The sequence below is a fragment of the Eptesicus fuscus genome, chromosome 12 (genome assembly GCF_027574615.1).
Source record: "Eptesicus fuscus isolate TK198812 chromosome 12, DD_ASM_mEF_20220401, whole genome shotgun sequence".
NCBI lineage: Eukaryota > Metazoa > Chordata > Mammalia > Chiroptera > Vespertilionidae > Eptesicus > Eptesicus fuscus.
Genome location: NC_072484.1, coordinates 4,361,750 through 4,650,107, shown reverse-complemented (window position 1 = coordinate 4,650,107; position 288,358 = coordinate 4,361,750). Strand labels below are relative to the sequence as shown.

Sequence of the window (288,358 nt, the reverse complement as noted above, 5' to 3'; positions counted from 1 at the left end):
AAGGGTTAATCTCCAAAATACATAAGGAAATCATACAATGTAACAAAAGGAAGATAAACAATCCAATTAAAATATGGGCAAAGGACCTAAATAGACACTTCTCCAAAGAGGATATACAGAGGCCTAGAGACATATGAAAAAACTAGGGGTCCAGTGCACCTTGAAAGGAACTGTGGGCCATGAGGCTGTGGTGGGCACAGGGGCGGGTCTTGACCCATTCTCCGTGCCCCCACCTGGTCCCTCCCACCATGGCCCCTGGTTCCCTGTCTGTGGCAGCCCTGCTCCTGCCACCGCCATTGCTCCCACACACTGACTGCACCGGACCCACTCGCACCTGCTGACAGCGTGGAGCAATTGGGGCTGGTGCCAACAGTGGGTGTGAGCAGGGCCGGCACCAGCAGCAGGCACGAGTGCCAGGTGGGACCGCGGTGCGCAGGAGCAAAGAATTTTCAGTAACCACCAGAGGCTCGCCCCATGACAGCGACCAGCACCCACCTTGGTCTGGCACCCCCACTCACCTGCTCCACCATCCCACCGCAGCTGACACCCGCCATGTTCTGTGCGCGCACCCTGGTGGTCAGTGAATGTCATAGCAACTGGTTGTTCAGTTGTTCTACCATTCGGTCTATTTGCATATTAGGGTTTTATATATATATACTAGTGGCCCGGTGCACGGAATTCGTGCACGGAGAGGGGGGTTGTCCCTCAGCCCGGTCTGCACCTTCTCCAATCTGGGACCCCTCGAAGGATGTCCTACTGCCGGTTTACAGGGATCAGGCCTCAACCGGCAGTCGGACATCCCTCTCGCAATCCGGGACGGCTGGTTCCTAACCGCTCACCTGACTGCCTGCCTGATTGCCCCTAACCACTGCTGGCCTGCTCACTCTAAATTGCCCCCCCCGCCCCGCTATCCTGATCACCTCTAACTGACCCCCACTGATGGCCTGCTCACCCCCAACTGGCCCCGCTGCTGGTCTGCTTACCCCCAATGGCCCTGCCCCCCACCAGCCTGATCATTCACAACTGCTGTCCCATCCTGGCCTGATCACCCACAACTGCCCTCCCCTCTTGGCCTCTAACTGCCTCTACCTCAGCCTCGCCCCCATGGCTTTGTCTAGAAGAAGGTCTCCTGGAAGGTCTCCCAGTCTAATTAGTATATTACCCTTTTATTAGTATAGATAGAGGCCTGGTGCATGGGTGTGGGATGGCTGGTTTGCCCTGAAGGGTGTCCCGGATCAGGTTCAGGGTTCCCTTGGGGCATGGGGCAGCCTGGGTTAGGGGCTGAGGGCTGTTTGCAAGCTAGCCACACCCCCTTCAGGGTGGGGGTCCCCACTGGAGTTCCTGGCCAGCCTGGGTGAGGAGCTAAGGGCTGTTTTCTGGCTGGCCACGTCCCCCAGTGATTCAGGCTCCCAGCCCCTCCTTTCTTTCTTTCTTTTTTTTTTTTTCAGCACCTCCTTGAGCAGAGGCCAGGGCTGGCTGGAAGCAGGTATCTGGGATTTATTTATCTTCTATAATTGAAACTTTGTAGCCTGGAGCAGAGGCCAGGACCGGCCAGCTGGGGCGGGTGGGAAGCTTGGCTTCCTCCATCACCAGGGGGCAACCCAAGCCTCCTGCTCGCTCCAGCTCTGTAGCCACCACCATCTTTGTTGGGTTAATTTGCATACTCACTCCTGAGTGGCTGGTGGGTGTAGTGGAGGTATGATCAATTTGCATGTTTCTTTTTTATTAGTGTAGATATATAGATGCTCAAAGTCACTAATCATCTGAGAGATGCAAATCAAAACAACATTGAGGTACCATCTCACACTTATCAGAATCAACAAATGACAAGTCCTGGTGAGGATGTGGAGAAAAGGGAACCCTAGTACACTGTTGGTGGGAATGCAGACTGGTGCAGCCATTATGAAAAACAGTATGGAGTTTCCTCAAAAAATTAAATATGGATCTGCCATTTGACCCAGTGATCCCACTTCCAGGAATATATCCTAAGAAACCCGAATCACCAATCAGAAAGAATATATGCACCCCTATGTTCATAGCAGCACAATTTACAATAGCTAAGATCTGGAAACAGCCCAAGTGCCCATCAGTAGATGAGTGGGTAAAGAAGCTGTGGTACATCTATACCATGGAATACTGTGCAGCAGTAAAAAAGAAGAATCTCTTACCCTTTGAGACAGCATGGAGGGACCTGGAGAGTAACATGCTAAGTGAAATAAGTCAGTCAGAGAAAGACAAGTATCACATGATCTCACTCATATGTGGAATCTAAGTAACAAAATTAACTGATGAACGGAGTGGATCCAGAGACATGGAAGCAGAAAACAGAGTGCAGAATCTCAGAGGGAAGGTGGGGCGGGTGGGTGGGTGAGAGGTAATCAACCATGGACACAGACATCAGGGTGCTGAGGGCTGGGAGGGCAGGGAGGGACAGGCTGGAGGGAGGCAGCGGGAGGCAAAAAGGGCACATAGGTAATACTTTCAATAATAAGGAATTATTTTAAAAAATAAATAGTCCTTTCTGACCCCTTCCCCTGCCTCTGCCCCCACCAGCCTCCTTCCCTGAGCAAACGTCTGTCTTCCCTGCAGACGGGTCAGCCCAGCAGGACAATGAGTCTGTCGGTTTGCTCCCTCCTGGATCCCGGGGCATGGAGGAGGCGGTCAGCAGACATGTGCAGAATGAATGAACCTTCAGTGTCTGGCTTATAGATACATTCAGTGAATGAGTTTATTCCTAATTAATCATTTTAACAGAATCCTCTTCGAAGCTTCCTGAGGGAGACTCGGACGCTGCCTTCCCACTTGATGGATCCTCCTCTCTTCCCAGCCAGCCACTCACTATTCACAGTTCTTCCAGGACATCTTCCCTCCTGTTGTAGGGATGGCAACTTCAGAGAAAAGGCCGGAAAAAGCCCTGCACACCCGTCCACCCTGTGGCAATCCGGCCCAGCCTGAGACTTGCCCAGCCCTGAGCCTGGTGTGTTATCCACTCACTATTAACCCATTGGCTCCATTCCTGCCTCTGCCTACCCCCTCACTATTTTGGCTCAGTGGGCAGTTGGGACCACCCCAGTCAGCCTCTCCAACAGCCAAGAAGAGCATCACGTACCTTGGGTTTGGAGAACATTGTTATGAGAGTACAACACATCCCCACACCTGTGGGTAAGGGAGGAGGTGGGAGAAAGAGAAAGAGGGAGACACCCAGGGACAACCACAGATACCCAATTGGAAGATGAAAACCTCCACGTCCCGGCGGAACGGCCTTGGGAACTGAGGGAAGATGGCCCGCAGACCAGCGGAGCATGCTGCCTCTGCCCTCAGTCCCACGAGACTCTGGACACCTGCAGGTCTCATGGCGGCTCAGGCAGAACCATGTTCCCCAAACTCCTGCCATGGATCCACTTACTGTTGAATCTTAGACCCATTTTCCAGTTACAGGCCTATGACAACGTGGTGGGTGGAAGCCTTGAGGGTCCGCAAGTCAGTCCACTAACACCAGTGAGCACCCTAATGATGAGGGGTCGTTGTGGATGGGCATGAGAGAGTGTGCGGTGCAGGGTCTGGAGCAGATATGGCCTGTGAATTTCGTTTGGGGATTGTCACAGAGTGGATGCCGACAGACATGCACGCATGTGCTCTCCAGAGGCCGTGCAGTAATAGTCATAGTCGTGGTGGCCACTCAACTCCAATTCCTGCAGCAGCGGAAGGGTCACGAATGGGAGTGAACACCTGCCGGCCCCGCACAGCGATGTGGACAAACCCCCAACATGACATGGGGCCCAGGCAGCGGGGCACAAAGTTCGCCAAGTGGCACAAGAAAGCTCTGCCCTCGGCAAGGGAGTGGGCTGCAATGTCCCATTCCCTAATGCAGGCGTGGCTGCAGGGCTTCGTCCCCGGAGAGAGAAGTGACCGAGCCTAGTACCAGGCCTGGTACGCTTGCCGGTGTGCATACTTGCATTACAGGTCTGAATTGTAAAGGAGGCGGGGGTTGGGTCTTGATGTTTCCCCAGGGTTTTCCGCAGAGAACGAGGGGGGCCGCTCCCGCAGGTCCAGGCAGGTGGGCAGGAGGTGGGCGAAGAGCACAGAGGCTGGCGGAGGCTGGTGGAGGCTGGTGGTGGGCTCACAGACGGTGAAAACCCCTTGGCCCCGCCTCCGCCAGGTGTGGCTCCGCCTCCGCGTCTCGCGTTTCTCGGCAACCGGTCGCCTGGACGACGCAAGACGCTGAGCCCCGCCAGCTGCGTGCAGGACAACCTAAACCCCAGGGCCATGGCGCAGAAACCAATGAGCATCGCGGAGGCCGAGCGCATGAACCTCGTGGCCCAGGACCAGATCTGGTAACGCAGGGGATCCCGTAACCGGTGGGCTGGGCCGTTCCCACCTGGAGTGTGCACATCTGGCGGCCTCAGTTTCCCAGTTTCCGCCCTGTCCTGGAGGCGGCCAGGGGCCTTGAGGAAAGAGGGCAGTAATAGGGACATTCTCTGTCTTCTCTTAGGCTCACCACAAAGGCCTGAAAGATTGTGCATCGGGCTCTACAACCATGCAAAGCCTTGGTTCTTATTTTTAAGATGTGTTCTTATTTTTAAGATTTACCAAATTTTTACAAAGGAAACAAATCAAAAATCTCCTATTTGTTCATTTTAAATGAGAAATACATACACACTTTATATTCTCGCTTGCTTTTCCTGGCATTTTAAGTAATCAGAGATTTTAATTTAAAGACTAGATCCATTTTCTATCAGATTTATATTCAGCAGACATGTGTAATGGTTGTTTTTATTTGGCATTCTCTCCAACTGCTAAACATTATCCCATCTCTTTGAAGTTTTAACCAGTAAGGGAAGTTACTAGTGTAGATGCCAGTAAGTAAATTTTAGTAACAACAAACCATAAATGTTTGCCTCTTAAACTTCAATGATCCTGTTTGTCCTTGATATGACTTTTACCATTATTAACCTATAATGGTCATTAATATTTTTCTTTAAACTGACTTTGTTTCATTTAATACATTTATTTTTATAAGAAACTTTACGTCACTCTTGAAAATGGAAAGCCAATATTATTTGGCATAAAATACACAACTACTGATTTTGTTTACATCTTTGTCTTTATGCAAGCGCCCCCAATGGGTGATGCTACCATAGCAGGCTCTGTTCCCTCTGCCCTTCCTCCCTTCTCAGCCAGATAAACTCCTGCTCATCCTTCAAGACACCAAATCAGATGGCCCTTCCTATGTGAACAGAGCCAGCGAAACACTTACACTGTTCTGTCCAATGTCCAAAGTGGCCACTGAGCACTTGCAATGGAATTGTTCCAAATGGGGGGGGGGGGGGGCGAGTTGTAAAGTCAAGTACCAGATTTTGAAGATTTCACACTAAAATCGAGTTCACCTGTTCACTTTTCCTGATATTAATGTGGCTACTAGAAAATTTAAAATTCTATGTGTGGCTCCTATTTTTGGCCCATGTTACAGCTCTGCTGCTGATGCTCAGGGGCCAGGACAACGAGCTTGGCCAGGGCCTCTGAAACGGTTGAGACACCACAGGGGGCAGGAGGGTAGATACTGATCCCAAAATAGGAAAGAAAATTGAAAAGCAAAATGAATACATGTTTCACACCCACTCTTTGATATGAACTCAACTCAGCTTCTTTTTTAGAATTATCCTTGTTCTTGAAAGTAATAAGAGGTACCCTTTTTTCCCCCCATCAACCCCTTCAGCCAGCCTTTCCCCCCACCCAGGCCTTTACCACATCATTGTCTGTGCCCATGGGTTATGGGTATAAATTCTTTGGTTAAACTCTTCCCACCCACTCACCCACCCCCACCTTCTCTCTGAGATTCATCAGAGTTCCATGTTTCTCTGTTACTGGATCTATTTTGTTCATCAGTTTATTTTGTTCTTTACATTCCACATATGAGTGAGATCATGTGATACTTGTCTTTCCCTGACTGGCTTATTTTGCTTACCATAATACTCTCCAGGTCCCTCCATGCTGTCTCAAATGGTAAGAGGGCCTTCTTTTTTTACTGCTGCATAGTATTCCATTGTATAAATGTACCACAGATTTTTTATCCACTCGTCTACTGATGGGCACTTGGGCTGTTTCCAGATCTTAGCTATTGTAAATTGCACTGTCTGAACCCATGGGCACAGACAATGATGTGGTATAGGCCTGGGTGGGGGGAGGGGTTGGCTTGAAAGGGTTGATGGGGGGGAAAAGGGTACAGCTGTATTACTTTCAACAACAAAGGTAAATTTTTAAAAAAAGAAGCTGAGTTGAGTTCATATCAAAGAGTGGGTGTGAAACATGTATTCACTTTGCTTTTTAATTTTCTGATTGGTGCTTTGGGTTTCTTAGAATATATTCCTAGAAGTAGGATCACTGGCAGATCCATATTTAATTTTTTGAGGAAACTCCATACTGTTTTCCATAATGGCTGCACCAGTCTGCATTGCCACCAGCAGTGTACTAGGGTTCCCTTTTCTCCACACCCTCACCAGCACTTGTCATTTGTTGATTTATTGAGGATAACCATTCTGACAGGTGTGAGGCAATACCTCATTGCTGTTTTAATTTGCATCGCTCTGATGATCAGTGACTTTGAGCATTTTTTCATATGTCTCTGGGCCATCTGTACGCCCACTTTAGAGAAGTCAATTTTTTAATTGGATTATTTTTCTTCCTTTTGTTACATTGTATGATTTCCTTATGTATTTGGGAGATTACCCCTTTATCAGAGCTATCATTGCCAAATACGTTCTCTCATACAGTGGGCTCCCTTTTCATTTTGCTTATGGTTTCTTTTGCTGTGCAGGAGCTTTTTATTTTAATATAGTCCAATTTGTTTATTTTCTCCTTAGTTTCCTTAGCCCTAGGACAGTGGTCGGCAAACTCATTAGTCAACAGAGCCAAATATCAACAGTACAACGATTGAAATTTCTTTTGAGAGCCAAGTTTTTTAAACTTAAACTTCTTCTAACGCCACTTCTTCAAAATAGACTCGCCCAGGCCATGGTATTTTGTGGAAGAGCCACACTCAAGGGGCCAAAGAGCCGCATGTGGCTCACGAGCCACAGTTTGCCAACCACGGCCCTAGGAGATGTATCCGTAAACATATTGCTATGAGAGATATCTGAGATTTTGCTGCCTGTGGTTTCTTCTAGGATTTTTATGGTTCACGACTTACATTTAAATCTTTTATCCATTTTGAGTTAATTCTTGTGTATGGTGTAAGTTTGTGGTTTAGTTTCTTTCTTTTTTTTTTTTTTTTTTTTTGCATGTATCTGTCCAATTTTCCCAACACCATTTACTGAAGAGACTGCCTTTACTCCATTGTATGCTCTTGCCTCCTTTGTCAAATATTAATTGAGTGTAATGGCTTGGGTCAAGTTCTGTTCCGTTGATCTCTATATGCCTGTTTTTGTGCCAGTACCAAGCAGTTTTGATTATGGTGGCTTTGTAGTATACCTTGAAATCTGGCATTGTGATTCCTGCAACTTTGTTCTTCTTTTTCAACATTGCTGCGGCTACTAGTATTCAGGATCTTTTTTTGTTCCATCTAAATTTTTGGAGTATTTGTTCTAGCTCTATGAGATATGCTGATGGTATTTTAATAGGGATTGCATTGAATCTGTAGATTGCCATGGGTAGTATGGACATTTTAATGATGTTAATTCTGCCAATCCATGAACATGGTATATTCTTCCACTTGTTTATAGCTTCCTCTATCTCTTTTTTCAATGTCCTGTAGTTTCCACAGGTCTTTTACCTGCTTGGTTAAGTTTATTCCTAAGTATCTTAATTTTTTGTTGTTGCAGTGGTACATGAGATTGTTTTTTTAGTTCTTTTTACTGATAATTCTGATTATTGGTGTATAAAATGCCATTGATTTCTGGGTGTCAATTTTATATCCTGCTACATTGCCAAATTCATTTATTAAATCTAGTAGTTTTTTGGTGGAGTTTTTAGGTTTTCTGTGTACATGTCATCCACAAATAAGACAGTTTTACTTCCTCCTTTCCAACTTGGATGCCTTTTATTTTTCTTCTTGTCTGATCTCTGTGACTAGGACTTCTAGTACCATGTTGAATAAGAGTGATGAAAGTGCACATCCCTATCCTGTTACTGTTTTTAGTGGAAATTGTTTTATTTTTTCCCTTTGAGTATGATGTTTGCTGTAAATTTATCATATATGAACTTTATTATGTTGAGGTATGACCCCTCTATTCCCACTTTGCTAAGAATCTTTATCAAAAATGGTTGGTGGATTTTGTCAAATGCTTTTTCTGTGTCTATTGAAATGGTCATGTGATTTTTGTCTTTTGATTTGTTTATGTGATGTATCACATTTATTGATTTGCAAATATTGTACCAGCCTTGCATCCCTGGAATAAATCTCACTTGGTCATGGTGTATAACCTTTTTAAATATATTTAGCTGGATGCGATTTGCTAATATTTTGTTGAGGATTTTAGCATCTGTGTTCATGAGGGATATTGGCCTGCAATTCTCTTTCTTTGTAGTATTTTTATCTGGTTTTGGAATTTATTTAATGCTGGCCTCATAAAAAGAGCTTGCACGTGTTCATTCCTCTTAGATCTTTTGTTAATAGTTTGAGGAGAATAGGCGATATTTCTTCTTTGAATGTTTGGTAAAAATTACTTGTAAAGCTGTCCTGACCAGGGTTTTTGTTTTGTTTTTTTTGTTTTTGTTTTTTGCTGAGAATTTTTTTTATTACTGCTTCTATTTCCTCAGTTGTTCTTGGCCAATTAGGTTTCCCGATTCAGTTTTGGGAGATTGTATTTTCCTAGTAATTTTTCTACTTCATCCACGTTGTCCAGCTTGTTGGCATATAGTTGTTCATAGTATTTTCTTACAATCCTTTGTATATCTGTGGTGTCAGTTGTTACTTCACCACTTTCATTTTTTATTTTATTTATTTGGGTCTCCTCTCTTTGTTTCTTGATGATTCTGGCTAAAGGTTCGTCAATCTTGTTTATCTTTTCAAACAACCAGCTCTTGGTTTCAATGGCTTTTGTACTTTTTATTATTTTTTAGTCTCTATGTCATTTATTTCCACTCTGATCTTTATTATTTCCTTTTTTCTATTTATTCTGGGATTTTCTTGTTGTTCTCTTTCTAATTCTTTAAGTGGTAGGGTTAGATAGTTTATTTATTTATTTATTATTATTATTTTTTATTATTTTTTTTTTTAGGTAGGCCTGTAGTGCTATGAACTTCCCTCTCAGTACTGCTTTCACTGTGTCTCAGAGATTTGGGGTTGTTGTGTGTTCATTTTCATTTATTTCCAGGAAGTTTTTTATTCCTTTCATGATCTTATTGGTAACCCATTCATTGTTTAATAACATGCTATTTAGCTTCCATGTATTTGAGGGTTTTTAAAATCTTTTTACTATAGTTGTTTTCTAATTTCATGTCATTGTGGTTTGAGAAGATGCTTGATATGATTTCAATCTTCTTGAACTTGTAGAGACTTATTTTGCATGCTAACATGTGGTTTATCTTTGAGAATGACTCATGTGCACTTGAGAAGAATGTATATTCTGCAGATTTGGGGTGAAATGTTCTATAAATGTCAATTAAATCCATCTCATCTAGTGTATCCTTTAGAATTACTGTTTCCTTGTTGATTTTTGTCTGAAATATCTATCCAGTGAAGTCAGCGGGGTGTAAAGTCCCCTACTATGACTGTATTGCTGTTGACCTCTTCCTTAAATTCCTCCAGAAGTTTATTTATATATTTAGGTGCACTTATATTGGGTGCATTTATATTTACCAGTGTTATATATAATCTTGTTGGATTGATCTCTTTAGTATTATGTAGTGACCTTTATTGTTTTTTGTTATGGCCTTCATTTTGAAGTCTATTTTGTCAGATATGAGTATTGCTACCCCAGCATTTTTGTTTCCATTTGCATAGAAAAAAATTTTTCATCCCTTCACTCTCATCCTGTGTGTGTATCTTTTGTTCTGATGTGAGTCTCTTGTAGACAGCATATATTTGGGTCATGTTTTCTTATCCATTCTACTACCCTATGTCTTTTGATAAGAGCATTTAGTCCATTTACATTTAATTATTATTAATAGGTACTTATTTATTGCCATTTTAATTCTTTATGTCTCTGTTTTTCTTTCTATTCTTCTTATTACAATAGTCCCTTTAGTATTTCTTACAATGTTGGTTTGGTGGTGATAAACTCCCTTAGCCTTTTATTCTGTCTGGGAAGCTCTTTATTTCAGCATCTATTTTTAATTATAGTCTTGCTGGATATAGTAGTCTTGGTTTCAGATCCTTACTTTTCATTACCCTGAATACTTCATGCCATTCCCTTCTGGCCTATACAGTTTCTCATACAAAATCAGCTGACCAACTTATGGGAGCTTCTTTGTAGGTAACAGTTTGCTTTTCTCTTGCTGCCCTTAAGATTCTCTCTTTGTCTTTAATTTATGGCATTTTAATTATGTGTCTGGGCATGGGCCTGTTTGGGTTCTTCTTACTTGGGACTCTCTGTGCCTCTTGAACTTGCATGACTTTTTCCTTCACGAGGAAAAATGAGCCTCAGAAAAACCACTGGGTGGGTGAGAGGTTTTCCAACAGGGTGGGGCAATTTCTTACCCTGCCCCCCAGGAAAAAGCTGCCTGGATGGTAAAGATCTGCCCGAAAAAGATGTTCTCTGCAGTATGAGGGAATGACTCAGCACAGGAAACCACAGTGGCTGCCTTCCGAGCTCTAACCCCAGAGCCCTCAACCCTGGATGCTCCTCACACCGCTCTAACCCACTCTCTCCTCCCTCTGCTAGAGCCCAGGGTGAGTGGCTGCACATGAAATTTTGTGATTGGTTCTTTAAGAGGGTGCCTGCATCTCCAGCTGTCTTTCCCTGGCAGACAGCAACCCCGCTGCTTTTCACAGCCAGATGTCATGTGGGCACCTTTCTCAGTTCTGGTGCTCTGGGCTGTGGAGTCCAGCTTGGGATTTAGACCCAAGAGTTCTCAATGGAACCCCCAACAGCTGAGATATCCTCCAGAACTTCAGCTGCTGTCTGTTGGAGCCTGGCCAGTCCTTTCACACCTCTAAATGTCCTACCAGTCTATGCGGACTCCACTTTCCATCCTTGGTTATCAGGATTCACTTCATCTAGTCTTCAGTTGATTATTCAGGATGGTTTTTCTGTATTTTAGTTGAAATTCCAGTTTGGTCCTAGGAGAGTGTCAATATAGCTTCCACTTAATCCGCCACCATTTTCTACTGTCAACTCAGCTTCTTAATGTGAAGTAAAAGCAGGATGGGACCAGTGAGGCAGCTGAGGTGTGATGTTTAAGGAGGGTTCAAGCTCAAGGTCATGAAAGTGCTGGCTGTGCCCTTGCAGGAACCTGGAAGTGGGTGCCTCCTTACATTTTGCACCCCAGGTGCCTCATTCACCCCATCCCAGTCCTTGCCCTGAGAACAAAGATACTTACGATGAACTTCCTTAATGATTTAACACATACTCATCACTGTGGGTCACGAGGCCTCCAAAATAAGTACCCAGATGGCCCCTGAGGCTGTCAGCCCCCTTCCTGTCTGCACCCAATGTGCCGTCCAGCCAGCCTCTCTGGCTCTCCAGGCACGTGTCTTCCATTACAATCCTGTGAGGGTCTCAGTGACGGGATTTCTCCTGGCACAGAACCTCATTCTGTGCCTGCACATTGACAAATGTCAAATCCCCCCATGAACCTTTTGGGATTTGCTACTTTAACCTCTCTGAATAGTGTCCAGCCCTTAGGAACTTTCTTTTTTAGGAGATACCGCCTGAAGGCTGAGACCGAAGCACAGCAAAACTGGGCCCGGAACTGGGGATTTTTAACAACCCCTCTCGAAGAGGTAAATATACATTTTATGAGTCCAGAGGTAATAGAACCGATCATTTTCAAGAATAAATGGTTATGAAGTATATGATTTGCAAGAATAAAATTAAAGAGCATGTGGTAGGCAAAGACTGCCACCTCTGAAACCTGAAGGGTCCTGCCCTTCCCGAATTTATCGAGCGCTTACCATGTGCCAGGCAGGTCCTAGGTGCTGCCTCCGAAGCAGTGCATTTAACCCACACAACCACCCCTGTGCAGAGGGTTGCTTATTTACGCCCATTTTACAAATTAGGAAGCTGAGCATAAAGAAGTGCCAAGTCACACAGCTAATAGAGAGAAGCATCGAGGGGAGAAGCTGAGGTCTGGCACCACTTGGCCTCAGACTTGCCATCTGTAAAATGGGGTCATCGTCCTCACGTGCCCTGATGGAATGAGATGGTGAGGCAGAGTTAATATGTGGGGGATTACCAGGAAAATGTCTTGGTATGTCCTAAACAAGACCAGTAACAGAAATGGGAAGAGGGCCGGGCACAATAATTAATAGGAACTGGTGGGGACTCCAGCAAAGAGACCACTGTCCCTGTCCAGACTCAGCCACCGTCAGCCCAAAGGAGTGCTACCATTCAGAGAGGCCAGCTGCCTACTCCAGCTGTTCAAGTCCAGAAATCCAGATGTTTAAATAACATCTTCTAAGTCTGGAATAGTGGCTTAGATTTACAAAACACGCAGGCCCACAAAATGCTTGTGTGGGCTCAGTGGGGTGGCGGCCACCAGTCTGCACCCTGTTGAGCCATCTCCCGCTCTGACACGAGCCATCTCCCGCTCTATCTTTGGAGGGTCACCGAACCAAATAAGCGCCACCTAATTCAGAAGGATCCCGAGTCAAGGTGGCGTCAACCCCATTTGGAACTTGCCCCATCCCACTAGCTTTGAAATTATGCCATTCTTAATGAGCTTGCTGAATACTTAAAGAGTATTGTACAATTTGAAATTTTATGCATAAAATGAGGTTTTTTTGTTATTATTAATCCTTGCCAGAGGATACTTTTCCATTGATTTTCTTCTTTTAGAGAGAGTGGAAGAGGGAAAGACAGAGAGAAACATTGGTGTGAGAGCAACACATCGATTGGTTGCCTCCTGTACAAGCCCTGACCAGGGCCCAGGCCAGGGAGGAGCCTGCAACCAAGATACATGCCCTTGACCAAAATCGAACCCGGGACCCTTTGGTCCACAGGCTGACACTCCACCCACTGAGCCAATCCAGCTAGGGCAAAAATGAGTTCTTATTAATATTATATGCATAAAAAGACTCTATATTAATATTATTTATATGTAATTTAAATTGGATTATTGAAGAGTTCAAAATTGCTTTAAAAAATAAATGGGGGCCCTGCCCGGTGAGGCTCAGTGGTTGGAACGTTGGCCTGAGCACCGAAGGGTCTCGGGTTCAATTCCCAGTCAAGGGCACGCACGTACCTGGGTTGCAGGTTGGGGCATGTGAGGGAGGCAACCAGTCAATGTATCGCTCTAATCAATGTTCCTCTCTCTTTTTCTCTTCTCCCCCCTCTTCCCCTCCCATTCTCTCTGAAAAATCAATAGAAAAAATACCCTCTAGTGAGGATTAACAACAACAAAAATTAAAAGGAGGAATGGGTGGCTCTTCTCTGATATTTTAAAGGTTGGTCCTGAACCTGGTAGGCATTTTTTAATTGGAGCCCTAATCCTTAAAGTCCCCTCAAATTACTACTCAGGAATATCGATTAGCAGACTGAGGGCGAGCAGTGGGCACAGCAGTTAGCTGCCTGCAGGGCCCGCTGCCCCTTTCTAGCTGCAATGGGGACGAGCTTTGTCATCTGTAAAACGCGTGGTTCTAGGGGCCAACCAAGAGGACACGTCCACCGTCTCAGTCTGGGGTTTCCTGTCTCTGGGATTGTGTTTCAGCTGATCGAGTGTGAAGATGAACCCCCCACCCCAAAGCCCAGGATCGAGCTTCCCCAGAGGTTCCACATCCGGGCGGTGACCCCCGTGGAGAAATATATCAAGGTTTGCAACGTTGTTTTTAAATACTTGCTTCCCTGAGTGAGAAATTAGCCCCACGGGAGCATGTGTTTGGTGCAGGGGCACAAAGCCAGCCGCCAAAGGTCAGAACTCAGCAGCGCCTGGCAGGTGGGGAGTGCCCTCTACGCCCTCTCTACACCCACACATCAGGTTGCTGTCTCTACACTCTGAGAGCCTCTGCATCCCGCTCTGAAGAGGCAGAGAGGAGCCAAGAAAATGAGGGGCTCGATCCAACCCTTGCAGGGAGCGCAGGGAAGCAGGGCAGGAAAGGCTGGGCTCTGGAGTCAGGTCACTCAGCCACCACCTCCTGGTGGTCTTGGGCAAGTGGCCTGGCCTCTCTGGGTCTCTATTTCCACCTTGCACAGTGGGGGTTCGTGGAAGCACCTTCTTCAGGGACGGCGTCAGGCCCAGAGGGGGATGCTGGGAAGGACTCAGACCTGTGCCCAGCACTTTTAGAGAGTGCCAGTGACGGGAAGCTGTGAGGAGGGCCAGGTGCTTGGTTGGGCAAACAGTGATGAACTAGAAGGCAAGACTCCAGCTCACACATGCGGGTTGGGGTCACTAACGTGAAACAAGAAAATCAACAAAATTGTTATATACTGTGCTAGATGCCATGGAGGAAATAGACAGGTGATGTTGGAGGATACAGAGGATGGGGTGGTCAGAAACCCCCTGTGGAGCTGAGGACTGAAGAATGACAAGGAGCCAGCCCAGGGGAAAGCATTCCCGGCAAAGGGAACAGCATGTGCGGAAGCCCTGAGGCGCAACCAAGGTTGAAATGTTTCAGGAGCAGCAAGGGATGTTGATGTGGCTGGAGCTAGGTGAGCTGGGGTGGGGTAGGGGTGAGGCGGGAAGGGGTGTGGATGGAGAGGTGGGCAGGACCAGCTCCCACTGGACCTGGTGCCAGAGGAAGCAGTTGGGATTTGCACCCAATCTGAGTGGAAAGCAGGGCCGTGAGCTCACTCTGGTTGCTGGTGAGTGCCAGGACGGACGATCCCAGATCCCAGAGGGGAGAAGGCTCAGAGGGTGTTCCCACTGAGGCCAGTCAGCCGTGGAGGCGGGTCAGAGACGAGAAATTGCTCAGCTCCGCAGGCCCCTGGACCTCTTGTCATGGGCCCGTCATTCTCGTCTTGGGCTCTGCCCTCTGCTCAGCTGCGGAGAAAGCAGCTCTGTGTCCTGATGGGAAGAGGAGATGAAAACTCAGGGCGAAGGCGGCCACTTCCGTAGACAATGGCAACATGGCCCTTCACAGAGAATGAACCAGCCTGCTCTCCCAGGAGCCCTTGTTAAGGGTGCTGTTTTCATTTCTTTGTCAAGCTGGTGGGTGAAATGTGGCCTCCTGGGTGGTTTTTTGTGTTGTTTTTTTATTTGTTTTTCGTTGTTAATCCTCACCCGAGGATATTTTTCCATTTATTTATTTATTTATTTATTTATTTTTTTAGAGAGAGAGCGGAAGGGAAGGGGAGAGGTAGAGAGAGAGAAACATTGATGTGAGAGAGACACATCGATTGGTTGCCTCCCTCACGGCCCCCCAACCTGGGCCAGAGATGGAGCCTGCAAACGAGGTAGATTTTCAGTTGCGTTTCTCTTACAAGTTGGAGGGAGGCTTGAAGGCAGGACTGCGAGTTCCCAAGGGCCCGTCTGGGACAGCTCCTTCGTACCCGCACCGACCTGCCCTAGACCCAGCCCCACCCCAGTCATTTGGGCCACACCCTAGCTGGCTGCGGGAAACTGTGACCCTCTGGCGTGTGTGGATGACCCTCCCTGCTTGTGGCCTCTCCGGAGATTAATTTTAACACTTCACCAAGAACATATGTTAAGGGGCAGCTGGCCCAGCAGGACCGGCCCCCCACCACGCCTCGCCAAGAAGCTGTAGCCAAGCGTGAGCTCATAACCCCAGCACATTAAACCTCTTCATCTCAGCGCTCCTGTTGGAACAATTTCTCAGTTTTCTCCACTCAGATCACCCGGGAGAGCAGGCCAGACGATCGCTTCACAGGGAGAGGGAACTGCCTAAACATTTACCCGCACGTCCCCAAAATTTCCAGTCTGTCCCAGGAAGTGACAAATGGAATTATGTGGGGGTTTCCTTTCAGATAGAATCCCGTTTTGCTTTTGGACTTTAATTAAGTTCAATTGCTTTTCATTCCTGTGGTCGTGTGTGTGTGTGTGTGTGTGTGTGTGTGTGTGTGTACTCACATCATAAACCCTTCTAATCAAAGCCGGAAGGTTTATACCTACCGGAAACCCATCTGGCAATATCGTCATAGATTTTATGAAGGGCGGGGTTTGATGTTTCTGCACCTCACTCTTCCCGCTGTGTGCTCTTTTATCAAATAAAAATCACGTCCTGGCGGTCAGGAGTCAAACCCGCTACGGAAGCGTGTTCGGTGGGCACGACCGCGGCTCTGCACCGGCCGGGCCTGAGCCTCCGGGCCCTGGCTCGGCTTGCCGGCCTTCCGCACCAGGCCTCGCGCTGGTCCGGGGCCTCCGTGGGCCTCCGGCCGCGGCCCGGGTGGCTGACCCTGCGTCTCCCTCCCAGGTCCTTCCCTCGCCCCCGGTTCCGAAGACGACGCAAGGCTTCATCGGCTGGCGGTCAGGGGTGCCGGGCCTGAACAAGTGCCTGGAGTACGGAGCGGAGAGCAGAAGCTGCAAGGGCGCCTTTGCCAAGGAGCTGGGCTGGCCCAAGCAGGGCATCCACTGAGGCCGCACCTGGACGGCCGCGGGGCAGCGCAGGGCGGACCCCAGGCACCGGCCCACGCCCAGGAAAGAAAGCCTCCGGGGCCCTCTGAGGACAGCTCCCTCCATGTTTGCTCATGGGATGTTGCAAAGAACACAGAATAGCCCTCTGACATTGTCAGTTCATCAATACCGCCCTTCCGGAACATTCTTGTAACACTCCTTCTTGGCCACCGTAATAAATAAGATAACATTGAGTCTCTGAATTTCCTTTGGATACCTTGGGAATGTGTAGGTACGGCTTTTGAAAAATAATGTGACTTGATGTTGAAGCGGTTTGTCCAGGCCCTTTAATGCTGCTTACAGCCCCGTCACTCCGCTGTCTGTAAGGAGACTGTGGACTGGGCGCTCTCTCCTGTCCCAGGAGATCCGCAATGGCAACAGCCCGTGGTGGGTGAGCGGAGGCTTCCGGAACAGGAGGTTCCCCACGGGTCAGCGTGAAACTTCCTGCTTACCTGCGCCCACCACCCCATCGCAACCCAGCAGCTGGGCTGGCCAACCAGCCACTCTCCTTCCCCTCGCGGGCAGTGGCATCAACCCCTGGGTCCCTGCCTGGCTTAGCTCAGGTCCTACAAATGGGGGGGCGGGGGCGTCCAGCTGGTGGAAGGTGCCACCGGGAAAGCCTGCGGCCCTCCCCGGTCCCCAGAGGAGGAGCGTGCGGTGTGCAGGCGCCTGGGAAGCTGGTTTGTGTTTGTCTCTGAGGAGCAGAGGGTAGGGCTCCTTCGTACCCGCACCGACCGCCCTGCACTCAGCCCCACCCCGTCATTTGGGCCACACCCGGGCTCCTAACAGCAGCAGTGCCCCGCCAACGGCCTCGGTTGAGAATCCAGTGGACAACACTCAAAGATTCAATCACCCTGGACGGTTTCAAGCTTGACATTTAATCTATGGAAATCAACCTCTTTGTGGGTGTTTAAATGGGATAAATGTCACCACACGCTGTAAAATGCCACACCCCCAAGGTCGAGGCGGGGCTGGCGGTCCCGCGTGCACCATGGTGACATACATCACAGTGATGAGCCTCCAGTGGGGCTCGGAATGAGTGGCTTCTGAAATGACGCAAAACATAGTTCGGCCGGGACTCAGAGTGGATTCTGTCACAAGCACAGTGCAGCCCAAGACAGATTAGAAACTCCCAGGTTGAGTTATAAGAAAATCATCACATGATCGAATAAAACCATTGGAAAACACAAGCCTTACACACTCAAACACACCTGGGGATAACCTCAGTGTCCACAGATGTGAGATCAGATGTGTGTGAGAGTTTAGGAAGCTGTAGATTTTAAAAAGCATGTCACCTGGATATTACAGAACCCTCTGGCAAGGTCTGGGGCAGCCACCCCCACAAAATTAAACCCATTAAGGTTTTTTGTAGCAAAACGTTCAAATATTCACACTAAATGGAATCAAGACTCCGAGGAGCCCTTGTCCAGTTCGGTTCAGGTTTATCACCAAGCGTGTGTGGATGTGCAGGCCCTCCGCTGAGTGTGGGTGGGATCCATGACTCTTCCATAGAGAGAGTGGCAAAGTGACAGGAGGCCACTTCCCAGACTCGGTTACAAGAGATTGTGACTTCCATCTTGAAGCTTCTCCCCCCTCGCTCTCCCCTCCCCGCTCCCACTCTCCCTGACGAAGCCAGCTGCTGTGTCATGAGATACTCTAGGGCAGTGATGGGCAACCTTTTGAGCTTGGTGTGTCAAACTTCGCCAAAAAACTGAGCATAACTCGGGTAGTGTGTCACTTTGAGGAAAAAACATTATTTCGCAAATGTTTCATCCTCAGGAGCAGCAAATGTTTCATCCTCGGCATGCGGCCGCCTCAGCGGCCACGTGTCATCAGAAATGGCTACACGTGTCAGTGCTGACACATGTGTCATAGGTTCGCCATCACTGCTCTAGGGAGATGCCCACGCGACAGAGAAGGAAGGAAGGGAAACCACGTCCAGCAGCTCATGAGGGCCTGAGTGGGGCCTTCATCCAACAGCTGGCAATCCTAACCCGCCAGCAAGCCACACCCACCAGCAAGCCCCACCCACCAGCAAGCCACACCCACCAGCAAGCCACACCCATCAGAAAGCCACACCCACCAGCAAGCCCCACCCACCAGCAAGCCACACCCAACAGCAAGCCCAACCCCCCAGCAAGATCCTTCCCAGTGGAGCCTCATGATGGCCACAATCTGTGAGAGACCCTGGCTCAGAGGCCCCAGCTCAGCGGCACCTGGATTCCTGAGCCACAGGAGCTGTGAGGTCACAGCATTAGTTTGGGGGAATTTGTTACTCAGCAATAGATAACAAATCCAGGTTATTTCTAAAGTGACCCACCGATGGCCCTCACTTTCAGGAGAGCCCAGAGGCCCCTCCACAAGCTCTGAAGGGTTCGAGGTTCTGGGTCATTCCCCGGAGCCAGCCCCGCTTCCTCAGAAGGAGCAGAGTCCTTTTCCAGGGAAACACCCCAAAACACCCTCAGGAAGCTCTGCCTTCCCATCGCAGAAGCTGGGCCAGAATTCCAGGTCGGCACCTAGAAACAAAAGGGCTTTTCCAAGTCAGAGGCAACAGCAGTTCCTGGAGATCAATAAGAACAGCTATTCCAAAGGCACTGACGCAGGCAGAACCCAAATGGTTCCGGTGAGGAGACAAGGGTGGGTATTTATGAGAAAGGGAAGGGAGGGGGAGCGGACAAGTCCATCCACAGCAGGAAGGCATTGCTTTTGGTGCAGAAAAGGCAACACAGCGCCACTGATCCTCAATAATGTTTTTCCTCTCAGCCTGGAAGTCACAGTATCTACTTCCTTATTATCTTTGCAGACAGTGCTTTCCGGGCTCAGCTTGCGTGCGGCCCAGTCCACAGGTGGTTTTAACATGGCCAAGGTGTGAGGCACCAGGTGTGCAAGGCAGGCCCTCTGGGGTGGCAGCTCCCGCTCACTTTAAAGTGGTTCCGTTTTTTATTTTTATTTCTTCCCTGGATGACACATCATTTTAAGTCTGGGGACAAAGCTGGAGAAAGGATTCACAATCCCTCTGACCACAATCCCAGTTTAAAGCTGTCCTCAGAGGTCCACCAAGGGCGGGCCATCTCCCCTGAGTCGGGGGAGAGGTGAGGCATCAGGCAAGTGGACCCGGAGAAGAGCAGGGGTGCGGCGGGCTGACCCGCGTTCAAATCCAGGCGCTCCCCTTTCCGACCGTGCGGCCTTGGGCCAGCGGCTGGACCCCTCCGACTCCCGCGCCCTCAGCTGTGAGGGGGACACCCAGCCTCCCAGGGTGGCGTGAGGATAAACAGGCCTGGGATGGGAAGGGCTTGCCGAGGACACTGTTAGTCCAGCCCTGGCAGCAGGGAACAGACTCTCGGTAAACAGGGTGAAGTTAAACAAGATGCTGGTGACAAAACATCAGGTCAACTGTCTGTCCCGGCCAACGGGTTCAGCCCAGGGTGGCCGGTGCTGCTTTTATTGCCATTTTTGTTGTTGTTAATGATAGTCATTCCACCTCCATAAAGTCAGGCTGTCCTCGGCTTTTCGATGAAGGCTACAACATTTCTTCAGCACCTGCCATGCATGAGAGCTGGCTGTCACTCAAGAGAAAGCTGCGTGCTCCTTCAAAAATGCATACATCGCCTGGCGGCTGTTGCTCAGTGATTAGAGAGCATCGGCCCATGCATGAAAGGGTCTCAGGTTCAATTCCCGGTGAAGGGCACGTACTTGGGTTGCAGGTTCAATCCCCGGGCCCAGCCAGGAGGCAACCAATCAATGAGTGTCTCTCACATCGATGTTTCTCTCTTTCTCTTCTCTCTCTCTCTCTCTTTCTCTCTTCTCTCTCTCTTTCTTTCCCTCCCTTCCTCTCTTCCTCTTTCACTCCCTTTAGAAATCAATGGAAAAAATATCCTCAGGTGAAGATTAACAAAAAAAAAAACAACTGCACACATCAATTAAACTCCCTCCATAACCCATTTAAAAAATAAACCTTAAGCTCTTTCCGGAGCCATTCATTAGAACTTAAAAAATGGAGCCCAATCAATGCAGAAAAAGCATTTGACAAAATCCAACACCCTTTCTTGATAAAAACTGTCAGCAAAGTGGTAATAGAGGGATCATACCTGAACATAATAAAAGCCTTATATGACAAACCTATAGCCAACATCATACTCAATGGGCAAAAACTAAACTCACTTCCCCTAAGAACAGGAACAAGACAGGGATGTCCACTTTCACCACTTCTGTTCGATATAGCACTGGAAATGCTAGCCATAGTGATCAGACAAGATGAAGAAGTAAAAGGCACCCATATTGGAAAAGAAGCAGTAAAACTCTCCTTATTTGCAGATGACATGACACTGTACATAGAAAACCCCAAAGACTCCATCAAAAAAACTACTAGACCTAATAAATGAATTTGGCAATTTAGCAGGATACAAAATTAACACCCAGAAATCTATGGCCTTTTTATACACCAATAATGAAATCACAGAAAGAAAAATGAAAAAAAAAAAACAATCCCATTTACCATTGCACCAAAAAAATTAAGGTACTTAGGAATAAACTTAACCAAGGATGTAAAAGACCTGTACTCGGAAAACTACAGGACATTGAAAAAAGAAATAGAGGAAGACATAAACCAATGGAAGAACATACCATGTTCATGGATTGGTAGAATCAACATAATTAAAATGTCTATACTACCCAAAGCAATCTACAGATTCAATGCAATCCCCCTTAAAATACCAATGGCATATTTCAAAGATCTAGAACAAAAATTCAGCTGGAATAAAATAAAATAAAAGATCCCGAATAGCCACAGCAATCCTGAGAAAGAAGAACAAAGTAGGAGGGATCTCAATACCAGATATCAAGCTATATTACCAAGCCACGGTTCTCAAAACTGCCTGGTACTGGCACAAGAACAGACATATAGATCAATGGAACAGAACAGAGAAACCAGAAATCGACCCAAGCCATTATGCTCAATATTTGACAAAAGAGGCAAGAGCATACAATGGAGTCAAGACAGTCTCTTCAATAAATGGTGTTGGGAAATTTGGTCAGATATATGTAAAAAATGAAACTAGACCATCAACTTACACCATACACAAAAACAAACTCAAAATGGCTAAAGGACTTAAATGTAAGATGGGAAACCATAAAAATCTTAGATGACTCCATAGACAGCAAAATAGCAGACATATGTAGTAGCAATATCTTTACAGACACAGATCCTAGGGCAATGGAAACTAAGGAGAAAATAAACAAATGGGACTACATCAAAATAAAAAGCTTCTGCACAGCAAAAGAAACCATCAACAAAACAACAAGGAAGCCCACTACATGGAGAACATATTTGCCAATAAAATTTCCAATAAGGGTTTAATCTCCAAAATTTACAGAGAACTCATACAACTTAACAAAAGGAAGATAAACGATCCAATCAAAAAATGGGCAAAGGATCTAAATAGACACTTTTTGAAAGAGGACATAGAGAAGGCCCAAGACATATGAAAACATGCTCAAAGTCACTAATCATCTGAGAGATGCAAATCAAAACAACAATGAGGGACCATCTCACACCTGTCAGAATGGCTATCATCAACAAATCAACAAACAACAAGTGCTGGCGAGGATGCGGAGAAAAAGGAACCCTCCTGCACTGCTGGTGGGAATGCAGACTGGTGCAGCCACTGTGGAGAACAGTATGGAGTTTCCTCAAAAATTAAAAATGGAACTCCCATTTGACCCAGTGATCCCACTTCTAGGACTGTATCCCAAGAAACCAGAAACACCAATCAGAAAGGATATGTACACCCCTATGTTCATAGCAGCACAATTTACAATAGCTAAGATTTGGAAACAGCCTCAGTGCTCATCAGCAGATGAGTGGATTAAAAAATTGTGTTACATCTACACAATGGAATACTACGCTGCTGTAAAAAGGAAGGAACTTTTACCTTTTGCAACAGCATGGATGGAACTGGAGAGCATTATGCTAAGCGAAATAAGCCAGTCAGAGAAAAATAAATATCACATGATCTCACTCATATGTGGGATATAATGATCAACATAATTTGATGAACAAGAATAGATCCAGAGAAATGGTGGGGGAGTGGGGATTAGGGAGCAACCAAAGGACTTATATGCATGCATATTAGCATATTCAATGGACACAGGCACTGGGGCGGTGGGGAATGGCTGGGGGAGGGATCAATTGGGGAAAAAGGAGACATATGTAATACTTTAGACAATGAAAAATAAATAAATAAATAAATAAATAAATAAATAAATAAAATGGAGCCCAGCCCTCGCAGGGTTTGGCTCAGTGGGTGGAGCTTTGGCCCGAAGACAGAAGGGCCCCAGGTTTGAATCTGGTCAAGGGCATGTACCTAGGTTGCAGGCTCAATCCCCAGCCCTGATCAGGGCACATACTGGAGGCACCACATTGATGTATCTCTCACATTGACATTTCCCTCTCTCTGTCTCCCCCCTCCCTTCCACTCTCTCTAAAAGACAATTGGAAAATATCCTCAGGTGAGGATTAACAAACAAACAAACAACAACAAAAAACAGCCACAAACCAACAAAACACACACAAATGGAGCCCAGAACAACCCTGAGGTCTGCACCTGCTGAGTGGAATTGCACTCCTGGGAGGCGGCCTGACTGGCGTTAGCGTCCGGAGGTGATCGCGTGGTTAAAAACCAGGGTCTGCGTGGGTGCTGCTGATTCTGATGAGACTGAATGCGAATGACGACTGGGGTAAGCGGCAGCCTGGGACCCAGGCGCCCAGAGGAGCTGGCGTCCCCGGAGAAATCAGGCAGGTGTGGAAGAACTGTTGTCTGAGAGTGGTGAGTGGGTATGTCTGCCTGTGCAGGAAGTTCTCTTTTAATTGGGAAATAAATTTTGCTTCTTGATGCCTGACTATATAACATTCCCGCCAGGAGCCACGTGGAAGGTTGGCCCGGGCGCTCGGGGAGAGGAGGAGCCGTCCTTGCTGCTCAGAGTGCACCTGTGCCAGGACCCCAAACCCCTCCCGGCCCGGGTTCCGCTCCCTCCCCCCAGAACCCGTGACTCAGAGGAGAAATCACTGCCCTGATGATGGCGTGTGTCAGGGGCCCAACGTAATCACATGGGCCCGCAAAGTGGACAGTGTTCCGGACGCAGAAGGCCGGCAGGGCGGTGAAGCATGAAGAAATCCCTTGTCCTTGATGCTTGAAGAGGGAGGAGGCCATGTGACAAGGAGGGTAGCAGCCTCCAGAAGCTGAAAGCAACTCCTGGACCACAGCCAGCCCGGAAAGGGGGCCCAGTCTGACAGCCACGTGCACAGGGTGCCACCGAAGCCAGAGTCAGCCAGCAGAGGATCCCCCAGAGGCGCCCGACGGGAGCTCTGGCCAGCCAGCACCTCGGCTTTGGCCTTGTGAGGTGCTGAGCAGAGGACGCTCAGCCCGTTGGATTGCTGGCCTGCAGAGCGATGAGCTGATAGCAGGTCATTTACTGGAGCAGCAATAAAAGCTAAGCCCCAGCACGCCTTGCACGCGTGGTCTGAGTGCTCTGCCAGGCCCGTTCTCCATCTCCAGTTCACAGTTTTAGAGTAAACTAGTGCTTCTGACTGCTTTTCTGACACTTCCATTCGGATGTCTAAAAGGCATCTCAGCTCGACATTCAAAAATGAAACCCTTGATTCCAGCGTCGCCTCCCACACTGGCCAGTGAGTCCGTGGAAGTCATAAACGACGGCCAGAGGACGCCGTGGCGTACGCTTTCGTGGAGGCGATGGTGCTGGCAGGCGGTGTGGTCTGTGATGGGTGCTGTGGTGTGGTCAGTGCATGCCGCCTGGAGATGCCCCCTCCCCCCCGAAGGTGACACATGTCACTTCTGTTCACATCTCGTTGCCCAGAGCAAGGCCCAGCCATGCCTAACTCCGAGGGGGCAGGGCGTCTTCATTAGCATTAGCAACGTCTACCACAGGGACTGGCGGCTGCTGCCATGCTTAATTTTCATTTTTGCAAGTAAGGAGCATTTAAAATAGAGCACCACCACCTCCATCTATTGACTCAGGGGTGGCCACATCTGGTCTGTGCCCCTTTTTGTCAATAAAGTTTTAGTGTCACAGAGGCAGAGCCTGCAGCTCCCACAAAGCTGAAATATTTACTATCTGGCCTTTACAGAAAAAATTGCCCAGCCTTGGACCACACCATTTACCAACGCCACTATCTCGTAAAAAGAACAATTTAATGCTGAGAACATAGAGGAGGTTCTTTCTCAGAAGACAGGCCCATCCTAAAACCAGACCTTGATGAAGATGCGTCTTCATCGTCCTCCATTATCTGCGGAGAGGAAACCTCATTGAGACTTGCCCAGGGACACAGAAGCTGTTGGGATCCCTGGCTGGAGTTACGAACTCAGAGGCTGGGGATTAGAGTGAAGAGGGCCCAGTGGGGCCCAGGTGGACCACAAACTCAGCCCCACCTGAGGGCGGGACCAGGCAGTGAAGCCACGGCTGCTGTGGGTTCCTACTGCGTGGCCCCTTTTATATGAAACTAGAGGCCCAGTGCACGAAATTCGTGCACTCGGGAGGAGGGGTCCCTCAGCCCGGATTGCGAGAGGGCGCAGGCCAGGCCAAGGGACCCCACCGGTGCACAATCAGGACCAAGGAGGGACGCGGGAGGTTGGCCAGCCAGGGGGGGAGGGACCACGGGAGGGCTCCAGGGCATGTCCAGCCCATCTTGCTCAGTTCCAATTGGCCAGACCCCAACAGCAAGCTAACCTACCAGTTAGAGTGTCTGCCCCCTGATGGTCAGTGCATGTCATAATGATTGGTCAACTGTCTGCCCCCTGGTGGTCAATGCACGTTATAGCGAGAGGTTGAGCAGCCTTAGCATATCATTAGCATATTGCGCTTTGATTGGTTGAACGGATGACTGGACGACCGGACAGTTAGCATATTAGACTTTTATTATATAGGATTAGAGGCCTGGTGCACGAATTCATGCATGGGTGGGGTTCCTCGGCCTGGCCAGCAATCGGGGCCAAATGGGGAGGCAAGCCAGCCAGGGGGAAGGGACCGAGGGAGGTTGGCTGGCCTGGGGGAGGGATGGGAGAGGTTGGCTGGCGGGGGGAGGGACTGCGGGAGGTTGGCCAGCCAGGGGGAGGGACCACGGGAGGTTGGCTGGCCAGGGGGAAGGACCGCAGGAGGTTGGCCAGCTGGCCTCGGGAGGTTGGCTATAGGAGCGCACTGACCACCAGGGGTCAGCTCCTGCATTGAGCATCTGCCCCCTGGTGGTTAGTGTGCATCATAGTAACCAGTTAATTGGTCATTCAGTCATTCAGTCATTTGGTTGCTTAGGCTTTTATATATATAGACTAGAGGCCCAGTGCATGAAATTTGTGCACTGATGGGGGGTGTCCCTCAGCCCAACCTGCACCCTCTCCAATCTGGCACCCCTCAGGGGATGTCCGACTGCCGGTTTATAGCGAGACTGCCTTCCCCTGCTGGCCTGATCGCCCACAACTGCCCTCCCCTGCCGACCATCTTGTGGTGGCCATATTGTGTTCACATGGGGGTGGCCATCTTGTGTGTTGGAGTGATGGTCAATTTGCATATTACCTCTTTATTATATAGGCTACTCAGAAGATATTAATCCATAGAGATGGAAATTGGAAGATTTGTTGTTACTGGGGACTGGAGGGCAGGAGTGGGAGCGCGTGCTGACGGGTATCTTTCCCGTGGGGGTGACGGAGATGTCCTGGAACTAGTGGAGGTGAGGACTGCAAAACAGGGTGGATGCACTACATGCACTGAGCTGGACACTTAGACATGGCTCTTTGTATATAATATGAATTTCACCTCCATAAAAGAATGACTGGAAGTTTTTAAGCTGTCGTTTCTGGGTTCCATCTGTGAAATTATTATTTCACGTATTTTTTAACTTCTGACATATACATTGAAATATGTATTCCCCATGGCCAAGGTGACAGAGGGCCGTGATGGGCCCTGAGCCGCCGTTCCCCATGGGGAGCACGGGCATCGTGGTGGCCATCTGGTTATCACTGCTGCCACCATCACCACCCAGTGGGCCTGCTCAGCAGAATCTTTCCTGGCCCCAGGAACACAGCTCGGGTGGGATCAGATGTGAAAAAAACCCATAGAATGTGGGCCAAAGACACCAGACAGAAAAGAGAAGGAGCTGCATGACTCCATCCCTATAAAGTGCAGACGCACACAAACCGGTGCGCGCAGGGAGAAGTCAGGGGGTGCGGTCACTGTGGGGTGGGGACTGGGCTCACATCCTCCAGTATCAGCCACTCCTCACCAGGAAGGGACCACAGACTCAGTGACACTACTGTCCAGTTTAGCATTTGCCCCAGACAGTAGCAGCCCACTTTAGTCACCTGTTCTGTTCCCGTGTCAGCAGCCGGGCTGGCCTGGTTCAAGCCCCCGGTGTGATGTGGACACCCTCACGTGTAACAGGGGGGACCAGCGGCACCTGCCGGGCGTGGCGGTGAGAGCCCACAGCAGTCCAGCCGTGGGCTCAGGACCCTCCTCATGCAGGAGGAAAAGCCAGGAGCCTGCCCGGCGCTGGGCCCTGAGTGTCAGCGACCTCGTCCCTGACGCCTCTGCCTCGGGAACCTGTCTAAGGCAGGGTCCCCCGAAATCAGGGCCTTGCACAGGCCTTTCCTGGAAGGAGCCTCCCAGCGCAGCAGCTGGCCTCTTATACTGTGACTGAGGGGTCCCAGGTCTGGGAGCGCTTCCTCCCTGGGCCCCCCTGCAGCTTGGGAGAGCCCAGAGACCGGCCTCTCAGCCCACAGAGGCAGCTGAGGCTGGGACTGGGGGAGGAGCGGCTGCAGGAGCTGCTCTGTGATTTCTGCAGTAGACCTCGGAGTGACTGGTCGGGGGAGAAGAGCCCGCCGGAGGCCTGCACTGCTGTGGTCTCCTTCCCCGGGGCCTGGGCTTCGGCTCCTCTCGTGCAGGAGGGCAGCCTCCTGGGCAAGACCATCCTCTGTGGCCCCAATAGCAGGGGAGGGGCAGGTCCAGGAGCCTCCTGGCCCCTGGGAGTGAGGACAGAGGCCTGAGCCCCTCCCACTGCTCCCACCCGAGGAGGGCAGGAGGCGATGCCAGGAGGAGGGGTGGCTGTCCTGGCGGGGGCAGGGCGACTTGGATGGTGGGCTCTGGCCTGGGATGGCTCTACAGGCCAGACAGATGAGGGGGTGGAGAGAGGCAACAAATGGGGCCCCCCGCCAGGCAGGTGGCAGTGATGGCTGGGTTTTCTGTGGGTGTCTGGCTGGTGACCTTTCGGGGGAATGGATTCAGAAGTGACTGCTATTTGTCGAGGCCGAGTTCAGAGACTTAATGCCAGGCCCCCGCTGTCACCGGGGAGCTGGGAGTGCACCCCACAGGACACAGCTCGCTGAGACCTGCAGGCCCAAGCCCTGAGGAGACACGCCTGAGACCTCCTGCGGTGTGGCGACATTAATGTGTGACTTGTTCTTGCTGGGCTTTTTTCTTCCTCCCCTTCCCAGAAGACAGGAGGAAAAATGGTGCCACTGTAAGATCCAACAAAGTAAACCCACAAAGCCCTTCACAGCGCACCTGGCATGCAGTCGGTGCTTAATAAACAGCACCAAGAACTACTGCTGGGGGCAGGGGGGTGGGAGGGAGGCGTCTAGGAAGTGTGACTGGAGGCCAAGCACCACCCTGGGCCCCTGAGGCTCACCCCCACCTGGGAAGAGGCAGGGGGGGCGGCTGCCAATACCCCTCAGGCCATCTCACCTGCAGGGCGAGGGGGCTGCAGGACACTAAGTCCTGTCACTTGGGCCTGGTGAATGCGGGAACACTGGACAGTTCAGCTGCCGGTGTCGCCTGCCGGATGGTGCCGGGAGGTGGCCTTACAGACACCTAGTGCTCAGGAGGCCCCCTCTCCCACTCTCACTGCACAGAACCTGCAGACCTGCTCCTCATCCAGCGCTGACCCGCACGAAGCAGGTCCAACAAGCCCTTGCTCGGCAGACAGCACGACCGCGGGGACTGTACAAGCCTGTCACAGGGGAACCAGCCGTGCGTGTTTTATACAGGTGAGCGTGTGAGCTTCTTTCAGGGCAAATCTGAGAAAATGCTGCTCATCAAAACACAACTCAGAGGCTCCTCCCTCCCCAGAGGGGACTGAAACCAAGGAATTACAGAGCAGACCTGCTGGTGTCAGGTGGTCGACTGTTCACACAAAAAAAAAAAGAGAAGGAGGAGGAGGAGGAGAAGGAGGAATAGGGAGGGAGGGAGGGAAGGAAGGGAGGGAGGGAGGGAGGGAGGAAGAGAGGAAGGAGGGAGGGAGGGAGGGAGGGAGGGAGGGAGGGAGGGAGGGAGAGAGGGAGGGAGGGAGGGAGGGAGAGAGAGAGAGAGAGAGAGAGAGAAGAAAGAAGAAAGAAAGAAAGAAAGAAAGAAAGAAAGAAAGAAAGAAAGAAAGAAAGAAAGAAAGAAAGAAAGAAAGAAAGAAAGAAAGAAAGAAAGAAGAAAAAAGTGGGAAGAAAGGCCCCCAGCTTGCAGGCTGAGAATGAATGTGCCCACGCCGCCCCCTTCTGGGCAGATGTGGAGTTGCATAAGCAGCGGTGCGGCCGCGGGGACTTGAATGCCCACGATGGCCCTTGGCGGGTCCCTGCAAAGGCAGGTGCTGCGCTGGGGTCTCTCCCTGTTCCCTTATCAGCACTGGGGTCTCACAGGGGCTACCTCGCGCCTTAAAGAAGAGAAGACAGGGCTGCCAGGCTGGGAGTGCTGATGGGGGTGGATCCTGGCTAAGGACCGCCCCAAACCCGAAAGGACCAGACGCAGAGAGGCAGGTGGCGCCGCCTCAGGCCTGCCCCAGCTCTGGTGGCCCCAGGAAATGCCAAAACCCGTTCCTTTCATATTAACTGGCCCCTGAGACCTGCTCCCCCAAGGGCAGCAGTGGGGTGAATGGGGGTGCAAAATTTGAGAGTCAATGAAAACAGTGTTCAAAATAAATATTTTTAAAATTCAGAATCAGTGCAAACATATCCATGATGAATAAGACACCCACAATGTAAATGAAAACAGCCTCCGTATTACTGATTTTCCCTTTGCCCAGAGCTTTAATGGGGCTATCCGTCTTTATTTAAAGCTTTGATACTCTGTTTATCATGGATGTTTTAGATTAATCTGGATGTTTTAAAATTGCATTAAACTATCATTTATCTTGATTACTACGTGTTTCTGGCATCCCCTTAAATTTTGTGCCCTGCTGTGGCCCTCCCCCCAACCTTTCCCTGCCCTGTGGTCCTCTCCTGGGACTGCTTCCCACCTGGGCCACTTGGGGCAAATGATACCCCTCTCTGACCCTGCTTCCCCTTCGGCGCCATGGGGCCGTCACAGCGTGTGTTGGGAGGACGACCTGAGCTAAGGTGGGTGTAAAGCCATTGGCATCTCTAAAAGGCAGGTGACAGCCTGCTTTCACAGCACGGCATTCAGAGCCTTGCCCTGGTTTGGAAGCTCACAGAGAATTCAAAGCTTGTCCCCCCTGAGTTCCCCTTCACAGGGGAGCAGGAGCCCCCAGACCTGCCTGCCACCCCCTCCTCCTTCACCCACTTTGACTCTTTGACTAGCATCTTCAAGATGCTTTAGCTCTCACCCTCTCAGTGGGGAAACTGAGGCTGAGAGGGTGTGGACCTTGAGCTCACCCAGGAAGGCCCAAGCTGCTTCCATTGCTCTGAAGCATCAGGAGTCTTCCCTGCACCCCGCCCCCCGCCCCCACCTTGTAGGTGAAATCTCCAGTTTCATTGACTTTCCAAGACCCAGCTGGAGGGGGTGGTGGCCTGCAGGATGAGGAAGGGGGCTCGAGTCCCCATTGCTCTCAGGGGCTCAGAGCTTGGAGGGGTGGGGTGCCATCACCCCAGCACACTCACCTCACATGGGACCAGGGCTGGGCCAGCATCCTGCTGGGGAAGAGAAGTCAGTCCCCCTGTAGACACCCACTCCCCTGTGCCCTCCTGAGCCGCCCTCTTCGCTTTGCGGAGGAAAACCTGTTCAGGAAAGGAGGAGTTTCTCATATCCTCATTTGCCCCAAAATATTTTACCTTTAACAACAAAGCTGTATTTGAGAAAGACATATCTTAAAATGGGGTCTCAATTTGGGAACCGTACCTTGATGTTCAATAAGGAAGGACAGAGAAACCCACGACTGTTTTGGTCATTATCCAGAAAGTGTCTCCACGGAGGTGGGTTATTGGTCCTCACTGTAAACGAATCGCTGGGCGGAATTCTAAGATGACCGTGGTCCGGCCCCCTGTGCTACACCTTTGTGTGGTCCCTTCCCTGGAAGGTGGAAAGGACCTGTGACTTGCTTCTAACCCACAGAACAAGCAAAGGGGAGAGGCTCTTGCTGGTTTGATAATGTTATATGGTGCACGTGAATGGGTCTTGCAGGTGTGATTAAAGGCCCTGATCAGTTGACTTGATTCAAAAGGAGAGTAACCTTTAAAAGACAATTTAGAGGTAAAAGGCTCTCTCTCTCTCTCTCTCTCTCTCTCTCTCTCTCTCTCTCCCTTTCCCTTCCCTTCCCTTCCCCTTCCCCTTCCCCTTTCTCTCTTCCTTCCTCCCTTCCCCTCACCCCTTCTCAGATTTGAGAAGCCAGCTAAGCTGTACCCAGACTTTTGACCAAAGAACTGTAAGATAATAAATGGCTGTGTTTTAAGCCATTAACTGTGTGCTAATGTGTTCCACAGCATTAGAAAACTAGCATCATGTGTCTATTAAGATCCCTTTAAATCAGGGGTCCTCAAACTACGGCCCATGGGCCACATGCAGCCCGCCGAGGACATTTATCCAGCCCGCCGGGTGTTTTTGCCGCCGCTGCCTGTCCTGCTTAGCAGCCGACTTAGCAGTGTGCATAGGAATTTGTTCATAGTTTTTTTTAAACTATAGTCTGGCCCTCCAATGGTCTGAGGGACAGTGAACTGGCCCCCTATTTAAAAAGTTTGAGGACCCCTGCTTTAAATGCTTGAAGTGAGTGGCGGAACTGTGAGGATGACCAGCTCACCCCACGGTATACAGGGGGAGCGCTGTACTAACATGGTGCAAACACGCCTGCCAATCACATGTGGGCGATGGCCTCACGGAGGGAACTTGAAAAGTCCGTGTCTCAGGCAGCTCATGTGGCGAAGGTTGGACCCCAGAAGGCCCGGTGATGACCAGAACACTGGGGCAGACCCAAGGGGAGAGTTGGCAGGAAGCAGATTCCTCAAGTGTGAAAGAGGGAACCAGCTGTATGAGTTAAGTGCTTTAAACACGGGCTTGCTAGTTACAGAAGCGTTATAAGTGGGCATTTAACCATGTCATCTCCCTCTTGGCCAACATGCTCTCTCTTTGGGATCTTATTGGGAAAGTGAGAGAATCCCCTTCTGTTTTGAGACACCCTATCTTCAGCCGCTGTGGTATTTGTTGTCAGTGAATTCATGGATGTCCGTTTCAGCGCTTGGAATGGAGGAGCCAGGATACAAACAACCACATTCGACCCAAAGACCGTCCTTTTCAGACCACCCCAGACCAACAGAAATTTCCCGGACCCCAGGAATGCACAGGTGACAGGGACATAGAGGTGGCCAAGACCCCTCTACTGGGACTGCAGGTGGCCACAGGCGCAAGGCTGGCCCTCCTTCCCCCTCACAAACTTGCCACTTTAGGTGCTAAAACTCGCACCTCTTCCCCAAGTCCTACCTGAAGCTCTCTCACCTCCAGAGATAACAACTTAGCTTTCAGCACAATTTCAGTTGTGTTAATGGAAAAAAAATATCCTGAACTAGGCTTTTAATGACCAGCCATACATTTCTCATTTCCAGCCCCGGGGGGAATGGGTCTTGTCCATTTACTGTCCCCAGTGATATTTGGGGTAATGTGTCTCCAGGTACCTAATTCCCAGAACATAATGGCAGAGGAAACCCATTTGGGGGCCACATTTTGAGTTAATGATATCTACTCATTTAGTGCGCAGGCGGCTAAAAGCTAAAATGCAGTGGCTAGAAAATTACTGTCAAATTCTACTTTTTTTTACCTTAATTTTGTTTTGTTTTAAGTTCCATATATCACAAGAGTTGTGAAAGTTCACAGAGTTAGATAAAAGGCGACACTCAAGTTTGGTTTTCAAACTAGGTCAATGTAGGAAAAGAAGGAAATGTTGCCTTTTTTAATTATAAAAGTATTTAATAAATTAAAAAAATGTATTCTTTCTGCTCAACACCCTTTCCTTCAGGAAACCATTTCCCACACTCCAGTGGTCCATGTGTCTATAATTATGTGTCAATCATAGTAGCCTACCTATAACACATGTACTGGGATGGGCCATGAACCAGGCCAGCCAATTAGAAGACTTCATTCTACTGGGCATGTGACCCAGACAGACCAACCAGAGACTTCCTTAAGACTTGATTCTAGGAAAGAGTTTCTCCTTCAAAGAGTTTGACCAGGAGAGCCTCAAAGATGGCGGCGTAGGTAAACATCTAAACTGCTGCCGTGCACAACAATTTCAAAACTACAACTAAAAGACAAAACGTCTATCACCCAGAACCACGGGAAAGCTGGCTGAGTGGAAGTTCTACAACTAGACGGAAAGAAAAAAGAGCATTCAGGGCACAAGCGCTGAAAAACTGAGGTACAGGGGCACGCGCGCGATACGAGCTGGCGGCAGATCCCGGCTGGCGGCGGGCATTGCTTTCTTCAATCCGAAGAGAGACAAGCTCCCGATCTCTCTGAAATCCAGTTTCTGGGGAGAAGCTGGACTGTCTGCCCTTGGGTCGGAAAGTGAGGGTGGCTTGCTTGCAGAGCTGTGCTCAAGAATAATTGTTTGCTGTGCTGGGGTGCGAGATGCGGGGACGCGGTCAGAGAGGCAGAGATGGCTCACTGCCAGCCATTGCTGTTTGCCACGCCCTAGCCTAGTGATGCCCTGAGACTCCGCCCCGCACAATCTACAAACACACCCAAGCTCCAAGCAGTGGCTTTTGCATATGAATGGCCTTCTCTATTGCAGTTTAACCTAGCAAACTTGCAACCCGGTGCAGACAGCTCCAAAGCCTCCAAGCTCCAAGCAGGGAGGAGAGGACTGTGGTTCTCACTGTAGCTCCTGCAGGGTGGCCTCAGACAGTAGCTGAACTGCACCCCATTGGAGATCCAGAAGCCAGTGTACCTAGTGGTCAGTGTGAGACACCAGATTTCAACTCCTCACATCCATAAGTGACACATTCAGGAGGCGGACTCAGTGAGCACCAAAGCCCCACTGAAACAAGGCCTGCACCATAAGCGTGTCTCCAGCACAGCAGTTCTTCCATTATAGACATATCAGGTCCTCACAGCCAATTGGCCTGGAGGTCAATTCCTCCCAGTGTACCAACAGAAATCAAGGCTTAACTACACCAAGACTTTGTACTCAGCCCACAAAGGGGTGTACCAAGAGCAACCACCTCGGGTGATTGGGGAAGCTGAGCTACCGGCCCCTATAGGTCACCTACCACACAAAGCCACTCCATCAACACAGGGAGGCAGCCAAAATGCGGAGACACAGAAGCATGTCACGAATGGGAGAGATGGAGGAAAGTAAACTACTGGACAACACAGAGTTCAGAACCACATTTATAAGGATACTCAAGAATCTTCTAAAAACTGCTGAGAAACTTGAAGAGACCTTCAAGGACCTTAATGAGAATGCCAAAAAAAATGGAAAAGGACCAGTCAGAAATTAAGCATACACTGTCCGAAATAAAGAATATACAGAAACTCAACTGTAGATCAACGTACCCCAAGAGTCAAACCAAAGATCTGGAATATGAGGAAGCAAAAAACACCCAACCAGAGAGGCAGAAAGAAAGAAGAATCCAAAGTGTGAGGATAGTGTAAGGAGCCTCTGGGACGGATTTAAGCGTACCAACATCTGAATTTTTGAGGTGCCAGAAGAAGAAAGAGAGCAGGATATTGAAGGCCTATTGGAAGAAATAATGACAGAAAACTTTCCCTACCTGGTGAAAGAAATAGACTTACAAGTTCAAGAAGTGCACAGAACCCCAAACAAGAGGAATTCAAAGAGGACCACACCAAGACACATCATAATTAAAATGCCAAGGGCAAAAGACAAAGAGAGAATCTTGAAAGCAGCAAGAGAAAAACAGTTAGTTACCTACAAGGGAGTACCCATATGACTGTCAGCTGATTTCTCAACAGAAACTATGCAAGCCAGAAGGGAGTGGCAAGAAATATACAAAGTGATGAATAGCAAGAACCTACAACCAAGATTACTCTACCCAGCAAAGCTATCATTCAGAATTGAAGGTCAGATAAAGAGCTCCCCATACAAGAAAAAGCTAAAGGAGTTCATCACCACCAAACCAGGATTACATGAAATGCTGAAGGGTATTCTTTAAGAAGAGGAGAAGAAGAAAAAGGTAAAGGTAAAAATTATGAACAACAAAAAGACATCAAATACATACCTACCAACAAGTGAATCTAAAAATCAAGTGAATAAAAAATCTGAAGAACAGAATGGACTGGTGAATATAATAGAATCAGGGACATAGAAAGAGAGTGGTCTGACAATTCTCAGGGGGAAGGGGGTCTGAGGGATGCGGGAAGAGATTGGATAAAAATCTTACACCTATGGATGAAGACAGTGGCGGGGGGTAAGGGCATGGGGTGGGGTGGGGAATCAGGTGGAGGGGAGCTATGGGCGGGGGAGGGGGAGAGGAACACCTGTAATAATCTGAACAATAAAGATTTATTATAAAATAAAATAAAATAAATAAAAAAGAGTTTGACCAGAAAGACCACATAAGCTGAAGCTTCCTGGCCCCATTGTCTCCTGACTGATTTAAAAGAGAGTAACACAAATACATAAGAAAAAACTAAGAGTAGAGTTGAAAAATAATGGCCCAGAGAGTTGGTCACTAACAGGGGTGACTGGTGCCACCTAGGAGAAATCAGGGTCTTCAGGGACCCACCCCCAACTGGGGACCCTTCTCCCAGAAATGACCCAGGAGATTTGACAACTCCTGACCTCCCTGCTTTTGTCTCAGGACCTTCCTTTTTGAGTCTAGAGTCCTTTTGGAGGCTACGCTGGGAGGAAATAGCATTGCCAGTCTTCTCTCCAGAGAGAAACCTCTGCTTCCTCCTGAACAGGGACCAACGCTATCCTTGCTGCCCAACAGCCAGAGCTCCAGGCACCATGTCGGAGCTCCTCACTGATCCCCAGGCATGGACCACGGTGGGTCTCCCAGGAAGACACATTGGAGGCATGCCAACCTGCGGGCTGCTCCCCATTGTGGCTTAAAAGTCCCCACGCCATCTGGGGTGACGCATGGGAAACCTTCCAGAGGTCTGCTTCCAAAGGAGACAGCACTAGCAGTCTCAGGGGTCCGACCAGCTTGGAAAACAGTGGGCCCAGCCAGCACCCCATGTCTCGGCCAACAGCACTGGGCCGCCTGCTCACCCAGAGCAGCTACCTGGCACCCAGTTGGGAATGTCTCTCTCCCACATGCCCCCCACCAAGGCCTGCTGGGCCTGCTGAAAGGAAGCTGCTCTCTGGCCACATTCCTGCCCCCCTATTCCAGCCACACTGCAATGTATGCAATCATAGCATGCATGAGTGCACACAGACACACATGTGCACAGACATCCAGATATGCATGTGTGCAACACAAGCACATGCAGGCACACAGGTACTCACACATGCATGCACAGCAGGGATACGTGGGGGAGGAGGTGCTGCGTGTGAGAGGAAAGCAGTGAGAGGTACAGATTCAGGGGAAGAGACATGATGGCCACTGACATTTGGGCATCCCCACTGCTCCCCTTGGTGGGTGAGGGGCTGGGAGCAGACCAGGTGCAGCTTCTCAGGATGAACTGGACAAATAGCCCAGCTCCTCCCTGAGGCCCTGGGCCTCAGAAGGTCTCCCTGTAAAGACTGGAGGTGGCAGCCCCACCTTGGAGGTGCGGGCAGCCCATAAAGTGTGAGACTTGACTGTTTTAGCACAGCTCCCGGCACGAGCAAGGAGCGGCACAGAGAGCTAGAGGCCTAGTGATTAGTAACGAGGAATCCTGAGTCAGACAGAGAACAGGCGAGCTGCGTGCTGGCCTCCCTAAAAGCTCTGTAAGACGCTGCGACCAGTCAGCACCCCTGGGGGACCCCTGACAGCATCACAGGAGGCTGGGGGCTGGTTCTCCCCTGATGGGCAGCCTGGAGATGGTGGCCGCTGTGGCCGTGCCCAGGGACACCAGCAGAGGGCAGTGAAGTTCAACAGATAGCCTGTTCAGGAGCACATGTGGGACAGCCTGGAATTCCCCAGAAATGCCTGGCTGGAGAAGGGCGGGGCTTTCCGGGGCAGCAGGTAGCCAGGGCGGCTCTCTGCGGTCTGAGCGCCCCCACAGCCCCAGTTGCACCCAGATTGGTTAGGGCTGGGAAGTGCAGGCCCCACATGCCTCAGAGGCCCAGACCTAGGCACCCAGCTCCAAGCTGGGTGCTGCCTCCGAATGTTCCACTGGCCTGGCACCACGGCACGACCACACTGAACTGGTCACCTTCACGCTCCCCACCCCGGCCTGCCTGCTGTCCGTCCTGCTGGTCTCATCAGCCCTACCCGCTCACCCCATCACAAGCCCGGACCCCCCGCCTCCCCCTCGCCTCTCCCTGTGGGGCCAGCTGCTCTTGGAGGACGAGCGGCCCGCACCCCGTCCGCATTGCTTCTTCCTGCCACGGACACATCGGCACGACTTGTGCTCCCAGGTTCGCCGGTGGCTGGCCTGTGGAGACCTCCCCTTTCTCTTGAACTCCGCAGCCTTTCATTGGTTAATATTGCCGGGTGCCTTAAAAAATACAGCTTTATGGGCTATCATTCACGGACCGTAAAGATCACCCTCGGAAAGTATACAATGCCGTGGTTTTGGTATTTGGGGAGATGGCCCGACCGTCGCCAGGCTCACCTTCAAACATGCCCATCACCCCCAGCAGCAGCTGCCCAGGCGCCTGCACCTCCCAGCCCAGCCCAGGCGCGGGGTGCCCTGCCGCCTCGGACTAACCCGAGCAGACGGGTGCTGTTTGTGCCTGGCTCCTGTCCCTTTGCATCAGGTTTCTGAGGTCCCGCCTTTAGCTGCCACCCAGGAGACACAGAGCCAAGCTCAGCGAGCCTGTGTCTGCCCTCCTGGAGGGGACGGGAGGAGGCTGTGCAAGCGCGCTAAGGAATGTGCCGGGGAGGGGGGAGGAGCAGGCCGGCCGGGAGAGCAGTGATGAGGCTGCAGACGGGAGGGAGGTGAGCGGGAAGCCAGATGAGGAGAGGCAGGAAGAGCACCCCAGGCAGAGGGAACAGCATGTGCGAAGGGCCTCGGGCAAGAGGAAAATGGAAGATGGCCGGAGCCTGAGACTCCGAGGAAAGAAACGTGGCCCAGTAGGGGATCCCCAAGAAGTTGGTGGGGCATGGAGTGCCTTGAAACCTTCTGTCAGCAGTTTTGCCTTTATTCAAAGAGCAATGGGGAGCCACTGAAAGTTTGAAACCAAGAAGAGATGCCATCCCAGTTACGTGTGAAAGATCATGCTGAAGGCTGGGCGGAGAATGAGGGCGGCAGGGAGCCACGAGGGGACGCTGCAGAGCTGGTGGCGGGCCTGAGGGAGGAGGAGTGGGAAGATTTGCCACGGACCCTGGAGGCAGGTTGGAGGTAGGCGTGAGAGAGGAAGGGGGAATGGGGCTCCATTCTGAGGCGGCAGGATGGAGCTGCGGCAGCCAGGACACGCCCAGGGCTGGGCACCCGCTCATCAGTATTCGGCACCGTTTGGGGCCAGAGCAGCCGGTGACTTTCAGGCCCCAACCTCACGGCCTAACACCCCGGCCATGGACTTGCTCAGGCCGCTCAGCAGTGGCGTCCGCATCTGCCCATCATAGCGCCAGCCCAGCTCCTCCAGCGGCTGCCGCCTGGAGATTTCATGACCCCAGCAAACTGGTGCTGCAGTGAGGTTCTGCTCCGCTCCCACCCGTGCCTGAACTGAAATGCCTTCCAACCAGCGTGCCTGTGCTGGCTTTAATTTCCAACTGATTTGTCCACCCAACTTACCACCAGGGCTCAGTTCAGGCAGGACTGGCCAGAAGCAGCCTGCAGACCAGCTCTGACTTCTGCGTGTAGGTGCCCCTGCGGTGATTGGCGATGCCTCCCTTGCACCACAGTGCCCCCACCCCCACCCCGAAACTGACGGCTCTGCCTCACCACAGGGCAAACCAGCATCAGCATCCCAGCGACAAGCCCAGGATTGCCAGGCCTCTGGATGCCACCGGCCCCTCCCCCCTCCCTCCCCTGGGGCCTGCTGCCCTTTGCCCCAAACTGCCCTGGGCTGGCCGTGACCCCAGGACTCCCTGGGAAAGAAAGGTTTCACAAACCACGAGGTTCGGCATTAACCCGCACGCACAGGCTCTGGGAGGAGGGACCGCGTGGCCTGTATGAATGGGTCTGACTGCACTGGGATCAGGGTCCCAGATCCTTATCCTTCTTTCACTCGGGACATAGAAAAACAGGATGCTAGGGTTTCTTGTTCCCAAGGATTTAACAAAACTTTTGCTAAAAAAGAAAATAGAAAAAGATGCCAGAAAGATTTTTTTTCCTTCCAAACAGAGGGTCATGGGGTCTGGAAGCAAATGTAAGAGGTCAAGGTCTTCCCTCTTGAACTTGCTCTGGCAAAAGTTCAATAGAATCACATCCTCTGTTCCAATTCCAACCTTCCAGGAGGAGGCCAGCAGGCGGGCGGGCTCCGTCGATAGCCTTTCTCAGCATAAATCACAGCAGGTCATGGCAGCAGCAGTTATTAAAACACTACATTATTTCACTTCTCCATGTTTTTCGCTTCCCCCTCTCTTTGAGCCAACTGAGAAATGCCTTCAGGTGGGGAGGAGAAAGGCCTAAACCAGTGGTCGGCAAACTCATTAGTCAACAGAGCCAAATACCAACAGGACAACGATTGAAATTTCTTTTGAGAGCCTAATTTTTTAAACTTAAACTTCTTCTAATGCCACTTCTTCAAAATAGACTCGCCCAGGCCGTAGTATTTTGTGGAAGAGCCACACTCAAGGGGCCAAAGAGCCTCATGTGGCTCGAGAGCCGCAGTTTGCAGACCACGGGCCTAAACTATTAATCTAGTACTAAATGCCTTCAGGGACCCAGCAAGTCCAGGAATGGGGGGCAGGGCTGGGTGGGGGAGGCGATGGGGAGTGGCGGGGTTTGCGGCAAACTCAGGAAGGGGCAGCTGCTATCCCTCCCAGCCCATCTTTGCCTGGGAAGGGCAACTCCAGACACCAGCGTTCCTGGCCTTGCCCAGGACTCTCGTGACCCCCCAAATAGGCACAAGCATCCTGTGCCATCAGGTCGTGTGAGGACCAGTTGTCGTGGGACCCCTGGCATCTGATCAGCGATGACAACACCGTGCCCCAGGGGGCAGAGTTCAGAAGACTGACCAAAGCTCCATTTACCACCAGCCCAAAGGAATGGCGCTCTGAGTCTTAAATGAAATTTGCATGAAGTAATCTTTTCCCTTCTTCTCTTTCCCGCTCGCCTCCTCTCCTACTGTGGGAACCAAGCCGTTGATTGGTCCTCTGAGAAGGAAGGCTGCTCCTCGAAGAGAGGAGAACCAGCGACAGTCCTCGGCTTTGGGGTGTCAAAGATCTCATCCTTCAAGGAAGGGAGGGGACCAGGGGGCACAGCGCTGGGAGCCGGTCTGATGGGCAGGTGAACCTCCTAGAAAACTTGCCCTCCCGCCCCTCCCACCCCTGAGATGGGCACAGTTTCTCCACAAGGGGGAGGCAGGAGGAGGGGACAAGACCCCCATGAGTCTATGGCTGCCCAGAGTGTCTAGGCAGAGAGGACACAAGTCGGTCTCCCGGAGCCGCTGTGGCAAGAAGGAACAGCAGAGGGTCCTGGAGCCCAGCCAGGGGCAGCCTCAGGATGGCATGAGAGGAGCAGGGGGGTCTCCAAGTGGTATGGGAGCGGCTCAATGAGCCACTGTCCTAGAGAACAGGAAGACAGTGGCCACGCCCTGGCCGGTGGCTCAGTGGTTGGAGCCTTGGCCCACAGAAGGGTCGCAGGTTCAATTCTGGTCCAGAGCACATACCTGGGTTTTGGGTTCATTCCCCACCCCCTGTTGGGGCATGTGCGGGAGGCAACCAGTCGATGTGTCTCTCTTTCATTGATGTTTCTCTCTCTCTCCCGCTGCCCCTTCTACTTTCTCTGAAAAGCAATAGGAAAAAATATCCTCTGGAGAGGATTTTTTTAAAAAGGAAAGAAAGAGGCTGAAACCAAGATGGCGGCATAGGTAAGCACCTGTACTTGCTGCATCTCACAACTACAACTAAACGGCAGAACAACTACCACCCAGAACCGCGGGAAAGCTGGCTGAGTGGAAGTTCCACAACTGGAGAGGTGAAGAAAGCGCATTGAGACGGGTAAGAGGTGTGGAGGCGTGGAATGTGCTGCACCTGGATGTGCTGCTCTTTTAACCGGGAGGGAGATACAAGCTCCCGCTTGCTCTGAACTCCAGTTCTGGGTGAGACTCTGGGGGACCCAGACACATACAGGGAGAAACTGGACTGTCTGGCATCGGGACAGGAATGTGAGGGCAGCTTACTCTTAGAGGTGCTCGCAGTGATCATTGTTCCTGCACGGGGGCACGGGATGCAGGGAAACCAGGGACTTCTCCTGTTCAGGGCTGACTGGCAGCCATTGCTGTTTGCTCTGCCCTGTTGATTCCCAGAGACCCCGCCCCACCCAATTTACAATCACACTCAAGCTGTGTGCATTGGCTTTTGCATATGAATGGCCTGTTCTTTTGCCTAAAACAAACTGCAGCTGGGTCAGAGAGCCCCAGAGCTTCCAAAAGAAGGCCCAAGGCCTGGCAGCAGCAGCCTGCCTTGCTTCACAGCTGGGCCTCCTCTGGACACTTCCAAACCCCATACAAAGAGGAGGAATCTGCAGATGTCTCTGTAGCTCCTGCTAGGCGGCCCCAGACAGTGGCTGACCTTGCACCTCCTTGGAGATCCAAGAGCCAGTGTACCCAGTGGTCAGAGTGAGACCATATCAGATTACAACTCTTCACATCCATAAGAGACACACCCCAGGGGCAGACTCAGTGAATACCAAGGCCCCACTGAAGCAAGTCCTGCACCATAAGGCTGTCTCCTACACAACAGATCTTCCAGTGTAGACACAGCTGGTCATCACAGCCAATTGGCCTGGAGGTCAATTCCGCCCAGTGATACCAACAGCAATCAAGGGTTAACTACAACAAAACTGTACCAACAGCCCACAAAGGGGTGCATCAAGAGCGTCCACCTCAGGTGACTGAGGAGGCTGAGCCACTGGGCCCTATAGGACACCAACCACACAAGGCCACTCTATCAACTCAAGGAGACTTAGCAGCTAACCAGTACATAGAAACAAACACAGGCAAGCAGCCAAAATGCGGAGACAAAGAAACAAGTCACAAATGAAAGAAATGGAGGAAAGCAAAATACTGGATATAGAGTTCAAAACCACGGTTATAAGATTACTCAAGAATCTTCTAGAAACCTCCGAGAAATTTAGTGAGACCCTCAAGGATATGAAAAAGGACCAATCAGAAATTAAGCATACACTGACTGAAATAAAGAATAATATCCAGAGATCCAACAGCAGACTAGAGGATCCCAAAAATCAAGTCAAAGATTTGAAATATGAAAAAGCAAAAAACACCCAACTGGAAAAGAAAAAAGAATCCAAAAGTATGAAGATAGTGTATGGAGCCTCTGGATGCTGTTTGGATGCTGTACCAACATCCAAATTATGCGTACCAACATCCAAATTATGGGGGTGCCAGAAGAAGAGAGAGAGCAAGATATTGAAAACATATTTGAAGAAATAAAACTTCCCCTACTTGGTGAAAGAAATAGACTTACAAGTCCAGTAAGCACAGAGAACCCCAAACAAGAGGAACCCAAAGAGGACCACACCAAGACACATCATAATTAAAATGCCAAGGGCAAAAGACAAAGAGAGAATCTTAAAAGCAGCAAGAGAAAAAACTTTTGGTTACCTACAAGGGAGTACCCATATGACTGTCAGCTGATTTCTCAACAGAAACTATGCAGGCCAGAAGGGAGTGGCAAGAAATATACAAAGTGATGAACAGCAAGAACCTACAACCAAGATTACTCTACTCAGCAAAGTTATCATTCAGAATTGAAGGTCAGATAAAGAGCTTCACAGACAAGAATAAACTAAAGGAGTTCATCACCCCCAAACCAGTATTATATGAAATGCTAAAGGGTATTCTCTAAGAAGAGGAGAAAAAGGTAAAGATAAAAATTATGAACAACAAAGTGACAACAAATACATATCTATCAACAAGTGAATCTAAAAATCAAGTGAATAAAAAATCTGAAGAACAGAATAAACTAGTGAATATAATAGAATCAAGGGCATAGAAAGGGAGTGGATTGACAATTCTCTGGGGGAAGGGGGTGTAGGGGGTGCGGAAAGAGATTGGACAAAAATCTTACACCTATAGACGAGGACAATCGGGGAGTAAGGGCATGGGGGCAGGGAACCGGGTGGAGGGGAGCTGGGGGAGGGGAAACAACTGTAATAATCTGAACAATAAAGATTTATTTAAAAAATAAAATAGCCGAAACCGGTTTGGCTCAGTGGATAGAGCGTTGGCCTGCGGACTGAAAGGTCCCGGGTTCGATTCTGGTCAAGGGCATGTACCTTGGTTGCGGGCACATCCCCAGTAGGGGGTGTGCAAGAGGCAGCTGATCGATGTTTCTCTCTCATTGATGTTTCTAACTCTCTATCCCTCTCTCTTCCTCTCTGTGAAAAATCAATAAAATATATTTTTAAAATAATAATAATAAAAAATAAAATAAATAAAAAGGAAAGAAAGAAAGTGTTCGAGAGAGAGCAGGACAAAACAGGGCCCTGCTGATACCACAAAGGTTTAGCAGTCAGCGTCATGGAGCGGAGTCTGAGGGTCAGGCAGGACCTCCTGTCTCGGCAGAGGCCAGCTGCCCAGCCCTGATGCCCAGGCATGCCACAAATGCCCCGGAAGATAAATAAAATTGCTTCTCCATGTCATCCAGCTGGAAGACTGGCACCACACGCCTGCTGCGCCAGTGTGGACGGCCCTGAGGAAGCTGCTGGTTTTGTGTGAAGGTGACGGAACCTCAGGAAGAGCAGCAGCGCCCAGACTTGAATGTGCATGCGACCCCCGGGGGTCTGGTTAAAATGCACGAGCTGACTCTGCAGGGAGAGATTTGTGTTTCGAACAAACCCCCAAATGTTGTTTGTTCCGTCTACTCTAAGTAGCAAGGTTCTAGAAGGTGCAAGGGAAGACTAGAATGCAGTGGCAGAATCGCAGTGGTTCGACCACAGGCCTGAAGGCTGGCTAAGAGGCCAGTGCCAGCTCATCGCAGGCTCCGCCGCGTGCTCCACCTTGGCGCTGAGGTTAGCGGAAAAGCACAAGAATCGCCATGTCACAGTGTGAGCCCCATGTTCTCAAACTGGATTGTGGTGATGACGGCACAAATTTTGAAATTTACTAAAAATCGTTGAATTGCACACTTAAACAGTTTGAATTTAGGGTTATGTAAGTTATATCACAATAGACCTGTTTTTTAATGTGTCACATCCCGTAGCCAAATTTGAGATTATCTGAGTATTAATAATAATAATAAGTAGTAGTAGTAGAAGTAGTTGGTTGAAATACACTGAATATATAAATATTCCAGCATCCAGAATGATCAAGAACGGAGCCTTTTCCCTGCCCTTCAGTTGGAATTACCTTTCAGAAAATGAAAATATGCCCAGAAGAAAGAGTAAAGGTTTTGTTTTTTTGGTTTTGTTTTTATACAGGAGAATGCTAGCAAATGAAATTTTCTGTCAGTGAGAAAATCACTGCTTTACAGCCCCAGGAAATAATTGGCTCCGAAGGGAGTATCACTTTAAGAAAGAGTGGATGGGGATAAAACCACATGACCACATGAGATATGACTTCACACCCTCTGGGATGGCTCTAATCAAAAAGGCAGACAATGGTGGAGAAGTCAGAAAGCTCTCCCGCTGCTGGTAGGACTGTAGGCTGGGGCAGCCCCTGTGGAAAACTGTCTGGCAGTTCTCCAAGTGATTATATGCAGAGTTCCTTATGACCCAGCAATTCCGCTCCTAGGTATATACCCAAGAGAACTGAAAACCTATGTCACACAAAAACTTGTGCACAAATGTTCACAGCAGCATTATTCATAAAAGCAAAAAAGGGGGGGGGGGGTGACCATCAAAAGATCAGTGGATAAATATCCATGCAGAGGAACATTCTTCAGTGATAAAAAGGAATGAAGTACTGACTCATGCCACAGCATGGATGGGCCTCGAAAACGTGATGCTGAGTGAGGAAGCCAGACACAATGACTCACAAATTGTATGATTCTATTGATACGAAATGTTCAGAATCCACAGAGACAGAAGGACGAGTGGATGTCAGGGGCTGGGTGGGTTTGGGGGGGATGAGGAGTGTCTGGTTAATGAGTAGTATGGGGACTCCCTAGAGAGTGATGAGAATATTTTGGAACTAGACAGAGGTGATGGTTACACAGCTCTGTGAGGGTGCTTAAAACCATTGCATTGTACATCTAAATGGTGAATTATATGGTACATGAATTACACCTCAATAAAGCTACTTTTTAAAATCCTTATCTAAGGATATATTCTTATTGACTTCTAGAGAGAGAGGAAGGCGGGGAGAGAGAGAGAAAGAAATAGAGAAACAGAAAGGAGAGAGACATTGATGTGAGAAACATTGACCAGTTGCCTCCCATACTCACCCCAATTGGGGATGTAACCCAAAACCTAGGTATGTGCCCTGACTGGGAATGAAACCTGCAACCTTTTGGTGTACAGGATGATGCTCCAACCAATGGAGCCACCAGGCCAGGACTCAATCAAGCTACTTTTTTAAAAATATATTTTATTGATTTTTTTACAGAGAGGAAGGGAGAGGGACAGAGAGTCAGAAACATCGATGAGAGAGAAACATCGATCAGCTGCCTCCTGCACACCCCCAACTGGGGATGTGCCCGCAACCAAGGCACATGCCCTTGACCGGAATTGAACCTGGGACCCTTCAGTCTGAAGGCCGACGCTCTATCCACTGAGCCAAACCGGTTAGGGCCAAGCTACTTTTTAAAAAAGTCAGATGGAAGCACAATTACTATGTGATTCCACTTACAGGAAGCACCTACCGTAGTCAAATTCCTAGAGACAGGAAGGAGAATGGAGGGGGCCAGGGGCTGGTGGAGGAGGGAATGGGGAGCTCCTGTTCCATGGGGGCAGAGTTTCCATTCAGGAAGATGAAAACGTCCTGGAGATGGGGGTGGTAATGGCTGCACAGCAGTGTGGATGCACTTAATGCCGCCCAATTGTCCACTGAAAACAGTTGAAATCGTACATTTCATGTAATGCTTGTTTTACCATAATAAAAAAAGGTAGATGGGAGACACAGTATTCATAGGGTGTGAAAGGGTCACCCCCAAATTACTGGCTAGTCCAGGGGAGGACACATAACTTCCCACTGCGGAGGCAGCTGTCAGTGCAACCCAGGCTTGCCCCGCACATCGCACAGTGGGGCTACCTGGCATGCTTGGCGCCGTACACCAGGTCACTCACCTCCTGATCTGCCCGAAACAGTCAGCCTAAATCTGATCCCACCAGGTAGGGTCCCACATCCAGTTCACCGGAAGTCAGGGACAGGGGAGCAAGTTGAAAGATAGCACGTGGCTGTAGGACCTTCCATAGGACCCTGGGCTGCCTTTCTGGGGGCAGCGGGGAGAGGAGAGGGATGCTGCTCTATGTTAAAAGAGACTCCAGGCCTGGCTGGTGTGGCTCAGTGGTTAGAGCATCGGCTTGCACACCAAGGGGTTCCAGGTTCGATCTCTGGCCCTGGCCCGGGTCGGGGCGCATGCAGGAAGCAAACAATGAACCTATCTCTCTCACATTATGTTTCTCTCTCTCTCTCCCCCTTCCTCCCTCCCTTCCACTCTCTCTAAAAAGCATCGGGAAAAATATCCTTGGGTGAGGATTAACACAAAAAAAGGGAGAGAGACTTGAGCTGTTACAACCAAATGCAGCGACTAAAGGGGAGGGAATCGAGTGTGAATCGCTAGCTCTAACACACGCTCTGGGCACCGGGGAGACGTGAATTCTGACGGGCTGCCCGACGCTGTGGTCGGCTGGAAGGTGGCCCAAAGGTGTCCGCGTCCTCGGGTGCAGGCTGCGAAGGTGCTCCCTTCTGTGCAAACGTGACTTCGCAGTCGATTCCGGATCCTGAGGGGGGAGATCATCGGGTCCAATCTAATCCCAGGACCCTCTGAGAGGGAAGCGGGAGGGCCCGGCGGGCCAGAGAGGAGCTGGCTGTGAAGGCCGGGAAAGGTGGCCGTGAGCCAAGGAATGGGGGCGCCTCTAAACGCCAGGAAAGGCAGGAAACCGATCCCTCCCTACAGCCTCCAGGAGGGACAGCCCTGCGACTCCTGGGCTTCAGTCTGAGGCCCATTCGGGCTCTGACTCCAGAACCGTGGGAAATAAATCTGTTCTTTGAAGCACTGAGCCTCTGCTCGTTTTTTTAAGCAGCCAAGTCAGCTAACACAGGGGCTGCTGGAAAGTATGGTTCGTTGGGTATAGGCGCTGTGGCTAGTGGAGAAGGCCTCTGTCCTGAGAAGAGGCAGACTCGGGGGTTTGGGGGAGACGTGTCCATGGCGAGGAAGCGGCTGTGGCAAAAGTTAGCAACTGGGGCTCTGCTTGGTCTATCTTTCCTACGTGCTTAAGCTTTTCTATAATACACAGCTTTTTAAAGTCTCGAGTAGAAAAGATTTCAAAAGATTTTAGGGATCTGGGCCTGGGAGGTGGGCGGGGGTGGGTCCCTCAGAGGCAGCCTGGCACCTGGGGACTCGCAGGAGGCCCCGCCCTCCACAGCCGCCCGCCCCCAGCTGGCCCCGAGCCTGTGCCTCGTGGTCCCCCCCCCCCCCCCCATCTCTGCCGGCTCCTTCCCAGGACAGAGATGCGCTCCCATCTGGGGAAGGACAGCCCCCTGGCACCATGGAGCCAGACTCCCGGAGGGGCTGTCACACCTGCAGGCTCCGCGGGCTCTTCAAAGCCCCTCCCCCACCCCAGGAGGACACGGGTCCCCAACGTGCCCTGCCATTGGCCTTGTCAAGGACAGTCGCGTGGCCAAGTCGAACGGTCTCTCTCTACCTTCAGCTGGCTTCACCTGTCAGCAGCTTTAACTCTGTCCGCTGTCCGAGCGCCTCCACTCTTCTTTCTTGGCTGACCCCTCTACCTGAGCTCCAAATACAGGCCCACTGTGCTGGCCGCCTTCTCTGTTCTGTCCAGAGCCCCCTCCTCTTAGCTCCACCCACTTGCTGACAACCCTATATCCACATGCCTGCCAAGTCCCGCCCCTGTGAGCCCCAGCCACTCACATCCCCCTGGGGGAGTGGTGGGTGCCTCAGACATCACCGCTGGAGTGGCTGGGATGGTGGCCTCAAAAGGTATCTCCATCTGGACCCTGTGCATGTGGTCTCGTTTGGAAAAAGTGTTGTTGCAGATGCGGTTATAGACCTCAAAATGAGATCCTGGATTAGGGTGGCCCTCAATCCAGGGACAAGTCCTGCTTATGAGAGAAGAGGAGAAACAGACACAGGCACACGGGAAAAAGCCGAGTGAAGATGGAGCAGGATTGGAGGGATGTGGCCACAAGCCAAGGACGCCTGAGCCACCAGAAGTTGGGAGAGGCGGGAAAGATGCTCCCGGTAGCCTTGGGAGGGAGCACGGCCCAGGGAACACCTTCTTCGAGACTTCTGGCCTCGGGACTGTGACAGCCACCAAGTTTTCAGCAATTGTTTGCAGCCTCAGGAAACACATACACTGGCAACTCCAGACGTCCCCTTGAATTTCAGCCTCAGCAAGGAACAGGGGACAGCCTGTTTGACATTCCAAGAACCTGAATTTCAGCTGCAGCCCACCACTAAGAACAACTGACATGTCCCCCATCTTCCAAGAGAGGCACTTACATCAGGTGACAGCTCTACTTGCTAAGACTGAGCCAAAGCCACTTCTGAGACCCACCCCACCGCCCACCCCCAGAAATGGCCAACCACTGTTTTCTAGGAGGTCAGAAAGCATGCAGGGAGCGGAGGTCTCTTTGGAGAGAGCTGTCCTCCCGCAGGGAGCTCTGTCCCCAGCTTTACCCAGCGACTGCTTCCAGAGTCCGTTCTTGGGAGCTGCCTGTGCTTCAAGAATCCCATGCAATAAGGACAAGGACTGTTTCCCATGGGCCACATGGGCACAGGGAAGGCAGGCAGGGGCCGGTGCCGTCTTAAAGACCACCCCTTCCCCTCCCCAAGTATTGCCTGCCCTGCGACACACAGAGGCCGGGGCGAACAGCCACGGACAGCCAGAGGGAGGAGGAGGCCGGTCTCAGGAGGTCAGTGGGAATCACCTGTGTGAGGGTCCCAAGTGGGGGTCTCCACCACTCTCTCATGGCCTGGGGACCCTGACCAAGGGCCTACGGCAGCTGTGGAGAGTAACAGGCAGCCCCCCCAACTCCCCTCTGCATCTCACCACCCCAAAGCACCACAAGCAGCTGGGCAAGTGGAGGGGCGTGGGGGACAGTGACAAAGGCACCAGGGTCCCACAGCCTCTAGCAAACCAGCCGGCCCTGAGCTGGAGAGGGGGCTACAGGGGAAGAGCGATCACAGTTCCTATTTGGATCAGGCTGGACTTTTTGAGATTTGCAAAAGGCAGCAGTTGATTAACAGCAGTGAATGGCCAAAGGATCTGGTGACTCCCCCAGACAGGGAGGGGGGGCCGACGGGGTGGACGGGCAGCCGGAAACCATCCCTGACCCCCAGTGGGAGTAGCCCAGAACCTGGGGGTGCTTCCTAGCACGTGAGCTCAATTACCGTATTTGGTGGACGCACCAGTGGGAGCAGGGCAGACCCCTCGCCTCATTGCTGTCACCTGTGTCTGACTCAAGTTCAATGCTCCAAGCTTCATAGTCCAGACCCATCTCTTTTCAAAGGAAGTGACATTGACTCACCTGGGTCCTTACAAGAAGCAAATGAGACACTTGATAGCACTGGCAAAACCAGATCAAACACTTTTTTTATTTTTTTAAATATAATTCCTAAACCATGTGTCAGATAAACAAGGCATAAAATACAGGGTGTACCAAAAAATGTGTACACACTTGGAGTGATTATAAAGCCAGTGTTTATTAACGTACAGCTCGTTTTCAAATTTTAAAAGAATCTACAGAAATGAATAATTTTTTGCCAATGCCCGTTTTCACACTGATGGCCATTCTGGCCCAGGCGCTGCTGATAATGCGAAGCAATGGGATCGCAAACATCAAGAATCATTTCATTCGGGATTTGTGTGCCCTCTTCGTCGACTGTTGCCGGTTTTGAACCATAAACTTTGTCTTTTATGTATCCCCCATGAAAAAGTAGTCTAGTGGCACTTTAGGATAAATTTTCTTTGTTCAAAGTTTAGTCTGGCTTCACCCATTATCTCAAATCAGTTAAACCTAAAAAGGAGTGAAAATTAAGTGAGGTATCAGCTGTTAAAGTGTGTATTGTGGGACACCCTATATACTGCAGTTTGCTGAAAGGTGGGGCTAGATCCTGACGTTCTTTGAAGTTGTCCTTCGGTAGAAATAGTAATCATTCTAAATCTCAGCCCTTCTCCGCGTGCTTTTGCTTATATTTCACTCAAGGAAAACAACGTAGAGACCCTTGAGTTTCCAAACACCTAAGTTAGCAAACTTCTGTCTTGCTTTTCTTGTTGCATCCCCTCCTGAGTGATAGAGTCACTGATTAAAATGTCCAGTAGGGCTGCAAGGAAGGCCCTAGCCGTTTCCTCCCTTCGGGGGCTAAAAGGAGTGGAATTTAATCTCAAGCTGGCTGGCTCTCATCCTCACCCTAAGACCATGAGCCCCTGCAGAAGGAATCTTTGAATTGAAAGACAGTATTCTTTTCTGAAATCTTACACTATTAACTTTATGTGAAAATGCTATCCACAAAACGTTAGATATTTTTAAAAATGCTATAGTCTACAAAGATCAAAAGAGCATAAAAGGACCAAGATTGAAAAGTCCTCCGGGGTAGAATGGTCTAAATGCAATAGGTCTACAATTTGTACCTGGGGGACAGGATGTACCCAAGTCCCACTGAAGTTTCTGGGGCGAGAGCTGATTCGTGGTCTCGCTGCGACACCTGGTGGCCGCTTTTCCTGGCCACCTGAATCAACCGCGCGCAGCAGCGCCACCTAGCGGGAGCCTCCGAGCCCGCCCCCCCCCCGCCCCCCCGCGGAGGCCTAGGGAGGGTTTGTGGGAGGGTTTCCTTCTGAATGGAAGACTGAGGGTGGAAGAAATTGTTCAGGACCCCCTCGGGCCTGTCCTGACAGTCGCTGGGGCTCTGATATGAACAGAGGAGGTGTCGGTGGGGTTCGATTACCTGCTCCTCCATCCTTCCTCTGCATTGCCTGCTGGTGCCCAGCCGCCTGGCCTGGCCTGGCTGGGCTCTGGGTGAGCACCTCCACAGTGCTGTGAGAATGGGTGCCGGTATTTTCTGCGCTTTATGAGCAGAGGAAGGGGCCTTAGAGAGGTAACTGATGTCGCAGCCACCAGAAATCCTCCCAGGCAAGCTGGCCCACTCCTGGAAAAGGAGAGTGGTCTGCAATCAGGCAAGTTTAATACTGTCAGGTGCTTGTTAAAACCATGGTCTGTGGTCGGGCATCCTTACTGCCCCATTCACCTGCTGTGTGACTCTGGGCAAGTTGCTGACTTCTCTGGGCCTCTGTTTTCTCGGTGAAAAAATGGACATGGCCTAGAACATGCTTGGTGCCACTCTGCAGCAGCATCCCCGGAGGTGCTTAGAAACCTCAGGCTCTGCCTGGAACCTACGAATCCAGGGCCCCTGGGAAGTGAAGCGCAGCCTCCTGTGTTTAACAGTCCCTCCCTGTGTGCTCAAGACGAAAAACCTCCGACTTCAGGATGCAGCAGAGGCGAAAGGAGAGAATGCGTGTACAACATCTAGCTGGGATCCGTGCTCAATGAAAGACTGTGTCTCAAACTTTGGAGAGCTCACATGAGGGGTCTCTCTTTCCTTCTTTTCCCTTTTTGTATATTTCAATTACAAATGTAAGACATGATGTTAAACATAGCATTACCTAGGACTGAACAATTCCTCTCCTAGGTATATATCCAAAAGACTGACAACAGGGACTCTGACAAATGCTTCTATACCCACGTTCATAGCAGCAGCATTCACAATAGTCAAAAGGTGGAAGCAATGCAGGTGTGCCCAGCTGGTGACCGGATAAACAGTGGAATGTTATTCAGCCATAAAAAGAGTTATGTGCTGACATATGCTGCAACACGATGAACCAGAAAAACATTATGCTAAGAAGCCAGATACAAAAGGATAAACATTGCAGGACTTGATGGATATGAAATATCACAAATGGGCAGACCCATGGAGACAGAAAGTAGATTAGTGGTTGTCTAGGATTAAGGGGAACAGAGGGCCCAGGGTTTCTTTTTAGGGAATAAAAATGTTCTGGAGCTAGACAGTAGTGGTGGTTGTACAACATTGTGAATGTACTAAATGCCATTAATGGCAAATTTATGTTATATGGGTGGGTATTTTACCACAATAATAATAATAATATAAGGCAATAGTTATGACCAACCATTCTAGCAACCCCCCCGCCTTGAAGTCAGCATTGCTAAGAGTTTGAAAATCTTTGACATTATTCTGTTTTTGCTCCAATAAACTTCAATGCACATCTATTAGGTTTGCCTCCATTTTAAAACTGTAACTTAATGAGCTCACACACATTTCCTGGGCAACTTGCTGTTTTTCACTTGCTGACACATCACCGACAGCCCTGGTGGCCGTCCCTTGGCCGATACATACAAATCAAGCCATTGTTTAATGGCTGCAGAATGTCCACCATCATCCCCGCGGTGGGCACTGGAGTGTTTCCAGGCGCTTGCCGCATGAACAGCTGTCGTGAACCTCCGCGCCGGCTCGTTATGTGCTGGGGCTTTGTCTCTGCAGCGCGGCTTTACGAAGGAAGCCCTGTTGTGGGGCCGTCATCCAGAAAGGCACCCCTCTGTGCGGGACAGAGCCGACTCCCAGGCACCTGGGTTATCAGGATTTACCATTTTCCCGATTGCGCAATGACAATGCACACGACCCCATGCGTAGGTGACCTTGCACGGGTTTATTTATTTGATCTGACAACTGGCGAGGTTGGTCTCCCTGTGTTGTGTCCAGGTTCGCGAATGTCAGGCAGGGGGAGCTACAGACCTTTCCAGGATGTGATGAGAAGAGCTGTGAACATTCTCCCAGAAAAAGAGGCGCGCAACACGCCTGTTTTGCAGACAATTTCAGGGGCCCAGGCGGAGGCGCCTGTCTGCGAGCCCCCATCCTGTCTGCGAGCCCCCATCCTGTCTGCGAGCCCCCGTCGCTGAGCCCTGCTCCCGAGCTCTGACTGTGACGCAGACTGCGGCATCTGTGACATTTCCGATGAACACAAACACCGCGTTTTCTAAATGTTAATGGGTTTCTCTGCCCTCTGCCGGGTGCTTTCGCACTCAGTGCGCACTGCAGAGGCCGAACCCGGCGCCCGGAATTTTTCTCTTGCCTGAGAAGTTTTTTTCCCCTCTCCTGCAGAACTGACCCTGGCGTTTGACGTTCAAAACGGCTTTCTAGAAGTTGCCGAGGAAGTTCTGTACTTAATAGCAAAAAAATCAGCAAGTTTCAGGGACATTATTTATCCCCCAAGTTGGGAACTATCCGTTCTGGATGGAGACGCTTATTGTATAAGGTTTGCTGAGGATGGATGAGGCGCTCTGGGAACCGGGAGACTATTGATTCCCAGCAAGTAAACACTGTAAGCAAATTAGGTGGCGGTCGTGATGATAAGAGCAGCGCCTGCTGTTTGTCAGGCGTCTGCTCTGTGCAGGCATCGGAACCCTCCAGCAATGACAGGGGCAGGTTTTAGTGCCCACTGTTACCAATGAAGAAACTGAGGCTCTGAGAAATACAACTAGTTGGCCCAGAGCCACACAGCCAGGGGCAAAGGAAAATTCTAAACAGATCTAGCAGCTCACAAGGCCCGGCCTTCCCAGGAGGCTGGGGGGGGGGAGGCGAGGGGGGAGGCACAACATCGGGGCTTCAGGTCCGGAGGGCACAGTTCACCTTAGTTGTCTTATTTCACCAGCACAACCAGGTTGGCATGGAGATGATGGGGCCCCGTGATAGACCAAGAAGCTGAGCTCCTTGGAGGCGGCCATTTGCCCAAAGTCACACACTGGTTAGGAGTGAAGAAAGGAATAGAGTTCTGGCCCACAAATACACTGAAAACAAGGCAATGGTATTAACTCGCAGCAAAACACAGCTGCCTGCCGTTGGCTCCATTTGTGTATTTTTAAAAGGGAGACAGCTGAGGGTCTAGTATACTAGTTCCAAATGGAGATTTTCTCCTTGTTGGAATCAAAGGAACTGGGAGTGGTTTGAAAAGGAGGGGACTTTCTCACCCTAGGTTTCAGGAGTGTCAGGAGCCACCTAAGTCCCCTGAGATGCCATGGGAGGCCCTTCCGCCTCTCCAGGAAACACTGGCTGGTGACCATGCTTCAGTTAGAGGGCCCAGGTCTGGGGCAGAGGGCAGAATTGGTGGTCAGAGCCCAAGCTCAGCTGACACCTCGTGGAGGAATCTTTGGGGAGAGATGGCACCGTGCTGAAGACCCACTAGAACTGGGGTGGCCCGAGGTCCAGAGGGGCAGCCAACGCACCCACATCCAGGGCCTGAAGGATGCTGGAGATCAGGCCAATGGACAGGATGCAGAATAAGGCTCAGGGTCTTTGTTTAGCTGCCCCTGAGACAGTGGGGGGTGGGGCCTGCGGGGGAGGGTGACCAGAGGCTTGATGGCCTGGAGGCTGGGTCAGCCAAACCAGACCTGGGAAAGATGTTCAAAGCTCCCTCTGAACCACAGTTGGTGTCACCTCTTTCTCATTTACACTGACCTCAGGAGGATTGGGGGCGACTTATAACTGAACACGTACAAGAAGAGAGACTGGTTACAACGCACTCAGGGGGCGAGCGGGTATTTGCTCCGGGGGGCGCCTAATCTTGGCTCCAAGCATCCTGGCAGCCAAGGCGAGTAGAAACTCAGCTGTCATCTGCTTCTAGTGAGTGGTTCACCTCTCCAGAGGGGCTCCCCAGTTCCAAGGACTGTTTTCCAGGCTGACATAAGGCACCCTGCTGAGCAATGTCCCTGATGGCAGAGAAGCCGAGAAAGCCTCCTTCATGGGCCACCAAGAACCCCAAGGACACTCCATGGCATTTTCCTGGGGGTGTTGACCTCAAAGTGTCAGGTCATCAGTTTTGAGGTGATAGGAACTTAAGAGAGTCCAAGAAAAGCACCAAATGGTTCTCCTATCTTCCCTCTCTCTCAAACACCAATAATTTAGCCTTTGACTTCTGCAAGATTATCCCACCAAGCTCTCAGATGATACCAACTAGCATCTATTGAGCATGCTCTACTTCCTAGGCCTTCCCAACACCCTTAGGGACCAGGCACCATGACTACCCTCCATCCTCTAACCACAGGGCAAAGCCTGCAAAATGTGATCTGGGCCCTAGCTGGTTTGGCTCCGTGGATAGAGCGTCGGCCTGTGGACTGAAAGGTCCCAGGTTCGATTCCGGTCAAGGGCATGTACCTGGGTTGTGGGCACATCCCCAGTGGGAGGTGTGCAGGAGGCAGCTGATCAATGTCTCTCTCTCATCGATGTTTCTAACTCTCTATCCCTCTCTCTTCCTCTCTGTAGAAAGTCAATAAAATATATATTTTTTTAAAAAAAAGATGTGATCTGGGGTCCACACTGACCCCAAACTCTGCATCGCCACACGAGTCCCCCAGTTTCTTGCTCACTAGAGCCCAGGCTCACAAGAAGTACAAGATAAAGAGAGGGGGCTGGACTTTATACCCAGAAGGCTGGCCCCACTCCTTTCCCAGAGGAAGCCCACTCTCTCCTCGGAGAGGGGAGGCCCACCTGGGCCCCTGCAAACCACCGCTGTTTCACTGCTAGACGCCATCCCCAATGCCTTGGGCCTAAACGGATTCTAAAGTCCCACAAAAATATTTGAGATGCCCCAACCCCAAACGTTTTTTCTGTTGGCTTCAAAGAATGACCCAAAAAACACCTTTAAAAAATGTTTAATGAAATATCTATAAATGTAACATGACTGTGATCAATTGCAAATCAACTCTTCTATGGGATGGACGTCTTTTATTGTACCTGTGATGAGGCTTGTTTGAATATGAGAGAGGATGTTGAGATTTCCTCAAATGAAGAGTCCCCAGGACCTTCGGGCGTGTTCAAATGACCCTGCCACAGACTGAGCAAAACGTCACCACAGAGAGCTTGGAATCTGCCCAATTTCTGGCCCAGAGTGTAATTGAATCGGGGCCGTAGGAAGACAGAGCGCTGCCTCCAAAGTTCTGAGGACAAGTGTCAGGCACTTGGCTCCCCTAAAACAAAGACAATAGAGCAAAGCTCCAGGCAAACATGACTTTGAGTAATGCCACTTGTTAAGTTAAAAGGGTGCTCAAGTCCCGCCCCCCGCCCCCCCCCCCCCCAGCACACACCTCATTAGCTAAATGAATTGACCCGCTCAATGGGGTTATTTAATATCTGCCTATGACTTTGGAGAAAGCCTGCCAAAAACAAGATCTCGGTTTTGACATAGTTGACGCTAAACTCTATTTTTTTCCTGACTATTATTTGTCAAACAGATTGCTGAGCTGGGTACAGCCCCGTCTGCTGAGTGTAGGGCCCCATCAACACAGCTCTTACTCGCTCTGACAGCAGGAAATGTGGCCAATTAATTCAAAAGCTGAATCCAGTTATTGGGACCTAAGTCAGAAGGAAGGGCGCCAGGATTCCATGCCATCTCCATCACTTTAAAAACACAACTTAGGCGCCCGAGAGGGATTCCAGAATATAGAATATAGGGCGTTAGAGAAACATCCAGGACAGGACCCTGGGCCATCCGCCCTGTGGCTTCAGAGCCAAGGACTGTCCCAATGAGTCTCAAGTTGTTTCTACCACTTTCCTCTGTGAAACGTGTTAGTTTCACAATGGAGGGCAGTCTTATGGGTGTGTCTCAAATCTTCTCCTTTTGTACCATATCACAATCCTTAAAAAATTCAAGCCAACACTCAAAACCAAAACTTATATCAAAAACTCAATTTCCTGCTCTAGACAGCTTGGAAAGATCTGGCTGCCTTTGACCCCCATTTCTGTTGGAGCTGAGCCATGGCGCCTTCAGACAGGGGAGTGTGTGTCAGTTTGCCTCAGACCTCACCTTTCCTTACAGTCTCCCTCATCCACACAGCAGGTCTGTATCTTCTGTGAGGTACAGAACCTAGAATTAAGCATAGACGCTGCCCCATAAGGTCCTGCAGCGAGTTGGGTTCCAGCAAGAAAGGAGAAAGCTGGTGGGAGGTGGTGCCTGGGCCATTGGCGATGGGACACAAGGAAAGAAGGTGCCGGCTCCTTCTACAAGCTCTTCATCATCCTTCACACCACCACCTCCACACTCAGTGCCAACGAGTTGCCTTGCAACAAATCAGGCACCCTCTGGAGAACCTGTTTGGAGAACCGAGCTCTCCCCCGACCCCACCCCACCCCGACTCAAGCCTCAGACCCCTCAAGGATGGCTCAGGGAAACTTCTGGAACATTACGAGCTGTGGGAGCCTTTGGTTCTGTGAGCTTTACAAACGGAAGCTCACTGCCCACGGCCTCCCGACATTTGCCAACACGCGTCGTGCAGTAACGGCAGAGCCGCTCTCCTGACTGCTGGGACTCCGGGCACCCGGTGCATTAGGCGGCCTCCGGACGCGGGACAAGGTAATTGGCCCTCATCACCCTGAGTGGCGTTATCAGGCACCACGTACAAACAGCTTAAAATTAAAGGCTGGCATGGAGCCTATTAGGGCCGTAATGGGTTACAAAACGAACACAGCTCACCTATTTCTATCAGCTCCCTCCGCAGGTCCTCTGCAGCCGGGACAGATAATTCACTATCTGATTCAGATTAATTGCCATGTTTTCCTGCCTTCCTGCTCACCAAGGGTCACCGTGGATCTGAGCGCTTCAAAAGTTACCGGGCTCAGCTTTGACCAGCAAACACCCCAGTGGGAGCTCAGCTGTGTTCTCCTCCTGGGAGGCTCTCCTCCCTGAAAAGCCTTGCTCACGTCCTCAGGCCCTTCGCCCCTGGCTTTGTCTGCTGGGAGAACAGGAACATTTGCTGCTCATCCTGCCTGTGGTTCAGCTGGTGGGCGATGTCCTTAGGGGTCACCCCCTTGGCATCTTTGGCATAGATGGAGGCCCCGTGTTGGAGCAGGAGGCCTATACAGTCCGACTGGCCCGTGACTGCGGCCACGTGCAAGGGAGTCCTGCCCATGGGGGATCGGCCGAGACAGTTGGCTCCTGTAAAATAAGGAAGTTGGCTGAGGGAAGCACATCCAGGAAGAGAAGCCTGCAGGGGCTGAGGCTGTGAAAGGAATATTAGGAAAATTAACAACGGCTCCCACGCTCCACACCAGGTCTAGGCGAGGGTCAATGCACCCCCCGGCACCCAGCACCACCGCACCTCCAGGCTCCCCTCCAGCGCAGCCAGTGATCCTTCACAAAGCCACTCACCCTCCTCCAATCCCGCTGCTGGCATCCACTGCCCTTGGGGTAATGTTCTAGGTCTTTACTGCTCTATCTCCCCTCCCCTCCCCCTTATCACTCCAGCAACACCCCCACAATGTTCTTCCTCCCCACCCTGCATGCTCCGATCATACCAGCCTCCCATCTTCACCCCTTAAATATACCCTGCTCCCCCATCCTGCCCCTGGCCCTTTGCATGTGCTGTGTCCTTTGCCAACCACACTCCCATCCTTTTTCCTTGCCCCTGGGCTCACTGTATCCTTTCTTAGGGCTCATTCACTCCCTCGGGAGCCCCTCCTTCACCCGCATCCCCGAGCTCCTCTGTATAAGCTCGGAAGATACGCTGTGCACACCGACCATGGAATTAATTGCTTGTAATCATGTGCTGACTTCCCTTCATAAACTCCACGAGGGCAGAAAGCACAGTGGTTTTGTTTTCCTCCCCAGCACGTAGCGCGATGCCTGGGGAAGACAGGCGCCCAGGCGATGACGGACACGGCGGCCTGACTCATAGACACACTTGGCTTTGATCGCATCCCTCACTGCCTCCTGCCGGCGGGTGGGCTAATGACAGGTGTCCAATGTGGACTTGTTGAGTGGAATCAAATTCTGGGTAACAAATGTCATGACACTGAAAACAAGGCACTTTCATTCCATGCAACTGACATTTGGGGAGCCCGTTTCTATGAGCAACGGCTGGTCGGTGAGGTACAGGGTTCATTAAATAGGTTCTCCTAAGGCCCAGCCTGGGCCAAGTCGCCTCTTCCCAATGGCTGTCTGCAAAGGACAGAAAACGTTGCAAAGCTGGCTGTAATTTTTTAACTGGTCCTTTCAAATACATCACAGTTCCATCAGAGTGAAAATGACGTTTTATGAGCTTAAAGGACTGCTGGGCTGTGAAAAGCCCATATTTCATCTCACAACAGGCAGAAGGCAGGGGAGGGGGGATACAGTCCGGAAGCTCTCTCCATCACGCCGCCGCTGGTCATCTTACCCGCGCGCCCGAGATGTTCGCCTGCCCTGCCTGCTGGAAGTGGGGAAAAGCAGACTGAGTGGAGAGAGGCTGGGTCAAGGCTGCAGGCGGGAAAGAAAGGGTCTAATTTGGGGGCGTTGACAGTGGAGACCCTTGGATGAGGCCCTCTTCTGAGCTTCCAACCATTGACCAAGGACCCTGCCTGTCACGCGCTTTTTTCCAGGGAAGCGTGGCCTGGCCTGGCCTGGCCTGGCCTGGCCGCAACTACTGTGCATTGTTCTTTAATGGGTGACACCTCCGTCCGTGGGCCTCTTTTCTCAAAAACATCCTACCTCCAGGGAGATGAAACCCATTCCTGCAGAATCTCATGGGAAGCCCTTAATTCAGGGACAATGCAGGCTAAGGCTGGGGGTTCGGGGGAGAGAGAGGGAAAGAGGGTTTGGGGTGATTATCTCAAGGCTTGGAGGAAAGGGCTGCCTACCACCAGGAGAAGGGGGCCAGCTTGGGGCCCCTAGTCCGTGTCAGAAACCCAACCTCAGCTGGGGTGCAAATCACACAGGCATTGGGGGACGCCCCAGGGTGTCTGATTGGACACAGAGCCAGGACGCCCCTTCAGCCGCTCTCCCCCAGCAGAAAGAACTCCCCGGAGACCTGGCCAAGGGAGCGGACCAGCCCCTGGCTACCATGTCCGAAGACACCTCCGACAGGGACCATGATGGGTGGTTGACAAGACCTGAGCCCAGGAAACCACTGCTGAAGGGACCAGGAGACAAACCACCCTGTTCTCCCTCCTCACAAAGGGCTCCAGCTCCTGAACATACCCGCTGTGCCTCACAATTACCTTGTTCCAGAAGATACTGCACCGCCTCCATGTGGCCTCTGTGCGAGGCGACGTACAAGGCCACGAATGCCCTCTGAGCCACCCACTTCTTCCGCTGCTTCTCTCCCAGGTAGTGCAGACTTGCCGTTCGGTACGGAGAGTCCTCACTCACTCCAAGGCAGGAGAGCTGGGCAAGACGCACAGAGGGGCGTGAGCGTGGGGGCCGCACGGCACAGGGCCCGGGCAGGCGGGGCAGGGCCCTCCCAAGGGTAGGTCTGATCAGATGCCCAGTGAAGGCCCACCGTGGGACCAGATGGGGCAAACCCCAATGGGGAAGCTGGGAAACAGCCAGGGAGGACGTGGTTTGACGCTACCCATGCCCAGGACATAGGAGCGTACCATCAGGCAGGCTCGGAAGGCAGGAAGTGCTTCCTGTCCATGTTTGAAGAGAGAAAGACAGGTTTTTCTGGGTGTCCAGGGGAAGGTGGTTGTGGCCGGTAAGGAAGACCCCAGCCAGCACGGAGGGGCTCCCCTCGGGGAACAAGCTTCCCCTGAGACGTGCTCATTCCGACCTTGCGATCTATCCCGGGCCCGTTGCGTCCCTAGCTTTGGAACACTCTGAACTCGGCTCTCGGGGAGGAGGAGCCGGAACACCATCCCCTTGGGGTGGAGTAAGGCTCCGAGCACGGAGGGGGGCTCTCCCTGGTGGCGGTGTCTGGCGCAGGGTGGCGGGGAAGAGAGACTGACTGTGCACAAGGCAGGGTGCTGGTCAGACAAAAGGGAATCACCCATGTCCAGAGCCAGAGCCAGAATGTCCAGGCACAGCCCCAGTCGCTGGGGAGGCCTGGGAGACGGAGGAGTGAGGGAGGACCTGGCCGCGGCTGTGCAGACAGCTGGGCGGGGCCCCGCCCCACACCCTCCTCTGAGACGTGCACCCACCCAGGGGTGCTGCAGTGCTGTCCCTGCCTCCCCCAAACCCGCTCACCCTTCCCAGGCCTAATCCCAAGACCCCTCCGCACCCAGCCTCCCCAGCCCGTTCCCAGCCGGAGTGAATTCCGTCTCCTCGCGCACAGCTCATCCCTATTCGTCAAGCTTATTTTCTAGAAAGAACACACACTTGCCCCCTTGTGTCTGAGTGATTTGTCTTCACCATTGAGTGGACAAGCTGGTTTCCACCCCGGAGCCCAGCACATGGCTTGGCAAACAGTAGGCGCCTGCTGTGTACCGGAGAAAGGCAGACCCCGCCAGGACGGTGCACCTGCCCGTGTTCCAGGCCGAGAATCTCCAGGGCATCCGGGGCGCTGCACTGGCGGTTATATTAGGTTTCCAACTTTACCAAATACACGTGTGAATAGAGAACACATTGCCCAGATTCTTTTGGGGGGCATGAGTGGATTATAAGTCAAAAGTGAGTGAACACAGTGAAATCACAAACCCAATGAGTGAGTGGAAATACTCGATCCAGGATTTGATCATTAGGACGTAAGTCCTTGTTATCTTTTCTCCCTGCTCTGAAACTTCTACTCAAATATTTACATTAAAGACTGGGGATCCCCACCCCACCCCCACCCGCCCGCACACACACACACACACACACACACAATTTACAACTGCTTCATGAAGTGTAATATCCATTTAAAGAATCATGAAAACACCTTACTGGTATCCCCTTCCACCGCCGCCAGAACCAGGTCCGCCCATCCATCATAACGCCAGACATGTAATGAAATAATTCCACCGGGAACGACATCGTGAAACCTCAGGGTAGTGTCATCCATCAAAATTCCTGCGGAGAATCAGTTTTTCTTTGAAAAAAATGGGTATTCAAGATAAACTATTACGTTAGTTTAGTTAAGAGGTGATCTGACCTTGGGTATCACAAAGATACCTTCAGAACCTTGAGCACTAATCTCCTGTGATGGCTCCACACAAATCTGCCTGTGGTCCTTAACGCTTTCAGAACTTTAATGTGGCTCGGCTCAAAGAGAAGCCAAACAACAACATCCAAACACAAAAACCAAGGCAACGATTTATAAAATTCCGCAATTATAACTCATCCTGTTTCGAAAAACACGAGTCGCTGGAGTCATTTCATGAGGCAAACTCTACAAACAGAGTGAAAACTTGAAGTAACTAGGTTATCCTTTATATATAGCACAGCACAGTGTAGTCATACAAGTTACAGATGTCAAGCTAAAACACTCTGGCGAATGTTGTCTTCGTTGGGTAAGAAGTAGCAATGGCAAACATCTGTTGGATCTGTGCTTTCTCCATAAGCAATGCCACACATTAGTCTCATCTCTGCTTGGATTGAATTATCATTTATTCCAGGTGGAATTCACCAGTGTTTTTTGGGTTTCATAATCGAGTGATTACTACATACCTGTAAAAAGTACCTACATTTTTGTTTTGTGGGGGTTTTTTTGTTTTTAGTTCTCACCCAGGGATATGTTTTTATTGATTTGAGAGAGAAAGGGAGAGAGAAAGAGGGGGGGGAAAAACAAAAACATTGATGGGAGAGAGAAACATCAATCGACTGCCTTCCGTATACACCCAGCCCAGGGGGTCAAACCCACAACCTAGGTATGTGCCTAGACCAGGAATCGAACCTGAAACCTCTTGGTGTATGGGACAAGTCTCCAACCAATTGAGCCACCCGGCCAGGGCAGAAGTGCCCACATTATGTAATCTTCATGCCAAGTGAGGTCTGTCACCTCCCGTTTGCTGATAAGCAAACTCAGGCCCCCAGTGCATGGCAAAGCCAGGACTCCAGCCAGACCTGCCCTCCCTTCCAGCGCTGGGCGCCGTCCCTCTGGGCTCTGCCGGCATCTCTGGTTCCCAGCAACTCCGGATGGTGGATGTAAACAGGAAGTGGTGGCTGGCAAATCTGTTAATTAGGGTCTTGTTTGTGGTTCCAACACAGAGGATAATCAGTAATTAGACTAAGCAAGACAACCTGTCTTCCCATCAACCTTGAAGAAATGGAGTAAAGCTGTGTTTCCCTGCGAACGACAAGTGTGCGAGTCACACATGCTGAGCAGCTCCTCGGGAAGAAATCAGAGCACATTCTTCCTTGCAGGCAGGCAGCGACTTCAGCTTACACAAACACTAATTATCACCCGCTTAAATAAATTATTAGAGCTGACGACAGACCTGTCAGGGCGACCCTCATCTGCGGATTTGCTCACCCCTTTCAGATTTGTGTCTCTCAAGGTTTTCACATCCATTAGCTCATTTGACCCCCCTGGCAACCTCTGAGGTGGGCACAGAGGCATCGGCTGGTTGCATATAGGCAGGAGCCCACATTTCATCTATCAGCGTGGCCCCACCTTCTCGCTCTCCTGTTGGCCGTCCACAGTAAGGACCACAGCCGAGAGAGAGGTCAAGCTTCTAACGCTCGCTAAGTGCTGGTTGAGGGACAGGATTGTGACATCAGCGGTAAGTCACAATCCTGTGACTTCGCTTTTTTGAATTTACTGCTCAGCATAGCTCATCAGCAGAAATAAATTCACAGAAGGGGGCCAGACATTCGTAGTTCAGGAGACGTAATTTTCGAATTACTTGTTTTGGAACTCTAAGTCCTTCAAGAGTTCACCACGTTTGTAACATGTTAAATACAGACTGGGTCTGAGATCTATTTCCCTCTGTATAAAGCCTCAGAAATCCCCAAAGCATCTGCCCAATACTCTCCTCGTACAACCAGTACACAGGAAGGGGCCTCGGCTCCCACAGACGCCTTTCCGAGTCGTTCTGTTTAGGGAGGGACATGGCAATGAGACTTCTCTGGGTGAGAGGGCTCAGCGCTCAGACGAGAAGCTGCCCCAGGGCCGCTGGCGGGAGCACCGAGCTGCGCCAGGATCTGTCTCCTCCATCCTGGCCTCTGCAGTATCACTGCAGTGTGTCTGCAGTGTCGCCGCTCACATCCTCTGTGCTGCAGCCACAGAGCTTTCCATCTCTTCCTTGAAGTGTTTTTGCGTTGATTTCCACGGGTGGGGAGATGACAGAGGCCGGGGGCTTTGATCCTCTCATCCAAGGGATCGGGATAGGACAGCCAGGTCCTCAGGCTGACGGAAGGAGATTGATGGCGAGGGAGAGACTGGGCACCAGGTGTTTACCCTCCACTGGACATGTCTGGACAGGGAGCTCAGGGTCCCAGTTTAGCCGCAGCGAGCTTCGGGTGCTGGGTTGATTCCTGTTGGGCTAGCTCTGAGCTCCTAATGTGGACAAGGACACAGCTTGAGATCGGGGATTCGGATATGCACTGGGTTAGTGCCAGTGTTCGGGGTTCAAATGTGGATAGGGTTTGCTTCGAGATCTGGGGTTCTGATGAAGGCAAGGTTTACTTTCTATTTTGGGAAGGGTCTGTTCTGGGATGTGAAGTCCTTGTGTCTGTAGGACTTGTTGTAAGATTTGGGGGTTCTGATGTAGCCCTGGGTAGTGTGGCAACTGGGGGTGAGGAATTGAACAGGTCTTCCCTGAAATTTGGGGGTCTGACTCAGACAGGATTTGGTCTAGAATTGGGGGTTCTGATGTAGATTAGGTTGGCTAAGGGATTTGAGTTTCAAATACGAGTACCAGCAGAGTTGGCTTTAAGATTTGGGGTCCTCATATACAGTAGACGAGGTTTGTTCTGAACTTCAGCTTCCTTACATGGATATGGTTGGCTTAAATCTTGGAGTGCTGATGTAGACATGGTTCCCATGGAGAGTTGGGGTGCAGATATGGGTAGGTTTGACTTGATTTTTGGGGTGCTATTGTGGGCAGAGTTTGTCTCATGCTTTGGAGCCCTTATGAGGACACTTTGCTTGGGGTTGGAGTTCTGGTGTATTCGGTCATGGTGAACTTGGGATTTGGCTTTCAGGTGTGGGCAGAGTTGGCTTTGAATTTGGGGTCCAGATGTGGGAAGTTTGTTTCAGGGTCTGGCATCCTTACAAACACAGTAATGGCTGATGGGTTGAGGTTCAGAGGCACAAATGGTTAATTAGAGATTAGGGGCTCAGAATTGGGCATGTCTGCTCTGATTTAGGGTCGTGATCTGGGTAGAGTCTGTTGCAGGCAGGGGCAGCTTAGGGACTTTGAGGTTCAAACGTGGGCATGGTTTGCCTACAGATATAGGTTCTCAAGGGGCAGAGTTTGTCTCAGGCTTCAGCGCTCATCAGTGAACACGGTCGGTGGAGGATTCGGGGTTCTGATGGTCACTTGGATAGCCTGGGATCTGGGGTTCAGTCTTGGCCAAGTTTCTTGGTTTTGGTTCCCAATGTAGGAAGGGCTTGTTCTGAGCTTTAGTGTCCTTGTGTGGATTCAGTTGCCAGAGGATTCCAGGTTCTAAGGCAGTCATGGTTACCCTGAAAATATGGGGTTCAGTCTTGGGCAGGTCTGTTCTGGATTTGGGGTGCTGAGGTGAACAGGGGCTGTTTCACTCTTTAGTGTCCTTGCATAAAGAGTTTCCTAAGGATTTGGGGTTCTGAGGCATTTGGGGTTAGCCTGGAGAGTTGTTTGTTCTGGGTTTGAGGGCAGGTTTGTTTTGGCGTTGGGTGTCCTTGTGTGGACATGGCTGGCTGGGGGACTGGGGATTCTTATGTCCATGTGTCCAGCACAGGGACTTGGAGTTTGCTTTGAGTTTGGGGTCCTGCTGTGAGCAGGTCTGCCCTGGGTTATGGGGTTCCACTGAGGACAGGCTCTTTTAGGGCTTGCAGTCTTGTGTGGACACTGTTGGCTTTGGGACTTGGGTCCCTGGTGAAGACTTGGGGAGCTTGAGGGTCTGAGCTGCTGGGGGTCCTGCTGTGGCAGAAGGTTTGGGATTGGGGTCCTGACATGGGCAGGATTTGCTTTGGGACTGGAACCCTAAGAGACAGGGCTGTTCGTGGAGTGGGGTCGTCCTGCGGACTGGGTTTGTCTTGAGATTTGAGGCTAATGTGAGTCTGTCTGGGACTGGGAGAACCTGTGTGGCCAGGGATTGATTTTCCACCGGAGGGCCCCAGGGGGTAGGGCGTGTTATGACACCTGGGGGTCCTCATCGGGCTGCTTCCCTTCAGGGCCAGCAGGTTCAGGGGAGCCTGGGCACCCGGGGCCAGGGAGTAGCAGGCTGGGGACGGGGAGAAGGGGCCACCTTGGTCCAGGTACTGGAGCAGCTGGAGGTTCAGGGGGATGCCGGCGACCAGGTCCAGCTCCTCCTTGAGCTCCTGCACCGTCATGTCGCCGTGGCAGTCTGTCACAGTGAACATCTCCCCGGTCTCCTCCAACAGCACCCGCATGACAAAGACGTCTGGGGCGAGGTCCAGCGCCATGTTCACGGCCTGCGAGTCCCCGTTGTGGCTCAGGCTGTGGGTGCGACCCCGGACGCGGGGTTTCGAGGGGAGATGCCGCTGGCCCTCGGAGCCCAGCCTCCGCCCGCCCCGCTGGCCCGCGGCAGGGTCAGGGCGAAGGGCGCCCCCCTGCAGCTTCGCCGTCCGCTCTCCCCCCGCGCCCGCCGCCCCCTCTGCCGCCCGCCTCATGCCCGCCGCCGCCCCGTCCCCGAAGTGCGTCATCCGCTGAGCTCAGAGGCCGCGCGTCATCGCCGCCCCCGCCCTCGTCGCCCCCTCTGTGGGCCTGAGGCCCCGCAGTAAACACAGGCGCAGCTCACGTGGACGTGACGATCTTCGGAAGGGCACAGGCCTCCCTACGACAATGGGGAGCTTTACTGACATCAACAGAGGCATCGCCACGCCCCCCGCCCCCAGCTCCCACCGCGTCCCCAACTCCGTCGCCAAGCTTCCAGGCTGCTCTGAATGTCAGTTCCTTTAACCTGGAAAACGAGGCAGCTTCTGACCGCTGCTGGGAACCGTGACCTCTTCTCATCTCTGTAAAATACAATCTTTGCTAGTTTGGGTACCATCTACCTGGAGGAATTATGCTGAACAAGGCCCTAAATCAAGCTTCAGGCAGTCTTTAGTTCTGCTTAAAAACCGTATTTCTAGCATAAATTTAAAAAAAAAAAAATTGCAGAAATATGACTCCTTTCAGCAGATTTTGGGGGCAAGAGTAGGGGAGTATGTGGCCACTCTGGAAGTGGGAGACAGACAGACCTTCAAGAGTTCTCAAAGCTGCATCAAAACCCATCAATTCTGAAAACGCCCTCGAATTATTGGAGTGAGAAAGGTGCTGATAAAAACACTCAACAAGGGGCAACGTCCCGTGGCAATGGCTCTATTGTTAGAGCTTTCAAGGGGGCTCGATCTTGTGAAACCATCTTGTGCTTTTCCATTAATTCACCAGAGGAGGCCCAACATTCAAGTAAATAGGAAGCTCACTTGTGATGGTCAGATCCCAAGCACTCAGCCCCTGGGCCCATGAACAGTTAATACACAAAGAGCTAGAGTGATGGGGGCCTTAGCCAGTTTGCTCAGTGGATAGAGTGTCAGCCTGGTCCCGGGTTTGATTCCTGTCAAGGAGGCACACCTGGTTGCAGGCGCCTCCCTGGGCCAGGCCGTGGTCTGGGCTCGTGCAGGAGGCAACCAACCAACCAGTGTTTCTCTCACATTGATGTTTCTGTCTTTCCCTCTCTCTTCCACTCTCCCTAAAAATCAATGGAAAATACCCTCAGGGGAGGATTAACAACAACAAAGCTAGCGTGATGGAGAAAAACAATGCACAGGAACCAGAGCATAGGGAAAGCTCAGTGGTTATAAAAATTAAAAATAAATAAAATATAAGCTTTAAGTATACTTTTTGCAGAGAAATTACAGTCACACACAAAAAAACCTTTGCCTTGGAAAGACATTCACATCATAGAAAACGTTTAACATATAAACTGACACATTAAAGGCTGAATTATTTACGGAGTCTCTAGAATGTCTACCAGCACGGTTGATTCAGTGTGCGAATTCCACACATCACAACACAAACAGAAGCTAATCTTTTTTCCTTAATGGAAAATTAAGCTCTGCTCAGAATACAGGATTCCACTTGAATAATTCTACTCTGGCTTCTATATCAACAGATTTGAACAACATGGAAATCTCAATTTCTAGGCAATAAAAAAAATCGCTTGTTACTGAAGCAAAACACTACCTCCATCTACTTACCGTAGGCAAAATTGAACACAAAATGAATCGAAGGTTTTTTTGTTTTGTTTTTCTTAATATGTAGCCTCCGATTTATTAACCCACTTTTTTCTTTATTGATTAAGGTATTACATATGTGTCCTTATCCCCCCATTACCCCCTATCCCCCCCACTCATGCCCTCACACCCCTGTTGTCTGTGTCCAATGGTTAGGCTTATATTATTAACCCACTTTTTGCTGAAGTTGCCAAAACGCAACCCTGGTTACACTTTGAGATTCCCACGAGTGCATCCTTTCTTTGGTGCCAGAAATGCCTCCCTTTCTGTTCCAAGCAGCAGCTCCATGGAACTGGGGGGAGGGGAGAGGATCCTGGACACCTGGGAATTCAATATGTGGCTCCAAATATTTTATTTAAAACAAAGAAAAGACAGACAACAAAAGCTCCAAGGGAAGCGTGACACAGCGGACGTGCCCTGGCAGCTGCCCTTGGGCCTCTCTGGGCAGCCCCTTCCTTCCCTTAAGCCCACCTTTGAGAAGATACACTCGGAAACACAAGTAACATGAGCATACAGAATTTAATGTTTATAGAACTTTGAATTACTAATAAAAAAACTATTTAAATTCTAGAGCATCTTTCTTGGTTCAAATTGTAAAAGCATGAAATCTAAGTTCTGTATATTTAGATCAATTTGAAGAGTGTCATAATTTATTTTTTTAAATTTATCTTTATTGTTGAAAGTACCAGAGTATCATAATTTAATATCCCAAACCACTGGAATTTGTGGGCAAGTATATGGACTGATCAGAACTGGTTTCCTTTTTTTTTTTTTTTTTTTTGGTTAAGATTCTAAAGCATTAAGTATAAAGGCAATGTCCATGCATCTCAATGACCAATTTCCCTCTTGAGTTCTTAAGCATATGATACTATATCCACCTAAAAATGAATTCTTTCTGCAATATACCTCTATCAAAGACCAACACATAGCTTTATGGCTACAATCCTACAAGAAGGGAAGGGGGTGAAGAAAAGTTCCAGAGTTTATAACAAACATACAACATTAGAAAGATTGCCACAAATCATTCTTTAGTAGACTTCTTTAACTATCGCATTTTTCAAAAGTAAACAAATTGGGCTATATTTGCCACAACTCAAAGTGGAGCATAAATTTAAATGATGTATTTGTTTTGTTCACTGATAGGAGGCTAATATTACATTAATATCTTTTCTTCCTGTCAAGAGTTATTTACATATGTACAGCATTTCAGATAAAAATTAAATATAATACCATAAACTACATTTTATAGGAAAGCATAAGGCAGCCAAATGTGCAAGTCTTTAAAGACTGAAAAACTTCTAATAAACTACTTTATTTGGGGAGGCTTTAAATAATATAGTCTATAATAGAGAAAACAAACTGCTTATGAGTAACCTGAGGCTATGGAGGCCCCACACCCACTTAACCACCTGGTTCTAGGACCTTTCAGACCCTGGATCAGGTAGGTGAGGCGCCGAAGCATGGCACAGGCCGGTCCCAGGTGCAGTCCCAGGACTGCATGTGGGAAAGGGGTCATTTGTGTGATGTCAGAGTTTCAGAAGCTTCCCTCCCTCAGCAGGTCCGATTACATGAGAAATGTGCCCCGAGTACAGAAGGAACGATTGTGAGCAATCCCAGAGCTCAATTCTGTTTCCCCAGCATGGTAGTGTCCACAAGATTCCCCCGCTTTGGCTTCAGGGTGGCAAAAAAGGAGACATCTGGGTCCCGGTCTGACTGCAAAGCTAAGATGGTCTCTTCAACGACTTTAAGATGAGGGTGGCCGGCATTTCTAAAGTATGCTAGAGAGAGAAATGATGAGTTTGAATCACATGTGCCATGAATTGTGTTCTAAAACATCTTCTCCTTTGGGGGTTCTTAAACCAAATCTCAGGACAATACATCATTTTTCAAAGAATTATCATATAAATAAGTCCTTTAAAGTGATAAAATTGCTTTAATCAAAGAGTATATCCTAAATTTTAAAGATATACTCCTAAGAATTGGTAGGCATATTTAGAAAATTATAACTAAAAAACTTTCACTATTATCTTTTCTTCCCTCCAGTAGAAGTGAACTATCCAAGGTCCCTACCTTATACTAAGTCCTGTTCAGGTGAAAATAACTGACCGGGTTGAGCAATGTATTTTTTCTTACTGACTACAAAACCAGACCATTAAAACCTACTTGTGGTTCAGGCTTAAATTTGCTACCTTTCATAATATTTATATCATAACAAAATTTGTAGTTTCCTTCTTTTCTACAAGATATGTAATATTTTGCATTTTAGCATGTTGATTAAATGTAAAAACTGAACCATGTTGATTTCCTCAGTCCTTTTATGAATAACATAAAATATACATGAAAGTGAAGTTATTATATCATAAACCGGAAGTGTGCTATCACATGACTTGCCATGATTTCCTAGAGAGGAAACCTCATTGCTACCTGATAAAGTTTAAGATGTGTAAGCTCAGAAAGCTGGTGCACGTACCCTTGTCCAAGAGTGTCTGCCTCAGAGCTTTGGCGAGCAGCACCCTGACATTGGGCACAGGGTCTGAGGCAAGGCTCAGCAGGCTGGGGAGTAAGAGTTCAACAAACTGGTCCACAGGGATACACTCCTCACTCACCACTGCCTGTGATGAAAAGACAAAGAACTGACATTTCAATGGTGATCAGCACGGTTCTCCTCAAAACACCCACTTCTGTAATCCCAAAGAAGCAGTTTCAGAATCTGTGGGTCTGAGGGGGCATTTGTGTCTTAATTTAAAACTCTCAACCACTGATGTGATCAGAAACACAGTTAACATTTTGTAACTCCTCACCAAGCACTGAGGTACAAGTGGTACAATATCTGGTGGAGAAAGCAAAGGCTTTGAGTCAGACAGATCCAGGTTCAAAACCTGACTTGGTCATTTACTGCCTTTGTGGCCTTGCTTCACCTTCCTGAGCCTCCGTTTTCTCATCTGTGCAATGGCAAGGTGGTGGGGATGGCAGCTCATTCTTGCAGAGGCTAGCGTAGTGACCACCAGTAAGGGTGGAGAATCCTCACCTCCGTCACTCCCTGGAACCCAAGCTCTGAGGGCAGGGGCCACACTTGTCAAGTGACAGCCAGACCACTGACCCCATCCAGTGCCCAGCTTTGGTAAACAACTAACAAGGCTCCTATATCACCACCAGCATCTGCTCGTTGCTTCTCCACTTAAGAAGTCCTACCGGTGTTCGCACGTTTAATTCTCACAGCCAGTCCTGGGAGTCAGAATCGGCCTAGTTTTACAGGTGAGGAAATTCTGGTCCAATGTGGTAGTGACCAGCAAGCAGCAGCAGGGTGGAGATTCCAAACCAGGTGTGTGGAATCTATAGAACTGACTCCTACAGCTCTTCCCACTGCTGGGGACTGCAGCAGCTACCACGTACTAAGTGTCCTCCAGGTGTCGGCACGTGACGGTGACTCAGAAGCATCAGCTCATTAAAGCCTCAGGACCACACCAGGAGGCAGGCACTGACCGCTGCCCCCCCGGCCCCCCATTTCACAGGTGCAAAGGCGGTGCAGAGAGGCTGCTTGACCCAAGGCTTCCAACCGGTGGTTTGGCTCTAAGTCGACCCTCAACCTCCAGGCGGTGCTCTCTCCCTGGGGCTGCATTTAGTAACAATCAACATGACCCTTCGCAGGGAGTCTTGGCTGCGCCCTTTCCTTGCACTCGTGTTACTGTGGGTTTTCTAAATCTTTAATGATGAATCTAGTAAAAGTGCAAAAAAAATTGTTCTTGAACAAAATTGGTTTGACATCTTTTACTTTTGTTTCATCGTGTAGTTTCTAAATCTGAGATGAATCTATGTATATAAAAGGCTAATATACTAAGTGTCCCTCCACCCATCTGACTGGTTGCTATGATGCACACTGACCACCAGGAGGCAGACGCTCAACACAGGAGCTGCCGAGCTGCAGTGACTTGGCAGCAGTGGTTCTTGGGTGACACACCCCAAAACCAGAGAGGAGGGAGCCCAATTCCTCGCAGGGCTGCATGAATCCACCTTCGGCCATGGGTTATGTTGTTGCTGGGGCACTGTAGGCCCTGGATCTGGTTTACTGCACACTTGCATTTGCATTTCACACCCTGTACGACAACAACTTTGCAGAGTGCCCTCTCGCACTCCAGGACCCCTCAGGGGATGTCAGAGAGCCAGTTTCAGCCCGATCCCCACATGCCAGGCCAGGCTGAGGGACCCCTCTGGCCGGAGAGACCCCGGTGACTCTGTAGACACCAGGGAGGGACCACAGGAGGTTGGCTCCAGGGCATGTCCAGCCCGTCTCGCCCATTCCCACCCCACCAGCCACCTTCTAATTAATTTCCTTTCAATGTGCACAAATCCATGTACCGGATCACTAGTTTAAAGATAAAAGCAAAAACACCTCATTCACCCTTTCTCCAAAAATTATTTGGAGCACCAACTTCTTTACAAGCCTATGAATTTGGCACTGCTCAAAGTGATGGCCAAAGTGCCCCTATGACGCCCCTCCAGCCCAACAAGGGCCCTGGTGAGTCCTTCGGTGGGAGAGGTCAGGAGGGCAAGAAGGGGGGCTTTGGGGTCTGAGGTCAGGTGGAGTCCAATCATGGCTTTCCTGTACTGCTGACAAAGCTGGGTGGCGAGTTCCAAGATTCATTACACTAGTCCTTCTAACTTCATACATGCTTGAAAATGTGCATAAAGAAAGGTTAAGACTTTTAAAATAGCACGTTAGCATAAAATACTTCCTGTGTGATGTTGAGCGAGTTACTTAACCTCTCTGGGCTTCAACTGTTTCATCTAAAAATCGCTCTTAAATGGATGTACCAAGCTCAACACACAGTAGATCTTATTCCTGAGGATTAGACACCTGGCACACAGAGGCAGCCACCCTCCTCAGCCAAACGTGAAGCACACCCTCATGTCCAAGATGCTAAGTAGAGAGGGTGATTTGAGGAGCTGGACAGGCTGACGTGAACTTCACTTAAACAATATTAAATAGTCTCTGCCTTAACCTGTTGCTCTGTCCTTCACTACACCCCCTTCCCTCCTAGGCAGCTGGCTACGGTGAGGGGCAGAGATGCACACAGCCCTGGACTGGACATGACAGGAGCAGGGCTCTGGGTCTGGCCCTCACCTCACGATGGAAGGTGCTGGGAGGGGGGAGGACAGGAGCTTGTTTACTCTCTGTCTCCAGCCTCAAGAGCATGCCTGGCACATAGTAGGTGCTCCATCAACATCTACAGGACAAGTGCATGTACAGGCTGGGAAACCCTGAGTCACTGTGCCTGACCGGGCTGGTTCCAATCTGCTGTGAGATAAGGGGGTTTGGTCCACTGATCCCCAAGTTCAGGCCAGGGTTCTTCATAGATTCCCCCCAGGCCAGGCTCACCTGGCAAATGAAAGCAAAAGCTTGCCTTCCGACCCACTTTGAACAGTGCCGGAACCTTAGGATGAGTTCATTGATGAAATTTACCCCCAAAGCACTTTCACTGTTTGAATAGAACTTCTGCAGAATTGCCACAACCTGTGAAAAAAAATCAGAAGAGCAAATGTAAAATGCTGCCATCTATTTGAATTATGAATACTACTTTATATGGAAACTAGACATTTTTATGTACCCTTCCATCTTTAAAATAAATTTATAAGCATGGGAGAAAGTAATTTTTGTTATAGTAATCATTAGAACACAGAGGAAAAAAATGTTTAAATATATAGAAATATACAGACACAAACACACATAAAGCCCTTCATTAAAATAAAATTTAACAAGGGACTGGAACTAAAAGAATACATTATTAATCTTAAGATTCCAAACCTGAGAAAATGTCCCCTTGCATAATAGCTAAATCATTATCTTTCAGAACATGTCATTTTTATAAAATTTTAACACCATTAGAATATCTTAGTAAATCAATAATATTTTCAAATGAGATTCTCCCCCTTACCCCCAGTCTTCAGCTGGTATAAACCCATATCAAATAGGATCTACTTTGTTCCTAACTACTTTTCTATAAAATCATGCTGTAGACTAAACCCAACCCGGGTTTAACAGAAACATTAAGCCACTATTTAAAGGGTTTCATTTATAAAATGATTTACCCACAATTTCCATCCCTGAAACATACAGCTTAACAAAAAGGCTATCTTACAAACTGGTAAAACTATTATACAGTTCCTAATTCCAAAATATAAAAGCTGGTTTCATAGGTAAACTGACAAATTAAGCCCAGAAAAAAATAAAGGAGTTAAAAATGGAAGAGACATAAATATCCATATTTCCAAAAATCATAAACAGAAAAGGCCATGATTCCTTACTAGTCTGAAGGAGATCCACCGCACTTCGGAAACTTTATCTGCACACAGCTTTAAGGCAATGTGCATTAAATAATCATAAACCTCATTGGGATTATAGAGTTCCAAAATCAGTATCAGCTGCCTGAAAATTAAAAGAAAAAGAAATTGTTTTGGGAGGCAAAAAACCCATCTTATTTCTTTCTCTTTACTCCTACTTCATCTTATAGATTTAAAAAAAACAACAACAGCCAGGCTGGGAGGAAGGGCAATGGAGACGGAGGGAGGCTTCCAGTCCAGGAAATGCCGAAAGCAGAGCACTGAGTGAAATGGCCACGCAAAGAAAAGTGTGTGTGTGTGGGGGGGGGGGGATCTGAATTTTTCATTTCATACACACAAACAAATCAAATAAAAAGGACATAAATTAAACTTGGTAAAACAGGGGTTGAGAAATTTATGAATAGGGATTTACTATTTCAATTTTAGGTTATCAGTTGGAAAGCACATAAAACTTTAAAAATCAGATAACCTAAAAATAGCCAGAACACTGAAATTCCCAAAGATCAACAGACGAAGGAACACTGATGAGATTTCACTGCCTCCACAGTGATCCTGGAGCTGCACATTAAATTTCTGTTTTTGCTGGCCGGCTGCGGCTCTGCAGAGCTTTTCAAACGCAGCCGGTCCGCTTGGAGAGAAATAACAGCGATTTACTCCAAGGGGGGAATTCATCCTAGGGCTGGTGGGGAAATCAGCTACAGAGCTCTCACTGCTTTATACATGGGGATGGGGAGAAGGCTATGAAAATAAATGGCATTATTTCCACACTGGCAACAAAAGGAAATGAAAAAGAGATTGAAGGAAGTTAGAGCAGAAGCCAGGAGTGCTGGTGAATATTTTCATATCAAAAAGCACTGTTTTCAGGAAAATGATACCAGTATCACAGGCACAGGAGCACAGAATTCTTATCAGTGGCTTTGGCTTCAATATAACCAAGGCCGATATGGGAGACAGCGCTCAGAGATAACGCTGCCGGGCCATGCTAGCCGAGCCACACCACACCTCAGCTCCATCCCCAAACCGGTCTTGTCCGGGTTCAGGTCCCTTGGCCCCTGGTACCCAGACCCGGGAAGCAGGTCAGCCCATCCCCGGCCCCCTGACCCCGTCCCCGTTCCCGGGAAGCACGTCAGCCCATCCCCATCCCCAGCTGCGTCCCCTTCTCCGCCCCCAACCCAGTCCCCAGCCCCAGCACCAGCACCAGCCCTGGAAAGCTGGTCAGCCCGCCCCGAGACGGACCTGGCCGAGTTTCCGCACACTGCCGCTAGAGGGCACAATGCTTTCATGAAAAACTTGGGCCTATTTTTGTCTCTGTTCTCTTATATACGCTGGGAACATAGCATAATGACTAAAACCTCAATCGCTCAAATTAAGCATAATGATTAAAGATCACAGCAAAGAGAAAATCTTTTAGTTTGCCCCCGGCATCGGCCAAATCATATCCTGAATAGCTGCAAAAGCTTGATGGATTTCTACAGGGAAGATAATTATTTGAGAGATTTCTAGTTGAGAGGCAGGAAAATGAAAACTAAAGATACTGAAATAAATCTCGACAAGGTGAAAACTAAAACCCAAACAACCACCACCACAAACAAATCCACTCGATACTGTGGAAATCACATTATGCACCTCGGGAAGGAGAATTATTTAAAGTGATGCTTTCACTCTATTAGAATCGCTAAAACCTTTCCCTTTCCCTTCACCGGCACAGACGGAATTAAATAACTCCTTCACACACAAAATGAGGTACAGATCTGAGCCACCTTGGGGGACGGTTTTATTTAATAATGGTCTCATCTGCGCTAGACCTTTTCATATCTCTCACTGCAGCGTCATGTTCTTTGGAAGCTGAAGTGCCTAAACCACACTGTGCCCTGCAGAGAAGGCTACACTCAGAATGTTCAAGAAAGCGCTGGCAAAAAAACTGCTCCGATTAATAGGAAAATACTGGAGAGTGGGTGATTCATCTTTTATTTGGTTCGAATAAATTGCTTTATAGAACAGCAGAACACTTTAATTCCAAAGTGACTCGGGCCCTGTCTTCATCTGAAAATGAATGTCTCCCCGGAGACAGAGGTATTTGTAACTTAGAGCTTTGGAGTTTGGTTTATCCCTTAATAAAAACATAATCTCTTTATCCCAAAGAACACTATTACTGCTAGTTTAGAAATCAATTACAAGGTAGGAAAATGAAGACTTATTCCATCTAATTGCCTTCTCATAGCCCCACACAGGTTTTACTTACTCTGCTAGTTCATATCGAAACCTCCAATTCCTGCTGTTATCGGTCACTACAAATTCTTGAAGCTGATAAAGATATTCTCTCCTCTTGTCTTCATGAAGCAACTATTTTTTAAAAATGTATATATAAATAAAAATATATAATCCCTCAACATGAGCCCACATATACTGTTGCATTTTACTTCAGATTATACGTTTGTCACCAGCAAGAACTGTGCCTTCCCCTGCTGCCTGGACCACCCAGTGGGGCTGTGTGGATGCTGCTGTGAACAGGCGCCATGCAGCCGTGAGTGCCTCCAGCCTTCTCCCTGGGCTCCTGCGAGACCTGGGTGTCCCCAGTACCCCTAGCTCTTCCTCCTGCAGGACTCCCGCCTTGAGAAGCCCCGTCTGTGTGTGTTCATGAGGTAGCACCATGGCTGCTTCCCGGGAGTGGGCCCTGCTCGCCGGCTCCTGTGCCACAGGAGAACCTAAGCTGGGCACCAAAGCCCTTCCAGGCAGCTCAACTCAGGGATGCATGTACTTCGTTTCTCTGTCATTTTTAAATTCTTATTCTTGCACTCATCATTCCTTTAGGAAAAAAAAAAAAAAAAGGCAGGGAAGCAGCAACATCTTGCAGAAAAGCCCTGCATGCAGAGTGAGCTGTTCCAGCCGGGCTCAGAGCTGGGCCAGACCCCCACTGACTGGGGGAGCACGCTGGCCTACCTGTCCACAGCCCTGCAGAATTAGACCTCGGAGGTGCAGGGAGACAGGAGGAGAGGCATAACAACATCTCCCATCACCAAAAGAACAACACCTACTCTAAGATTTTGGATGGTATGTTTGAACTGAAAAACACAGACACCTGTGGGTGGTGGTTTTTTCCCCCTCTGATACTCTACACATGCAGGGTTTAAACAACTGTTTTGAAGAGGAGAGGTTTGTTTTTTTAATCCTTCTTCCTACCTTTAGGAAATCATACAGGTGTTTAAGAACTCCTATTCGTACTTCATCCAGGTCTTTTAAAAATCCATTGAAGATGGGTACCAGGTCAGCAGCCGTTAACTGATCCCCGAGAATCACAGCCAGCTCATGGATGGAGAAGGCCAGGGTCCTACGTACCTTCCACTGGGTGCACAGCAGACAGAAGCCACGGAAAGCAAGCACAGCGCCATGTTACCACAAGGTGAGGGCTATTTCTGGAGTAAAACTGAGGTTGCCAGGTGTTGGCCACTTAAAGCTTTCTTTTCTCAGAGACCAGTAAACGTGGCAGCCACGACCACGTAAATTCAGGCCGTGAGCCCAGCTGCAGCTTCCTCATCAGATGACTCACTTATGCTCATGTGCGACTCTTACCTTCACGTCGGAAGCAAGTGTTGCGTATGTATCCTTCAGGCAGTGCCAATTCTGCCTGCCCAGCGTGAGCGCCACCCCTGGGAGGCTGTATGCACAGTGCTTGGCTATGTCACTATCAACAGTCTGGGCTCGAGCTGGGTCGGTCATCGACACATACTCATCCAACAGGGGCTGAGGAATAATATCCTGGGAAACAGGAGAGAGAGGAAACCATCATGCTTGCTGGAAAGAAAGAGAAGACACAAAAAGCAAGGAGTTTGGAACTTGGAGGTAAAAACAGAAAATCAGAAAATGCAAGAGGCCTTCCTGAAGCTTCAAGTTGGTGAACTTCTTGTTCCTCCAGTTTTCTACTTGGACTGAAGTTAAAACAATGTCCACACTCACCTTTTCTAAACTCATCCAATGTTTGATGTCATAAAGAACAGTCTAGAATGTTGGTTTGTCTGGTGCACATGGCTTTTGAGAATGGAAACTATCTTTTCTTATAACTGCCCCCAGCACATAGGGCCTGAGCCCCTACACTCGACCATTATTAATTCTTTCCAACTGATGGAATGCTGCCTTCATGAGACAGCACCCCCTTACCTTTGTCTCCGTAAGGGTAATGGGATGCAAAAATTAAAAGCCTTGAAGAGAACTCACATAGCACAAGAAGGCAATCCACAAGACAGAACAAAGCCAAGCACAGTTTGATAAAAAAAAAAAAAAAGCCATCAAAAACTTTTCACACACAAAGAAACAAAATGACTTGTATAAATAGACATTAAATATTTGTGCAGAGATGTCAAAATTTTTCTTATGTTTGATTTACTTTAAAATACTATTCTAGATTACTCAAGATTTTAAACACTACTTTGGAGTTTACTATTTTTTTTACATTAGAGAGGAAATATTAGCACCACAGATTGTAAAGTATGATATGTCATGAATATTGATGGAAGAAAAATATTTGCTTCCAGTGTCCATTCTTAAATTTAACTCCCAGAGAAATGTAAAGTTTTAAGCTGCTTTCTTTTCAAGGAACAAACCTGTAGTTTAGATTTATTCTCCTCAAGTGGGACGGGGTCATGCCTCTGCAGGGTCCCCAGATGGTCACGGGTTCCATGGCAGGGCTCGCCTGGATTCTGCAAAAGGGACGGGTCATGTTACCAACTGGCTCTGCCGTGGAAGCTGTCCTACTGCCCCTTCAAGGAACCCTCTTTCAATGGCAGGAATGACTTATGCGAACCAAGACCAGAGCTTCCCTTTAGGTCAAGCTCTCTCTCCAGGTATTAAAAAAATACATTTGCATAGTTCTATATGATGTTGGGTAGGCCAGTGTGGCTTGGTAGTAGAGTGTTGACCTATGAACCAGTCAGGGCACATGCCTGGGTTGTGGACTCAATCCCCCAGTAGGGGGCATGCAGGAGGCAGCCAATCAATGATTCTCTCTCATCATTGATGTTTCTATCTCTTTCTCCCTCTCCCTTCTTCTCTGAAATCAACAAAAATATATTTTAAAAAAACAAAACTGCTTGAGGCCCTTACAGAAGACAGGCTAACGCTGGCATGCACCAACAAATGGAGGCTGTGTTTACCATTCTTCAAGCCCCAGGACCTCCAGTGTGGTTAACCACAGCCCTTAGTAACACTTGCACATTTAAGTCATGGACCACTCCTGAAAGCAGGGCGAGGTTTTCAAGAAATGGAGAAGCACACACATACAGCACTGCCCAGGAAATGGAGAGTGCATCGGTGCTGAGCCTCAGAGAGGATGGAGAGGCACTGGCAGACTCATTTAATCTGAGTGAAAATATGTGATTGATGAGGAGCGTGTACTCGGAGAGCTGTTCTGAATTTTCACATGTACAAACACTTTTCATATTTGCTGGTGAACCCTTACATTAGGTTAACAATTAAGATGTGCAAGAATGTTCAACGGTGACATATTGGTCTCTGATCATTGACTAACGTTAACTGAGATGGGCCTGACCTTCTGCTCCAACCATAACATGGGTTCCCTACTTGCATGGAAATGTCACACTGCCTGCCAGCTTAATAGGTTTTGACAAATCAGCTCAATATATGATCCAGGAGAGTCGATTAATACACCGATAGACGCTCTGTTGGCTGAGACACGCTACCAGAACCTTCAATCCCCAAGGTCTCCACTGAAATGTACTGCTTATTTAATAAAGGGCGTGATAAAACAGAAACGCTTTGGTATGATAACCTAAGACCTCAATTTCTCCAACTTAATAAATTCACATAGATTAATAAATAATAAATCATTTTTCTTCTTTCAGGAATTAATTTTATTCCAAAGCCTTCATTTGGAATTATAAGTACGGCACTTATTTCAGGAGCCAAGCTTAGGTTTCTGTAACCACCACAAGTCCAGGCAGCCCCAGAGGTGCTGAGAGGTCATTTCCCCAGAAAACCGCCTCGCAGTCAAGTGACAAGTCAGAAAAAGGAGGCCCCTCCTCCCACTGGGCATTTCAGGACTAAGTTGGCGAGCCAAGATGGCAGAGTGGACACGTGGAATGGGGTCAAGTTCTGGACCTGAAGTGCCAGCCCCGAGCCTCAGCTCCTCTCCAGTTCACTGTGCGAAAGAACACAGCCCTTACTGGTTAAGCTTTTTTAGTTTTTCGATTCCTTTTTTAGTTTTTTGATTCCTTGAACCTAAGAGTCAAGCTGCAAATTCAAGACCCCTGATGTCCCACACTACAAACCAAGAACCAAAGACAGGGGCCCTTTAAAACCTCCTCAAAAAAGGGCCAACGTGGTGGAACCAGTTCCTTTTTTGTTTTGTTCTGTTTTGTTTTGTTTTGTTAATCTTCACCTAAGGATATTTTTCCCATTGCTTTTTCAGAGAGTAGGAGGGAGAGTGGGAGGGAGGAAGGGGTGGGGAGGGAAGGAGGAAGAGAGAGAGAGAAACATTGATGTGAGAGAGACACATCAACTGGTTGCCTCCCCCACTTACCCTGACCGGGCAGGAAGTGAACCCACAACCCAGGTACATGCCCTTGACCATGACCAGAAATTGAACCTGAGACCTTCAGTGTGGGGCCAACACTCTGACAACTGAGCAACACCCACCAGGGTGAGGAACTGGTTCTTTTTCTTTTGTCCACTTCCATCTATGACAGGGAAGCCTGAAGACTGTCACCGTCCCACCAAGGTAAACGTGGCCACACCTTCCCATCTACCTACACGTACGATTTCAACAAGGGTAACGTGAGTTTTCTTGCCTATTTTTCTAAACAAACCAGCAAAATAGGCTATCACCTTATTTCTTACTAATCAAGAGTAACCTTAACAAACTCTTAAACATTTTATATTTAGGCTATTTAAATTTTACTGAGCAGGCCTAGCGGGTAAGGGAGGTGATATGTTAGTTGAATTGCTAAAACCAAGTTACAAACTGTGTGAAATGAGAAACAACTGGTATTCTGGCCTCTGGCCTCCATTAAGGCACATGAAAACGAGAAGGTGCCGACATGCCCGTGACACTGATCATGGGCCCCTCCATAATTTTAATTCTTTAGTCTCACCTGACCTGTGAAGGACCCCAGCTCTAGGTGGTCCAAGTGCAAGTTTAGTGGGAATTAGGGAGGCACTGGAGCCTCCCACCAAAAGCAGCTAGGAAGCTTCTGGAGAGATGGAACTAAGAAACAAGGCACTCGCCCAGGATGGGAGTCGTCTCTCGGGGCTGGTTCCAGACTACAGGGAAGGGAGGAGGGGTCTGTGGGCTTGTCCAAACCTCTCCCACAGACACAGCATGCTAGTGCCACTGCAGGAGTGACCGTGTGTTGAGAGAGTGCCTCTAAGGTGAGGGCTGGAGGCTGTGATCAACTTCTAAGGCCTCTGTCAACTTCAACCTGGAGGGGCTGTAGGAATTCACTTTCCACTCCTACTCAAAGATCTAACCCCGAGTGGGCAGTGAAACAGAGCAGTGATCTGGTTAACCCCTCCCCCAAGAAGCAGGTCTCATCATCTTTGGAGAAGAGGGAAGGTCCTTTTGGTCCCCCACCTTGTCTCTGTGGAGGAGAGTCAGGGTTATCAATCACCCAATTGATTGGTTGTCTAGTTATCCAAAAGATGACCTTAAGAATAAAATTAAACCTGCCATTTATCATCTCCACCAGGACCTACTAATAAGAGAAACAGCAGCTTTGAGATTTCTGTCACATCCTCAGTGGCTGAGGGAGAGGCCAGAGACTTACTGTGCTTGGTAATATCCTGGCCACGGAGGGCTCACTCTGCAGGGACGAGGCCGATGGAGCCGGCCAGCTGTCAGAGGCCGGCTTGGGATCTAAAAGGGACACTGCACTCAGATTGTCTGCCAGCGGGCGTTCGGGCTCACTCACAGAGTCCAGCTGTGCGGCTCTCAGTGCAGCTGATAGCACCTGAACTTGAGCTGCAGGGAGAGAAGTTTTGAGAATTTCAATAACTTTATCTGATTTATGGATGTGGGCACACCGCACATGCACTCACTTTCCTCACATCTGTCCCTACAGTAACCATGCTCTGGGGTCCCAGAATGAGCACTCAGTCAGGCTGTGATGTTTACCACCATTAACCTTAACGACTCCAACTAAACGTCAGCCACGCACACAGCATCAAATCTGAACCTGAAGTGCCTCAATTGGGAAATCAGAGCTCGACTCCATCATCTTTCACAGGAAGACAATACAATGTTACCGAACGCCGATGTCTGGGAGGTCCACTGACTCAGGGAGGGGGGTTCTGCACCCTCATTTATAAAGCAGGTTGGCTGCCATCTCCGCCACACATACACGGGTGCACACAAGCGCACACACGTGCAGGAATCAATCCTGCTATGTGCACACAAGTGAGTCATGGTCCTGCTCACCCTGCTCGGCTCATGCTTTCTGTCCACAGCATGACTGTTTGAGACCCCCATAACAGTTTAGATGACATATCTACATATCTTTCCATAAACACAAACGTTTCCATGTCACAAACCTCCAAACATGCACACACAAGATTTCCTGCATTCTGTTTTCTACTGGTTAAATTCAACAGACCCCAAGATTCATTAAAATGCTTAGAGCATATAGCTGGCTCCCTGCTGTGCCCAGAACAAGGAAGCACCTCCTCAGTGCCACCCACCAGGGCCTCCCTATGGCCTGAGCAACATCTCCAATTACAAATACCTAAGGTGCCACTTATTTCTGAATCTTTGGGGGTCACAGATTCCTCTGAGCACTAAAGCAGCGTGTGGGTCCTTTTTATATAGAATTTAAGTATGCATGTACATGTAAGATTTTACAAAATAATTTCAGGGACCTGAAAGAACCTATGAGACTCATCACTCAACTTCTCTGTACAGTGGATTCCTAGCCGTCCTTTATTTTATTTTTTAAAAATATATTTTATTGATTTTTTACAGAAAGGAAGGGAGAAGGATAGAGTTAGAAACATTGATGAGAGAGAAACATCAATCAGCTGCCTCCTGCACATCCCCTACTGGGGATGTGCCCGCAACCAAGGTACATGCCCTTGACCAGAATCAAACCTGGGACCCTTCAGTCCGCAGGCCGACGCTCTGTCCACTGAGCCAAACCAGTTAGGGCCCTAGCCATCCTTTAAAGCCCTTGTCAAATGTCAACTGCTCTGCAAGGTCTCCTCCCAGACATTCCTTCTGTCCCCAAGAATAATCAGCTTTCTGCCCTAAACTGCTGGCCCAGCCCCTGCCATCCCTTCCACCTGACCATGAGGACCTCAAATGTCCTCACTGCTGCCCCAGCACCCAGCCGGGTCCCAGCATGGAATTTAATGCAGTTTTAGAAATACGTTTTCCAAAAGCAGACCTCTGTCTACGGCTATTAGAAGTGATATGTAACATGTGCTCATTCCTTTAGCAAACACTGACTTAATTTCCTTTATCAATTTAAAGACAAAGAATAATCACAGGGCTAACTGGATTTTCACATTTCCTTTCCCGAAAGCGTCACAAATCTTTGCCCAGCAACAGCAGCAAGTGTTGTTTTTTTCCAATTTCCCCAACTCAGGGAAGAATACAAATATAGCAATGTTTCAAGAAAGAAGAGGCGTGATAATGGATATGGATTGCAGGGCCTGGCTCCCTGATCTGATGCTCAGTGGGAGTACTAGTCATAAAATGAAAAATACCCAAAGAAGAAGCTGTCCTTTTCCTTGCTGAGACAGAACCTCAAAGTTTAGCTGAGGACTGAGTTAATGCCCCAAGAGGAGCAGCAGCCATAGCTGTTCATAACTAGAAGGCATTATAACACAGCAAAGATTGTAAAAGTGGCCGAGGAGCTAATAAAATCCCCACTGCTACAGATACGCCCGAGAGCTCTCGCTCCTGTTAGGACTGACGACAGACCTGCACGCTGCTCGCAAGGAGGCAGGACCCCTGCGGCTACCTGCAGGGAGATGCTGAGGTTCTGGCTGTGGTGAGATGTGTGTACAATGTCACCAAAGATAAGTTCATGAACAGATGCAGCAAGACACGGGCCAGTGTGATGCACACCCCAGAAATACCCCGTCCATCTCCCCTTTCACTGTGGATAACACTGACCTTGAACATCTGGATTGTTCATCATGTGCTCCTGCAAACTGTCGAGGACTTTCTGAATCTCGCTCCTGGCCACATAGCGGCCGCACACGGGCTCAGATCTGCAGCGGCCTTCTTGCTGTGGCACAGCCGCACTCAGAAACAACTCCAAGTCCTGGCTTATGTCAGGGAGAGGAGTTCGCCAATAAAGGAAATTACTGAATGCATCCTCAGGTCTCCCTGGGCAGGGCCAGGAACCAGGTGCAGGGTGACTGCTGATGGGGAGGTTGTTAATATCAGGGAGCTTCGAGAAGGCACTGGTCACCTCGGCTTCAGCCAGGCCGGAGTCTTCCATTGGGTTTTCCATTGGGCCATCACAGGAGCTCTTGACGTGCAGGAAACCACTGGTGCCCCCTGATGGGCCTCCCATGGGTGGATGTGCCTCTATCTGCCTTGGCTGTGTTGAACTGGGTTAAATTGAGGGAGGCAAACTTTTAGCACCAAGTAATAGATTGGAAGTAAAGTAGGCAAACACAGGTCCACATGCTCACAAGCCCGGTCCTCCTCCTGACCTGGCCGCCCAGCATGCTGTGTCTCCCAGAAGATAACAGTGTCATGAGAGGATGAGAGGTCCAAGCAGTTCCCTCTGCCCCATTGGAAGAATGATGTACACTGAAAATGCCACACGCAGCTGCAGCCAATCCCTCCACTACACGTATACACTGGTGGTGAAGAGCCCAGCTTCTGCGGGCACACCTTCAGAAGCAAGACCTGCACTCACTGCTTCTTAGGACCTCCACCAGGGGGCAGGCAAGAGAAAATGAAAGGGGCTGAAGTGGGCAAGTGCTGGCTGGTGGTTAACCATTGGAAAGGCTTGATGAGGAAGCCCTGCCCCAGGCTACAGCAGGGACTCCTTGAGTCTTGGTGGAGGAGGGTAACCTACTCTCACACTCCGTGTAATGTTACCAATGGAGAGACGCCTGTTTACTACCTCCAATGGTTTGTTAGTATGCACCCACCATCCTTAGAGAAAATGTATTTAACAAATCCAAGATCAATCACTAGAATTTACTAGAAAACAGTGTAGGGTCTACTGATAGTGGGTCAGGAATCTCACCGTTATGGGCATGTAATATTCTATGGCACAAAAGTACATTTTTCCCATGTACATTATCCAAAGAACTTCATTAATCAAAAAGTAAGAGAAAATTTTCTTTATAGGTTATTTAATCACTGCTCTCAATGAATATTTTATCTAAATTTAGGAGACACAGTAGCTTCATTATTTATAACCCAGTAGTCATGTTTCAAAACCATTATTGCAATTACTTTTTCCTTCTTTACATAATTAAAGCTCTAATATTCCATCTTGCCCAGAAGGTCACTGTTACTGAAACTCCAGAGGAGATAATTGCTAGAATTTTAGGTGGACGCTTGAGGTGAAGCGGGATCCTAGTAATTATTGGGCTGGAGCTTACCAGGCTGAGGTGGCGTCAACACAGTTGCGGGCACTGGCTGACCTGCACATGAAGTTGGACCCCGCACTCTGAGGTGATGACCTGATGCTCAGACTGCCATCCTCTCGAATATAGAGGCCAGCCCTGGAGGGGTTTGCAAAGGTGGAAATGAAGGGGCCCAGGGACTGAAAGGCAGCCTGGCGCACCTGAAACCAGAGAGAACAGCGCATGAATGTGGCACTCGCGAGGTCTGACCTCAGGTTGAGTGGGGGCAGATCACCTGGCCACTCACTGTCTGTCAAAGTATGTCTGAGCAAATTTACTGCATTCCCTAAATTCCAAATAAACAATTTTCAACAGAAAATAAGGAAAAATTTGGCACTATCATGTAGTTTTTAACCTTCCAGGCAATTAATCCCACATCAAATAATTCTGGACTTTAAAAAGCATCTGAACAGACCTTCTTAATCATTGCAGCATAGTTAAGATCAGAACAGAAGAAGTAACAATTCACAGTTCTAGTCTTTCCCTTCTCAGTTCTCATTTCTATGAGATTTGTTCAATATAAATGTGACAGTGGGAGTACCTTCTTAACACCGTCAAAACTTTTGAGATTTTAGGTGCCCTAAGCCTCACAAGGTCTAAATGTGACAATCAGTGACTGAAAAGTCACAAGTCCAGATGCCAAGATGAGACCCATGCTTACCCATCGACAGGAGTCGCTGACCAGGCGGATGAAGAGAGGGGACAGCTGGGCTCTGCGCACCTCGGGGGATGTGTTGTAGGACACCGCCATGAAGCACTCCGCACAGGCCTTTCGCATCCCCCACACATTATCTGAGCAGAGCTCAAAGAACTTTGGGATCTACCAAAGCAAATAAAATCATGCTACTCAAATCTGGTTACCCGGAGAGCCTGTTTTAATTGATGCAGCTAAGGCATATCCATAAATTAATGACAAAAAAATGAAATACATACTAATCTAAATGGAATCATTTGAAACCAATAGAAATTATGACAAGCAGAATAAAGCAACATTTCCTTTACCTCTTAATTCCAGTAAAGGACTTGTTAAATTGAACAAGGTAATGGAGGAAAAAACCCCGAAGGCAGAACAACTAATCTTCAATATGTGATTATAGAGAAATACTGGGAACGACTTTGAAATTCAGCGGCCATCCCAACAAGCTCACCCATCCAGGCACATGGTCTCTGATTGAGGTTATGTAGTGATAGAAGGTAAATTGTTCAAAACTGTCCACGGACATGCAAACCTTATCTCCCTGGATGTGACCAGTTTGTAAGGTCACTTCAGGGTCCCAGGGTCTGAACACGTATGGCACTTTAACTTCTCCATGAAACCACTTGTCATATCTTACTGGTTCCCTCATCAATATATATTTAATAAAACCACTGACACATCTTCATTTTATATATGTATAAAGGTCATGATTATATCCTCTTTTAAAATTTTGCCTTTAAAAATAAGGCTTTGGTCTACAGCCATACCATCCTGACCGTGCTCGATCTTGTCTAAAAATATGATTTGTTTTTAATATCTTAACATAAAATAATCAGCAAAAAGCTCCACAAATGAGCATAAGCGAGCACGGGAATATCCGCTATGGAAAGGTGAGTATGATGCTTCACTCAGACACATTAAGTGGAGGGTAGCACTCCCTATGTACTCAAAGCGATAGCCCACTAAGAACTACTTTGGGGTCAGAACTATGTTGACACGGCTTATACTTTTCTTAACATGTGTTTTTATTTATTTGAGAGAGAGGAAGGGAGAGGGACAGCGAGAGAAACATTGATGTGAGAGAAACACTGATCCGTTGCCTTCCGTACATACCCCAACCAGGGACCAAACCCACAACCTGGGCCTGTGTCCTGATCTCCCAGGGGAATTGAATGTATGGGATGACACTCAACCAACTGTGCCACACTGGCCAGGGAGACATGGCTTATACTTCAAATAAAATAAAATAAAATAAGCTTCTGCACTTAAATTTACAAATCAATTTAAAGATTATACTTTCTGAGGTTAAGTTTCAACCCTTAGTTATCCTGTCAAATACAGAGGCAAGCATGTGCTGAGCAGTGTTCTCCAGGGGCCAGGGCCTAGGCAGGCACCTGGAGGCAAGAAGGGCGAATGTGATAGGGTAAAGATCCCGAATCAGCCAGACCAGAATGGGTGTGGAGAGGGACACACAAGTCCTCTAAACTAACTGTCCTGGGGGTGCTGAAAAGGGAGGAATGAACTCTTTCTGACACAGTGGGGGACAGGGTGAGTCTAAGCCAGAAAGGACCTGACTGAGACATATGCATATTCAAGGTGGGTCTGCCATCTGCCGTGGGAGCAGGGTCCCACCAGGTAGGAATGATGCTCGAAGAGGGGCAGTAACAAGCAGAAGAGTCACTGGCTGGCTCGTGAATTGGCGCTTTACCCCACTGTGTCTCAGAATAGTGAGGGAATTGATAAAAAATATGAACCCCTGGGCCCTGCCCCCTCTCGCCCTCCCCATGACTCAGATGCGTGGCCCCGGGGAAGCCGCACCCAGGCCGGGGCAATGTTCAGACCTGAGGAAGGTGACTGGAAGTAAGGCAGGAAAGCTACTTGTGAAGGGACCTGAAAGGCCAAGAAGGGTCTGGATGTTACCCTGGAAACCGAGAAACAATCCCATGGTTTTGAAGCCTAGGAGTGAGGTGGTAGAGCAATATTCTAGAAAGAGCAGGGAGGAAGAACAGAAGAGGCCCACAGGAAGAAGGACAGGGGTGCTTCCACTCTGTTCCACAGACCAGCTGCCTCGTGCTTATGAAAAACATTAGCTTCAGACGTCAAGAAATTTGAAATTGATGAATGCAAAATTAAGCTGCCGTTCCAAAGAAAAAGACTCATAGACACAAAACTACGATGGATTTTTAAAGTGCCTTAACAAGTGCATCAGCAATTACAATTGGCAAAACTTCACGTACCAAAAATTTCTCAGTGGCTTCTTGTCCAACGGCGTGACAAATATCACCAAAATTTGTAGCACATACCTTAAAAAGGCAAAAGGCATACCCATTATTCTCATCTTTTTTTGTTTTAACAAATTGTGCAGACTAACAAGCAGGGACCTTGAGAGCAATTACTCCTCTAGTGAGGCAGCTAACAAGCACTCACTAAGCCCATCGCCCACACAGCACCGCCCAGGTGCCTCCGATGCATTGGAAACTGAAGATTTACGATAGAGTACCAAATTCTAGCACTTTCTGGCTCCTAATTGATCTCAATACATAATGCATTTGGTTAGGAGAGAGCAAAAGAGACCCTTCATATTCTCCGCATGGTAAATAAGACCAAATGAGACCCATCTTCTTGTTGATGAGTCATGAGGAGAGACCAGAGGGAAGATGAGGCTGTTCAGGGAAGGGTAGCATTGGCCTTCAAAAGGAAGAATTTGACAACCAAGTGACAAGCGATGAAAAGGGAAGAGGGCGGGGTAGGATAGGAGTTGGAAGTAGGGCAAGTCACCCAAGAAAATGAAAGGCTCTGCTCGTCTAGGCAAAGGCACTGGGTCACAGTCAGCGAGGTCCGCTCGCTCCTAGGAACAACAGGCGAACTACAGGCATACTCAGACACAATCTCACCCCCAGGGCGCTCTGCATTCCCTACTTGCAGTAAAAACTGGCAACGCTGTTCAGATGTTTTCCTCACACAGTTCGCACTGGCCATGTTTTCCTTCCAGACCCTGTCTACTGAGGAAGTCCAGAAACCTTACAGGCATGGATTTTGAATTTTTTAACGTTTGAATTTTTCAAGTTTTGAAACTGTATGTGCTCACCTTCCGAACTTGAAAGAGCTTCCCATCACCACATAATTCACAGAATCGAGGGAGCAGCAGGCGTTCCACTGTGCTCTTGCTCAGCACTGAAGCCAGTTTGCAGATGATCTATAAAAAAGAAGAAAATCAGTCACTTGAAATACCAAAGCTTATGTGTTGCACATCACTACTTAGGTTCCAAAAGCTAATATTCAAAATATTACCAAAATACCCAAGAAGTAAAAACAGAAAACACCTTCTTTTGAGTTCCGTCAAGTTCTATGATCAATAAAAGGCCAAATATCTTTCAAATTTTACTCAGATAAGCATTTGTCTGAAGCTCAAGGGTTAACATTAGAGGGACCCACTGTTCCCAACACAAAAGTGAACAATTTATGTGCAATACCTCGTTTTACCTTCCCCAAACCCTATGACAAGGTATTATTTATCCTCATTTTTCCAAATGAGGAAATTAACACTCAAAGAGGTTAAGTAATGTGACCAAAACCAAAGAGTGGTGAGGGGGACATATAGTAGGAGCTGGACACAGTACAAAAAGTGACCTGTAGGCACTGGAGATGGATCAAATGTTGATGGAAACAAAGGAGAGCAGACCCCTGAGAGAAGGGAACCATACTGGGTAAAATGTGCATTGCTGTTGCTTTTTTTGCCTGGGGCATCCTCATTCTGCGTGGCAATGCAGAGTAACTGGACCTCAAGCAAAAGCTATAGTATAACTGGTTTAAGAAGTCAGAGAACAGAGACTGAGGTTGCCAAAGCAGCTGACACATGAGGTTAGAAATCCTGGGAAGAAGGAATGAGAGAACTAGGAAAGGGAAAGCCCCCCAAATCTGTGATTAAATCCTACTCTAATCTGTGCAGGCACCGGGGAGATGGTCAGATCCACAAAGAAAAGCAGTAGCCTGAAGGCAAAAGGAACAAAGTAGTTTCAACTGCTGATAGCTGCAGGGGAAACAGAATCTAAACTGTTTGCTAGAATAAAGTTAACATTCTTCAGAGAAAAATAACAGAATCCAGATTTCTACAATGTTTCATCAAGAACATACTACAGGCAATAAAAGATTCACAGACATGAGAAGAAATGGGGAAATGTGACCCATATTCAAGATAAATATCAGTTAGTAGAAACAAACCCAACGAGGACCAGATGTTAGAACGAGCTGCCATGAAAAGGACTTTAAAACAGCTATTGTAAAAACCAAGGACTAAAATGAAAACAGGGCCATAATGAATGAAAAGATAGGAAATTAATCAAAGAAATGAAAACTAGAAAAAAAATCAAGACTCTGGTAATAACACAGTAGGTTGGTCAGACATAAAACTCTTGCAGATAACAATTACAGAATCGTAAAGAAAAAAAGAAACACATAAAAAAACAACCATTGGAGAGCAACCAAAAGGCAGAAAATGGAGGGGAGGCTACCATTTAAAGGTGAACTGCAATGGGGAAGCTGTGCAAGCAAGTTCTTTGGCTGATACTAAACTACACATGTAGTTCCCAGAGGAACCAGCAAAAAAGCAGCAGCAAGAAACTAAACAAACTGAACAGAGAGTTTAGTGCTGCTCAAAGGAGACAGTTGGGAGTTGGAGATCAGACAAGATAACTGCCTACTACATAAAAAACCACCTTGGAGAAATAAAACGGAATCCAGAGCCTCTGTAGTGTATCATTTATACTGTTTAGTGTTCAATTAAAAATAACTACCTATGTATTGACAGCAAAAAGTGATACATAATTTTTTTTAAAGCAGTTAATGGGAACTTTACCTTATCAACACCAAGATGATTCAAGTGTTTCAACCACCAGGTAAGGATTTAAAAGGAGCTATTATAAACATGTTCAACGCATAAAAGAAACACACATGCCCAAGGAAGAAAATATAGGGAATCTCTGTATCACAGATAATTAGAAACTATAAAAAAGGTCAAAATGGAAATTCTAGAGCTGGAAAGCACAACAACAGAAATAAAAAACTGCAGATGACAAAAAGATTCACTGAACTTAAAAGATAGGTTGATAAAAATGATGAAATCTGAACATCAGAGAGAAAAATGATAGGGGAGAAAAAAGAGACCCACAGAGACCTGTGGGATGATATCATGATATCAGGTTCATAATGTAATATATATGTTCAATACCATGATATCAGGTTCATAATGTAATATATATGTTATAGTATACATGAAAAAGAAAAACAGCACAGAGAGGAAAGAAAGTGGCTGGAACTACATTATTACAATGTACTATATTTTTTTAAATCTCCAGTAGAGAAATTAAAATACAGTACTAAAAAGATACTCTACTCCCAAAGAAGGCAGGAAAGAATTAACAGAGGGACAAAAATGAATGAGACAAATGAAAAAAAAATAACAAAATGGCAAAATTAAATCCAAATATAATCAATAATTACATTAAACATAAATGGATTAAACACTCCAATTAAAAGACAGAAACTGTCAGACTAGATGTAAAAGCAAGCCCCAACTATATGCTAATGAAAGCAGGAACACTTTAAATGTAAAACATTTCAGGTTGGGAGCAAAAAAAGAACAGAAACATACAATGACAAATAGTAAGCATAAGAATGATGGAGTGGTGATAGTAATATCACAGTAGACTACAAAATACTGATTACTACCAGAGATTTTTTAAAAGTCATGCCTTAATTAAAGGGTCAGTATACCATAAAAATATAAACATTAAATGTGTAGCCCTAAATGGAAAAGGTAGGCTTAAAATTACTGTATCCTCCTTAGAAAGCTAGAAAAATGCTGACAAATTGAACTCATATAATTAGAAGAAAGGAAATAATAAACAGCAGAAATCAATTAAAAAGAAAATAAGCAATAAAGAAATTGACAAAGCCAAAAACTGGTTCTTTGAGAATATTAATAAAATTGATAAATCCCTAGCAAGATGATCAAGAAAAAAAATTAAGAGAGAAAACACAAATTATCAATATCATAACTGAAAGGAATAACACTACAGATCTTACAGGCATTAGAGAGATAAGGAAATATTGTAAACAACTTTACCCCAATAAATTTAACAACTTAAATGAAATTATATTCCCTAAGATATACAACTTACCCAATGACACGAATGTAATAACAAATCTCAATAGCCCCACATAAAGAACTGAGTCTATTATCAAAACCATCTCACAAAGGTTTTACCCATGAATTCTAACAAATATTTAAGGGGAAAATAACACCAATCTTAAACAATATCTTTCAGGAAACAGGAGAACAGAAATACTTCCCAACTCAATTTTTGAGGCCACAATAACCCTGATTCTAAACCTGACAAAAACATAATAGGAAAAGAAAATTGCCTACAATAGTCCTCTTGAATATAGATGTGAAAATCCTCAACAAAATGTTAGAAAATAATGGAGAAGGGAACACTCTTCACAGTAGAATGTCAACCAGAACCATCACTGGGTGCTAGTACTAGGGGGTGAGGGTTGATGAAAAGCGTACTTACATAGCTTCCAAGTAACTCTCATTATTTCTAGAATGCAAAGTAGTACATGGGAGAAACTTGGCAGACACCACCTCTATCTACTAAGTCACCAGAGTTAATACAATGAAAATCGGGACAAACAGAAGTCTTGGGCCTCCTGATGTTACACATGAGTACACATCGCTTCCATGATATCCTGCCAGAAAGGCAGACCCTGGATCTACTCATGAAGAAACATCAGACAAACTCAAATTGGGAGACATTCTACCAGAGAACTGGCCTGTACTCTTCCAACAGGTTAACATTATGAAATTCAAAGACAGACGCAGGATCTGTTCCAGATTAAAGGAGACCAAAGAAACGTGACAATTCAGTGCACTGTGGGATCCTGGACAAATGACATCTTAACATGAACTGTCCTGATTTTGATCAATGCACTATAGTTGTAAAAGAGAGAATGCTCTTGTTTTTAGGAGTATGCACTGAAGTACTTAGGAGGAAAGGGGTACAATGTCTCCAATTTACTCTCAAATGGCTCACAAAAATATATACACCTGTGTATGTATGCATCTACATGTGTGTGTATTGTGGGTGATTGTATGTACAGAGAGAGAGAACACGAGAAAACAAATGGCGCTGAACATAAACCATGGAGAAGGTGGATAACTAGTATACAGGAGTTCATTCCTGCAACTTTTCTACCAGTTTAAAAACAAAATAAAAAACGACCTCCCAAAAAAAACTTTTAAGAAATCTCCCACTTCCCCAAGGCCCAAAAGAAGGGGAAGAAGGAAGGAATGACGGGAAGAAGGGGGGAAGCAGGGCAGGGGGCGGAGGACTTTCTGTCTCTGAAGTCCACACTTGGCAGCCCACTGGATTGGCGGCCCACTGGATTGGCGGCCCACTGGATTGGCGGCCCACTGGATTGGCGGCCCACTGGATTGGCGGCCCACTGGATTGGCGGCCCACTGGATTGGCAGCCCACTGGAATCTGCACCCAGCAGACAAGAGGGGAAGGTGGAGAAGAGGAAACTGTCCCCACAACACAAATGAGGAAAAGACCGTGTCTTTCCAAACCAGAGGACACGTGTCTCTCATCTGATGCAAGGCAGAGCTGCCGAAACAAAAACAAGAGCACCAGGCTTCTGTATCCAGGGTAACGGGCAACTAAAGGGGGCCCAGTATGTCTCTCCACCCTGCCCACCTACCCCGCCCACATGACCTATTACTACCTGTACAAAACCAATCCTGAATCATTAGAAGTCAGCACACTGAGTGACCAGAAATGATAGTCCTGTGGCCTTGGGAACCACTTGTATGGAATGACGATCTTTACTTAGTTGCTTGGAGCCAACTATTCCTTATAGCACATAACCACAACATTCTTTTTAAGTAAATGCGCAAATAAAAATGAGCTTAAAAATAGGAATGACGACAAAAAATGAGGAAGCTTTAATGTGAAAACGTGTTGGGAGAGAAAAATAGGCTTCTGACAATTAGTTATAATCTCAGAATGCTAATGGCCTTCTTGCAAGCACGAGGAATTATAATTGGTCTCTGGTGGCCTGTTTGTGCTGTCTAGATGTAATTACAGGATACAGTGCTTCCAGTTTATACCGATCCATTCATTTAAAAACATTTACTGCCTGGCTGGTGTGGCTCAGTGGTTGAGTGTCGACCTGTGAATCAAGGTTCAATATCCTCCGGTCAGGGCACATGCCCGGTTGCGGGCTCGATCCCCAGTGTGGGGCGTGCAGGAGGCAGCCAATCAATGTTTCTCTCTCATCATTGATGTTTCTATTTCTCCCTCTCCCTTCTTCTCTGAAATCAATTTTTTTTTTAATTTACTTAGTATAGACTCTGGGTCCAGCACTGTGCTGGGTGCTGATGGTGGAAAGACACCTGTGTTTAAGAAGTTCACCATTTGGAAGGGGAAATAAACAAACAAAGGAAGTTCACAATTCAGCTGCTGGATGGGAGAAGATAGATATGAAGCAAGCCTTCCAAACATATGAAGGGGGCATCACTACCATGTTCTGGCCAAGCTAAAAAGACTTCACAAATCAAAATGCATGCATGTGTGAGAAGCTAGGATGTAAGAAACGTGTCATTTGTTCTGCACAACTCAAGAATGCCCAGGAGGCATCTAGTTGGCTGCTCTGATTGTCCTAATCACACATGCACTGGGGTTGCTGGCATCAGAATCCAGAGTGCAACTTCCAATGAGAATGAAAAGTCTAATGGACAGAAGCACACCTGTCTATGGAGGCCTGACACTTCCTGGGAGCGAGCAGCACTTCCTGTAGAACGGCACTGACCTGAGAGTGTGTTTATGTACATGGACACAGCATCACTCACACCATATGGTGCAAAGAGAGCCCTAAAACACAAGGGCATCAGAGCAGTCCCATTTGCTTCTCCTCCCACATGTCACCTCTTCACAAGCACACCTCAGTGCCCACAGTGTTTGGCGTTTGACTCACAGAGCAGCTAACTGAGAACCCTGTCCACCTTGGGGGCTCTGTGAATCACACATGGTCTTCTTTTCCTGGAAGAATGAAATCTACTCTCCATCCAAATGTCCAAAGACTGAACACACTTTTCTAGCTCAAAAGAAACAGTGCCCAAATGTGCTCCACAACTCTGGGTGTCCAAGGAGTGAGCGCCCCCAAGACTCCTGAGCCTCGGGGCTCCAGGAAAGGAAGACAGAACAGCTTCTGAATGTGACCAAAGCAGGCATGGGCCAGACTAGACCCAGGCCACCTTACACCAGGGCAGCATGGGGAGCAAAGTGCAGCCTCCCCCTTCCCTCCCAAAGTACTGGAATCACAGATGTGCCTGGCCTGCCAAGAGCTCAAGACCGCTTTTGTTCTCTGCAGCCACATCTGAATGCTTAGACATTCAAATAATGATATCAGCAACTCAGTTGGAATGAAAAATACAATTTATGTGAACTAATTTGTTCTGCAAGTGATTTGTGGAGATAGCTTTTTGAAGGCTTGTTTTATTTTCCAAATATTTTCACCACACAAAAAAAGAAGAACAATATTGTTGACAAGAATGGAATGGTTGGAAACAAAACAAAATAAAACTCATGCAAAAATGCCTTTAGCATTATTTTTCATGGTATTATCAGTCTTTAGGGATAAGATATTTGGTTGTCAGTCGTAACCTTGGAAATTTGCCTAACCAACTTTCAAACGAAAAAAAGAAGATTGAGTTGGCAAAGTTCACTACTCAACTGCCAAATACTCCAACTAATGGTATTATCCAGGTTCGTTTCGCACAACAAATTTAATTTCTTAGAGAGAAACTTGAAATTTATAAGAGAACCCTGGAGAATTTGAATTTTAATAATCAATTATTCTTCAGCCTGATTCATCTTATAAACATATGGGATATGCAAAATATTAAATTAGTTTAAAAAGCCAGATCTCTAACTCAGAGTTGAGGAAAACTTTTACATAAATGAAGAATAACTGCCAGATGTTCTGATGCTCTAATACAATTTTTTGGCTCCACGGTGTACAATGCTTCCACACTGTGACAAAGAGAAGAATTCCTTTCTCTAACGTCATTCTGTTCCAAACAAGAAAACAACTATCTCCTATACCTTACTGCACTCGTAACTGAGGCTTATGATGTTACCACCTTGTGTAGGATGTTTCCTAAAATGTTGGGGCTGTTTACTTCTAGGACACAAATAGAAAGGCCATGCTGGGCAGCACCGCCTGCATGGGTCAAGGGGCAGCAGTGGGGACAGCAGCTAAGAAAACACGATGGCCTTGGGTGACCTTTCCTTGGGGAGTCTTGGTCTCAAGCAATTCATGACCATTGGTACTGACTGTTCAATAGTCTGTGTGTGAACAAGGGTTCCAGAAGCCAACAGAAAGCCCCTGATTGACAATCACTTCACAATGCATACAGAATCCTACAAACCCAAGAACACCACAAAATTAACTTTAAAAGCAGAAGAAATTTAGTTTAGACTAGTCCTTTAATTGTACACCTTTAACTGGTATCAGCACAAATACTTAACATAGGGGGAGAAACCAAGATGGTGGCATAGGTAAACACTTAAACTGCTGCCTCGCACAACAATTTCAAAACTACAACTAAAAGACAAAACGACATCATCCAGAAACACAGGAAGGCTGGCTGAGGGGAAATTCTACAACTAGAAGAAAAGAGAAAAGCACACTGAGACTCAGAGGAGCTGCAGAAGGCAGAGGTACGGAGACGCACGCGCATGGAGAGGGCTGACAACTGAGTACGCGGCTGGCTTTCTCAACTGGGAGGGAGACAAAAGCTCCCGACTGCTCTGAACTCGTTCAGGGCGAGACTCTGGGGACCCAGACTCATTTGGGGAGAAACTGGACTGTCTGGAAGCAGGCAAAACTCGAGGGTGGCTTTCTCTCAGAGGTGCTTGCAGCGATTACCGCGGGACACTGAGACCCGTGGGGCCTCTTAGGGCAGGGCTGACGGGAAGCCATTGCTGTCTGGTCAGCCCTGAGACTCCGCCCCATCCAAGCTGAGCACAGAGGCTTTTGCAAGTCTTGTCTCATAAGGGTGTCTCCAACACAGAAGTTCTCCCAGCGTAGACACAGCTGATCCTCACAGCTAATTGGCCTGCAGATTAATTCCTCCCAGTGATACCAACAACAATCAAGGCTTAACTATAACAAGACTGTGCACACAGTCCACAAAGGGATGCACCAAGAGTGTCCACCTCAGGTAACTGGGGAGGCTGAGCCACTGAGCCCCATAGGACACCTAGCACACAAAGTCACTCTATCAACACAGGAAAGCAGCCAAAACGCGGAGACAAAGAAACAGGTCACAAATGAAAGAAATGGAGGAAAGCAAATGACTGGATATAGAGTTCAAAACCACGGTTATAATGTTTTTCAACAATTTCCTAGAAAAGACCGATAAATTTAGCAAGACTCTCGAGGATATGAAAAAGGACCAACTAGAAATTAAGCATACACTTACTGAAATAAAAAATAATATACAGAGATCCAACAGCAGACTAGAGGATCGCAAGAATCAAATCAAAGATTCGAAATACAAAGAAGCAAAAAACACCCAACCGGAAAAGCAAAAAGGAAAAAGAATCCAAAAATATGAAGATAGTGTAAGGAGCCTCTGGGACAACTTCAAGCGTACCAACATCCGAATTATTGGTGTGCCAGAAGAAGAGAGAGAGCAAGATACTGAAAACCTATTTGAAGAAATAATGACAGAAAACTTCCCCCACCTGGTGAAAGAAATAGACTTACAAGTCCAGGAAGCGCAGAGAACTCCAAACAAAAGGAATCCAAAGAGGACCACACCAAGACACATCATAATTAAAATGCCAAGAGCAAAAGACAAAGAGAGAATATTAAAAGCAGAAGAGAAAAACAGTTACCTACAAGGGAGCACCCATATGACTGTCAGTGGATTTCTCAACAGAAACTATGCAGGCCAGATGGGAGTAGAAAGAAATATTCAAAGTGATGAATAGCAAGAACCTACAACCAAGATTACTCTACCCAGCAAAGCTATCATTCAGAATTGAAGGTCAGATAAAGAGCTTCACAGATAAGAAAAAGCTAAAGGAGTTCATCACCACCAAACCAGTATTATATGAAATGCTGAAAGGTATTCTTTAAGAAGAGGAAGAAGAAGAAAAAGGTAAAGATAAAAATTATGAACAACAAATACATATCTATCAACAAGTGAATCTAAAAATCAAGTGAATAAAAAATCTGAAGAACAGAATAAACTGGTGAATATAAGAGAATCAGGGGGCATAGAAAGGGAGTGGATTGACAATTCTCAGGGGGAAAGGGTGTGGGGGGTGCGGGAAGAGACTGGACAAAAATCATACACCTATGGATGAGGACAATGGGGGGAGGGGGTAAGGGCAGAAGGTGGGGTGGGAACCGGGTGGAGGGGAGCTATGGGGGGAAAAAAGAGGAACAATTGTAATAACCTGAACAATAAAGATTTATTAAAAAAACAAAAAACAAATACTTAACATAGCATTTCCCAAACTGCATTCTTCAGAGTGCCTCTTTCTTACCTAGTGACATGCCCACTTTAGTCTTGCCTAATCAATAAAATAGTCACACATGCCCACGAGGATTTAATTGTACTGGTACCACCTAAAATCATCTCCCATGTCACACCAGGTTCCTTACTTTGGGAAACCAGGTCCATGATCCAAGCAGGTTTAAGGATTCACCTACAAATCTCAGCATCCTGCCCAGCAGAAAGTGAAGACAGCTGCCCCAATTCTGCCCAAATCACTGACATCCCATGCTTTGCCTTCTTAAAGCAATTGGCGACATAGTCACTTTCAAACACACTCAGATCTGAACCATGGATTTTCTCTGAGCAAGGCCGAACCACCAGCTACCTTGTTTATGAGAACAGGGCTGGCCAACAGTGAACACATGGGACACTTCACGTCACACACACGCCCAGCCACTGGACAGCCACCAGGCATGGGTCTGTTGTTCCCCAGACAGACTTACGTTCACGGCTTCAGCTTTGCATTCGTCGTCACTGTCTGGGGCAGAGAGCGCCAGCAGGATTGGACACACTTTGTTTTCAATATCGTGCTGGAAAATCAGATCCTGCTCCAGAAGAATCAAGAGCACTTCCTGGCTTGACTTTCTAACCTAGAAGAGGAAAAAGGCAAAGGGGAATCACAGAGTGAGCCCAAGTGCTCCCAGGATGAAGATGAAGCTTTCTCAGCAGAGCACCCAGCTGGCCCTGCCTCCCCTCCACCATGGTTCTGGAACCTTCTGGCATACTTCCTTCCTGAGGCCTTAGAACATGCATTCCCTCTGCCCGACTGGCTCCTGCCATTCGATGCTCTCAGGCCAATGTCCTTCTCCTGAACCCCATCAGGTCAGGCCCCATCTGTATCCTAACAGCACCCCACACTTTCTTCTAATGACTCATGTCCCAGATCTACACTCATATAGATGCACACATGTGCATGTGCACACTCACATGTACACACGTGCACACACACACAAATACAGACATTTTTCTGTATGGTGACACAATGCCGTCTGTCTTTCCCACCCAGACATGGCTGGGTGCCATGTCTAACTTGTCCTCTGTCCTCCTGTGCACCCTCAGGACCTGGCAGCAGGTTGATGACATGGAGTGCAGCCTCCCACTGCTTTGCAAAACAGTAGGACACCACGCCCGGGCGTGAATCCTGTCAGCTGCAACAGGAGGCAGGGCTCAGAGGAGGCCCTGTGTGCAGGACAGGAACTGGAGGACTCTGTGCAGAGAAGAGAAAGGCAGAAGGCTGTACTTCATAGTGGGCCTGGGGTAAGCAAGCACCAGAACTCGGAGGGAACCTAGGATGCTGGAGAGATGACATTTTTGGAAAAATGAAAGCAGAGGAAATTCCAATTGATAGAGCCAGTCACAGAATATGCCGCTCCAGGCCTATGTTGAGGCAGGAGAACAGCGAAGAGTCACAGATGAGGAGCAGAGAGCGGTTACAGAGAGCCAGCCCTGAGACTAAAGCCACAGCATTAACTTTCTGAACAGGTGACAGGATGAAAAAGTATTTTGGAAGATCTTTCTGGCACTGTGTACTGAGGAAATTGGAGGCGATGACAGACTGAGGGCAGAGAGGTCAGCGAGGAAGTGATTGCAGCGATCGTGGTGGGGGAGGTGAACAGAGAAAAGGCAATATCACCAGGCAAGGTGACGGAACCGCATGTCCAACTAGAGACAGCGATGCCCCCAATAACTCTGAGGTGTCGAGCACTTGGTGTCTATGCCAGGAGCAGAGAACAAGAGAGGACCACAGAGCAGAGGAGTCAGACCTGTCAGCTGCCTCCCTGCGGGACACAATCCAAGGTGATGGCTCAAAAGGCTAGACGGCAGCTGGGAGGGCACACCAGACAGCGAGGAGGGGCCGTGAGTGGACATGGAGCCGGATGGCAAAGGCAGTTTGAAGCTTGCTAAGGGGGAAGGGTGGCCCCAAAAAGTTATATCCATGGCAAATCCTTGCAATCTCTGTATGGGACCTTATTTGGAGAAAAAGTCTTTGCAGATGTGATTAAGTTCAGGATCTTGAGGTCATCTAGGATTATTGGGGTGGGCCCTAAATGCAATCACAAGGGTCCTTACAAGGGAAAGGTAAGAGGAGAAGATAGACAAAAGAGGTAATAAGGCCATGTGAAGATGGAGGCAGAGATGGGATTGATGCAGCCACAAGCCAAGGAAGCCAGCAGCCTCCGGAAACTGGACGAGGCAGGAAGGATCCTCCCCTGGAGCCTCCAAAGCAAGCGCGTCCCTTACAACACCTTGATTTGGACTCAGGTCTCCAGAACTGTAAAAGAATCAATGCCTGTTGTCTTAACATCCAGCCTCTGGTTGCGGCTGCCCCAGGACACTCATACACAAGCAAGGCAAGGGGAGAGAACAGTGTGCTCAAAGGTATAGAGAGGAACTGTGGAGACGCGTGAGACGTCCCAGATGACAGCAGTGAGGTGGCCTGGGTGAAGTGGTGGAGTGGGAGGCTGAAATGTCAGCTGAGGTCAGAGTGGAAAGGTTTCAGTATCCCACTAAGACACCTGGTGATTATTGTGGTGCCACAGGAAGCCCCGAGAGCTGGCAGAGGAGGAATCAGGTCAGACTCGGCTTCAGTGAGGATAACTAGAAACCTCAAGGGGTTCTGAAAGCTGAGAGCAGGCGAGGGGCTCCCAGGCAGGGATGCTTCCAGCTCTGGATCCAGGGGCCAGGGGCAAAAAGGAGAGGGTAGGTGTGAGAGACACAGCCGAAAAGAGGTGAGTCATCACTGAAGATGATCACAGAAAATCTAAGGTGACTCTAGAGGTTTTTTTTGTGTGTTTTTTTAAAAATATATTTTATTGATTTTTTACAGAGAGGAAGGGAAAGTGATAGAGAGTTAGAAACATCAATGGGAGAGAAACATCGATCAGCTGCCTCCTGCACACCTCCTACAGGGGATGTGCCCGCAACCAAGGTACATGCCCTTGACTGGAATCGAACCTGGGACCTTTCAGTCCACAGGCCGACGCTCTATCCACTGAGCCAAACCGGTTAGGGCGACTCTAGAGTTTTTACCTCAGGCCTCCAGTAACCAAAAGAGAGATAAGGGAGGAACCAAGACTGAGGGGAAAGAGAAAGGTGCAGGTGCTGGAGTCTTGAGCTCCACGTGGTGCAACGGATCTCCAGGGAGAGCCATCCAGTGGGCTATGGAGATGGAGGTCAGGACGCGCGCACCTCAGGGACATGGGTGAGGGACAGCAGTCAGGTTGTCACCGCAGATGGGTCTCTCTAGGCCCACAGAAGTTGAGACAGAGGGAATCCTGGCACTGTGAGAAAAAGACGAGACAGCACCCTGGAAGGCGGGGGAGGCCAGGGCAGAGACTGGGGACGAAGCAGGCAATGAGGAAGGGCAGCTAAGAGCCCAACAGGTGATAGTGGTGTGAACACTGCACCCCAACCTGCGCTCTGCCATTACTAGCTGGGCATCTGGGTGCAGGAATTACCCCCTCAGGGCCTTGCTCTGGCCTCCGTCACAGTGGACATTAACAGTGCCATGTCGCAGGGTGACTGTGTGGTGATGACGGAACAAGCAGAAGGGCTCAGACCAGGGTTCAGGTTAGTGTGCCCCAGATTAGTGCTGGCTAGGATCTCTCAGAGACCAGTGTCAGAGCCCAGAGAGGGAAGAGTCAGGACGATCCCAGCCCAGGAGGAACAGAGTCCACATCCTGGTCACTTTTTACCCACTGGCAGGGCAGGGCCATGAAATGCCTGGTGGGCATCCAAGAAAGGGGTCTTCAAAAACCCAAAGTGCCTAACAGTGACAAATGGTACAAACGGATCAAGCCAAGGGAAAATAAATTCTGGGGGGAAAAGAAATGTAATTCCATAACAAAGTTAAAATGAATGACCAAGAGCTTTCGGATCAATGTGGATAGATCTTAAACATGGAGAAATACCAACCAGCAAGTGGCAGAATAGAGAGTGAAGCCTGATGCCACTTAGGTAAGGCTTTAAAGCACCCCAACAAGGCACTGTCTCATTCAGGGCCGCTTACACAGCAGTGTGACTCTAAAATTCCCAGTAGGAAGGGTCACCCTGAGCTCAGGATGGCAGTTCTACTGAAGGGGAGGGAGGAAGACGAGTGGGAGTCAGGGGGGCAAAAAGCAGTCTTAACCATATCTGTAACCTATAAACAGAAAGATTGGAAGCAAAATTGCAAAATGTTAATACTTGTTGAATAAGAGCGGTGGGTATATGGGTGTTTATTACACAAACCTCTCCTGTGATTAAAATATTTCATGATATTTTAGAAAAGGAAACTTATTTTTTTAAAAAACAAAAACACTGGATTTCACAATGAAGTGAGTTGAGTCCATGGCTTTTGGGAGCATCTGCAGTGCAGTAGCTGAGGCCCGACTGTGAGCCCATTCAGGGGTAGAGGCTGCTGAGGCTCCTTGTTTGAGAAGCTTGCAGTAGGAAAAGTAGTGATAGTCATCCAGGGTCAAGGCCAGGGGACGAAAAGATGAGGGAGACTTAGGTATGATTATAATCAAATGAGCCCTAGCCAGTTTGGCTCAGTGGATAGAGCATCAGCCTATGGACTGAAGGGTCTCGGGTTTGATTCCAGTCAAGGGCACATGCCCAGGTTGTGGGCTCGATTCCCAGTAGGGGGTGGGCAGGGAGCAGCCGATCAATGATTCTCTCACATCATTGATGTTTCTATCTCTCCCTTTCCCTTCCTCTCTGAAATCAATAAAAATATATTTTTTAAAATAATAATAATCAGAAGAAAAAAGCCAATGAGAGGGCCTGGAAAAATAAGCAAGCTTATGAGACAGAAGATGGAAGCAAAGAGGAAATGAAGACAGACTTAGTTAGGGAATGGGACATCCATTCCCCCGAGACATAAGGCAAGTAGCGCATGACAGCTGAAGAAATGTGGAATATTTACAGCTGATTCAGTTCTATGATTCTTTACTGAAAATATCTATAGGTAGCAGACCCTAAGCTAGGCCCCAGAGTTAAGTAAGGCCTAGCTGTACAGTCAGGGGCTCAGAGTCTAAAATGGGAGAGAAAGTATTGGTTACAATACCCAGTGGAATCTGGGCAATCCTAAAACACACAACAAATGAGCCTAGTGAGATTGACGCAAAATCCTGGGTTCCTCCTCCAACTCGCTGCTCCCCAACACATACAACCTCTGTACAGCAAGTTCCTCACCTCTACAGCCAGGATGAATTAACAAGGGTGCCAATACTTCACAGGGAGGTTCGGAAGAGTAAACAAGAATCCTGGCTAATCCTGGAGCATGGTGTGTGACAAGGGGAGTCCAGCAATGGGAGCTGTTAAATAGCAGCAGTCAAGGTGATAATATTGATAATATGCCCAATTTTGTTAATTTCATGCCTTACACGGAGTCACTGCATGTTCAATGGCCATGAAAGATACCTGAGGATGAACAGAGAGACAAGCTGGCCTGAGATCTGATGCTGGGTGGGACCTGGAATACCCACTCCCACATGTAAAAAAATGTACATCTTTGCTGAAGTGAGAATCCTAACTCATCAGGGATCTCAGGCACTCCCAGCGGCCCACACTGTGGCCGTCTGGAAGGGCCAGCCTCTGTGAAAGTGAGGCAGACTGGTGAGAGCAGGAGGGGAGGGGCATTCGGGAGGATCAAGGAGAATGAAGGGACTGGTAGGTGCCTGTGGCATCAGTGGCAGGATGGGAACAGGTGAGCCATGAAGGAGTGTGGGCTGTGCCCAAGGGCTGAAAAGAGTCTGAGGCATGTTCAGTGAGATGATTTCATCACATTTCTGTGTCTAAAGATGACAGAAATGGAGACGAGGGGATATCCTACTCCTCTCTTTATCCCCAGTATGAAGCCTCACACCTTGCTCCTTAGGGGCACTCAGAACCTGTCTGAAGAAATGAATGAATGGAAGAAACCATCAGATGAGACCTGTGTGGGGGAAATGTAAGCACCTAGAGAAGAAAATGCAAAACTAATCAAAATACTGATGTTAGGAGAGTGGAAATAGGGAGACTTTTTTCCTTCTTTGAAACTACATTCAATCCTGACAAACTGTTCAACATTTAAAAGTAAGTATTTACTCTTTTTAAAATGCTTGGCTCAAGGAAGAAATACAAGTCCACATTGTAGAATTTCTTGAAAATAACAATAATGAAAACTTAGCATATCATAAAAAATTATAAATACATTTAGCCTTTGTGGAAATCCACCCCCAAAATAAACTGAAAGATAAAAATGATATAAGGCTATTTGTTGCAATAATTTAAAAGTGGCAAAAAAGTAGAGATAACCCAAATGTCTACTGATAAACAATGGGACATGTGCTCAGTGGAGTGCTACGCAGCCAGAGCAAAGGAATAAGGAGGCTTTCCCTGGACTGCTATGGGCTGGCCCCCAGGACACCCTAGACAGTGGGAAAAGCAAAGAACAGAGCAGCAAACACAGCAGCCACCTTGCATCTGAGAAGAGGAACAAGAAGGGGCAGAAGACAAGGACATATGTGAATTTGCTTAGAGTTGTGTGTGTGTGTGTGTGTGTGTGTGTGTGTGTGTGTGTGTTTTATAAAGGTAAGAATAAACCAAAACCTATTCAAAATGGTTTATCAGGCACTCCTAAAAAACCTGAAGAGGCAGGAGAGACAGGCAAGGGGATCAGAATGGAAGTCAGGTTTCTCTGAATATACTGACTCTGTGTTACAGCTTTTCCTGTGGAATCACGTAAAAACATTTTAACTAATTATAAGTCTAAATTAAATCAAAATGTAAGTGCTAAAGCAATTCCTACAAATAAAAAAATGAAAACAAATGAGCCTAAATGCATATCAAGCTATCAGATTCACCACGAGAAGGGGTTGATGCAAGTGACTTGAAAATGTAGTACTAATCACATGACTGTGTGTCTCCAGGGCAGATGGCCTGAGAACAAGTAAATCTTAAACTACAGCCAGTAATTCTACCATAGGCTTAGTAATAACACCAGTATTTTCCTTCTGAATACACACATACATACATGTTAATACCATTAGGAAGCAAGATTCGTACTGTGTAATAAATTATATATATATATATATATATATATATATATATATATATATATATGTGTGTGTGTGTGTGTGTGTGTATATATACATACACACACACACACACACACACACACACACATATATAATCAAATAAGTAAAAACTCTATAAACCTAGAGTTTTTGCTTACATTTAAGTTTGAATTGGAAATATCAATATAGCTTTAGGAGGAATTTTCATTTTTTAAGAAAATCAATTGCTCTGTCACTAGAAGCAATGACTAATCTCATAGCAATGAGCATCCCAGTATCCACACTCTGGCTTCCTATTATCATATCCCTCTTTTATGGGGATATAGTATTTTTATAAGAGTTTCACAAAACTAGAATTCTAACTGTATATCTTTTCATCTGCCATTGTTATAGAAATTCAAGACAATACCATTACTCGACCGCCCCCCCATCTCCTGTCTTCCTTTAGGTTAGACAGTCTGTCCGATGCTTCTATGACTCTAGCTCTATTTTTGTTCATCAGTTTATGTTGTCCATTATATTCCACAAATGAGTGAGATCATGTGATACTTATCTTCCTCTGACTGGCTTATTTCACTTAGCATAATGCACTCCAGGTCCATCCATGCTGTTGCAAATGGTAAGAGTTCCTTCTTTTTTACAGCAGCATAGTATTCCATTGTGCAGATGTACCACTGGTTTTTAATCCACTCATCTGCTGACGGGCACTTAGGCTGTTTCCAAATCTTAGCTATTGTAAATTGTGCTGCTATGAGCATAGGGGTGCATATATCCTTTCTGATTGGTGTTTCTGATTTCTTGGGATATATTCCTAGAAGTGGGATTACTTAGTCAATGGGAGTTCCATTTTTAATTTTTTTAGGAAACTCCATACTGTTTTCCACAGAGGCTTCATCAGTCTGCATTCCCACCAGCAGTGCACAAGTGTTCCTTTTTCTCTACATCCTCTCCAGCACTTGTCGTTTGTTGATTTGTTGATGATAGCCATTCTGACAGGTGTGAGATGGTACCCCATTGTCATTTTGATTTGCATCTTCCGGATGATTAGTGACTTTGAGCATGTTTTCATGTCTCTTGGCCTTCTGTATGTCCTCTTTCAAAAAGTGTCTATTTAAGTCCTTTGCCCATTTTTTGATTGGGTTATCTTTCTTTTGTTAAATTGTATGAGTTCCCTATAAATTTTGGAGATTAAACCCTTATCAGAGATAACATTGGTAAATATGTTCTCCCATGCAGTGGGCTTTCTTGTCATTTTGTTGGTTTCTTATGCTGTGCAAAAGCTTTTTATTTTGATGTGAACTTTGTTTATTTTGTCCTTAATTTCCATTGTCCTAGGAGATGTATCAATAAAGATATTGCTATGACATATGTCTGATATTTTGCTGCCTATGGATTATTCTAAGATTTTTATGGTTTCCCATCTTATGTTTAAGTCCTTTATCCATTTTGAGTTTATTCTTGTGTATGGTGTAAGTTGGTGGTCTAGTTTCATTTTTTTTGCATGCATCTGTCCAATTTTCCCAATACCATTTACTGAAGAGACTGTCTTGACTCCACTATATGCTCTTGCCTCCTTTGTCAAATATTGAGCATAGTAGCTTGGGTTGATTTCTGGGTTCTCTGTTCTGTTCCATTGGTCTATATGTCTGTTCTCATGCCAGTACCAGGCAGTGTTGAGAACAGTGGCTTTGTAATATAGCTTGATATCTGGTATTGTGATCCCTCCAACTTTGTTCGTCTTTCTCAGGATTGCTGCGACTATTCAGGGTCTTTTTTTATTCCATATGAATTTTGGAGAGTTTATTCTAGGTCTGTGAAATATGCCGTTGGTATTTTAATGGTGATTGCATTGAATCTGTAGATTGCTTTGGGTAGTATGGACATTTTAATGATGTTTATTCTACCAATCCATGAACACGGTATGTTCTTCCATTTGTTTACGTCCTCTTCTATCTCTTTTTTTCAACATACTATAGTTTTCTGAGTACAGGTCTTTTACCTCCTTAATTAAGTTTATTCCTAGGTATCTTAATTTTTTTTTGTTGCAATGGTATATGGGATTTATCATTTCCCTCTTAAAGGAACCAGGGCATCTTGGAGAAATGGCCAATTGCAGGTAAAAGTGAGCTATCCAAGTCTACTGGGTCACATCAAGAAGATTCAGGGGCCAACTTTCAGAGTTTCCCCTTGTCAAACTTAGGATAATTTGTCTGGCTGGCATAGCTCAGTGGCTGAGTATCAACCTATGAACCAAGAAGTCATGGTTCAATTCCTGGTCAGGGAGCATGCCTGGCTTGACCCCAGTGTGGGGTGTGCAGGAGGCAACCAATCAATGACTCTTTCTTATCATTGATGTTTATATCTCTCTCCCCCTCTCCCTTCCTCTCTGAAATCAATGAAAACATATTATTTTTTTAAAAAACTAGGATAATTTGATCATCAAAAAGGATGGCTGCAATGGATAGAAACATCTAATATGCTAAAATTCACAGGTTCATAGTAATACTCAAACAAATTTTTAAAACCTAATTGGTAATCTTTGTAGATTATTAGGACACCAACTAATTATTCTAGAAACTGAAAAAGGGGGAAATAAAGCATTTATACTGTCTTTCCTTGGACAAACTTATTTTCAGGGTTAACAAATAGCTGAGGGAGAAATTCCTTATAGAAGAATCCCAGCTATGAAATGAAGAAGAAATGATGGGATTTGAGCATCACAAGTTTACATCCTCTAATGAAATCCTGGATGTGGCAATGATCACCCATGGCTGCTCCTGGTTGATGGGGATTTCATAATGAACAGGGAAGGCTGACAACACCTACACCCAGCGACCACACAGCTCTCTGCTCCCTGACTTGATGCCGGCGAAAACACAGCAGCATCCAGAACATATGCTCACTGTACGATACAGACGTCTGACAGAGCCTCTAAATTGCCCACAGTGTGGGAATACTGAGAATGGAGGAACATCTCGAACAACACGATGGGGACAAGATCAGCCAGATCCTAAGTGCGGGAAATCTGACAGGACTAATGGCCCAGTTTCTTCAACAAATAAATAGCAGAGGAAAAAAGGGAGGGAGACCTTTATAAATTAAGAGAGATTGAAAGACATGTCAACTAAATCCAAGTATGAACTTGTGTGTCGTCTGATTTGAACAGATTATCTGCAAAACCAGATTTATGAGAAAACTGGGGAAATTTGAACAATGACTAGATAACAGATGATATTAAGAAACTACTGATAATTTTTACACTTGTGATAATGGCACTGTCATTATGTTTTTAAAGTGTCTATATTTCTCAGAGTGTAATACTAAAGCATTCATAGCTGAAATGATACAGTGTCTGGGAACTGCTTTTATCTGGGTTGGATTTATGTTGGTAAGCGAAATGAAAAAAGACTGGTCAAATGCTAATGATAGTGAAGCTGGAGAACAGTACATGAACATTCATTTTAATATTCTCTCTACTGCTATGTGTGTTTGGAAATTTCCATAATAAAAAGGTAAAAAAAAAAAAGCATCTCATAATAATAACAGGTGTTGTCTACTTTCCTAGGTGATTAGAGGGACAGGGCACAAACAGATCTTTTGTGCCCAAATCACCTAACTCTAAGAAGCTGCTTTCTGAATGATGAAGATCAGTTAAGTAAGACTAAAGAGAATTTGCTACAGAGATCTTAAGGTTACAATTTTTCATACCTGATTGTTTCGATCGGTGAGGTACCGCACTACAATAGGTATGAGATATTCGGAGAACACCATTGAAAAATTTGACCTGTTTTCTTGTAAAAAAATGACAATAGGAGGAATCTGTTCCATCAGCTCAGTCCGCACTGTGGGCTCTGCAGCAATAAAAAACAACAAAGAAAAGAATTATATAAGACTACGCCAAGCATCTTATTTAGTACATACTGATAGTTTCTAGCTTTTCTTACTAAAATACTTTATCAAAAAAATTAGACAAATGCAGTTTAAAAATCATTTCCCATTCAGAGTATTTATGCTACAGACAGGCTTAAAAAGCTAATAAGCTATATGGCAATATAAAAACATAAAAAGAAGAGAGAATGACAACTCTATTATAACAAGCCATATATAAATCGAGGAGGGTGCAAGAAGTCTGCATGCTGGGCCAGCGTCCAAAAGCCATTACAACTAATGGCATATATGCCAGACCTATGGGTTGTGCTTATTTAAATTCCAGCCAGAATGTATACATTATAAATAATTCTTTCATAAATGCACTCCCCCACAATCCACACATCCCAATTATTTCTAAGGCAAAGCATTAAACAAAAGAGCAGCTTGAGCGCCAATATACCACATTAAATTTAACACAAATATATAATTGCTTCAGTGCTGTAAATGGTGACTCATTTATAAAGAGAATCCATTTAACGACTCAAAACATCCACTTGGGCCTTTTTAAAAGCATTGTGTCATAGTCTTATGAATATTTTAAACTAATATGGGAACTATATGGAAGGCTTATTTTTCCATTTTCAGTTAAAATGATCAAAACCTAAAGCAAATCTAAGGTTTCTGAAACTTTCTGAAGCTGTTCACCAGTCATTATAAATGGGGGGGTGTAGTTGTCAGTACTGACAAACCCACTCCTCAGTCATCTGACTTATCTGTTCGAGGTGAAGGTTATATCTCAGTGTCGACTGTACAGCAGTGTGCTTTTCTTCCACGATAGCAATCGTGGAGGTAGAAAGAGAAAGAAAAATCAAGATTAATCTACAAAGATCAGAGGTGAGGGAAAGTAATGACTGGATTGTTGTAATCCTTCTTTTGATTGGCTATTTCTTAGCAACCAATAGTCTGGCAGAACTTGTGAAATACAAAAGGCCTAACTGCCAGGGCAAAGAGCATTCATAGCCGTTAGTCATTCTCATTTTCTGAAAATAAGGATCATCTGATGCCAAACAAGACACCCATCCTTCATGGCAAAATCCATTCATGGGTACACATTGCTTTAAATTTACTGATTAACAAGCAGGGTTTTTTATGTTAGCTATCATTGGTTACAAACAATTTCTTGGAAATGAGCAAGTAAAACGTGAAAGTATATACTCCTTGTACAAACCTGCATCTTCTGACAATCTGACCACAATTGCCATGACAGTTAAGAAGTCTTCTTCATCATTACCGAAGTCCCTGAAGATATCAAGTAGCCCTCTGGCAATAATCTGACTGTAGAGACGAGAAATGATACAACAGTTACATGGACAACACTGACTGCTAGGGCGCAGGCTACAGGCAGATCATACAACCAGGGAGCAAAGGAAAGTGTGTGATCTCCATCCAGAGGGGAGGAAGTGTCCAGGAACGTCCAAAGATGATCATTCCAATGTGGGTCAATAACCTACAGGGATGGGACCGTGTCTTCTAATCTGGCAGTCACTGAAGGTTTAAACTGTCCACTTGGGACAAAGGAAACCCTCTACTCCTTTTCTGACTGGTTCTTCAGACCTAGACAGACTTGGAAGACAGGCCCCATGACATGGGAGGGAATTAAGTGACCAATAAATGCAGAAGGAAGAGCCCAAAGAGACATTGATGGCCACCTCTGTTTGAAATGCTCTCTACCCACTAGGTGCCAGCAGCATTCTCACCCCATGATGTGACAACCAAAAAGGTCTCCAGGGCAGTGGAGCAAAATCACCGCTGGTTGAGAACCAGCACATTAGAGGGCGCTGGGCAAAAGCTATACGGAAACTCTCTGCACTACCCTGCAGATCTTCTGAAAATATTTCAAAATTAAGGTTAAAGACATAACAAAACACAAAGACCAAAAAAAGCCACAATGAGGTAACACTACACCCTCTACAAGAACTCAAATTGTGAGAGTACCTGGTACTGGTACTAGATGTAAAGATATAAAGCAACAGGAACATACTGACATTGTCAGAGAGATGCAAAACAGCACATGTGATCTGGAAAACAATTTGAGAGTTTCTCAAAAAGTTAAACATACATTTATTATTCTCTTGGGTATTTATCTACCCAAATGAAATGAAAAAGTATGTCCACACAAAAACTTGTACACAAATGTCCATATTAGCATTTTTTTGTAATAGCCACACAATGCAAAGCTCCCAATGCTTGTCAACAAGGGCTATCCACACAATGGAATATGACTCAGCAATAAAAAGGTCTGAACTGCTGGTAACCAAAGGCACAAATATCAAATGCATTTTGCTAAGTAAGAAAAAAGCAGCCACACAGAAAAGACTAAATACCACATGATTTCATATATATGAAATTCTAAAAACCTTAGAATCCAAAAACAAGTCAGCAGTTGCCTGGGCCAATGGTGGCGAGGAAGGAAGGAGCTGACCACAAAGGGGCAAACAAGGAAACAAGAGGGTTAAGGAAATGTTCAAACTTGACCACGGTGATGGCTGCATGACTGTGTACATTTACCCAAACTCATCTCACTGGATGCTTTAAGTGGGTGAATTTTATTGCATGAAAAATAGGCCTCAATAAAGCTATTTTATACAAAGACATGGAGGAGGGGATATTCAGTGCAATCAGCAGTGGCTTACGGTGACCTGGAGGACTGGATGAGCGAGAAGAGGGATGGCAAATAGAAAGGGGCCCCTGCTTGCCTATCTCTGTTCTCTGACTACCTGACAATCCAGGAACATCAAACATCACTTCTGGTTGTTCATCTGGAGAACTAGCTAAAGTCGAAAACCCACCTTGATTTTTAGGAAAAGGCCAGAAATGTGGAATTCAAAGAGGCAGTCTTGGCCTGCATACTACAGGAAGAAATCCATCAACTCCAGCCTGCCCATAGAGAGACTTATACCACCCCTGGGATGAAAGGTCGAGATCTGGCAGCCAGGAGGTTTGGGAAAGTCGAAACAGACACTATAAAGTCCCTGATTACATTTCACTGGACCACATTCATGTCAGCCTCCCCTGGGAAATCAAGCAACCAAGATCCCCAATCTGCTTCTAGGGCCATAGCACAGATAGACAGATCTGCATCCAGCCTCAAGTGGTCACAGGGGACCTGCCCTCTTAAGGAAGCGAGGAAAGAGTAAGGGAGAGCCCTGAACAGGGACAAATCTACCACAGTGACTACATATGGGAGGGAGCTAAAGACATAAAGCAATTGTTGCTTTGGGCACCAACACTTTGGAAAATCTGGCTTCTTTATGTTGCCGTGACCTGGAGAGGTCAGAGTAAGGGGAGCAAAGTCCAGAAGCATCAGCCTCAATACTTCCCCTGTCAGCAATGCTAATGAGATGAGAGCAGAGAGGACAACCTTGCATGCCTCAGAAAAGTGTCATGAAGCGTAAATGAGATTATGCGTGGGAAGCTCATAGCACGGTACTAAACACATGATAAGCCCTCGAGGGTGTCAGCCATCAGTATTACAATATAAGCAAAGAATTGCAATCAAAATGTCTATCAAAAGAAGAAAGCTTAAATGAATTATGATATATCTATGCATTGACATACTATATAACCATTTTTATTTATTTATTTTTATTATTATTTTAAATTCTCACCTGAGGACATGCTTAGAGAGAGGGAGAGAGAGAAACATCAATGTGAGAGAATCAGTTGCCTCACACACATGCCCCAACTGGAGGGATCAAGCCCACAACCCAGGCATGTGCTCTGACAGGGAATCGAACCAGCAACCTTTCAGTGCACAGGACGATGCTTAATCAACTGGGCTATACAACTATTTTTAAAGGTGCCGTGGATATGCACTGAGTTAAAGAGATGCCAGCTACAATAAATGAAAAGGCAAGGTAAAGAATTTTACATATGGTATGAGTCCGTTTCTTAACACAAATTATATTTATGTATATATGTGCAAAACATGTACACATAAAGACATATATATACATATATATACATATACATACATACATATATATATACTTATATATATACTAGGGGCCCGGTGCACAAATTCGTGCACGGATGGGTCCCTTGGCCTGGCCAGCGATTGGGGCTGATCGGGGTGGCTGGGGTTAGGGACCACAGGAGGTTGGCTGTGGGAGCACACTGACCACCAGGGGGCAGCTCCTGTGTTGAGCGTCTGCCCCCTGGTGGTCAGTGCATATCATAGCTACCGGCTGGTCGTCCGGTCCTAATGGTTGCTTAGGCTTTTATATATATAGATATGTACACACACATATACATACATATATACTCACTTAGAAGAATACACACTGAACTGTTGCCAGTCATTACCTAAGAATAGTGAGGAGAGGGGACTCTCACTATTGAACACCTAAAATTGCAAAATGTTTCAACAAGTAAGTATTATTTCCATGGATTTTTTTAAACTATAAAGAAGGAGGATGGCTTAACTTTACATGGCAATATTCCCTGGAAATGTAACCATAGAAGTAAGCTTTCCTGTTTTTGTCCCTTCTTTCCCTCACCCACTCACACAGTTACATTCATGAGTTCAGCCCAACTGGCTCCAGACTCAGGGCAATAAGCTTGTGGTACAGAGACGAGAAGGTTCCAGGTCCTGCCTGAAGAAGCTCACAGTCAAGGCCCATAAGTAGACCAGAACACCAAGGGTGATGAACAGTGACAAGGTCCTTAAGACAGAGAAGAACATGGAGAGGAGCTGGAAAGACGAGATTGAGGATGAGCAGGCATCGGGCTTCCAGAGAGACAAGGAAGGGTGAGGACATGGGGTCCAAATGTCGAACACCTCAGACTAAGACTTCAAGATAAGTGTGGTTATCCCCAGCTGGTTTGGCTCAGTGGATAGAGCATCGGCCCATGGACTGAAGGGTCTGGGTTCGATTCCAGTCAAGGGCACATACCTCGGTTGCAGGCTCGTGTGGGAGACAACCAATCGATGTCTCTCTCACATCCCTTCCACTCTCTCTAAAAGTCAATGGAAAAATATGCTCGGGTGAGGACTAACAACAACAAAAAAGGTAAGTGTAGTTAATATGCTGAAGGTCTACTGTTAGGCTTAGACATGCTTGGATAGTTAAGGAATACAGGAACTCTGTACTTTCTGCTCAATTTTTCTATAAACCTAAAATTGCTCACAAAATAAGTCTATTAAAGAGAGAGAGAAAAAAGAAAGTGAAATGTAGACTTTTTCAGACAAACAGAAGCTGTGAGAATTCACTGCCAGCAGCCTTGTACTAATAGGAACTGTTAAAGAAAGTTCTGGAGGCAAAAGGATACCTGATGGGAATGGGTATTTTACAAAAAGAAATAAAAAGTATGAAAATGGTAAAAATAATGGCAAAGATAAAAAACATTTTTTTCTCATTTTAATTGACTTCCTAAAGCAAACATAGAACAAAGTATTGTAGGGTTTATGACATGTGTAGAAGTAAAATGCAGGAAAACAACAGCAGAAAAGATGGAGAGAGGAAGTAGAAATATACTGCTGTAAGGTTCTTACACTGTTTCTTGCACTATATGCAAAGTGGTATAATTTTATCTTAACATATGTTGTGATAAGTTAAAGAAGTATATTATAGGCCAGCTGGCATGGCTCCGTGGTTGAACATCAGCCTGTGAACCAGGAGGTCATGGTTCAATTCCTGGTCAGGGCATATGCCTTGGTTGCAGGCTTGATCCCCAGTGTGGGGCATGCAGGAGACAGCTGATCAATGATCCTCTCTCATCACTGATGTTTATATCTCTCCCTCTCCCTTTCTCTATGGAATCAATAAAAATATATATTTTTTAAAAGAAGTATATTATAATTCCTAAAACAATCAATAATATTTTTAGAAGAGTTATAACTAATAAGCCTATCATAGAGATCAACTGGAATTATTTTTGAAAATTAGTTTTTTCTTAAAAAGGTAGGAAAACAGCAAGAAGAATACAGTGAGACAAATAGAAAACAAATAGCAAGATGATATATTTAAATCAAGCCATATCAACAGTAACATCAAGTGTAAATGATCTAAACATTCAAACTTAAAAGGCAGAAATTATTAAATTGGATTTTTAAAAAAGCAACACCCAGCCAACTACAATAATCACACTTTAAGTATAAGGCGTAGATAGGTTAAAAGTAAGTGGACAGAAATGCACCATACAGACACTAAACCAAGCTGGAGTGTATATATTAGTATCAGAAAAAGGAGTATTACCAGGGATAAAGAGGGACATTACACAGTGATAAAAAGAGCAATTTATTCAAGAAAACAGAGCAATACTCAATGTGTATGCACTCAATAACAAAGCTTCAAAATACACAAAGTAAAAACTGTTAGAATTGAAAGAAAAATAGATATATCATAATCATAGGTGCAGATTCCAACATTTCTCTCAGTAGTTGACAGAACATAAATAAAGATAGAAGACATGAACAGTTTTCAACCAGCTTGACCTAATGGATATTTTTATAAGATACTCCACCCAAAAACATTGGGATATACATTCTTTCTAAGTGCACATGGAACACTGACCAAATTAGAGCAGATGGAACCATAAAATAAATCTCAACAAATTTGCCCTGGCCAGTTTTTCTCAGTGGTTAGAGCATCAGAAGGGTCACGGGTTCGATTCCCAGTCAAGGGTACATACCTCAGTTGCAGGCTTGATCCCCAGCCCCATCGGGACATGTGCAGGAAGCAACCAACTAATGTGTCTCTCTCACATCAATGTTTCTCTCTCTCTCTCTCTCTCTCTATATATATATATATATATATCTCCTCTCTCTCTTTCACCCCCTTCCTCTTGCCTTCTCCTCTACTCTCCCTAAAAAAAAAAAAAAAAAAATCAATGGGAAAAAATATCCTCAAGTGAGGATTAAAAAAAACCTGCAACAACTTTAAAAAAGAGATAATACAAAGTTTGTTCTCTGATAAAAAAAAAAAAAAAAGACTTAAACTAAGAATCAAATAACAGAAAAATATTTGGAAAACCCTCAAATATTTAGAAATTAAACAACACTTGTAAATAACTCACTGGTTAAAGGAAAAATCATTATGGGCACTTAAAATACTTTACACTGAAAAGTAATGAAATATGACATATCAGAACTTAAGGATGAAAATAACATAATACTTAAGTACTTACATTTAATAGCAATCTTACAATGTAAAATTCAGGTGTTACAAAAGAAAGGCAAAAAAATAAATAAATAAAGAGTTAAGCATCCCTCACAAGAAGAAAAAAGAAGAACAGCAATTAAATTGCCCCCAAAAAATCTCCAAGGAAGAAAATGATGTAGATTAGAGCAGAAATTATTTAACTAGAAAATAAATATACAATAGAAAATATCAAAGCCAAAACTTGATGCTCTGAAATAACTAATAAAGTTAATAATCCTCTGATAAGAATTATCTAGGGGGGAAAAATAGAAAAGGCAACAATAAGCAATAACAGGTTGGGAAATGGGGCCATACTACAGATATCATGGACAATAGAGAGAAAATTACCACTTCCCAACACATAATGAAATAACAGACCTAAGCAGTGATTATTTGAGACCACTAACATCATTAGAGGAAGGTTGGTGAGGAATTTTACAATGAAAGCATCCAACACCTGTGCCCACAGCTCAATAGTAACATCTCTAAAAGTGGGGCAGCCAGACGTTGTTTCCTGATGTTCTGTAATAAGTACATAAAACAACATATGAAGTAGTGTTTACAAACAAAACTTGATGGAGAGCATTATGCTAAGTGAAATAAGCCAGTCAGAGAAAGACAAGTACCATATGATTTCACTCATATGTGAAATCTAATGAACAAAATGAATTAACAAGCAAAATAGAGACAGACTCATAGAGAGGAGGTAGACAGCTATCGAAGGAGGGGGGGCGGCGCGGGGGGGGGGGGGCGACTCTGTGTGGGCGGTGGAGGGATTGAGCACAAAAAGAAAAAGAAGAGAAAAAGCCATGGACACAGACAACAGTGGTGTGATTGCTGGGGGGAGGGGAGCTGAGGAAGGTGGAGGAGGGTATAGAGGGGGTAAATGTTGATGGATATAGACTTGACTTGGGGTGGTGAACATACAATACAGTGTACAGATGAAATGTTGTAGAACTGTGCACCTGAACACTGTATAAATGTGTTAAACAGTGTCACCCTAATAAATTCAACAAAAAGGAAAAAATATAAATTAAAAAATTAAATAAATAAGAAAAACAAGATTTGAAGCAGAATCTAATCAAGTCTTCAAATGTAATTTTCAGTTTACAGAAAACAAAGGGACATGTTAAATTACACCGTGAGAATAATGACCACCAAATCCAAACTGTGGAAAACTCTACAAGACTAATGACCCCTTCAATAAATAAATGATGTAGGGAGAAGATGAGAGGAATAACCAATTAGAGATTTAAAGAGATTTAAGATCAAAAGGAGAAAACTGTAAAAAAAAAAACACATAAAAAAAAACTGACTTCAGAGACACAGCGACCTAATGAAATGTGTGGACCTTTATTTGGATCATGATACAAACCAGCCAACCATAAGAAGACCGTGAGACAGCCAGGGAAAACTGGACATGGACTGGTGGGCTAGACGGCATTACTGCTCATTTGGCTGAGTGTGATAATAACACTGCAATTAGGTGTAAGTCTCACTGGATAGAATGATAGAATGTCTCCAATTTCCTTTATAATACACCAGCATAACTGCACAAAACTTCTATAGAGAAAATGGTCACCTTTTATTAGGGTTTTAAGAAAACCTAAATAAATGGAAAAATATAACATGTTTATGGATTGGAAGTCTACATGTTGTTAAGAGGGCAATGGTCTCCAAATTACCTGCAGGTTCTATGCAAACCCAATCAAAATCCTAGTAGACGTTTTGTTTTGTTTTATGAGGATCTGATGAGCTTATTTTGAAACATATGGGAATGCAAAGGCTTGGGAATAACAAGTCATGCCCTGGCCAGTGTGGCTCAATTGGCTGGAGCTTCATCCCATGCACTGAAAGGTTGCTGGTTCGATTCCCAGTCAGGGCAATTCCCAGTTGGGTTTCAGGCTCAATCCCCAGCAAGGGCATGCAGGAGGCAGCTGATCAATGTTTCTCCCCCAAAGTGATGTTTCTCTCTTCCTCCCTCTCTAAAATCAATTAAAAAAAAAAACTTTAAAAAAAAATAACAAGTCACATCAAAGAAGAAAAACAAGGTGGGAAGTCTTAATCAAATATCAAGACTTACTACAAATCTAAAGTAATCAAGATGGTATGGTGTTGGCTGAGGAGAGACAGACCACTAGAAGAGGACTCGGTCCAGACAAAGACTGTCATAAACAGGTACTGGATTATAACAGGAGGCACCCTAGAACACTGGGGAAAGAATGTGTTTTTGATAAGCGGTATTGTGACAATTACAGAAATGAAGCTGGACACCACTTACACACACTGAACCAAAATTAAAATCAGAGAGATTATAGGCCTAAATGTGAAAGAATAAAAACTAAAGTCTTTAGAGCAATATAAAAGAATATGTTTAAGATATTGGGGTGAAGGAAGACATTTTTTAAAAGCTTCAAAATGTACTAAGGGTCAAGGAAAATGTGGATAAATGTAACTTCATGGAAATTAATAGCTCTGGTCACTAAAAGGACACCACAAGGAGAGCTGAAACTCAAGCTACAGGGTGAGGGAAGATGGTTACCATACAGAACTGACGAAGGTTTGAAATCTAGAATACACAAAGAATCTGTACAAATCGACAGGAAAAAGACAGACAATCTATCTCCCCACCCCCAACAAAAAAATTTAAAAAGGCACTTCACAAAAAAGAAAAATAAAGAAATATAGAAATCCAACAAACATACGAAAAGGTGTTCAAACTTCTAAGTAATGAAAACGTAAATTAAAACCACAATGCGATATTGTTATACACAACCACACTGCCAGATTGGCTGAAAATTTTAAAGCTGGCATTAGCAACTGGCAGATAAATTGTGGGACAAAGGTAGGACTGTAAGCTGATGCACCCACTTTGGAAAACTTGCATTGTCACTAAGTAGGTTAGGGTGCTCATCACACAGTAGTTCTCTCCTGGGTATACAGAAATGCCTACAATGTGCACCCAGACACAAAACTGTTCATAATAGTGAGAAAACAACAGTAGATGGAAAAATGTCAGAACACTGTTGTAAAAGAAGCAACTCAAACTACATGCAAAACCACAAAGTAACATATCCTACATGATTTCATATATGTCAAGTTCAGAAACAATAAAATAAAATTATATCATCTGAAGGTATATATTTAGGTGCTAAAAGTGAAAGAAAATCAAGGATGTGATGAAGATAAAAGTCAGATGGTGGGTACTGCCGGGCAGGAATGGGGGCAGACTTTAAGGATGACTTGAGTAATGTCTACATAGGTACTGGCTTCATAAAAATGCCTTAGACTTTACATGTATATTTTATCCAATTATCTCTGTGTCATATTTCACAATAACAGAAGTTTTACAGAAAATTAAAGAAAAGAGAGATTAAAGAAGAAAAATCATCTGATAATCTCAATAGATGTGAAAGAAGCATTATATAAAATTCAGACTTCATTGAGAATTTTTAAAACTCTTAGTAAGTTTATTCTATAAAGTAAATTACCTGTACTCTTCACAGAGGTCAACTATACCATGAAAGGCAAAAAAAGACTGAAAAACTATTAAGAGATTCAAGGAGACTAAAGAAACATAAAAGTTAAATGCAATATGTGATGCTGGATTGGATTTTGGACCTAAAACCCAAACAGAAAACCTAATTATATATATATATATATATCCAACCAGTGTGGCTCAGTGGTTGAGTGTTGATCTATGAACCAGAAGGTCATGGCTCGATTCCTGGTCAAGGCACATGCCTGGGTTGTGGGCTCAATCCCCAGTAGGGGCTGTGCAGGAGGCAGTTGGTCAATGATTCCCTCTCATCATTGATGTTTCTATCCCTCTTTTTCTCCCTTCCTCTCTGAAATCAATAAAAAATATTTTTTAAATCTGATATAAAGGACATTATTAGGACAACTGGAAAATTTTGATTGAAATCTTTATATTAGACAATAGTATTGGGTCAAAGTTAAATTTCCTCATTTTTATCATTGTACTGTGATTATACAAGTGAATGGTGAATGTCCTTGTTCTTAGAAAAATGCACAATGAAGTATTTAGAGGAAAGGCAACATGGTATCTACAACTTACTCTCAAAAAAAAAAAAGTAAAACTATAGAGAGAATAAAAAAAATCAAATGTGGCAAAATGTTAACAATTGATGAATCTGAGTAAAAGATATACAATAAATAACTGTTTCTATTCTTGAAACTTTTCTGTGTGAAATTATTTCTAAAAGTCTAAAAACAACCTCTTAGCCCTGGCCAGTGTGGCTCAGTTGTTGGAACATTGTCCCATGCACAGAAAGGTCACGGGTTTGATTCCCAGTCAGGGCACATTCCTGGGTGGTGGGTTCGATCCCCAGTCCAGGCGCATGTAGAACAAGGGGGGAGGACTTACTCTACCTGACACCTTTAAGACAAGGTGGCAATGAAGAGCTCAGATAACAGGTAGCATTTTCAATAAATGGCACTGGATCCACTGGATACCACATGAACGAAAATATGCTACCTCGCATTATACACAAATACAGAAAGCAATTCCAGGTGGACCATCAATCCGAATGTGGAAGGTAAAACAAATAAAACTTCGAGAAAGCAATATAAGAAAATATCTTGGTGGCCTTGGGGGAGGCAAATGTTTCTTATACATGACATGAAAAGCACTAACCATAAAAGAAAAAATGGATAGATCGTGAACTACATTTAAATTAAGAATTGCTCATCAAAAGACGCCGTTCAGAGTACCATCATTTTCCGATCTGCAAAATTGGGATAATAACTGGACTCATTCAGTAGCAATTGCTGCAAGCCTGTGATGATTTAATAGATGTAAAGACATAGAATATAATTTTTTAAAGTTAGAGTGAATGGAAGGTAAGGAATGAGACTCTGAGTGGCATCCAGTCTTTACAGAAGAATGGTGTCCTCGGGGGAAGGTACGAAGGAAGGCGGCAGGAAGAGGAGTCTAGAACGAGAGACATGCAATTGTCTGTAAGTGGAAGGAAAGGATGCGTGTAATGTGTGGGAAGAAAGATGCAGACAGAGGTACATCTGATGGAGGGAATGGACAAGAAGAGAGGCACTCTCTCTGCAACAGGAGGGAAGAAAGCTTTCAGATACAGATTGGGGCAGATTGAAAATTAAAAGACATGCCTGAGTTTCTGCTTTCTTTGTGAAACAAGAATCAAGGTCATCTGCTGAGAGTAGGAGGCATAATCTGAGCCTGGAGTAGATTCCAGTCAGCACCACAGGGATGACATCAGATGGGGCAGGACAAGCTGCAGGAAAGTCCCTGAAGCACAGTGCAGTCAGTAGGACGAGCCAGCAAGACTCCAAGGGGTGTGTCCCAGTCACCCATGCACTCTACCTCTCCCAGTACTGCACATGGGAGAGAAGCCCAGTTACAATCCTCATTATCTAAACACCATAAAATTTCACCCACACTCCCTTCCTGACTTACCAGGTGGTCAGTAAAACAATAATGAGAATAATGGAAAAGCCTAATATAAATGAACCCCAGCATCCTGGGGACAGCCCATAGGCCACCTCATCCATGAGTCCCCACAAAACTGTTACAGAGAAGTGACCACCAGTGTCAGCCTAAACCAGACACAACAAGGGGTGTGAACATGCGAAGGACAGGTGGAACTTACCGGTTGAAGACGTTATCACTGAAAGCATACTTCTCCAGGCGAGTGAGGGGAGGCAGGTTATCCTGGCCTGGGATGTCCAAGAAAGCTGTCACCCTCATGCTGTCACAGTCTGGGCCATAGTCTTCAAATCCATCTGAAGGAGAAGAGGGAAAAAATACACTCCTAAGTGTGCATCGACGGTGACAGGTCACACCTGGGCAGAGGCATGGCCTTGCAGCCTGCTGTGCACTTCCATAGCCCTTTCCAGCGGAAGCCTGTGAGGACTGCAAAGTTGACCATCATCTAAAACAAAGGGAGGATTCATCATCCAGGAGAAGGTGATGAGACCAGAGTCATAAAGAAAACAGAATGCCCTTCTAGTGCCATTGGTCCAACGCCCTAGTCACCTCTCCTTGCGGATGGGGCACCCCTCTACCAGGGAACTCAGAAGCAAGAAACCAAAGAAGCTCACCTATGAAAATGGCCATGGAGTTCTGTGCAAACAGGTTTAAAATTGTCAAAAGAAAAACAAGTTTGAGCTCGTAAGCAAGAATCTGACAGAAAGCATGCCCATGTCTTGTCTTGTCTTAAATGTGCCTGTCATACAGCTTCATCCACTCCATAACTCAATGCCCATGGACCCACACCCCTGGCTTGGCAACACCCAACCAGACCCTCCGTGTGGATGTCTGCAAGCTCCTCTGACTCCCTCTAGCCAACAATGAGCACTAGTCACAAAGACTCTTCCTCCTCAATCCTGGGCTTTCCTTCATCCCCAGCTAAGAGCAGGCACCTCGTTCCACCCAATGGGGTGGGGTGGCTGAGCCCAGGGACACTGAATTAGATTGAACCCCCCAACTACTACTTACCAGCTGTGTGACCAGAGGAAGCGACTTAACCTCTCCACGCATCCATGTTGTCCTATGGAGGCTGGCTATAAAACCTCACCCTCACCCCATCAGGATGTTGGGAAAATGAGTTCATGTGGGAAAACAGTTGTGGGAAGGGGTCTTAAGTTATGACGGGAGTGGGAGGAGGGGTTGTCACTATTGAAAAATCAAAACCACAAGCCTGCCCTGGCTGGTGTTTCTCAGTGGTTAGCGCGTCGGTGCGCACACCGAAAGGTCATGGATTCAATTCCCAGTCAAGGGCACGGACCTGTGTTTCAGGTTCGCTCTCCAGGGGGTGCTTGTGGGAGGCAACCAGTCGATATGTCTCTCCCCTCGGTATTTCTCTCTCTCTCTCCCTTCCCCCAACTTCCCTTCCACTCTCTCTGAAAAAGCACTGAAAAAAAATATCCTCAGGTGAGGATTTAAAACAACAACAACAAAAACCTACAGGCCTGCATGACCTATGACTGTAGAGTCCAGATTTACACCACCTGCAAAGTGCAGGAGCCACACTGAGCTACTGGGAAGGTCACTGTCCAGATTTACTCCAATTTTGGCATCCTAGCAAGCAAAAAAAAAAAGAAGCTGCTCTAAAGAGACTGTAACAATCCAATAAGCATGAAATTTCATGAAACAATCCTGCTGAAGATAAATAGGCAATAAAAAATTTCAAACTATACATGGTTCCAAACCATCAAGAAGAGGAAGAGTTAGCAGACACAACAAAGGAGAATTTGCACCTCAAGATTACAAATATTAGAAAAGCCAGAAATGGATTATCAGTAGGATCAAAAAATAGATACCATAATGTCCTAGCCCAGTGGTCGGCAAACTCATTAGTCAACAGAGCCAAATATCAACAGACAACGATTGAAATTTCTTTTGAGAGCCAAATTTTTTAAACTTAAACTTCTTCTAACGCCACTTTTTCAAAATGGACTCGCCCAGGCCGTGGTATTTTGTGGAAGAGCCACACTCAACGGGCCAAAGAGCCGCATGTGGCTCGCGAGCCGCAGTTTGCCGACCACGGTCCTAGCCAGTTTGGCTCAGTGGACAGAGCATCAGCCTGAGGGCTGAAGGATCCTGGGTTCAATGCCCAGTCAAGGGTATGTACCTCAGTTTCCTCGATCCCCGGCCCTGGTCAGGGTGCATGCAGGAGGCAACCAATCCATGTGTCTCTCTCACATCGATGTTTTTCTCTCTCTGTCTCTCCTCCTCACCTTCCACTCTCTCTTAAAAAAAAAAAAAAAGGAAAAATACCTTCGGGTGAGGATTTTTAAAATATCCTATATAATGAAAGGCTAATATGCAAATTGTCCCCTCAGGAGTTCGACCTACCAGGAGTTCGACGGCCCACTATGATGTACACTGACCATCAGGGGGCGGCACAAAATGAAGGAAGGCCCTGGCCAGCAGCCGGCAGCCAGGGGAAGGAAGGCCCTGGCTGGCCGCCGGAAGGCCCCAATTGGCCCTGATCGCCGGCCAGGCCTGGGGACCCAACCCATGCATGAATTTTGTGCACTGGGCCTCTAGTTATCTACCTATATATATATAAAACCCTAATATGCAAATAGACCAAACGGCAGAACAACTGAATAATCAGTCACTATGACGTGTGCTGACCACCAGGGGGCACATGCAGAACATGGCAGGTGTTGGCCATGGCGAGATGGTGGAGCAGGTGAGTAGGGGCGCCAGACCAAGGCGGGGCACCGGTTGCTGTCATTGGTGCGAGCCTCTGGTGGTTACTGAAAATTCTTTGCTCCCACGCACCGCAGTCGTGCCCAGCACTCGCACCCGCTGCTGGGGCCGCCGCTCCCACCCACTGCCAGCACCCGGTGCCAGTCCTGATCGCTCAGTGGTGCCAGTCCTGATCGCTCAGTGCCATCAGTGGGTGCGAGCAGCAGCTGTTGGCCCCAATCGCCCCTGAGGGCTTCTCTATCCCCCCCCCCCCGCCCCGCTCCTGAGGGGCAATCGGGGCAGCAGCCGCTGCTGGTACCCACTGATGGCGCCGGCCCTGCTCATACCCACTGCTGGCGCCAACCCCAATTGCTCCACGCTGTCAGCGGGTGCTAGCGGGACCGGTGCCATCAGCGCGTGGGAGCGGTGGCAGCAGGAGCTGGGCTGCTGGCAGACAGGGGACCTGGGGGCCGTGGCAGGAGGGGTCAGGTGGGGGCGCAGAGGATGAGCAGAGACCTGTCCCTGTGCCCACCGCAGCCTCGCGGCCCACAGTTCCTTTCAAGGTGCACGAATTCGTGCACTGGGCTCCTAGTATATAATAAAAAAAAAAAAAAAGAGGAGAGTGTGGGGGTGGGAGGAACAAGCACATTTGAGAAAGAACCAAGTAGAAATGAAAAATAGAGACAATTTGATAAAAAAAAAAAAAATTCAGTAGCTGGCTTAAATAGCAGTTTAGACACAGTTCAAGAGGGAGTTAGTGAGCTGGAAGACTGATCTGACAAATCACCCAGAACACTGGACAGAGAAATAAAGAGTTGGAAAGTACTCGACAACAATTAAGGCACACGAAAAATGGAGTGCTAAGGTCTAAAATAAATCCAATGGAAATTACAGAAAGAGGGGTTAGTGAAAATAGGAAGAGGCAATACTTAGAGATTATGGCTAAGAATGTCAGAATGGAAAAAAAAGTATGAATATCCAATTTGAAGAATTACAAATCCTAAACTGAATGATTAATAATAAATGAATGCTTAGATTGTAGAACACCAATGGCAAAAATATAAGCATCTAAAGAAAACAGAAAAAGTAAAGATTATATCCCAGATCTCTCATTTACAAGATGTTAGAGGCAAACATATAATCAGTAGGAGTGTGGGATCTTGAGTCAAAATACCTGATTGTGAAGGCCAACTCTGTCTCTTATAAGGTATGTCAACTCTGGATAAATATCTCATCTCTGATTCTGTTGTCTCACCCTAAAGTGAATGCCTACCTGAGATGACTGTTGTAGTGTAGGTTAAATGACATCAGACAGAACAACAGACAGTCACACAGACATAGTTATATAGCATCTGACACACATAAGCACTCTGAAAACATCAGCTGCAGGTATTATAATTAAATTATTGATATTGTTTATGTTTCTATCTCCAGTGTTCAAAGCAATCACAACCACTAGAAAGTGTTCATGTGTGGGGAAGGGGAAGAAGGGGGACCTCCTGGAAAGAAAAACATCAGTGAGGAGACACCTCTACATTCACTCAGCCCAGACTCTGTCTGGACTCCTAATCATGCATTTGTGTGGCAATCTCCACGGCAGAGCTAAGGCAGAGATTTGGGAGACTGTCCTCTACAGGAGAGACAGAGATAACAATTTAACCTCAATCAATTTAAGTACCTATTCAAACAAAACAAAAAATATCAAAACTCTTTGAATGCATACTGTAGAATTCACAGATTTTATAGCACATAATATTCACAATATCCAGGTTACAATCCAACCTTACTCAAAAAACAAAAGAAAAACAAAACAAAACAGGAAAACATGAACTAGCTAAAATAGAAAAAAAAATCAAAACAGATTGAACCTAAAAGAATATAACTGTTGTAATTTCAGACAAGGATTTTAAAGCAACTATTATAGCCCTAACCAGTTTGGCTCAGTGGATAGAGCGTCGGCCTGTGGACTTGAGTGTCCCAGGTTCGATTCCGGTCAAGGACATGTACCTTGGTTGCTGGCACATCCCCAGTAGGGGGTGTGCAGGAGGCAGCTGATCGATGTTTCTCTCTCATCGATGTTTCTAACTCTCCCTCTCCCTTCCTCTCTGTAAAAAATCAATAAAATATATATATATTTTTAAAAAATAATAAAGCAACTATTATAAAATGCTTATGCATGTAAAGGAAAAATATGCCTAAAATGAATGAAAACATAAGGAATCTCAGAAAAGAAATGTTAACTATAAAAAGACACCAAATAAAAATTCTAAAATGGAAATAATATCTGAAACTCAAAAATTCATTGCATGGACATACCAGAACAGAGATGATAAAATAATGCCCCCAAACTCCCCATATTTGGTAAAAGAAATAAATGTACATAATCAAGGATCTCAGCAAATCTCAAGAAGATAAACACACAGAAAACCACACATAGAAACATCCTAGTCAAACTGCTAATAATCGAAGATGATAATCTTGAAAGCAGCAGAAGAAAACAATCATTACATACAAGGAGCAATGATTCGCATGATCTCTGACTTCTCACCAGAAACAATGGAGGCAGAAGACCTTGGAAACACATCTTTAAAGGACTGAAAGAAAAAACTGTCAATCCACAACTTCAGATCTATCCAGTGAAAGATCCTTACAGAATCAAGATGAAATAAAAACACTGTCAATTTAAAAAAAAAAAAAAAAACCCTAAATTGTTTTTATTAAAAAATTTTTAATATGTTTTTATTGATTTTTTAGAGAGAGAGGAAGAGAGAAAAAGAAATAGAAACATTGATGAGAGAAATATCAACATTGATCGGCTGCCTCCTGCACAACAGGGATGGAGCCTACAACCCAGGCATGTGCCCTGACTGGGACTGAACCAGTGACCTCTTTGTGTATGGGTCGATGCTCAACCACCAAGCCACACTGGTTGGGTACTTTTTAAATTTTTTATTTATCTATTTATTTTTATTGAGGTAACACTGGCTAATAACACTATATAAATTTCAAGAATTTATTTTTAGCACACCCTTTAAACAGGCAGCCAATGTAATCTACAGAAATGCTAAAAGAAGTTCTGCAGAATGAAAAGGAACGACCATTTGGAAGTGTTATCTTCAAATGATAACAAGAGCATTGGAAATGGCAAATATGTGGGTAAATTTTTTAAAAAATATTTTTCCTCTTAATTTCCTCAAAACATATATGATGCGTAAAGCAATACAAAGCAGAAATTATAACTTCATATTGTGGAATTTATAACCTTGCAGATGTACTATATAATAAAAGGTATAACACAAAGTAGGAGGGGAATAATTGGAACTATACAGTTGTCAGGTTTCAACGTTTTACATAAAGTGGCGCATTATTAACTCTAAGTAGACTGTTTCTATCTCTGCAGCTAAACTCGGAGGCCCTTTAAACCCTGGGACTGTGTCATATAAGCCTGGAACACAGCAGACACTTAATAAATACTGGTTTCTATAGAAATCAGTCTCCTGAGACTTTGATTACCAGGATTCAATTCATGAGAGTCTAGCAGCCCCTGAGAAAGCTGAGAAAATCTGGTTTCCACAAAAATGAGGTGCAGCAAGTAGCCTAAAGCTGCCTGCAGCTGCACCCACGTGAGTTATAAAGCAGCCGAGACATTAATTCATTCAGTTCTGCTTGCAAAAATGAGAGATCTTAGCTTCAGAAAAGAGAGAAGGCAGATCAAAGACTATAATATAACTGCTAAAATAAAATAATGAATTCTAACATTCAATATAAAGTACATGACTTATTCAAAAATATCCAATCATCCTAATGAATATAGTAGAATTAAATTTTGGTAATTCATATTACGTACAGAAGGAGGGGCAGAGAGAGGAAAGAGATGTAAAATTCATCTGAAATAGTAAGGAATCTGAATTACGGGGATTTGTTTTAAGAAATGGAATTGCAGCTTTAATCCTCTCCAGAACAAAGAGAACCAGCCTCCGTGCTATCACTGATGGGCCCCACACTCTCAGGCTGCTCAGCCCCCAGCCAGCCAGGCTGCAAATCTACAGCCTGTCACCTGGCCTCCGAGGATGGACAGCTTGGGACAGCACATCCCCACGTGTGACACATGGAAGGTCCATTCAATGTCACTAAATCACACAGTGGGAAAATTATCCCTGGTTCATTCTGATTAAATCAGAGGAAGCTGCTCTTGGCACTGGTGTACGAGCACTTCCCCGACGCTGGTGAATCTCCTTCTAACATAGAGCAGGTCTCAGGTTTGCAATCTTTGCAGGCAACTGTGGTCAGTCTAGATTTTAATTGTGTTATTTTATTTTTGTCTTTTATTTTGGTGAAATTTCATGTCAAACAACTGACACAAGTCTTGTAAAATGTGTTTAAATTAAAAAATTATCTGACATAAAGAAAACCATAGGTGGTATATAAAGCAGAAATAGGAAAAGCAGGACACAAATGACTGGCTTCTGAAAAACACTGCATTCACGGAATCCAAGAAAAACATTCCCATCAATAACATCATGTTCATATGCGAATGGCAGTGCCTTTTATTCCAAGTACTGAAAATCAACTTGTTTTTTTAATATACAGGTAGTCATTTTCTCTTGTGTGACTCACCATCCTAGCCCCTTTCAAAATGAAAAAATCCTACATGAGCCCACATTCATAGGATTATCTGTAATATTATTACTATGTACCTGGAAACAATGTACTGGATTTTTTGAACTACAAATAAAAGGGCCAGAGTTTACTAAAATGGACATGCAAGAGATATTTGGGTTTGCTGGCCACCAAGCATTATCTTTAGGGCAATTCTGAAGGCATTCTGACCAGGTACCGAGATTAACAACCTCTTCCCATGATGTTTTAATGTTTTCTTTAGTCTTCAAAGACAAACTAAATTCATCAACAGCTGATGAACTATATAATAATACTAGAGGCCAATGCACAAAATTAGTGCACGGGTAGGGTCCCTAAGCCTGGCCATGGATCAGGGTGGATCAGGGTCTCCACCTCCCGGCCTTGCCATCTCCTCGCCTCCTCCTTCCCTCACTCCCTCAGCGCCCTGCCGCCTGGTGGTCATGTTCCACCATGTTCCGCGCCGCCCCCTGGCGGTCAGCACATATCACAGGGAGTGATCAAACTCCCAGTCTGCCAGTTGAACTCCTGAGGGGACAATTTGCATATTAGCCTTTTATTACATAGGATTATATAGGATAGCAAGATTTCTCAGCCTCAGCACTACTGAAGTGATCATTCTCTGTGTGGGGCTGTACACTGTAGGGTGTTCACCTCACTAGATGCCAAGAGCACCCACGCTTTCCCCAAGTTATGACCACCAAACATGTCTCCACGCCCTAGATGATTTGGCTCAGTGGATAGAGCGCCGGCTCACAGACCAAAGGGTCTGGGTTCAATTCTGGCCAAGCATACATACCTCGATTGCCGGCTCCATACCCAGCCCTGATCATGGGGCCGTGCGGGAGGCGACCAATCGATGTCTCTCTCACATTGATGTTTCTCTGTCTCTCCCTCTCCCTTTCACTCTCTCTAAAAATCAATGGAAAAATATCCACAGGTGAGGATTAACAACAACAACAAAAGTGTCTCCAGACATTGCCCTGAGTCCCTAGCTGAGAACTGCTGTTAGAAAGACACACCAAGTGTTAAAATCTAGCCCTACACAGTGGCCTGAGCAGCCCCTGGTGAGTGATGGTCCCACACAGAGAGAGGTTTCAGGTCAGCAGGAACGACCTGACCTACCTTTGCCTCTCTGACCGCAGCTCCCACTCTTCCTTTTGCCCGTCATGCCCTTTTCTCTGGCCATGAGGCTCTTGGTTATCTCCCAAACGATTCAGTCACTTCCTTGGCTAAGGGCTGTTGCCCTGCCTGGGGTCTCCCTCTGCCTAGAATTCTCCTCCCCAAGACATCCTTTCTGATAATTTCCTTCTCCTCTTTAGAATCTTTGCCCATTCATTCTCTCAGTGTGGTCCTCCCTGACCACCTTATTTTGAAACTGCAAGCCTCCCACCCACACTCCCCCCTGCCTTACCCTGATCCACATTCTATTTTTCCAGAGACCTCATCACCTTCTAACACACAAAATGTTTACTTCCCATGTTCACTGTTTACCAGCTGGTCCACTCCCCCACCTCTGCCCCTGCACCTTCTTGTGTTTTGTTTAAAATACAAAAGAGAAAAAAGAAACATTGACCGTGATTGCCTTTATGTACTTTCCATGCCGTGACGAACTTTTGAGCAAAAGCTGCTTTCTAAGTTTCTGCCCCATGTTAGGTTCATTGGCAAGTTTATACAGGACATCACTAACCCTTTACCAAAAAATGATTAGTAATTTAATGCCAACAGAGACCATCAGAAGGGCTTACAAGAACTATCAGTTTGATTCACAGGGTGGGTGGCCTCTCCATCACACCTTATGCTCAGCACCCTGTCCCCTGCCCACACCACATGCCATCATGTTTCCCTGAGCCGTATGGCCCATATCCCAGCGACTCTGTTGCATCACACTCAGCAGCTATGGCTGCCACCTGCCCTCCGGGGGACAGTCCAAGTTTAGAAACCCAGCTAACCAGCTAAGAGATATACAGCTCACCTCCACTTTCCAACCAAAACCAGGTGGTCCTGAAGCAGCAGTCTTGAGCTCACACAACCAAAGACAAGACTGAATCCTCTTCAATAAGGTCCTGATCAGTTTGCAAAGAATAACAGAGTCTAGCATCCTTTGACCCTGATGTTCAGTAACTAAGGGGAAAAAAGGCTCTTCCCTGATTAACAATCTCACCAGAAAAACAATTTCTGGAACCTACAACTCAGGGAAAACAAGGATTTACTCTCCTCTATGCTTACTAGTTACTCAAGGCTTACCTTCTAAAATAATGAACACTGTCAGTATATTCATCATCTAAAGCAGACTTGGCATAAAATAAACTGGATGAGGATGCTCTAGTGAAAACACACAATGGGCCCAGGAGCACCTGCCTATGTGTCAGTGGTTTTCACAAAACTCTAATCTGTTTTAAAACACTAAGTACGAATTAATGTTTTAAGTACAATGCTAAGTGAATGTGTTTACAGGTTCAAAGTACAGCCGACACAATCTAGTAAAAAGAAAGAAAATAAATTGTATAGGTCATTTTGCATCAAGAAAAGGATCAAAAATCTAGTACAAAAATAGAAAGATTATAAAGAGCGAACCCACCTCAAATATACTATCTTCTGCATGGCTAACTTCATGTGACAAGAGTAAACTGTAATTCAATATTCAACAGAGGACTAGTGATCAGAGATGAAAATGGCATGGTCCCCCGACTCCAAAAGCTCCCAAGGGAACACGATTGTCATACACATAACAACCCACAATTCCCCAAAGCAAGAGCCAAGGATGAAGGTGTAAATAAACTGGGGAGGTAACCAGGCCCGCTAGGAAAAGGGAGAAGGAGATGGGAGATGCTTCGCTAGAAGTGACATTTGAGTTAGGTTCGGAAAATCAAGTAGGAATCTTGATCTTGGAAAGAAAGAGGATCTGGGCCAGGGACAAAGAACATTCCAGACGAAGGAGAGAACAGGGTGGAGGAAAGTGCACTGAGCATTCCCTTCCTTCAAGGAAGACAGAGATTTCCCATGGAGCCACCAAGCCCTGACTGAGAAGCCTCGCTAGAACTGGTTTTAAGTCAAAAGGTGAGAAAAAATAAACACAATAAAACATACCCAGTGAGATACCTTTATTGGCCCAGACGTGAACAGAGGTAGAGACGGAGGCAGAATGTTACAGCGAGTCTAACCCGGCAAGCATTTTCATTAAGAATCCCTTCTCCAGGCATACCCAATATTTACGATTCTCCATTCAACATGTCACCCTGTCACTATAACTCTAGGTGAGATATGCCACCTTGGGCCAGCCCAATTATCCATTCGATCCAATATCTGTCTCTGACACGGCACTGGGGGACATTGGCTGGAAGGACATGATAGATGTGGCCCACTCTGTCCGTCTTAAAATGTTAGGGGATTAGTGGATCACCATCAAGCAGGAGGTTATTTAGTCTATTTGCCATATTTGTACTTAAAAACAACAACAGAGGAATGTATTAATGTAGAACTTACATAATTGATCATTTCTTAGAGCTTCTCATTAGCCACTCTTCAATGAACAATAACCCAGTCTCTGCACGTAAATGATTTAGGGGGAACCAGAGTAAACCATTCATTAATGTGATATTTAAAGTGGTCTCATTGTTCTTGCTAACAGGCTTATAAATACAAATACAGATTCCTAAGCTGGGACTACTTCTAACAGAGTAGACCAACATGACCCATCTAAAAGATAAAGAACACTCCTGATTCTTCGCTGGCTTTGGGGGAACTGAGGCCAGCACAGTGCAGGTCCTTGTTGACTTAACTAAATTTCAACAGCAAGCTGCACAGGCAAACTTTCTCCATAGAAATGCCATTCTCTAACAAGACCCAGGCTGATTTATCAACTCTTGTATAAGCAAATCTGGCCAATGCATAACGCTTCATATTGCAAATCTTTGAGGGCCACCGATGGTTATTACCAGCACTACACAATTGCTGGCTGGAAAGACCAACTTAATTCATGAGCAGCCGTCCTTTCTACACCATGCATACATGGAAATTCCTCTTTGATTTGTGGCTTTAATCACAGCTTCCAAAACCTGTCATTATTTATGAGTCTGACTTTTATACTGACGGTCAATGGGAAACATTTACACGGGTTACCTGATAGGAAAGAACTCTGCAGTCCAGGCACATCGTGTGCTCCATTTTGATACTGCACACCTGTTTTCCTGCCGACTCACTGACTGGGAACAGAGTTGGGGAGACTGGAGTGCTAGAGTCTACACTGTACTAATGAGTGGAACAATCTATACTAATAAAAGGGTAATATGCTAATTAGACCGGGAGACCTTCCGGGAGACCTTTTGGACATCCTTCCAGACAAAGCCATGGTGGCGGGGCTGAGGCAGAGGCAGTTAGGGGCTATCAGGTCCAGGAGGGGAGGGCAGTTGGGGTGATCAGGCTGGCGAAGGGGCAGTTGGGGGCAAACAGGCCAGCAGTAGGGGGAGCTGGAGGCGAGCAGGCCGGCAAGGAGGGACAGTTGGGGACTAGCAGGCCAGCAGTGGGGGGCAGTTAGGGCAAACAGGCCGGCAGGGGGGGCAGTTGGGGGCAAGCAGGCTGGCAGAGGGGGGCTGTTGGGGATGATCAGGCTGGCGGGGGGACAGTTGGGGATGAGCAGGCTGGCGGGGGGGGCAGTTGGGGGTGAGCAGGCTGGCTGGGGGGACAGTGGGGGCAAGCAGGCGAGCAGGCAGAGTGGTTAGGGGTGATCAGGCAGGCAGGCAGGTGAGCAGTTAGGAGCCAGTGGTCCCAGATTGTGAGACGGATCCCAGATTGGAGAGGGTGCAGGCTAGGTTGAGGGATACCTCCCCCCGCCCCCCTCCGCCCCCCGCATGAATTTCATGCACTGGTCCACTAGTATTACTTAAAAATGCAGCGACTTCTCTAGGCTGCCTCGAGACAGACTAGAAAAGAAAAAACGGTTATAAAAGAAAACAACCTATATGTGCATGTGGGTCTCTATCTTCAGACTGTTCAATATATTTGAAACTATCAAGTAATGCTGACCAGCATGAAGTCACCTCTCTACTGACCCCTTAACCAAACTGCCAGGAAGGTGACCTTCGTCCTCCTGGAAAGCAGCCAGCTCCGCCCTGGATGCAGCAAGTCCCACTCCTGTCCTACACCCCACACCCCGCACTCATCCGCCTCCTTTCTGCTCTCTGCCATCTTTCCCTTTTCATTAACTCCTTCCCCACAGTTCAGTCATGCTCCCCCATGCCTTGATTTTAAAAATCAATATTTGGGGGGGGGGGGGGGGATGAAGTATAACATTCATACAGAAAAAGGTATAAATAATGAATTTTCACAAACTAAACACATCCGAGTAACCAGCATTCAGCTCAAGAAAACTGCTAGCAGCATTTTCTGAAACCCCTTGTGCTCCCTCCACCCACTTCACCTTGGGAATGACCACTCTCCTGCCTCTTTACCGACTAGATTAGCTTTGCTTGTCTTGTCCTTTGTATCCACAAAATCATGTAGTTTGTACCTTTCTCTGTCTGGTTTCTTTCACTCATTGTTATGTTGATGAAGTTCATCCACATTCTCACCTACAGTTGTAGATCACTTGTTCTTACAACTGCGTAGTTTTCCACTGTGTAAACACAACCACAATTTATAACCCATTGTACTCATGATGGACATCTGGGTAGGTTTTAGCCTTTGACTATTCAGAATAGTGCTCCCATAACCATGTCTTTTTGAGAGCATATGTCATGTTTTGTTGGACATATAACCAGGAATGGAATTGTTGGGCCATTCAAATCCTTCTTTTTTTCTTTTTCTTTTTTTTTAACATTTTCAGAGTAGATAGAAATAATGCAAATGTGTTCTGGGCTCTTCTACCCAAGAAGAAAAGCAACTGACCTCAACCCTTCCAGCCCCTCCAGCCACTGATTCTTGAAAAGCTGCACCCCCCTGCCAGGCTGTCAGCTCCCAAGAGCAGTGGTAGTTTTTGTACCACTGTCTGGGTTACTTCCTAAAACAGAAATCCCAGCAAAACATCCCTGGATGCCCTACTGCCTCTCAGGTCAAGTCTAAGCCCTGTGGCTGATGAGGCATTCTTCCCTGTACGCCCCCTACCCCTCCTCCCAGTCTCATCCCATTCTTCCCTTCGGAGACATCCCTTGTTCCCCAGTGTCTGACCTTCTCACTATGACTCTACCTCTCTCTGTCTGAAATGTCCATCACCCACTCAAAAGGCACCCCCTTCCTACTCCAAGGCAGATGGAGTCACTATTTTCTTAACGCGCAACTCTTTGTCCACTCTTCTGACAGACTGGCGCTGCATTATCTCTACACAGGCACCTCCCCGCCAGGCAAGAGCATCTCTAAGTTGGAACCCAAGGCTTCTTCATACTTCTACCCCCAGTGCCCTCCGCAGGCTGGCACCTTGGAGGACATGGAGAAACATTTGTTACATGGATGACTCACTTCCCACATGGAAAGCAACCACCTGCCCGCATCTCTTTTTTTTCCCCCCACCAGGGTTAAGACTAAGTGGTGTTTTAAAGGTCAAAACCACTTTCTCTTTCATTAGCTGGGTTTTGTTGCAGATTTTCTGTTTAAAATATCTTAATTTGTGATGTAGAAAGCCATTTAAATTCTTTTTAAACAGAGACCAGTTCAGGGAATCTCTGATCATCTGTTTGCCTCACAGGAAATGGAAAATGCAGACAACAAAAGTGAAATGCATTGCGATTTCTCAGAAGGGAAGCAAAAGTTGATTCTGCTTCCACTGCTCTGACTCTTGTTCCTTGCCACCCTCATCCTGCTGGGAGAAAACAGGTACATGTTTTTATCCTCAACACAGCAACAGGAAAAATGAGACTCGAAGTTTCAGCAACTGGTCAAAGGTTACTCAACAAAGCAGAGGTTGCGATAGCAAAAAGCTCAGCTCTTCAAACTAAACCTGGTAGGAAAGACAGCCTATTAGGTTGGCTCAGCTAATTGACAGACTTATGGGCTCTGATAGAATGAAATCAGCTTGATTTAAAACAGGGGTTGGCAAACTACACCCTGTGGGCCAAATCCAGCCCACGGCCTGTGTTTGTAAATAAAGTTTTATTAGGAAACAGCCTTGCCCATTTGTTTATGTTCTGTCAGTGGTTACCTCCAGGCTGTCACATCTTCAGTGGTGACATCAGAACTTCTGGCTCAAAAAGCCTAAAATATTTACTATCTCATCCTTTACAGAAAAAAAACAAAACACGTTTGCCCATCTTTGATTTAGAAAATAGTTTGATGTCTAGATTTTGTTCTCTTTCCCAAGATTAACATATTCAAGTTCCTGTTCCTGTTCAAACTATTTCACTTAATGGGAGGTCTTTTTTTTTAATTAACTATCTTGATTCAAGTTTACAGGAGAAAAAAAGTTCAGTGGTTTGGTTTTAGGCTCAAATTAGTATAGTTTCTCTGCTTTGGGGGCACGCAGCTTGATTGTGGTCCTTAAGCAGAACATTTTCACAACCTGGAACAAAGTAGGCAGCTGCAATGCAACTCTTTTTGCTCTAGAGGATGTCTTTTATTCCAGCTCGAACATACACTGCTCCTTCCAGCACTAAGATTGAAATAGAGTCTATCTTTATTCCTCTGACTTAGCTAATCCTATTCTCAACAAAGGTCCGATATCATTTGTTCACACCTACTTCCAACTTCTTTCACAGACAGCTCTTAAAAACTAAACATTTGAAAAGAAATACAGTGTTCCCCTAATACTAACATATTCTATGAGTCTGTCTTTTGAAGCTGAATGCATCCAACAATAACTGCAGCCAACTTCAGAATTGCAATCCAGGTTTCCAACTCTTTGTGCAGATTTTAAAACTTAGTATTATGGAAAACTTTTTTAAAACTTTGTATTATGGAAACTTTCAAATGTATGCAAAAATAGAACAGTATAATAACCCCATATACCCAACAATCAGCTTAAGTATCGATATTCTACTATTTTTCCCGTTTTCCTTCTTCCCAACTTTTGCTTGTTTATTGTTTGTTGCAGTATTTGAAATCAGACCTCACACATCAAATCATTTCATCCATAAATATTTGTTTCTGTTTGATAAGACCCTTCTCCTTTGAACAAAACTGTGACACCACTATTATATCCAACAAAATTAACAATAATTCTTAACATAATCTAATAACCAGTCCAAATTCAGTTCTCCCCAACTGTCTCAATAACATCTTTTTATAACTGGTTTGTTCAACCAGGGATCCAAATTTTACCACAAACTATATTTTGTTGCTAGGTTTCTTTATATCTATAATAGATTCCCCTCAATTTTTTTCACCCACTACTGGCATACACTAAATTCCAACTGGCCAAGTAAACCTTACCAAGAGTAATTCCTCGTCAACCTCCACGTGATTGTGAGCACACCCAGACATTCACAAGCCCTTACGCCCCACAGGCACGGGTTCACACAGCTCCACTTTCCATATGCAGACCACCACCGGGACCAATACACCAAGCCATCCACACACACTGCTCTCAAGAGAAGGAAGTTAGATTGCTTCAGCAACCTAATTCTCGAAAATTAAATCTTTTCTATGCTGCAATGGCCCGAAGACTCAGAATGATTTAAAGGAACAAGGCATCCATTCATTAAGGCTTCTTTTTTAAGTTACCCAAATTTAATCAAGAATCACAAAGTAAATCAGACAAGCCTTCTAATCCGTTACTGTCACCGGTAACAACACTAATTGAACACCTAGATCATGCAGAACATTGGGTTATAAAAAGGATGATCTGTGTCCCTGCCCAAAGCCACATATGGCCAAAATGGAATGGTTATTGCATCATTCAGATAAACACGCCCAAGGATGACAAGAGGCATATAACAACCCAAACCAACACCCATGCCCCTGCCATCAGGTTAACACTATTTGTGAGGTCTGTGTGATGGAATAAGGTGAACAAGAGTCAGGACAGAGTCTGATGGCTAGTTCTACCATGTATGAATTGTGCCACATGGGATAAGTTACTTAAGCTCTCTGACTCTCAGTTTCATCATCACCTACCTCACTGAGTACCAGCTGTTCACACTGAATCAGAAAATCTTATATGGAAGTCTAGCAAAAATGATTATTAAAATAATAATAACATCACTGAATATAATACTCATTATGCCAGGCACTGGGCTAAAATGTTTTATGTGTACAATCTCATCTAATCCTCACATCAGTCCTATGAGTCATATCCCTATTCTCGTCATTTTCCAGATGAAGAAATTGAACAGAGTGAGTGATCTGCCCACGCTGACACAGCTAAAGGAAGGAAGTGGGTCACAGGGCCTCAGGGCTCCTGCTGTCAATCATGGCAGCATAATGCCTCCCAAACACCAACACAATAAAGTGTAAAGGTGGGACCCAGGGCAGCATAAATTATTGGGGGAGTGCGGGACAGGCCTGCCTTTTATGGCTATTAAAGCAATTACATTGTTAGGTCATAAGGTACAGCACCCCACAACCCAAACTCCTGCTTAAATGGGAAGCCCCAGGAGGCTCCCAGAGTTACCCTACTCAAGGCATGGGTATGTTCAGAGCCATAATGGTAGTTTCCTTCCTAACTGGGGCAAATCTTCAGCTGTTTGCTAAAGAGTATTTAAGGCCATTTTTTATTACATGTCTCTAAAACCCAATATTTGTTGAAACAGGACCAAAGTAAAATCATAATAATTTTTTCCTATATAATCTCTTACTTCCTTTTTTTATGGCTATTGTATGCAAAAAAAGACTGAAGGAAGCTAGCTGCCAGGAAAGAGCGCCAATTGCCTGCAGCCACCATGCTTTGAGAAGCTCACCCCAGCTAAGTGGAAAAGGCAACTGGAGGACTGAGGACCTGGGCAACAGTCCCAGCAGACCTCTGGCCCACAGCCATGGCAGTGAAGCCAATTTGAACCTTCGTACCTCCTCAGGTTTCACCCAGTCAACCCCCTGAACTGTAAGAAATAATAAAATGCTGTTGATTTAAGCCACCATGTTTTGGGGTGGTTTGGTAGATAACTAAACAGCCAGAAATCCACTTTTCCAGCCAGAACGAACATCACATCTGAGTAAGAGGTACCTTCGCAATAGTAGTTCACTGTGGTTTATCAATAGAAATGCTACAATCCTTCCATTTAAGGATGCCCATCCACTGAAACATTCAGCTCAGCAAACCCAGTGCCTACACTGTACCTCGGTCAACAGTGTTAAATATAAACAACCATAGTAATGACAGTAATGATGGCAGCTAATATTTACCAAGTACTACTTACTTACAAGGCTTCACACTAAACCTTTTATTAATTTAACCTTCACAAAAGCCTTTTTGGATCACTAATATGACCATCTATAAAATGGGCATATTAGTGATCACCTTCTGGCCATCTGACTCCAAAGCTGTGCTCCTAACCATCGCCTTCAGTGCCCCTCTGAGTACTATTCTACTTTTTAAAAACTGCCTCCCGGAGAAACCAAGATGGCGGCATAGGTAAGCACCTAAACTGCTGCCTCGCACAACAATTTCGAAACTACAACTAAAAGACAGAACAGACATCATCCAGAACCACAGGAAAGCTGGCTGAGTGGAAATTCTACAACTAGAAGGAAAGAGAAAAAGCTCACGGAGAATCAGAGGAGCTGCAAAGGGCTGAGGTATGGAGACACGTGCGCAGAGAGGAAGGGCGGCTGAGTGCCTGGCTGGCTTTGTCTGGCGGGAGGGAGAAGGAAGGAAGCCCCCGACTGCGCTGAACCCCAGTTCTGACTGCACTGAACCCCAGTTCTGGGCGAGACCCTGTGGACCCAGGCTCATACGGGGGGAGTCTGGACTGTCAGGTAGAGAGAAAGGTACACGGAGATTCGAGGGAGCCGCAGCGGGCAGGGGTCTGGAGGCACACGTGCACGAGGGCGCGCAGAGAAGACTGACTGCTGAGGTTGCCGCTGGCTTTCCCTAGCGGGAGGGAGTCACAAGCTCCGGACAGCACTGAACCCCAGTTCCGACTGCACTGAACCCCAGTTCCGGGTGAGCCCCTGGGGACCCAGGCTCTTAGAGGGGGAATCTGGACTGTCAGGCAGAAACTCAGGGGAGCCATGAAAGGCAGAGGTCTAGAGACGCACAGAGAGGACTGACTGCTGAGTGTGCCGCTGGCTTTCTCTAGCTGGAGGGAACCGGAAGCTCCCGACTGCGCTGAACTCCAGTTCCGAGTGAGAATCTGGGAATCCAGATTCATTGGGGGAGAGACTGGACTGTCTGGCAGCAGGCGAAACTCGAGGGCGGCTTTCTCTCAGAGGTGCTTGCAGTGATTACCGAGGGACATTAAGACCCAGGGGCTTCATAGGGCAGGGCTGACGGGAAGCCAAGACTGTCTGCTCAGCCCTGAGACTCTGCCCCATCCAAGCTGAGCACAGAGGCTTTTGCAAATTTGCAAGTCTTGTCTCATAAGGCTATCTCCAGCACAGAAGTTCTCCCGGCATAGACACAGCTGATCCTCACAGCTAACTGGCCTGGAGATTAATTCCTCCCACTGATACCAACAACAATCAAGACTTAACTACAACAAGGCTGTACACACAGTCCACAAAAGGGTGCACCAAGAGTGCCCACCTCAGGTAACTGGGGAGGACAACCCACAGGGCCATATAGGACACCTAGCACACAAAGCTACCCTACCAACTCAGGGAAGCAGCAAAAATGCAGAGACAAAGAAACAGATCACAAACGAAAGAAATGGAGGAAAACAAACGACTGTATATAGAGTTCAAAACCACGGTTATAAGGTTTTTCAAGAATTTCCTAGAAAAGGCCGATAAATTTAGCGAGACTCTCGAGGATATGAAAAAGGACCAACTAGAAATTAAACATACACTGACTGAAATAAAAAATATTATACAGAAACCCAACAGCAGACTAGAGGAACACAATAGTCAAGTCAAAGATTTGAAATACAAAGAAGCAAAAAACACTCAACCGGAAAAGCAAAAAGAAAAAATAATCCAAAAATTTGAAGATAGTGTAAGAAGCTTCTAGGACAACTTCAAGCTTACCAACATCAGAATTATGGGGGTGCCAGAAGAAGAGAGAGAGCCAGAATTATGGGGGTGCCAGAAGAAGAGAGAGTTTCTGCCATGAAAACCTATTTGAAGAAATAATGACAGAAAACTTCCCCCACCTGGTGAAAGAAATAGACTTACAAGTCCAGGAAGTGAACAGAACCCCAAACAAAAGGAATCCAAAGAGGACCACACCAAGACACATCATAATTAAAATGCCAAGAGCAAAAGACAAAGAGAGAATATTAACCCTTTGCACGCGCTTGCTTTTTTCTCGATTCCTTTATTCTACTCAGGATTTAATTTTTTAAATACCCCAGATTTTACAAAGCGCGGCAGTAGAATAAAAAACTGGAGTTTCTTTTCATACAAACTTATTTATTTGGATTATTTTTATATTTCAAATTATTGATACATTCAAAGAGTATAAAAAGAGCTGCTACCGATGTTAACCATGTCGAGTCACACTCGACATCCAAGTGCAAAAGGTTAAAAGCAGCAAGAGAAAAACAGTTAATTACCTACAAGGGAGCACCCATATGATTGTCCGCTGATTTCTCAACAGAAACTATGCAGGCCAGACGTGAGTGGCAAGAAATAGTCAAAGTGATGAATAGCAAGAACCTACAACCAAGATTACTCTACCCAGCAAAGTTATCATTCAGAATTGAAGGGCAGATAAAGAGCTTCACAGATAAGAAAAAGCTAAAGGAGTTCATCACCACCAAACCAGTATTATATGAAATGCTGAAAGGTATTCTTTAAGAAAAGGAAGAAGAAGAAAAAAGTAAAGATAAAAATTATGAACAACAAATACATATCTATCAATAAGTGAATCTAAAATCAAGTGAATTAAAAATCGGAGGAACAGAATAAACTGGTGAATATAATAGAATGGACTGATAATTCTCAGGGGGAAAAGGATGTGGGGGGTGCGGGAAGAGACTGGACGAAAATCGTACACCTATGGATGAGGACAGTGGCGGGGAGGTAAAGGCAGAGGGTGGGGTGGGAACCGGGTGGAGGGGAGCTATGGGAGGAAAAAGGAGAAACAATTGTAATAATCTGAACAATAAAGATTTATTAAATTAAAAAAAAAGATACTATTCCATTAAAAAAAAAAAAACTGCCTCCCTCTAAAAGAGATAACTTGCCTAAACGATTTAAACTATAAACACCAACTCTTATTATTAGGAAACTTGGAGGCCAGCATTTCCCTAATTCCAAAACCATATAAAGACACTACAAAGAAATAGAATTACAAGCCAATATCCCTGATGAACATAGATGCTAAAATCCTCAACAAAATATTAGCAAATCTCATTTAGCAATACATAAGAAAGATCATACACCATGACCAAGTGGGATTTATTCCGGGGATGCAAAGCCACTACAGTATTCACAAATCAATAAACGTGATACATCACATAAGCAAAATGAAAGACAAAAATCACATCTAACACCCATTTTTGATAAAAATTCTCAGTGAACTGGGAATAGAGGGAGCATATCTCAACATGATAAAGGCCATATATGACAAACCTACAGCCAACTTCATACTCAATGGGTAAAAATAAGAACAGGAACAAGACAGATATGTCTGCTTTCACCATATTTTTTATTAAGGTATTACATATGTATCCTTATCCCCCATTGCCCCTCCCCACCCCCATCCCCACTCATGCCCTCACCCCCCTGGTGACTGTGTCCATTGGTTAGGCTCATATGCATGCATACAAGTCCTTTGGTTGATCTTTCCCCCTTACCCCCGCCCTCCCCTACCTTCCCTCTGAGGTTTGACAGTCTGATTGATGCTTCTCTATCTCTGAATCTGTTCTTGTTCAGTTTATGTTGTCCATTATATTCCACAAATGAGTAAGATCATGTGATATTTATCTTTCTCTGACTGGCTTATTTCGCTTAGCATAATGCTCTCCAGTTCCATCCATGCTGTTGCAAATGGTAAGAATTCCTTCTTTTTAACCACAGCGTAGTATTCTATTGTGTAGATGTACCACAGTTTTTTAATCCACTCATCTGCTGATGGGCACTTACACTTTTATTCAACATAGCACTGGAAGCCTTAGCCACGGAGATCAGACAAAACAAAAAAATAAAAGGCACCCAAATTGGAAAGGAGAAAGTAAAAGCCTCATTATTTGCAGATGACATGATATTGTACATAAAAAACCCTAAAGACTCCAACTAGATTTAATACATGGATTTGGCAATGTAGCAGGATACAAAATCAACACCTAATAATCGAATGCTTTTTTAAACATCAATAATGAATTCTCAGAAAGAGAAACTAAATAAGCAATCCCATTTACCATTGAAACAAAAAATTAAAATACTTAGGAATAAACTTAGCCAAGCAGGCAAAAGACCTGTATTTGGAAAAACACAGGACATTGAAAAAAGAGATAGAAGTAGATATAAACAAGTAGAAGAATATACCATGTTCATGGATTCATCGAATCCCCATCATTAAAATGTCCATACTATCCAAGGCAATCTACAGATTCAATGCAATCCCTATTAAAATACCAATAGCATATTTCACAGATCTAGAACAAATACTCCAAAAATTTATATGGAACCAAAAAAGACCCTGAATAGCTGCAGCAATCTTGAGAACGAAGAACAAAGTTGGAGGAATTACAATACCAGATTTCAAAGTATACTACAAAGCCATTGTAATCAAAACAGCCTGGTACTGGCACAAGAACAAGCATATAGAGCAATGGAACAGAATAGAACCCAGAAATCGACCGAAGCCATTACACTCAATTAATATTTGACAAAGGAGGCAAGAGCATACAATGGAATCAAGATAGTCTCTTCAATAAATTGTGTTGGGAAAATTGGACAGATACCTGCAAAAAAATTAAACTAGACCACCAACTTACACCATAAACAAGAATAAATAAAAATGGATAGAAAGCTTAAATGTAAGTCGTGAGACCATAAAAATTCCAAAAGAAACCATAGGCAGCAAAATCTCAGACATCTCTCATAACAATATGTTTACAGATACATCTCCTAGGGCAAAGGAAACTTAGGAGAAAATAAACAAATGGGACTACATCAAAATAAAAAGCTTCTGCACAGCAAAAGAAACCATCAACTAAATGAAAAGAGAGCACACTACAATCATACATCTGATTAAGGGTTACTATCCAAAATATATAAGAAACTCATACAACTTAACAGAAGGAAGACAAACAATCCAATTAAAAAATGGGCAAAGGATCTAAATAGACACTTCTCCAAAGTGAACATAGAGATGGCAAAGAGACATATGAAAAAAGGCCTAAGGTCATTGATCATCAGAGAGATGCAAATTAAAACGACATAAGGTATCACCTCACACCTGTCAGAATGCCTATCACCAACAAATCAAGAAATGACAAGTCCTGGTGAGGATGTGGAGAAAAGGGAACCCTAGTACACTGCTGGTGGGAATGCAGACTAATGCAGCCATTATTGAAAACAGTATGGAGTTTCCTCAAAAAATTAAATATGGATCTGCCATTTGACCCAGTGATCACACATCTAGGAATATATCCTAAGAAACCCGAAGCACCAATCAGAAAGAATATATGCACCCCTATGTTCATAGCAGCACAAATTACAATAGCTAAGATCTGGAAACAGCCCAAGTGCCCATCAGTAGATGAGTGGATAAAAAAGCTGTGGTACATCTATACCATGGAATACTATGCAGCAGTAAAAAAGAATCTCTTACCCTTTGAGACAGCATGGAGGGACCTGGAGAGTATCATGCTAAGTGAAATAAGTCAGTCAGAGAAAGGCAAGTATCACATGATCTCACTCATATGTGGAATCTAAGTAACAAAATAAACTGATGAATGGACTGGATCCAGAGATATGGAAGCATGGAACAGAGTGTGAAATCTCAGAGGGAAGGCAGGGGATGGTGGGAGGCAATCAACCAAGGACTTTGTGTGAATATATGCATGGCCCATGGACAAGACAATGGGGTGGTGATGGTCTGGGGTGGGGGCAGGGGCAGGTTGGAGCGGGCAAATGGGGGGAAAAAGGGACATATGTAATACTTTCAACAATAAAGAATTATTAAAAATAACAATAATATGAACAACTATAGTAATGATAGTAATAATGGCAGCTAATATTTACCAAGTGTTACTTACTTACAAGGCTTCACACTAAACCTTTTATTAATTTAACCTTTACAAAAGCCTTTTTGGATCACTAATATGCTCATTTTATAGATGAGGCCACTGAGGCTCAGAGTGGAACAGGATTTCACCCTCTGGTCATCTGACTCCAGAAGCCATGCTCCTAATCACGGCCTTCAGTGCCCCTTTGAGTACCACTGTACTTTTTAAAAGTTGCCTCCCTCTAAAAGAGATAACTTGCCTAAACGATTTAAACTATAAACACCAACTCCTATTAGGAACCTTGGAGATGGAAAAGGGAAGAGCAGAGTGTGACTTCCATTAGTGTTAGCTGTTTTGGTAATTTGCACAGGCCCCCTTCACCAGGGAGAAGCCGGAATTAGTTAATTTTATGTTGACAAGTCTGCTCTCCCGCGGGACAGGGAGCTCCCCGAGAGCTCTCCCTGATTCTGGTTCATCTACGTCGGTCCAGAACAAGCAGGTGCTCAAGAAGCGTTTGTTGGACGGAAAGGAAAGCTTCCTTCGCCACAAAGGTGAACTTGCACTTCCAGGATGACATCTCCCCCAGCCATCAGTCCTTACAGGGATGCGAAAGGAAATGCGACGACAGGCAGGGGCAGGAGGCGGAGACGCACCCGAGAAACGTGGGCGCAGTGATCTACCCGGGACCGCAGACAGAGCTGGGCTGGTGCCCAGGACACCTGAGAGGCCCGTACAACCAGGTGGCCGGCCACCCGGAGAGCGGGGCCTCCCCAACTCCCCGGCACCGTGAAAGGTCCCCAGGAGGAAGTGCAGACCCTGGGGGAGCCCCCCTCCTCCCGCGGCAGCTGCCACAGGAGGTGGAGGAGGAGGAGGGAGAGGAGGAGGAGGAGAAAGAAAGTGACAGGAAGTTAGAAGTTTCCCAACAACCAAACTCCGACCCCGGAGGGGAGGGCTCCTCATCCTCGGCCGCCCCGCCCAGTGAGGAGGGGCCGCCACCCGCGGACCAAGACAGTGGGGGGTCCAGCTCCTGGGGTCCCAACAAAAAGGGTCCGTCCTGTAGCACCCGCACGCGTCCTGTGCGCCCCGAATCCTGAGAGACGTTGCCAGGGAGGGGCGGGGGCGCCCCAACTGTTACTTACAGTCGTCTAAGTCATCCTGCAAGTCCACAAAGTACAGGGGGATCTCTGAAAACCAAGAGACACGGGAGTTACGAGGGAGCTGCACAGGCGGGCTCCGCGGCGGGCAGGGTCTCGGGCCTCGCCGGGTGGGCGCCGCTGAGGAGGAAGGGGTCGCCCCGACGCCCCCAGAGCTCGACCCCACTTACCCGCCATCTTGGGATGGGCTTAGAGGCGTGGTCCGTGTGGGGGCGGGGCCAGCTTTCCTGGACACGCCCCCCATCGCCGGCCACGCCCCCGGGCCCGCACCTCCCACGGGCCTAGCGGCGCCGGACGGGCCCCGCCCTCGCGGCTAAGGTGGCTGCCGAGGTGGGCGGGGAGGTCAGGTGACCCGGCCGGCGTCCCAAGATGGCGGCGGCGGCTGCGCCCGGGAGGCCGCGGCACCGTCCCGGCTGCTGAAGCGGGTTTCGCGCGGCTGGCGGCGGACGGGCCGGGGTCGAGAGCCGGCGAACGGGCGGCCGCCGCGTCAGCACGCCCCGCGGCCGGGGCTGGGCCGAGCGGCGGCGGAGCAAGGGAATGCTCGTGCGGGCCCCGGCCTGTCCCTCCTCAACTTAGGGCGGCGGCGGGCCCGCGCCCCGGCTCCGGGGCCATGGCGCTGAGGGAGCTCAAAGTGTGTCTGCTGGGGGTGAGTGGCGGCGGGCCGGCCGGGAGGGCCGCGGGAGGCCGGGCGGGCCGGGGACCAGGCGTGCCCGCGCCCTGTCCGCCCCTGCCGTCAGCCTCCGCGCGGGACACCGCCTTCCTGCCCGGGACCCTCCCTGCACCCCGGTGCTGAAGGTCCTGCTGGAGCCCGAGGTCTCTTCCCGCCCCCCAAAGGGTAGAGAGCCCTCCCTGTCTCCCCTTGTTAAGCAGTTTCCTACTCAGGTGCTAGTTAAAGTTGGCCAAGTCTCCTAAAGTCAAACCAGCAACCGGTCCTTGGGTTCGACAAGCAGCGTGAGCAGCCTGCCCCGTCCGTTTGGTGTCTTTGAACTTGTGGACTCACCCTGACACTTCCCGCACTTACTTTGCTGCGGGACATTCAAGTCAGGAACCGCAGGACTGTCTGAAGCTGCCGCTTCCTGTCTCGTCGGGGCGGCGGTGCCCCTCCCGAGCGCGCTGGCTGGGGTTGCTCCCCTGCGCACCACCAAAGGGTTCCCAAAACTAGCCTTTCCCCTCCCAGGCAGCTGGGCGGGGCGGGACCTGTCCAGGATGACCCACAAGTAATGCACGAGTCCCCCCTTTACTTTCTACAGTTAAAAAGCAAGTAAGTTTGTCACTGTTCACAAGAAGCGGAAATTTGGGGTCCTTCGAAAGGTCCCAAAGTCTCAAAAACTGCAAAACCCCTCTCCTGTAACACGTTTGAAAACTTAATTACTCCCACTGAATATGAAAACCTCCCCCTTTGTGTCCCCTAACTTCTAAAATGTATCCAAGATGAGTTTTCTGAAATCCTGAACTTAAAACACGAGGTAGTTTTCAGGTCTGCAAGCAGATGAACCATACTCACCCATCTCATTCTCTTTCAGGACACAGGTGTGGGTAAATCAAGTATTGTATGGCGGTTCGTGGAAGACAGTTTTGATCCGAACATCAACCCAACTATAGGGTAAGAGATGAAGTTTATTGAATATACATCTCACCATGTGTCGAAAGTCCTTCCAAATAGTGTGTTCCAGGGACAGGCCTCTCCATTGTACACACTAGCAAACTCAGAGACGTTGGTTTTGTCATCTCTGGAAGGTCTTGGAAAAGATCCAGTGAGGATTGCTGTGTTTAAGGAAAATTATCTTTTGATTTGTGAGGAGTGAAAACTTCAAAATGAAAGTATGAATTAAAGTTTAGCATATACATAGAACCTTCGATCTATATCTCAACAGCAGTTACACCTTGAAATATGGCAGGTGAAAATGGGTGTGGATACTGATACTATCTTTTCAGGCATGTCAACCAAAAGATATTTAGATGATTTTCATACTTCCTGAAAAGTAGGAGAACGGGGCCCGAACCCTACTCACGCATTCTTGCTCTGGTAGTATTAATGAATTGATAAATGAATGTTGAGATGTAAGATTTTTTTTTTAGGGTATCTAGTTCTTTGGATAAGTGACATTGACTAGCGATTGGTGTTTGACCTGGAGAAAACCTCAGGGTATTCAAATATCGTACTATTAATACTTTCTCTGTGAGTTGTGTTTTATAGGTTTTAGTACTACGTTAGGCTTGGGAAACTAAAGAGCTGTTAGGCTATTTTTACTGCAAACCCCCAATCAAATGGTTTCTTCCATTTAAAGAGAAAGTCTATTCTGCCCGGTAGAGAAATATTTTACTACATGTACATATACATATGAAGGCCTGGAGATGAAATCACCACCAACTTTCCAAAATTCAAATGCCTTTCAGTGTCCTTCAAAAAAAGAACTGTTTACAGCATGTTGAAGGCATGACCTCATTGTCCTCAGGGCCTGCCTGTTGCTACCTGCATGGGACAGTGAAGGGACAGGAAGTGATAGCAAGGAGTGCTGGTGACTCAATGAGTGACACACCTGACACCTAGTCAGAGCTGCAGACACAGCTCTGATGTAGCCAAGAGCTCCCTCAAATGAGAGAAAAATGAAGGGTGTGTTTCCAGCAGTTGTGCAGCTCGAAGCCCTGTCCTGGGCATCCACTCCTTTCTGTTTGCAGCCCTCCCAATCTGACGCATGTGGGGTTCCTAACCTCCTCAATCCCCCCTCCTCACCATGTGCTCCTGGCTCACATTTCACAGGAAAAGGGAATACTGTACAAGGCTTTCCCCTTATTTCCTTCCACCTTTCCTTGTTTCCTCAGCCTCAGGAGGTGTCTTCCTCCTTCATGACCAGCCGCCCACACACCTGAGCCCCCGAGTCCCCCTCTTCATCAGTTCTCCCCTTTCTTCCCCAGCCTGCTTTCTCATAGCATGCAAACATGCTCCTAATGTACCTGCTCTATGAACACAGTACCAGTACCAAGCCTAATGCTCAAATTGTGGAGCTCTTGAGAGAGAAGTTACTACTTCCTCAACTGCTGCTCACTCCTCAAACCACTGTTGTCTCAATTCCACCTCCGCCATTCCACTAAAACCACGTTCCCTGAGTACCATTTTCCTGTCTAACTACCATAACCAATGGCGTTTTTTTCTTTATTCGTTCACTAAGTGCCTACTATAGGCCGGATGCTAAACTGGCTGCTGATGACTGAGACCTGGGATCAACAAACCATGGCCCTTTGGCCCACCTCCAGTTTTTGTAAATAAAGCTTTATCGAAACACAGTCACACCCATTCATTCACATACTGTCTCCATCACTTTGGGACTTCAGTGTCAGAGCTGAATAGTCGTGACTAAGACCCTATGGTCCAAAAGCTGAAAATATGTACTATTTTGCCCTTTTCAGAAAAAGCTTGCCAGCTCTGATGTAGATAAACTTGGTGCTTGCCTTCATGGACCTGACCTACAAGTAGGAGAAACATAGTCTGTAACTTGTGTACAGGAAGTGATTAATTTGACCACTTTCTGTGCTATAAAAATGTGTGGAATGAGTGAGAGTATATAAGGGGCCTAACCTAGGCTTAAGGAATGACTGGTTTCTTAGTGGAACTGTGAAGGTATTGAACACTTGGCAGCCCTGATATTTAAATATTGAAAAAATGAGTGGATTATACTTCAATAGAAAGTTTAAGGAAAAATAGTTTTTGAACAGCAGAAGTTAACAAGGTGGTATTGAGGGTGGTGAGTGGCACAGGGGAGGGCATGTTGGGGGGGTAGCCAGGAGGCTGGAAGGCAGCAGAGACTGGGCCCTGGAGATCTGGGGAGGCTCCCACATCACAGGATGTCTTAGAATTAAAACTCCTGTGTCTTTCCTAGTTCTCTTCCTATGTTCATAACCTTGTTCACTCCTGCCTCTCCTCCCACTTATTTCGTACATAGTGGTCTTCCCCAAGTTGTGTCCTGCTCTCATTCCCTTCCACAGCTCAGCTCCACCTGTGTAGTTAGACTCAAACTTAACTTCTCCAGCCTTTCTCCTTAGGACCTGGTCCCCTGCAGAACTCGATATTTCTCCTCGGGTCCTTCATCCCTCACTCCCATATTCATGGTCTTCCCTAATGGGACAAGTGGGGGGAAGAGCCATGGCCCTGAAGAACCATCCTTCCTGGACTTAAATCAGGGTCTCAACCTTGTGCCAGCTGGGAGAACTTCTGGACAACTGACCGAGCCTCCCTATTGGGGATAGGGAGATGATAGTCATGCCTGCCTCGGGGGTTGTTGGGAGAATTTGGTGACATGCTGGATGTGCACAGGAAGTGTACAGAGAGTATTGGTGGTTGGTGGTAGTACTATGATCAGATGCCATTTGTCACCACACCGTTCTCCATCCACCCATTCTACTTCCCCAGCCCTATTTGTGCTTCCTCTGTGCAGTCACTGGGACCAGGCCTCTCCTCCCCATCCCGCAGCTGGAAGCCCTCATCCTGCCCTGCCTAGACAGTGGTGCAGCCTGCTCTCCCACTTCCAGCCAGTTCTCATTGCTGTTGTCTGAGCCTCTTTAAAAACAAGTCTGATTTTCCCCTGCTCAAGACCATGGCAAGACCCACCCTCATCTCATTTGCTTTCTTCTTGCTCACTTCTCCCTCCTTCCCATGCACACAAACACACCAAATAAATACCTTTTCCCACACATGTAATTGACATACGCAGTTCTCCCTGATGGGGGAACTTTTCTCTTCTTTGTCCCCTTGGTAAGTGCCTGTTGATTTGTTAAGATTCAAGTACTGCTCCTCTAAAAGTTGCAAACTCCAGTGCCAACAGGGGCCTGGCAAGAATGTAAATGAGGGAGATGGCCCAGATGGAAGAACTTGAGGATCTCAGGTGTGAACTGCCCCAATTTTCTGCCTTCCATGCACCATACTCCCCTTATCTTCTTACCTCTATGGAGACTTTCCTTCAGTCTCCTCTGGTTCCTCATCCTGTGAATCCTCCCTTTTTATGTATGATTCCCAGGTAGAACCCCCTGATTTCAAATTCTTGCTTGACCTAATTCATTTTGTGACTTTAGGCTGCATCCTTAGCAGGGATTTTCAAAGCCAAGGCTTTTTTTCAGATGTATACATGCCTATGCTATGGCCCCTCCCCCCACAATACACATGTGCTAGGTAAGACATGGCCCCCATTAAAATCACCTTGGTAATGAATTGCGGTCACTAATGGGAGGAGCATATTGTGTTCTTCAAGTGTACTGGGATGGAAAACCGGTTGAGAATTATCCAAGATTTTACTTCTTCCTTTGCAGTCTATATGCCTTTTATTTCTTTTACTTGTCTTACTACATTAGCTAGGACCTCTACTACTTTGTTTTGGAGTGGTAGGAAAAGTCAGCCTTACCTTTTTCCCAGTCTTGTGGGGGAAAAGTATTCAGTCATTTATCAGTAAGTAGGATGCCTGGACTGCACATTTTTTATAGGTACCCACACTTTCAGGTGGTGAATGTTCTTATCTACCCCTACAACAATGAGATTTTTTATCATGAATTGTGTTGAATTACATCTTTTGAATTGTTTTATGCTTTTTCTTTTTTAGTCTTAAAATAGTGAATAATATTCAATAATCAATACTGAAATATTAAACCAATGTAATGTTCCTAGGATAAATGTTACTTGATTATTATTATTATTTTAATTATTGGATTTGATTTACTAAAATTTTGCTAAGGATTTTTGCCTCCATGTTCATGATGGATATTGATCTGTAGTTTTCCGTAATATCTTTCTCTAGATTTGGTATCAGGGCATCATAAAAGAAGATGGAAGTGTTTCCTTCTCTTCTACTCTTTTGGGAGAGTTTATGTAGAATTGGTACTATTTCTCCCTTAAAGGTTTGGTATTCAGCAATGAAGCCATCTGAGCAAGGAGTTTCTTTGTCAGAAAATTACAGATTCAATTTCCTTACTAGATATAGGCCTATTCATTTCTTCCTGAGTATCCTTTGGTAGTTTATGTCTTTCAAGGAATTGGTCCTTTGTGTCTATGTTTGTTTTTAAAATATATTTTTATTTGTTTCAGAGAGGAAGGGAGATGGAGAGAGAGATGAAACATCAATGATGAGAGAGAATCATTGATCGGCTGCCTCCTGCACACTCCGCTGTGGGGATTGAGCCCACAACCCAGGGCATGTGCCCTGACCGGGAGTTAACTGTGATCTCCTGGTTCTTAGGTCGATGCTCAACCACTGAGCCAGCCGGGCTTTGTATTTTTTAATTTATTAGAATAAAGCTGTTTATAATATTCCTTTATTATCCTTTTAATATCTTTAGCATCTGTTCAGTTATAAATATATAAATTTTAATTGTCTTCTCAAAGAAACAGTTTTTTATTTTATTAATATTTCTATTTCATTGATTTTTAATTTTATTTTGATGGGGTTTTTTTCCCCCTTCCTTCACTTATTTTGGCTCAATTTGTTCTTTTTTTTAACTTGTTTTTTAGTTGGAAGTTTAGAATGAATATATATATATATATATATAAAATATATATATATACATACACACACACACATTTAGAACTACTAAAATTTCCCTGTAAGTCTGGTTTAAGTGAATTCCACAGATTTTTATATGTTGTGTTTTCATTTTAATTTAGTTCAAAGTATTAATTTTCCTTGTGACTTATTTGACATGTTGGTTTTTTAGAAATGTGTTTTCTAACTTCCAATAATTCAGGGATTTTTCAGAATTTTTTTAATTACTGGTTTCTAGTTTAAATCACAGGGAATGTACTCAATATTATTTCAAACCTTTTACATTTGATATTTGTTTTATGGCCTGGAATGTAGTTTTTGTGATGTTCCATGTGTACTGGGAAAGAATGTGTTCTGCTGATGTTCTGTGGAGTGTTCTGTGAATGTTGAATAAGTCATGTTGGTTGATGGCATTGTTGGTGTCTTTTGTAGCCTTACTGAAACCTTCTCATTTGCAATGAAAGATGTGTTTAGTGGCTGAGTTGGTTGAGCGTCATCCTATCCACTGAAGGGTTGCCGGTTGGATTCCAGTCAGGGCACATACCTGGATTGTGGGTTTGATCCCCAGTCAGGGAGTGTGGGGAAGGCAACTGATGGATGTTTCTCTCTCACATCAATGCTTCTCTCCCCGCCCCTTTCCTCTCTCTAAGCATTTCCTCTAGTGAGGATTAAAAATAGGGGTGTTTGAAATTCAACCCTAATTGAGGATTTGCCTGTTTCTCTTGGTTTAATCCATTTTTTGTTTATATATTTTGAAGCTCTTATTATTGAGTGTATATACATGTAGCGTTGTTGTTTTTCACCATCATAAATATCTCTCTTATTCCCTAGTAACTGTCCTGGTTATGAATTCTGCTTTGTCGCATGTTGATACAGGCTTTTCAGCTCTCTGTTGATTAGTGGTTGTGTGCCTTTTCCCATCTACTTACATTTACCCTATTTATATCCATGTATTTAAGGTGGGTTTCTTACAGACAGCATTATGGGTCCTGCTTTTATGTAATCTGACAGTCTCTGCCTTTTAATTGGAGTGTTCAGAAGACCTTTGCTATTCAATACAGTTGTGGATTGACACATAGCTTCATTGAAACTTAAGTTAAAATTTAGTATGCATTCCTCAGTCACACTAGCTTCCTTTCAGTCCTCATTGTAGAAAGCTCTGTTGTAGAGTACTAGTTTACATCATTTTTATTTATTTTAACTATTAATATGTTTTAGTTTAAATCTGTCATCTTGCTATATTTTTGTTTGCTCCATGTTAATGATTCCATTTTGTCTCCACTATTGGCTTATTAGCTCCACCTCTTTGTTTTATTATTTTAGTGATCGTGCTAGAATGTGTAATAGAGTTATCAGTCTACTTTTAAGTAATATACAATTTTGCATATAGCATTATGTGCCTTACAAAAGTATACAGTACTTTCATTTCCCTTCTCTTGTCCTTCGTGCTATTATTATCATACTAGAGGCCCGGTGCAAGAAACTCGTGCATGGGCAGGGGGGAGTGTCCCTCAGCCCAGCCTGCACCCTCTCCATTCTGGGACCCCTCGAGGGATGTCCCACTGCCCATGTAGGAACAATCCAGGACTGCTGGCTCCCAACTGCTCACCTGCCTGCCTTCCTGATTGCCCCTAACCACTTTTGTCTGCCAGCCTGATCACCCCCTAACCACTGCCCAGTCAGTTGCCTTCTGTATGTGACCCAACCCAGGATGGAATCCAAAACCTAGGTATGTGCCTTGAACAGGAATTGAACCCAAAATCTTTTTGTTGTACTGGAAGATGCTCCAACCAGCCATCAGGCTGGGCCCAATGCACTTTTTATTCCTTAGTGATCTTTTTTTTTTTTTTTAATCTTTATTGATTTCAGAGAGGAAGGGAGAGGGAAAGAGATATAGAAACATCAATGATGAGAGAGAATCATTGATCAGCTGCCTCCTGCAAGATCAGGGATCAAGCCAGGAATCAAACTGTGAACTCCTGGTTCATAGGTCAAAGCTCAACCCCTGAGCCACCATGGCTCGGATAGTCAGTGATCTCTGTACATCTACCAGTATCATCATTTTTTAATTTCTGTATCTTTGTAATAAGTCCTGATATCCAATAATGTGAGTCTTTTGTCTTATTTTTCAAGAATGTCTCACGCTGATCAATGTGGCTAGGTGATTCGAGCGTCGGCTTGCGCACTGGAGGATCTTGGGTTTGATTCCCTGTCAAGGGCATGTATCTGGGTTGCAGGTTTGATCCCCAGCCCCAAACAGGGTGGTGCGGATGGCAACTAATTAATCTCTCTTTCTCTTCCCTCTCTCCCTCTGCCATCCCTCCCTCCTTCCCTTCCACTCTCTAAAAATCAATGGAAAAAATATCATCAGGTGAGGATTTAAAAAAAAAAAGACTGTCTTGACTATTTCTAACCTGTAACATTTCCATATATGCATTTAAAATCATCCAGTCTTGGTCCAGGAGAGGCCACGCACCCCTGGGCCCAGGTGAGGCCACACGCCCCCGGGTCCGGGTGAGGCCCCGCGCCCCTGGGTCAGGGGGAGGCTGTGCGCCCCTGGGACCGGGTGAGGCCACGTGCCCCTGGGTCCGGGCGAGATCAAACCAGAGGGAGTCGGACCTGCATTACCACCATTTGTCCACCATCCAGAACTGAAAAGTCAGTGCTGACATGTACACATAAGGAACTGGTGGACATTGAAATTGGGTCTCAAAAGAACTGTTGGTCCAGAAAGAAACTCACTACAGACTGATTCATTTGCCTGTCAGCATAACTATTATTGCTCGTCTCACATTCGGTTCTTATAAGTATATTTCTAGTAACACATGATCTCACTCATCTAGGGGAAATGATGAACAACATAGACTGATGAACAAGAAAAGACCCAGAAACATGGAGGCATCTATCGGACTGTCGGGCCTCAGAGGGAGGGTAGGGGAGGGTGGGGGTAGGGGGGAGAGATCAACCAAAGGCTTGTGCATGCATACAAGCCTAACCAATGGTTAAGGACAACAGGGGAGTGAGGGCATCCGTGGGGAGGGGTGGATGGGAATGGGGGGATGAGGACAAATATGTGACACCTTAATCAATAAAGAAATTTTTTAAAAAGTTGAAAATTTAAACATAAATAAATAAATAAAATCATCCGGTCTGTTTTCACTCACACACCAACCACTCATCCCCACTGTATTTTTTAAAATATATTTTTATTTATTTCAGAAAGGAAGAGAGAGGGAGAGAAATATCAATGATGAAAGAGAATCATTGATTGGTTGCCTCCTGCACGCCCCACACTGGGGATCGAGCCCCCAACCCAGGCATGTGCCCTGACTGGGAATTGAACCATGACCTCCTGGTTCATAGGTTGACGCTCAACCACTGAGCCATGCTGGCCGGGAACCACTGTAAATTTTGATTGGCATTCCATTGAATTTAGATTGGTTTGGAAAGAAGTGACATCTTTATGATATTGAATCTTCTAACGCTGAGGTCGGCAAACTGCGGCTCCACGCTCGAATCACCTAGCCACATTGATCAAGCGGCTCTTTGGCCCCTTGAGTGTGGCTCTTCCACAAAATACACAGCCTGGGTGAGTCTATTTTGAAGAAGTGGCGTTAGGAGAAGTTTAAGTTTAAAAAGTTTGGCTCTCAAAAGAAATTTCAATCCTTATACTGTTGATATTTGGCTCTGTTGACTAATGAGTTTGCCGACCACTGTTCTAATGTATGAACATAGATGATGCTTTCATTCATTAGGCTTCATTATTTTCTCTTGGTATTTCTTCTGCTTCTCTGTGTACTTGTACATCTTTCATTAGACTTACTCCAAGGGATTTGAAGTTTTCATATAGTTTAATGCTGTTCATGTGCTAAATAGTATTGCTGTGAAATATCTTTATTTCTTATCCTTAAACTTTTTACTTCTTATTTTATTGAATCAGGTATGATCTCCAGTGCAATGTTGAATAGAAATGGTGGTACTGGGTATTTTCATCTTACTCTACTCTAGGAGGGAAAGCTTTCACTATCACACTAGTAAATATGCTTATTGTGGGTTTTTGTACATACCTCTTACCACATTACAGATGTGTCTGTCTTTTCATCATTTGCTGGGATTTTTTTACATGAATAATGGCTTTATCAAAAGATTTTTCTAACCTATTGGGTTGGACACATGTTAATGTTACATTGTGAATTTTCATGGAATAAATCCAGTGAGATCATGATAGTATTCTTTTTACATATCATTGGCTTTAGTTTCCTATCACTTTTTAAGATTTTTGTGTATATTTATAAGTGAGATTGTTATATAATACTCCTTTCTGTAATGTACATGCCAGATTTGATATCAAGCTTATGCTGGCCTTATAACAGTAGTTGGGAAACTTTCTGTGGAAGAGTCTGTATGAAATTGCTCTTATATCTTCCTTAAATAATTAGAAAAATTCATCAGTGATGCCATCTGAGCTATGAGTTGTCTTAACCTAATAGAGTTTAAATAGTCAATTGCTTTAATAGCTCTAAGATTATTAATATTCAGATTTCTTATATTGGTTTTGATTGTGGGTTTTGTTTTTGTTTCTTTAGGAATTTTGACATTTTCATATACTTTTTCCAATTTATTGACATAAAAACATTGAGTTTCTATACTGATAGCCCTTTTATTTTATATTTCTGGCATTAGTTTTGCCTTTGATCAACTCTAGAGTATGTCTGCTCTCTAATTCATTAATTTTTACTCTGATTTACTGTTTCTGTCCTGTTTAATGTGCTGTTTTTTTTCTAACTTATTTATATGCATAATTATCTCACTGATTTTTAGTCTTTATTATTTTCAGTTATACTCCTTATATTTTAAAACCTTAACCATGGTTTTTGCTAAATCCAGTAAGTTCTTATATATCATAATTTCATTATCATTCAAAATATTTTTCAATTTCTTTTAAAAAATTTATCTTTATTATTGAAAGTATTACAGATGTCCCCCTCCCACTCCCAATTCTTTACCATACTGTTGTCTGTGTCCATGGATTATGCATATATACATGTAAGTTCTTTGGTTAATCTCTTCCTCTCCCCCCCATCCCCAACAGAATTATCAGTCTGTTGCATGCTTCCATGTCTCTTGATCTATTTTGTTTGTCAGTTAATTTTGTTCATTAGATTCCACATATAAATGAGATCATGTGATATTTGTCTTTCTCTGCCTGGCTTATTTCACTTAACATAATAATCTCCAGGTCCCTCCATGTTGTCTCAAGGGTAAGAGATCCTTTTTTACAGCTGCATAGTATTCCAGAGTATAAATGTACTACAGTTTTTTAATCCACTTCATCTATTGATGGACACTTGGTTATTTCCAGATTTTAGCTATTGTAAATTGTGCTGCTATGAACATAGGGATGCATATATTCTTTCTGATTGGTATTTCAAGGTTCTTAGGATATATTACTAGAAGTAGGAACACTGGGTCAAATAGCAGTTACATTTTTTTTTTCTTTTTTCAAAATCAGGTTTATTGAGGTATAATACACAAATAATAAAATCACAAATACATATTTGTGTCTGATTAGTGTTGCCACCCACAGTCATGATGCAGGACATTTCTAGTTCTTTTTTTTTTTTTTAATTTCTTTATTGATTAAGGTGTCACATATTTGTCCTCATCCCCCCATTCCCATCCCACACCCCTCCCCACGGATGCCCCAACCCCCTGTTGAACTTAACCGTTGGATAGGCTCATATGCATGCACACAAGTCCTTTGGTTGATCTCTCCCCGCTCCCCCCAACCTCCCCTATCCTCCCTCTGAGGCCCGATAGTCCGATCGATGCCTCCTTGTTTCTGGTTCTGTTCTTGTTCATCAGTCTATGTTGTTCATCATTTCTCCTAGATGAGCAAGATCATGTGTCACTAGAGATATACTTATAAGAACTGAATGTGAGACGAGCAATAATAGTTATGCTGACAGGCAAATGAATCAGTCTGTAGTGAGTTTCTTTCTGGACCAACAGTTCTTTAGAGACCCAATTTCAATGTCCACCAGTTCCTTATGTGTACATGTCAGCACTGACCCCTCAGCTCTGGATGGTGGACAAATGGTGGTAACGGAGGTCCGACTCCCTCTGGTTTGGTCTCGGCCGGACCCAGGGGCATGGCTTCAACCAGACTCTGGGGCACGTGGCCTCACCCAGACCCAGGGGCGCGTGGCCTCTTCCAGACCCAGGGGCGCGTGGCCTCACCCGGACCTAGGTGCGCGAGGCCTCACCTGGATCCAGGGACACATGGCCTCACCTGAGCAGTTACATTTTTAATTTTTTGAGGAAACTCCATACTGTCTTCGATAATGGCTGTACCAGTCTGCATTCCCACCAGCAGTGTACTAGGGTTCCCTTTTCTCCACATCCTGGTCAGCACTTATTGTTGGTTGATCTATTGATGGTAGCCATTCGGACAGGTGTGAGATGGTACCTCATTGTGTTTTTAATTTGCATCTCTCTGATGATTAGTGACATTTAGCATTTTTTTCATATGTCTCTTGGCAATTTGTATGTCCTCTTTAGAGAAGTGTCTATCTAGGACTCAGCGGTCGCCAACCTTTCGGACCTCACGGACCATCAGCGACTGCTGATGTAAGTCTTGGCCCACTTTTTCATTGGATCCTTTGTCTTTCTTTTGTTTAGTTGTATGAGCACTTTATATATTTTTTAAATTAACTCCTTATCAGTGTATCATTGCAAATATGTTCTCCCATACAGTGGGTTCCCTGTTCGTTTAGATGCTGGTTTCTTTTGTGCAGAAGCTTTTTATTTTGATTTAGTCCCATTTGTTTATTTTTTCCTTTATTTCTTTTGTCCTAGGCCCGTGGTCGGCAAACTGCGGCTCTCGAGCCACATGCGGCTCTTTGGCCCGTTGAGTGTGGCTCTTCCACAAAATACACGGCCTGGGCGAGTCTATTTTGAAGAAGTGGCGTTAGAAGAAGTTTAAGTTTAAAAAATTTGGCTCTCAAAAGAAATTTCAGTTGTTGTACTGTGGATATTTGGCTCTGTTGACTAATGAGTTTGCCGACCACTGTTAGGCGATGTTATCAGTGAAAATTCTGCTACATGAGCTGTCTGATACTTTGCTGCCTACATTTTCTTCTAGAATTTTTATGGTTTCATGACTTACATTTAAGTATTTTCTCTACTTTGAGTTTATTCTTGTGTATGGTGTAATTTGGTGGTCTAGTTTCATTCTTTTGCATGTATCTGTCCAATTTTCCCAACACTATTTATTGAAGCGACTGTCTTGACTCCATTGTATGCTCTTGCCTCCTTTGTCAAATATTAATTGAACGTAATGGCTTGGGTCAGTTTTGGGTTCTCTGTTCTGTTTTATTGATGTATGTCCCTGTTCTTGTGCCAGTACCAGGCTGTTTTGATTGCAGAGGCTTTGCAGTATAGCTTGATATACGGTATTCCTCCAACTTTGTTCTTGTTTCTCAATATTGTTGCAGCTATTTGGGGTCTTTTGTGGTTCCATATAAATTGTTGGAGTATTTGTTCTAGATCTGTGAAGTATCTATCTAGGTCCTTGGCCCATTTGGTATTTCCTATGCCGTTGTTATTTCATTAGGGATTGCATTGAATCTATAGATTGCTTTGGGTAATTTGGACATTTTAATGATGTTAATTTTACCAATCCATGAATACAGTATATTCTTCTACTTGTTTATACCTTCTGTCTCATTGTAAAACATTCTGTAGTTTTCTGAGTACAGGTCTTTTACCTCCTTGGTTAAGTTTATTCCTAAGTATCTCAATTTTTTTGTTATTGCAATGGTAAATGTGATTGTTTTTTTGTTTATTTTTCTTCCTGTGAGTTTATTATTGGTGTATAAAAATGCCATCAATTTCTGGGTGTTAATATTGTATCCTGCTACATTGCCAAATTCATTTATTAAATCTAGTAGTTTTTTGGTGGAGTCTTTAGGATTTTCTATGTACATTATCATGTCATCTGCGAATAATGAGAGTTTTACTTCCTCCTTTCCAATTTGGATGCCTTTTATTTTTTCTTCTTGTTTGATCATTGCAGCTAGGACTTACAGTACTGTGTTGAATAAAAGTGGTGAAAGCGGACATTCCTGTCTTGTTCCTGTTCTTAGGGGAAATGGTTTTAAAGTTTTTGTCCATTGAGTGTGATGTTGGCTATAGGTTTGTCATATATGGCCTTTATTGTATTTTCCAGTTTCTAATATGATTTCATCTTTGATCCAGGTGTCATTTTGATGTGTGTTTCTCAATTTCCAAACTTAGGGAAATTTTCTGGTTAACTTTGTTAATGATCATTGTCACAATATATTGAAGTAAGAGAACATAGTTGATATTATTTAAATCCTTTAAAATCTCATAGAATTTTCTATGTGGCCCAGCATATGTTGATTTTGGTAAATGTTCCATATATGTTTGAAAAGATTATGTACTCTACAACCATTAGATGCTGTGTCCTATGAATGGAATTAGGTCAAGTTTATTAATCATGTTATTTATTTTTCCTATTAGAGTTGCTGGGGGTTTTTTTGTTGTTGTTGTTCTACCTGAATCCTAAGAGAAGTGGGTTAAAATTTCCCACTATGTTTGTGTATTTGTCTATTTATCCTTTTCATTCTCAATTTTGCTTTATCAGTTTTGCAGCTACATTAAGTATCTACAAATTTAGAATTTGATATATTACTAATAATGCAAACCTTCTGATATTCTGAAATGTACTCTTTAGCTCTAGAAATGGATTTTGCCTTGAAGCCTAATTTGTTATTAATACAAGGTCACTAATAACTTCGGTCAGTATTTGAATAGTGCATCTTTTTTTCATCCTTTTGTTTTTAACTTTCTCTATCTGTATAATTTAGGTGGATCTTGTAGGTAGCTTATGACCTCATTTTGATAAAGTATAATCCATATAACCATCACAGAAATTTCCATCACCTCAGCAAGTTCCTTATGTGAATCCCACTCCAATAAGCAACCACTGTGTGATCTCGATCATTAGAGATTAATTTGTCTATTCTTGAATTTCACATAAATTCAGAATGTGAAATATTACAGAATGTACTAGTTGGTGTTTGATTTCTTCTCCATAAAACCATGTTTTGGAGCTTCAGCCGTACTGTTGCATTGTAGCATAGGCCTTTTTTAAAAATTGGTGAGTATATTCTCTTATATGAACAGATAATAATTGGTTTATTCATTCTCCTGGTTATAGACATGTAGGTCGTTTTCAGCTTTCGGCTATTACGAATATCGATGGTGTTCTTTTACAGCTCTTTTTGTAGACATAGGCATTCATTTCCTTTGAGTAAATAGGAGTAGAATTTCCAGGTCATATATAAATAACTTAAGTTGTCAAACAGTTGTCCAAAGTGGTGGTATCCTTTTACCCTCCCCCCAGCAATGTATAGAATTCCAGGCATTCTGTAGCCTTACTATTATGTGTCTTTTTCACGTGAGTTAACCTGGTGGGTGTAAAATGGTATTTCATTGGGCTTTTAATCTGTATTTCCCAGATGGCTAATAACATTAAACATCTTTGTCTGGGCCTATTTGTCATTCACATATCTTTTATGAAGTCACTATTTAAGTCTTTTGTCCATTTTTATTTGTGTGTTTTTTTTGTCTTGCTTATTACAGATTTGTTTAAATTCTTTATATATTACAAATACAACTCTTTTGCTAGGTATATTTATTGCAAATATCTTCGCAAGTATATTTATTGCGAATGTTTTCTTTCATTCCATGGTTTGCCTTTTCATTTTTTTAAATGATGTCTTCTGTTGAAGAGGAGCGTTCATTTGAATGAAGCCTATGTTGTCAGTTTTGTCTTTTTTTGGTTTATACCTTTTTGGTCCTCTCTTAAGTAAGCTCTGCCTGCAATAAGGTCTCAAAGATATTCTCCTGTGTTTCTCATGTTATTAGCTTTGCATTTAGTTCTTTGAGCCATCTACATTAATTTTTCTGTATTGTGGTTTCTACTCAGTGGCCTGGCATCATCCTTAGCACATAGGTAAGAGTGTCTTTATTATCTGGCTGCTTTTAAGATCTGCTCTTTATCTTTTGTTTTCACCAATTTACTGTAGTATCTACGTGCATAACATACTTTGGGTTCACTGAGTTTCTTGGGTCAGAAACTATTATTTGGGACATTATCAGCTATTATTTCTTGAAATAGTTTGTCTACCCAATTCTCTTACTTCACCTATGGGATTCTAATTTCACACATCTATATATATAAAAGGCTAATATGCTAAGTGCCCAACCATTCGACCAGTAGCCATGACGCACACTGATCACCAGGGGGCAGACGCTCAACGCACAGGCATGGAAACATGGAACAGACTGCTGAATCTCAGAGGGGAGGGTGAAGGGGGAGGGAAGGAAGAGATTAACCAAAGATCTTATATGCATACTAGAGGCCCAGATTCGCACACCGGTGGTGTCCCTCAGCCTGGCCTGCAGGGATCGGGCTGAATCTGAGCACCAGGCCTCTGACATCCCCCAAGGATCCCGAATTGCGAGAGGGCACAGGCCAGGCCAAGGACCCCGGTGCACAAATCTGTGCACTGGGCCTCTGGTGTTAAATAAACTGTTATATACTATCTCACAAATTACTGAGGACTGTGTGTTTTTCCCCATCTTTTTCTTTCAGTTCTTAGGATCGCATTATTTCTGTATGATCTGTCTTTAAGTTTTATTTCTCCCTTCTACTGTCTGTACTGTACATTTAGTATATCTTTTTCCTTCAGATATTGTCCTTAATTCTAGAATTTACATTTGGTTCTTTTTTATATTTTATATGTTTAGATTCCCCTTCTGTTCACTCAATATGGCTCTTTTGCTTTGAGCCTTAATTATATTTACTAGTATAAGAGGCACTTTTAAAATACAATTCTGCTAATGCCAACATCTGGATCAGCTCAGGATCTGTTGCTATTTACTCTTTTTTCTCTTGACCTTAGGTCACATTATATTTGCATATCTAGTAATTTTTTTTATACCATCCACTACAGGAGATATGTTGCAGAGGTTTTAGATTATCTTATCTTCTGCTGAGGAGTGTTGCATTTTGTTTAGTAGAAGGTCAAATTACAGGCTAGTCATTTTGAAGTTGTGGAAGCTTTTACACTTGCTTTTACACTTTGTTAGGATGGTTCTTTTGGAATGTTGCCTTTAGCCTTATTCCTGAGATCTTGTCTACTTATAAGGTATGGCCTGTTTGGGTTTTCAGTCAGGGTGTTCACTGGGCCCCCATAACTTGTCAGGATTCAAACTCGCAACTCTTCTTTTCTTACAGTCAGCAGTAGCTAACTCTCTGTTCAGCTTTTTTTATTATTATTATTGATTTCAGCAAGGAAGGGAGAGGGAGAGAGAGATAGAAACATCAGTGATGAGAGAGAATCAATGACTGACTGCCTCCTGCACGCCCCACACTGGGGAACAAGCCACAACCCAGGCATGTGCCCTTTCCGGGAATCAAACCATGACTTCCAGGTTCATATGTTAACACTTAACCACTGAATCATGCTGGTTGCGCTCTGTTCAGCTTTTGTTAGCCTTTCAGCTGTTGCTGTCCTTGAAGGCTCCCCTATTGTATGTGTGGTTTAAGAGTCAGCTATGAATTTGAGAGGAATTGGTGTATAGATTTGCAGCTCCTTCCTCAGCAGCATCTTCCTTTCTAGGACCTTTCTTCTTCATTTCCAACCACACTGGTAGCCCTGACCCTTGTCCTCCAGCGAGTAGAACTGACAAGTCTGTGAGGGCTATTTCAGTACAAGCTGCCACCACCGTTATTGGACTCCTAACTCCTAACTTTTACTTTTAATCTGAGTATTTAATAATTTCACCTTTAATATAATTGGCAATGTATTTATGTTTAAACCTATAATTTTACACTTGGCTTTTTAATTACCCTGTCTGTTCTATGTTCTTTGGATTGAACTTTGTTTTTAATGCCATATTTTCCCCTTTGTTTATCTTGGTTACATTCTTTTATTATTCTTTAAGTGTTTATTCTAGAAATTACCTTTAGCATCCTTGACTTATTCAAGTCTAATATAAGGTATTACTTTTATCATGTTCCAGCAATGCGAGGATCTCAAATCCAATTTCTCTGCTTCCTGCCTTTTATGCTCCTATAGTGTATTTTAATTTTGTAACTTAGACCTCATAGGACATTTATTATTGGTATACAGTCAACAGTCCTGTCAATTTCCTCCACATGTTTAATCTTTCCCTTGCTTTATATTCTGCCTGCATTTCTGACTTTTCATCTGGGATTATTTACTCCGTTCTGAAGAATACTATTTTGTATTTCTTTTAATATACTCTTCTGGTGCTCGGTTATCTGTTTGAAAATGTCTTAATATCATCTTTTCTTAATTGAGCTTTTATTTACATATAATAAAAAGTGTAGTTCAATGAATTTTTAGCTTGTACTTGTTTTAAGTATTGTCAAGATAAAGAACATTTCCATTATCGCTGAAAGCTCCCTTCCTAGTATATCCACTCTCACCTCACCATTCTGTGATTTTAAACTTGATATAAATGGAGTCATATGTACTCATTTATGCTGCTTTCTTTTACTCAAAATACTGTTTTTTCAGATTCATTCATGTTTTGATTTCTAAGCAGTATTCCATTGTGTTAATATACCATAATTTCTTTATCCAGTCTGCTATTAATGGACATTTAAATGGAGTCCAGTTTTGAACTGTAATGAATAATGCTGCTATGAATATTTGTATACAGTTCTTTTTGTAGACACACGTTACTCTTGTGTACATATACCTGAGGGTGAAATTTCTGGTTAATGTTTATTATTTATCATTGTGTAACAGTACCTTAAAACAGAATGAACATGTATTATCTCACCGTTTTGGGGACTCAGAAATTCAGTTTATAGCTGGGTTAAGGCTCTTCAGTGTCTTCACAACATGGGAACTGTCTTCCTCATAATGAGTAATCCACCAGAGCCCAAGATGTAAGCCTCAATGTCTTTATGACCTTATCTGTCCTTTCCTAATAGCCTATTGATTACAGCATCAGCCCCATTCACAGTGGGAGGATCCATAGGGCCATCTTGTGCTGGCTACCACAGGCGGTGTAAAGGCATATTTAACTCTGTAAGAAACTGCTCTTTTTCAAAGTGGTTGCATATTCTTTTTCATTCCCAGCAGCAATACATGAAAGGGCCATTTGCTCCATATCTTCACCAACAGTTATTTTTAATTTTAGCTATTTTGGCAGGTCTATTTTATATAATCATTTTCCAGGTCTATTTTCATTGGATATAGAATTCTTTGTTTTCAGTTATTGTCTTTCAGAACTTTGAAAAAACATATATCCAATTTTCTTCTGGCTTCATCTGTTTTTATTGAAGTCAGTGTCAGTTGTGTTGCTCTCTTGATATTGTGTCATTTTTTCCTCTGAGTGCCTTCAGGATTTCTTGTCTTTGAGTTTCAGCACTTTTTGACATACGTAGGTGAAGTTTTCATTGGATTTATCCTGTTGGGCTCATAGTGTTCTTTGCATCTGTGGTTTGATATTTTTCAAGTTGGAAAATTTTCAACAATTATCTCAACAATATTGCTTTTGCTCCATATTCTCTTCTCACATTCTCAGACTACTGGTACTTGTAGTGTAGGGTTTGTGTGTTTTTTTTTTCTGTCTCTCATACGCTTTACTGTATTTTCCGTAATTTTTCCCCATGCTTCAGTGTAGGTATTTTCTTCTAGTCCTTCATTTATTTCTTTAATCTATTTTTTCTAACTAATTCTAATCTGATTGTAAATCTATCCATTAAGTTCTTGATTTCAGTTATTACCAATAGGTTTTGTTTGTTTTACTTTTTCTATGCTAAAAATGTTAGGTTTATTTTTTATTTTCTTAAACTGGTTAGACATAGTTGTTTTAAAGTCCACTTTTAATGGCAATAACAGAGTGGAAAGTTGATGATGACTGGAGTTGGATAATGGATTCTACTTTTGTGTATAAATGAAACATTTCCTAATAAAGTTAAAAAGAAAGCTGTCTGATAAACATTCCCTGAAGCACCTGCATTTCTCTTCATTGTCTTTTAGCTTGATTCTTGGTAATACTGACTTGTCTCCTTGTGTGCATAGTTTATGTTTTATTGCATTCTAAATATTGTTTAGTGAAGTACTATAAATAATTTGCGGCTCTAATTCAGAGTCAGCAAACCTGCAACCCAGGAGCCAAATCCAGCCATGCCAATTTATTTACTTATTGTCCATGCTGCTTTCATGCTACAGCAGCGAAGATGACAGAGACCTTGGCATGCAGACCTTCAGATATTTACTGTGTGCAGAAAATGTTCTCTAATGCCTGCTCTACATGTTTTCCTTCAGACACGCAAACCCAATCCCCCTACCACTAACTTGTGATACTTGTGAGTAAAAATCTAAACTATCTTTTCTAGTTTAGATCTGTGTCCACCCCAGTAGTCTAACACCTCCCACTGCCTTTACCCCAAACCTGTGTTTACAATCTTCATACCTTTTTGTTGTTGTTGTTGTTTTGTTTTTTACTTAGGGAATTGGCTCGACTCTCCAGTACAGTGTAGAAAAAGAAGTATTAAGTGTGGACATCCAAAAATAAAAATAAAATTAATTAAAATAAAGTGGACATCCACACCTTGTTCTTAGGTAATTATTAAAATTAAATAATGACAACCAAAACGTTTATGAGAATGTGGAGGATTTAGATATTTATACATTTCTTTTGGGAGTATAAAATATTGGACTTCTTTGGAGGACCCCTCATATTAAGTTAAACATACATCTACCCTATGACCCAGCAATTCTACCCTTAGTTATTTGCCCAAGAGAAATGAAAATACATGTTTACAAGAAGACTTGTGAAAAAGTGTTTACTACAGCCTTATGCATAATAACCAAAAACTTAAAAGCCACCCAAATATTTTTCAACATAAGAATGGGAAGCCTTGGCCTGTGTGTCTCAGTGGTTGGGCATTGTCCCTGGCACCAGGAGGTTACCGGTTTGATTCCAGGTCAGGGCACATGCCAGGCTGTGGGCTTAATCCCCGGTAGGGGGCATGCAGGAGGCAGCCTATTGATGTTGCGCTCTCACATCGATGTTTCTCTCTCCCTGTCCCTTCCTCTCTCTCTAAAAACCAATAAACTATTTTTTAAAAAATTTTAATGGACAAAGTGTGATATAGTCATACAAAGTGTGATATAGTCATACCACACCGCAATAAGAAAGAATTAACTACCAAATACAGCAGTGGGCAAAAGTAGGTATATAGTTGTGAATATGTGAAACAGTTTATTCTTGTATTATTTATTCATTATTGTATTATTTCCCATATGAACAACTGTAAACCTATTGCCCACCCCTGTATAGATGAATTTCAAAAATATTGTTCAGTGGGAAAAGCTAGACACAATCGAGTGTATAGTTTGTGATTCCACATGCATGAAATCCAAAGACAATCAAAACTGACCCATGATGTGTAAGTCAAAAAGGGCTCGCCTGGGATAGGTGCAAGAGTAACTGGAATGTACACAAGGGGACTTCTGGGACTGTGGAAGTATTCCTTATCTTCTTTTGGGCAGTAGTTACACAAGAATATGAAATGTCAAAATTTATTGAACTGAAAACCTACACTATGCACTTTATTTTATGTTAGTTATACTTCAGTAAATATATGCAGTGTTTTTAAAGCCCTGTGTTATAAACACTGAAATTATTCCTGGTTTTCAAATGAGAGAACTGAGGCAAAGAGAGGTTAAAAGACTTGTCTAGTGATATGCAGTTGGTGGCAAAACTAATAAGCAAAGTTGAACAGTCTGACTTAAAAGTCTGCACCCTCAGTCAGTATACTGCTCTTGTCTCATACACTGGGGCTCAACAAGTATAATTCTAGGACTTTAGCCTACAGATAAACTCACATAGTGTTCAAACCACGAGGTTAATAATTGTGCAGAGTTAGTAATTGCAGTATTGTTGATTTAGTGGGGGTCTGATTATATAAATTGTAATGTCATTCAATATCCTCCTATATAATAAAGAGGTAATATGGTAATTGACCATCACTCCAACACACAATATGGCAGTCCCCATGTGGTCAAAGATGGCCTCCTGTGGACACAAGATGGCCAGTAGGGGAGGGCAGTTGGGAAGGACTAGGCCTGCAAGAGAGGGCAGTTGGGGGTGACCAGGCCTGCAGGGGAGGACAGTTGGGGGGGACCCAGGCCTGCAGTTGAGGGCAGTTGGGAGAGACCAGGCCTGCAGGGGAGGGCAGTTGGGGGCAACCAGGCCAGCAGGGGAGAGCAGTTAGGGGTGACCAGGCCGGCAGGGGAGGGCAGTTAGGGGTGACCGGGCCAGCAGGGGAGGGTGGGGAGGGCAGTTAGGGGCAACCAGTCCTGCAGGGGAGGGCAGTTAGGGGTGACCAGGCCGGCAGGGGAGGGCAGTTAGGGATGACCAGGCCGGCAGGGGAGGGCAGTTAGGGGTGACCGGGCCGGCAGGGGAGGGTGGGTAGGGCAGTTAGGGGCAACCAGGCCGGCAGGGGAGGACAGTTAGGGGTGGCCAGGCCACCAGGGGAGGGCAGTTAGGGGCAATCCGGCCGGCAGGGGAGGGCAGTTAGGGGCGACTAGGCTGGCAAGGGAGGGAAGTTAGGGGTGACCAGGCCAGCAGGAGAGGGCAGTTGGGGGTGACCAGGCCTGCAGTGGAGGGCAGTTGGTGGTGACCAAGCCAGCAGGGGAGGGTAGTTAGGGGTGACCAGGCTGCAGGGAGGGCAGTTAGGGGCAACTAGGCTGGCAAGGGAGGGAAGTTAGGGGTGACTGGGTCAGCAGGGGAGGGCAGTTGGGGGTGACCAGGCCTGCAGGGGAGGGCAGTTGGGGGTGACCAGGCCTGCAGGGAGGGCAGTTGGGGGCGACCAGGTCAGCAGGGGAGGGCAGTTAGGGGCAATCAGGCTGGCAGGGGAGCAGTTAGTCATCGATCAGGTTGGCAGGAAAGTGGTTAGGGGGTGATCAGGCTGGCAGGCAGAAGCGGTTAATGGCAATCAGGCAGGCAGGCAGGCGAGTAGTTGGGAGCCAGCAGTCCTGGATTGTGAGAGAGATGTCCCAGATTGGAGAGGGTGCAGACTGGGCAGAGGGACACACACCCCCCATGCACGAATTTCGTGCACTAGGCCTCTAGTAATATGATAAAGGAAAAAAACAGCTTAAGAAATTTTATATATTTATGTTGATCTCCTCAGTATAGTATAGAGTAAAAAAATTAAAATATGTAGTAAATGCTACCATCTGTGTTAAAAAATAAATAAAGGAGAATGCAGGGGAAACCGTATATACATGTGTTTGTATAAACCTGAAGTATTTTTGAAAGGAGACATAAGAAGCTGAAAAGATCTGTTTCCAAGGTGAGGAATTGAATGGCTGGGAGAAAGGGGTAGGAGGGGGACACTTCAGTATATATCCATTTTGTACATTTTGGGTAATGAAGCATGTGAATGTATTACCTATTCAAAAAATTAATGAATACAATTATAATTTGGAAATAACTGAAATAGCTCATCACACACACAGTTGCCTGAGCTGACATCAGCCTGCCTCAGACTTTGAGAACTCTCCCTCCCCTTATACCAGTCAATACCTGGTGCTTATGTGTACCAGCCTCAGTGTTCCTTCTTGCTCATCAAACCTACCCCATCTTTCTCCCTTTTTCTTCTTTCCTTTTCTGTCTAGTTCCTGCCGGCTGTCCTTGCTGTCACCATCCTTAGTATTTCCCAGTTTTTGCCTATCTATCTATTTTCACTTCCACCCCCTAATGTCCGTACAGATTCGTCTTCTTCATGAACGGGTTGCTAAGGGCCTGGTGTCTAGCAGAGGGGCCCCAACAGCCTGCTTCCAGAATTCACCTCTAAAACAGGTGTGATAACATCATCCCTTCCTTCCCCCTCACTTTTATTTTTTCCCCCCCTCACTTTTAGCTGTCTTTCCATATCATCACTGTGAGTGAGATGACTTTAGATAGTGCACAGATGAACATTTAAATTTCCATTGCTAAGTATTTTATTGTCTACTAGGAAAAATAAAACTAGTCCGTGAAACCTATGGGTTTTTTAATTTTACCAATGTTATTATTTAGACCAGGCTAAGTTTTTAAAAAGGGTGGTTTTTTATAATAGTCAGTAGTAAATAATTCAGATGGAACACAGATACAGCAGGCATGGTACCCATGGAGCCCTGGCCTTTGGGGAGATACTAACTTACTGGGAAGTGGGCCTCACAGACAGTACACGTCCATCAGTGCTAGAGTACGGTGGCTTGTTGCCCTTCATCCACTCTCTGTCCCTGTCTTGTCCCCATCTGCTCCCTCCTTAACTTCTGGGTTTAGCTCAAACTTGACCTCTTCTCTGAAATACTCCCTAGTGTATTAGTTTCCTAGTGCTGGTGTAACAGATTTTGGCAAACTTAATGGCTCACAGGAACACAGATTTATTATTTTACTAGAGGCCCGGTGCACAGATTCGTGCATCAGTGGGGTCCCTTGGCGTGGCCTGTGGGGATTGGGCTGAAACCAGCAGTCCAACACTGCCTGCCACTCCTGCCTGCAGCTCCTGCTTATCCCAGCCCCACTGCACCTGCTGTGGGCTTGCGCCCAGTCATTCCCGACCAGGAGAGGCTCACATCGCCGCAGCAGCGCTCACCAGCCGTGAGCCCTGCATCTGGCGCCCGTAGGTCAGCTGAGCAGTGCTCCTGCTATGGGAGTACACTGACCACCAGGGGGCAGCTCCTGCATTGAACGCCTGCCCCCTGGTGGTCACTGCGTGTCATAGCAACTGGTCAACCCATTGTTCGGTTGTTCGGTCGCTTAGGCTTTTATATATATAGATTAGAGGCCCAGTGCATGAAATTCGTGCACTGGGGTGGGGGAAAATCCCTCAGCCTGGTCTGTGCCGTCTCACTGTCCAGGACCTCTCAGGGGATGTTGACTGCCAGCAGTCAGACATCCCTCGTGTAGTCTGGGGCTCTTGTAGTCTGGGACCCTTTGCTCCTTACTGCCCGCCTGCAGCGGAGGCAGGAGAGGCTCCCGCCGCTGCGCTCACCAGCCGTGAACCCGGCTTCTACCTGAGTGGGCTCCCTCTGTGGGAGCGCACTGACCACCAGGGGCAGGGGGCAGCTCTGCCCCTGGTGGTCAGTATGTGTCATAGCAACCAGTCGTTCCACCATTCGGTCAATTTGCATATTATGGTTTTATTATCTACTAGAGCCCCAGTGCATGAAATTTGTGCACACGGGAGGTTCCCTCAGCCCAGCCTGCACCCTTTCCAATCCAGGACCCCTCAGGGGATGTCCAACTGCCGGTTTAAGCCCAATCCCGGGGATCGGGCCTAAACCGCCAGTCGGACATCCCTCTCACAATCCTGGACTGCTGGTTCCTAATCGCTCACCTGCCTGCCGGCCTGGTCACCCCTAACTACCTCCCCTGCTAGCCTGATCACCCCTCACTGCCTCTGTGTGCCGGCCTGATTGCCCCAACTGCCCCCCCTCCTGGCCTGGTCGCCCCTAACGGCCCCCTCCCTGCCGGCCTGGTCACTCCTAACTGCCCCCCCCCCGCTGGCCTGGTCACCCCTTACTGTCCCCACTGCCGGCCTGGTCACCCCCAACTGCCCCCCCCCCCTGCTGGCCTAGTCGCCTCTCACTGACCCCCCCCCCCCGCCAGCCTAATCGCCCCCAACTGCCCCACATGCCAGCCTGGTTGCCCCCAACTGCCCCCACTGCTGGCTTGGTCACCCCTCATGGGCCCCCGACGGCCTGGTTACCCCACACAGCCTGCTGTTCAGTTGCCCCACGCAGCCTGCTGTTCAGGCAATCAGGCCGGCCGGCAGGGGAGCAGTTAGGGGCGATCAGGCCAGCAAGCAGAGACACTTAGGGTGATCAGGCAGGCAGGTAGAGTGGTTAGAGGCAATCAGGCAGGCCAGCAGGGGAGCAGTTAGGGGGCGATCAGGCCATCAAGCAGAGGCAGTTAGGGGGGCAGTTAGGGGGCGATCAGGCTGGCAGGGGACCAGTTAGGGGGTGATCAGGCTGGCAAGCAGAGGAATTTAGGGGCATCAGGCAGCAGGCAGGCGTGTGGTTAGGAGCCAGCGGTCCTGGATTGCAAGAGGGATGTCCGACTGCCAGTTTAGGCCGCATCCCGGATGGGGCCTAAACTAGCAGTCAGAAATCCCCCAAGGGGTCCCGGATTGGAGAGGGTGCAGGCTGGGCTGAGGGACAAATTTCGTGCACCAGGCCTCTAGAGGAATTTAGGGGCATCAGGCAGCAGGCAGGCGTGTGGTTAGGAGCCAGCGGTCCTGGATTGCAAGAGGGATGTCCGACTGCCAGTTTAGGCCGCATCCCGGATGGGGCCTAAACTAGCAGTCAGAAATCCCCCAAGGGGTCCCGGATTGGAGAGGGTGCAGGCTGGGCTGAGGGACAAATTTCGTGCACCAGGCCTCTAGCATAGTGGAAGTCAGAAGTCTGAAATCAGTTTCACTGGCTTAAAGTCAAGATGTTGACAGAGCTGGTTCCTTCCAGAGGCTCTGAGGGGAGAATTTGTTTCCTTACCTTTTTTAGCTTCTGGTGGCTCCCTTAGCTGGTGGTCCTTTTCATCCTTCTTCAGGGCACATCATTGCAGTCTCCTCTTCCATCTTACATCCCCTTCTCCCTGGCTCCAACTGTCCCTGGTCCCTCTTGTAAGGACTTTTGTGATTATATTGGGTCCACTGGATAAATCGGGCTCCTTACCCATCGAAAGATTCTTAGTCTAATAGCATGTGCGAGCTTCCTTTTGCCACAGAAGGTAATGTAGCCATAGGTTCTTGGATCAGGGTATGAAAGTCTATGGAGGAAGAGCCATTATTGAGCCTTCTGCACCTGGCATTCCTACTCTCTTGGGTACTTACATTGGGCTTTACCTCTGTGCTCCCACAACTCTGTCCATTATTTGTTGTCTCATTGAATGTCTGCTACCTGAACAGTCCTCCCACTGTGATCCTCCTGAGGGCAGGAATGGGGTTGTACTTACCTTGACTGCCTGTGTTCGTGTAGTCAGGTAGAAGGCCACATGTTTGAGGAAGTAGGCCAAGAAGTGCAAAATGGTGATTGTTGGAAGAACAGTGGAACCCAACCAGAGGCTCCCAGTAAGAAGGACTTAAATGGGATCATGTATAAAAGAAAGAGAAGAATACCTGATAGTAATGACCACTTAGTTGAGGCAGCTAGTTTCATCATCGGTTCTGTTGATTTTATTGTTTATGATGTGAAAGGTTATATATTATGTTATTCTTGACAAACAGGAAAGAAGAGGCTAAACTCTTTGTTATTAAACACTTATATTTAAAGAATATAAATATATATCTTTATATTTAAAGAAATCTTTTGTTATTTTAAATATTTTCCCCTAAGTTTTTAGAATGACAAAAATGTAGAAACTACTAAAGGATTTGCTTGGGATGACCATGAACTTGTGGAGCAAGCCACCACCTACTGTGCAATGCTCTGGTTTGAGTGGGTGGTGACTGATTACCAGGAAGCATTGTGCAGAATGAGACCTTAACACTTAGATCTAGTTAGCTTAAGAGATGGTAGAGTTTAAAGGAAGGATTAAAAATACGCATGACTGTGGAACCCACATTAAGTAACTGAATTTACGGATCCTCATAAGACTTCCGGCTTTTTGAAGCCACTCTAAGATAAGACAGATGTGCCTTTATATTCAGCTAATTCTCACTGAGCACCTGGTAAATTCCTGGCACCATCCTAAATTCTCCTGAAGGCCCCTTGGTGTGTTCATTAAAGGAACTACTAGATTTCATGTACCTTTTGTCTCCATCCTGGTGTATTCAATGGTGTTTCTATCAATTTATATAACCTAGAGATCCAGGCATTGTTTGCATGAGATTTAGAGTTGTTTAGAAGTTTCAGTCTTTTATTCACTTTTAAATGTGCTGAGTTGTTAATCCTTAAAAGGCACCATATGTCATTTTGGGGATGACAGCATCACATGTGCCACTCCAAGAAAAGGGCTTGCAGTCGAGAGAGGTCCTAGAATGTGAGGGCAGGGCACACCTTGTTCTGAGAGAGCCAAACAAGTCCACTGTAGTCAAAGAAAAATTTTAAAACATTTCATGGCACGTATTTTCATTGGGAACACGTACTGTGACCAGAGATCATGACTACTTGGTGTGCATGAAAGTTATATTTTGAGAATGTCATGAAAAATGGAGAAGTCTATGAAAGGCACTCTAGCTTTAGGAAATAATGCTAGTAGGGATTTTAGATTAAAGAGGTAATAAGATCTGCCTAGGCAGAGTGAAGAGCGATGGTTGAGTAGTGAAAAATAAGGTTATCAGACAAGTAAATGGCAGGCTGGAAAATAAAAATGTATCATTGGGATGGCAGGAAGCCATTGCCCGTTTTTCAGAAAGCAAGATATGGAAGTTATCATACCCTCCCCATCATTTAACTTGAATGGTAAAGGAGTGATCCTAAAGTTCAAGTGACAGTGGGAGGGAAAAATTGTAGTAGTCTCACTTAAAGATTAGGGTCCAATTTATGAACTTATATCAGGGATTGAGGTTCGAGTGTAGATTAAATATAAAATGAAGAACCAGACAGTTCTACAAAATTGGATGCAAGTAACAAAGGACATAAACTGTTGTTGCAGACCAGTTTCAGTTCTGTGGAAGGCAGACCACATGTACTGATTGAGAACTTGGAATTTGGGACTTTTGAGGGGGTGGGGTGGGAAAAAGTAAGCGCTGTCTTTATCACGTTCAGTATGAGGTGGTAATTAGAGTTTAGATGGTACAGCTAAGCTAAATTCAATCAGATTTAGAATAGTGCTGTCCTCAGCAGATAAAAATGTGAGGCTATGGGAGGGAATTCAAGTGAGTCATTCTGCCCCAGGGCTAGCCCAGAGCTCCCTAGGGACCATTTGGAAGAAACGACTGGGCAACACCCTATCTCATATGTGACCCTGCATCCAGGCTTTACCACTACATAGACAAACTGAATCCATATGTTAAGAAGGATGAAATGGTTTCTACAGGTATGACAGGCCAAGATTTCAGACTCTCAAAAATCAACAGAGATGGCCGAAACCGGTTTGGCTCAGTGGATAGAGCATCAGCCTTCGGACTGAAAGGTCCCAGGTTCGATTCTTGTCAAGGGCATGTACCTTGGTTGCGGGCACATCCCCAGTAGGGGGTGTGCAAGAGGCAGCTGATCGATGTTTCTCTCTCATCGATGTTTCTAACTCTCTATCCCTCTCTCTTCCTCTCTGTGAAAAATCAATAACATATATATATAAAAAAAAAAATCAACAGAGATGCCAATTGCTGTTAAGGAGGCTTTGGTGGAGCTCAGAGGTGGCAAAGTGAGGGAGGTGTGGTCATCTTACCCATAGCCACCTGAGCTGGATCCTGGAGGTGAGACCCAATTCTACACATGAGCCACCAGCAAAGAGACCCCATCTACTAGCACTGCTTCTTCCTTAGCAAAATCCAAGAGTGATGGAAAGAGATGGAAGGACTGGTAATTCTTCGCTGTAGCTCCTGGGTTTTGCCTGTTGTCTACCATAGGAGATAGAACTGGTGGTTCAGCAGGCAGAAAAGACTTCCCTGGGCATAATCAGCCCTGGCCGAGAGGCCACACAGCCAGCTGCAGTTTAGAGAGCTGCCGTCACCTCCGATCTCAGCTCTGCCTGCACTTCCTAGGCGGTGGTGCTCCAAGAAGGGCGTAGCCAGAACATCTTAGAGTTGTGAGAGTAAAGACAGCAACACGGCAAATACTCTGTCAGAACTCTAGGATAGCATGGAGGAGGGAGATGAGAAAGAAGTATAGCAAGGTCCTGCCCTCATGGAGCTTACATTTCTCCTGGATGAGTGAGAGCTTGAACAAATAAATGAAAAAGAACAATACATAAATAAGCTGATCAGACAGGGTAGTAGTGCCCTGAAGACAAAAGGGGATGATGTGTGTTGCAGAGTGAAGTTGGAGTGGGAAGCTGCCTCATTTGGGTGGACCACACAGCTTTCTGTGATCTTTGGCAATTGACCTGAGACCTAAAGAATGAGGAGCATCTTGCCACAGGAGAACTGGTGGAAACGCTTTAAGGAAAAGTCTGTGTGAAGACAGAAACAGGAACAATTAGAAGGATTTTAGACTGTGAGGAGGCGACTAATTTATGACTGCAGTGGCCGTGGCAGGATGTTCTGGGATCATGATCTAGGGGAAGGGTGATGGGTGAATTAAAGAAAGGACATGTTGGATTCAGCTAAAGTCAGAAAAGGAAATCACAGTCAGTGTGAATGGAAATTTGTTTCTTCTTAAGTTGAGAGGGTTGACTGGGGAACTTTTTGGAGGATTTGGGGTTTCTAACCTCTATTTTCTCTGCAAAAGCAAAAAGGAGCTGTTGTCCTGAAAAAGAAGGGTAGCAGAAAGTGGTAGAGAGTTGAAAAGCAGTCATAAGAATGTGGAGTAATTGCTGTATGGGATGAGGGGCCTAAGAGGTGGCCCAGCAGAAATAGGATCATCTCACACTGGCCCACACAGCTTTGTGACTTTCCTCAAGCAAGACAGCCATCCCCACTCTGGGTGGAAGAAGCCAGTGGAGAGGCTAGGCTATTCTGGGTGGTTGAGACAGGACAGACAAGATTCCTAAAGAACTGGCAGTGTGGGTAAATGATGCTGATGATCAAAGGACAAGAAGCCAACGATGTAGACCCAAGAAGACCCAAGGGGAGAGCTTTGGACACAAGAAGACCTTGGTGTAGAGAGAAAGGTGTGTTGAGGTGACCATGGGAGGAGCTGGAAGGATGGCCTGGGGTCAGTGACAGGAAGTTGAGTGTAATCCTTTCAGATACTTTCATTATGTGACAGCTGCCATTCTGTCTTTCCCCTGAGTAATGAATCTGTACTTCCATTGAGGGGGAAATGGTTGGCAGGTAGGTTGAACTTCAGTGAATTTTGACCATATAATGAAATGTTTCCTTTTAATTGTTACATATACCTTCTCAGCCTTTTGTCTACTGCAAGTATATTTCTTCTCTTGTTCTTTGCACAATCGTAATGGATGTGTTGGATGTCTGGGCTCTGTTAATAGGCCTCTTTTGGACACCCGTTGTCACTCTTAAATGGAACACCACAGCCATAATTGATGGAGAGTTGAGTTGCAAGCTTTTAGGACTAATTGTAAAGTCTAAACTAAAATGTTTCCTGGAGCTGCTTTTAAATAATAATAATAATAATAATAATAATAATAATAATACCTTGTGTAGGTATAGTGCTTTACAACATAAGAGCACTTTCATGACATCATATCATTTAATTTTTACAATAAACGAGTCTGATTGAATGCTTAGATCTCTCCTGAATGAGAAATCTTGCTGCACGTCCTGATTTAATCATGGTGAGTTGCCAAAAGTTCTCAAAACAATAACCATTTATTGAGCACCTCTATGCATAAAGCACTTTACTAAGGATACCTAGGGGTACATTTTCAGTAAATAAATATCTAGTAAATAGTACCTATCCAAAAATGTGATCTTGCTTTCTAACTTCCTTTCCCTTCCTCATCACAGTCACTGTTTGGGAGGCTGCTTGCTAGACCATAATTTATATAAATATTGCCAGGAATTCAATTGTAGCAGAATTTAAGTTTTTTAAAACTAAGGATTCTGATACTTAGCTGAAGCTCAGTGATTCTTCAGAGAGCCATTCTATCGATTTCATCTCGTACTGTCTTAAAGTTTATGTAGCTATTACACGAATCTCAGAAGTATTTCAAACATCCATTGTATTTGGAAGTGCTTGAGTGGAGTGTTCAGGGTATGGTTCCAACAGTGCAGCAGGGCCCTTGGCCCCAGGGGCTTAGTATCCAGTAGAAAAGGAGAAACAATCATCTCTGGGGTCTTTGATGTGTTGAGCCTGCAGGACAAAGGACTCCCAAGAGGGAACTATCGGGGTGCATTGGGGGGTAGAAGATAGTATTAGAGCCAGGCCCAGGCCCAGAGCAGGACTAAACCTATGTTCAAGAGCCCCTAGGGCAGTGATGGGCAACCTTTTGAGCTTGGTGTGTCAAACTTCACCAAAAAACTGAGCATAACTCGGGTAGTGTGTCACTTTGAGGAAAAAACATTATTTCGCAAATGTTTCATCCTCAGGAGCAGCAAATGTTTCATCCTCGGCATGCGGCCGCCTCAGCGGCCACGTGTCATCAGAAATGGCTACGCGTGTCAGTGCTGACACACGTGTCATAGGTTCGCCATCAATGCCCTAGGGCAGTGGTTCTCAACCTTTCTAATGCCGCGACCCTTTAGTACAGTTCCCCAAGCATGTGCTCTGGGCCACCGTGGCACCTGGGAGATTCTCCAGAAGGTATGAGACACCCCCTCCAGATAATAGGATCCCTACTTCATAGGCCCCTAGGCAGAATGGTCCCTCAGAATGAGTGATATGGCCTGCACATCATCATTCCTTTCCCATCGAGGACTGGGTCAGGCCCTGATGTGGTCCATTAGGTCAGCTGAGGGGCTGTTTTGCTACTGAAACAGAGGTGATCACCAGGGTGTGGCTTCTCCAGCCTTCTTCCTGCTCCTTGTCTGATGTCTTACACTGGCTCTTATTTGGCTGTACATATGGCCATGTGGTTTAGGAATGGGAGAGCACAAATCCACATGGCCTAATATTTTTAATAGAGTACTAATTTTTTATTATAGAAAGTTCTTCCTTGTTACCATCTTTTAAAATAATAATTTCTGTATTTTACAAGGGAGAGTATTGTCTGGATTACCAAATTATACAAAGCTTAGGCAGTCACAAGCCAAAGCACGCTTTCTTTTTTGTGTTGGGCAGATGTGCGTAATGCTTTATTTTGACACAGACTATGCAGCCAGTATCTGATCATCTCATAAATACTCCAGAGGGGACCACAATGAGGACAGAGTGTGGAGCAGGAGCCTGAGCGTTAAGTCTAAGTGATGTTTCCGACTGGGGCTGGCAACATGCTTTAAATAATTGTATTCTGATCATTTAGGTCTCTCTTTATAGGGCATCCTTTATGACCAAGACTGTCCAGTACCAAAATGAGCTGCATAAATTCCTAATCTGGGATACAGCTGGACAAGAACGAGTAAGTCACTCTTTAATTTACTATGTGTTTTTCTGAAGCCCAAATAAAGCTCCAACTAAACCATTGATGTCCCTGTCGTTTTCACATTACCCACTTCTCTTCTGCGTGCCTGAGATACATTTATTCCTGTTTGCATAGGACAGCCTTTTTCTTTTCAATTAGAACTACAAAGTCCATTGATGGAGAAAGTGGTAATGGGTACTGAGGGCATTTTTATACTTTTTAGTGTCTTAAAGTAAATGCTGACTAACGGGCTTGATAAAATCCCGCTTAGAGCATTGTGTGTAATTTGGGGCTCCGTCCTCCCGCAAAGATAGAAGAGAATTAGTGGTAGAAAGGGAGAGCTAAGCACATCTCATTTATAGCTGCCTTTTAAAAGCTAAAGAAGGAACTTTACAGCATATAAAGTTTGAGATTTAAGTGAAATGGATGAGCTAACACAGTGCTTTGCAATAGGTACTTAATAAGTGCCTGATGATAAAATTGTCCAAGATGGTTATATGCTTAAGGAAGAGCCTGAACCAGACATGGGAGCTGGGCTGAGGCATCACAGTGCAGAGTGGAGATGGGGTGAAGCCCACCCAAGTCATACAGGAGTGGGGAGGTGGTGGGAGAACACACACCTGCCTGCTGCCTTACTTTACTCTGGACCCTAAGTCTAATTTCCCTGTCGAGGGGTGTCTGGCAGCCACCCCATTATTCACCTGCTGTTTAATTTTGTTTTCAAACAGTACTATCAAATAGAACATCTGATGGATGCACAGTGCTATCTTAAGCTCTTAAAAGTATACCAGAAGTAATCGGAAGAAATAGTCTGTCATCACAGTCTTATCTAAGACAGCAGAGATACTGTGTGTGGTATAAAACCTGACAGAATCATCACAAACAAACAAAGGAAACAAAACAGCCCTTACTGTTGTCCTGGACATAGACACCATGCATCTGTACAGATGTAATGACCTAAGTTTGTCTGTTACCTTGCTTCTGTTTGTTTTAATGCTGGATGTCATACCCTGTGTCAATTGCTCATCTGATATCCAGCTCCTAGTCTCCCCCATGCCTTGTACTCTGTATCTGCATGGAGTGTTTAGGACAGCTAGGCCTTTGCTAGCCATCACTCTTCCATCCTTCCCAAGTGTTGCTTCCACAGAGCCTTCCTTAACATATCTGTAGGCACAGTTGTGGTGTCTGTTCTTTTAACCAAAAACTCATGTGGCTCTTCATACTTATAACATATGTACCCTTTCACTGAATCCCAAGTTTCAATTTACCCCTCCCATATATTTGATGATACAGTAACACCCTCATCATAAAGAATCAGGCTATGATATAGAGTCCATGATGCTTTGAGTCAATATACACAATGATGTGGAGCATCTCTTTTTTTCTAGACCACAAAAAAAAGAGTTAATAGTGTTTATGCCTCCCTTGCTGCTGCCATAATAGCAGAATCCTATTAAGATGTTCTTTGTTTTTTTGTTTTTGTTAATCCTCACCTGAGGATATTTTTCCATTGATTTTTAGAGAGAGTGGAAGGGAGGGAGAGAGAGAGAGAGAGAGAAAGAGAGAGAGAGAGAGAGAGAGATGTGAGAGACACATTGATTGGTTGCCTCCCACACGTGCCCTAACTGGAGTCTAGGATTGAACCTGCAATCCAGGTTCATGCCCTTGACCAGGAATCAAACCTGTGACCCTTAGGTCCACAGACCGACAATCCAACCACTGAGCCAAACTGGCCAGGGCTTAAGTTTTGTAATTAGCTAGTTTGCCTGCCTTTTCTTTCCCCCACTTCCCATTGATTCTGCACCAGGAATAGTTGCTCTGAGGTATAAGGCTGCCTCACCCCTACCTGAAGCTCCATGTCTTAGCCAGGAGCTTGCCCAGGGAATGTAAATGAGGCAGCAGGCAGGGGTCAAGAGAACTGGCTGGTAGGACCCAGACCCCATTGGGAGACCTGAGAGGAGGTCCAGCCTATGGTTGCCAAGCCACTGCATTTCCGAAAAGTTAAACATGTAACAGTGAATCACAAATTGTTTGAAGTACTGTGAGAATCGTCCAGGACATATCCGTGAGCTTGTTCTGATGCCAGTTTGTCCTAGGCAAGGCCTCCAAGTTCCTGACTATGCCAGCCTCGGCCAGAGTTTCCATTTGCACCTCCTCCGACCAGTTATCCTCTAGGACCCAACCAATGTACCCTACAATTCCATACCCTCACACCCATGAACTGTTGTTTCCTCTGCTTTGAATACCCCCTCCCACCTTAACCTAGAAAACTTGCCTCTCAGGGGAGGGTGGATTTTCCTTACTGTCCTGCTGTTCTCAGATAAGTACCCACAATGCTGTATACCCACGTTGCCCAAACCTGAATCCAGAGGTCGTCTTTGACTCCATCCTCCCCCTCACATTTGCTCCAAATAGATCTCAAATCGTTCACTTCTCTCCATCTCCACTGCCAGCACCATGCTCTCAGCCACCTTTTGCTCTCAGCCAGGTGTTCCTCCCTGCTATCTCTTTCCAACCCCCACCACACTATATCACTGCTCACAGGACTCAGAGGAGTCTTTTGGAAGCAGAAATCAGACCTATTACCTTCTTGCTTAATACTTTTCACTATCTTCCCGCAGCTCCCCTCCAATAGCCAACCTAGGACCAGTGGCCTACAAAACCTGGCATGGCCTGCTCTGCCTTCTCTCTTCGCCCATCCTCCCTCTCACCCACTGAGTTGCAGCCCACTGGTCTCCATTCAGTTCCTCAGACTCTGCCACCATGCCTTTACACACATGGAGTCTTCTGCGGGAACTTCCTTTTTCCTCCACTGGGTGCCTGGCCAGCTCTCCTTACTAACCTTTTTGTTTCAAGTTAACTCTTATGCCCTCAGACCCCACAGCTAATAGGGCCCCAGTTCATTCTCCATCAGTGTCCTTGATTTATTTTCCTTAGAACCTTCATTCTAAGTTGTAAATAGATATCTGTCTACTCACCTTTAGTGGCAGTCTCTCCCCCAGACTGTAAGCTTGGGAGAGCTGGGACCTTTGTCTCGCCCACTCGCTGCTATATTCCCACTGCTCGAATAGTGCCTGACCTAGAGCTGATGTGCAGATACTAGTCACCAGTCATTAGATAAACTCTTCAGCACATCTCTTTGTAGTCTTAAGAGTCTTTGATTGCCCTTATCCATGGCATTGTACCTGTTTCCTTACTTGTTTATCTTCTGTTTTCTGTAGTAACGAGATTCATTGTGGAACCAAAGTCATCGTAAAATAAAAACCCTTTTGGGTGAACCCCATTTTGACCCTTGCGACTGTCTGTTAGTTTGATGGTCCAGTTGCAGTGGACTGCCAAGTGATTCATTAAGTCAGTGGAAGAGATTCTGGAGAACTTCACAGGTGTTGTGCAAAGCAGTGATGGTCGGATCTTCTTAAATGAAGTGATGATGATGCAAGTGCTTCAGAAGATAATGATTTGTATGTAGAAGGGTTGAGAGCCCTAAGGAAAACTGGTGGAATCCTCAAATAGTTTTGTAAAAATTATCCTTTTTAAGTTGGACCAGGAGAACTGAGATGAAATGGAAGCTGTCACCTTGTACCAGCAGGCGGCTTCATCAGAAGAACCAGTTAGACTACCAGTCAGCTTGGCTTCAGTGTTCCATTCAGCAAACTAGCTTCAGGGTGCAGTAATAAACCTAAGTTTTTTTTCAAATGTCAGATTAAATGACACTTGTTTTTATAACTTAAAATTTATTTTCTCAAGACAGAGCCTGCCAGACCTTTTTGTCCCTATTTTCTGTCCTTAATGACTTCATTTTAGGTGACATATTTTCAGTCATCCTTCACTAACAAGGTTTCGTACAGTATTCTGGGGGCTGTGCACAAAGCACCACAAACACGTGTCATAAATACGCCATAAGTGTCACAACATTTCAAATACTTGTTGCCTGTGATTATATAAAGGAAAGCTGCTTAACCAAAGTCCAGTAGACACTGCATCCAGTCCTTAAAGGTTTATGCTCCTGAATCCTCACGTGCTACTCGGACAACTCTTTCCAGAGGTGACACCAGGAAGGCTCACTTATTGTCACAGTAGTCATGGAAGGAGCTGTTTCTGGGTTTTAAATCAGGAACAAGTGCAGTAGCTTAGTATCATCGAGAGCTAAAGTCAACACTGGCCTGTGGGCTAAGTCTTGCTAGCTGCTTGTTTCTGTAAATTAAAAGTTTTATTGAACATAGCCACTCACCTATTTGTTTACATATTGTCCTCGACTCCTTTCACGCTTCAGTAGTACAGTTTGGAAGTTGTAACAAAGATCAAGTGATCCGCAAAGCCTGAAATATTTAATACCTGGCCCTTTCCAGAAAAAGTTTGCTGAGCCCTTATCTGGAGCCAGATTTGGAGCAGAGATGTGCGGACATCCTTTGAGTCTCTATTTAAGCTGCCACCTTCCTTTACACAAAAGAACATGAAAAAGTTTCAATGTCAGTAATGGCGGAGTGGCTTGTAATGGAGTCACCCTCCCACAGACAACAGTTCTATGGAAACTGAACAACACATTAAACAGCATCTATAAGAAGGGACTGCCAGATGCAGCTAGAGATTCCACTGGGGGAGACCCACATTTTTACAGTTTTTCCCAGGAGGGCACTCCCCAGTCCATGTGGTACAGGGTAGCTAGGACTCAAGTAGAAAGCCTGTCTGTTTAGCTTGTGGCATTTGAGGACAGACTTTAAGGCTGCTAGAGCAACCGAGAAAAGAAGAGGCAAGTCCCAGAAAAAGGGGGACCCAACAAGGAGGGAAGCCCTAAAATCCTCTTATAAATTCTCATCAAGGCTTTGCCTACCCCCAATTGTGAATACACGGGGAAGACATAGAGGCCTCCAACAGAAGGCACAGCTAGAGAGGCGACAAGACTGAGCAGAGGTTGGGCTGCTGCTCGTCCGTCACAGGAAACAAGGAGTTTGGGGTTTGAGTCCAGTCCTGCCGTGTTGGAGCGATTGGTAAACACCTTGGGCTTCCATTGAAACCTCAGAAGGATCAGGCCTCAGGACCAGACACCATGTCCGAGGACTAAAGACAGACCCAGACAGACTTACCCTAACCACCGGCAAAACCAATCTCACGATGAGTAGTCAGCAATTTCACACTCCTCGGAGAAGGTAAAGATAGTTTAAGTTGTTCAAAGATTTAAGGAAAAGTAGTCTTATCTACTTTGTACAGATGGGGAAGCTTGCACAGAATGGAAACTAATAACCAAATGGAAATAGTAAAACTGAAAACTGTAACATCGAAAATGAAAAATCTGCTGGATGGGTGACAAAAATGAGCCAATCAGAAGAACAGGGGAAGAGTGGGGAAATAATGAGCATAATCTCAGTACCATAGGGACAAATCCACACAGTCTAACATTTGTATAACTGAGACCCAGGAGTGGGGAGGCAGGGGACAGAAAAAAGGATATTTCAAGAAATAATGGCTGAAAATTTCCCAAATCTGGTGAAACACATTAACTCACAAATCCAAGCAGTTCAGCATACCCATTAGTACAAAGAAAACTACCTTGAGGTGCATCATAGTCAAACTGCTGAAAACCAGAGTTAAAGAGGAAACGCTTGTGAAAGCAGGCAGAGATAATAAACACGTTATGTACAGGGGGACAGTATGAGTGATGGCTAACATCCCACAGAAACAGGCTAGAAGACTGTGGAACAGCATCTCTAAAGTGCTGAAAGCAAAAAAGTCACCCTGCCAAATTATCTTTCAAATATGGAGTCAAAGTAATGACAGTTTTAGAATAAACGCTGGGAGGATGCAGCAGCAGCCCCAGAAGGGTTTCCGGCTGACGGGTGACACAAAGTGGTAACTCGGACCCACAGAAAGCAGTATATAAAAATCCCTTTTCTCAACTGATTTAAAGGCTGCTGGCTATTTACTACAAACATTACCACAGTGGATTGTATAGTTTGTAGTGTATGTAAATTTAAAATACTAGTATTTGACAACAGCACATAGGACAGTGGGATAAAAAGAATGAGACTCTTGCAAGGTTCTGGTATTTTACATGGGGTAGTACATTTTTAAACTCTAAATCAACTGTGGGGGTATGGAGGGAATGTATATTGTAGTTATACGAGCAACCACATAAAAAGTAATACAAGAAGGTATACATAAAAAGCCAATGGACAGATTATTAAAATTAAATACTAAAAATATTCAGTTAATGGAAAAGAGGGAGGTAAAGGAAGAACAGGATTTTTGAAATGGAACAAATATAAAACAAATAGCAAAATGGTGACATAATATCAGTAAGACCAAATATATCAGTAAGTACATTAAATATAAAGGAACTGAACGTTTCACTTATAAGGCAGAGGTTATCAGCATGGGTTGAAAAGCAGGATCAGCCATGTGCTGGCTGGCAGAGGACTGCCTTAAATACAAACAGAGATAGCTTGAAAATAAAAGAATGGAAAAGGATAGTCCATGCCAGTCATAAGCACAAGAAAACTATTGTGCTTATATCAATATCAATGGCATAGATTTGAAGACAAGGGTTATTGTCAAGGTTAAAGAGGAGCATCAGGGAACTTGCTGTGTTGGTAGAAATGTTTCTTGGTGGGATGTTTACGTGAGTGCATTCACATATGTCATTTTATCAAAACTTAAGATCTTTTATCAAACCTAAGATCTTTGTACTTTCCTATATGAATTTTACCTTCCAAATTTGAAGGTAAAAACAACAACCACCTTGTAAAAATGTTGCGGTGTGGTACATCAGAAATGAAAGCTAATACCATCCCTTTGTCTCGCCTGTACACTCCTGCTCCCCTTGAAAGTCAGCCCATCTTCCCTGCCCAGGAATGCAGTTCCCTCTAGGTAGCACTTTCTTGCTCCTAACCTGTATTTTTGTTTTGTTTTGTTTTTGTTTTTTTTTTCTCTGTGAAACAACATACTTTATTGGGAGTTAACAGGCTTCCGTCCAGAGGTAGGGGTCTTTCTCACAGAGACCAGTGAAACTTCCTATGACATTGGGTTGGGGTCTGGCTTTAGTTTGGTATCACCCCATACTTAACAGTTCTTGTGTTTTCACCAATGCTGGCTTTTCTACAATATGCAGGCGCGAGGCCCCAGAGAGAAAACCATGTAAACAGGCTACCTTCCCTTCCCTCATGGAGTTTACAGTCAAATTTTCGCTTTCTTTTGTAAAACTCAAATGAACATGGAAGTTTAAAAGCCAGAGGTCAAGCTCATTAGGTGAGAAGTTGCAGACTGTCACCCTATATGTGAGTTGTGCTGTGCAGCAGATGTTCAACTCTGCGGACAGTTCCTACCTGAGGTGGGCCAGCCCCCGGAACAGAGAGCAGGGTGGGAGGACAGTGGGAGCCCATTCTAGGTTGGATTCGGTTTCAAACGTGAAGTGTAAGACAAAGTTCAATTACAAGTAAAATCTTCTCTTTAAATTTTGGCATCAGTCACTGAGTGAGATGCTTAAACCATCACATCCAAACGACCAGAGAGCCCAGTTGACTGGGCAGAGAGCATCAGCATAATGTCTCACACTGATTGAGAGACATGGCCAGCTACTCAGCCTAGCCCTTTAAATTGTTCTTCCGATCCTCCTTCCTTCCCTTCCCTTCCCTGTCATTCATCCTTCCTTCCTTCCCTTCCCTGTCATTCATCCTTCCTTCCTTCCTTTCCCTTCCCTGTCATTCATCCTTCCTTCCCTTCCCTTCCCTGTCATTCCCTTCCCTTCCTTCCCTTCCCTTCCCTTCCCTTCCCTGTCATTCATCCTTCCTTCCCTTCCCTGCATTCCTCCTTCCCTCTTTCCCTTCCCTGTCTTTCCTCTTTCCTTCCTTCCATTCCCTGTCATTTCTGTCCTCCTTCCTTCCCTTCCCTTCCCTGTCATTCATCCTTCCTTCCCTTCCTTTCCCTGTCAATCCTTCTTCCTTCCCTTCCCTGTCATTTCTGTCCTCCTTCCTTCCCTTCCCTTCCCTGTCATTCATCCTTCCTTCATTCCCTTCCCTGTCATTCATCCTTCCTTCCTTCCCTTCCCTGTTAATCCTTCTTCCTTCCCTTCCCTTCCCTGTCATTCATCCTTCCTTCCCTTCCCTGCATTCCTCCTTCCCTCTTTCCCTTCCCTGTCTTTCCTCTTTCCTTCCTTCCATTCCCTGTCATTTCTGTCCTTCCTTCCCTTCCCTTCCCCATCATTCCTCCCCTCCTTTCTTTCCTTCCCTGTTATTTCTCTCCCCTCCTTCCTTTCCTTTCCTGTTGTGTGCAGGGTGGGAGAGGGGGTGATGAGTGGGAGGAAGCTTTGTATACAGAGTTAAATTCATGTAAATGAAATTAGATACTTACCCGCATTTGGGGATTGCCACCTGCATGGAATTAGACAGAAATGGAGTTATAGACTCATCCCAGTATGGAGGGTCGATGTGTCCTCATTTCTGGGGTACCATCAGCATTCATATGACAGGGTCTTCTTCATGACACCCCAGTGCAGCCGCTTCTCTAGAGAGCTATTTACAGCATGATTTTTATCTCTTTGATGGTTTGAGGAGCCGAAGTTTAAAGGACTATTGAACAAGTGAATTTGGGAACTATAACATTGAGTTCAATTAAAAAGCCTTTTTAGCTGAAACAATTGTTTATAGCACTATATTTAATTCCTATAAAACTGTATTCTAAACTATCTTCTGAGAGACATTTCAGTGTTACATTAGAGTTGTTGCCTTTGGTAATCACTGCCTCATTTGCTTTAAAGCATCATGTCATCTTGGGCTTAGAAGAAAGATTACCTTTTGTGTAGGGATAATGGGTTTAAGAGTCTAGTGAAAAACATTAACCAGTTTTCCCAATTTTGTTGTTTCTTTTTCTCTGCAGTTCCGTGCCTTAGCGCCCATGTACTATCGAGGGTCGGCTGCAGCTATAATTGTTTATGATATCACAAAAGAAGTAAGACCTGTATTGTGTTCTCCAGACTGCTTTGAAAACCCTCTTGGTTGCTTAGCTCTCCAGTTGCTTTCCTCTTGTGTGTTTCAGGAGACCTTTTCAACATTAAAGAATTGGGTAAAGGAGCTTCGACAGCACGGCCCACCTAATATTGTAGTTGCCATTGCAGGAAATAAGTGTGATCTTATCGATGTAAGGTAAGTTATTAGAACAGGAGATTACAATGCTGATCATGTGTTCCTTTTCTTACCAAGCAATATCCAGTTCAAGAATCTTGCTTTTACTTTATCTCTGACGTTGAAAAATCCCTTTTCGTTGTGTGGCTGGAGTCCTGAAGTTTCAAAGTAAAATTAAGAGTTCAGGCATTTGCAGCCAATTAGGTTATGTATGTAGACAGGTAAGTAATTTATTTAACAGTGGTTGCATCAGGCTTGGCATTATCTGAGCTTAGCTCCCGTGAAATAGTATACTGGAACAGGGAAAGCAGGTTTTCAGGAAAGCACATTTGTTAGAAGTTCCTGTGGATCACATCTATAATTCCCAACGCAGGGCCATCACTTTGGTGAGTGGGGAGAGAAACCACGGCCATTCTGTGATCATTCCACTGCATGCATTGCTAGCAGTACATTTTTGTTTTGTTTAACCATAGACACAAGCCATTCGTGGCATCCTTTGTCATCATCAGTCTGCTGAATTACTGGTAGGTGGGATAACATGAAGCTCTGATGGGTCACATTTCTGATTTGCAATCGTTGCCTTTCAGAGAAGTCATGGAGAGAGATGCTAAGGATTACGCCGACTCCATCCATGCGATTTTTGTAGAGACCAGTGCAAAAAATGCGATAAACATCAATGAACTGTTTATAGAAATTAGTGAGTATCTCTGTGCTGTATGGTTTTTTCCTGTGCAGGGCAACTTCAAACAGAATTGTCTTTCTGGGTGGAATTCCTTCCTCATCTCTGGTGTGGTTCTCAGTGGAGTGAGAGTTGAGAGGGTAAGAGTGGCAGCGGTTTTCATGTCATGTAATTGCTGGAGAGCTGCTGCCTAACGACTGACCCTTCTATTAAGATGGTTGTTACTAATAAATAATGCACGGGGCCTGCCGGGCCTGGAAACATGCCTCTCCCCCTTTCTCTCTTTGTGTGTTCTAATGAGTCGTCCAGTCATTGAGAATGAATAAAATAAATAAGGGGACAGGAAATGTACGTGGAATTCCACTGTGAGGAAACCCTCAAAAATTAATACTAGGTGAGTAAAAGGTAAGCCCTGTTTTCTTCTCCCTCCCCCTATCTAGTGTTAATATGATGACACTAGATGGAGAGGCTGCTGCATACCTTTGGGACCCTCTGCAGATTGTATCTATGTTTATTCATTTCATTCAAGTTCATCAAAATGTTTATTGAGAACTGTTCCAGGCTCAGGGGAGACCGTGGAGAACGAGACAGGCGCGGCCCCTGCGCTGCTGGAGCGTAGACTGCCCTGCAGGGACAGACAGTGAGCACAGTAATAGTGAGATCCTCTCAGATGATAAGCATGGATAGCAAGACAGTAATACAGGATGAAATGAAAGAGTGCCTGCAGGTGGTCAGGGAAAGGCCTTTCCTGAGCAGGTGATGTTGGAGCTGAGATGTGACAGAGCAGGCCGTGCCAGGACCTGAAATCACGTTAACTGAGCATGTCAGACTCCAGCTGGAGAACGGGGGACAGCCATCGGGCACCGTGAGCTTACTCATTAAGATCCTTTGTCTAGTGAGATATGAGATTGCTAAAGCTGGAAGGCGCTCAGTGCCCACCAGGACCCACCAGTGATGGCCCACCTGTGGAGCAGGCCCAGGGCGAGTACTGGGACTCAGATGGCAGAAAGCCTCACAGCTGGTGGTGGGGGCCCAACTTCAACAATGTGGCCACACTAGAGTGTAAGCCTCTGGTCGCCCAATTGCTTGGGTTGCTTTTGTTTTTATTTTTAGTTTTTGATGTTTTTAGTTCAGAGAACCAGAAATCTGAATTTTATGTAACATGTTCCACTGCTGAGATTTGGCCTAACTCAAATGTTTGTAGAGTACTGTACAGACCTACCAGCCCCATCTACAGCAGAGAAGGCCCGTGGGCTGCTGGTTTGCAACCTCTAGTACAGTCCCTTCGTGTCAACATTAAAAACTCATGATGTGGCCGAAACCGGTTTGGCTCAGTGGATAGAGCGTCGGCCTGCGGACTCAAGGGTCCCGGGTTCGATTCCGGTCAAGGGCATGTGCCTTGGTTGTGGGCACATCCCCAGTAGGGGGTGTGCAAGGAGGCAGCTCATCGATGTTTCTCTCTCATCGATGTTTCTAACTCTATCCCTCTCTCTTCCTCTCTGTAAAAAATCAATAAAATATATTTTAAAAAAAACAAAAAATAACAAAACAACTCATGATGTGCCCTGGCCCGTTTGGCTCAGTGGATAAGAGCGTCGGCCTGAGGACTCAAGAGTCCCAGGTTCGATTCTGGTCAAGGGCATGTACCTTGGTTGTGGGCACATCCCCAGTAGGGGGTGTGCAAGAGGCAGCTGATTGATGTTACTCTCTCATCGATGTTTCTGGCTCTCTATCCCTCTCCCTTCCTCTCTATAAAAAATCAATAAAATACATTTTTTTAAAAAAATCATGATGTGCCCTGACCGGTTTTCTCAGTGTTTAGAGCGTCAGCCCACAGACCAAAGGGTCTCAGGTTCGATTCCCGGTCAAGGGCATGTACCTCGGTTGCAGGTTTGATCCCCAGCCTCGGTGGGGGCATGTGGGGGAGGTAACCAGTCAATGTGTCTCTCTTGCATCAGTGTTTCTGTCTCTCCCTCTTCCACTCTGTCTGAAGACCAATGGAAAAATTTCCTCAGGTGAGAATTAAAAAAAAAAAGTAGTGGTGATTATTGTCTTCCTGGAATGTAAATAGCAGGTACCCAAAGGCATTCATTTTTAAAAATATATATTTTTATTGATTTTCAGAGAGGAAGAGAGAGAGAGAAACATCAGTGATGAGAGAGAATCATTGATTGGCTGCCTCCTGTACACCCCCCACTGGGGATCGAGCCCACAACCCAAGCATGTGCCTTTGACTGGAATCAAACCTGGGACCCCACAGTCCATAGGCTGATGCTCTATCCACTTTGTCAAACCAGTTAGGGCCCCAAAGGCATTCTTTTTTTTTTTTTAACAGTATTCGAAACAGGAAGGCAGTGAATTATACCAACAATGAAAATCTTTAAATAAAAACAAGCATGTACATACTCATCTTAACTATGAAAAATAAAAAATATATGTTCAGAAAGATTAGAAAAACTGAGAGAGATGTAAATTGAGGTTAATGTTTACTGGGTGTTATAAAGTTGTGTTAGCACATTAGCTGGCATACTTGCTTCTTCCTGAAGTGTAAGTGCTCACATCAGCTGTATAGCGCTCAAGGAATTTTCACAAGCAAAGTATACTCCTGTCATCTGCACCCAGAGCGAGACCCAGGGGCACCCCCCAAGGGAACCATCGTCCTGACTACTGACTCTTCAGATCTGTTTTGCCTGGTTTCACACTTTGTTTTTTGAAACATACTGTATTTACTCTTGTGTCTGTCTTCCTTATCTCTTTTAGGTTCATATGCTTTTAGGTTCATCCATATCATTGCATGATCCATTCTTGTTCCCATGGTGCATCTGTCAGCCTCAGAGTCAGAGCAGGGAGGATGCCCACGGTGGTTATCCATTCTGTTGATAGGCATCTGAGTGGTTGTTTCCAATGTAGAGCTATTACAAATGGTACCGCTGTGAGCATTCTGCTTCCTGTACCGTATATACACAATAGGCACACATTTTGATAGGTGTATTTTATACCAGGAGAAGAATAACTGAGTCCTGGGTATGCATGTGTTCAGTAAAAGTGTACTTGCTGACCTTACACCAGGGGAATGGGAGTACTCTCCATCCCTGGTGGGCAGGTAGTGATTTGCATTTCTTTGACAGTTAATGAAGTTGAGCACCTTTCCAGGTATTTATTTACATTTACATACTCTCAGGATGTCCTTCTTTGTGAAGTTTTGTGTTTTTCTGTTCAGTTGCCTGCCTTTTCCTGAGTGTTCATTGTTAACTCAGAGTGAGTCCACTGGTGATCATGTGTGTTGGACAAATCTTCTGCTCGGTCCATGGCTTGACTTCCATGTCTGAATCCACTCCTTTGATGAACTGGAGTTTTTAACCTTAATAGAATCCCATTGGTCCTTGTTTTCCTTTATGGTTGACACTTTCTGGCTCTGGTTTGAGAAGTCACTGCCTATTCCCAGGTCAGGAAGATGCTCTCCTCTGCCTCCTTCTCAGCATGCTTCAGAGATGACTGTTGTCCCAGCTGTACTTCCAGGACCCATTTAGTGAGAAATGTGTGTTGACCAGAAACATCAGTAAAGGTTTTGAACTAATTTGCAGTTTATTCACAGCAGCATGTACAGGCATTTGAAAAGTAGGGGTAGGACATACTGGGGGATACCTTCCAGTCATGTGGACACATGCTGGGTACTACCCACCTGATCTGCAGGCTGCTCAACGTGCTGGAGGCTCCAGGCATGGCAACCAAGGACCCAGGAGCTGGCAGATTCCATCTCAGCCTGTCCATGCCCAGAATGCATGCACCCAGTTCATCTCATGTCTTCAGAATACTTCAGTGCCAGGAACTGTGCTAATGACCCTGGAAACAAAATGGACAAACAGGATTTCCCCTTTGAAGGGCTGAGGGTCTAATTTGAGGGAGCTCTTTGCATAAACAAATATATGACAGCGTGCCTCCAAAGTCCTGATGGATTTCAGTGCCTAAGATATTGGAGAGTTAGGAAGCGGGAGGCGTCAAGAAAGCCTTGTATAGAAGCAGCCCTGAAGTTATCAGTGGGGTGGGTGGATGGATGGGTGATTTCAGGTTTCCCTTAAAATTGACATTATGCTTCATGGAGCAGTAAAGTGAAACCTGTTCATTCTCATACATGGTTGGTAGCAGAACAACGTGACACAGCCTCTTCAGAGAACAATTTGGCAGCATCTGTCAAAATATAAATTGCATGTCCTTTCTGCATCTGACCTAGGTAGACACTGGGCTACAGGGACTGTGTCAGGGTCAATACCCAGAAGTAGAATAGCGTGACCTGGCTCTTCCACTCTGTTAGTTTATCCAACACATGCACTCAGGTTCACAAAGATATTCTTGCATCATTGTTAGTAGCATCAGAATATTGTAAACAAACTAAATATCCGTCAACAAGGGAGCACTTTAATTACGGTACATCCATAATACGCTGCAGTGTCACAGAGCTATCACCTAGAAGGTGGCAGCTCTCCAGGCACTGTGCTGGGACAGTCCCAGGGTACACCTTGAAGACAGCGAGGTGAGAGCCTTGCACTCTGGTTGCTCCTGTCCCAGTTTAGGAATGGGGACAGGTTAAGATGTGTGTGTTGTGTGTGTCTATCCACACCTATTCCTGGACAGAGGGATGGATCTGTTCTGATTAATTTTTTTTTTTTTTTACCATGTGCATGTATTACCTACTAAATGCCACGTGATATCCTTGCTTGGACCCTGAAACAGAAACAGAACATTAATGGAAAACTGGTGGCATCTAAAAAAAGTGGAGTTCAGCTACTAGTGATGTGCCAATGTTGAATTTTTCAATTCAACAGATGTCTTGTAGCAGCATAAGATAGTAACATTAGGGGACACTGGGTGAGGAGTATCCACAACTCTCTATATTATCTTTGCAACTTTTCTCTAAATCTAAAATCATCACGAAATTAAAAATTTATTAAACTTTTTTTAATGAAACCTGTCAAGTTATATCTATAAAATTATGTCAGAATGAGCAGATTTAGAAAGTTAAGGTTCATTCCCTTCCCTCCTGTCCTCTTGGTTTAGGTCGAAGAATTCCATCCACCGACACCAACCCGCCATGTGGCGGGAAGGGCTTCAAACTCCGGAGACAGCCTTCAGAGCCCAGGCGAAGCTGCTGTTGACTCAGCCTCAGCCTCAGCCTCAGTGGTGAAGTAGGTGGTCCTGAAAGCTAACAGGAGGGCTGGGCCCTGCTGCCAGGCTTCGCCTAGCTGGTCTGGGGTCTTCGTGCAAAAAAGAGTCGCAAAAATTGACCAGTCTGTTTCCTCTTCGAAGACTAGCAGTGCTGTTTCAGTCTTCGGACTTTTGTTATGTAAAGACTCTGGGGGACAAAGGGACTCCATCACTGGCTTTTGACCTGTTGAAAAGGAACATGTAATTGTATGGATGGTAGGATCCAATTGTTGCGTCGTTTTGTAATCAAGATTTTATGTAACATTTGTAAAGGGAAATGAGCACTTTCATCATTCTTGAGGAAAAGAAGACCTCGTGGAGATTATAATTTCCTTCGTTTCACATTACCACTGTTCTGGGGAGTTGTATAATTTAAAATGTGGTAGCATATCGTTAAGTGGAGGGATGGCGATTATTATCTGAAGGTAAAATGGGTTATTTATCGGACTGATGGAAATGATTGCATCCATCTCCAGAGCACTTTCCATTGCATACATTAGTCCAGGATACATACAGTAAGTTCACAACAACAATAGCCCGCAGCTCAGCCTCTGTTTGCATTCTGACCCTGTCCTGTACGTGTCACCAAACTCATTATTGGCACCTTCTGTAATAAGCTCTAAGGATCAGGGGTGGTGGTGGAGAAGCTGACTGGAGTAAATCAAATTGCATATGTTTAAACTGACTAACTGGTTTAAAAAGAAGGAAAAGAAAGTAGTGTAAATACTGTCAATTTTTTATTTAACCCAAATATTTTGGTGGGGGAAACAATTATCTGTTGGTTAGCCTATGTAAAGTTGTAGTTCATATTTATGAGACCATTGCTTAAAAAGTATAAATTATGTAAATATGGTAATAAATTCTGTGTTTCATTCCATTTAATCTTGCCCCATCTTGCATATGCCAACCCCATTTTCAGCCTGTCCACAGGAGACTCTTCAAAGCACATTTATGTTGTACAAAAGCATAGAGCCTTAGCTTATAGTCTTTAAAGATTCCCTGCCTTTCTTTCCTTCCATCCCCCTTCCGAAGCCCATCTGGAAATCATAACATAGACATATGCCACTTGGACAAGCCTGACTAGCCCTTCCTAGCCTTGGGGTAAAAAATTGAGCTCTAAGCTCAGGTCATTTACCTGGTCTTGGTAATAAGTTTCTTTTCACTTTTAACATCGGCCTCAGACCAACTGTTTGAAGAGAGCTTTCCTTGTTAACAATTTAGCTTATCTTTCCGGTTCCCTTTTCCCCCCTGCCTCTGTTAGTGGTTAACACTCTTTTCCCTCAGGGAGCCTAATGAGGTTTTTAATATAATCTAAAAATAAAGCACTGAAGTGAAGTTGGTGAAAATTTGTCCCTGGTCTAATTTGGCACCCTTCCAACCTGAGTATTGTAAGGGAAGGAAATTTACAAGATTATATAGGAAATGAAACAGCTTGAATTTCAAACTAAATTGTGTTTTCAGAGCTCTCCTTAAACTGAACAGTCAAAACTTTTAAAAATAATTGTTATTTCTTTGTGCACCCCACTTGATATGGGTAGATTTTAATGAGAAAATTATAACTCAGATGAAGTACAAAACGATTCCCTTCTCCCTGGTGAATATCTCAAGCATTTGAAATTGCTTGTTTTTTATTAAAATCCGATAGAAGGAATGTAGTTAGTGAAAATTCTAACATCGTTTTGTTTAAAATACATGTAGACTCTATAGTCACTCCCATCTCCCCCCGCCAGCCCCCACCCCCACCCCCCGCCCCAGCATCTTGCTTTCAGAAAAAACAAATGATTGTAAGGACTGGCTCTTTGCACCTGAAAGTGGCTTCACTTTATTTCATATACTAGTACACCCAGGTGGATGGGGGTACTTGGCCACTGCCCTGGTCCATCCCTAGCATTCCCACTCTGGGCCTCTGTCTCCACGACAACAAAATAAAAACAAAGGTTGCTTGGCTCCTTCCCGAAAAGACAATGATCGTGTGGCCCCTTATTTCCTATTTTACCAAAAGATGGTGCAAATCTGTGACCTTCACAATATTTCCACCAAACCTGTCATTTAATGTTTACGATTTCATGGTGTCTGGGTGCACAGGGAAAAACAAAGTGCTTGCTTGCTTCACCTTACTGGTGAGGCGAATAAATGCCTCTGATCCTGTTTTGACCTTGACTGTCTTCAGCCCCAAATGGGTCCATCCTGGTAGCCCTGCAGCGAGTTCTCCGCCATTTCTCAGACACCTTCCAGCATGTAGAGAGAGATTCTCTTTGACTGCAGCCACATATTTTATCCGCAGAATGATGGCGTATGGCATGTGCAGCACTAGCCGCTATTCTTCACGCGTTTCTGGGCCTCTCCTCCCCTCACTTCCATCAGTCATCTCAGAAATTGACATGGCACCATTCTTGTGCAATATCTTTTTAATCCTTAACAACAGCAACAGATTGCTCTCTCAGATCTACAATTCACACACAATGAAACAGAGAAAAGGGTTTTCATTTATTTTGTTTGCTTATGAAATGCAAAGATGAATATTAAAGTCAGAAGCAGTGTTTCATTTTGAACACACTTTGGATGTTAACCTGACTGAGCAATGATCTGATACACATTTCATACATTCTTTGTTCTTATTTCTTAAGAGAAAAGGCCAGATTTCAAAGGAATTGAGGTCTAATCCATCCATAAAAATCTTTTGGTTCCCTTATGACACAAGGGCATTTTTTTTTTAAACTTTAGGGACTGAAAAGAGAAAAATCATTAATTAGCTGCAAGTGTATATTGATTCCTCTCAGAGAAATTGAAATAAGCTCTTTGCAGGTGTCTAATCCTAGTCACCATTGGTCTCCAGAAGTCTCCTTCCACATAAGTGTTTTTCTGATCCTCTGATAACTAATTAACTATCATTTGGTGATTAAAAGAACAAAGTAAGAGTATGATCAAGTGTCCTTCATTTCAATTTCTCTTTAAGAAGTGATTGGGGAGAAGTACCTGGTTGCAGACCCTTCAGGTTCCAAATGAACCCTCCATCACCTGCTTCTCATCCACAGGCAGAATAAGTTCCACAGATAACAACAGGAAGGTTTAATTCCTTTAGAGTAACATACTTCTGCCCATGTATGATTATGTTTGAAGTGCCTGCCTCCCCCAATTTGAAAGGGTCAGGTCTTTTGTCTGAGAAGCTTGATCTCTTCTAAGAGGGCTGGGGTCCTCCTTGAGGTCATCAGTTATCATTCTTTTTAAATATATAAAGAAAATCATGTTTAATTTCTCTGCTTCTCTTTAAGTCTTGTATTTATTTCTTTTCAGTCCTCAAGAAGGAAAACAGGTTCTAGGAGGCCTTCTAAATTAAACGGGAGCTACAGTAATGAAAACGTCCATTAGAGAACCATTCCCTGGCTTCCCTGGGGACATGGAGCCAGAAGGCCTGCACTTCTCTGGCTGTGTCAGCAAGGGCAGGTCTGATGCAGATGCGAGGCGCTAATGGGCAGGTCAGCCTCAGAGCTTGAAAAGGTATTCATGGTCATGGGCATCTGTTATAGTCTGAGAATGAATGGCAAAAGAGGTTGTATTAATTCTTATAAGCATTTTTCACTCGTTTTAAAACTGAAAACATGATCCACGGCCCCTTGATGTGTAAGATAGAGGCGCAGAGTATATTATGTGCACAACAGATGTCTTTGCAGGAACCTGCATAGGTAATGAGAGAATCCTTTCCTTCTGGGGAAACGTTGCTGGAATTCCCTTAACTCTGATCTACTTTAGAACATTGTGTGGAAATGACAACACCCAGACTCAGGCTCTCCAAACTCACTTGGCTGTAAATATTCCTCCTAACCCTCTAGTAAAAACTAAAAGACAGTGATGAGGCTGATAGTGTAACCCTGTCAACAATCTTTTTATTTACATTTGTCTTAGAAGGACTAGCAGCATGACTTCTGTTAATTAGTCACTCCAAGAGGTGGTTTACCTCTTGACAGTTCATATTTTTTAAAGGAAGAAATGGAATGTACCTTTAAGGATCGAGTTGTTACTGGATACCTGACTTCAATTAGCATGGTCCATCAACAATTTTAAAATGATGCAAGGTAATGTATAGGAGAAAAATAAATAGTCCAAGCAATGATTCATCCAGGAGATGGACCTTATACTGTGTAGTTTTAGAAGAGGGAGGTGGGGTGGGATTCAGCCCAGAATTGAAACAAACAGCCTTTGCCAGTTTCTCTTGACAGCAGAGTTACTGGTCTTGACTTCCAGTAATAGCAATCCAGACAATTTGATTATCTGATTTGCAGGAAACATTAATGGAATGCTGGGGCATTTGTTCTGTTCTTTGTGCAAATGAAATTCTAAAGGAATATTAGGAGGGTGTTACATTTCTCAGTAGCCTCCACTTTTTCAATCCAAGAGAATAAGTGAGAGATCTGTGGTGATGAAGTTTCATTAGACGTAATGAAGAAAGTGAAAAAATAGAACCAAAAATGTCCATATTTCTCAGTTTGTCCTTCAGAATTCTTTTCTTAGCATATAGGAAAATGATTTACTTCCCAAATCAAGAAGGGCTTCTACTAGCATAGATCAACTTTAATTTGAGGGTCTGTCCCATCAGGAATAACTAATATCTATGTTCTTTCTTTATAGAGTATAATCAATTGTAGATATGCTAGAATATTTGGGTCTTCCAAACAAAAGGATTCAGAAGTTTAATGAAAAGAAAAACCTTTCATCTTTTCTTTTTATTACATCGAACATTTTAGATAGTAATATTAGAATGTGTCATTAGTAGATACTGAATTAAAATCATGGAGCCTTAAATTTAACAAGAAAATGTTTTCATTTATTGCCAGTTCATTTTCAGATCTGCATGGTGCCCAGTGCCTCATCAAAATGCTTCATAATTGAAACAAACAAAATTCAGGATAGCCTTCCATGAACAGGAATTCAAGTGCCAAGAATTCAGCCAATTAATGGCAAATCCTAAGACAGCAATGATTTTTTTTTTTGAAATTGCCTCCTTTAATTGGCAGTTTTAAATGGTAAACCTTAATGTTCTTAATCATGCCACAGAAATAAGACATGCCAGTCTTCATACCACGTCTTAAATGTAGGAGCTTTTCAGAGCTTCTGGAAGCAAATTATTTAATATCAGTGCTCCTTTAGAGAAGGTCATTTTTAAAGTAGCGTTCCACACATAGGGCCATTTATCTGTACTCAGAACTGAAATCGTTCCCCAAAGCCCCGTCATGTTGTAGAAACAGCCAGGAGCGTGGGGCGGGCCTGTGTGGACAAGGCAGCGCACCCCTACTTGGAACACGGTCAGCACACAGCAGTGGTGACTTCACTTTGAGGCTTCATCTTAATCTCGTTTGTCCTTTATGAATATTTTCATTAAATTTACCCTGGAATAATCAGGTTTACTCCCTGAGAAATTTCAAAAGCAGGGCTTGAATTTGTGTACCTCCTTTACTTTATGTATGAGGTTATGACATAATTGATGAAACCTTCCTTAATATGGATCATACCCATGATGTCAGAGTGACCGGTCGATTCAGTGCAGGAAAAATTATCGGTAGCTGGCCAGTCAGGACAGCTGATTGGTAGCTCTGTTTTTAAACCATTTGTCGTGTTGTGTGGACAGAGCTTTATTGCTCTGGGAAAGATTTTCTTTTTCACTCTCCTCGAGCTCCGTCTTTCTATCATCTCACTTTATGAGTCACTCACGTAGTTGTCAATCATGCCTCTGACCTTCTTAAGAATTGATGTCTTGCCTTCTCTGTGATCGAAGCGGACTTCTTACCTTATTTCTCTTCTCATTTTGCAGTGGGCTGTCCCTTAAAGTCACAGGGCACCATCCACCTCCTTAGTGCACACGACAGTCCTGTGCTACCTCCCACAAGCACTGTAGGGCTTGCTCTCCACGTCCAACAAGAGAGACGAGACACAAACAGTGCCGTCAGAAAACAAGGCTAATTTTAGGTGAAGAACTCCCATATTTTGAGAGAGGCAGTGGGCAGCACTAACTTAAGTGGCAACATGACTTGAGTGACAAAATGTTTTCTAGCACTGGTGATGAGATAGTGTGAGTGTCAGAACTTCGCTTAGTGTGTAATAGAGTATTGTCAACGGATGTGACAATCCAAGTCCAATCTTGAAGGGAAGCAGATATGGAGTGTGGAAGTGAGCCTAGACATTAAATTTTTTAAAAGCTAAGCCCTCATACCAGCAATTCTTATTTCTCCTAAGAATGTCATGCCTTTTTAAGACCTGATGCAAGGAGTAAGATACTTGTGCCTTTTATAATAACATCTATTACGAAAAAAATAAAATGAATTTGCTTCCAGTTTAGGCCGCTTGGTAGCACTATAAGCAGCCCAGATGTATAGCCGTGGCTTCCCTGCATGACGCATTGCTTGATTACCTGTGATGAACTATTGTAATGATGGCTTGCCAAGCTTATATGGATGTTTAAAGACTTTATTTTTGCAGTCTTAACCTTGGGCTGGACCTGAGTCTATAGGTAAACCATATGATATCTGTGCTGTTTGTAGATGCTGACACAAGGAAACTAGATCTTTGGATTTTTGTTGTAAGATTTTTCTGTTTTTACTTAGCCAGTGATAGATAGTTTGCAGATGGTGGTTGATTTGGCATACTTTTAAACTATATTGTTTTAGCTTGAATATTATATCATCAACTTTTATAGAGGATAACGTGCTAAATCACAACAAAATTTGTTGTAAGAAGGTTGTAAACATTTTCTTAATAAAATGCTATGTTTATAAATATATGCGTTTGCCTTTCAAATGGTTTCTCTTTGTAATAGTATACATCACACATTTTTCTTAATCCAATATTTTGAAGTCCCTTTAAAATTATGTTTGAAAACCGAAGTAGCAGAACTCTGATAGTTCTGGCGTGTGGTGAGCAGCAAGCTAAGCGTATGTACTGATTTAGCCGCCCAGCGTCCTGCATCTTCGTATACAACCCCTCTCCCCCTTCACGTCCTTGCCTGCTTCCATAGTTATATGGGGCGTGGTGCTGGCAGCCTGCAGTGTCGGAGGAAATTCTGCTTCCTTCCAGGTAAGGAACAGTGAGGTGCCTTGCTTGGTTCTTGGGAGAAAAGCTTTAGGCCATCATCTATTATTGGGGGATTTCATCAAAGGAGCCAATAAATTTACATTCTGGTGTTGACTTTAACTCTGGAATCCCCCAGGGCCACTCACTGCCTGCAGAGGTACATCACACACTCGTGTTCTCTGTGAGATCCCTCTTACATAGGAGCACATCTGTCTATATTTTGTGGTTGTGTTGAGAGACCCAGAGAGGACTTGAGGCAGACAGGCTTGGGTGTGAGTCTCAGCCTGGCCCCTTTCTAGACTGTGCAGTTCTAGACAGAGACCTTGGCCTCTCTGAGTTTCCTTACCTTTACCTGTAAAGTGGGAAGATAAGAGAGCATACCCATGCAGTTCCATACTTTGGCAAGATACCTATATAACCGGCATTTTAGCACAGCACGGATAAAGAGGAAGCACATATTATTAGTTTTTAAAAGCTATCTCCCTGCTAACCCACAGTTGATTCAGTTAAAATAACTATTTGTTATGATTTTGGTATTTTACTTGTTTTTTGCAATTTTTGAATTATGTACAGAAAATGCCATACATCTTGTGTCCACCTCAATACATTTTTATATCCACACAACCACCCCTCATGTCGAAAAACGGAACATCAACAACATCCCAGAAGCCCTTTCCTGTGTCCCCTTCCCATCACTATCCTGTTTTCTAACACCACAGATTAGTTTTGAACTTGACATAGTCACTGTATGGAATCATAGGTTATGTACTCTAGGGCTGGGCTTCATTCAACATGGCATATAGTATTTGCGCTCATTCTCACTGCTATGTAGTATTCCACTAATAGCCATTCTAAGTTGATAGGCATGGCATTATCTCCAGATTTTTGCTGTTATGAATGTACCACAACAAACATTCTTTGGCGCCCAAATACAGATTTCTATTGGACATATACCTGGGAGTGGAATTACTGGGTCATAGGAGAGTACTGTATCTGTAGGTTGGTTGGTTGGTTTTTGCTTTAGTAGATAACAGTTTTCTAAAGTGGCATAGCAATATAACAAGATGCCCAGTTGCTTGGCATCCTTACCAACACCTGGTACTCCATTTCAGCCATGCTGGCAGGTGTATCTTCTTTTCTTTTTTTTTCATAATTTAGAAATTTTTATTTATTGATTTTTATTTTTTTTTTTGCAATGGTATCTTTTAGTGGGATTTTCATTTTCCTATTAGATGGATGTTTTTCTGCAGGGCTTTTAAATTGTGCCTGAAAGGGAGTATATTTCTTAGTACCGTATTTTCCGGCATGTAAGACGACTGGGCATATAGAAGATTTTCCTGGGTTAAAAAGTCGTCTTAGACGCCGGAAAATATGGTACCTCTCTTCTGTTGTTGCATATAGTACCCACACCCATAGCTGGAGCTGTGTGGGGGGGAGGGAGGAGATGGAGGAGAAGGTTGCAGGGCTGGTGCACAGCCACGGCCCTCAGCCCTCCATCAGGCTACTTGATCAGAAAGATCAGAGAAAGCTATAAACAAAGTTGAAAGGTGAACCAAACACTGGGGAAAACGTTTTTGCTACATTGATAGCGGAATAGGTTCCTGTCTCCAGTCTACTGAGAATGTCTACAAAGCAAAAAGAAGAGCCTTCAAAAGGAAAATAAAAAGACCCATTACATAAAAAGGCAATTCCCGAAAAAGAAAATGCAGTAAATTAATAAATAAAAGTCTAAAGCACACGGATGCGCCCCCGGGTCCAGGTGAGGCCATGTGTCCCTGGATCCGGGTGAGGCCTCGAGCACCTAGGTCCGGGTGAGGCCACGCGCCCCTGGGTCTGGGAGAGGCCACACACCCCTGGGTCCGGGTGAGGCCATGTGTCCCTGGATCCGGGTGAGGCTGGGTCCCGGGTCTGGGTGAGGCCTCGCGCACCTAGCTCCGGGTGAGGCCACGTGCCCCTGGGTCTGGGAGAGGCCACGCGCCCCCGGGTCTGGGTGAGGCCATGTGTCCCTGGATCTGGGTGAGGCCTCGCGCACCTAGGTCCTGGTGAGGCCACGTGCCCCTGGGTCTGGGAGAGGCCACGCGCCCCCAGGTCTGGGTGAGGCCACGTTCACCTGAGTCCGGGTGAAGCCGTGCCCCTGAGTCCGGCCGAGACCAAACCAGAGGGAGTCGGAGCTCCGTTACCACCTTTTGTCCACCATCCAGAGCTGAGGGGTCAGTGCTGACATGTACACATAAGGAACTGGTGGACATTGAAATTGGGTCTCTAAAGAACTGTTGGTCCAGAAAGAAACTCACTACAGATTGATTCATTTGCCTGTCAGCATAACTATTATTGCTCGTCTCACATTCAGTTCTTATAAGTATATCTCTAGTGACACATGATCTCGTTCATCTAGAGGAAATGATGAACAACATAGACTGAGGAACAAGAACAGAACCAGAAACAAGGAGGCATCGATCGGACTATCGGGCCTCAGAGGGAGGATAGGGGAGGTTGGGGGGAGGGGGGAGAGATCAACCAAAGGACTTGTGTGCATGCATATGAGCCTATCCAACGGTTAAGTTCAACAGGGGGTTGGGGCATCCGTGGGGAGGGGTGTGGGATGGGAATGGGGTATGAGGACAAATATGTGACACCTTAATCAATAAAGAAATTTTTAAAAAATAAATAAATAAATAAATAAAAAGGAAAATTGGCAAATTAAATAAATAAATAAATAAATAAATAAATTAATAAATAAAAGTCTAAAGCACACGAATGCCCATCCAAGCAGCAATGAACTCGCCTTTGGCCTGTTGGTGACCGTGAAGGGGAGGAACCCTCACCTAAAACCCTTTGCGGTGGGCGGGCGGGTGGAGCACCTTCGCTCTGGACAGGACCCTCCCCGTGATCCACAGCGACAGTCATCGAGCCGGAGGTGCCAGGCCGGAGAGTTGCAAACAAACCGCCTGGCTGAGCACAGGCAGTACGTCCTTGTTTACAACTTTTGGAAAAGGAACCTGAACAGCTGCAAACACATTACATGGCCGGCTGTGCCCAGCATACAGCTAAATGAGAAAAGGAGGCCACGCTTCAGAATGTGTGCAGAGTGCGACTCCATCTAACCGGACAAACGGTGCACCTGCACAGGTGCATGCCTTCTGAATCTGGAAACGTGTGCTCCAAGACGTTAGCAGTGCTTTCTCTGAGGAGAAGGGCTTGAATGACATAACTACCACCATTTTTCACTTCCTGTTTTATATGTATTTCTATACTTTTAAATTTCATTTTCATATTTGACACATATTTTTTCAAGCTGTCCTAAATCCTCTTAGAAGGGGGAGTATAAATAAATTCAGGGTCTCCCAAAAAATGTGTACACACTTTGAATGATTGTAAAGTCAGCGTTTATTAACATACAATTTATTTTCAATTTAAAAGAATACAGAAATGAATAATTTTTTTGTCAATGCCTATTTTCAAACGATGACTGTTTTGGTTCAGGCATTGCTGATAATGCAAAGCAATGGAACTGCAAACATCAAGAATCATTTCGGTACTTATGTGCCCTCAATTCATCGACTGTTGCCAGTTTTGTACCATAAACTTTATCTTTTATTTTTTTTATTTTTTTTTAATATATTTTATTGATTTTTTACAGAGAGGAAGAGAGAGGGATAGACAGTTAGAAACATCGATGAGAGAGAAACATCGATCAGCTGCCTCTTGCACACCCCCTACTGGGGATGTGCCCGCAACCAAGGCACATGCCCTTGACCGGAATCGAACCTGGGACCCTTGAGTCCGCAGGCTGACGCTCTATCCACTGAGCCACACCGGTTTCAGCAACTTTATCTTTTATGTACTAGAGGCCCGGTGCACGGGATTCGTGCACTGGTGGGGGGCGTGGCCTGCGGGGATCAGCCTGCTGTGGGAGCGCCACTCATCCCAGTCAGCCCAGTGGCTATGGACCCGCCCTCTGAGCAGCCGCTCACTGGTCCAGCATCTTCTGTGGAGCCGGAGCACTTGCCTCTCCAGGGGACCCAGTCGGGGCAGGGCCCAGGGACAATAGCACTGAGAGGCGGCAGAGTAGGCCTCAGTCCCACGGCGGCCAGGAACCCGCCTCCCAGCCTCTGTGGTCAGCTCTGTGAGCCCGGCGGCAGGTGTGCAGCCTGCAGGCGTCCAGAGGAGGCAGCAGGGAGTGAGGAGGAGGAGCCTGGGGCGAGGAGGTAATGATCACAGCCCGGGTTCCTGCCCATAGGCCCGGGGTTCACACAGGAGCAGCCACTCATCCCCATCAGCCACGCAGCGCTCCCACTGTGATAGCACACTGACCACCAGCTCCTGCGTTTAGCATCTGCCCCCCTGGTGGTCAGTGTGCATTTAACAACTGGTTGACCGGTCGTGCTGTTCATTCCGCCGTTCGGTCGCTGGGCTTTTATTATATAGGATTCCCATAAAAAAAAAAAAAGTCTAGTGGCACTTTAGGATAAATTTTCTTTGTCCAAAGCTTAGTCTGGCTTCACCCATTATTTCAAATCAGTTAAACCTGAAAAGGAGTGAAAATTAAGTGAGTTATCAGCTATTAAAGTGTGTATACATTTTGGGGGGCACCCTATGTATGTTATAAAGGAGAATATTAATTATAGCCTGTCAAAATAACACTATGGCAAAAGCCAGTCTAATTTATAGATCCTAAGAAACAGAATGACTCTATGCCCAAAGGAAGAAACAAATTAGCACAAACGGGTATTTTAAATGCACACATGAAACAACTTTGCTTTATTTTCCTTCAAGCCACCATCTGCTTGCCTTAGAGCCGTGGTCGGCAAACTGCGGCTCGCGAGGAGCCACATGCGGCTCTTTGGCCCCTTGAGTGCGGCTCTTCCACAAAATACCACGGCCTGGGCAAGTCTATTTTGAAAAAGTGGCGTTAGAAGAAGTTTAAGTTTAAAAAATTTGGCTCTCAAAATAAATTTCAATCGTACTGTTGATATTTGGCTCTGTTGATTAATGAGTTTGCCGACCACTGCCTCAGAGCATATAAACTATAGACCCAGGTTTCTAAGCAACCTTAATTTTATGGCAGATTTTTTTTTTCCAATTCGGACTTAACAAGATTTGCATTAAGATGGTAAAATACAAAATAAAATGCAGAGCCTTTTAAAATGTTTAGTTGTTTGGCTTGTAATAAAGCTAGCTGAAAATATGATTCTCTACTGGAAATGTTGGTTGGTCAGCCTTCTAGAATGTACCCATCATGGGTATGAAAGCATCCCTTTTGGAGACCACTGCTGGAGGTTGCAAGACAGAGAAGCAGGACAACAGACACGGCTTGTCAGAATGCATCATTTTGTTAAATATGATTTTCATTGGACCTCGGATCATTTCAATTTTTTATTTTCAGCACAACCTTTGAATATCTTCCAAGAAACAACATAAGAATGCAAAGACCACTTTTTAAGAAATTTGTGTAAAGGTGATACAACCACAGATATCACTGTTAAAGGGGCGGAAAGCAGGACAATCAGAGAATCAGAATTCTCTGTATTTAATATTCAGTGTGCATGTTACCTTCAGGCCTCTGTTACATAAATGATGTGGAGAATTTTGTGGGAAAGCTACAAAGGCTCCAGTCTATTAGAGAAAGGGCATTTTTTAGAAGAAAAGTGTCAGGTTATGAATGATGGAAATGCAAGGTTAATGCACAGCGTGGGCACAGAAACCTCGCTGAGGTATACTATCATTAACATTAGCATTTCAATCAGCTGCTCCAGCCAGGGGGTCAGGCCATGTCTTCTTTGCATAGAAATGAGAACACATCATTGTTTATTGTTGTTTTCAAAATGAAAAAAAAAAAACTCACAAAAAAACAAGTAGACACTATGGCAATGGTGATGGGGGGGAGCGGGAGGGGGGCACTTTGTCAACAGGGAGATTTTTCACTCTGAACCAGTTAACAACCGGGCCCTTGGATCATAAAATACCCCACCGGAAATGTTATGCTTGAATTTATTTTTACATTTCATATTTCCAATGGGATAGCCCCATGTTAGAGAAGCAGGGTCCCTGTGGGGTTGTTCTCAAATTTCTTCTCCCCAAACTAGCCTCCCAAATGTAATAGGAGATGGGAGCATGGTGGCCAAGGGGCAGTTTTTATAAATGGCCTGCTGATGACATGGGGATGCTGGAAAGACAGCGAGTTTGAAGTTTAGAGTACTCCAAGTGGAGGTGCTGATTGTGGGGATCAGGTTACCCCTCCCTTCCCAAACCAGCTCAGCCGCCCCTGGGGGAAGAAGAGGCCCGTGGCCAACCAGGAAAGGCTCCTTGGCCTGAACTGGACTGAGATGGAGCGCAGGGTTGTGTGACCCGGAAATCTTCAAGAGCGCGTTTCCAGAGTGGACTGACATTGTGGTTACTTGGGATAGTCTCTGAAATGATGACTCGGGGCTCATTTCTCAAAGGGGACTTCAAGTCCAGCCAGAAGACATGTAGTTTGCTGACTCAGTGGCTATGCTCAACCTTTGGCTGCCTCCTCTGCCAGTGGGGGTGTGATTTTAGTTGCTAAATGATAACGGTGCAGATTTTACGGGGCTGCTATGAATAGCTGATGGAGACAAGTAGTCAAGCTATATAAATCAATATTGTTAATCACACCAATGATAAATACTTAAATCCCATGATTAGCCCTAGCATCTGACTGCCCGTGGCACAATCACGCACATTGAGGGCCCACTATTTTCCCCATAGGTCCGTGAGGGATTTCTTCATTGTTTGTCTATTACAGCATAAAAGTATAAAAGTTTGCCTTTATTTTCCATAACGCTGTAGTTTAAAAAACACACCCACACATGCCTGTGATTACCCACAAAATACAAAATGAAGAGAAGACAAATTACTTAAATTGCAAAGCCAAATGAGAAAGAGACAAAAGGTTCCTTGTAGCTCTGGCTGCAGGAGAATCACAGGATCAGAGGGGGTTGAGCAGGGGCGGAAAGGGAAGGACAGGACAGCTGAAGAGGCGGGTGCCTGCAGGGCAGACAGGCCTGCAGCTGACCGCCACCCAGAGATTAGTGTCGCCCCCTCCCTTCCAGGTACCAGCTTGGGGAAGCTGATCCATCATCATTTATTATTCGCACTGTGGAATGTTCACATATTCCTCCACTGCAAAGCCCGCCATCTTGGACTCAGAAAAATAAATAAAAAGAAAAAACCAGGGAGGGTTTTAGGACTCCTCTTAGATAGCACGCATTATCACAGCACAAATAAATTACGACCCCATTAGGGAGCTCATCTTCTGAGAGATAAGGACTGTACTTTTGTGATGCCTTTCCCACAGGAGGAAATAACAGAAGGCATTCACTCAATGTTCCTTTTTCTAATTGCTACAATTTAAGAATCATTTGCTTTGATTTAAAACATTTAAAGATCTGGGAGGTGGGATGCCATGACTGGGTTACCACCGAAGGCTCTGTTCCTGCATGTGCTGTGTTTGGGGTGAGGGGCGTTTCACTGTAGGATGAACCCATGATTACACTATGGGATGAACTTAACTTGTGTTTACTCATTGAATCCTCCCCGAACCTGAGAGGTAGAAACCTTCATTATTCCCCACCTTACGGATAAGGAAACTGAGGCACCATTATTGAGAAGGAGAAAATCAGGCCCCGACAGCCATGTGCTGGCCTGGCACTCACAGCTGGCCTGGTGGTCTCTCTCCCTGAACATAAGCAGTTCCACAGGACACATGGCCACTCCGTGACTATGGTGGGTAAAGACACAAGACCCCTCTGTTACCATTCTGAGCCCAGACCAAAAAGAGCATTGCCCACATCCCCCCAGTGGATCCGACATCCTGCCTCCCGGCTGATCTGAAGGAGAGTTAGGCTGGCTGGAGTCTGCCCTCCCTTTCTAGCCACCCCATCATACAGTTACCTCCATCTGGCAGCATCTAACCAGGAGCAAAGCCCCTCTTCCTCCCCCAACCCTGCGTCACTTCCCCAGGTGAGCTTGCCTCCTCCCGTCCCCCTCCCTCCTTTTGTCTCCCTCCCTCCCCCCTGCTGCAGTGGAACCCCAACTGGGTCAGGTGTGGCCTGGGGCCTTGCTTGGGCTTGAGGGTGCCCGTGCCAACAGATGTTCATTCACCCTCACTCCCAGGTCACAGGGAGGCCAGACAGCACCAGCAGGAAGCAATGGGGCCCATGGCAACAGTTTGGATTTTGTGAGAACACAGCTTTTGCTTTGCCTAGTATAATCTACATCGTGTAATGGTTTGTTTTTGTTTTTCCCCAGATAGAAAAGCAACGTGATGACAGTCACTTGAGAATCTGTGGCCCTAAGTGTTCCTGGGAGTGGGGCGCAGGAAAATGGAAATGGGGAAATTTTAAACCGCCTCCACCTGTCATACCTCTCCCTCCCCACTCCTCCCTGTGTCAGCCTCTGAGCTCCGAGGTCAGGTGGCAGGGACACCTCCTCTTCTGACCCCGAGGACTGGAGGCTGCTGCGGAATCTCTCTTAGAGGGCCCTGGCAGTGGCCAAAGGGTCAGAAAGACAGTGGAGGTGGGAGGACTCAACGCTGCATTCGCAAAGCAAGCCAGTTTTTTTAATTAGATCAATGAAATAGCAAAGTTTCTGATTTCATTTTTTTAGCTTTTAATTACTATGTCATTTAATTTCGGTGGCTTGGGGAGATGCTGATGGAGGTGATGAGGAGAGCGCTAACAGCCCTTGCCCCCAGACTCTCCCGGGTGGGGCCACTGCACGCCACCTTGCTTTGCTTTGTCTCCTGGCTGAACAGGGATAGAGGGGGCTGCGTGTCTTTTGTGTCTTGGTCCCCAGGCTCAGCCAGTGCACACCTCCATGAATGAAGGCCAAGGTCATACAGTGGAAAAGCACTAGGGCTTGGGGAAAAGAGGTGTACAGATTTTACCCACACACACATGTATCCCTGTCCCCCACCCCCATCCCAATACACTGGGAAGATCTGTGGGGACCCTGTAAACTCCCACACACACTCACCAAACATTTACTCAGAGCTCTGCTTCCCACTGCCCTGGGGGAACATTGAGGCAAATATGCCTGCCTTACCGCTAAGGAGCTTGGAATCTAATTATCTTCTAGAGATCCTTTGGGGATCTGCCTAATAAATCAATACCAATGATTTGTAATTAGAATATCCATTATTTGTATGCAAATGTGGCCTTCTGGATGCTTGGGGAAGAGTCCTAAGGATCTCCCCCATACCACTCCTCAAATTCTTCATTACATTACTTCACGCATCAAACATTTATTGATATTGGTGCCAGGTACAGAGATGGGGACCAGGAATCCACCTTCAGGACTAAAGAACTGAGAGAGATCAGGGTGTGGAGAAAACTTGCTTCTGGGGAGAAGGGGAAAGTCTTCTTATCCAGCCCCCCAAACCTCCCAACATCCACCTCATTCACTGAAACCCTCAACTGAGCAAGCAGCCCCTCCCAAGTTCTCCTGCCTGAGACTGGAGGGGCCCCCTCTCCGGGCAAGGTTTAGGCCATAGGACTGCACCCCTGTTTGTGGTGTAGGTCTGATTCTATGACCTCCCCAACCCCCATCCAGTCTGATTCTGAACTGCTATGTCTGCTTGGGTTTTTAAAAAGTCTTGTATATAAGCTAGTCCTGAATCTTCAAGGCCAGGTGACCCTGGGTCTCCCTCCCTTTCTTCCCTTCCCTTCCCTTCCCTTCCCTTCCCTTCCCTTCCCTTCCCTTCCCTTCCTTCCTCCCTTCCTCCCTTCCTCCTTTCCTTCTTTCCTTCCTTCCTTCCTTCCTTCCTTCCTTCCTTCCTTCCTTCCTTCCTTCCTTCCTTCCTTCCTTCCCTCCCTTCTTCACTATTCAGTTCTCCTCTATTAACTGTGGTGCTTCAAGCACTTGCTAGGTGCTGGAGGTAGGGTTGTTTTTATTTTGTTTTGTTTTTTTAAATCTTCACCCGAGGATATTTTTTCATTGATTTTTAGAGAGAGGGAAAGACAGAGAGAAATATCAATGTGAGAGAAACACATCCATCCATTGGTTGCCTCCTGCATGAACCACAACCAGGGCCAGGAAGGAGCCTGCAACCGTGGTACGTGCCCTCAACTGGAATCGAACCTAGGACCCTTTGGTCCGCAGGCCAACGCTCTATCCACTGGAGGTGGGGTTTTAAATCAGGGATGGATCACTCACTAAATTTGCTTCCGAATGGAGAGACAGACAACAGATAAATAAACAAATAAGTAATTCCACGTTGGCCAGGTGTGGGGAAGGAAACTGACTGACGTGGAAGCTGGGGTTGGACACTGGCATCAGGGAAGCCTTCCGGAACAGCGTCCAGCTCAGCTCACACCCATTCACAGTCACCTTTTCATAGAACCCCTCTCCCGAGGTTTGTTTCCGCCTGTGTGGATGTACCTCGTGTGCCCCCACCACCTGGAAGCAGCCTTCATACACCCCAGCACCTAGGACGGTGCCTGACATGCAGCAGGCATTCCAAGAAGTTGTCCAATGATGGTGACATTGTAGAGGCAGCCAAGGGAAGGGCAATGCAGGAGAGGGAATAGTGAGTGCAAAGGGCCTGTGGCAGAGCCACTGGGATTCTCCAGGGTGTCCTCTACATCCTCACTATGGGCCCCACTTCTGAGAAATGTGCCCCTACCCTGTCCCTGTGGTCTGTTTCATCCAAGTCCTTATTCTCCATCTCCTTTCTAACTCTTCATAGGTAAGTTTCTAAACCTCCTGTGCCCCTTTCCTCCTGTGTGAACCAGAGACAATAATGTTACCACCTTGCGGTGGTGGGAATGTGAGTGATACCTATGAGGCTGCCAGAACTGCCTGGCACGTGGCACTCGGTCATTGCTGGCTCAGCTGTTGTTACCAGTCCATCCTCCAGTCTGCTGCCCAAGAATCTCTGTGAAAAATGAGTTTGCAAAACGCAATGTGATGTCCTGGACTGGATCCTAGAATGGGAAGACGACATTAGTGGGGAAAGTGTGACAACCAAAACAGTCTGGGTTTAGTTAATTATAACATTTCGGTGTTGCTACCACAGTCATGTAAAGTGAAGTCAAACCATCACCTCGGGGTAACTGTGTGAGGTGGCAGATGGAACTCTGCACAACTTTTGCAGCTTCTCTGTAAACCTCAAATTATTGCAAGATATTTTTATTTAAAAACAATATATTATAACTTTTATATTTAAAAACAAACAACAAAATAATTTTAAAAATACATAGTAGTTGATCATGTTACTTCTCTGTATAACAACATTGGGATAGCCAAGGGTATCGAAGGAGAAACTCTAGACTCTCTAGCATAACAGGAGACCCTTCATCCCCCATCCTTGCTGGCTACACTTCTCAGGGCCTTGGTTTCCTCATCTGTAAAGTGAGGAATAAGTGATCCACCTGGGTATTGTGAGGATTAAATAAATTAACAGAAACAAAGCACTTACCACAGTACCTGGCCCACAGGTCCACACTCAGTACGATGGAAACAGATCCGAGAGAGAAGATTGAAGAAGCTGGCTTTGAAGACAGAGAAAGGGGCCATAAGCCAAGGAATATGGCCAATCTCCAGAAGCAAAGGACAAGGAGCCTCCAGATAGGACGCAGATAGATTTTAGCCTTGTAAAACCCAGTTTTGGATTTCTAATCCCCAAAACTGTAACTTGATGGATTTTGTGGTCATTTGTTATAGCACCACAGGAAACTGATACCTATGCTAATATACTGCCTGATACAGAGCAGAAACTAAATAAATTTGAGAAACTATTTTTACTCCTTGCCTTTCCTCAAACAGGCCCTGGAAGGCCATGTACCCCAGGGCCTTTGCATATGCTGTTCCTCCACTTGGAGAACCCTTCCTTCTCTTTCTGTCTAGCAAAATCTTTCTTACTGTTTTTACAAGACTATTCTCTAATACCTCGGAGCTTTTAAGTTTTCTCCCAGCCCTGAGAGTAATGTTCATTGTCTCTTCATAGCTTTCTTTTCATCTATTTTAGCATTTATCACAGATTGTATTCATTTTGGTGATTTTTTTTTCCTCAACTAGACAGTGAGATTCTTTGTAGCTCAGGCTAAATGCATCCACTGCAGGATGCTCAGGCAGTGATTCTGCTTGGATAAGTATATGAATGAGAGAAGGAGTGAGTGAGTGATTGAGGCCATGAAGGATGGGTGGGATTTGGTTAGCCAGGGGTGGTGGCATTCCAAAGCCAGAAATGGGGTGAGATGATGACACAAATTCCACAAAGCCATCCATTTCCTCGCGGTGGTTGAGCATTGCATACTCTGGTTATCAAAGGGGTTGAGAGCCAGAGACAGTTTGCACTACAGAGAACACCAATATAGGAGGTTGAAAAGCCAATAAAAATATTTTACATGAACTTCTAATTTAGAATAGTTTGGGAGTTACAGAAAAGTTGCAAAGATAGTAAAGGGAGTTTCCCCTACTTTTAATGTCTCACATTAGTACATTTGTCACAACTAATGAATCACAATCTTCATCTATACTAATAAAAGAGTAATATGCTAATTAGACTGAACATCTTCCAGACGACATTCCGGATGTCTTTCCGGACAAAGCCATGGTGGCAGGGCTGAGGCAGAGGTGGTTAGAGGCGATCAGACAGGCAGGGGAGAGTAGTTAGGAGGATCAGGCTTACAGGGGAGAGCAGTTAGGGGGATCAGGCTGGCAGGGGAGAGTAGTTAGGGGGATCAGGCTGGCAGGGGAGAGCAGTTAGGGGGATCAGGCCAGCAGGCAGGTGAGCAGTTAGGAGCCAGCAGTCCCAAGGGGTCTCGGATTGGAGAGAGTGCAGGCCGGGCTGAGGGACCCCCCCCCCCACTCCTGTGCATGAATTTTGTGCACCGGGCCTCTAGTATATTAATATGCTATTTTTAACTAAAGAACATATTTTATACAGATTTTCTTGGTATTTCCCTGATGCCCTTTTTCTGTTCCAAGACCCCATTCAGGACTCCACATGACATCTAGTCTTTGGGTCTCTGGACTGTGAGTTTCTCAAACTTTCCTTGTTTTAGATGACCTTGACATTTGAGGAGTCCTCCTCAGGCGTTTTGTAGGATGTCCTTCAGTTTGGGTTTTCCTGAAGTTTTCCCTATAATTAGAGTGGGATTGTGGGATTGGGGGTGGGTGGAGAAGTAGAATACCAAGAGGTGAAATGCCCTTCTCATCACATCACAACAGGATCTGTAATCTCAATGTGACCTATGACCACCTTGCTGAGGTACTATTTGCCAAGTCTCTCCTTACAAAGTTATTTTTCTACTTTCCAGACTGTACTCTTTGGAAGAAAGTCACTAAGTATAATCCTTATTTAAGGGGAGTTATGTACCACCTTCTTGAGGGAGGAATGGCTAAGGTATATTATTTGGAATTATTTTATCTTTTCTAGTTATGTATTTATTCAATCATTTATTTATATCAGTATGGACTCATGGATATTTATTTTCTACTTTTGGTAATAATTCAAAACTATATTATTTATTATCATTGCTCGAATTGTTCCAACAAGCCCTCACTGAAATAGAATCTAAAGGGTGCACTTCAGGAACAAGGAAAATTATTCTAGCTGTAAGTTCTGAGATGCAAGAAGAAAAGATGGGCAAAGAAATTGGTAACTGTGTTTGAGTCTAAAGTAACATTGACTGTTTAAAACAATTTAGTAATTACTCATGGGGTGGAAAAGGAAAAGATTAAACTTAAAATACACTATGATTAAAGCATATAATTGAGAGGATGGGTAATTAAAGTATCCCAAAGTCCTTATATTTTAAGAAAGCAAAGTAAAAATATTTTAAAAACTGACTTTGTAAGTATCCATGTCAAAATTTCTAGGGTAATTACTAAAACAATAGAAATAGAGTATATAAATGAGGAAGAAAAATGGAATGGGGGAAAAAACCAGCCCTAAAGAAAACAAGAAAGGGGTGGGAAAAGAAAAAAAGGGGGGGCATGACAAATAGGAAGCACAAAATAAGATGATAGAAATAAATCAGATATATCAGTAAATATAGTAAGTATAAATGGACCAAATGATCTAGTTAAAAGACAAAGATTACCTTAAAACAACCAGTTTAAAAATATCCTACCGAATAATAGAGTAATATGCAAATTGACCGTACCTTCGCTATGCCCAAGCCACGCCCACCAGTCAATCAGGGCGAGTATGCAAATAAACCCAACCAAGATGGCTACAGCCACAGAGAGCAATGTTTCCCTGGTAACAAAGGCAGCCAAGCTTTCTGTGAGCCGTTGCAGGCCTAAACCTCCACTCAAGCTACAAAGTTTCAATTATAGAAGGTAAACAAATTCAAACAGAATGGCGGCAGCCACGGAGCTGGAGAGACCAGGCCAGGATTGCCCGTGGCAACAGAGAAAGCAAAGCTTTCCCCACACCCTGGCTGGGCCCAGGCCTCCACTTAAGGCTACAAAGTTTTAATTATAGAAGGTGAATTAACCCAAACAGAAATGGCTGCCGGCCGTGGAGCATGCAGGAAGCTTGGCTTCACTCCAGGCTACAAAGTTTCAATTGTAGAAGGTAAATAAATTCCAGATACCAGGGCCTCGTTTGGGTCACCAGGGGGCATGGCTGGCCTGCAAACCACCACAGGCCCCTTGCTCAGGCCGCCCCATGCCCCAAGGGAACCCCCACCCTGATCAGGGACACCCTTCAGGGAAAACCAGCTGGCCCCCACTCCTGCACCAGGCCTCTATCCTATCTAATAAAAGAGTAATATGCAGTTTGACCATCACTCCAACATACAACATGGCTTCCCTCATGTGGTCAAAGATCCTGTCCCCATGTGGACACAAGATGGCCACCACAAGATGGCCAACAGGGGAGGGCAGTTGGGAGGCACCGGCCTGCAAGGGAGGGCAATTGGAGGCGATCAACCCTGCAGGGGAGGGCAGTTAGAGGTGACTGGGCCGGCAGTGGAGGGAAGTTGGGGGCAAACAGGCTGCCAGGGGAGCAGTTAGGCATCAATCAGGCTGGCAGGGGAGTGGTTAGGGGGTGATCAGGCTGACAGGCAGAAGCAGTTAGGGGCAATCAGGAAGGCAGGCAGGCAAGCAGTTGGGAGCCAGCAGTCCTGGATTGTGAGAGGGATGTCTGACTGCCCGTTCCCACTGGGATCGGGCCTAAACGGGCAGTCCGACATCCCTCGAGGGGTCCCAGATTGGAGAGGGTACAGACTGGGCTGAGGGACATCCCCCACTCCGTGCACGAATTTCGTGCAACGGGCCTCTAGTATATATATATTTACTGACTTCAGAGAGGAAGGGAGAGGGAGAGAGAGAAACATCAATGATGAGAGGGAATCATTGATTGGCTACCTCCTGCACGCCCCACACTGGGGATCAAGCTGGAAACCTGGACCTGGGCCTGTGACTGGAATCGAACCCAGGAGTCTGCAGGCCGACACTCTATCCCCTGAGCTAACCCAGCTAGGCCTAACAACAACCACTTTTTTATTATGAAAAATTTCAAATATACAGAAAAGTGGGAAGAACAGTAGAGAGAAACGTGTGCCAGCCATGTAGAGTCAACATTGTTAGCTATTTGTTGTGTTTGTTTCATTTAAGATATTTAGGAGACTATTAACACCTATTTTATGTGGTAAAACTTATATAATGAAGTAATATTTAGATGGCAATAATGAGGTAGTGTTCAAGGCCAAGCGGATCAAGGTCCCAGTAGTTTTTAATCTTGTAACTTATTTGGGTGGTTATTTATTCAAAGGCTCTTTCTCCAATGGATTCTAGTGAGAGGGCAGGAACCAGGTCAACTTTTCTGATCATTGCATTTCTAAATATTTGCTGCATCTCTTAGTAAAGGATTCAGCACAGTGCTTGTTACATAGTAAACATGCCAAGTAGCACAGCTTTTATTTTAGCTGTTGCTGTTATCAAAAGCGTTCAGCAGAAGTGGCACAAAATAAACAAGCAATAATTGGCAACTATTTATACTTAGTGCTTTTCAAACATCACAGTGTCTAGCACACATTCATTCACCCATAAACATGTTTATAATGATAATAAATAGTACTTTCATTATTATTCAAAGTCTCTAACAGTGCCTGGCACTACATAAGCAGAGGGAAAGTGGAATTTTATTGTTCTTAATTGTTATTATCGAGTAAAAAGCATTCAACACAACTGCTGGTCCCCAGGGGCCCTGAAAAAACAATCTCCGCGGGGACACTCCTCATTTGTCTGCGTCCGGACACGCCCCTAGCTCGGTCCTGCGCCACGCCCCGCCCCGCCCCCTGCCTTCTGGCCGCCCGGCTCCCTAGTCCAATGCCGCGCCTGCGCACTGCGCCGGGAGCAGTTCCGGGAGCGCAGCTTCCCGCCGCCCAATCGCGAACAAGTCAGAGCCAGCCAGACTACTGCGCGCGTGCGTGCGTTCGTGCGTCGCTGCGTGCGTCGCTACGTGTGTGCCGTGCGCTCGCTGGGCACCGTGGCCTCGCCCTCGCCCTCCGCCCCCTAAGCTTGTACCGCGTAGGCCGCCCCTCCCTCCGCGCGCACTCCGCAACGACCCCCGGCCGGCCCCCCCTTTCGAATTTAAAGGGGGCGCAGCATTAACGTCCCCCGCCTCAGGTGACCTCTCAGGGGTCTCCCCGCCAGAGGTGCCCCGCCGCCGAGGAACATGGCGAAGGTGGAGCAGGTCCTGAGCCTCGAGCCGCAGCACGAGCTCAAATTCCGAGGTAAGCCGGAGGCCGGCTATCTTCTGCCGCGGGCTAGGCCCGGCGCCCCGCGCCCCGGCCCCGGAGGGACCGGACGACCTGGCGGTGACGTCGGCCCCCGCTCCCGCCCGACGGCGCGTTCGCCCCGCGGCCCTCCCCCGCCCCCCTCCCCCCCCCCCCCGAGGCTGAGGGTCCGAGGCGTCCTGGCGCTTGGGGGCTGGGGAGGGGGGGGGGGGACGGTGCCGCTCTCCTCTCCCTCCAGCCACTCTGCACAGTTGCCATTTTAACTTTGCCGTCTAGTTGGCGGGACTCTGGATTGTAAGCCTTGCTGACAAGCTTTGCCTACCCTCCGCAGGGTTGACCTCTCCAGGTCTTAGGTCAGAGGTCACCTCCCCAGATGGGCGTACTCTGAGCAGCTACCCGCCAGAGTTCCCTGTCACGTCGCTGCCCTCTGGTCAGCCTGGCCCTTACCACCGCCTTGTGCGCCGTGTTTCCACAGGAGAAGGGAAGCTCCATGAGGGCAGGATTTGGTCTTTCTCTGCTGCGTGCCCAGCACATAATGGGAGCCCAACCTGTCAAACACATGAATGAAAGGAACCGCCGCAGGAGTCTGGTGGGACATGGCCCCGCTTTCCTGTGCTGTCTCCTCAGGCCCATTGCTCCTGTCCATGCAGCTGTGGGGAGCTGCCAGGGTGGGCACATCCTTTTTCTCCCCAGGACTGCCTGGAGCGGGAGCCAGAGGAAGTTTAGTGTGCCGCCGTGCCCTTCCCAGTGTGAACCTTTATAGTTTTTATGTTTCTTTTTCTCCCTACGTTCTCCACGAAAAGATAAGCGCCGTGAGGCAACAGGGACCTCATCTGATTTACTGGTTCCTTCTTCACTTGGGTTGAGTAACTGTAGTAGCCCTGTGCTTGGCACTGGAGAGACAACGATTGAACCAGACAGATAAGTTCCCTGCTCTCAGAGCTTGCTTTATAATGCAGGGAGACAAACCAGCGAATGAGAAGATTTCAGAGGGGGTACATGCTGTGAAGGAAATAAAGTGATTGAACAGCGAGGTCACCACTATATCGCCAGCACTTGGCCCACGGTACATGGCTCAGTAGATAATTGTGGACTGAATACTGGCCAGATACCCAGTTGGCAAATGGCACATTTGAACCCACACTTCAGATCTCACACTGTTAACAAACATGTTGTCTGACCCCTGGGAAATACTCTGCACTGTGGTTGTCACATCGCCTCCTCGGTTAACAATTCAGAGTGACTCCAAATGTGTAAAGAACCAAAGGTTTTTCCATTTAAAATGAAAATTAGAAAAACAAAAACAAGAAAACGCACCACAAAACCTAACAAGGATCATTATTCCATGACAGTACTTTAACTTATCCGATGTTCCCATCACCTGGAGGAGCCAGGCTGCTGAAGTGAATGTGCAAAGTCAGACTTGAGTTGTCTGAAGTTTTCTACCCTGGAAGTCTCGTGTGGCTCCTCTTGGGAATTGGCACATTCATTCATTTAGTCCACAGACATTTCCTGATGCCTGCTCCATATGTCAGGTAGTAGCAGAGGATGAGTCCCATCACAAGTATGTTCCCATTGTCCCTCAATCCCCACTCTAGAACTTACGTCTAGGGAAGGAGACAAATGATGGAATCAGCCAGGCTAGTGCAATAACATAAGTAATCAATCCATAGTGCTTTGAGAGCAATAAGGAGGTCAACTCTTGAAAGAGGTATTAGTTGAGCTGAGTTTAAAGGTCAATTGGGAGCAGCTAAAAGAAGAAATGGGAGGGGAACTTGTCAGGTAAGGGAAATTGAATGTAAACGCTGAGCTGCCTGGACTCCTTTGGGATGCCACCGGTAGTTCTGAATGATAGTCAAGAGGCATTTGTTGGAGTCATGAGGCAAAGTAGGAGAAGAAGCTGGCTAGTAGATAGGGGTCAGATCTTCTAAGGCCTTCTGTATACAGATGCAGATATTGTACGAGGTCATATTGTGATGCTTCTCCTTAGCTGATCCTTCTTTTATTGATGCCCTGCAACCTCAACCTCTTCCCTCCACCCCCTGTATTGACCATGGCTGGCCATTCCCTCCTCAAAGCTTGGGGTCATTCCCAAGTGATAAGGATGGTGCTCATAATCTACCTTGCCTCCTGTAGAAATTTTTGTTATTGTTAAAAGGAGTGATACTATGGTTTTTCACTGGCTTTGTAAATGTACAATATTATACAGAGATTGGTGGTTGTGTTTAGACAACTGATTTTATCACTTCAGCTTTTTTGTTTAAAAGGTATGGTGGAGAAGAGTGAACTGTTTGGCCAAAGTAATGATGGCCAAAGTCACTGGGTATTTTGGCTTGGAAATGGTCCAAGAGAAGTCGAGGTGTCCAGTTGTTGAAGGCTGTTGATTCATGACTTCAGAAGAGGCATCTGCAGTCATGTGTAAACAAACCACTTTATGAAGTTTGTTTGTTTTAAGCTGATCACTAAAACAATGAAATTAGAATAGAAGCTCAATACCTTGGCTTGCTGTATAGAAGGTCATTTCAGGATGAGAACTAACTGGTCTCTTCCAAGTTAACTCAGGGTGATGACTCTGACTTTGGGTCGTTCACTTCAATGAATCAAACTAACTTAGCTTAAGAAGGTAATAATTAAAATGCCTGTCATCTAAAGAAAAAAATTAATCACCTTTTAAGTGCAGTCTAAGATGATATGGGATTATATTGGGTTCCAGTTGATCTTGGGCATTTTGTATGATGATGTTGAGTTAAGGATATTATGGAAGAAGAAAGAACACAGACCTACATGACCTTGTTCTGCCATGTTGCATTGTGTTCAGTATTAGAAGAAGAAAGACTGCTGGCCTCCTGAAAGAAGCATGACACCATGACATTACCCAGGGTGAAATAGAAGCTCTTTTGGACTGGTGACTCTTTCTGAAAGAGTTAAAGGTTTTTGTAAACCTGTGAAACGTGTTCTTTGCATTGTCGAAGAGAGTTTTCTTAATTAGTCACTTTGTAATCTCTTCTTTCTCTGTTCTCTCCCTCTTCCATCAGATTCCATTCGTGGCAAATAGTGTCTTACATTGTTTCGGTCATTGTCCAAGACTCTTAATCCCTCTTCACATCCTAGCACATCCCTCCTCCACTCCCCACCTCCACCCCCCATGATACTGTCATGTGAAAATGGTCTGTTAACCATCCTTATGAGCTGGCAAGTTAAGGTTTAAATCTGCCATGAACCTACTTTACTTTTGCCTTATTCTGAAGCTCAGCTAGTGGCATTCAGGAAGTCTCAGATGGTTGCGCTGTTGGTCTGTATAGCTATCAGGTGGGATGTCACTGAAGGATTTGTGTGATTGACTACTACTTTGGGGAGGAAATAGTATGGCAGATAGGTTGGGGATACTGTCTTTTGTATAAGGAAAGCATGCTTGGAATCATTAGTTCACCCCCTTAAGTTAATGTGTAATTTAACATTGTTTAGGGAGCAAAAACATATAAAACCCTGTAGATATAGTCAGTTGAATGCAGTAATTATCTTTCAGATGCTAAGTACAGCATTAATTCTTTAGCTTTAGTATAGCACCGATTTCCTTAACATTTTATGATTGCATGGAGCAGACTGTGTTTTACAGCACAACAAAATGTCAGCAGTGTGCTTAAGATTCTTTACGGTAGTGGTTTAAACCCATCCTGAATAAATGAAGATTACCTTCATTTATTTAATTATTAACCAGCTTGCTCATGAGAAGCAAGGGCATTTAATTTACTAAGGTTTAGTCAAACTTAAATCTCCATAGATTATATTATTTCTGAGTTTTTGTTCCTGGGAGAAAAAAGAACTAAAAGTTAACTTTCTTTTAACCACTTACTTACTTTTCTTCACAGTTAACTCTTTTTAGTGGGGGAAGGGGGTAAAAGGTTAGTTCTAGGCTCTATGCTTATATTTGGGGAGTGGTGCTAGTTCCTTGATGTGTGTAGTTGTAACATGCATCAGTTACCTTCATAATGACCTGGTAGTTTTGTATCCAAGTGGAATTGATTAAAATAATTAGTCTGAATTGATTCTTATTAAAGAGATGAACTCTTAGATATTATTATCACTATCTTTTATTTATTAAAATTATCTAGCATCTTTCCTTCCAATGCTGAAGGCAAAATACTGAGAATTTTGACTCTACAAAATTACCATTAAGTAGTTGAAAATTAGGGGAGGAGTCAAGGGAGTATACTATAATGGTTATCAGTCAAATACTACCCTTAGGTTCAATTTTTAGAACCTGAAACTTGAATTTTTACATAAGGAATTATCTCCAAGATTGCCTCATACATCCCCCATATGTATTTGAAAAATTTGCCATCTGAAAGATGGCTATGATTTGGAACAAATGAGCACAGCTTTCAGCAAGATGACAAGAAAGAGGAACACGAAGAGTGCTGAGTTCCATTAGTCAGGACAGAGCATGCCATAGTGTCTTTAATAAAATAAAATAAAAGCCTTTGCACAGTGATTTTGCACTGGGCATTGTGTTAAAAACAAAGTTGCATTATGGTTTCCAGGCTTACTTTGTCGTTTTCTATCATTTTAGGCCCCTTTTAGGCTGTTATCAGCATAGCATAGCCAGGATTGCTTGGCCCTTGCTCAGTGGGTATGTGGAGTCTTTGAAGTTTTTACTTGACAGACTACCTGGACTGCTGGCTTTATAAAAACAGGAGTTATGTAAAGACCTTTGTTAAGACAACAAAGTTACTGAAGTTGATGGTCATTTTAAGATTATTTTTTAAAAAGCGTGGCAAGTAATATCTCTAGAATACCTGTTTTTCAACTGACAAATGTGTTATTTTAGCAGAAACTGTTGATGTCTAGAAGCAATGTCTTAATTTGCTTTAGGGTTCTCCCTTGCATGGAAAAAAATCGTTCAGAATATTGCATAGTCCTATAGGGAAAATCTTGAAGGGTATTCTTTTATAATGTTTTAGCATTAATGGCACAAAACAATAGCACTATAGAAATAGCTTCCTAGAGTTTTCCTTCATCCTTTCAGAAGAGTTATTGTCAATTTTTGACTAGTAGGTTAATGCTTCTCTTCATCTGTGTCAAGGAATGTGTTCGATCAGACTTTTGGTTTGTATATTTGTGTGCATACCTATCTAGACACCTAGAGAGTTGCTGGTGGGCATACATTCTTACTGACACCAGTAACTTATCTCAATTAGTATACAGTTGGCATTTCAACAAGCTCTGACAACCTTAGCTTATTTAGGAAGGGGCGTTAGGGAAATATAGACTCTCCTCAACTTACGATGGGGTTACATCCCGATAAACCTATTGTTAAGTTATAATTATTGTAGGTAGAAAATACATTGAATACTTGTAACCTAACGAACATCATAGCTTAGTTTAGCCCACCTTAATGTGCTCTGAATACTTAACATTAGCCTACAGTTCGCCAGAATCACCTTACTGCCCAGCATCATGAGAGAATATCGTATTGCATATCGCTAGACTGGGAAAAGATCAAAATTCAAAATTCAGTTTTTACTGAATATGTGTCACTTTCACACCATCCTAAAGTTGAAAAATCCTAAGTGGAACCATTGTAAATAAGGGGTTATGTATAAATATTTTTGGAGATAGGTAGATTGAAACTGTTGTTTGTGTCTTTTGAATTCCACTTGAAGATAGTGGAATGGATCCTTGGACCGTTTAGCCAGATTTGAATGGCTTGGGGCCTTGTGAGTATTCATTTTTTATATCAGACTAGAGGCCTGGTGCACAAAATTTGTGCACGGGGCCAGGGTGTGTGTCCCTCAGCCCAGCCTGCACCGTCTCCAATCTGGGACCCCTTGAGGGATGCCTGACTGCCTGTTTAGGCCCAATCCTGGTGGGAGTAAACTATAATGGTTATCAGTCAAGGGAGTAAACTATAATGGTTATCAGTCGAATACTACCCTTAGGTTCAATCCGGTGGGATCGGGCCTAAACAGGCAGTCGGACATCCCTCTCACAATCTAGGACTGCTGGCTCCCAACTGCTCGCCTGCCTTACCTGCCTGATTGCCCCTAACTGCTTCTGCCTGCCAGCCTGATTACCCCCTAACCCAGTGATGGCGAACCTATGACACGCGTGTCAGCACTGATACGCGTAGCCATTTCTGATGACACGCGGCCGCATGCCGAGGATGAAACATTTGCTGCTCCTGAGGATGAAACATTTGCGACTAGAGTCTTGGAGTTAGTTTTTTCCTCAAAGTGACACACTATCCGAGTTATGCTCAGTTTTTTGGCGAAGTTTGACACACCAAGCTCAAAAGGTTGCCCATCACTGCCCTAACCACTCCCCTGCCAGCCTGATCAAAGCCTAACTGCTCCCCTGCCAGCTGATTGCCCCTAACTGCCCTCCCCTGCTGGTCTGGTCACCACTAACTGCCCTCCACTGCCAGCCTGGTTGCCCCTAACTGCCCTCCCCTGCAGGCCTGGTTGCCCCCAACTGCCCTCCGCTGCTGGCCCAGTCACCCCTAACTGCCCTCCCTTGCCAGCCTGGTCGCCCCTAACTGCCCTCCCTTGCAGGCCTGGTCGCCCCTAACTGCCATCCCCTGCTGGCCCGGTCACCTCTAACTGCCCTCCCCTGCTGGCCTGGTCACCCCCAACTGCCCTCCCCTGCAGGCCTGGTCCCCTCCAACTGTCCTCCCCTGCAGGCCTGGTCCCAACTGCCCTCCCCTGTAGGCCTGGGTCCCCCCAACTGCCCTCCCCTGCAGGCCTTGTACCCCCCAACTGCCCTCCCCTGCAGGCCTGGTCCCTCCCAACTGCCCTCCCCTGCTGGACTGGTCTCCCCCAGCTGCCCTCCTCTGCTAGCCCGGTCACCCCTAACTGCCCTCCCCTGCAGGCCTAATTGCCCCCAACTGCCCTCCCTTGCAGGCCTGGTCTCTCCCAGATGCCCTCCCCTGCTGGCCTGATCGCCCACAACTGCCCTCCCCTGTTGGCCATCTTGTGTCCACATGGGGGTGGCCATCTTGTGTGTTAGAGTGATGGTCAATTTGCATATTACCCTTTTATTAGATAGGATTTTGATGGTATTTAATGATTTTGTGTATTTAGAAAACATTAGCTTTTGAGTGATTTGCAGTTCTGCTACTTAGTTTGGAAGGTCAGGTGAAACTTGTGTGTAGAGATTTCACAGGTTTGCAGATTGTAAAGTGAGGAAGTTAAAGAAATTTGAGAGGATACTAAGTAAGATAAGAATGTCTAAAATAAATTATCTTTATAGGTGCCACCTTAAACTTCACAAGCAGGATTGTGCCTGCATGCTATTGACAGGCTACTACTTTAGAAAGAGAAACAAGTAAGGGTGAGTGACTATATAGCTAGAGATTTCTCAAATGTTGAAAGAGAGAAACTCAAGGTGAATAATAAAAAGTGCTGTTTTATTCTGTCTGAGATCTACTTTGGGAAGTCATTCCCCCCAAAATGACAACCAAGCACATGAGTCCAATTGGAGAGGGTTTTAGAGACATGCCTGGATATAATGATTGTGTGCATAATAGATGTATCCAGTGGGAATGTTTCAGGTTTGCACTTTTTAAAAAAATTAAATCTTTATTGTTGAAAGTATTACATATGTTCCCCATATTCCCCCCATTGACCCCTTCTAGTCAGACCCTGCCTCCCACCCCAACACAGGCCTTCACCATTCTAATCTTTGTGTCCATGGGTTATATATATATGCATACAGGTTCTTCTCTACCCACCCATCCACGCACCCTCCCTCTGAGATTCTATAGTCTGTGTCTCTGGATCTATTTTGTTCATTAGATTCCACATATAAGTGAGATCATGTGATACTTCTCTTTCTATGACTGGCTTATTTCACTTAGCATAATACTCTCCAGGACTCTCCATGCTGTCTCAAAGGGTAAGAGATTCTTCTTTTTTACTGCTGCATAGTATTCCATGGTATAAATGTACCACAGCTTTTTTTATCCACTCATCTACTGATGGGCATTTGGGCTGTTTCCAGGTCTTAGCTATTGTATATTTTGCTGCTATTAACATAGGGGTGCATACATTCTTTCTGATTGTTGTCTCGGATTTCTTAGGATATATTCCTAGACATGGGATCACTGGGTCGAATGGCAGATCCATATTTAATTTTTTGAGGAAACTTCATACTGTTTTCCATAATGGCTGCACCAGTCTGCATTCCCACCAGCAGTGTACTGGTGGGAATGCAGGGTTCCCTTTTCTCCACATCCTTGCCAGCCCTTGTCATTTCTTTGTTTGTTGGTGGTAGCCACTCTGACAGGTGTGAGGTGATACTTTATTGTCGTTTTAATTTGCATCTCTCTGATGATCAGTGACCTTGAGCATTTCTTCACATGTCTCTTGACCATCTGTATGTCCACTTTGGAGAAATGTCTATTTAGGTCTTTTGCCCATTTTTAAATTGGATTGTTTGTCTTACTTTTGTTAGGTTGTCTGAGTTCCTTATATATTTTGGATATTAACGCTTTATCAGATGTTTCATTGCAAAATATGTTCTTCCATGCAGTGTGCTCTCTTTTTGTTTTGTTGATGGTTTCTTTTGCTGTGCAGAAGCTTTTTATTTTGATTTAGTCCCATTTGTTTATTTTCTTCTTAGTTTTCTTTGCCCTAGCACCGTGGTTGGCAAACTGGCTTGCGAGCCACATGTGGCTCTTTGGCCCCTTGAGAGTGGCTCTTCCACAAAATACCACGGCCTGGGCGAGTCTATTTTGAAGAAGTGGCGTTAGAAGAAGTTTAAGTTTAAAAAATTTGGCTCTCAAAATAAATTTCAATCATTGTACTGTTGATATTTGGCTCTGTTGACTAATGAGTTTGCCGACCACTGCCCTAGGCAATGCATCTGTAAGCATATTGCTATGTGAGATATCTGAGATTACGCTGCCTATGGTTTCTTTTAAGATTTTTATGGTTTCATGACTTATATTTAAGTCTTTTAGCCATTTTGAGTTTATTCTTGTGTGTGATGTAAGTTGGTGGTCTAGTTTCTTTCTTTCTTTTTTTTTTTTTTTTGCATATGTCTGTCCAATTTCCCCAACACCATTTATTGAAGAAACTGTCTTGACTCCATTGTATGCTCTTGCCTCCTTTGTCAAATAATAATTGAGTGTAATGGCCTGGGTGGATTTCTGGGTTCTCTGTTCTGTTCCATTGATCTAATATGCCTGTTCTTGTGCCAGTACCAGGCTATTGAGATTACAATGGCTTTGTAGTATAACTTGATCCATCCAACATTGTTCTTGTTTCTCAAAATTGCGGTGGCTATTCGGGTGTCTTTTTTGGTTCCATATAAGTTTTTGGAGTATTTGTTCTAGATCTTTGAAATATGTCATTGGTATTTTAATAGGGATTGCATTGAAGCTATAATTGCTTGGGGTAGTATGGACATTTTAATGGTATTAATTCTACCAATCCATGAACATGGTATATTCTTCCACTTGTTTATATCTTCTTCTATCTCTTTTTTCAATGTCCTGTAGTTTTTCGAGTAGAAGTCTTTTACCTCCTTGGTTAAGTTTATTCCTAAGTATCAATGTTTTTGTTGCAATGGTAAATGGGATTGTTTGTTTAGTTCCTCTTTCTGAGAATTCATTATTGATGTATAAAAGTGCCATCAATTTCTGGGTGTTAATTTTATATTCTGCTACATTGCCAAATTCACATAGTAAATCTAGTAGTTTTTTGGTGGAGTCCTTAGGGTTTTCTATGTACCATATCATGTTATCTGTGAATAATGAGAGTTTTACTTTCTCCCAATTTGGATGCCTTTTATTTCTTCATGTTTGATTGGCTGTTGCTGGAATTTCCAGTGTTTAAGTTGAATAAGAGTGGTGAAAGCAGACAGCTCCTTCTTGTTCCTGTTCTTAAAGGAAATGGTTTTAGTTTTTGCCCATTGAGTATGATGTTGACTATAGACCTTTATTATGTTGAGATATGCTCCCTCTATTCCCACTTTGCTGATTGTTTTTTTTAAAAATGGGTGTTGGATTTTGTCTAATGTTTTTTCTGCGTCTATTGATATGATCATGTGAGTTGTGTCTTTCAATTTGTTTATTTGATGTATCACATTTATTGATTTGCAAATATTGTACCAGCCTTGCATTCCTGGATTAAATCCCACTTGTTCATGGTGTATGATCTTTTCAATATATTGCTGGATCCGATTTGCTAATATTTTGTTGAGGATTTTAGCATCAATGTTCATGAGGGATATTGGCTTGTAATTCTCTTTCTTTGTAGTGTCTTTATCTGGTTTTGGAAGTAGGATAATGCGGGCCTCATAAAAAGAATTTGGAAGTGTTCCTTTCTCTTGGATTTTCTGTAATAGTTTGAGGAGTATAAGTATTCGTTCTTATTTGAATATTTGGTAAAACTCCCCCATGAAGTCTTCTGGACCTGGGCTTTTGTTTGCTGGGACTTTTTTGATTACTGCTTCTATTTCACCAGTTGTTTTTGACCTATTCAGGTTTTCTGATTCCTCCTGATTTAATTTTGGGAGATTGTATTTTTCTATGAATTTGTCCATTTCATTCACATTGTCCTGCTTGTTAGCATATAGTTGTTCATAGTATTTTCTTACAGTCTTTTGTGTTGCTGTGTGTTGGTGGTTACTTCTCCATTTTCCTTTCTGATTTTATTTATTTGGGTCTTCTCTGTTTCTTGATGAGTCTGGCTAATGGTTTATCAATCTTGTTTATTCTTTTGAAGAACCAGCTCTTTGTTTCATTGATTTATTTTGTATTGTTTTTTTAGTGTCAATGTTATTTATTTTTGCTCTAATCTTTATTCCTTCCTTCTACTTACTCTGGGCTTTTCCTTTTGTTTTCTTTCTAGTTCTTTAAGTTGTAGGGTCAAATAGTGTATTGTTGGTTTTTCTTGTTTTTTGAGGTATGCCTGTAGTGCTATGAACTTCCTCTCAGGACTGCTCTTACTGTATCCCAGAGATTTGGGGTTGTCTTGTGTTCATTTTCATTTGTTTCCAGGAAATTTTTGATTTCTTTCTTGATCTTGTTGATAACCCATTCATTGTTTAATAACATGCTATTTAGCTTCTATGTGTTTGAATGTTTTTGGGTGTTTTTACTATAGGTGATTTCTAATTTCATGCCACTGTGATCTGAGAAGATGCTTGATATTATTTCAAACTCCTTGAAATTTTAGAGATTTGTTTTGTGTCCTAACATATGGTCTATCTTTGTGAATGACCCATGTGCACTTGTGAAGAATATACGTTCTGCAGATTTTGGGTGAAATGTTCTATAAATGTCAATTAAATCAATCTGATCCAGTATGTCATTTAGAGTTAGTTTCCTTTTTAATTTTTTGTCTGGAAGATCAATCCAGTGAAGTCAGCGAGGTGGTAAAGTCCCCTACTATGACTGTATTGCTGTTGATGTCTTTCTTAAAGTCCTCCAGAAGTTTTTTGGTTTTTTTACATATTTAGGTCTTCCTATATTGGGTGCATACATGTTTATCAGCTTTATATCCTCTTATTAGATTGATCCTTTATTATTACATAGTGAACTTTTTGTCTCCTGTGATGGCCTTCATTTTGAAGTATATTTTGTCAGATATGAGTATTGCTACCTCTGCTTATTTTTGTTTCCATTTGCATGGAATTTTTTTTTTCCCCATCTCTTCACTCTCTGTGTGAATCTTTTTTTCTGAGGTGGGCCTCTTGTGGAGAGCGGCATATAATTGGGTCATGTTGTTTTATCCATTCAGCTACCCTATTTCTTTTGATTGGAGCATTTTATCCATTTATCTTTAAGGTTATTATTGATATATATTTATTGCCATTTTAATTCTGTATATCTCTCTTTCTCTCCCTCTTTCTCTATTTCTTCTCATTACAGCAGTCCCTTTAGCATTTCTTGTAGTGCTGGTTTGGTGGTGATAAACTCCCTTAATCTCCCCCCCCACACACACACACCCCTTTTTTGGTCTGGGAAGCTCTATTTCACTACATATTTTGAATGATAGCTCTGCTGGATATAGTAATCTTAGTTTCAGATCCTTGCTTTTTCATTACCTTGAATACTTCATGCCATTCACTTCTGGCCTATAGAGTTTTTGATGAGAAATCAGCTGACAGCCTTATGGGAGCTCTTTTTGTAGGTAACAAATTGCTTCTTTCATGCTGCCTTTAAGATTCTCTCTTTGTCTTTACTTGTTGGCATTTTAATTATGATGTTTCTGGGCGTGTGCCTGTTTGGGTTCTTCTTGCTTGGGACTCTCTGTGCCTCCTGGACGTGTATGACTTTTTTCTTCACCATGTTGGGGAAATGTTCTGCCATTATTTCTTCAAGCATATTCTTTATCCCTTGCTCACTTTCTTCTTCTTCTGGTACTCCTATTATGTGAATATTGTTACGTTTCATGTTGCCCCACAGCTTCCTTAAGCTGTCCTCCTGTCTTTTAATTGTTTTCTTTTTGGTTCTCTGATTGAGTGGTTTTCCTTCCACCCTGTCTTCTACTTCAGTGATCCGATCCTCGGCTTCCCCTAATCTGCTGTGTATTTCTTCCAATGTGTTCTTTATTAGTGCTATGCCATTCTTTATTTCCAACTTGTCTTTTTTCATTGTTATGTATCTTTTCTCATGGTATCATCTCATGATGATATCTTTGTCATCATTATCCTGAACTCTGTATCTGATAAATTTCTTATCTCTCTTTTGTTTAGGTCTTCTTCTAGGGAATTCTCTTGTTCTTTCATTTGGGGGTTGGCGTTTTGTCTTCCAATTTTGGCTGCCTGTTTGGGTTTTGTCTATGTTTAGGTAGATATGCTACGACTCCCAATTTCTATTGCAGGACAATGTCAGATGCTGTTTCTGACTGGCCCTGAATACCCTGTTTCGAGCTACCTGCACTCCACAGCTTGTAGCTCTCTCTGCTGGGGCTTGGTGTCTTTGGAAAGGATAAAAATGTACACCAGGTTATGCTTTCCTAGCCCCAGGCCCAGAAGGAGGTTAAGCAAAGACTCAAAGCCTCCAGAGACCCACCTCTGCCTGCAGTCTGATTGTATTCAGGCTTGACTAGTCTCAGGCTATGTACCACAGGTTGGGGAGAAAGGTCTTCCCACAGGGTGGGTCAACTGCCTCTCCCTCCCTTTCCCTCACTCCTCCCCGCCAGCCAAAAACCACCTGGATAGCAAAGGTCTATGGAGAAAGATGTCCTCCTTTGTGGGAGGGAATGACTCAGTATAGGAACTGGGGTGGCTGCCTTCCCAGCTCTTACCCTAGAGCCCCCAACCCTGGATTCTCCTCACAGCTCCAGTCCAATTTGCCCTCCCTCCTCTGGAGCCCTAGGTGAGTGGCTGCACACGAAATTTTGTGTGTTGGCCATTTAAGAGAGTGCCTGCATTTCCAGTTGTCTCTATCTGGCTGACTGCAACTCTGCTGCCTTTCACAGCCAGATGTTCTGTGGGCACCTTTCTCAGATCTGGTTTTCTGGGCTGGGGAACCCAACTTGGGGTTTAGATCCCAGAGTTCTCAGGGGGAACCTCCCCCCACATAGCTGAGATATCTCTCTGGACCTTCAGCTCTTGTCTGTGGAAGCCCAGCCAGCCCTTATGCATCTCTATGCGGTCTCCACTTTCCATCCTTCATTTACAGGGTTCTCTGTAGCTAGTCTTCAGTGGATTTTTCAGAGTGTTTTTTGCTTTTGTTTTTATTCTGTATTTTAGTTGTATTTCCAGTTTGGTCCTGAGAATATGTCAGTGTAGCTTCCACTTAACTCCACCACCATTTTTAAGCCTCTGCACCTTTTTTTTTTAAATATATTTCTTTTGATTTCAGAGAGGAAAGGAGAAGGAGAGAGAGATAGAAACGTCAATGATGAGAGAGAATCACCGATTGGCTGCTTCCTGCATGCCCCCCACTGGGGATCGAGCCCGCAACCCAGGCATGTGCCCTTGGCTGGAATCGAACCTGGGACCCTTCAGTCCACAGGCTGACGCTCTATCCATTGAGCCAAGCCGGCCAGGGCCCTCTGCACCTTTTTAACTATTCATCCTTGGAGGTTTCCTTTGTGGACCCATGACTCCATCTTGTCTGGTAGAATATAACATGACTTGTGCAGGGTTGATTTGGTCACCACTTACTAAAAGCTTCCTATGGGCCAGGCACTGAGTTGGGGACAAAGGAGGAGTCCTGGCCCTTAAAGTTCCCGGCCTCTCTGTAGTGTAGGAAGAGAGGAGAATATGGAGACCAGACGCTTATGGGCTGCCCACATTGGGAGCTTAGAAAAAGCTGTGTTAATTCCACTTCATTGTTTGAATCTCATAGAGAAGGTGACATTTGAGATTTGTGAGTTGGCGAGCTTATACTTGTGTTAGCCATTTTTCTATAAATGCCCATTTAATTCTTACAACAAGCCTAGGAAGTGGATATAGCTATGAATTAGAAGTGGAGCTGGAATTTGAACCAAGACTTATCTTGACTGCAAAGCCCATGTTCTTTATGTTGGCTATATTTTTTGCCTTAAAAGATGAGTGGGAGTTTGACTGACTAGGAAGGCCCTCAGTTGTCTTATTTATTATGTTGTTAGGAAGATGAAAGGAAGTCTGGAAATAGGATCTTGGGAATGGAGAAAGAGGATTAACCCTTTGCACTCACTTGCTTTTTTCTTGATTCCTTTATTCTACTCAGGGTTTAATTTTTTAGATACCCCAGATTTTACAAAGCGTGGCAGTAGAATAAAAAACTGGAGTTTCTTTTCATACAAACTTATTTATTTGGATTTTTTTATGTTTCAAATTATTGATACATTCAAAGAGTATAAAAAGAGCTGCTACCTATGCTAACAGTGTCGAGTCACACATGACATCTGAGTGCAAAAGGTTAAAAGAGAAATGAGACAAAAAAGAAAGGAGCTTAATTGTAATTGTAATCTAGTAATGGCCTCTTTGGCACTGCTTACATGAAGTACAGCGTTGTTATGGAACATCAGTGGCCCAGTGCACGAAATTCGTGCACATTAAAAGGGAATTAATTAGAGGAAATATTTTAATATTGCTACTTGCCCTTTCTCTATAATAGAAGTGTCAGAGATGAAAGAAAATTAGTAAAATGCATATGAAAATCTTCCTCATGTCAGAGTCTGGGGTGTGCTGCGGAACCCAGAGTCAAGTCCCTGCCCACCCGTGTGCGCCTCAAAATCACGTGGGACCCAGACCCGGCCGGTCCCACCCCCGTCAAGCCCCACTGGGCGGGGGGTGCACCCTCAGGTCCCCCGGCCTGGCGCCGGTAGAGGGCGCAGCCTCAGGTCCCCCATCAAGCCCTGCCAGGTGGGGGGTGCAGCCTCAGTTCCCCTGGTGCACCCTCAGGTCCCCCGACCCGGTGCAGGGGCGGGGGGTGTGGCCTGAGGTCCTCCATCAAGCTCTGCCGAGCGGGGGGTATGGCCTGAGCTCCCAGTCAAGCTCTGCGGGGCGGGGGTGGGGGGACGCAGCGTGAGGTCCCCTGGTGTGGGAGTGTGTGGCCTGAGGTCCCCTGTCAAGCCTCACCAAGTGGGGGGCATGGCCTGAGGTCCCCTGTCAAGCCCTGCCAGGTGGGGGGTGAAGCCTCAGGTCCCTCACCCCGGCCTGGTGCCACACAGCCTCAGATCCTTGCTGATCGCTCATTATGGCTCGTACGGGAACCCTGCCTCTGCTGTGGGCGCAACCATTTTGTGTTACAGGAACCCTGCCTCCACTGTGGGCGCAGCCATCTTGTGTTACGGGAACCCTGCCTCGCTGTGGGCATAGCCATTTTGTTACGGGCACCCTGCCTCCACTGTGGGCACAGCCATCTTGTGTTACGGGAACTTGCCTTTGCTGTGGGCGCAGCCATCTTGTGATGACATGAGGGTCAATTTGCATATGACCTCTTTATTTTATAGGATTAGAGTGACTAATTGACTTAATTTTTTTCTACCAATTTCTGTTTTCCCTTAAGAATTTGTATCCTAATTTGACCAATTATGATTTTGTCATTTATTTGTGTTGAAAATTAAGTGCTAATATTAACACTATCTCCCCTTCTACCACCCTGTCACTACTTGAATTCATTTATTTCCTTGATGTCTGCCATCACAATGTGTTTTAACTGGGTACTGTCTTAGCCTTTTAGTTACATCATTCAGCATATACACTAATAAAAGAGAAAGATGCAAATTGACCGTACCTTCATGGTGCCCACCAGCCAATCAGGAGTGAGTATGCAAATTAACCCAACAAAGATGGCGGGTTAATTTGCATACAAGGCACAGAGCAGCCGGGGGCGGTGACGACGCAGGCGTTCTGTACTGCCCCAGCCACTCCGGGCCTCTGGGCAGTGTGGGAAGGTGGAAAGGCGGCTCCAAGGCAGTGCCAGCAGCCAGGGGAAGGGAGGCCCATTCTGGCACAAATCTTCGTTCATCGGGCTTCTAGTTTATAGTATAGTAGGAAAAAGGGAAGGAAGGGAGTGGTACCTACCTGAGAACTCAGTATTATTATCTCCATTTTAGAAATGAGAGAACCTAGGCCCAGGACTTGGCAAAATGTGTTGATTTGCATCTCGGTCTTTCAGTTCCTAAAGCTTGTGTGCTTTATGTCATGAAGGGAGGCTTAAGTTTCTACCCTTTCCATCACTCAGAGACACTCAGCTGATCTCTTCAGTTTTGATTTCCTCTTTTGTTGGAGGGGGAGACTTGAACTCAGTGCCTCCTGGTGTTTCTTCCAGCTCTAGCTTTGAGAGGTTAGATTCAAGTTTAGTTTAGCTGAAGAAGAAAGATGGAAAGCCCCTGAGGACAGAAATGAGCTTGCATTTCCCATAGTACCTACCTACCAGTGCTTTGCCTAGTGCAGTGGTCGGCAAACTCATTAGTCAACAGAGCCAAATATCAACAGTACAACGATTGAAATTTATTTTGAGAGCCAAATTTTTTAAACTTAAACTTCTTCTAACGCCACTTCTTCAAAATAGACTCGCCCAGGCCGTGGTATTTTGTGGAAGAGCCACACTCAAGGGCCCAAAGAGCCGCATGTGGCTCACGAGCCACAGTTTGCCGACCACGGGCCTAGTGGGCTCCCAGACATTTAATTAACGAACCCTCTTGTTTCTGTTTAAAAGCTCACTGTTCTGTTAACCTTACCTGAGTATTTTTTGAGAGATTTTCATCCAGTTTTTTCTGCACCACCTCAAATTTTACAGTTTGTTTATCATGTGCATGTTTTATTTATGTCTTATTCTTGGTGTGCTTCATGTGGGATATAACTCAGGACTTGGTCATCTTTTCAGTGTTTGGTATGACCATTTGAAATAGAAGCATACACAAGAATAAAAAGAAGGATTTGCTGAAAAACAAAAGGTTTTTCCTTATGGAGGCTTATTTGAATTCTCATTCTGTTGGTTGAATTGATTTGTTGGCATATAAATGTATCGTGATGGACTGCTCTGAAAATCTAACTTCGTGCTTTTTGACCTTTTTAAAGTCAGACACTGCTTTACTAATTGGAAGAAGGAAAGCAATGAATCACTCCTTGGAGAATCTGCAGATGCACTCACTCAAAACTTCCTTTGCAATTGAGGAACAGGAGGATCCAGCTGACTGATGGGTGCCTGGTTGACCTCAGGTCTTACCCAGAGGATGGCAGAGGTGGAGAGATAGGAGATGTTACGTAGAGGAGTCCAGAGAACACTTGGCCAGTTCATTTGGGTTTTTTATTTTCTTATTTTTAAATGAATGCCTTTCCCTTTCAAAGCAAGATTGTTCCTTTCTTTTCTTTATATACCTATAGGAGCACAGCACTCGGCAGTTAGTCATCTGCAGTAAGCATTTGAGTGTCTTCCACCTTTAAAAAGGAATAATTGCTTTCTCAGTTATTTTGCTACTACTGTCTCTTCCCTTCACTTTCCTTCTGACCCTGGCAAATTTCTGGAAATGGTAGTCTTAATCTTCATTTTCTCACCAACCATCCACTCCTAAAGTCATTGCCCAGGAGCTTAATGGATGCTTCATTACCACATCTGGTGTTGCATTTTTAGTCTTTGCCTTATGTGTGCTCTCTGTAGCATTGACACTTGTTGCCATTCTTGACACTCTTCCCTTCACCTCCCTAATCACTCTCTTTTGGCTTTCTTCCACCCATTTGTCACTTTTGCCCAGTTATCAAGTCCTATTGATAATGCAGAGGGTTATAGCTTTTCCCTCTCCCCCTTCTTACTCCTCTTCTCTTTCTCTTAGTTTCTCTGCCTCCCTGTCTTTTACCCCTTTGAGGAGCTCTTCTGCTAGTACCCCTGGCTTCTAACATCACTTAGGATGATCCCAGGCCTGACCCAAGCCCATCAATAGGCTTCATATGCAGCATGGCCCAAATTATACTCCTTACTATTCATTTTCCTTTTTCTCTAAACCCTCTCTTCCTGCATGTATCTCATTGAATGGTACCCGTACCTACATAGCTGACGAACTTAGAGACTTAGAGAGCCCAGGACTCAAATCTGCCCCTTGTTCCTTATCACCTTTGTGGCCGCCTCATTTTCCCCTGGATAATTGTAATAGCCTCTTAATTGGTCCTCCTGTATGAGTCCTCTCTTTCCTCCAGACTGATGACACTTTCAAATATGCAAATCTGAGCTTATCTCTTGCTTGCTTAAAATCATTAAATGTCTGCCCAGTACCAAAAGAATAACGTTTAAATTCTTTAACAAGACCTAGAAAGTCATTTGTGCTTGTCATCCTTGCTCTCTCCAACACTAAATGCTGGACACTTTTTTCTCTTCTACAAACTTACGTTTTCATGCCTCCTCCCTTCCGATTTCAGAGTCAGAACTGCCTCCTCACCCCCTGTTCTTTACCTCTACCATTCCCATCAATTATGGTGTCTTGCTTTATTTGTCAGCCTATTTCTGGTGTCTTGAATTTCTCTTCTACCTAGTCCTTCTCAGTGTCTATGAACATGCTTAAGTTGTCCCTTCTTAAAAAGAGATCACATTCCTCCAGATTGTCCCCCCCAATTAAGCAAATGCCCAGTCTTCTACCACAACTAAATTTTTGGAAGCGATGAATCTTTGGTTGGTTGTTTATGTCTTCAGTTTCCTCTCAATTCTGAGACTTTACCCCTCTATTGAAACCCTTCTCAGTTCACCAGGTTTCTTCCTGTGACATTTGTCTTTGACTTTTCTGGTGAGCTGCCCACTTCTTTATCAATTTACTCTGGATGTTGACATTTTCCAGGCTTCTGCTCCATTTAACTACCCTCTGAATGTTACTTCATTAATAATGCCTTCAGCTCTCACTTCTACACAGAAAACTTCCAAATCTCTAGCTCTAAGCAGATCTTTTGATCTCTACACTTGTCTGCTTAGTGGACACCTTGCCTATCTGATTGTCATGAAATCACTTCAGACTTAACCTATTCTACACTTGCATCCATGGTTTATTTTCTTGTTCCCATCCAAAGAGTCTTCCATATCTTGGGAATGGCCTAGCATTAGGTGGGTAAGCCAGAGATCCTAAACTCATCTTCACACTCCTTCCTCTACACCTCTCACATCTACTCCGTCCATTTTCACCAGCGAAAATCCTGTAGTCTTTGCTTCTCTTTACCCCCTGCCATATCCTGAGTATAGCCCTCTCCCTTCAGGATTATTGCCCATGTCCTAGTTTTCTGTCTCTAACTTCTCCCTACTTCCCTCATCCTTCACACTATCCTATATAAAGTATTTAGAGTCATTTTTCTAAAATTGAAATTTGAGCATGTCATTTCTTTGTTTTAAACATTTATTGGCCTCCTAGTTTTTACAGGTTAGTGGTCAAAATTCTTAGGCCAGCATCAAAGCCTTTCAAAATTGGGCCATACTTAAAAAACAAGACAAACATACAATCTCTTTTAAACGACAATATTTACAAGCTGTTTAGAATAACACTCAGATACACACATACAGAGAGACATGCCGAAAGTACCAGTATTTTATATTTTTAATCCTCATCTGAGGGTATGTTTGTTGACTTTAGAGAATGAGAAAAGGGGAGAGAAAGAAGCATCGATGAAAGAGAAACATCTATCAGTTGCCTCCTTTATGTACCCTGACCGGGATTGAACCCACAACCTAAGTATGTGCCTGACAGGGAATAGAACTCGAAACCTTTAGGTGTACAGGACGATGCTGGAGCTAGCCATCCGAGCCACCGTCCAGGCAGTATAGGTATTTTTACCTCTGGTTTATACTGAATGCCAGTAGAGGTGATGAGTACTTCTTTTTAAAGCCCATGATCAGAAAAGGGAAACCCATTTTCCTTCCTCATACCTACCTTCCTAAAATAATTTTTAATACTTTTCCTTCTATTTCCTCATACAGAGCTCATTGCCAGACTTATGTAGAGTTAAAATGGTCAGTTTTTACCATCTATTTTTGCTTAAGCTATATATATGCTTTTTAAAAGCATAAGCACACATGATTTTCCCCCTTTCCTCACCTTCATTCACTTCCCTCATGCCCCTTATACTCTAACCATGTGGTGTCCCCTATAGAGGCCCTTTGCACTTTGATCACATCACACCAGGGCTTTTCTTACAGCTCAAAAGGTTATCTTTTCAAATACCAGGGCTTCCCTCAGTGTTCAGCTCTCTGCCCTCTCCACCCTCCTGTGTTCACATAAAGCTTCATATCTTTATTATAGTATTCAATGCAGTAAGAGGTAGTATACAATTATGCAGTTAAGAGTGTGAATTCAGGCCTGGCTGGGCAGCTCAGTTGGTTAGAGCATTGTCCTGATACACCAAGGTTGCAGGTTCAATCCCCGGTCAGGGCACATATAAAAATCAATGAATGCATAAATAAATGGAACAACAGATCTATGTCTGTCTGTCTCTCACCCCCTGCTTTCCTCCCTCTCCCACTACTTCTCCTCCTTCTTCCCTCTCTCTAAAAATCAATTAAAAAAAAAAAAAAAAGAGTGTGAATTCAGGGGCCAAACTGCTTGGATGTGGATCCTGGATCTGCCACCTAAAAGTCACATGACTTTGGATAAAGTATTTAACTTCTTCGTGCCTCAGCTTCTTCACCATGAGGTATATTGGGATGAAACGAGCTGACATGTAAAGTGCTTAGTGTAGACCTGCACTGTTAGATATTAACTAATGTCTCTATCACTTGATATTTTTTTTCAAGATAAATGTAACTTCAGAGCCTCAGTCCCGGAAATTCTTATTCATTAGTTCTGGATGGGTCCTGGAATGGTCCTCCAAGGACATTTACTGTTTTCCTAGGGTCTGGGCAGGCTCAGCAGTGTCATTTCTAGCTTGAGGGCCTAGCACAGTACCTGGAGCTTTCCTTCATCCATTACCTGTTGGATGCCTACTGTGTGCCAAGTATTGTTCCAGAATCTTGAGTGATAGATGATAAAACTGACAAAACGTTTGCCTTATGGAGCTTATCTGGTGTGGGGAAGATGGGTACTAAATAAAGGAAATATATATAACTGTGGTGCTGGATAATTGATAGGTGCCAAATGGAGGGGGAGAGGTGCAGTGTAAAGGGGTTTGGGAGTGGATTCTGTCTTAAAGAGGGTTATTGGGAAGGCCGTGTGTCTGAGGTGATATTTGAACCGAGACCCTATATAAAATGAGTGTGCAAGTCGTGCACACATTTGGGAGAACAGCATTCCAGAAAGAGGGAAGGTTAAGTGCAAGGCCTCAAGGTAGTGATGAGCTTGAAGTATTTATAAGGGACAGCAAAGTCATTGTTCATGCAATTGAGTGATGGAGTGATGCTATAGGAGATGGGCTCAGGGAGGAAGGAGGAATGTTCCTGGTAGGCAAGTCATAGGAGAGACTTTGGATTTTGTTGTGAGATGTGAAGCCATGGAGGATTCTGAGCAAGAGTCCATTTTTATTTTTTTTTATTTTATTATTTTTTTTAATATATTTTATTGATTTTTTACAGAGAGGAAGGGAGAGGGACAGAGAGCTAGAAACATTGACCAGCTGCCTCCTGCACACCCCCCACTGGGGATGTGCCCGCAACCAAGGTACATGCCCTTGACCGGAATCGAACCCGGGACCTTTCAGTCCACAGACGGACGCTCTATCCATTGAGCCAAACCGGTTTCGGCAAGAGTCCATTTTTAAAAGAACATGGCTGGGCCCGGCTGGTGTTGCTCAGTGATTGAGCATCGACCCAGGAACCAAGAGATCTTGGTTCGATTTCCAATCAGGGCACATGCCCGGGGTGCGGGCTCAATCCCCAGAAAGGGGGTGTACAGGAGGCAGCTGATCAACGATGTTTTTCTCTCATTAATGCTTCTAGCTCTATCCTCTCTTCCTCTCTCCCTAAAAATCAGTAAAATATATATTAAAAAATAAAAAGAACATGGCTGGTGTGGGGAGAGTTGGCTATGGGAAATGAGTGGGTGCTGCCATGTGTGGAAGTGGTAAGGCCACTGTAATAATCCAGGCCAAGATCAGGAGAGGCTCTGGCATGAATCAGGGTGGTGGTGTGGGGAGAATGTGGTAAGAAGTGCTCAGATTCCAAATCGATTTTGACAGTAGAACTGAGAGAACTTGCTGATGGTTAAGTGTGGGGTTGGGGGAGGAAGAGAAGAAACTAGGGTGACTGCTTGTGGCCCAAGCTTAGGTGAATGGTGGTTTCTCTTCCTGAGATGGGAAGCAGTGGGTTTGGGGCTCGAGTGCATTTTGGACATGATAAACTGGAGATGCTTTAGTTCACCTCACTGGCAAGTTGAGATGGGGAGAGGGTCAGGTTTCAGATACAAATGTGGCAGTCAGCTTATTGTTAGAACACAGGTACTGAGAGATTAGGGTAAGCCATTTCAAAGAGAAGGTATTTGAGCAAAATTTGAAGAATGAGTATGATTTCCAAAGGCAAACAATAGGGAAAATAAAAAAAATATTTATATCCAGGTCTCACATTCTTTTCCCCTGGCTTTTCTTTTTTTTTAAAATACATTTTATTGTTTTGTTTGTTTGTTTGTTTTTACAGAGAGGAAGGGAAAGGGATAGAGAGTTAGAAACATCGATGAGAGAGAAACATCGATCAGCTGCCTCCTGCACACCCCCTACTGGGGACATGCCCGCAACCAAGGTACATGCCCTTGACCGGAATTGAACCTGGGACCTTTCAGTCCGCAGGCCGACGCTCTATCCACTGAGCCAAACCGGTTTCGGCTCCCCTGGCTTCTTGTTGAATTTGTTCAAAGGTTGATAACCTTTTTTCACCTTAAGCCACTTAGGTTCTCTCCTGAAAAGGAAGCCAGAACAGATTACATACTAACTGATAAGCAACCAAATTCCGCTATTCCTCAGTGTTTACAAATTGAAAATTTAAGTTGGGCCCTAGTGGTGAGGAATGTGCAGTGTGTTTTGCTTCACTTTATGCGTCTGCTATGAATTGGGATGTGTTGATTTTGGTGTGTGCACTTTCGTATGCTGTCTGTCATCTCTACCGAGCAGTCAACATTTTGGGGCAGTTTTACTTCCACTGATAGTGACTTTATTATGTACTTGACTCAAACTGTTAATTTATTCAGTCAAGTTAAAACCACAACTGCAGCCTTGAGAAATTGGGACTCTTCTTTTCTCTCGCATTAGTCATATCCCTCACTGGTGTCTGTCTTGACTCCTGCTTTGTCTGAAAACACACACACACACACACACACACACACACACACACACACACACCAAAACCAGTCATGCTTTGCCACTCTCCTATTTAGGTAGAATTTTATTTGAAGTAGAATATTGCTTATCTTTCTGTTTATTTTCATGATAACTATAATCATAAATTCTGCACAAATTTTGATCTAAATGGAGAAAAATTACTAGATATTTGTTAAATTCAGTGGGGTAAAGATTGTGCATTAGAAAAAATTCAGTTTATTAAGTAGTCTAAGATCCTTTTCGAGCTGATATATAAAATTCATACCAGTCAGGTATGCTTACCTTAAAACAATCTTAACCTATATACTATCATTTGTCTTTGTGCTGAAAAGGGGTAAGGTGTATGTATGAAACGTCAGGCCTGGTATTATACTTTCAGCCATTTTTCTATTTAGAAAAGGGGTTGCATTAAAGAAGAATAGTCATAGATTTTACCTCTAGGTGGGTAAAGTCTTTTAGTCTTCAAAGTTCTTATAATAGATTTGGTTAAAATTTTAGGTTTGTATTTGTCTTGAATTAATAAGAACACTACTGCTCTATACTCAATGTAGGTACATTGGTTTTCAACAATTGCACAATTCAGGATCCCTGTATTTTATACATACAAGGGATTCTGGGCAAGTAGGAGTGTCTCTAAAAAGAACATTGTCTGGCCTGACCACATTTTAGTTCAGTGGTTGAGCGTCGACCGATGAACAAGGAGGTCACAGTTTGATTCCCGGACAGAGCACATGCCCGGGTTGTGGGCTCCATCCCTCGTGTGAGGCATGCAGGAGGCAGCCAATCAATGATTTTCTCTCATCGTTGATGTTCTGTCTCTCACCCTCTCCCTTCGTCTCTGAAGTCAATAAAAAAATATATATTTTAAAAATAAGAACATTGTCTGGATCTTATGTAAACTACAGTTAGCTTCCTTTATTTGGAAAAAAATTTAAATGCTGAAAAATCCTACCTAATAATATTCTACCTAATAATAGACAAATATGCAAATTGAGCATACCTCCGACACACCCACAAGCCACGCCCACCATCCAATCAGAGCGAGCATGCAAATTAACCCAAACCAAGATGGCTACAGCCACAGAGAGCAAGGTTTCCGAGGTAACAGAGGAAGCCAAGCTTTCTGCCTGCCCTGGCCAGGCCTAAGCCTCCACTCAAGCTACAAAGTTTCAATTATAGAAGGTAAACAAATTCAAACAAATTTGAATGGCGGCAGAATGGAGCTTGAGAGAGCAGGCCAGGGTTGCCGCCGGCAACAGGGGAAGCAAAGCTTTCCGCACACCCTGGCAGGGCCCACCCGCTTAAGGCAACAGAGTTTCAATTATAACCCCAACAGAAATGGCTGCCGGCCTGGAGGGAGCCCCAGGCTTGGCTCCGCTCCAGGCTACAAAGTTTCAATTGTAGAAGGAAAATAAATTCCAGATACCAGGGCCTCTACTTGGGTTGCCAGGGGGCGTGTCCGGCCTGCAAACCACCACAGGCCCCTCGCTCAGGCCGCCCCACGCCCCAAGGGAATCCCCACCTGATCCGGGACACCCTTCAGGGCAAACCAGCTGGCCCCCACCCCTGTACCAGGCCTCTATCCTATCTAATAAAAGAGTAATATACAGATTGATCATCACTGCAACACACAATATAGCTGCCCCCATATGGTCAAAGATCCTGCCCCCATGTGGACACAAGATGGCCAGCAGGAGAGGGCAGTTGGGAGGCACGCAGCCTGCAAGGGAGGGCAGTTGGAGGTGATCAACCCTGCAGGAGAGGGCAGTTAGGGGTGACCAGGCCGGCAGAGGAGGGAAGTTGGGGGCAAATAGGCTGGCAGCAGAGTGGTTAGGAGGTGATCAGGCTGGCAGGCAGAAGCGGTTAGGGGCAATCAGGAAGGCAGGCAGGCAAGCAGTTGGGAGCCAGCAGTCCTGGATTGTGAGAGGGATGTCCGACGGCCTGTTTAGGCCCGAGCCTAAACGGGCCGTCGGACATCCCTTGAGGGGTCACATATTGGAGAGGGTACAGGCTGGGCTGAGGGACAACCCCCCTCTGTGCACGAATTTCGTGCACTGGGCCTCTAGTACAGATAATATAATAAACACCCCAATACAGAATAACTAAATGTCAGCACCTTATTATATTTTGTTGTAAATCTTTAATAAATAAACTTCACTGAGAATGTAAAGACATGTCTGCCCTCCTTATCTGCCCATTCATGCCCCTCTCTTTTTTACCCTCCAGAGGAATTTAGTGTGAACTATTTCTTTTTTTTAATATATTAATTAATGCAATATTTTGGCATACTAGTATGCATCACTTAACATGTTTCTGAGACACATCTGTTTTTGAAATATAGATCTAGTTCATTCTTTTCAGCTGTATAGTACTTCATAAGAATTTAGCACACTAATGAGTTCTTTATTCTGAATGACAGTTGCTTATCTGTTAACATAAGCTACAAGTAAGTATCTTTTAGTTTCCTTGGCTGTTCTTTGCTGTCTAGCTTTATGTCTTTTTTGGGTAGCTTTCCTGAGTTTAATCTTGGATCTTTCATAGTACTTCCCACCCACTGGATATTTATTTATTTAATATTTTTATTGATTTCGGAGAGGGAGAGAGAGATAGAAACATCAAATATGAGGAGAATCATTGATTGGCTGCCTCCTGCACGCCTCCCACTGGGGATCAAGCCCGCACTGTGGGCATGTGCCCTGATCAGGAATCAAACCATGACCTCCTAGTTCATAGGTTGATGCTCAACCACTGAGCCACGCCGGCCAGGCCACCCACTGGATTTTTACGCTGCAGTAGAGTGCCTTGTGATCTAGTTTTCCCACCTGTGTGACAGACTGAGTTTTATTTCTTTCTGCTCCAAAGGAACTAGGAAGCTGGAGAGCTGAAGAAGCAGTCTGAAAGGTTGGGACAGGCTATTTCAATCAGGCTGGCTTCTAGTGTGCCTTTAATGGCATCATTAGTGAGTATTCTTGGTGTTGATTTTTCTTGCTATAATAATGGGTGTGATGTTTCTCAGTTGCTGGCTGTCTCCTGAGGATACCACGGAGGTTGCTTTATTAATTTAGGATACATTACATTCTAAGATTTCTTCAGGAAAGTTATATGTCTATGTGAGGGTTCTTTATGTGTGGTTATTTCAAAATAAGAGCTACCCAATTAGGCTTTCTGCTGAAATATTGGAATCCAATGTTTGCCATTAAAAACACATTGGTTGCAAAGTTTTATTTGTTTCTAAAGCATCAATTTAATGTGTAAGCTACCAATTCAATCAAGAAAATAGATTAAAAAAAAAAAAACTTCTCTCAGTGTCCTTAATCTTGAATTCATGGCTATTTAAAGAGCACGCCCTCTCCGAATTTCTGTTACTATGACTTTTTTCTCTTCTTCATTTTTTCGAAGGGAAACTAAACAAAATTATCATCCTATCTAATAATAGAGTAACATGTAAATTACCATCACTCCGCTACGCCCACGATTGGGCGGCGGGAGGCTGGGGGGCGGGACTCGGGGTGGCCTATCCGGCCATTGAGAGGCACGGATCCACTGCCACTGAGGGGGGCTACCCTGCTGTTGAGAGGCACAGGGGGCGGGACTCCCGCCCCCTGTGCCTCTCAACGGCCAGATCCGCGGCCGCTGAGGGGACCTGCCACAGACACCCAGCTGCGCCTCTCAACGGCAGGGTAGCCAGGTATCCGCGGCAGCCCCCCTCAGCAGCCGCGGACCATCAAAAGTGGGGGAGCTGGGTGCCTATCTGCTCCGGCACCAGGCCTTTCAGAAGCCTCTGCCGAGCCGGAGGCTTCTGAAAGGCCTGGTGCGCCAGCGGACAGGCACCCAGCTCCACTGTGAAAAGCGAAAGCGTGTAGGGGACCCTACACGTGCATGATTCAATCATGCACTGGGCCTCTAGTAGACTAATAATGATAAAAGCATTATTGACACAAAAGAACATTTTCAAAACCTTCAACCTGTGTACAAACAGCACAAATTTACCATGACTTGAGATCCAAGTTGTGGAGTAAGCATCTGTTCATAGGAAACGTGCAGAGTCAGAGTTGAATTGCCTCTCAGGAATCTCGTGTTCATTCACACTGCACACCTTTTTATTATGGAACAGTTGCACTGTTCTAGGCTCTGGGCATCCAGGGAAGAATGGGACAGGAATAGTCTCTCTTGTGAAAGTTTACTCTAGATGGGAACAAATGAAATCGGAGTTGATCCTAAGTCCTGTGCTGAAGATGAAAAGAATGATAATGCTGGTGAGGGGGCAACAGTTGTCTCAGTGATCATTCACCCAGAACTGGTTGTGCATGCAGGGGGATGCATGCAGGAAGAAGAAAACCATTGCTCAAAATAGAAGGATGGCATGGCCGTCCTTTCATTAATTCAGCCAAATTACTGAGCACCTGCTCTTTGTTTGGCAGTGTTCTGGATGCTGATCATCTGTATTGAACAAGAGGGACAGAAAAGTATCTGTGTTCATGGAGATTCTATTCTGGAAGGGGAATCTATATATATAAAAAGCCTGTGTCCATAACACCATAACGACCAAACGACTGGTCACCAGGAGGTGCATTGTTGGGTCTCCTGGCGGGGTGGGTTTGGGATCTGGGGTCTTGTGCCGCACGGCCCATAGGCTTCGATCACAGCAAGGCTGGCGGCCAGTGGGTGGGCGGGGCCACGCAATTTGGTGCGCTGGGCTTCTAGTACTTACATAAACAAGAAAAGAGGTAATGTGAGGGTTGGTGCATTGCAGATAGGTAGGGAAAGCAGGAAGCAGTAGGATACCTTTAATGAAAATAGACTGCCAAAGGATAAATTTTAAAGACATCTATAAGATATTCAACAGATTTTACTTTATACTGTCCATTTCCCCCATTTTAATATACTTTTCCCGTGCACAGAACCTACTGTATTGAAACCTCAAGCATAATTTTATTGTCTTAACAAAATCCATCATCAGCCCTAGGCTTCTGGAGACAGATTATTACCTTCTCAGAAGGTAATCTTTTCAGAGTTGAAGTGAAATATGGTTAACTTGTTTTTTGGAAGGTTTGAAGAAAGGAGAGATATTGTACCTAAATTTTGTTTGCAAGAGTATAAAATACAGCTCTTTTTATGCAGAATGAAAAAAAAAAATACTGTTGTGGAGATAATAACTTTAAGTTTATATCTGGAAAGCTGAGACCCGATAGATTATATATCAAATTGCTATATAACGTATTTGGTAACACATATAGTTTTGAGTTTTAAAATACTGTAGCTGCATCAGGAAACATATTACAAAGGAAGGGTATGTGTTTCTAACACCAGAATTTAATGAACTCCAAAAAAAGAGAAAATCAGTCTCTTTGCAAAACAAAGCATCTTTATTGATTTTATATATTTTATTTATTCATTTATATGCATATTATATATATATATATACATATATATGTATGTGTGTGTATATATGTATATATATATTTAAAATGTGGGGGGTGCTACCAAAATATAACTAATATGAAGGCCAGATACTTTTTTCTTCCTCTTTAAAAAAAAAGTTTCTTTTAATAGCAGTTTTAGGTTCACAACAAGACCCAGTAGAAAGTATAGAGAGTTCCTATATGCCCCTGACCCCACACATGCACTGTCAACATCTAGCACTAGACTGATATATTTTTTACAATAGATAAACCTACATTGACACATCATTATAATCCAAAATTCCTAGTCTACATTAGGGTTCAATATTGCTGTCATACATTCTGTGGGTTTTGACATTATATTATCATGCAGAATAGATTCACTGCCTATCTATTTATTTTTCCCTCCCCTCTCAACCCTGCCTTTTCTAGAACGTTATATAATTGTAATTATACAGGATGTGGCCTTTTTTCAGATTGGCTTTTTAAATTTAATAATATGCATTTAATATTCCTCAAGTCTGAACATGATAGCTTATTTCAGTGCTTAATGATATTTCATTGTTTGAATGTACCACAGTTTATCCATTCATGTACTGAAGGACATCTTGGTTGCTTCCATGTTTCGGTAATATGAATAAAGCTGCTATAAACATTCATGTGCAGGTTTTTGTGTGGACATGTGTTTTCAACTCTTTTGGGTAAATATCAAGGAGTGAGATTGATTGCTGGGTTGAATGGTAAGAGTATGTGTTTTTGTAAAGAAACAGCCAAACTGTCTTCCAAAGTGTCTGTACCATTTTGCATGTCCACCTACAATGGATGAGAGCTCCTGTTCCACATCCTTGCCAGGGTTTAATGTTCGGTGTTTTAGATTTTGGCTATTCTTTTTATTTTATTACTAGAGGCCCAGTGCACGAAATTAGTGTCGGTTGGGACGGGGTCAGCTGGCCCCACCCCCTGGCCGAACTCATGATCGAGGCAACAGTTTGCATATTAGGCTTTTATTAAATAGGATTATTATTATTATTGATTTTAGAGGGAGGAAGGAAGAGAGAGAGACACACACACACCTCATTGTGAAAGAAAAACATCAGTTGCCTCCCACATTTGCCCTAACAAGGGTTTGAACCTCACCTGGGTATGTGCCGTGACTGGGAATCCAGCTTACCACCTTTTGGTGCGTGGGACGTTGCTCCAAGCAACTGAGCAACACTGACCAGTGTGATTTGGCTATTCTAATTGTGTATTGGTATCTCATTGTTTCATTGCTGTTTTTATTTGCAATTTCCTAATGATATGTTAACCATCTTTCATTTGTATATTTTTTTCCATCTGTATGTTTTATTTTCCATCTGTTTATCTTTGGTGAGGTGTCTGTTCAGATCATTTGCCCATTTTTAAATTTGGCTGTTTATTATTGTTGAGTTTTAAGAGTTTTTTTTTTTGTATATTTTAGATGACAGTTCTTTATCAAAAATGGGCCCCCCCTCCCCAAATAGTATGTCTTTTGCAAATTTCTTCTCTCAGTCTATGGCTTGCTTATCTTCTCATTCTCTTGACAGTATCCATTACAGAGAGATGTTTTTAATTTTAATGAAGTAAAGCTTATCAATTATTTCTTTCATGGATTGTGCCTTCCTTTGGTGTTGTATCTGAAAAGTAATCGCCAAATCCAAGTTTATCTAGAATTTGTGTGTTATTTTCTATGAGTTTTATGGTTTTGTGTTTCATATGTATATATATGTGTATATAAATGTATATATATATACACACACACATATACACATACACACACACACACACACACATATATATATCTTTCTAGTTGAATTGCTGAGTAAAAGTAAAATTATATATTTACCCCTTAAAAAATTCTGTGCTGTTATTTACAAATGTGGTGATATGATATGCTTTAGGTTACACAGATAAGGCCAAGAATGAGTTTTGAGTTCACTTGGAGTTTTCACTGGTACCTTTTACGATTGTTGGGACCTGAACTCAAGAGCTTTGCTATAGTCTCCTCCTGCTTGGGTCTGAATGAACAGTTACAGAAAAATACTTACCCACGTAGAGACCGTGACATGTTTAAAGATTTGATGGAATACTTTTTCCATAAGATGCTTTTATATTTCCTGGTTGATAAGTTTATCTTGCCATTTTTAAAAATATATATTTTATTGATTTTTTACAGAGAGGAAGGGAGAGGGATAGAGAGTCAGAAACATTGATCAGCTGCCTCCTGCACACCCCCTACTGGGGATGTGCCCGCAACCAAGGTACATGCCCTTGACCGGAATCGAACCTGGGACCTTTCAGTCTGCAGGCCGAAGCTCTATCCACTGAGCCAAACCAGTTAGGGCTATCTTGCCATTTTTAATGAAATTTTCACTATCTGGAACCTGAACTCTTACTGTTGAGAAGTTTGCTGGATTGTGACCTTCTTTCCTTGACCTTGAAACCAGCACTTTGTAATTCTAAGGCTCCATTTTTATAAGTAAGACTGAAAAATTGACTGTTCCTCTTTTCACTTTTAATGTGATGCATATTAGTGCTGACATTGTATGTTGTTTCCTTTCTAAGGTCTGTTCTAGATCTCTTACTGTCTTAAAATACTTTAAAATGATAATAAGTCAAGGCTAGGTGTAGGAAATACAGTAAGTCGAAAGTGATAGAGCCAAATTACTGTGCTGCCCCTCCCTGTAGACTGCAAGAATGTAACAGTTGCATGTACCTGCCAATAGGAATGTAGAGAGATAGACTCAGTCCACTTTAGGCAAGCTGCCCAGTGTGCCCCTGTGTAACTGGACCCCTCACCCTACCCCTGACCAATCATGGGGGTCATAAACACTCTCCCTGCCCACTGCTTGAGACCCCCTTTAAAGCCTTTGTGGTGGCGAGAGAGAGTCTCTTTGTCCCCGGTGAGCGCTGGAGATGAGAGCTCGTGCTAGCACGAATAAAGGTTCTCTTGCAGTTACAGCGGGTCTTGGCTCCTTCCTGGGGGGTTTTTGGGGATTCTGAACACTGGGCATTACAGAAAGGTTTTGTGACTTTTAAGTGAAATGATGTATAATGACCAGTTTTACTGTGGGCTAATTGGTATGAAAAAGAGCTAAGTTCTTAAGGCGTTATAACGAAATAGTGTTGAGGACCTGCTGTAATTTATACTGTGTTTAGCTTTATCTAAATAACCTTTCAGATCATGTCCAGGAATTCAAACTCAAGTTAGTTAATGCTATTCATGAGCATCTATCAAACTCAAGAATTTTGACAGGTGAACATGCCTAATAAAAAGAATATTAGTCCAGTTGTTAAAGAGAAGAAAAATTAAAATTTAAGCAATAGTCCTAATTTCTTCCAAAATCATGTTGTTTCATTTTTTGACCTCCCATTTCACATTTTAGGTCCTTAGTTCCTAGTTTTGTATAAACATTATCTGAAATAAGGAATAGAAGATTAGAAAGAAAATGATTAAAAGTATGTGCTGGGGTTCTAGAGATACCTAATCATCTTTTTCATCTCTTAAAAGAAAAAAAGCCTAATTTTGAAAGGAGATTTCATTTGTAAAATTGACTCTGTACTTTATAAGCAATGTTTAAATTCATAGGTGATAAATATGCATGTTGGTATAGTAAAGTCCCATTTTTTACATAATGCTTTAATGGAAATGGCAGTTTTATGAAATGAAAGTGACTAGTAAAAATCTGAGTGATGTTCATAAGCCTTTACATCATTTTTATTGAGGTTTTTGTGTATTCTAATTCATTAATACAGGGGAAAAGGAGAACACTAACATGGTTTATTTCCTGTAATTACTCAAATTGAATAGAATTTATTTTCAATAAAATTCTTAAGAGTAAATTGCCAGGGGTAGGGAGAGAAGGGTTGACCTGTTTTTTATAAAATGTCTTGAGTTTTACTCATGAGACTTTGCTATTTTACCAGTGATGTTGTTCACTTGCATATATTTTCAGTATATTTCCCTCCAGATTTTTACAAATTATTACCTATGTAAGCCCAAGAAATCCCTAATAGGATTGAGTATTGAAGAGAAATCTAGGATATTTATTTTATCCTGCTTATTACTACAAATACTGTCTTTTAATAATTTAGACTACTTCTTATGTGATGCATATAGGTTGAAACACTATTGAGATTGCTGTGTAATAAATTAACTGAGGTGATTTCCAAAGCAGTTTAGTATTTACAGTTACAATTGGTTTATTTTTTTGTGGAGTACCTTGGAAGAAAAGGTCAATGTAAGGGATAAACAAATACAGCAGGCCCTCAATTAACGTTGTTTTGTTCAAGGTAGTTTCAATATAATGTTGATGAGAGGCCTCAGGAACTGAGCTCTTGTTTATATCAATTAGCCTGTGGCAAAATTGGTTTCATTATATGTCATCTTGCTTAAAGTGGCAGGACATGTCTCCGATGTGAAGTAAGGACTTAAATATACTTTAAAAATTTAGGCTCCCCAACTTCATGAAGTAAGGTGGGGAGGAGACACTAGAAATTGAGTTGAAAACAAGTAAGTGTTCTTAATTTCATCACAATCTTACTAGCATGCCTTTGTTTTGCTCTCAGTATACTTTAAGCCACCTTAGAAAAATCTTGTTTCTTTTGTTCTGTGTGTAGGCAATTATGAATTCTTGGCATTTGATCTGAGGCAGAATTTTGTTGAAACTCATAACTTTAAGCTTATGTCTGGAGAGCTTTAAGACATGGTAGTTTATAACTCACCTTCAAATGGTCAGTAAATACTTTTTTTATCCCCAGGCTTTACATTTGCAAGCATATCCCTTTTCAGGTGAGTCTTTGTGTAGACACACATTTTTGCCTGTTTTTCTCTCCTTTCCCCCAGCATTGTGGGGCTACTTGAGCTGGAGCTATGCCAATGGATTCTTGTGATTGGTGATTCTTAAGTGAGGGCAGGGCCAGGGAACGTAAGTAGGGGGTGATAGTGCCTGTATAGGTTTGTGTGTCGTTTGGGCGCGAATGCATGTATGTGTTTGTTTTCTTTGATCCCAGAAAACTAGAGTTGTGTTCAGCTATTCTTTTTTTCTTTCACCATTGCTGAAGTGATCTCCACCCGAAGCAAGTAGAGAGGACTTCACGGGAGCTCAGACTTTGTCCATCTTCATTATGAGTCAGACTGCAGGTTTTGGAGAGTGGTGAAGGGTAAAGTCACAGAGAGCCGCTGCCTCTATAATCCCCAAACACTGCCTCAGCACCATGTGTCCTGTTCCTCCCTTAATGCCAAGAACTTAATACAAGGATGGAGTGCTGTCAGCATCTGGCTTTCCTCCTGGTAGTTGAGAATCCTCTTGGGCCACAGGGTACCTGCCCTCCTGTGTAAGCATTTATTTTGCAACTAGGAGCCCAGCGTGTGATTCGAAATCGCACGGCGCCACCCACCCTCGAGTCGCTGGTCTGGCTCTCCAGGCACTGTAGCAGCCGCGGCCGCTGCTGATCAGGCCCTCCCCCAGCGCAGGTGCGTGGAGGCCCCTGCCACTCCGCCCCTGACGCTGCGCGGGCAACCTCCTTCTGTCCGGTCCTCCCATTGCGGCATCCTGGTTAATTAGCATATTTCTCTATTATATATATTTCTATTTTATATATATAGATAAGGAGATGACTTAGAGTGTAGAGAGAGGGTTGTTTGTGCTGGAGTCAGTAGGTCAGATGCACTGTCAAGGACTCCGCTTTTCGCACATCTGGCCACAACTGCATTTACCCAATGCCTCCCTCTCAGGCTTCCAGCCTGACTCCCAGAGAGAGGGCTGAAGGCAGCACTTATTGGAAAGGTAAACAAACAGACAACTTCTCTTCAGGCATTTCATTGTTGGAGGTGTCATTGCCCATGAAATGAAAATAGCGTTCAGTACAAGTAACCCCAAAACAACCAGTAGTAGAGTTGGTTCTTTTTTTTTTAATCCTCACCAGAGGACATTTTCTCTGTTTTTAGAGAGAGGGGGAGGGAGAGGGAGGGAGAGAGAGAGAAAGAGAGAGAGAGAGAGAGAGAGAGAGATTGATTGTTTGCCTCCCACACACACTCCAACCCCAATCAGGGCTGGGGATCGAACCTGCAACCCAGGTACTTGCCCTTGATGGGAATGGAACCCAAGACCCTCTGGTGTGCAAGCTGATGCTCTAACCACTTACCCACACTAGCCAATAGCAAGCTGGTTCTATTTTAATGACACATGCATCCTTAAAAATGACCATCCTCTGTAAATAAATAGCACAGTAAAAACCACACACACAGAGGAAACTAATAAAAGCAGTAGCAGTTTTACACACATTAAATGGGTAGGAAATATAGAAATATTACAGTTAAATACGGCACTTTACCTCAAAAGACCTGATGTTTACCCATGGAAGTGGGCATCTGAGGAAGGAGGGTCACTTGCTATTGAGGGGACTATGGGATCACCAGGTGTGATGGGCATGGTTCCTAACCCAGAAGGTGGACAGAGGCATGGGTAGTGGTTGAGGTGTGTCGGAGGTGTGTATTTCTGTGTGACATGGTTCAGCAGGGTGCAATTTTCTGTGTTCACCTAGCGTTTCTTGCAGACAAAATCACGCATAAGCAAATGTGGAATTCATTTTATGCTCAGATTGTCCCCCTAATATGCACATCAATCACATTGGAACAAATTCACGGTTTCAAAATAAGCTTTATAGTAGAACCAACTGTAGTTTATTTAATTTTGGAATTGAGTTTCTCTTCCTTTTTTCCTTTCTATCATTATTGATTTCTTAATTTATATTTAAGTTGAGCCCATACCAGATTAATTTTCATACCCTGAGCACCTCTAGTGCAGAGAAAGCAGCCTGAGATTTTAATTTTGCTAGTGGTAATCTATGAGGTAGTTTCACCTTTGGTGAAGGAATCTCTGTATATCTGTGTCTATGTGTACACACACACACACACACACACACAAAACTTTCCTAGATGGCTGGCACGGTGCCAGAGATAGAGAAACCGGGAACAGTATTATCCTTATCTTCACAAGCTTATAGTCTCATTAAAAAGTTGTCAAGTCATAGATTTAAGTGTCTGTGTTGGTTGGGTCTTCTTAGAGAACATCTGACAAAGCATCATTATGTATTCGTTAGTTTATGAAACCACACCCACACACACCTTCCCACCCCATCTCCTATATCCTTGTAAAGAGCTTGCCTAGAGGAAACACAGATGATGTTATTGATTTACATGGTGAAAAGATATAAATTTGAAAAGGACCTAAGAGCTCTCATAGTTCAAACTTCCCACCTAACTTCTTAAACCCAGTGGTTATATGTCCATGGTATATTGGTAAATGGAAAAAAAAAAGCAAGTTTCAGAGTAGTGTGAATAGTATGATCCCATTTTTGTTAATGTTCTCTCCCTGCATGCGTATGTATGTACTGTTTGTATGAGCATAGATGATGTGGAAAGATCTCCCATATTGTTACCTCAGGGGACAAGGGAAAGCTTATTAACTTCCTCTTTATACATCTTTTATTGTTTGACTTGTTTTAAGAAGCATGTTTTACTTTTTTAATTAAAAAATCTAATAAAGTAGAAAATGAATAAATAATAATAAAATATACCCTTAGGGCACTGAGCTTTCTTTCAATCTTCCCAGTAGCCTGGGTAGTTAAAACTGAATGTGATGTTTCAGGTGTGGGCTGCTCAGCAGGACTATGAACTTGCTGTAGCCCAGATGTCATGGACTCTAGGGCAGTACCACTATATTGTTTATAGACCACTAACACCTCAAAGCCTTTCTTACATCTGCCACTTTGTGCACTCTACCATTGACCATCACTGTGCACAGGTCTGGCCCTTTACACTCTCCCCTTGAGCTTTTCTCTTGTTATTGTGGAAATCAGTATTCAACATAGGTTAAGAGCTGGCCTCCGAGTCAGGCTGCCTGGTTGTAGAGCCTAATTACCACTAACTAGTGTTAAAATGTAGACAAGTAATGTGTCTTCCCAAGCCTCAGTTTTCTCATCTGTAAAACAGCGATAATCATAAAGTTGTGAAGGATGTTAGAATGCTCACTAGATGCCTGGTGGCAAGGTGAGAAAATGTGAATTTTACCTGCTACTGTTAATGCATTAACCTCGGTTCATCTGTTATTTATGATAGTGAGATAGTTTTGGATCTCAAATCTTCCCTTAACCATATTCCATTATCCCTCCCAACCTCAGACTCTAAATCAGTCTTCTGGACTTTCCTCCTGAGATCCCCAATCAGTCTCTCTCTCTCCTTCCGTAGGTCCCTTCACTGATGTTGTCACCACCAACCTAAAGCTTGGCAACCCAACAGACCGAAACGTGTGTTTCAAAGTGAAGACCACGGCACCACGTAGGTACTGCGTGAGGCCCAACAGTGGGATCATTGATGCAGGGGCTGCGATTAATGTATCTGGTAAGTCCTGAGATTGGAGGCTGGAAGGGTGGACTAAAGAGGCCCCCTGGAGCCTCTTTAAAGGTTGTGTTTGCAATGTAGCAAAATAAGATGTAGATTTCTCCCCCCAACCCTCCAAGCTTAGTGGGTCCCTCTCACCTGTTGTTTTTCCATAATTAATGCCTCTTTAGTTTAATGCTTACAGCCTTTGCGCCTCAATGCTTAGAGGAAAATTGCAGTGGTAACTTCAGACTTCAGAATGAGTTTGATTTTCACTCCCTTGAAATTTGCCCTTCGGCAATAAATAAAAAAGGGCCAAACAAACTTAATTTTACTTTGTGGGAGAAAGCTAAATGGAGTTATTTTCTTATTTAAGCTAAATGATTTCTGACATTAAGCTCATGTCATTTCCAATGACTGGTAACTGCACTTTACTGATTGTGAAAAGCTAAGGGAGACAGGGCTAAGGAAATTGGAATATATTCCAGGGTGTGAGTTTTGTTCCTGTCTGATGGGTTTTTCCCCTTCTGTCTGAGAGGGCATATATTTTCCAAAGTCCAACTTTTGAAAAGATGCTGGTAAAGTGCCCAAATTGGGAATTGAATTTCAGAATTAAGGAGATAGAAGTGATGGGTTTGACTTTAATGTATTTTAGAAATGGAATAAACTTTTAGCTCATTAGAACTTTGATCCAAGGATGCCTTTGTGTTTGTGAGGAGCTGTGTGGGCGTGTGTGTTTATCCTTTGAGTATCTTAGGAGACAGAGCCACAGCAGGCTCTGCATCATTAGAGGCCACTACTTGTTGGAAATGGGTACCTGGCTGGCTTTTTCCATGACAGATTTTGATTATGATGCATTTGGCTATTCACTTGACACCTGAAAGAAAATGATTCACTTCTTTGGAAAGATATGAGGTGTTTCATTATCTGATCATTTCTGCAAGCTCTTATTCCCTGCATCCATCGGTCTCTCTCATTATGGTGCGCCCACACCAGCTGTCCCCCTGTGCACTTCTCTCTGAGGCTGCAAAGCCTGATCCGGACTCTTGAGTCAGCTTCTTATTATCCAGGAGAAGTCAGGAGAGTAGGAGCCCACATTTACTGGGGTTGTCCAACACTCTGGGCCCGCACACACATTATCTCCTCTGACTTCTGTTCTCGGCCCTGTGAGGAGTGCACTGTCACCCCCAAGACAGACACTACTGGCTGTGAGCTCAGGAAACTAAAGTAACAGGAGGGTGTGGATTATTCTGTCTAGCTCTAAAGCCCTAGGTCTTTGAACTGTAGCACCCTGGAGAATGGAAGTGGTGTTTCTGTAGTCTTGGTTGGTTCCACAGGTTTAAAAACACATGAGTTTCCATTTTTCTGTTGAAATTAAGGGCAGCCTAATCTTTCATTCCCTTCTTTCATTGACTTTTTTTCTCAATTTCTGTGCCCATATCAAATTTGAGCAAGATTGTCAGTAGATGAGAATTACCAATTTTCACAGTAACTGTAGGAGCAGCAACATGGTTTTCTGAATAAAATAGTCTCAACAGGCAGTTGTACAGTGTAGATGTTCTTTCTGATGTTATAAGTGTGTGTGTGTGTGTGTGTGTGTTTCAGAAAGATCCATCCCTCTCCATCATAGAAATGTTTTTTAAAGTAATAACTAACCTGGGCATTTGTTTTGATTTATGATTACCTGCTTAAGGAAGACCAAGACATTGTGGGTGTGGCCTTCCTTTGGCAGATCACTGCATGGTCTTCTAGAGCAAGGGTTGCCAACCGGTGGGAGGTCTGAAAGGTTGGCGACCGCTGATCTAGAGTCCTTGGGTGGTTAGTGGCAGAGCTGGTATTTGAAGCCAGGTGTCTTAGCTCCTGATCCAGTGGCTCTAAGCTGCCTCAACAGTTTTAGGGGAAGGTCCCACTTACAGCTGAATGCCAAATATTAAGTGCCCTGTTTCTCAGCATGTGATTTACTTGGTGAAAAGCAATTGAATAATAAACTATCTGTGTGTCTGCAAGCTTTCCTTCTAGATGGGAAGGATAATGTTTGCACATGGAAAAGGGCTCCTTGGTTTTTGTTTGTGTATTTATCTCAGTGATTGGGTGCCAGTGGGTGAGGTCAGATGTCGGTGCATTTCCAGGACCGCCCCACCTGCTGCAACAGGAGGCTGACACCCGTTTATTGCAATTTCATGTGCTGAGGGGCTACTGTATCATTAATCAGACATTCATGTCTTGAGATAAAAGCACTGCACTTTTCTATGGGTCCTGAGTGCAGCTACACAGTGACATCTTGGCGAATATGTGGTGTTTTTGGGTTTCTTTGGGGGAGAAAACATCCTCAAGAAACATCCAAAGGTCAACCTTCCCTTCTCCCAGGTGCACGTGTAGCCAAGCTTGGTCTCACCCGCTCTACTCAAAGATTTATTTGAGGTCTGGAAACCTGAATAGCAAGCCCAGTTCTGCTGTGTAACTTGTAGCTTGATCTCTGGCCAATCAATCAACCTCTCTAGGTTGCGGTTTTCTCATTTGTAACATGGAGAGTAGTATCTGCCTCACAGAGTATTTACCATGCTGCCTTAACTGTGGGCATGGTACAAGGGAGGGATTCCACTAGCCTTGATGTAAACTGGCTAGTTTGTTGTAGCTGGATTGTACATTCTTGAATTGCTTTTTAAGAAATAAACTAATTCCATTTCATTAATTTTTTGACTTTTTCTAATTTCAATAAGAAATTTGTATTTTTCTTCTTTCTATATTCTTCATTTGTTTTATAGTGAAAAGCTTCTAAAATTTTCAGATATAATCTATAGAAAGGTGGCCATTGAATCAACTTAAAAATACTGCCAGGACTGCCCTGCCTACCACGCAGAACGGCACAGCATACCTGAAGAGGACGTGGTCTACAGGACTTGTCTCCCTCATCTGAAAAACTGTGGGATGTGTAGCTGTTAGGGAAGGTTGTAAATCACTCCTGGAGAGGGGAGCGGGCAGGGAAACAGAGCATAGAGCATGGAGCGTGGAGCTGGCCAGAGCGACTGAGGTTTTGAAGGCCCCCGAACCAGGTTGTGATGTGAGAGCAAGAATTTCTAGCTGTCAGATGTTTTTCAGACACAACCTGTGAGGCTCTTCTCAGCTTTTAGAAAACCAATATTCAAGGGACCTTACTTTTTTAGTCAGAAGTCCAGATTCTGACCTTTTATGCTATTTTCTTTATAAGATGGCAAATCACTTATTAGGTCCTTTAAAAAATCCACCAACTTTGTTTTATAAACTTAAGTGGTAAAGTTATGGGTGGAGATAGGCATAATCTAAACTTTTTTGTGCCAGTAGGTAGAAATGTGGGGGCATCCCAAGGGGTGTTTTGGAGCTGTCCACACGGGCCTCTGATTTGAATTCTTTCATTTACACTTTACAGAGGTACTCATCTCATCTCATTCTTATAGTAGCCCCTGCAGGGGTCCATGCCTGTTGGGTGAGGCATTGTAAGGGGGTAGGAGGGTGGCAGGTGTTTTGCTGTTTCCATTAATTGACCAGAAGGCCATGATTTTGGCCCCTTGTTCTCTGATACACACCATCTACTAGAGATGGTTTTGAATTCAACTCTGGACCTCAGCAAGATAGGCACACTTAAATGGAGATCGGAGAAGAGGATTTGGATCCCCCCAACCCCCCGAGATTTTAAATGCAAGGAAAATAGAACTTTTTGAATTAATGAAGTGTTTGAAGCAGTGGGGGGTCTTCCCATTTGTTCTAGCTTTACAAAATTAAATCTATTTTCTGAACTGTCTAATGGGAAAATATTTTTAAGGTAGATAATTTCTGAAAATGTCTTTGTGGTAAGCTGTTAATGGTTGTGGATTTTTTTAATACTGCAGTTTAATAATGAGGGAGTTTTCCATTAATATTCCAAACCATGTTTGCCAGCGGATACAGCAGGTGAAGTGGTAAAATTATGGGCCCATCAAAAATACTTACGCTTCCTGTAATATGATATTAAGTTTAATATTTTTATAACCTTCACTGAATTCTAATTTCACTAAAGTAGCAAGCACACTTCCATTTGCAGTTCAATTATGCACATTGGTTGCCTGTGTACCAAGCAAATTAGAAATGCAAAATCTCTCTGTGTTAGGAGGGGCACTGGGAAGAGTCATTAAAGTTACCAGTATTTAGGTACAGATACACTTTACTAAGTATACCCTGGGAACTGGAAATGGTTGAGAGACAAACACACACAAATCTCCTAGTGTCTGAATATGTCATTTAAATTATAATTCAAAGAATCCAGGAGCAGTATTCATTCCTGACAGATAGCCCTTTTCAGCACTTATATCAGTCACATTTAAAGCATAAAGTTCTTCCAGTAAAATCCTGAGGACAGACAATGAATATCAGCAACTCTTCTTGGATGGAAACATTGGTCAATTAATGTAATTGGGTAGCATCACAATTGGTAATTAATTCTTTTAAGAGTTTGCTGACTCAGCGTGATGGAGCTGTTGGCTTGCCCTGGACCAGCCAACCTTGGCTGCAGCTTGTAGGTGACCAGCACCAGAGTGCAGTTGCACTGCCCCAGAGGAAGAAGTCAGGCGTTGTCTGTCTCATGCTGATACATTTGTGGGGTTTGGACATCTGCACAGCCATGTTCTTGTTCGTTTGCTCATTTGTTTTGGAATTGAAGTCTCTGATAAGAGAAACATTTTATAAATGGTTTTCATGAACCAGGTTTATTACTTTTAGATAAGAACAACTCACATTCATATGTAAAAGGTATCTTTAATCTTTTTCACCCACATGAGATTCTAGATTTATAAAAAAAAGGAAATTACCAACAAAAATTCAGCCTAATTGTGCTTGTAAATATTTTTTTAAAGTTTGCTGTAATATTTAAGTTTCTTAGGAAGAATTGACGGTCCAGAGTGAATGGAAAGGGCTATGAGAGGCGGCCACAGTGGGGGCTGGAAGTAGCACTACAGAGAGCAAGTAGGGAGAGTTCGTAAATGACAGAGGGGCCTGGACTTCCTTAAGCATCAGGCAGACCGTTCTTCATGTTCCACTTGACCATTGTAAGAGACCTGGTTTATAGGTTTTACTAAGATAGGGCACAGTGGGTGCTCATGCTCACAGTGCAGGAGTGCCCAGGGAGAGGCTGTTAGAGTCTACTGTACAGTGTTATGGGAGACAGGAAATAATGCTGGAGGTTTGGGGAAGATGTATATTTAAAAAATATTTATAAAAAAGGAGTGAGCCTTGTTCTCTGACCAGTGCCTGCATACGCCACATGTTATTTTCCAGTGACACTGGGCACATTTGTATTCATCTCTGCACAAATAAATTAGACTATGAGAAGTTGGTTATCTAAGACAGGCTAGCCTGAACTAGAAAAGACACAAAGACAATTCAGTGTTAACTTATTTATAAATAGATAAATTAATTATTTACCTGCTAGACTCATAGTTCCATCCATAGGTCCCTGGATAGGCAGAAGGGAACGTAGTGATGTTTTCAAAACTTTGAGAATCCTAAAGGAAATAATAAATTTACTCATGATAGGGAACACATTGTAACCAAAATGTTGAGCAGCTTCACCTTTGGCTAGAATTATATTGCCTCATTGTGGTAACACTAGTTATCTTAAGCTGATCATGAGCTATGGTTTGTCTCTGATTACTTTAAAACAGTGCAGCAGTGACTTCATTATTACACCATGAATGCAGTTTGGTAGAGAACAGTCTTTCGGTATATAGGAAAGGGAAAAGGAAAAGGGACATTGGTGACCAGGAGACCGGAAACTGTGCCTTAGACAGTGGGTAGGATAGTGAGCAGCTCCAGGTAGTAGGAGAGAGGAGAAGCTGGCTGATTGAAGGTCGTTGTGCTGCCCTAAGGAGATTTCCAGAGGGAGCCACATAGAGGAGTGCTTGGAAAGTTGAAGGGAAGATGGTGCACCTCCATGAACCAGTGGAAAATGCAGATTAATACCCAGCATGTAAACATCAAAACATAAAGTCCTGTGCTTGGTCTGACCAAGTAGGAAAGGCAGACCTGTAAGAAAGGAGCTTAGGAGTCTGAGCATCAAACAATGTCCACTTACAGAATAATGCCTGCTGTGGGAATGAGGTTGTGAGGTGGCATTCCAGCAGGAGCTGCAGTGTCAGGAGGTGCTGTGTGGCCTTTGTTCTCCGGGTGTGGTCCCTGGACCGGCAGAGTCAGCATCTGCTGGGAACTTGTTAGAAATGCATGTTCCCAGTCCCACTCCAGACCTGTTGAATCAGAAATTTTGGAGGTGGGGTCCTGCCAGCAAGCAGTCCAGGTGGTTCTGATGCATGCTGAAGCTTGCGACCCTTCCTTACAGTGTGAGTAGTGGGTTTAACTCTGAAAGGTGTGGTTTATTGAGATGTGAGTTGGGCAGGGGGACATGCCAGTCAGGGTCAATGATAGGAGGAAACTGACTGGTAATAACAGAATCTTTGGGTATGGGGGTAGAGGCAACACAATGTGCACACATGTTGGGCCGGCAGGGGCCTGCTGTAGGGTCGTACCAGGAGATCTGGGGAGAACCAGACTGAAGAGTTGAATTGATTGTCTTTGCCTGCACAATGGGAGGTTTTGATTTGAGGAATATCATGGTGGTGACTAGGGTGTTTAGGGGGAGGTAACATTTGTAGAGGTTATAGGGTGTATAACTAGAGTAACCTGGTTGGGAGAGAAACTGCCTAGATCTCTGACGGGGAGAATCCAGATGTCAGTAGAGGCCTGAGCTGAGATGGGTCATGTAAAATGAGAAGAGACATTTTGAAGATAAGATTCTGAGATTAAAAAATAATAAAGCGCACGCTGTGGTGCTTGTTAGACTTTTATTCATTAGCTGTTACCATTGTGGTGCAGATGAAAATGATCTGTGACGTGCTTGGGTTCTCATAGGAAGCTGTAATGCTGCATTTAATCAAGTCATCATTTCTCTGAGGTCTGTGTGTCACTTGTGCATTAAGTAGCACATATTCTACATTTCTTTCTTTTGAAGAAGGTCTGGTCTTATTGATCCAATGTTTTATGATCCCAAAGGCCTTTTTTTTAACAGGATCCCACTGTTGCGATCTGTAGTACGGCAGACATCATATCATAAAGTGTTAATGTGGGTGAGTGGTGACCGGGTCTCCAAGCTGTCTCCTGGTAACAGGCTTCTTTTTAATGTAGTATCAGCAGATACATTTTAAAAGTAGGATAGATGGTTCATTTAAGAGGGTTTTATCATCAGTGTCTCTGGTATTCAAGTGAAATAAATTAAGTTAATGGGAGGCTCTTTTATAGCCTGTCAGGGTAAAAGTACATAATTTCTGTCACAATTTGCATGTACGGAGCTGAAAGAACAAACGATTAACAGCATTTATTCTGTCATGTTCTCATAAAGTTCTGGCTAATAGGGTATAGCAAATTGAATGTGACATGAGATGATGGGGGCTGAGAAATACAAACTTTGGACATGAGTTGGAGGCCATGTTGAGCAGGATGGGTATACTGAGGCACAGCAGGGGTCATGAAGTTTCACAAAGTCTAAGTGGCCACCCGACCTCTTTACTCTTTCTTGCTGATTTGGGAGCCCAGAAGGAAAGGAGAGCTGGTCGGTGGAACACACCTTCTTTTCTACTTGCTGTTCGAGGCCGAAGGAGAGTGATTGCCATGAGGAAGGGTTATAGCCACCTTTACCTCCTGAGCTTCCAGTAAGTTCTCCTGCAGTTCAAAGTTTTCAACTCTGGCCAGCCTCCCTAGTGCACTGGGCACCGTGTTCCTGTTTCCTGAGGGCTGTCTTTGCAGAAGGGATATCTGACCTGCTACCTTGGCTGTCTTCAGTGCTCCCTTGTGATTATTGCTTACCACCACCACACCCTGCGTACGTTCTTGTTTAACACAGCGGTCTAAATGTAAGTTATACCCTCTCACAGGGCTTCCTGATGGACACTGCGGTGACTTGGCAGGTAGGGTATGCTAGCCTGGGGTTGTGCTGATAACATCTGTAAGGTCCACAGGCAGCAGTGGATCTCAGACGGTACCCTCTGCAGAGGTGGAACAAACAAGGTGGTTTGGTTAGAGGAGCGCAGGTAACCCTATCCCTTTCCTGTAAGGGACACGTGCCTTCGGATACCACCAAGTCTCGATCCGTACCAGAACTCAAGGCTGAGTTTGTGTGAAACTGATATTTTAACTGCAATTTCTCCCAAGCAGGGTACTAGACCGCTACCAGTGTCTTCACTATTCCACCAGACCATTTTCCTCCTGCCGCGCCTGTGAGGCAGCTTGGTGTCGGGTGATGGTGCTCAAACTTTCGTTTCAGAACCCCTTTATATTCTTAAAAATGGAAGACCCAAGAACATTTTTGTTTGTGGGTTGTGTCAATATTTATCATATTGTAAATTAAATTGAGAAGTTTAAAAAGTATTAATTCATTTTATAATCACATTAATAAATTAATTACATCAAAAAATGTAGTGAGAAGACTGGTGTGTTTTGCAAATCTTTTGAATGTCTGGCTTAGTGAAAGACAGGTTGGATTCTCCTCTCTGCTCTTGTAGTTAGTCTCTTGTAATGTATCATTTTGATGAATGTGTATGAAGAAAACCACTTTAAAAAAAATATATATATATCTTTTATGATTTTTTACAGAGAGGAAGGGAGAGGGATAGAAAGTTAGAAACATCGATGAGAGAGAGACATTGATCAGCTGCCTGCTGCACACCCCCTACTGGGGATGTGCCCGCAACCAAGGTACATGCCCTTGACCAGAATCGAACCTGGGATCCTTCAGTCGCAGGCCACCGCTCTATCCACTGAGCCAAACCGATTAGGGCAGAAAAACCACTTTTTACCATAGAATATGTAGTTGGAAAAAGGAAGAGTATTTTTAATAGCCTTTTCAGATAATTGTGGACATTATTCTTTGACACTACACCAAAACTTCACTTAGTGTAGTGTGGAATCTGAAACCACTGTTTCTCCAAAACACATTGGTCTCTCTTGCACTCTGATTGGATTATGCATTACTAGTAGTCCTGCACATGAATCTGTGCGCCAGTAGCTCTCTGCGGGGCCTGGCCACCCTGCGCCCACTGCCCAGAGGCTCTCCGTGGCCCAGAGGCCCATCTGCGGCTGAGCGTGGAACACTTGCCTTGTCGCTGTGATTACAAAGTAAGCATTCCACCAGGCCGCTCACGCTGCCCACTCTCAGCACCCATCCCCTTCCCCCCCGCTCCGCCCCCCCCAGACTGGGGGACTCTGATGGGGCTGAGAGCACTGGGCGCCGCCATATTTGTGACAGAGTGATGGTTAATTTGCATATTACTCTTTTATTAGATAGGATTATGTTAGCTGAGTTTATACAGGTCTCCCAAATGTTGACACATCCTATATAATAAAAGGCTAATATGCAAATCTACCAAATGGCGGAACGTCTAATCGCTATGACATGCACTGACCACCAGGGGGCAGACGCTCAACACAGGAGCTGCCCCCTGGTGGTCAGTGTGTCAGAAGTTGGGCTCATGGCTGGAGAGCGCAGGGGCAGTGGTGGAAGCCTCTCCCACCTCCGCGACAGCGCTATGACCTCTAGTTTTATTATATAACATCAAAAAATCACATTCATTACTATTTCCACTGATCTCATAGAAAAGTCTTTAAGTACTTGGTAAACTGGGAAGCTCTTGGTGACAGATATAAATTTTCCAAGATTCTAATTTTTGCCTGGATTTTATCATTGACCACAACTATTATAAGCTGTTTTCCTTGAATGGATAGACTCGCTTCATTCCTTTTCAAGAAAACATCTGCCATATACCCAGATCTGAATAACCATCGTTTTCAAGTCCATGAGCTAGCACCCCCAACCAGACAGATGCACAGGAGCTTTTCCCAGAGAGCAGCAGTGCTCTCTGTGCGAGAGCTGCCATGTACTGTCAGGTCTGGGCGTGAGAAAATTAATTCATGGCTTCATCAAGGGCATTCTTCTGTGAAACTCGTCTGCTGCAATGCCTGATACGGAGACACCAGCACTGTCTGGTTCCTGCTCGGTGGCCAGCAGCTTTACCCCAGGGCTTTTGTGCCAACATCACTTAGTGTCAATACAATAGAATAGGCTCATACTATCCTGGTATTATCATGACTTAATGGGTCACCCAATGGGGGACCCTCGGGGTCTGTGGAATGACACTGTGAGAACCTATGGTGTGGGAGTCTGACTCTGGAGACAAAGCTAGTGTGTAGTACTGACTGGCTCTGTCATTTTTATGCTGCCATGGGACCCGAGTGAGGCCACATGTTCTTTCTAAGCCCTGTCTCCTCATCTGGAGAATGAAGACATGGGCTTCTTCGACCATTTGTTGTGAGCACTGAATGGTAGAACTAATGAAATGGGCCTGTACAAATGGGGTTAGTACATAGCAGGTGCTAGAGAAGGTTCCTTTCCTTTCCTTCTTAGAACATTGGTTCTAGCCGAGCAGAGGTCTCTTGGTTGTTCCCTCACTTGCAATGCCTTGATGAAGGGGGAGCAGAATGGACAGGGAGCAGCAGAGCTTCCTGGGTTGTTTAAGCAGGGAGGTCTTAGGTTCTTTGGACCCATCAGTTCTATATGGATGACTTAGTGTAGTTTGAGCCAAAGAGCCAGCTTCTGAGAAAATTAGCAGTCTTCCTTTCGCTCTCATCTTCTGGGCTTTGGGCTCTTTACCGGTAATCCTGGTTTAGCCTCAGAACTCTAGGGTGGAGTGGAGGAGAAGGGGCCCTTCAGGGGCCTTTCACAGTGGGAAAACCATCTCAAGGAAGAGGCAGCTTCTGCTACAAGAGCTGTGCCCTGCTGGAAGTCTAAGTGTAGTGTGGGACAAGGTTTTCCCAGCCAGAAAAATACTGGAGCATGATTTTGTCGCAGCCAAGCGAAACCCGAAATGCACAAAACCCAATTCCCTTCAAATTTTAAAAATGAACATTAATCTGACAGTGGTTTGAAGACTGTGGCCCACCTTCAAAAGAGGTCGACAGTTCCTGTCCAAGACAGATCCCATTGAGTCTTTAGTTTATCGTGTATTATCTTCCTTATTGCCCTGAGGGTGGGGATGGGGACACACTATTTAGCTTTCAGAAGAGGTTGTGGTTTTGACCTGCTAGTGGGTTCAGTGTCAAGCCTGGCGTGTCATGGTGTTCCAGATCTTTCTGGGAGAGCTCTTGCCTGCTCAGTGGTGCCTGGTCCAGAGCTGCTGGCAAGGACTTTTCTAGGAGAAAACCATACCCTGATACCTGCAAGAATACATTCCGAGTGCAGTGGCCCTGTGTTTGAAATGCCCTTAGTTCTCTCTGCAGATCTTGGGTACTCAGGCTGAACATCCTTATTTTACTAATCTTTATTGGTAGCTAGACTTGGTATCATGTGTATACAAGCCCCGAATTTTAAAAAGCATTGCGCATGTATTAAATTTTGTCCTGAAGAAGTATCCCAGCAAGGTTCCCTGTAGCTCAGAGCACTCGGATGTGATGGGGGTAGCAGAGCTACCTGGGTGACTGTACACTAAAGCATTTAAATTGATGTCTTGTTAGGTTTTAATAGACTCTCTCTGTCCCCAAGATAGAAAGGACCCCTGTACCCAAAGATGGATGGGGATCTTTGTATTTCTGTTCTTCATCATGTGTGGTTCTGTGAAGTATGCGATGGTGGGCCTGGGGTGCAGGTGAACCCATCTCATATTGCAATGACCAGTGTGGCAGAAGCGGGGCTGGGCTGCACTCTGCTGTTTGTCTTCTTGACGTTGTGACCTTGAGCAAGCCAGTTCACTTTGTTGAGCTCCAGCACCTTCATATGTAAACTCAGTCTTAGGACACTTGCCCCTTATGTGCTGCAGGGGTTGGTTGGTTGTGAGGCTTCAGAGGAAGGGCTGAGAAGCCCTAAGATGGGGTTCAAGGCAAGAGAACACTGAAGAGTGCCCAGAGAAAAGGTGCAAGGTGAAAGCCTTCCTCAGGTGGAGGAGGACAGAGCCTGCCCTGTCAGAGGACAAGGGGCCAGTCCCTCCTGGTGGCTGTGAGGTTGGCTCTGCTGGCAGACCACCTGCATTTTAGTGCTCACTTCTCCACGTGTGACCTTACCGTGCTTCCGTTTTGTCCTCTGAAAATAGGTATCAAAATAACCTCCGCAACAGTACCTGCCCTTAAGGATTACATGGATAATAATGGGCCGAAAGTCCCAGCCTGGTTTCTGACTATGGGAAATGCTCCGTCATGTTAGCTCTTAATACCATCAGGACCACAGTAGGCTTTCCCACATGCAACAGTGCTTTGTTTCAGAGACATAACTAGATGTGTGGTGTAGCCAAAGCCTGGTAGCAACCACCGTATTTTAGAGCAGCCGTCATTTAACGGGGTAGGTCCTAAGGAAGCCTGTCAGAACAGCGGGCACCTCAGTGCGGTCGGTGAGTGTGAGCCTTTAAGGGAGCTGTTATGTGAGATTCCTCTAGGCCAGTGATGGCGAACCTATGACACGCGTGTCAGCACTGACACGCGTAGCCATTTCTGATGACACGCGGCCGCATGCCGAGGATGAAACATTTGCTGCTCCTGAGGATGAAACATTTGCGACTAGAGTTTTGGAGTTAGTTTTTTCCTCAAAGTGACACACTACCCGAGTTATGCTCAGTTTTTTGGCGAAGTTTGACACACCAAGCTCAAAAGGTTGCCCATCACTGGTCTAGGCCCTTTGGAGAAAAGGGGCATATCCATGCTGTGAGGGTGCTGCTTGTGATGAAAAATTTACAACATTTTATTGGCAAAACTATATTTCAAACATTACCTTGATTACCTTGCTATGGGAAATAGGACAGAGAAAAGCAAAAGCAATTTCTTACATGTCTTGGATTATTCTATTTTAGTTCCTAAAGAGATTATTTGGGTGTTTTCTTGAGCAAACAAGCATGTGGTGTTTCTACCTGGTTTACCTGTTCTGTGAGGGCTGTAGGAGACATTGTTGTCAGGTGTGCGATCAGTGGACCAGGATTCAGAAGACCTGGGTCCCAGCTCTGCCACACCCTGCTGTTCGACCTCGGGCAAGTCACCTAACTTTTTTGGACCTCAGGTTTGAGACCTGAAAAGTGGAGAAGATGCTGGTCATCTTGCCCTGCTCACTTCACCTGGGGCATCGTGAGGCTCAGTGAGAGAATCGGGTAAATTGCTTTACAACCAAAATACAAGTATTAACAAATGGCTGCTGGTAACCAAGTTCTGACCCTCCTAATGAAATATTTTCTTTCTCAGTGATGTTACAGCCTTTCGATTATGACCCCAATGAGAAAAGTAAACACAAGTTTATGGTTCAGTCTATGTTTGCGCCAACTGACACTTCTGATATGGAAGCAGTAGTAAGTACTGAATGCTTCTTACTTTTTAGTATTCAATGATTAGGGACAGAATTGTGGGTGCATGCAGTTCACAATATGTTAGAATTGTTTTAAAGGGGAATGTTGTTTCCAGGGAGGTTTTTACTCTGGCTGCCTTTATGGTTTTCCTAAAAGCTTTGATATTTTACATTTTATGTAACTCTAGAATACTGTTCTTCTTTGACTTTTGTATCTCAGTTTGCCTCAGCAATTCCTTGTTCTGATGGATTGTATCTTGAATGGTTTGTGGGTTCTCTCCCTTTCCTCCCATCTTGTGCCCTACAGAAAAGGGCACCCATTCATTACCATGTCTCTCCCACTTCCCCCGCCTTTAACCGCCCCCCCCCGGAACTCTCCCCCACCCGAACTCAGGGGGATGTGAGCAAGGCCCTTAAGAGGTTTGTTCCCCCCCCCCCCCCGTCCCCACCCCATCCCTCCCCCCCGCTTGGTCCTGGTAAGCATGATTTAAAAAAAAATTTTTTTTAGGTTCTTGCATTTTTTTTCTGCTTAAATGCATGTTTAACTAATTTTGGTAAAAATAAGATTATTTCATTTTCATAAAATAAATGATACGATATTATTGATTTTGCTGGAGAAAGGGTGTAATGGAAATTCCAAAAGTAAGCTTGTTATACACTCAAATAAATGAGGAGGCCTTCTGGTGCTGTGAGTGTGAATCACAATATACAGAGCAGCTTCTCCATCCATCGCACCGGCCAGGACAGGTGTCTGGTCCTCACAGAGTGGGAAAGAAAGGCAGATTGCCTCAGTGTTTCCATCACTCCAGCCTGCCAACCCAAACTAAGAGCTGCAGTCATCCAAGGAATGCCTGCAAGTTTGAGTTAGCTGTGACTCACACTGTTCTGTGGTTTTCTCTCTCTGAGTTTGATACTAAGGGCTGTTTCACACAGCTCACCTTTGTGTCTCAGAATCACCACACAGCCTTTTCTACTGGTCTTGGAAAAGTAAACCGATCATCTTCATGTGTTTAACTTTGGGGCTGTAAATGGAGGAGAAGCCACTATTTGGGGGTTTGAGAGAGATCAGTGATAATGAGCCATCTTCCTTTGCATAAGAACAATTATTGAGGCTACTTTTACTTCCTAGAACACGATGTGTCATTTCGTGTTAATTTATGTAATCAAGAAATGTATGGCAAATATGAAATAAGGAATATCTGAGAATATGTTCTATTTGGCTTTTGTTGCATGGCTTACTAAAGAGAGCATGGGCTTGGGTGTGGAGCTGAGGTCTCCCTTTTACTAACACTGTGGCCTTGGGCGATTTCATTAACTCTCTTGAGGGTTTGGTCACCTGTAACATGGGGTTAAGGGCCTGGTCGATGGGTTGTCATGGGATGAAATGTGCTCTGTGTAGAGAGCACCTGGCAGTGCCTGGCTCTGTTTCATCTGCTGTCACAGGTCTGGCACTCTCTGTAGTCACGGTGAATCTCACTTCTTCACATGGTAATTTTTGTACCAGTTTTAAAGATGTTTATATGAAATGTGCATTGTAGAACTTTTGGAAATACAAAAATGAAAAGTTACCTGTAATTTGTTATACTTGACCTAACCACTGTTAATGAATGAAGCCTTGAGCTTTTTTATTTTATTTTAAAATATCTTTCTTCTTATTTTGATATACAGAAAGTTGAAAAAAATGGTACATTAACCACTCATATCACCTTTACCTAGATTCACCATTTAACATTTGCCACATCTGCTCCATTTCTGTCATAAGCTTTCTTTTCTACTGAACCACTTAAGGGTAAGATGCAGACTTCACCCCTAAATGATTCAGAATAAGGCCACATACTGTTACCACAGCTGAGGAGTTAACATGGATCATATTGTCCAGCAGAGAAACACACGTTACAGTGTTTTTCAGTTGTTCCCCAATGGCCTTTAGTTCTAGTCTGGTAGAGTAGCCTGGACCTTTTTAGTTTTTCAGGACTTTGAATTTTTCAGAGTCCAGGCCAGTTGACTTGTAGATTGTCCCACATTCTGGATTTGTCCAATTGTTTCCTCATGATTAAATTCAGGTCAAATGTTTTGTGGCAAGAAGATTCCATAGGTGATGTCATGTATGTATCATTTCAGAAGGCATTTAATGCTGATTGTCCCTCTGTTGGTGACACTAAGTTTGATTACTTGGTTGCAATGATGATGGCCAACTCTCTCCAGGGTCAAAGCACATTTGCCCCTTGTGGTTAATAACAGAATCTGTGATGTGCTGAGTAAACTGGTGCTTGGACTCAGCAGCAGTCCTCTTCCCAGCGGCCTTAGCATCCAGTGATAGTCCTGCTCGAGGCTCTGACATGCATGTTGGCACAGGAGCAGACTCAGAACATCGATGTTGCATCTTCACTGACTTTCTGTGGATTTCCCATGAGTGAAATGCTCCTCGGTGTCCTGTGAACGGCATGCTGCACCACAGAGAAACTGCCAGGGTTTATTGGCAGTTCACACCCTGGTGTCTTCATTCTTGGTTCTTAGTACCTGTGTTGCTCCAGCTGCCCCTGCCTCTTGGTCGTGGGGCAGGGCTGGGGGAGTCTGTTCCTTCTCTGCATTGTAACCTTTGATGGACTGGGCTGCAGTTCTCAGAACACCCGCATCCCATTTTCCACTTCCAAAAGGAGGAAGAGTAAACCAGGAGTGCAGCATCCCAGAACAGGGTTTAGCCAGGAAGCCACCTGCACCAACAGACAGACGGAGGAGGAGAGCAGCAGAGGCGGCTTGCTGGTTAATGTGCCCTGTTGGTAGTTGGCAGCATGGATCCAACCATCAGCCATGGTCTTCTCTCTTCTAAGTGCTTCCCACAGACTAGCAACAGGGGGGCATTGGTTGACTTTGAGGAGTTAGGCAGCAAGACTGGGATTTGCGAAGTGTAATAAATATTCAGGAAAGCTATTATATTTAATCTTGTCATGTTGAAAATATTGAAATCTCAGCAGACTTAATTTCTTTATTTGATATATATCAGGGCTTTCTCATTAAGAGTATTTTTCTGAAATTGTCAGTTATAGGAAGAAAATTATTCTTCCAGCAGCTTTATAATATCCTGATTATTAAATTTAAATTGTTTTAGTGGAAGGAGGCAAAACCAGAAGACCTTATGGATTCAAAACTTAGATGTGTGTTTGAATTGCCAGCAGAAAATGATAAACCAGTAAGTATATTTATAGTTAACAATAATTGAATGTTGCAAGCTGATACTTATTTGCATACCATCTCCTGCAAAACCAAGATTTAAGTTGGCAAATTATTTTCCTCTTTCTGATGCATAAAAAACACTTAAGTCAACAAATAAGTGAGCCCCCACAAAATCAGCCTTTGAAAGACTTGCAGAGAGACAACTAATTGGAATAATTTTTGCCCTTGCAAAGTACAACCTGTTGGCTGTGGAAATGTTATAAATCCCAAAGAGCGTCTTTGACTTGGCAGAGTTATAGGTCGCTCTTACATGGGGTAAGACTAAAACGGAATAATTTGCCATTTATCATGGTGCTTGACAGACAGGTGTTAAGCACGTAGGGTCTGTTGTTTCACAAAGAACCTAAAGATTCTCCAGTCTGCTCTTTCCCTCAGCACCACCTCTCTATCCCATAACCCCACTTCCTGCTGCTGTCAAACTTGCTTTTAGAGGTGGGGTCTCCACTTCAGACTAACATGGGGGCCCCATGCTCTGCTGTGGGCTGTCCTAGGCCTTGTAGAATGCCTGACTTCTGCCCACTAAATACTGGTAACTCTTCCTAGTCCTGACAACCGAAAATATCTCCTGACATTGCGAAATGTGCCGCCCCCCCCCCCCCCCCCCCACACACACACACACATTGAGAATCCCCTGTGCTGTCTGAGGGGTGAATCCAAGGAATGGCTTCTCCCAGGCTGCCGCTCACTTTTCTCTCTGTATAAAACCGAGGGATTGGCCTGGCATGGCCCTTACTTGATTCCAGTTGAAGACAGAAGACTGAAATGCTAGTATGGACTCCCTTCAACCTAGTCAGAAAAACTTAAATTGTATTAAAAACACAATTTGAAGCCTAGGCAGAGGATTAGCTACCCTGGCTGTTAATATCTGAGACCTTCTGAGAACATTACCCATAATGACCTCCAGGAATGCTCTGGATCTGTGCCAGAATTACTTAGTATGTTCTTTCTGCACAGTCACTGACATGATCATTATTCTGTTTCTTGGAATTGCACATTATGTCCTGGGAAGGTCAGTTTTGGAAGTTGTGAGACCTGTATTCTGGTCCTAGCTCCAGCGCTGTGATACATTAGCTTTGTAGATTGGGGCCTTGCCTTATTGTGCCTCACTCTTCTCATCTGGAAAATAAAGGCTGGAGCTAGATAGGTCAGTAGAGTTAGATGAGTAGTTCTAGGTTACTACTTGGAACCCCACCACCCAGGACAGCTCTCCCCAGTATACCTGAGCCTCTACGCCAGGGGTCCTCAAACTTTTTAAACAGGGGGCCAGTTCACTGTCCCTCAGACCGTTGGAGGGCCGGACTATAGTTTAAAAAAAAAAAACTATGAACAAATTCTTATGCACACTGCACATATCTTATTTTGAAGTGAAAAAACAAAACGGCAAAAACACCCGCATGTGGCCCGCGGGCCGTAGTTTGAGGACGCCTGCTCTACGCCACTGGCTCCCCCTTCTATCCTCTCCCTGCTTCCCCCCCCCCCCCCCCCGTCCCCACACTGACACATCCCTAGTCAGTCTCAAGATGATTCCATAACACAGGGAAAAGGGGGGGAGAGGGGGGCACATGTGGCTTTCCCAAATTGAAATATTGCAGACACTGCACTCATTCCACCTTCATCCCAGCTTCCAAACTCTTAAGTTTATGAACTAAATGCCCCCTGTGTCCTCCCTGGCCTCCCACCCCTGCCCAGCCAGTCCTAGGATGTTCAGATCTTCACAGTGACAGTAATTTGTGGGTCAGAGTTCCTACGCTTGCACAGTTACTGCATGCTAATTTTTCCTGGTGGGAGTCTGATGGTACACTACATACAGACTTTTCCTCCTCCTCGGAAGCATTAGTCTCGGCTGGACTTGGTTATTTGCCCTTCTCCATAATTTCTGGGACCCAGTTGCTTTAGATTATTAATATTAAGAGACTAGATGAAGTGATCCATTTTTAAATAAACGTGACATCTTGCAGTGTGGATGAAAGGCTGCCACGTATGGTGTTGCTGAGAGCTACTTTACTTTGCATAAAAAAGTCCTTTATTACATAGTTGGTGACACTTGGGCTTTCATTTATTTCTGAACAGCATGATGTAGAAATAAATAAAATTATATCCACAACTGCATCAAAGACAGAAACATCAACGGTGTCTAAATCTCTGAGCTCTTCTTTGGATGACACTGAAGTTAAGAAGGTGATGGAAGAATGTAAGAGGCTGCAAGGCGAAGTCCAGAGGCTGCGGGAAGAGAACAGACAGTTCAAGGTAACAGCATTTCCTTTTCTGATAACCTGAGAACGGGGGGCTTCTTCCTTCTTCCCTAGGATCTTGGGGAGGGAAGTTGATGAACCCCTGAATTCGTAGGCTTGTTTGTATTTGCACACTTTTCTCCCAGGGAGAAATTCCATAGCTTTCATCAGTTTCTCAAAGAGGCCTTGAACTTCCCTTCCCCCCATCAAGAACCTGTGTCTATTTAAACTCTTGTCCCCTGGTTTAAAACAACAACAACAAAAACAACAAAAACTCTCACCCTCCATTAGTGTAAATTGAATATTAGAGATAAAAAATAAAGCAGCAGTGGTTATGTGGAATTTACCTTTTCAAATCCCATTTCATCGCCACTGGAGGAGAATCTTTTTTGAAGAGAGTAGACACTGACCTCTACTCCATTTTAACACAGGCATAATTCTGACTTTTGAAGATTCTGAATGAATCTGAACATAAAGCCCTCGTTACACTATGAGCATGGTGATGGGGTTGGAGAAGTTGTCAGAGTAGATAGGTGGAGATTGTGGAAGAAGAAACCCGTGACCAGCCATGGGCAAGACAGCTGGCATTGGTGCTAGAGGGTCAGGCTACACTGGGTGGTAGAGGAAGGGGGATGGACACTGCTCCCACCTTGGAGGCCTGTGGTGGTGTGGAAACAGACTTGAACTAGCTCTGAGTCTAGTGTGTGCTAATCACAGCATCTCCTGGACCTCTTTCCCAAAATACCTCTGCAGCCCCTTCCAGCTTTAAAAGTGTATCTGTTCTAGACACAGTAGTGAAGAAAACACTTCTGATCATTTGATCAGAGGAACTTTTGTTGCAGCTTAAATTTTGAGGCTGTGCCACCCAAGCATGTAATAGGTTTTCGCTCTCTAACTACCACAGCACTCGGTTCTCGTAACAAATTCATTTACGCCAACTCTTCTCTTTTATTCTGACAGTGTGGTCGGTCTAAAACTGTCAGTGCCTGGGAAGCGGCCCTGTCTTCTTTCCCTGCAGAAGTCTTCATTGGCCTCATGCAGTGGAATAAATTAGGAAGCTGACTTTTTACTCTTTGGCTAAAAATCTCTAAGATTTTTAAAGCTTCTTCTTGAGTATATTTCTCTTCAGAAACAGAGTTCTGTGCCATTTAAAGTGATAAATAGGTAGAAATAGCTTCTATATAAACCCAATAAAATAAACGCTGTATTTTGCTGTGCCCATTTTTTTTTTAAGTTAATCGAATAACACTGGTCATTTATCACACTGTGCATTGATATTGGCCATGTCCCACGAGCAGAATATCTTTAAAATATTATCAGGCCAATCTTGACATTAGAAGATTCTTTATCCTGCCAGACACTGATTTCTTGTTTTGTGTTTTTTCATTCTTTTATTTGGCCAACAAATTTCCGGCCCTACCGTGCACCCAGCACTGTGGGTACAAATGGGAGCAGTCCTGCCCTTAAAAAGTTACCTGAGAACAGGGATAGCAGTGAGACATAGACACAAACTTTGACATAGACTGACAAGCAGTCCCACAAGTACATGGAGCGTTGGCTTGGTAGGCTGGCTGCCGCTTGTCTTCAGGACCTGATAGGCACTAGGTGGATGTGAAGGAAGAGAAGGAAAAGAAGAAGGGAAAGTGCAGCTGGCGTGTGGGTCCTGGGATGAGCAGATGGGTCGTTAGCCAGAGTTCTAGCTGCAGAGTATGGCTGTGTGGCAGATAGGAAGGCTTTGGTGCGTGTCTGGTGTAGGGACGTAGGGCGGGCCTGGGACAGTGAAGGAGGAAGAAGGGCCATTCCTTGCACACTTGTTGGCGGAGGAATGTAGCCAGGTACCTTTATGTATAGGAAAAGCAATGTTGCCTCTTCAGTGGGAAATCCATGCACCAAGTAGAAAATATTTGAGATGCATGTATCAAGTTTAGTCACATTTTTACTATTCCAAATTCATGTTATTTGAATAATGATAATCCAGCAGTCTACATGTAACTCATCAAATACCCACTCTGTATACAGCTCTGCATTGGAAAGTTTCCAGGTCCCCTACTTCCAAGTTTCTTGTGATTTTTATATTCCTACCTTGAGAGGTACCTATCATTTAAAAAACTGATGACTTCATTAGGGAAGCCTGTTTAATAGAGGAAGGAAGGACAGAGGGGTTGGGGTTGGATACAGGTGAAGAGGAGCTGCTGGGAGACATGGCCAAGAAAGTGGGTGTGTCCAGACTAGACCATCTTAAGAGCTTTTTTCTGTAAATCATGGGGAACCAAGGTGTGCCCTGCTTGGATTTGTGGTGCATAAATGTATAGGATGTATGGAAGAAAAGAGGGGCTTCTGATATTTTTTATTGCCCTCAAATCAGCCCCCTCCTAGACTTCAAAATAAGGAGGTTGGACCACATCATGGGGTCTGAGTGTGGGTGTGAAAGCCCCCTGCTAAGCTGTACAGCTGACTACGCTTCTGGTGTGTGGATTGTCTGAAACGTGCATTTGCTCCCTCAGGAAGAAGATGGACTTCGGATGAGGAAGACAGCGCAGAGCAACAGCCCCATTCCTGCGTTGGCCACAGCAGGGAAGGAGGAGGGCCTCAGCACCCGGCTGCTCGCGCTGGTGGTCCTGTTCTTCATCGTTGGTGTCATCATAGGGAAGATCGCCTTGTAGAGGCAGCATGCGGAGGGGGGTCATTTGGATTGATGGATCCGCCATATCATGGGATTTAAATTTATCATAACCATGTATAAAAAGAAATTATGTATGATGACATCTCACAGGTCTTGCCTTTTAAATTACCCCTTCCTGCGCGCCTGCGAGTGCACCCATACACAAATGTAACACAATGTAACAATCTTTTAGAAAGATACAAATGCATAATACATGATGGGGAAAAGAATGATCTTTGTTAATGACAAGGGAATCCATGATTAAATGGTAATGGCATGTTGTAAATGTCATTTTAAACATCCGTAGCGTTGGTCCATGTCGCTGGTTACCTCTCTGAAAACACGACTCTCTTCCTTGCCTGGGTGCCGGCCCGGGAGCCAGAGCCCAGCGTGGTGGGAATACCATCCCTCCACAGTCAGCCCACGCTGCTCGCTCGCTCCCAGGCTTCTTGTCCGTGTGATGCCCAGGCCATCAGTTCCTTGGGACTGATGAGCAGAGTCAGCCGCCAAGAAGAATTGTGCTGTGGTGGCATGGGCAGGGTGCTGGACACGGGTGGGCATGGGCACCGACTGGCCCATACTTTGGAAGGAAAAGCCAGTGCTTTGTTCTCTTAAAGGGACCAAGCTAAATTCCTGTTGGTTCACGTCATGTGATTGAACTGTATTCCGAGATGTTTAATGCATATTTAACTTATCTAATGTATTTCATCTCATGTTTTCTCGTCACAAGATTATAGTTAATGCTGTGGCCTAAAAATCACCTGTGCTACCTAATGCCACAATTGAAACTGGCATCATGGCCAGAGGGCTGTGGGCTCTGCATACGCATATACAGACGTGCGGTTCATTTGAATGTTGGAGAACAGCAGCCAGGAAGTATTTTTCTGTGTAAAAAATTTACAACTGTCAGAGGGAGGGAAATTTGTAGTGGCAACAGTAAGCTCGATTGTACCCTTTTTAATGGAGAAGAGCAGACGATCTTTTATATTGTTCTCACTGCCCGCCCCTCAGCCAGCACTCACACTTCCAGCACAGGAACCACAAGCATGGTCCTGCAGGTCCAGCTGGGGATCGGGCAGTGAGTCAGGCAGCAGAGGGTTAGGTGAGGGAGTCAGCCGCTGGGGCAGGGACGGGTGTGTGAGGGGCTCTCCAGGTAGTCCGTCTAGCACGTGGTAACTGAGTTTGACTGTGGAATCATTTTATGCCGTAAAAGACCAACCCAATTCTGTTTTGACTATGTAGCATCTTAAAAAGAAAAAAAGTAAAATAAATCCCAAAATTCAGAGGTTTTTTTTGTCATTTTGTCATATTTGCTGTATGCAAGGAATTATTTTTGTCATCACCATTATTATTTTGTCATTGGAAGGTTGATTTTAAAATGTACCATACCCATGAGAAAATATGTTTAATTACACACACACGCACACACATTTGGGGTGTTGGCTTCAATTGCGAGTTTAAAATTGCTGCACATCGTAAGCCCCGGTCTCCCTTGCCCTTCGATTGCTTTGCCTGCCTCTCAGGGCAAGGAAACCTTCCCTCTGGTTCCAGCAGAAGAGAAGAGACTAATGGGTGGTACGCTGAGCATGGCTCTAGTGTGCAAGTGGGTCTAAAAGACAGATTCATCACCAGGAAGAAGTTCTTAGAAGCCATATACCCTGAGTCCTCTTTCCCCAAGTCTGGCTGGGCAGCATGGCCCGAGGTTCTGGCTCTGGTGATCCAGTCAGGACCTAGCCTGGGAGGCGGGAGTCTGGTTAGTCAGTAACTTCCTGTCTTCACAGTAAGGTCACTCTGCGTCCTGAGTACGTCCTGCACCTGTCACACCGGTTGCACTTGAGCAGGCAGCCATGGAAGGCTGCCCAGTTGTAAATGAGTCTCTGTGGTTTTTCCATGTGGGTTCTGGGAGTGAGCTGCAAGGCGTGTGGCCTGAAATGTGTCAGGTGTGGGCACCACAGCAGACTAATCCTGTAGCCTCCCGTGCCTTGCCTTGGAGGGAAGTGGAGTGGTTAGGAAGGCCGCAAACGTCCCGTGGCTATGGAGAAGTGCTGCACGCTCTTGAAGGACATGGCTGTGTTCCAATAAAGCTTTATTCACAAAAGCAGTTGGTTGGATTTGGCCTTCGAGGCTGTAGTTTGCTGGTGCCTCCCTCCCTAGGGTGACTAAGTTCTTAGAAAGAGTGCCTGAGAAGCCCGTTTTGGGTCTTTGAACGTGACAGCGTTTCGTGGACATCTGGAAGCAGGTATTCAATTTCTTAAGAGTATGTGGGCATTTTGTAGCTAAAAATCAAAATTTTAAATCCAGAGTTGTCTCTTTTTTTTCTGATTAAACATCCTGTAAAATCTCCCTTTTAGAGGTTCGAACTTGTTACTTTGTGGGACTTTTTGGCTGAGTGGGAGAAGGAAACTCCCCAGTGAGGGTAGTGGCAGGGAGATTGGCTGTTCTCTGAATGTCCTGGTCAGTAAGGAATGTGTCAGAAGGGAATGAATGTGTGAGGGAGCCAGCTCTGCTAAGGTTCAGAGGCCACTTGAAGAGCCGTAACACTCAAGAGCTTGTCCCTGGAGAAACACGCACATTTCGGGGGTCTTTTCTGGAAAGGGAAACTGAGAATAAGGCAGAGACATGGATGTGCGCGGATCTTTTACGTGTTCTGTTCTGAGAGGGTGGGAGTCAGAAAATTGGAATTAAACTGGCGCAGAACGAGGCTGACGTTGGTTGAGGTGCTGGCCAGGAATAGAGCTGGGCACTGCAGGCATGTTGGTCGCTGGTTCCATAGCACCTCAGAGCCTGATGCCCTTGTTTTAGAAATACCCGCCATGCAGCTCGCAAGTACTGAGATGTAAGCAATAACAGGGTGCCATAAATTTTTATTGATCGAATTTTTAAATGGATAATTTAAGCTCCCTTGGCACGATACAAAAATACCTCTTGAAGAGAGCAGACTGTAAAATTTGTAGGTGTGAGGACCCGGCTTTAATTTTTTCTCTCCTAGTTTGCATGTTTTCCCTCATTAGTCTTTCTAAACTGCTGGCACCAGCAGTAATAAATACTGATAAAATCAAAATTGATTTTTAGCAGTGGACAGTTTATGCCTAGAGAGATGGCTTATACCTAGCTTATACCTACATAACACAAAAGGGGGAAAATGAAGAACCTCCAGTGATCCGTGTAAACCTAAACGCTTTCAAACAAATTCTAGGAACAGAATTGCTATCAAAAGATACCAGTGCTGGTGGTGGCGAGTCAGACAGAACTGAAGGCAGTGATAGCTCAGAGCTAAATAGCCTTTCGAATTAATTTGAAAACAAGCTGTGTGTGTGTGTGTGTGTGTGTGTGTGAGACATGTACCATATGTAAGTAGCTTCGCATTTTTCCAATGGTGCCTATATTGTTTGCACACACAAATCTCTATATTTGCAAACTCTGAATCTATGCCAAAATGTAATGCCATTTGTCATTTTCTGTTCCTTTTCTAGAGAACTGGCCCATTTACAAAGTTGTTTTGTTTGTTTGTTTTTTTCTGGTGTGTGAAATTCTTGGTTTACAAGAGAAAAGTGAGGAGAAAAATGTGGCATGGGCTGCAAAGTCACCTGAATACTGGAATGACCTTGACCTCTGAGACTGAGCTGGCGATGGCCTTGGATCCCAGAGCAGCCTCCCCTCCCACTTTTCTTTGAGCCCATCTGGCTAGAGGAGGAGCAGTAAAATTATGGAATGAATCAAAAGTTAGGAGTCCTATTTCCAATAAGCCTGGGCTGAGTTTGCTGTTGCTGAAATGGAGTAGGACTTAATCCTAACTGAAGGGTACCTGGGTGACTGGTTCACAGTACGAGGATCCGATCAGGCCCTTGGAGCCCACATGTACCACCATCCCCCCCCCCCCCCCCCCCCCCGTGAAGGGCCTGAGTTACTGGGACATTGCCTCAACCTCAGAGTCACACAGGTGACCTCAGGGAAGGCTGCGGTGAGCTAACTCCCCATCTCACACTGGTGGTATACACCTTTATGCATCTGCCACCCTCATACCTTATGTAGTTGCTTTATGAGAAAGTGGCTAGAATCAGGACTTTCCTTCTGATGGTTTTGGTTTTGGAACTGAACATACGTCAGTGAAGAAATGCGTTTCCATCTTCTGCTTCGTGCTCTTGGAAGTGAGTCTGAGGCTTCAAGGACGCAAATGAGCAGTCTGTCTTGGGAGGGAGTGAGGAGGATGGTGGCCCAAAGTAACTGGGAGCCAGGACAGCTCGTTAGAATGGGCGCCACAGGAGAGGCCTGCCAGGGTTAGGAAACAGCCGGCTGCCGGTCTCGGCTCTCACGAATCAGGTTGCATTTCTCTGGGAAATCGCCAATGGGAGCCAGTAATAGCAGCCCCTAATCCGGAGCATTGGCCCGGAGGCAAACTTTGGAGGCTGGGAAAGTAAGTCTCAGGCCAGGTTCCCAAACCCTACTCTATCCGAGTCCCACCGGCTGCAGACTCAGCCTCTGAGAACATTAGTTGGGGTGCATAAGGCCACCCCCAGCTCAAGTCAAGGGACTCAGACCTTCCTTTGAGGGGTTGCTTGACACCACTGACAAATAAGGTTTTGTTTTAATTTATTTTCATTACAGAGATATTTTGAAGAATTTAGAAGGCGTGTGCTCACACCCACGGCTGTGCATCATAGTTAAAAGTGAAACCGTGGAGGTGGATGAGAGGCTGCCCCATTAATGTAATTACTTCGGATTTTTTTCTTAATGGAATTAATTCATTAGAAAATGTTGGCATCCGATCCGTAGGAAAGAAAGACAAAGCTAGCAACAAAAATATAGCTATTATCTCACTTGCCATAAATATTTGCAATTATGATACCTTGGAATGCTGCCACGATATGGATTGCTTTGATTAAAAGATGTCAGTTGAATAAAACAGTACTGGGGGATAATAGTTTTCTGCTACTAGATAAATGCTAATGTTTATTTTTAAACCCGGAAACATTGATCCTGTGACAATGCCCCATTACAATTACTTCATTATCCCAAGGGGTTGATGTATATTTAATCATTTGGCTAATGGATGTGAGTGCTGTCCTGAGGCCGGCTCCCTGTCCTGCGCACCCGCTTGCATTCTGATGAGCGGCAGGACCCCCCGCCCCCCGCCCCCCCGCCCCCCCCCCCCCCCCAGCCCCCGGGCTGCTCAGGTGGGGCAGCTGCAGATGGGGCTGCTCAGGTGGGGCTGTGGCTCCCAAGCTTCGTTTCACTGGTATCCCAAGCCCGGTCTGGCTGATACCAAACAGATTACCCTTTATTTTCTGTTTCCCTTCAGTAAACACCGGCCAGGGGAGACAAATCAGCCATCTTAACACAATTTCATTAAGGCTTCGTGCTAACAAGGACGCTTCGCCTTTCTCGGTTGAAGCCGATGATCAATGAGCTTGTGTGTTGCTCACCTTGAGGTGATGGCTTTCCATGTAACACCCAAAGGGCTGGTTCTTTTTGCCTGCATTCCCATCTTTCTTTAGGATTTCAGAAGTAAACTAATTTCAGCTGCTACCCTCTCGTCCAACATTCATTTAAAATTTTTTTCCCCGTTGACCCTTTTACTTGGAATCAAAGATCAGAATTGATTGTCTAATTCTGAGACCACGTGGACAAGAACTGCTTCTTGCTTTTCCTCATTTACTTACTCATTCAGCAAACATTTATCAGTTCACCTTCTCTGTTAATTACCGTGGGAGATGCCAAGAAATTAATCAATGGGAGTGATTGGTTTGTGGTTTTCATTTGTAAGCAATAAGGTGATCCAAGCTTATACGTAGACTAGAAAAATGCATTTTGCTCTCATTTCTGTTGGTAGTGTTTCCTCTTTAAAGACCGTTTATAAACTGCTGCCATTTGGAATTTCCTGTAAGAAACTCAGAATGATCTATTTAAATGTTCCCTTCACCTCCCCTCTCCTCTTTGAGTCAAGAAGTATTTTAGTATGTCCTGCTGTCCTCCCTTCTTTACATCCTTCTGTCTGTCTGGAGAGATCTCCACAGCGAGTTTTTATTGTGACTTCAATGTACATTAACATTTGGGGAATTTAGTGTTTTAAGGATGTCTTCGAATGCTTTAGATGGCATATTTTTTCTTTGATGTATTTTAAGTTGTATTTCCTAGTTGGACATGGGATTCATTTTAAAAGTTGGTGCAGGAAAGGATTCTCCACTGTCAGACATCCTGGTTATTTGATGTGTAATCGGTTGGAGGTTTTCTGGCTTGACGTGGCATTTGCCAGAGGGAAGAAGATGTATTTCCACTGTGTCCAAATCCAAGGAGACATGCACAGCGTGCTCTCACATGTTCCGTGGCAGCCCGAAGAAGCCTGCCCTGCTCAGGCACAAACTTTGGTACTAGTAGTCTCTGTATTATGTTCAATAAACTCTGTGCTCTGAGCGTATTTAAGGGATGCTTCAGTGTAAAATTATTTTGAATGGATGGCTTAAGAGCCTTGAGATGTGCTTTAGAGAACATTCTAGAGCCCATCACTACTCTTCCACTGCTGCTTAGGGACAGAAAATTGGTTTAAATGAAAGATTATAGGTATTTTGCGCCAGAAAACAGACTTAAGAGATGGCTTAGGTCAACGTCCTCATTTTTCTGATGAGGAAACTCTTGCCCAGAGAGCCATAGCTTGGGGGCCAGGCCTCACCCCACTCTTACTGGGTGGGCCACCTGTCAGAGGCTGCAAGGTGGGGTGGTCCCTGTCCTAAGCAACAGTTGACAGTTTCAATGTCACAATGTTATCTTGTTGACATATTAGTGGAAAAATTTTAGCTGCTTTTGTCAAAGTACTACATGCAAATGGTAAGAATTCATGCAAGGCCAAGGGGCAGACAGTACAAAGTGAGCTTTTATCTAAGCTCAAACCCTCTTCCTTTCTCCAGAAACTGTTGGTTTACGTGTTTCTTGTTTGACTCTCTCTAAGAGATTCTCTGAGTACATATGTCTGCGTGCACACATGTCTGTGTGTGCACATGTGTCTGCGTGCGCATGGCCATTGCGTTTTCCTACAAGATGCACTACCCATCCTGTTGTTCGTGTTGTGCGTTGACTTTGTATGTTAGAGATCATTTCATATCCGTGTGTTTGCTCAGTGGCACTGTAGTTCTCCTCTGTGTGATGAGCCCATAACTCACTGAGCCAGCCTCTCCCGGGGGCATTTCTGTAGTTTCTAGTGTAGCTGCTGCAAACACAACTGTAGCAAACACCCCTCTGAGCGAGAATATCCGGACAGTTCCTAGAAGTGGTTTAGTTTGTCTTCCAGGGAGAGCGCACCTACTCCTGGTCCAGGACCACCCGCATCCCAGCCCTTCCTGCAGGCTGCGTTGTCTGCTTTGTTGTCTGCTTTCCGTGTCTTTGCTCATCTGAAGAGAGTACGTGATTGCTTAGCTTTAATTTGCATTTTTTTTTTTTTTTTTGCATGAGGTTGAGCTGCTTTTCATATGAGTAAAGGCCACTTGAACACTCACGAAGATGTGGGGTGAATAAGGTCAGGGAAACAGGCTTACCACACTCAGGGCTGATGACAGAGCACAGAAACGAAGGTTCTCGGCATATTCACATGTGGGCACAGGGATCCATGTTATCCTAGGAATAGGGATCGAAGCTAAGGGGATAGACATGGGTTGGGCAGAGGGAAAGAAGTAGCCTCTACAGCCAAACCCTGGAGCTCCAACCCGTGCCCTGGACCAGCGAGCTCACGATTGTCCTCGTCCAAATGCCTGTGTCACACTTGTGTGCGGGGGTCCTGTTGACTGGTGTTCACAGACGACACAAAAGAGGAGGCATATTTGGGCATCCCAGACACCAGAGCTTCTATAAGGGGGGCTGAAAATGGTGGTAATCTTTAAAGGGTTAAAGTCAGAGCTGTGACAGAGCGTTTTCTGAACAATAGAAGGAGCTGTTCCAAAGAAATAACCGCACTGACTGGCCATTATCTGTTAGTGCATTCGAGGACAGACCTACCCCCTGAGGATTTGCAGGGTCCTGTGACAGGTGTGACGTACCCCATGGGAAACTGGAAACACTCCGAAACTGCACTTCCTAGTTTTGTCTCTGTTTTCTTAGCAACGTTCGACTGCTCAAGTCGCATCAGAGAAGAAAAGGAATAGTAAAAACTTGGAGAAACACAAAGTCAGTGTTTGGACTTTTGGAAAAATGTACCTGTATGCTACTTCCAAAAAGGTGTTAAGGAAGTGGGAAGGAAGGGCAGGTTTTCTACAGTTACGCCAAGACCCACGGTTATGTCACATCCCCCCTCCGTGAGGTCACGCTACTTGTCCTAAAGGTGACTGAAACATAGACAGTATTTTCCGTTACTGATGACAAAACCATCGCAGAGTAGTCATCCAGTTCCTGCGTGAGGAGGGGAGGGGCTGCTGGCTCACAGCCAGGGCCCTGCCATTGTCGCCCTCTGGGCATTCCCTCCAGTGTCTTCCTGTCTCAGACATTGACAAGGAGCCCAGTGTGCACAGACTCTGAACGCTATCTTGTCCCCTTAGCTGGCACTACCCACTTGATGGCACAGCCCGCTTGAGGGCACCCGCTCCCTCTCCACCCTACCATCCCTGTCTGCCCCCCAAAGTGTCAGAAACCTCTTACCATGGTCCACCCTTGACTGGATTGAAAGCAGTTTGAGGGCAAGTTCTAGGTTTTGTTGTCGGATTTGATTTTGTACTTTTAATTAATTTTTTACCAAAGCATTTCATGTGTGTAGTATAAAAAGCCAAACACAGTTGATTCTTAACAATACAGGTTAGGGGCAGGGACCCCCATGTAGTAAAACAAAAAAATCTGCGTATAATTTTTGATTCCCCTCCAAAACCTAACTGCTAATAGCCTACTTTTGACCGGAAGCCTTGCCCTTGCTGATACATACTTTGTATGTCATATGTATTATAGACTCTGTTCTTACAATAATGTAAGCTAGAGAGAAAAACATGCTATGAAGAAAATCATGAGGAAAAGAAAATACATT

General features: G+C 45.0%; 5 protein-coding genes across 10 annotated transcripts; 3 read left to right on the top strand and 2 right to left on the bottom strand.

Moving 5' to 3' along the window:
• The first annotated feature begins 4,238 nt into the window (after window positions 1-4,238).
• Window positions 4,239-16,843, top strand: C12H20orf85 (chromosome 12 C20orf85 homolog). The gene is made up of 4 exons (XM_008141207.3): window positions 4,239-4,334; window positions 11,800-11,881; window positions 13,807-13,908; window positions 16,466-16,843. The coding sequence occupies exons 1-4, from the start codon at window positions 4,267-4,269 to the stop codon at window positions 16,625-16,627; spliced, it is 414 nt and encodes a 137-aa protein (XP_008139429.3). The 5' UTR covers window positions 4,239-4,266; the 3' UTR covers window positions 16,628-16,843.
• A 39,149-nt stretch (window positions 16,844-55,992) lies between these two features.
• Window positions 55,993-66,781, bottom strand: ANKRD60 (ankyrin repeat domain 60). The gene is made up of 5 exons (XM_008141329.3): window positions 66,364-66,781; window positions 61,910-62,040; window positions 60,276-60,441; window positions 57,775-58,236; window positions 55,993-56,272 (listed from the first exon to the last, which is right to left on the bottom strand). The coding sequence occupies exons 1-4, from the start codon at window positions 66,779-66,781 to the stop codon at window positions 57,998-58,000; spliced, it is 954 nt and encodes a 317-aa protein (XP_008139551.2). The 3' UTR covers window positions 55,993-56,272; window positions 57,775-57,997.
• Window positions 66,782-69,103: 2,322 nt separating this feature from the next.
• Window positions 69,104-148,114, bottom strand: LOC103285776 (serine/threonine-protein phosphatase 4 regulatory subunit 1-like). 2 transcript variants are annotated; one of them, XM_008141208.3, is made up of 20 exons: window positions 148,087-148,114; window positions 147,902-147,946; window positions 123,377-123,509; window positions 111,761-111,867; window positions 110,371-110,513; window positions 100,066-100,212; window positions 90,076-90,183; window positions 89,225-89,290; window positions 86,952-87,110; window positions 86,267-86,451; window positions 84,813-85,255; window positions 82,468-82,661; window positions 79,291-79,386; window positions 78,263-78,448; window positions 77,873-78,034; window positions 76,935-77,035; window positions 74,657-74,777; window positions 73,731-73,865; window positions 70,824-70,965; window positions 69,104-70,131 (listed from the first exon to the last, which is right to left on the bottom strand). In XM_008141208.3, the coding sequence occupies exons 1-20, from the start codon at window positions 148,091-148,093 to the stop codon at window positions 69,974-69,976; spliced, it is 2,838 nt and encodes a 945-aa protein (XP_008139430.3). In that variant the 5' UTR covers window positions 148,094-148,114; the 3' UTR covers window positions 69,104-69,973. The 2 variants fall into 2 exon arrangements, with proteins under 2 accessions (XP_008139430.3, XP_028000871.2); XM_028145070.2 differs by lacking the exon at window positions 89,225-89,290.
• Window positions 148,115-148,241: 127 nt separating this feature from the next.
• On the top strand, window positions 148,242-215,420 carry RAB22A (RAB22A, member RAS oncogene family). Of its 4 annotated transcripts, none has more exons than XM_054723801.1 (7): window positions 148,242-148,562; window positions 149,440-149,519; window positions 181,554-181,635; window positions 190,507-190,578; window positions 190,666-190,772; window positions 191,339-191,448; window positions 215,154-215,417. In XM_054723801.1, the coding sequence occupies exons 1-7, from the start codon at window positions 148,527-148,529 to the stop codon at window positions 215,285-215,287; spliced, it is 621 nt and encodes a 206-aa protein (XP_054579776.1). In that variant the 5' UTR covers window positions 148,242-148,526; the 3' UTR covers window positions 215,288-215,417. The 4 variants fall into 4 exon arrangements, with proteins under 4 accessions (XP_054579776.1, XP_008139431.1, XP_028000882.1 ...); XM_008141209.3 differs by lacking the exon at window positions 215,154-215,417 and adding an exon at window positions 196,486-197,514; XM_028145081.2 differs by lacking the exons at window positions 191,339-191,448; window positions 215,154-215,417 and adding an exon at window positions 196,486-197,514.
• A 4,698-nt stretch (window positions 215,421-220,118) lies between these two features.
• VAPB (VAMP associated protein B and C) lies at window positions 220,119-279,466 on the top strand. 2 transcript variants are annotated; one of them, XM_008141210.3, is made up of 6 exons: window positions 220,121-220,406; window positions 257,739-257,891; window positions 271,137-271,240; window positions 274,346-274,426; window positions 276,541-276,717; window positions 279,206-279,466. In XM_008141210.3, exons 1-6 carry the CDS (start codon window positions 220,349-220,351, stop codon window positions 279,362-279,364), a joined length of 732 nt encoding a protein of 243 aa, XP_008139432.1. In that variant the 5' UTR covers window positions 220,121-220,348; the 3' UTR covers window positions 279,365-279,466. The 2 variants fall into 2 exon arrangements, with proteins under 2 accessions (XP_054579775.1, XP_008139432.1); XM_054723800.1 differs by lacking the exon at window positions 274,346-274,426 and having other exon boundaries at window positions 220,119-220,406.
• Window positions 279,467-288,358: the final 8,892 nt, after the last annotated feature.

What these genes read in the sequence shown, in the direction of transcription:
- VAPB (XM_008141210.3), top strand. Translation starts at nt 220,349, where the DNA reads ATGGCGAAGGTGGAGCAGGTCCTGAGCCTCGAGCCGCAGCACGAGCTC. An exon ending in GCACGAGCTCAAATTCCGAG is followed by an intron (nt 220,407 to 257,738) that starts GTAAGCCGGAGG and finishes CTCCTTCCGTAG; the next exon opens with GTCCCTTCACTGATGTTGTC. An exon ending in AAGAGAACAGACAGTTCAAG is followed by an intron (nt 276,718 to 279,205) that starts GTAACAGCATTT and finishes TTGCTCCCTCAG; the next exon opens with GAAGAAGATGGACTTCGGAT.
- C12H20orf85 (XM_008141207.3), top strand. Translation starts at nt 4,267, where the DNA reads ATGGCGCAGAAACCAATGAGCATCGCGGAGGCCGAGCGCATGAACCTC. An exon ending in GTGGCCCAGGACCAGATCTG is followed by an intron (nt 4,335 to 11,799) that starts GTAACGCAGGGG and finishes TTTCTTTTTTAG; the next exon opens with GAGATACCGCCTGAAGGCTG. An exon ending in CCGTGGAGAAATATATCAAG is followed by an intron (nt 13,909 to 16,465) that starts GTTTGCAACGTT and finishes TCTCCCTCCCAG; the next exon opens with GTCCTTCCCTCGCCCCCGGT.
- LOC103285776 (XM_008141208.3), bottom strand. An exon ending in TCACCGATCGAAACAATCAG is followed by an intron (nt 100,213 to 110,370) that starts GTATGAAAAATT and finishes TTCCTCTTCTAG; the next exon opens with GTTAGAAAGTCAAGCCAGGA. An exon ending in GAACAATCCAGATGTTCAAG is followed by an intron (nt 82,662 to 84,812) that starts GTCAGTGTTATC and finishes CTCTCCCTGCAG; the next exon opens with CTCAAGTTCAGGTGCTATCA.
- RAB22A (XM_054723801.1), top strand. Translation starts at nt 148,527, where the DNA reads ATGGCGCTGAGGGAGCTCAAAGTGTGTCTGCTGGGG. An exon ending in ATACAGCTGGACAAGAACGA is followed by an intron (nt 181,636 to 190,506) that starts GTAAGTCACTCT and finishes TTTTCTCTGCAG; the next exon opens with TTCCGTGCCTTAGCGCCCAT. An exon ending in TTTATGATATCACAAAAGAA is followed by an intron (nt 190,579 to 190,665) that starts GTAAGACCTGTA and finishes TGTGTGTTTCAG; the next exon opens with GAGACCTTTTCAACATTAAA.
- ANKRD60 (XM_008141329.3), bottom strand. Translation starts at nt 66,781, where the DNA reads ATGACGCACTTCGGGGACGGGGCGGCGGCGGGCATGAGGCGGGCGGCA. An exon ending in GCTCCAGTACCTGGACCAAG is followed by an intron (nt 62,041 to 66,363) that starts GTGGCCCCTTCT and finishes GATTCTCCGCAG; the next exon opens with GAATTTTGATGGATGACACT. An exon ending in TGGAAGGGGATACCAGTAAG is followed by an intron (nt 60,442 to 61,909) that starts GTGTTTTCATGA and finishes CGTCTTGCCCAG; the next exon opens with CTCTCCTGCCTTGGAGTGAG.